This window comes from Melopsittacus undulatus, chromosome 9, assembly GCF_012275295.1.
Source record: "Melopsittacus undulatus isolate bMelUnd1 chromosome 9, bMelUnd1.mat.Z, whole genome shotgun sequence".
NCBI lineage: Eukaryota > Metazoa > Chordata > Aves > Psittaciformes > Psittaculidae > Melopsittacus > Melopsittacus undulatus.
The window spans coordinates 25,606,616-25,894,973 of record NC_047535.1 but is presented as its reverse complement, the minus strand read 5'-3'; the positions used below and the strand labels follow the sequence as shown (position 1 = coordinate 25,894,973).

General features: G+C 39.3%; 1 protein-coding gene across 2 annotated transcripts; it reads left to right on the top strand.

The window, feature by feature from the left end:
• Positions 1 to 69,394: 69,394 nt before the first annotated feature.
• ATP2B2 (ATPase plasma membrane Ca2+ transporting 2) lies at positions 69,395 to 252,237 on the top strand. 2 transcript variants are annotated; one of them, XM_031049244.2, is made up of 23 exons: positions 69,395 to 69,638; positions 126,261 to 126,458; positions 148,301 to 148,558; positions 149,524 to 149,649; positions 157,961 to 158,086; positions 159,872 to 159,904; positions 161,383 to 161,478; positions 167,351 to 167,392; positions 169,137 to 169,301; positions 171,459 to 171,673; positions 173,103 to 173,345; positions 195,800 to 196,041; positions 196,606 to 196,840; positions 202,167 to 202,346; positions 203,344 to 203,431; positions 211,223 to 211,329; positions 212,033 to 212,224; positions 219,272 to 219,485; positions 224,560 to 224,771; positions 227,853 to 227,960; positions 231,652 to 231,834; positions 238,156 to 238,242; positions 248,705 to 252,237. In XM_031049244.2, the coding sequence occupies exons 1-23, from the start codon at positions 69,440 to 69,442 to the stop codon at positions 249,014 to 249,016; spliced, it is 3,861 nt and encodes a 1,286-aa protein (XP_030905104.1). In that variant the 5' UTR covers positions 69,395 to 69,439; the 3' UTR covers positions 249,017 to 252,237. The 2 variants fall into 2 exon arrangements, with proteins under 2 accessions (XP_030905104.1, XP_030905105.1); XM_031049245.2 differs by lacking the exon at positions 238,156 to 238,242.
• Positions 252,238 to 288,358: the final 36,121 nt, after the last annotated feature.

Below are 288,358 nucleotides of genomic sequence, written 5' to 3'. Positions count from 1 at the left end.
GGATTTAATTTAACAAATAATATGCTGAGGGTACTCATCACTACTTTATCTAAATATAACGCTGTAAGCAGCTCGATTGCTGGTGAATAAGATGATGTTTGGAAGCTACAGCAGCTCTCTGGAAACCTAATTTTCCTCTCCACAAATCGAAGTTAGGAGTATTAAATATAATTATTATGGAATGTCTGTGTTTAACTGTTTTATGGTATGCAAACACAGAACATTGAGATGTCTTCAGTGAACTAAGTTGAGGACACGATGCAGGACTGCAAAATTTATTTTTATCCTCAAGGTCAACTAACATCTTTGAACACTGGCATCAGTGTTCAGGAAATATAGGTATTAATCCTAACCTTGAATGTAATTGTTTAGTTTCACTGTACACAATTTTATACATACACACAAGTACATGCATTGCTTATCTTCTTTTCCTTGAACACTTGAGTATATAAGCTGTATATTTTTAGAGACCGAAATGTCTGACTCAGACAGCAAAACAAGATATCTAACAAAGTTATGTAGTTCATCTTTGTAGGACAATGCTGTGTAAAAAAACCCAGACTATTTGTAGGCAGAAATTGTTAAGGAATCCTTCCAAGTAATTTCTAAAAATTAATACTATTTCAAGTAAAATTTGAGTAGCAGCTACTTATCTGATGGTGATAGACATTTTCAAAATTACTAAGCTGCAATAGCAGATGAGTGCCTAATGATCTTAAGTTATCAGACCAGAACTGCCCATACACAAACCATCTTGTAACAGGTTAAAGAGGAGAACACTGGTTTACAAGCGCTTCAGATTTTTTCCCTCTTGTTCCCTTTTTGGAGAGATTTAAATAAACTTTACCCATTCATTTTCTTAACCTTCCAGTGAGGCTTTTGTATTTATTTGCTAGTCATTTTTTAAAATATTATTTTTTAATCTTTGCCCATTCTTTATATGTTCGTGGAGATTTTATGTTAGGATGTTCACATTTGATCAGGGAAGGGCATATGCCGTGGAATGAGTAGTGTGGTAGTCTGTGCCAGACTCAGTTGAGCAGAGGCTGTTGGGATTTTATCACTATGAGCTGCCGTTTTATTGCTGGACATTAAGACATCCAACAGATTTAGTTGCTACAAAAACCTTGCTAAGAGATCATGACCATGAATTAGCTCTGGAAAAAAGTCATGGTGATGGTAGTCAACCAGATGGACAAGATCTTGTTAAAGACTTTGAGTTCTAGTGAATTTGCTACTGGTCCTGCAGCACTTCCCTGGGGTCCCTTTAACTCTGGGAAGGGGAGTTTGCCTGCATTTGTGATGTGAGCTGACAAATAACCCGACAAATAACCACCAGGAATCATTATAATTTATTCCCCCTGCAAAATGCTATGTCCTGTTCATTGAGGTTAAAACTAGGTGTCCCTTCTCTCCTTCATTAGAAACATAGTCTTAATTTGTGAACACTCTTGTTTTTTTTGGAGTGATGAAAAGACTGACAATTATTCCTCTAAGAAAAGGTAGCTAAAAATCTAGTAAAGAAATCATCCAGACTTCACAGTCTATGCTCACTGGTAGGTTAAACCTGGGTGTGATCCACCATGGCTTACCACAAGTAATAAAAGCGTGTTGGGTTCTTCCTTGATCTTTTGTTCTTATATTGCCTGGCTGCTTTACAGCATCCTTGTGGGGCAAAGGAGATGCTGCCATGCATCGTTTGATCCTAAATGCTTTTGTGACCAAGCAGAAGGATTTTTCTTTTTTAAACTCTTTCTGAAGGAATGGAACTTTCTTGCTGGTGAGGAGTGTAGTTGTCTGCAGCACAGGAATTTTGCTGGGGAAAGAGTAGTTTAATAATGCATGGTCTGTAGGATTTTTTCAGTTACGGAAATACTAGGGGCACACACAAAGGAATTGTGTTTGGATGTGTGTTTTTTCTAGACTAGGTATTGTGGATGTTTTTCTTCCTCCAATAACATTTTCCTTCACAGGTAGAATTTTCCTGCACCAGATTGTCTCTTTTATTCTAGAACAACATGGCTGGTTTGGCAAGCCCTTAAGCTCAGCTGCATTTAAAAATACTGGCAGAATTGTCACTGTTTCATAGTCTTGAATCTGGGGTTAAGAAAGGGCTCATGGACCATGATGACATAGTTCAGTCCAGAAACCCAGCATGATGCCTAGCTGATCTTAATTTAAGAGTGTATTTTTATTTCATATACTGTGTATACTTATTACAATAGGATTTGGGTCTGATATTTAGTTTAATACTAATGTGAATAAATATTTTTGTGCCAATTATAAATTACATTTTTAAGTAAATATTCATTATTCCAGTGTATTCTTTAAACTAATCCCAGTAATTCTTTAAACTTTGTAAATCTTAGAAAAGAAATCCCTCTGCTAAAGAATTGAACACTTATTTCAAATCTATATATAATTGTGAATACAAATTCAGAGTTCTCATAGTATTTTTATATATAAACGCCACAAACAGCCATCAGGATAACTTCAGATTAGATTTGACTCTACAGTTGTTTGAACTCTTGGAATGGCTTTTGTGAGGTATTCCCAAATGTTCCAGTGGAAATAAAAAGGCCAGTTTGTTGAGGTTAATAGTTTAGTTTGTTTTGGCTGATGTGCATCCATTCTGTCAAATCCCTTCATGAAAGGAAAGGGCAGGGCAGGTATAAAACATTTTGGAGCATACCAACACATTCCAGACAATGCCAGTGAATCCCTTCCAAGCAGGGGAGCTGGTCTGTGTGTCACTGCAGCAGGTAGGTGGTGGCTGCCAGCCCTGTTCAGCACTGCCTGTGCTGTTCAGGGAGCCCCAGTGATGTAAGCCAACCCAACAGCAGAAGCAGGTTGCAGGTTCTAGAATGGGGAGTGACTTCTGAAGTTCATAGTGCTTTATGTGATGGGCAGTCTCCAGTTCCTTCTTGCCCTGTGAGGAACATCAAGATCTGCATGTCTTTTAACTGGGCTTTGTGCCCCTGCAGCAAGGAGACACCGGATGGGTTGGGATGTGAGGACAGCGCCCCAAAGGGTGGCTCTGCAGTCCCTGGATGAGGCTCCTGCATGTGCACTTCACTGTGCAGAGTGATTACTAGCATTCGTGGAACAGGTCACATATACCTGCGGCTTAACAAAGCTTAACAGGTCAGATTGCTTTAAGCTATAAGCTTATACATAGACTTTTATCTTATTATGTTAGGAAAAAAAAAGCCCTCAACAAATAGAAGTAATTCCCTCAAGGTGATTATTTTCTAGGAAATATGTATCCTACTTGTACTACTTGCTGAGCTATCAGAAGTCCTTATTAAATAGTTTGTTAAAATTTCATTTTCCCTTTTTAAATGTTGAGAGTGATTGAACCTTGTCCCACTGTTATTTCCCTTTATGATGTTAATCATTTGCTTTTACTAGGGCAATATATTAAATAATACTAGTACAGGCTTCAATTCTTAGCCATTTGATACAATCTTAAAAAAGGCTACAGTGGTACCTACCATGTCGGTCTAATGAGATTTACAGTAGGAATATCAAGGTATGTATGAAAAATCCATATATTGAAAAATGAAAGCTTAAAGAATGCCTTAAAAGGGGGATACATTTTCTTATTAGTATTATTAACAGGCCATATTTGTATTTGAATTCTCTGCTATTGTTTATTACTGTCTAATCTGTCTGAAATATGACTGCAACAGTTGAGCAATTTAAATAGACTAATGTTTCTTTTCTAAGGTGCAGTCTAAAGTCATGGGGTGACCTAGCTATGTAAAGGTGGTACTTAATTGGAGAATCATATCCATATTGTAGTCATGTGCACTTTTATAGTAAAGGATGCTCCTTCTAATGCATCCTGGCTTTGCATATATTTTTCCAATTGGAGATAAGTGGTTTTCTGTACAGATAGTAAGAAGGAAAAACAACCTCTGTAAAACTGTAATATCAGGAGAAGGTACTGAATCAAAATTCTTCCTCTAAATCTCTCAGTTTTTTTTCTGGGAGAATGGTTTTGGTGAGGTAGTGAGATGGGTCCGTGTAAGCCATCTGTGTATACAAAATTTCAACCCTATTTCCAAGCATCTCTGAAAGTTAGGTTGTTTGAAATCTATAGTTTGATGCAATCTAATGTGATCCTTTTTCATTGTAGAACCCTATAATTTGAATTTAAATGTCAGATTCCTACCAGTGCTTCTCAAGGACCCATAATCTCCATTAGGACAAAAAAAAGTGGTGATAGGAGACCAAAGAGGAAGTGTAACTGTCCTTTCCAGGACACAGAGAAGGGAACTTATATGGTGGAAAGCCACAAATGGTTTGTGAGTCCACCTGCTAGTACCATTAGTTCATGTTAAGTAAACAGGTTAATGTTAGAAGACAGTTGGCACAAGTCCTGTTTCAAAGACTGGCACATTTATAGGGTTTAAATCTATACTAAATGAAAGAGTTGCTCCTAAACATATTGACTGTCTTGTTCTTCAGTTCCTAAAAGATGCAGCACTTGCTGATTATTCTTTAAAAAGTCCAGTTTACTGGTTAAGATTTGTTTTTAGTGTCAAAAATTTGTTTTTCTCATCTACATGTGTTACAGAAGATTGTCTTTAAAAAGAAGGTGGAATGCTCGTACAATACTTGTTTCTTGTTGTTGGGAACATCTTAGACTGTAGAGATCGTGAAGAAGCTGATTTCAGCTTTGGATTTAGGTTTAGCTGTGTCAGATGTTGCAGATGCTTACTCTGGCAAATACAGATCACTTTGGAGCAGACCGTTACAGTGCTTCTCTCTCATTGCTGTGATGAGGCAATGGCAGTGAGGCAGGTCTACTTAAACTTTATTGGGAAGCTCAGGCTTGTTAATGCATCTTCCCATTGGCTCTGCTTTCCTCAGGTTTTGTTCTTCTTGAAAGGGCCTGATGACCTTTCTTCCTGCTTGGGTGATCCTGAGAGTCTTGGTTTGTTTTCTGAGCACTCCTGCTGGGGCAGGGAGAGGGGCAGCAATGCCAGCCCAACCTTGCAGACATTTGCTTGTTTGGGGCATGGCTGGTAGGGAATGGGAGAAGAAAAAATTGTGTATTCATAGGTGATAATGACTGAAGGATGGGAGGTAACTGCAGTGTTGGCTGGCTGGTAGGTTTCCTTTCAGACATAGAGGAAACCGGGATTCTGATCTAGGACATGAGCTGACATGGACTGCGATAATTTGTCAGTCAGAATAAGAAGTGATTTGTACAGTGAAATAGATGTAGTAGATGTAATAGAACAGTTCAAGGCAACTCTGAGCTTATGAGTTTTAAATGCATGCTGCTTATCTCCTAACCTCAGTACTTCACTGAGTAGATTCAGGTTTGTCAAACCCTCCCCTCAAAGGCAGGAAAGAGTTAACCAGTCAGGCACCTTATAACTGCTGTAATTTAAACTAGTGAATATACTTATTTTATAGTTAGGGAAATTGAAGCACAGTGGGATCAAGTGACCTACTAACATCTCCTAGTCAAGAAACAGCAGGGCAAGTCCTTGAATTTGAGTGTTCTGAGGTCCCTCTCCTCTAGTTCTTTTATTAGGTCATGTTGCTTCCCAGGATAACAACATGTTTGCGCAGTTTGGAAATGCAAGCTGTTTCTTTGCAGAAATATTACTGCAGAATGTTACAAAACTGGAGAAACACCGAGTCTGAAAACAGCTTTAATTCTTGTTTTTAAAACGTAGCAAATGAGATTTAAAAATGCGAGAGGCTGCCAGTCTGCTGCTCTAGTTCAAGTATCTGGGTTGTCATTAGGAAAATATTAGAAATGAGCTGGTGATTTCCAGCACTGTTCCTCTGATAGGACAGCCTCACTGGAAAGGAGGTCTTGGTCCCCAAGATCCTGAGAGAGGAATTAAAATGATGTTTCTGCATTTCCTGTCATTAATTATCTCAAAAAGACCTTGAAATGTGCTTCTGAAGTCTGTCAGCCTGGCACATATGGAATGAAATTTTACTCCAAAGAGATGAGGTGGACTTGTTTGCCTTTGAGTATCCTGAGTTGTTGGTTGAAGTTTTACTGGTGAGCCTATTTTGCAAGTTGCGTTTCAAGTTCAACAGCCGAAGTCTCATTCCTTTTTCATCCCAGAAGCATTGCTGTGTTTTTTAAACCTAGTCCCAAGAACTATCTTTCTATTTGCCTTCCCATTTTTCTGCTCCATTTCCACTCCTTGTCCCCAAGTTAAGGTGTTAAATTGTACTTCTCTCAGAGCTAAATAATATGCCACTGGATGCTTTAATAGGCATGAAGACGTGCTGACAGATCTTCATTTCAGGAGAGGCACTGTTCAGATGTCCTGTTGTTTTGCAATGCTTTGCTATTACATTTGATGATGGAATATCTAGACAAAGCACCAGCTGACACTGCAGCCATTTTGAGTTACACATGCTGGAAATGAACCACATTGGAAAGTGTCACTTTTTTCACAGTTGTGTTTAAAAAGGTAAAAACTCATCCACAGCCCTTAATGTCAGAACATTAGTATTGGTGTTATGTGATGGATAGCCCATTTCTGGGGGTGGAATTACTGTTTTAGCTTTGATTGTAGGATACCAGTGTATCTGTCTGCTATGTAGAGCAGGTATTTCTTGTGCTCAGTGGATTTGTAACTGAGAGGGTAGCAAGCAAGTTCCAAGCACTGCAAGGCTGGAACCTCCTCCTTGCTGCAGAAACCAGATGACTTCCTGCTTTAACTGGCAGGAGGGCTTGTGTGCAGCAGGAAAGTTTGTACTCAGTAGCTTTAAGTAAGGACAAATAGAATGGGAGTCTTCATTGACAGCTTCTTTATTCCAACCCAGTGCAAGCTCCCTGTGGCGTGGGTGCTGCCATGGCACAGTAGTTCAGTTCTTACTCCAGTAAGTGTATACCCTGGGTTCAGCACTGGTGGTAGGCCTTCCATTGCCCAGATGACAGCAGGACAACAGCCTTGTGCTTGAAGTACAACCAACATTAGTGGTCAAATACATGCAACAGAGTGGACAGGCTCCAAACTGTAAGCCTAGTAGGAAGGTTAATAGTTTGTTCATCACCTTACGTGGCATGGTACATTTGAGGCCCTACCTTAAATGAGCACAGGGAATATTCATGTGAGAAATTGTTCAGTTGGACTGGGTGGATAATAATGATATGTTCAGACTATTTTTCCTTTTGAACATTTTTTTAATTATTATTTTTCTCCTCTTACTCCCTTGCCTATTCTGCTAATCAAATATAAAAATTAGAGTATCTCCTGATTAAGTATAATGTAGGCATTATGGTTCCCTACCCAGGCTGAAGTTTCTGTGGTATGCCACATAATCTTTTGAGAGCAGCAGTCCTCAAACTGGCACTAGTCAAATGTATGGAACAAGTTTTTATACAGCATTTAATTTCTTTAAACTATTCCTCTCTTAATCCAGGAAAGACAGGTTAAAAAAGTCTTTTATAATGTATTTTGGTACTGTGTCAATCAACGTTTTATTGGGCTTTTAAAATTACATTTAAAATTAGTAGCCAAAAAATTGCAGATTATCTTAGTATTGTCCTTCTTTTCTGGCAGAGCAGTAAAGGTCACTAACACTTACAGGTATTGGACCTAAGCACAACACATCCTGGTTGTAGAAGTTTTTTGTTCCATTCCTGTTTTTGTTCAATGCTGGAGTTGAGTTTGGAGCCTGCACTCCACACTCCTTACAGCTCCACTTGTACTAAAGACTTGCTGAGAAAAGAGGACATGTCTCTCTGCTGAATATAACAGTCACTGTATATAGTGTCCTGGCACGTGTATAACTGTCTGTAGCTTTCTAATGATAAAGGCAGTTTCATGTGAGAAAAATCTGTAATCAGTCTTGGTCCCGATTTGCATTTTATTTCATTAAAGAAATGGATGATCACAGATGAAACTCCAGATCAATGGTCCTGGCACTCTCTCTCTCTCTCTTTTTTTTTTTTTTAAATCGCTTCCATTTTGGTGCAGTGCAGTGCTTTTGGTTTAGCTGGCTGAATTGATATTCTGAGCAGCAAGTAAGGCAGGATGACAGAGCACCAGCACCGCTACTCCCATCAGTGCTCCAGGAGGGACGCTCTATGCAACTGCCCATGCTGCCCGAGACAGCGCGCAGTCACGAAACACTGCTGTCCTGGGCTGCCACAGGAAAGATTCCAACTTTGATGTGCACTGCTTTATACCTGCTTCAGGAAAAAAACTGATGTTTTTCTGTGTTTAGTCACTGTTGGGATTGGACGGTTAGAGGTACAGAATCTGAAGTTGCAGTTTGAGCAGGGTATATGTACTGATCCCGATTAACTGTGAAAAAACCCCAACTCTCACACAGAAAATGTGATGCTTTTTAAAGGACTGATGTCTCTGTCTTATTTTTAGTACTTGGATTTTTTTTTCCCATGGCATTTCATCAAAAAAGTCTTTTACATTTCAGAATCTTGCACTGACTAATAAAACAAAAAAAAAACACCAGGTAGATTTCTTTTAAGATGTATTACAGACTAGATGGTGAGAAGCTCTAAATAAAACACACTGATTCCTCAGAGCATAAGGCTGTCATTATCATGAGGCAGAGTGCTGTATTTTGTATGTTTAAAAAGGAAAGGACAGAGAGCTTCTCTGGCAGCACATATGGGATTACAGCGTATGCTAATAGGGCCAGATCAGAATAAATAGGAGGATATTTTGTGTGCTTCTCCTGCCTGGGTTTTTGATTGTGGAAGGCATGACAGAGACAGGTACCACAAGCTCATCACAGCCCTGCAAGCAGGTTTTGGTATTTTCATAGAATCAGCATTGTTCTTGTATAAACAGGGAGATCAGGCTGTGTTTTTGCAAAGGAGGCTGTGAAGGGATTGCAGGAGAGCCGTGTGGGGTGGTTGCTGTCCGGGGTCTCAGTAGGAGACAAAGCTGGGGGAGTGCTGGCTGCGCGCAGTGGGTTTGCTGCTTCCCTCCTTCCCCTTGCCCCTTCCGTACACAGCGTTTCCTCCCCCTCCCCTGACCCCCCCTTCTCAAATGATGGCGATAAGACTTGACAGCCCTTGTCCTTGAAGGTTTCTCCCGTTTTTGAGTAAGTGGCATATTCCTGGTAGCTTGCCATCTTCCGTTTTTGTCATTATCCCAAGGGAAGTATTAAAATCACAAACAACAACATGGTGGTTCAGTCCATTTTCCTTGCACAGAAACATTTCCTTTCCCTGCCTATGTCTGCCGTTCGGTTCCGCGCTCTGGCAGCCGCGCAGTGCGGGCAGTAGGCACCCTCCCGCGCGATGGGATGAGACGCGATGGGATGCGGGGCGCGCCGTGGCCCGGCGGAGCCCTGTGGCTCCCTCCCCACCTGCCCGCCGGGTGGTACAGTCTGCAGAGGGACTCCTGTAATGTACCGCAGCTCGCCCAGCCCGCGCAGATGCCGAACCGCGATTACTCCGCTGTGTAATTGAAATCCGTTCGGATTTGTGATGATATCGTAGCCAAGTAAGTAGCGACATCCACAGCATGAGAATAATAATGATGATGATAATAATAATAAAAATAATCTTTCCCCTTTCCGTTCTGAGCTTGTTTATTTGGCAATTTGCTTCTCGTGGAGGCGCAGGCTGATGAGAAAATGGTGTGGAGACTGGGTCTGAGTGATGCCTTAGGTTTTGGTTCGTGCCCTGAGAATCTCTGGAAAGGTAATGCTGTGACTTCTGTGGATTATTCTTTAAGGTCAAACAAAAACTGCATTGCTAAAAGGCACTCTTGCATCAGAAGTCATTCACTGAGGTTTTGTAGGTTGAGAATTCTGTATGATCTTCTTGTTTAAGCATATGGGCTTGATTTTGATTAAATCTGTTATTTAGTGAGGAAGAAAACACGTGGATGCGATTTTGCTTTTATCATTTCTGGTAAGGGTCAGATGTGCCTTTTTCTTTCAGAAGTGAAGTGCAGATAAGACACTAAAATGGGAGCAGTACGGCTTGACTTTTTTCACCCCTAACTTTAATGGTCTCTTGTGATAGGAAAAGACATTTCTTGTTAGGAAATATGTAATCCTCAGCTGGGTTTATTTATGGAGCTGCTTACAGTTTTTCAATATGTATGTTCGAAAGTAGAGGGCACACAGATTAAAAAAAAACCCCAATGTTGCCTTTCTGTTGCAGTGGATTAGCAAATGCAGTTGAAGAAACTGGGGATTTTATGTAATTTCTTTTAAGCATGCATGATGTATCCTGCGGTAAGGTGAGGAAAGGCTCTTGGTGGGGTATGGTGCAATAATTAAAAATTCTGACAGCTTTATATGTCGTTATTATTTATTTATTAATTTTAAAAAGAAGAATCTGCTCCCAATCCCTGACTGCTGCATGAGAAAGCTTTTGGCTGTTGATGAAACATAGAATGCTGTAACAGAAAGCATAAGATGACAGAAGTCATTTCCTCTTATGTAAAGGGAGATGCTGTGCGCCTGATCCCTGCCTGCGGCGCTGGCAGCTCGCTGCCCAGTGCTCCCGGTACCGGGCGAGCTTTGCCCCATCCCGGATCCATCGGGGTCCTGCCCACCTGGGGCAGGTGCTCTGCGCGGCGCGTCCTTGCTGAGGGCTGGGGTCAGTCCCGGAGCACTTCCGCAGCGGAAGCAGATGCTTAGCCCCGTGCTACCCACACCTTCTGGAAGGTAAGGATGGAAGTTGCTGAAAGGGAATGTGGATTCGTTCATGATAACCTTGCTCATTCTCCCATTCCCATGCAGCCAAAGAGCTGCACGGTTTTTAGGACTTCTGAGCATTTGACCTCCTGATTCCATTCTGTTAGGGACTCTGTTAGAGGATTGCAGAGCTGTTACACAAATTAGGATGTTTGAAAGATGGCTGGCATGCTTCAGATGGAAAAATTGCACTTTTATTGCTGGGATTTGTGGTTAATGTGAGATATATATACAGTATGAAATTGATAATGGGGGTTTTTTGTTAGTCTTTCCTTAGTAAAAGGAGATTACAGATCTACATCATAGTCCATGTTGGGTATATTTTACATTGAGATGCATTCCTGATTAGCATTTAATTTGTGAGAGGTCGTCCATATGCATGACTGGCTCTTGTACCTTGCTCCGAAATCACTGTTTGGCTCAGGTATCCAGCAGGTCTTTCATCACTTACAGCTTTCACTTTGTTTACCTTTCTCTCATTTTGATCAAAATTGCTACCTGCGAAGGAGTGTTTTATGTTTTCCCTGTAGTGCTGGTAAAATGAACAAGTTTGTGAATAAGGCAGTAAAATAAGACTTGGAGATAACTTGTGTATAATAATGCAGCATGAATATTTTTATCCTTTCTGTGTGTGTATACCTCCTTTTTCAACCTTTCCCTACATCTTCATTTCTGTGGAGATTGGCCCACATCAGCGATATATGTATTTTCACAGCAAATATGGGTTTGGTTTTTTTTCTCTTGCAAATGTTCTTTCTCATTCTTTCTGCATATATAAAAAGGTTTCATGCATGTATGTTCAAAGAGCTTGCTAAAGTTGCATGCTTCTCAGTGGGATTGCAGGTTACAGAAGACATGGTGCTGATGACCCAGGTATCATGCTGTGCTTTTAAGAGCTTTCATAAAGTGACTTTTCTGAGTGCCGTTTTCTTTTAAATTTCATATCGTGTAGCAAGGAAACTGTTTTCAAGGATGATTTTTCCCCCTTTTGCCTTCCCCATCATTTAAAATACAGTGTCTCTTCTGCAGTGCTGTTGGATTTGGGATGCAATCGTTTTTTTCTTAATCCTACCGAAAAAAAAAGATTCTAGTCTGAATACTGACAATAGGCTCATACATTCTGCTGATGTAAGAACGTGACAAGTGTTTTCACTTTTTCATTCTGATCCTGCAGTTCACATTGTCGGATGTCAGTGGCGTATGTAGTAATCCCTTGTTACGTTTTAAAATACATATAGATGTCGTGACCTTGTGACTATATCTCACTCTCCCTGAAACCTTATTCTACTGCAGTAGGACTCCAGCAGCCCATAGTTCTGTAAGTTGCCCCTCTCTCCCCGTTTCCCTTTTAAGAGATGTAAATACTTTTACAGATCGGACTTAAAATAATGTTCTGAAGGGAAGAAAGCGATTTTGTGTTTGATTCACCTGACTGTGGAACCCTGCAGAGAACAAGCTTGCCTTTTGCCAGGTTCTTTATCATATTTTCAAGGAGAGACAAAGAAGGGTATTACAATTCACTGGAATTTAGCAAGTATTTATTGTGCCTTTCTGGCTGATGGCTGAAAGCAAACAAAAATTAATTACATCCATATTATACCTTATCAAATCAACTGTAACCCCCCCCCCCCCCCCCCCCCCCCAAGATTTAAAATGACACATTTCTGAATAATTTTGTCAGTTGTAAAAGAGGTTTTTTTTTAAAAGAAAAGCGAAGGATGATTATGATTGAACCATCTGCTCCTAGAGAGGTGTTTTTGTTTCATTTGTCTCCAAAAATGTGTTGCTGAAGGTAGGCTCTCTTTGTGCTTTCATGAAGATTCCTTTCCTGTGAGGCAGGAAGGGAGCAGTGAATGCCCTGTGGATGGAGGCTCCCTCTCTGCATGGCTCAGTTGCAAATCCAGCACCATGAATCTCTGTGGCCGGGATAGTTCTGTGCCTCTGCAGCACCTGCAGTCCAGGCACTGGGCTTGCAATGAGAAAACCTGGGCTCAGAGTTAGCTTGCCAGAGCTTTATGGTGCACAGTAGGGAGGTTCAGCACCCTGAGACTATGAATTTATCCTTGGGTAACACCTGTGTGTCCATCATGCTCAGAGATAATATAGCCTTACTGGAACAGTTGCATAATATAACAGTATTTTTGCCTAGATAGGTTATGGTTTGTAAGTACACATGAATAAAGGATATATAAGATTATACAGGCTGTATAGATATATAGGCTTTAACTTCATACATAAAGCAAAGAAGATCACCAATAACATTTCATTTTAATCTTTATTTTAAAGTTTGTCCTTTTGTACAAAGCACAGACATATGGTACAGTATTAAGAGCTGTGGATTTTTTTTGTTTAAAGTTTTGCTGGGTTTATGCATGTCTATGGGAGAAAGCATATTTTTAATGTTGTTCTTGATATATTATCTTGTTTTACATATTACACCTGGAGATTTGCAGTTGAAGAAAAAGAGTCAATTTCTAAGAAGGGTTGGGAATGAAGCATATTTTAAAATAGCCCAGTAACAGGAAAGTGTTTCTAAGAGGCTGGCATTGCTGTAAAATGCAGGACATGTTATGAAGGGTCCCTTCATAACGCTGCAGATCAGTGAAATAATGAAGACTCAGAAGTGTGGGATGCCTGATTGAATATCAGACTTTGCAGAGTTGAGAAATGGTAACCACATTACAAATTACTTCTCTTCTACCACATCCTGCATGAACAAGTTCATCCTGCTCTTAATATGTTTTGCCTTGGTTCTGAAGTAACCGTTGTACAGTCAGAGCATACAAGGATTATGCATCGTTCTATCAGACATCTTAGAAGCAATTCATGTGGAAACCTAGAAGAGGACCAGCAGTAGTAACTGTGATTTATTTGAAAGATTTTGTGCATTTTTAACCTATTGTTGCATTTTTACATGTGGTGAAGGTGAAATAGGGGTAGAAGCTAGCTGATTTCAGTCATGGCATCACAGAACAGTTGAGATTGGGAGGTAGCTCTGGAAAACATCCAGTCCAAGCCCTCCTGCCCAGAGAGCAGGTTGCTCAGAGCTGTGTCCAGTTGGGTTTTTTGTATCCAGAAGGGTGGAGACTCCACAACCTCTCTGGGCACCCTGTGCCAGTGTTTGACCACCCTCACAGTTTCCTCATCTTTAAATGGAATTTCTCATGTTTTAATTTGCTCTCACTGCCTTTTTGCCTTTCACTGGGCCTGGCTCCATCTTATTTAGTCCTTCACATTAGGTGTTTATTTATATTGATACCCCCTGGGATTCTCCAGGCTGAACAGTCCCAGCCTTCACCATCTCCCTTTTGTATGTCAGGTACTTCAGTCCTTTTATCATCTTTGGCCACTTCATTGGTCTGGTTCTAGGAAGTCCATGTCTCTTTTGTACTGGGAGCCCAGCACGAGACCCAGCACTCCAGAGGTCTCAGCAGTGTTGAGTGGAGAGAGAGGAAGGTTCACCTCCCTCAGCATGCTGGCAGGGCTCCGTCTCATGCAGCCTTTGCAGTGAGGATGTGCTGCTGGCTCACCTTGGGTCCACCAGGAACACCAGGGCCTTTTCTGCAGAGTTGATCTCCAGCCAGCTGGCCCCAGTTTATCCTGCCTGGGGCTGTTCCTCCCCAGGGGCACTTCCTTTTGCTGGACATCCCGAGGTTTCCGTTGGCCTGGATATCTTTACAGAATAGAGTGTGCAAGTTGCAGCACTGAAATCCAATATATTGGATCACCATCCTAGGTGCAGTTTGGTATGCATATAAACTTAATGAGGATGAAAAAGGAAAATCAGTGATTTAGGTTTACTTAAAGCTTATTTTACATATAAGAATGAAGACTCACAGCTGATGAAGTAATTTCAACTGATAGTTTTGTTCTACATTTCAAATAAAGTGAGTTAAAAATAAAGCTGTATGAAATGAATTAAAAAATAAAAGGGAGATTTAGTCCACTGTGATTTGAATCTTGCTGAATTTATCACACAAAATGAGGAAACAGCACATAGAAGATGCTTATCTGTTAGATGTTGGGCAGAGGGATTTTGGTACAGTCATCTGTCCAGTTCACTGGCCTCCCCAGCTCCTGACCTCTGGGGATTTGTTTGGCATTTGAAGTAAATGACACTCCTCACATATACATTTCATCTGAGAAGATTCTTACTTAGACAAGAGCTGTCTTCAGGATGATAAGTTATCTTCTGTGCTCTTACTTGAATTGTGCTCCATAATACAATTCAGTGCAAACTTTGTACCTCAGTTTAGGACAAGAAACAGCATTTTAAATGACTTCAAGGATTCTTCCTTCAGTATACCTCATCCAACATCTGATAAGACAATTCCTACCTTGCTGAGACGACAGTCAGTCTACCACAACTTTTAAGTAAAACTTATGTAAACTGCCCATTGGGTTGATTTAACAGTTCTTTTAGGTGAAACTGAGTCTCTCTGCATGCTACCATAGCACTGTCAAAATGGGAATTTGGTACTGGCCTTTAAATATAAGGCCAGATAGACTCAGTATCAAACATTCTGAGAAAAGTGTAAGTAGAAATACCTCTAACTTTTTCCACTAGCCAGGAGGCTAATTGAAGCTGATCCAGCATATGAAATGTAGACTCATGCTGACCAGGAGTAAGAGCTTGTTGTCAGGGCCAGCATGCTGTGTCCAGGGGAGCCCAGCCGAGCCAGCCAGTTGTTGCAGGTGATGCAGGAGATGTCAGCCCATGCTGGGTTGGGATTCTGTGTGTTTTTCAAGATCCAACAGGTTTATTTAAGATCCATAACCTACTTGATCTCACATGTAGGCTGCCCCAGGCATCCCCTGGCATTTGTTTCCGTGCATCTCAGAATGCCAGCATCTCCCCTTACTCCCATGGTCTTTTGTTCAGTCTTCACTGCTTTTATCCCGGACACCCTTCTTTTCACTAAGACTTCTTTGAGGAACACTTCTGTTCAGCCTCCTTTTCCTTCTGAACCTTGAGGGGCCCCAGTTTTCCAAATCTCAGTAGTCTGCACAGAATCACAATACACAATCACCAGCCTCTTTGGTGGCACTGTCTTGCATCTCTTCATTAATCGGATATCCCACTGCTACTTTGTCCAGGTATTATAAAAACTTGCAGTCAGTCCATTCAGGTTGCAAGCTGCAAGAAGCAGGCTTAGGTATGAGAATGGAACAGTCTTGGCCATATTTACACCCTCCCATCCATTCATTTATCTGCTGTGTCCAACATTTAAGCTGTTTTTCACCTCCATCTGTAGCATGCTTCCCCACTGGTAGGGATGGTGAGGACCTCCATTCCTGTTGCCTTGCTTACCTCAGGCCATTGCCTTTTGAGAGCAGACATTGCCATCCAGTCATGGCTGCAGTAGGTTTCTGTGTGCTAGTGGACCCTGAGAAAAGAGTTATGCTTTACAGAAGCATGGTGGGTGTGTATTTTGGCATGTGCAGTATATACAGTTTGTTTTACAGGATGGATATATTGTAATGGTCATACTCAGCATCTGACTAACCTTGACACAAACACCGGTGCTGATGAAGCATGATAAGAATCCGCTGCTACCCTTACGACTTGTCTTTCAGAGTGGTACACGTTGTGTCACATAGGTAATTAGAAGAGAACAGTGTTCCCAGTAAACTGTTCCAGCCTCTTTGGTTGTGATTGCAAATGTCAGGAGGCAGCATTGATCTATTTGTTAAGTCTGTTTAGGAAGAAACTGTTGTCCTGGCTGAGGACAAATAGTGAGTTCTACACTGTGTGCTTTTGACATTTCTTTACTTTGCTTAAATTCTAATGAAGATTTTACATGATGTTCTAAAAATACATCAAATACTGTTTGATATTAAGGGACCAGTGAAATAAAATTGCAATTGAATAATGATTGTGTTGCTTTTCGCAATGAGATTGTCATCCTCCCTCCTATTTATGAATAGCTTAGCTAACCTGGGAAATTGGAAGAGGAATTGTGCACAGTTTCTTAGATGCAATGCAAACTGTTGTGCTACCCAAGGAGGGCATTTGCATTATAGTAGGACCAGTTGCTTCTGTAATGCAATGGTGGTAAATTGCTGTGCAGAGAGCTGCAGGATAAAATGGTAGTGCTGAATCAGCATTACTGAATAAGATGGCTGAAAATGCCATGAAAATAAACTGTTGGAGCAGGAGGATTACAGAAGTGATGATATGCCTAATTTCCATGCGTTATACTCTCCAGCATTCCTTATAGGCTTGGGAGCAAACTCATATTTTTGTGGGCTATTTCCTGTTGGTTCTCCCTAGGCATCCAGTGATGTTCTAATATTTCTATTGCAGCATCAAGGACTTTGCTTCAGGGCACAGGGGGGGTTGAGCTGATGTTTTATTACTAAGCATATGTGGGGAGCTGTTAGCTCCCAGGGCACTTGGTGTATACACCATTGTTTGCAGAAACTTATGTTAATTTGATTTTAAGTCTTGCTCTGGTTCATCCAAAGTAGAATTGCATATTTTCTATCTGTTCTGCGAAGTGCATAAGTGTTAGAGGTAGGTATAGAATGTGGAGGGTTGAAATTAATTTGTATGTTTTGGCTGTAATGTGAAGACAAAAGAGGTGACTGTATATTTTCTAGGAATAGGTGATATGAAAACCAGTGGCACGTAGATAGAGACCACTGGAGTCTGTCTCAAATGAAGTTCTTTTCCATACACAGTTAGGACCTGGAGGGCCAGCTGCTGCCTGTGACTGCTGCCACACTTGACCTTGGGGAAGGCACAGTGTGCTGATAGAGACAAAGTGTACTCAGGCTGTTAAAAAAGGTACTGTGCTGCAAAGATTCAATTGCTGTCTCTTTCTTTGGTTATCCTCTTTTGAATCTTAATATAACAGCTCATTTTAAGAAATTATCTGTGCCATTCCCCACCTTGTTATGGATCATTCCCCTCTCTAAAGCAGTGTTTACAGGATAATAATAAAAAGAAAGCAACCTGAGAAAGGGACACACAAAATCTGCAATGCAGAAATAGGATAATATATTTATCTGACTTCTCATGCAGAAAGATGATTAATATAGTACCAACTACAGGGTTTATAGCTGGATATATCATTAAGGTTCCCTGTAACTCTAATGTGAAAAGATGATAAATGAAGTGTCCTCTTCCCTGCCCTTGTCCTCCTTTTTCTAGTTTAGAAATACACTTGGAAGTTTTAATCTAAAAACATGATCCTGATACTTGAACTGTGGATGGAAAGAAATGAAAGAGAAAATGGAAGACATCTGAAGTGGTTCTTCTTGAACCTTTTGAAGCATTAAAATTGAGTGCCTGAGGTCTTACGATACAAGCTTCATTTACATATCTTCATTTGAATGAAGAGTGTATCTTTAAAAATATTGCTAGGAAAGTATTTTGGGGGATTATTATTTTTTTTTCCACTCTTGGAGAAAACTAGAATATAATTTCTAAATTGGGTTTGGTTTCCTTCTAAGGAGGTCTTGCTCCCCTCCCTTAACTGATGAAAGCAGCAGATACCGGACATGTTATTTTTAGTTTGTATTATCAATAAGGTAAGCAGCAATTTTAATTGCCAAACCCTGAGAGAAGAGTAATTGTAACATTTAAAATAAACCTGAATGAGAATGCTATGAAAGAACAGATGATAAAGTAACTAGAAATAGGCATCCATATTATTCATTTAAAACAAGGCACTTTACACTGGGAAGACAGTACCACTGATCTCTCTCCTGAGATCCTCTTGCCATGGGAATCAAAGGAGATTAGGGGCTGTGATTCTGTATAAAGCTTCTGTGCTGGATTTGTTACATGAGGTGAAATCCCCAAGGGACTCTCTTTAGGCAGAGGCATGAACTAGGGGTTGCAACAGTGGAGTAAAAATTAAAGGGGTAGGTTCAGTGCTGAAACTGCCAATGCAGACACTGAGCATTCTGCAGAAGATTCTCTGCTGATGAAGACAGTTTCCATTGTGAAGTTTGCTTGAGAAGAGATTTGACCACTGATGGATTAGGAAAGGGATGAACCCTTCAACACAGAAAATACATATGTGTGTGTGCGTAAAAGCACCCTAAACAGAGTTGTTATAAAACCCTTTTTATTGTTTAATGTACTGTGTAGTTTAATTCAATTCAAAGTTATTCTTTCAGTGGCTCACTTGAAAACAATACCAATGTTGTATTCCCTCCCACACATAAGATCCACTCCCTTCCTTGGTACTTCTTGTTTGACCTTACAACTAGTTCTCTAGAAAGCTTCATGCCAGCTATTTCTGTTGAGGAGTTGCCCTGGAGTGCCAGCAACACATTAACCATGTTGGTTTGCCTTTTGCATTTGTTTGGTGGTGAGCACAGAGCCTCAAAGTGGAGGTCGTAGTTAATTCAAAATTTGATACAGATTTGACTTTCCTCCCACGGCTGTGGCTTTTTATAGCAACCAAGTCTCAACGCGGCAATAAAAAGACAAATATGAGAACACTTGTGATTGCTTGAGATAAAACTTTCTTGGGAGCTATGGAATTCATTCCTGCAGAAGATTGAACAGACTGTGGAATGAACCACTTAACTGCATTAAGTCACACATCACAAGCATCTGTGGTGATACCCATAAGGTGTTGATGAAGCTGGTTTTAATTTGGTTTAGGAAGGAAGAGGGTGAGGTGAACACACCCAATAGAAGTCTTGAAATATGAATTCTCCCCCAAACCTTCTATTATATGATTCAAAGTGAGGATTGATCAGCTTCCATGGGAAAGGCAGAAGGTGTGCTGTTCTGTGCTTACCCACAGTAAACAGTCTGCAGACCAGTGACAGTGGTTTGGAGGGGGTTTGAGCCACTTAAGAGGATGGAAAAATTCTTGTTGTAAGTAAGGTATTTTTGAGGTGGCAAATTCTTCTGTCTTGCTTCAGACTGAAGTATTGATCCTAGAAAACCTCAACGATGCTTATGTTAGGAGTTTATGACTGCAGTGATGCGATGCTGGTGTTGGCAGAAGGATTTTATGGCACAGCTCTGGTCCTCGTGTACAGACACAACAGGAGTTGTGAGTATCTTACCCAAGGAGTACAGGAAATACATAAATAACTAGTGACAGGGAAATAAACCAGCTTAACAGTCTGTATGTCTGATTTAAAATCTCTTATATGCCTTCTCACAACATGGATAGCAAAGCTACTGTCAATCTGACCTTCATGTATCTATACAATCTGCATGTCCCAAAGCCTTCAGCAATGACTTGCCTCCCCTGAGCCTCCTCATCAAAGCCCAGTAAGGTTGATTTTTAGCTCTTTATTGCTCTTAAGTGTGTACCCATAGGAGAAATGTAATTTACTATATGTCTTTTTGAGATGAGTTATTGAGAATTAAGGTCATGCTAGTTCAGCCTGGCAGCTGAGTCCCTCTGCTTGTTTTTCTCCACAACCAGTGTGTCCCTAGAAATCCTTGTCTCAGATTTCTTGCTTGACTTTACTGTACAGTCTTCCTCCTTTTTTCAGACTGATGGTTGTATCGGTTGTTGTTGCTTGTTGATCTTCTTCAGCATCATCTGCTTTCATTAGCATTTTTTGAACAAAGGAATGAATCAGAATAAATTACAACTAATAGAAATATAGGAACAGATTATCGTTTTGCAAAGCTGAACTCTCTCAAAGGAGATTACATATTTAAATTGAACAAATACAACTTCGTAATTTAACTAAATTAAACATCATCTAATTCTACTTTTGAAGCCAAGTAATTTTAATCCATACTCAGCTTCTCGTATAAATATTTCCCGACTCAGTTTTATTCTTTGAAGTATTCTTATTCATATTTAAAAACCAAAAATGTGCCAAATTGAACCACAGTTGTGTACGCTGAATAAATGTAAGAGCTTGGGTATCTTACATTATAATCTGGAGCTGGCAAGAGGAAGAGATTGCTTTTGTGAGTGTCCAAGTAGTAGTGTAAAAATGCTTTTGAGAACCTAATACTTCTCTCTAAAGCTATCTGACTGATGGCATGCCTGAAAAATCCTTTCCATAAACCCCTTACATGTAGTTCAAAAGAAAGGAGTAGATGATTGGAAATCAATGTATTTCCCCAGGGAAAATTAATGCAGAAACTCTGGAGATGCAAGTATTACACAGATGGGCTGCATTTTGAACAAGTTCTTGTTCATTGATGGAAGAGATGTTTTGACTGCATAATTAATTCTTAGGATTGGGAGCATTTAAACCCCCAAATACAGCGCCTTGTGACTGGAAATGAACTTCAGCAATTATCTTCCTAGACAAGAAAGAACCTTTCAAAAAATATGTGGTAATAAGTTTCAAGATATCTGGTTAAATATTTCAAATAGTGTTCACAAAGCTGAAATACGGTTTTAGTCCAATTTATATTCAGTCTAAAAACTACGATAAAAGCAGTTCTACAGATACAGATTTCAGTGCAGCTCTTTGTGTTCATTATGTTGCTAGGTACATGTGGCGGAACTGACCTGTCCAATAGCTTTGGTGGCTGAAACCAGTTGACAGGGGTTGTGAAAAAGACATAATTTCCAAGTAAATCAGATTTATCAAGATACTTCTGTCTAATATCTCAATGATCAAACAAAACAAGACCAGTGAAACAAGTTCCTGCAGCTTTTTTCTGATTTTGATATTAACCCATTTATTTATGTTGTATCACAGCAATACCTCTCCAGCAGCAGGAAAAAAACTTATATGTAAGATTTCATGTTAAAATCCCTAATATTGATAATTTTAGTCAAATTATAATTGCCACACTTAGATTTTTTTTAAATGGTAATAGCTGAATATAACTTTTCCTAGTGTTTGAATTTGTGAGCATTTGCTGTGTGTAGTAACAATAGAGAAGAGCTTGCTAATTCTCTGCAGTGATTTGGAAGCAGTATAGATTAATGAGTACTGTGGGAAAAGCACAGTTCAGGAATGCTTGATGCACGCTGGTATTTTCAGTTTTGGTAGTGAAGAAGCATGTATTCTGTCTGAAAGCTTGTTTGGATTGACCTCTGCAGCAACCCTGACGACAGAGCCCCCCCCGTTACAGATGCAGCCATCGGAGCCTTCACACTTTTGCTGTAGCTCAGAGCTGCTGTGCCAAAGGATGGGAGCAAGAGCACGCCAAGGACGCTCTGAGTCATGCAGCGAGGGGCTGGCTGGTAGCAAAGCAGTTTACAGGCTGCTTTCTGCAGGACTGCTGAAGGGCGGCGCAGGCCCGGGTAGGAGAAGTGATGCTGTCGGCAGGTCAGTGGTGCAGGATGTGAGAGCTTCAGTTACTGCATTTCTTCTTCAGCTGAACTGCAAAGCAGCCGTCAACAGCCAGAGGAAGCGATGGCTGCTTTTGATTATTCAGTCTTCCTTCACGAAAGGGATTTCTGGAGAGGAATTATGTAGCATGGCAAGCAAAACATACTTGCCTGTTAGTTTCTAAATACAGTTTCATCTGAAATCAAAGAATGTGGCGAGTTCTCCAATTAAATGTTCAGCCAGGATCTTTTGTTGGTTTGGTATGAAGGAAGATCTGTGATGATGGTTCGAACATGGCTGCATTGGTACTGCTCTGTCGTTTCAGGATGTCCTTAAGTATGTTTGCAGTGGTGATAACAGGAGGGAGAATGTCATTAATGGAATGCAGCAAGATACTGGTTCAGGAGCTAGATGAAAACATTTTGCAAGTGAAATATTCTCATAGCCCTGTCTTAGAAATGAGTACTTGTCCCTGAATGATACAGTGTTGGTAGGCACATGTATTCAGGGTGGGAGCAACAGGAGAGGTCAGGTACAGTCACACACAGTTAAAAACATTGAATGAAAGGTATTAGTGTTTTCTGCAGATTTTGACAGTTCTTACTAAGCCAGATGTAAAACATCTGGCATAATAGCTCTGGTATTTTTGGTAGTACATCTGCCTGCAGAGAAAGAACCAGGGAAGCATAAGTTAATGCACTGTATCAAAACAGTATTGGGACTCTTTGCCTGTGCATTATAATAGAAGATCTCTTACCAGTGAACTTCTGGATGCATTCCCATCTTTGTGAATATACCTGTTATTTTGGATGTAGTTAGATTCTATCCTTCTTGTTGACTATCTGTTAATTGCAACAAATGATTTTTATATATTCAGATCTTCTACACATATTAAAAAGACTGATAAAAAATATCCCTATTTTTATTAGATAAAATTCAATCTGATCTTTAGTGATTTAACTGCTGTCACATATACCCATTATATTAACCTCTTAAAAATGGATGCTTCTCAAACAGTTTTTTTTTTTTTGATAGTTTGATAAGGATTTGAATAATCAAGGCATGGAAAGTATGGGGCTGCCCAGCATTCAGACTAAAATCTTTTGTGATCTAAAACATGAAATAGTCTCTTATGCACAAGATATTGAATTTTTTATTAAAATCTGCATGCATGAATCATTCACGGTAACACAAGTTAATGTACTTGGTTGCTACTCAAAGAAAATAACCTCATTCCAGCAAATGTTTCTAATCAAGGAGAAGGAGTCTGGTATGATGCTGCAGAACTGTTTGCTTGTGTTGTGCAAAGAATATTTTTAACTGTGTGTTGTTGGGAGTAAGTCGAGATACTGTAGTAAACCCAGCAAAGCACATCTTGACAAAACTCGAGCACAGCAGCTCCTGCTGGATGCTGTTCTGTGCAAGAAAATGGCAGGCGTAGTGTTGAGAGAGATAGCTTGGTGCCCTTTACTGGGATAAAACATGCATAAAACCAGCAGAACTGAATTTTGGGATTGTCAGATATTGGTTGTGCTAGCAGAAACCTGGTAACTTCTGATATTTTGACTAAGAACTTTCATCAGTAGATTTCCCTGGAGAGATATATTTAATAGCAGTCCTCAAGAGGCAATGTAATTTGCCATGCTTGCCAGCTAGCAGGAATGTTGATCTGTTTGAAGGCAGGAAGGCTCTGCAGAAGGATCTGGACAACGTGGATCAATGGGCCAAGGCCAGTTGTATGAAGTTCAGCAAGGCTCAGTGCTGGGTCCTGCACTTGGGTCACAACCCCATGCAATGCCACAGGCTTACGGAGGAGTAGCTGGAAAGCCACCTCAAATTCTGTGTTCAGTTTTGGGCCCCTCACTGCAATAAAGACATTGAGGTGCTGAAGTGTGTCCAGGAAAGGATAATGAAGCTGGTGAAGAGTCTGGAGCACAAGTCTTAACGAGGAACAGCTGAGGGAACTGAGGTTATTTAGCCTGGAGGAAAGAAGGCTCAGGGGAGACCTTCTATCTTTCTGCAGCTATGTGAAAGGAGGTTGTAGTGAGCTGGGGTCAGTCTCTTCTCCCAGATAACAAGTGATAGCACAAAAGGAAACACGAGAGAAAGTTTTCGTTGGATATAAGGAACAATTTCTTCTCTAAAGGGTTGTCAAGCACTAGAACAGGCAGCCCAGGGCAGTGGTGGAGTCACCATCCCTGGAGGTATTTAAAAGATGTGTAGACATGGCACATAAATGACATGATTTAGTGCTGGACTTGGCAGTGCTTGGTTAATGGTTGGACTTGATGATTTTAAAGGCCTTCTTCAACTGAAATGATTCTATTTTATTCTAGAGAGCATGTTTCCAAAGCTGTATAAAAATGGAAGTCCTAAATATAAGGCAACATATTTTTCTTAAAAGATCCCATTAACCCTGTGGCCTCCCCAAAACATCATCTGGTTCTGAGGTACATTATCTTAGAGTTTGAAAAGTAATTTAGCTTATATATACCCTTGACATCAGTCCTACAGAGTAGTGAGGACCATGACCAGTAAAATATTCATAGGTTAAAGAAAAATATAAAAAAAATAGTACCTGAAGTAATTAAAACTGATTATTTTAATATGAATTTTAATGAGGTTTAGTTAAAGCCTTTCAGCCTTTATTTTCATGTGTGTCCAGCCATGTCATTTACTGTTTGTTTTGCAATGTCTTTTAATTGCATCTGTTTTACAGGGTTTTACCCTAAATTACTTCTTTCTAGTGGAGCTACACTAGATGAGGCAGCCAGTGTGTGTATCTGTATCAGGTGCATCATGGCTAAACCAGCCAAATTTGCAGGTCATTCAGAGAAACAAAATCCGTATTAAAGAAACTGGATGGGGAGAGAGAGCAGTAACTCAGTCTCTGTTTTAGGCATATCTGTAGACTAAAGAGGTACAACAGCTGCATATCACTTCACGTGCTTCCTAGGAAATGCTATGGTCATGTCTGTGTCTTGGTTAATAGATGCAATAGAGTTTCATTGCAGCGTTCTCATTATCATTAAAGTTTGTCAAGGGACTGGTTTTTGGTTGGATGGTGCTTGCATATTTTAATATTGTTACAAACCCCACTATGCTGGTTTAGTGTAAATTGAACGCGTGACTGAATAAATATTGCATGTAAATATGTATCAGGAAATAGGAAGAAGCAGGCTCACGGGGGTCCAAGAACACAGCAAAGACTCTGATGTGTGAAGATAGAAACACAGAAACGCCAGAGTTGAGAGGGTTAAGAGGGGGAACAGTTGGTGAAGTGATTGATACCTGTTGAAGGGAATAGAGCTTACATCTTGAGATGCATTTCAGGTTATTAGAAGTTTATTGTTAGAAGTTTATTGGTTTATTTTAGACTTTGTTTCAGGTACTGAAGGACTTCTTAGTCTCCATTTTCATCATATCATAGAATCCCAGCATGGTTTGTGTTGGAAGGGCCCTTAAAACTCATCCAGCTCCATCCCCCTGCCATGGGCAGGGACACCTTCCACTAGAGCAGATTGTTCCAAGCCCCTGTGTCCAACCTGGCCTTGAACACTGCCAGGGATGGGGCAGCCACAGCTTCTCTGGTCACCCTGTGCCAGCGCCTCAGCACCCTCACAGGGAAGAGCTTCTGCCTAAGAGCTCATCTTAGTTTCCCCTCTGGCAGGTTAAAGCCATTCCCCCTTGTTTTGTCCCTATGTGTTCTTTTAAAGCAGTTGATTGAAACCTTTTTGTAGAATAGAACTGTGATTAATAATTTAGACATGCACCTACAGGTATCACCTCTTTGCATATGAAGCTATTCCAAAGCTCTACACACCATTTGAAACCAGTCCAGGCCTTTGCATGTATCTGGTCTTGGCTTTTTCTTTTTTTTTTTTAATATTTTGAGGTATGTAGAACAGAAGACCCTCTAATTATTTATAAAAAATACATAAATTGGCTATCAGATAACTCTTTTCCAGTTACTCTTTTTAATAATATTTTCTGGAGAAAATAGTGTAGCTACAGCATTCATTTCTACAATGGAAAAACAACCTCTGAGAAGCAAACCAAGCAAATCAGAATGGACTATTAGTCAGATCATTCACCAGATGAGACATTTTGTATCATGCAAATTTAGGACTATAGTCTATATAAATTACATGGTTATAATACAGCTATTGTTCATTTCTCAAATGTGCAAGCAATATGAATAAAATGTAAAAGCTTTATGTGCTTTTTTCTAATGCTTTGAAATGGTGTTACTTTTATTTCTTCTTTTCATCTGGATTTTGGGCAGCAATGCCTGTCTGGACAGGTATGTGCTTTCAGAGCAGTCTCATTTGTCTTCGTCACTCAGTCCATGAAACATGGGAGTTATTAGCAATTTATGATTATCTTTTGGATTCATGGTAAGAATATAGCCTGTTACAGAGGTAGCAAGTGAATCTTAATTTTATTTATGTTCTGTGGAAAAAAGTTGGGCTATTTAGGTTAAATCAGACAAATCTTACCATGAGTTGAACAATATGTTCTTCCATTTGAATTTCACCTCGTGTTTTCTTTTTCATTTATTTTCATTTTGGTGAAGATTTATCTAGAAATTTAATTTTAAATTACAAAATAATTGTTAAAGGTAGTTATTTTGTGGCCAGTAGATGTCAGAGAAAAGGGAACACCCTAGAATTGGGTATATCTAAAGCTAATTGTTTGAATTTTGTTTTTTTTTAGGAGTACATACTTATGTAAGCAGGCTACTTTTGAAAATGAGCTGAAAAAAGCATGTGCAAATATAGCCTCATGATGGCTTGAGCACAAGGCACCAGATCATTTAGATGGCAATATCATAAAAACATGCTTTGATGACCCCTTGCACATCTCTGTACATGCTGAAGCCACGCTTGTTCTTTAGAAGGTCACAGAATCGTGATTCCCCTGACTTTAATCACTTCAGTAGAATAGGCTTTGTCTCAGCTGTTTGCTTTCATGAGGATAGAGCCATACTATTTGAAAATAAACGTTTTAGGCCAGTGTTGAGTTTTCTGTGTGCCAGGGGATGTGCGGTTCTGAACCTGGTTAGCCCACGGTGAGTGTGTTGGGTTAGACCCCGTGAAAGGTGCAGTAGATTCCATTAGCAACTCCAGCGGCATTTTTTTCTCTCTTGAGCACCCAGGTTTGCAATCTTAACATTCCCAAGAACACTTTTTCCCTTCTATGTGTGTGTATATATGTATATATAGATATATATGTATTTTTGTAAAAGTTTTGTTGTTGTTTGTTTTTTTTTTTAAGAATGCTTATTGAATTATCTGACCAGGTTTAAATTGTGACAGTTTAGTGGAGGTTAATTTAAACATTAATTTATAATCGGTATAGATAAACTATAATGAATTATTAAGCAAAGAGTTTGATAGCAGCAATGGCATGTCTATCAAGTCTACCATTTTTGTGCCGTTTTCCTCGAGAGAAAGAAATTAGGTTAAAAAGAGGAGTATTTCTCCTATGCTGGCTTCAGTGCTGTCATCTGAACATACTTTTAGGGCTGCAAAGGAGAGCACTTAAGGCACATGTGTTGTGTTCCAGTATTGGAGCTGCTGTTAGATGTGTATTTGTACAAGGCTGTATTTGTGCAGGATGTTTTTCAAGGTAGCTCTGGGACTCCTCTGTCTACAAAGGCTGAGATTTTTTTTCATGTAAACCTTTTGACAGGTTTTCTAAGGAAGAACACATAAAAATAGAACAATAAACAGTTATGCAGTTATTTGTAGCAGTTTCAAAGACTAAAAAAACTGGCTTTGCGAGAAGAGATTAATTTTCTTAAGGGTATTTTAAAAGATTTTGGCAATTTCTTCTCCTATTTGAGTCCTTGTCCTCCCATTCTGTGACAGCTGCTGCTCAGAATTTTCTTCCTCTGCTTAGTCTTGATGACCAGTGATGGGGTTTTGGTATGTGGTTTTTGGGTTTTGTTTTTAATCACTATAAAATTCCTGTTCAGTTTAGGCTGATACCATTAAAGCTGGTGGAGGAGGAAGCAGGTAATGCAGTGTGTTCTGTTGGGAATTCTGATCTTACTGATCAACTATATCCTCAGTGAACAGGTGAAAGGCTAATTGGGCAAATATTAGGGATGAGTAAACCTGTCTGGAGCACAAGGAATGCAGAAATCTTATACCTTGAAACCAGATCTAAAGGACCTGTTCTGCTTAAATTAACTTTCTGAAGCTCCATCTGGATTTCACCTGTTGACAATCATATTGTCATCTTTCAGCTCATGTGAGAAGCATTAAGAAAATTTCAACAGTAGTTCTTTTTCTATTGTATCTTTTATCTGTGGTTTATTTCCAGCGTGTTAGATGGTAGCTGACATAACTGAACTGTTATTTCATATGATCACACAGATAGACAAGTTGTTCTACAAGCAGCGCAATTTCTGAAGTTGGACTACCTACAGATCTTGTGCTGTGCCCCTAAATTCTTATGCTATAACATCCACATTCCTTCCCCTGTGATTAACCTTCTGCATTTGATCTCCATCTCTGTCTCTGTACCACCCTCATGATACCCATATCTTACTGTGGTAGGTGCACAACTGCTTTTCCCTTCTCCGTTCCCTACCTCCCTTCCCATTCCTCAGCTAAGCTCCACACAGCCCCTTGCTCGCTCCTCCATGATGGGATTGGACAGAGAATCAGAAGGGTAAAAGTGAAAACTCCTGGGTTGCAATGGAGACAGTTTAATTGGTAAAGCGTAAATTGCATGCACAAGGACAGCAAAATAAGGAATTAATTCACCACTTTCCATGGGCAGGCATGTGTTCAGCCATCCCCTGGAAAGCAGGGCTCTGTTATACATAACAGGGACATATCTGGGAAGGCAAATATCATCACTCCCAATGTCCCCCACTTTCTTCATCTTCCCTCAACTTTATATGCTGAGCATGATGTCCTGTTGTGTTGAGTTACCTTTCTTCCATCCAGTTGGTTGTTAACTGGCAAATGAATTCCGAATTTATCAGGGGAGCTGGGAATGGGTAGCATTACAAAAGCCTTGTTTCCTGGGGAGAGCATGCTGAACCCGAAGGAAAAGTGTTTTGATAAAACTGTGGAGAAGGAAACTTGTTTTGTGAGCATACCCTGTAATTTTACCAATGTCTTAATAGTACAAACTGCAAGAAAGCCCAGCATCATCTACCATAAAATGTCAGTACTGTATTTCAGAAGATCTACCTGTATTATTGCAAACATACTTCATTGTGGTGTGTTAAATGCAGAAGACTATAATGCTTCCAGGTACCTATTCATACCATGTATGTTATAATTCACCTGTTAAAAATGGGAAATATCCCCAATTATGCTGGGTATACTAGGCCAAAAATATGTTATTTTAATTGTGCAATTACTCCTATTACAGTATCAGTGAATAAAATAATTATTTATGAAATATTTTTGCAGCAGATGACCAGAATGTTTTATTGTTCAATACCGATCATTGAATTAGGGAAATGGATTACAACTGTGTGTAATTCTTAAAGCCCCTGAATGACATTATTCCTGCAGTTGTCTGCCTGATATTAATCTTAAGCATTCTGAGAAATAACTGACTCCATAAGACTTGCCTTTACCTAATACTTTGTGCTGAATTTACTCTGTGTTTATTAACATACATGTGAGGTCTAACTGGGAGGCACTTAAATGAATATGCTTGCTTTCAAGCAAGTTGTAGGGACGATAGAATTGGTACACATCAGCAGATGACCACTGTGCTTAGACCTGTGTTTGTATGGTCCTATTCTTCAAGTGAAGGAAGAGTGAACTTAGGATAGTGTGAAAAATGAAGAGATTGTGTGCTTAAATGAGAGTATTACTGCATATTTAATGCAATCCTTATCTTAGGTTTTTGTGCCGATGGTACTACCTGTTAAGGTTTCGCCTGTTAAGGTTCAGCTCTGAAATCAGGGTGCAGCTGCTGTTATGAAGCCTTTGAATTAAGTCTCAGTGCCAGCCACTGGAGTGCTCTGTTCTTTTCCAGTGAACCTCTGGAACTAGGACAGGAAAATTTGCTTATTTGGATTTTATCTGTCTAAAGTAGCAAATATGTCAGCAATAAGCTAAGAGTGAGATGTGGTGCTGTTCCCCCCACCAGCCTAGAGGGTTGGGACTTTTTTTCTTGCGGTCTGAAACGATAAATTGTAACTTCATTATGGGTTGAAGTGGAAAACCAGTCATGTAGGCATAAGTTCTCTAGCTTGGTGTCTGTTTTAAAGCACATGGTAAAAAATATGCCATGTGGCAAGGGACAGAAAAGCCTTAAGATTGGTGTTGGTAATTGAGCTTGTGAACAGTGACAATTTGGGGGAGTTTTGTTAAGGGGTGGGTGATCTGTAGTACCATCAAACATGGTATATTCTTAGAATTCTCTTTATACACTTGTCTAGTTTGGTTTATTTTTCATTCAGAGTGGCACAGCACTGCTAGTGAGCCTTTAGGGGCTGATTTGTAGCTGCATGTTGGGCTGCAGTGGGTAACTGGACCGCTGTGCATGTCCTGCTTTGAGGCCCACTTGGTATCACTGCATTGGTTTGTGTGTGGGTTTGGTTCCAGTGTCTCTCAGAGTACAGTCAGACATGGGCAGCTTGGCTTGGAAAGAAGCCTCTTGTTTTCTGTGGGCTTAACACCTCCCTTGACTTTGTCAGAGGAAGGCTGCAACTTTGTGTAGCTGCCAGGTAGCAGAAAAAGGGACTGTCAGTGTGCTAGCATCGTCCTCTTCTCTGAAACTAGCTGCTCTACCAGCTACATCTCACCCACAGATACCACAATTAGGAAGGGAGAATAAGCAGTATGAATGACACTGAAGAGTACAAAACCCCATGTCATCAAGCCTACTGCAGCCTTTTCAGGAAATTCATTCTGGACTGCTGTGAAGCAGGTCATGGTGATTCAAGGCAAAAGGGGAATTTGACAGCAACCTAAGAAGTTCAGAAGATGATGAGTTTGAGGTCCTCAATTTTCCCACTCCCCAGACCTACGCCATAAATGGGTCCCTGTTGGGATCAGTGCTGCAGAGACAGATGCCTTCTATTTACCTTGTCTGATCCTTTGGTTCTAGCCACTTACAGCAGCTGTATAGAGAATAGCAACATTATCACTCTTTTGTTTTGTGGTTTTCCAAACATTTCTCTTGAGAGACCTTGTCCTAAGAAAAAAACCCAAACCACATCCCTATCTGTAGGCTTCTATTTCTGCCTCCTGAAGTTTGCTTTTGGCCTAAATTAATTTCTAGTCTCTGTTGTCCTACTAGTCAGATATTCTTCTTTGTGCAGCTATGTGGGAAGAATGTGAAAGAGCCTTTGAATAACTCCAGATTGGTGTGAAAACCTAAATGAAAGGCAGTATGCTCTTTCTGATCCTTTATTTTGTGCAAGAGCTGCACCAAAATCAGCATAGGGTGAGAAGTGGATGTCCTGCTTATGGTTATTGGTTTCTTCATTGTTCTATTTGTTCCCTTTTTGGCAGTGTGTTTGAAAGGTTTAAACCTCTGACAGGCTGATGTATTATTTTTCTCCCTAAATGGCTAGCTTCCCTTCCCAGCTTCTTTTTTGGGGGTTTACCCTCAAGTCAGATATTGCTGCTTCCAAATTTCAGCCTGGATTACCTGGTGGTAATGAAATTAATGACAACAGTATTTAAAAAAATATTAGATCTTTTGTGTGATGCTTTATTAAAGAGACTAAAATTATACAGTGAACTCCAGGTGGATTTTCTGATAGAAGGGGACTGAATTGGACAGATGAGATTTTATTGGGGTGCCATCAGGCTGGGGTTAAATTGTGTGCTTTTCTGGCTGACAATCCAAAGTCAACATAGCAGGAAGATAGCGAAAAGCAGTGGTGACCTGTCCTCTCCTCAAAAGCTGCTGGATTGCTGAGAGTAATTTTTAAAGTGTTCAGAAGTTTTTTGAAAGCATTCAGAAATGAAACTGCTGATCAGATTTGGAAGTACTGACTTCTCCCTCTGTTGTCTTTGTGAGCTTATTGGCAGAATAGTTTTGCAAAGACTGGCACCATTCATGAGGCTTTATGGAGATTTCAGTCTTTAGAATTGTTTTCTCCTGAGTGATTTCTGGTATCTTAAATGATTTCTAAAGATGCTTCAAGTGAGGGATTCCTGACAGAGGAGTGGCAGCTAGTATAACTTTTCACTGTAGTTGCTTTTCTGCACCTGTGTATCTATAATGGCATATTTGAGTTGGTGGTTTAACACTTGTGTTTTATTTCTTCTGGGTTCTAAATGTAATAGTCTTGTTTTAGCCATGACTTCACACTTTGATTTTTCCAAAATTCATTTATAACTTTGTTGGCTTTTTTTTTTTTTGTTTGTTTTTTTTTTTTGTTTTTTTTTTTTTTTGTTTTCTGAGCAGTATGAAAATCTCATCCCAGAATTGATGTAGGAAATGGAATCCCAGACTGGTTTGGGTTGCAAGGTACCTTAAAGCTCATCCATCTCCAATCCCCTTCCCCTAGAGCAGGTTGCTCCAAACCCCATCCAACCTGGCCTTGAACACTGTCAGGGATGGGGCAGCCACAGCTTCTCTCGGCACCCTGTGCTAGCGCCTTAGTACCCTCACAGGGAAGAACTTATGCCAAAGATCTCATCTCAGTCTCCTTGTTGGTTTAAAACTTCTCCTTCTCCTGTCACTACAGGACTCAGTAAAAAGTCTCTCTCTTTCCTATCAGCCCCCTTTATATATTGAAAGACCACACTAAGGTCTTCCTGGAGTGAGATTGTGCTACTTATTTGAATTGCAGAAGCATCATTCACAGGGGAAGACTTCACTTTTAATTTAAAAAGTGGATACAGCCCACGTTCAGGGGAGTTCAGGGGAGTACAGGCATCACGATGGTTTTTTGTACTGTACTGATCCATATGCCCCCTGTGGACATTATTGAGTGAAAGAGAAGCCTATTGAATCTACTTGATTATTCTTTCAGTATCTACCTCTCTGAGTATTGGCAACAATTCCATGAAGTTATTGTGTCTATGGTTGCGACTTCCTTGGAACAATAAAACAGTGACTGAACATCTTTTCCAGCCAGAAACAAGATATATTATTGTGCTTTCATTTTCCTCTTAGTAAGGCTGTTTCAAAGAAAGATACAAACTCAATACCATGTTAATGTTGCAAAAATAAATTAAAAGCTATGTTTTATGTTTCTTCCTATTAAAACAATGGCAAACACATGGAATGTATGTCACCTACATAGAGGAATTGAAGTATCTATTTCCTAATAGAAAATATAAATGAAGCTCAAATGGGATGTATGCTGTGACTTGTGGAAGGCCAGTTTTAGGCTTGTGTGCACTCAAGCATGGTAAGTCTTGATGTCCCAGTCCTGTTACATAAGGAATGTCTAAGCTGTTATGGATACTTAGGACGATCTAAACTGGATGAACAGGATGTAGTAAACAGATTACAGCAAGGTTTATTGGTAATTCATTCTGATGCGGGAAGTAAAGGAACCATTAAGTCATGTATAAATAGGGTAAAATGAAGAGGTGCTGTGCAGCATTGTTTGTGCAGCAGTTTTCAAGTTAATGGTGCAATAACTCCAGAGATTTCTTGAAGGAGAAGAAAATAAGTCAGCTTTGCGTCAGTAAGATTGAGATAAAGAGGCTTTCGGTTTGGAAGGTATGTTTTCAGCAGGAAGGATTAAGTGGACTTGGCAGTCCCTTGAGCTTGACATTGATATTGTAATGAGCTTTAAATAGCTGATTCCCAATGCCTCCTGCTCCCTGTGCCCATGAGGTCAGCCCTAGGTCAAGCTGAATACCAGGGGGTTGGCTTCCTCAGAACACGTCCCCAGGTGACACTGGGTCTCTTGGAAATCTGTCAGTTCATCCTGACTCACTTGAAGCCCTACTAACTGAAGAGGAAGCACAGATTACACTGTTACCATCTGTTAGAAGCCTGCTCTCTCATGGCTGAGGCTCTGGTGTGTGAAGATGTGGATCAGGTTAGCAGGCAAGCTGACAGAGCAGAAGAGGATGGTGAGATCTGCTTCTGCTTAGTGTGAAAAGCGGGTGACCAAACTGAGAAGTCCATGTGCCATTTCAATGACGACCCATTTCGCTGCTTTTATGTAACAGTATTTCTTAACAGCAAGTGCAACTTTCTCCTTGTGTATTTGCACCATTTTGTTCCAGAGCACACACAATAATTTTAACTTCTGCAGTAAGAATGTGGTGAGTTTTGTTCAGGAAAAGTCAACTGACCACTTGAAAACATAGAAGCAGGACTGGACTGCTACCTGCAGTGCTTAAAAGGAGATTAAAACAATCATCATGCTTGCCATACATCAAGGGCATACAAGTCCCTAACATTTCTGCAGTGAGATCATTGTGTCTGGCATGTTTGAAGATTCTCATCCAGAAGGGTGGGCAGAACCAACCCGAAAAGAGAAATACAATAGAAGTATTTAAAACCAAGCAATGTAAATGCAAAATCCTTTGAGCTAAGCACGAACCAAGCATTTGTATTGTGAAGCAAATCCAACTCTTTGCTATTATGCAGGAACAGTAATTCTGGAGTAGTAAATTCAGATCTTCTCCAATGTGATGATAAGAGAGGGCTTGGAAGTCACATGCTCCCAGGTTATGGATCAGCAGTAACAGGTAGATGTGACATCCAGGGAAACACAAGAGTACTACAAGAAAATAGCACTTCCTGGGATGCCTGTTTGTCAAAGAAAGAATTATGACCTTGTTTCTCATCAGCTGTCAGGGAACAGATTGTTTTTAAAATCTGAATTAATATGTTATTTTTAACATCTGAGTGACCATTGCTGTAAGCCATTCATTACAGATAGAGATGAGAGGTGGGATAATAAAGTCCATAGGAGAATTTTTACTATTGTGAGTAGCTTCAAAGTATCTGGCTCTCAAATTTGCAACATTTTAAATGACCCATAAGAAATACTTTCACAAAACTGTTCCATTGTTTGAGGAGAATCTTGTTCCAGTTCTGCAAAAAACCCAACCAAGCAAAAGTTTAGGCATCAAAGGGATCTCTGAAGTTACAGGGGAACATCCTGATATTTACTGTGATTTCTAACTTCCAATACTTGCAGACACCGGTATAAAAGAAGTCAGTTTTTAAACTGGAAAAAGGACCTCTAACTCAGTCCCCTTGGCACAACTCTCTTGCCAACATGTGCAGTGAGCATCTTTGCTGTTTGTAGATATATCATAGAAACAATCTGTGAATTTCAAGATTAAATGTAATTTATTTCATTATTGTAAATATTGTAAATATTATTGTTTAATATTGTAATATATAATATTATATATTGTGTATATATTATATGTACTATATGTATTCGATACGTATATATACAATATAGATATTGCATATACATTGTATATATAATATTTAATATTGTAAATATATTGTAAATATTATTTCATTAAATGTATTCATTCAGAGCAGAATGAAGTTTGTAATGCTAACTGCAAAGTTCCTAAGATAATATGGTAAAAAAATAACAAAAACTAACAAAAGGTAGTAAATAGAAACCTGCAACCAAAATTCCCATGCTTTCTGTGTGTATGATAGAGGAGGTGCGAATAGTTTGACTTTGATATTTAACCTGTCTGTTGATAGCTTGTCACATTAATGTTTTTCAAAGACAATGTGTATTTTTCTGAAGAACACAGGTACAATACAACACGATACCTTTTTCAGTGAGAACTTCCAGATGGTAAAAACCATGAGTTTTAATACTAAGGTGGGAAGTGACAGTTTCACCTTTGCTGTCTTATTTTCTTCCTGGTAGTATAGAATAAGGGCTGAATCTGACATATTTTGGGGTCTTTTTTTTCTAACCAGTGTAGTCACAAGTTCAGTGTTGGAAAAATCCACATTAAATTGGGGTGTCTGAGTGCTGAGTGATGTAGATGCAGCCCTGCGTATCTGTTACAACATGTAAGCTTAGTGTGTGAGTATGTTCTGAGTTTACTGAGGGTGCAATAGAGAACAGGTTTGATTTGGTTCGCTTTTCTTCCAAATTAAAGACAAATTACTGGCCCAGAACCTAAGAAAGAAATCCCGAATCCTATGGCCAGAACCAAGAATTTGTCCTGTGAGCAATGTAACTAATTTTATATTTTTTCTCTGTTCTAAAATGTTCTTTCGATGAAGATAACTCCACCCGGCCGTGTGTTAGGGTTGTGAAGAGGGTCCCTCCAGGCCATTGTAAGAGAATTTATGTCAGTTTGCCTCGGTGGGGGTGATACAGGCCTGTCTGAACAGTCTTGAACAGATTCTCTTATTGAGCTTGTGAGTCAAAGATGGGAATATCTTTAGAAATGGGTTTTCCTTTTCAATATTGTCTTTTCTAATTTTTGTCCTTTTTGTGCATAAGATTATATATAAAAACCACAAATACAGTTCATTGTTGCTTGCAAAAGCTTTCCATATCAAAGCCACCCACTCATAATTTATAAATATATTTAAAGATATTTATGAATGTTTGATGCTTAAGGGTTCTTGGTAATGGTAAAAAGGCTTCTCCTTTTCAATATCACTTTCCAATGTACGTGTTATAAACCAAATGTATCCCTTCAGTTTTATGATGTGTTAGGTCTTCTACAAATCATTTTCAGAAATGTAGAAAAATATGAGATACTGTACAAGAAGGGAAGTGAGGTTTTGAGGACTGCCAGCTTATATTTTCATGATGTTTGTAAATATTAAAGTTTTTCTACTGGAGACCATTTTTTTAAATTTAAAAATAACATTGGACAGCATTTTCTTTTCTATTTCTAAGTTATACTACAATGCTCATACAAAATACTAGTATAAATATGGTTTAAATTTAACCTGGTGGAATAAATAGGAGCAAAATGAATGATGATGGTGAATTTTTTAGTCACTCATAGGGAATGGTTGGATTTATACTAATCTTCAGTCTCAGCAAGAAATTATCATCTTGAGCATTTCTGAATTCCACGTGGTGAAGTGAAAATTAACTCAGTTGTTCAGAGTGCCCAGGCTGAAACCTTATTACATACAGGGCTTGTTCTGAAACTCAAACTGAGCAGCACTTGCTAGCAGAGGAGGTGGATGGGATTTTTACAGATGCAAAGTGGCTTCTTATTTTCATGTGTGTTTTTCTAGAGACAGTCTGAAATGTGAAGAATGACTTTTTGTTATACTGTTTTACACTTATAAGAGGTAATCGCTGAGGTCTGTGTTACCGTTTTGGTTCTATTGGATGAACAACATAAGTGGCTTCTACTGAAGCAAGTAAGTTGATGCAAGATAGGACACTGGTGAGTAATGAAGAATAAATCTTGCCTCCTCCTAATTTGCATTAATGTGTTGCTGAGGCAGAATATTTCCCCCTGGCCCATTACCTATTTGTCAGGTGACTTCCTGAAAACAAGAAAAGTTTTGCAAAGTTGCTCTGGAGAAAGTATTCTGGAGTTTTGTCATTGGTGGCATAGTGCTGCCATGATACAATAGTGCTTGAATTTGTACAGAACACTCCCAGATTTATGAAGTAATGAGTATATTGGTATATACTTTCTTAACCTGAGAGATTTGTCATTTGTATAAGGACAAATAAACTGTTTCTTTGTATTTTCCTGCTTCATCTTCTGAAACGTCTTTGGGTATGTGTATATTTTAGTAGTCTGAAAGGAGAATTGTGAAGGTTCCATTTAGCTTCAGAAAAGGCTTTGCAATGATGGTAGTTATGCAAGCTGCTCTTCTCCTTCCAGGTGGCTTTTGCATGGCTTCAGCTAAACAGGCAGGGAAAACATCATTGTCTTTGTGATCCCTCCAGCCCTTGGCTCACTGAGGAAAAAAGAGAGCAATTAGTGTGAGGTGTCCCTGCCCATGGCAGGGGGGTTGGAACTAGATGATCTTAAGGTCCTTTGCAACCCTAACTATTCTATGATTCTGTGACTTCTGTTTAAAGACCTTAATGATGTGCCTGAATTTCAGGGAAATACAGCAATTTATTAAACAGCAGTCACTCTGACTCTGTAAATATAAAGGACAATAGCAGGGGTACTACACATATTGATTATATCTGATCTGGCAGCTGAAGTGCAAAATGTCCCAGTACTTCCATGCAAAGGCTGGTGAAAGTGTCAGCAGGGTGTTCAGAGAAGCTTGTACTGCACTTGCTCAAGGGTAAGCAGCTGCTGGGTTCCAGATCAATTAAATACAAATAATTTAAATAGAATAGTTGCACCACTCAAATAACTGCAAAACATACTTTTCCAGAAATTACACCTGTTGAGATGTGTAGTGACCAGTACTACAACCAGTTGTAAATTCTCTTTTGCCAAATGATGTGTTAACATGTATACTGGACTTTCTTATTCTCTGTGGATGTTTTATTTGTTTGGGCAGGTTTGGTTTTTTTTTTCTCTTTTTCATTAAAAAGGTCAAGATATCTTTTTTTATAAAGCACCTGGCACTTCGTAGCAAAAGCAAATCAGATGTCAGATAATGCAGATTTACCTTCCTGTGTTCATTTTGCTGAAGAGGCTGCATAATTGTTCCATGAGTAGCTACTGTTTAAGTTTCTTGGGAGATATAGAATAGTTAGGGCTGGAAAGCACCTTAAGATCACCTACTTCCAACCACTTGCCATCAGCAGGGAGGTCACACACTAAAGGCTTCTTTGCAAGTTACTGTTATAGGGCTTTGTAACCTGCATGTCTTCTATGGCTGCTACCAGTTTTGAGAGCCAGCCAAGAGCTCCCAACCACCAGCTCATCCCCAGCTATTCCCATAGGCCTAGACTGGGTGTCACGGCTGCTTGACTGACTTGGGAGATGCTCACACAGAAGGGTTTCTATTGGGTGTCCTGTGGATTTGGGATTCTTCCATGCACATGTGGCACTGATTCTGTAGTTGGGATCAGAGTATAAGTTTTAACATGTAAATTCCAGGAACTTCCTACTTGAAGGTTTGTTATCTGGGATTAGTAGGCCTTCTTAAATGAGAGAAGGATATTTTTAAATCTGTGTTTGTGTTTTGGCCAAATATTTGGGACATTCTTATTATAGTTTGTATATTTTCATTGTTGTAATTGTGGAAAAAAAATGGTGGGGAATGAATTCAGACTGTGAGAACAGTTTGGGGAGAAGAGTATGTGAAATGTGATATTTAAATCCTGTTTTCTTGGTTGAGGAGATCTAACCTCGTATATAATTGAGTGATAATTTTACTGAGGTTGAAAGGGGTTTTACAGCTTAGGCTTCCACTGTTTTAGGTACTTAAAAAGCAGATGAATTACTTAAAAAGACTGTGTCATTCCTCTGAAAGAAATCTTTTGTAGAACTTTAAGAAGTATCAGACATTTACTTTCAAAACTTTCTCCTCAAGCAGAAAATCTGTTCTTGTATTACAGAAAAGTTTGTCAGGACAGATGCATTTGGATGAATTCAGACTAATAAAGTTGTGTGCAAGAATGTTTAATTCGTTCCTAACCAAACTGTGTTAGGGACTTTGGGAAATCTTACAGATAAAAGAAATGTGCATAGATGATAGAGGCTATAAAATAGATTCAGTTTTTTCCCTATTTTATTCCTTTATGTTATTCTGGCTTGAAAATTGCTAAGTAGTTAATTTTTTGGCCCTGCCAATTCTGATGCCAGAAATCAGTGGACCAAGACTGTTTTGTCTTGCTTAGGCATCTAAGTTTGTGGCATAAAGAAAGTCCGATTTTCCTATAAGATCTGTTGGCTTAGTTCCTGATTGGCACAGAGAGAAGGGGAGGTTGCTGCTCCCTGCCTTTCTGCATGTATTCAGACTACAGCCCAGAAGTTGGTGTTGGAAGGAGGCTGTTCAGTGTCTACCTCCCCATGCCCACTGGCTCAGGGCATCCTTCATCCTTGCATTCAACCTGCAGAAAGCTGTAGAGTTTCAGCATTTGTATTTGTACATTGGTGTGTATTATAATGTTAGTCAATATTGTATTACAGGGGTTTGTGATTGTCTTTAAAATCTGGAGACATAATGGCTGTCCTGCACTTCCCAGTTACCGTTAGGGACAGAAAGTTGACACCTTTATAACATTTTACTGCTCAGGCGCTGTCTATATGTCTAAAAATGTGCTGCAGTGGTACTTCTTGGATACTGCTGCTATAGCACAAAAAAAATCTGTGCAGTTGAGTTTGGTTTTCCCTATCTGTAGATGAGGTCGAATTTCCTTTAGACATACAGGTTTTGGGGCTGATTGTGCAGGAGTGATGTCTGTGAAATATGGAGGTGCCACAGCCCCTCGGCTGGTACCTGCAGAGCTGGGGGTGGTTCTGCAGAAGGTCACCAGCCAGAGTGATGCATCCCTGGTAGCCTTTGTCATCATTCATAATTCTTACACCTTTTCCAACTCACTTGCGGAGAGGTGGTGTAAGCAAAATTGTTCAGAAGATGAGAAATGGAATGTCTGATACAAAGGTCACCTCTGAAAGGGTAACAGATACAGTGCATTGATTTAATCAAGTGCACGTTTTTGTCTCAAGCTTTTGGAAGGCAGTTTTTGTTTAAACATCCTAGTTTCTTTTAAATGAGCGTTTTTATTCTTAATGTTGAAAACACACTCTAAATTCATGGAAATAGAAGTAAAGGTATTCTCTGTTTCCTATTGCCCTTTGCCAAATTCATTGCTTCAGAGTTCTGTGGTTCATTTAATTCCTAATTTCTCCTCCCCCCCCCCTTTTTTTTTTTAAAGATATTGTAGATTTTAAAATGTGGCTGAAAATGACATTCTGATTTCTTAGAGAGAAAAATGCAATTCCAAAGCTGATACGGCTTAAGGAACCAGCAGTGTGTTATGCCCTTCTGTCAAGCAACAGGACCCTCCCACGGGCTTTCTGTCACCTCCATTCTTTGGTAATTTCTTGACATTATACTCTCTCATTTAGCCCCATATATATGCCTTGATACAGTGATTTATCATGTTGTATGACTTACTGTATCTTACATAGATTACACAGTTTTTCTACTATCTACTTGGATAAGAAACAATATTCTATTTGTTAACAAATTTACCTAGGCTAGTAACTTAAGTTTATGTACAGGGAAATGTGTATGTATCTGGCTAACAAAGATGATTCTTTTAATATAATGGGAAGACAACATTCAGTTACTCTGGGATTTGTGCAAACTTAGAGAAGTGGCAAAAATTACTTCCTAAAGTAGTATCTGGGAATGGTCTTGCATGTCCATTTCCTGACCTCTAAACCAAACTTCTGTCACTTTGTTCTATAATTTTTAAGCATCCCCGCAAGAATTTTTCCTTGAGTTGGTCACAGTAGTAATAAAGAAATAAACATGTAACTCTATAAGTGTAGATAAAACAATTCCAAGTTATTCAGGATGGAAAGTATCATAACAGTAAGGTGAATAACTTAATTAACTTTAGACTTCTCTGCTGAGGTTCAGAGCACTGATAGTAAACACATAGGGTCCTGAAAATGGGAATTAGTATGAAGAAGTGTTTATGTGTATAAGCATTGCAGTGCCAGCAGTGTTTGCTTGGAGGTGACATTTCCCTTCTGCCTGCTCCTCTTCCCTCCCCGAGCTTCAGGTACTCATTGTTCGGGTGTACAGACCTGGCTGCATTTGGGGCCTCCTGTGCTTAGTGCACCGTGTACTTTGGCAGGTCGTGGTGCCATTTGGGCTTTGAATAATCATGAAGTATATTTATGGGTTACTTTCTGTCTGCTTTAAATAAACTCCATACTATTCTGTACAATGTGTGCAAACCCCTGATAAATCAAAGGGTTACTTTTCAGCAGAACTGGTTGGAAATGAACTGTAAGTTTGGCTGAGGACTGCCGGAGTGAATGGGGCTTCAGATGGGTGCATGGAGAGGTGGTGTTGAGCAAACTGCTCTGAGTGACACAGTGTGCTGTGATTTTAGAAATTGGCTAGCACTGTAAGTAGCTGTGAGGCGCAAAAGTATATTTGACGATGCACCTGTATTTTAATATCTGTATTTCCAAGGCTTTGTCAAATCAGTGTAGAATAATTGTAAACACCAGTAAAAGATGGGTTAAACATGTTTTAATTCTGACTTGACTTAACATTCTGGATTTGTAAGTGTACAAAGCCCAGCAATTTATTGCAGTTTCAGTGCTTACTTGCTCAAGTTCTTCTTTGGACATGACATATGAGTAAAATCCCATGTTTTTTTAATAGGCCAAGTAATATCAAATAGATCTTGATCATATTTATCTCTTTGACTCAAGAAATAAGTCAGTTTACCAACAGCACTTTCTTCTTGGTGCTTAAGAAACGTATTTTATGGATGTTGCACATACTGCTTTCTTGGTAAGGTGCGATTTTGTTTTCTTTTTGATCATTTGCATGCCTCAAGTGTACCTTTTTAACAGGTTGTATAGGGCCATGTTTAATTTCTGTAAGATTTTAAAGTGTTTTAATTACTTAGATTTAAACTGTTTTAATAGTTAGATGAGGCTCTCTCTAGTGGGTTTTACACTCAAAACAAACACAAGAATCTGAGACTGCCTGTTCTTCTCAACTGTGCTGTTACAGAAGGTCTGTACATGTGAAATACTTTAAATTCAGGTTGGTCAAGAACCCATCAACTGATGGACTTTGATCTTCTAAGGTATAATTCTTCTATCACAAATATCACAATATCACAAATATTTATTGGGTCTGTAGGAGAAAATGTTATACTTTACATATTGAAATGCAAATTTTATCACTTTGTCAAAGTGTGACGGTGATAAACAATTTGCACCATTAAAATATGTTAACTTTTACTGAGATAAGTTGAGGATGATTTTAAAAAGCACCATTAAAAGCTTCCTTTATTCTGGATATTTAATATATTGTTTTTTTTTCTAATCACAATTGTGTCTTTTATTAATGGGGTAGAATGTTTATCTGTGGGAAATGACTGAATTTTGAAAGTTTGGTGTTTAGTGTTAAAATAGCAGACAGGATTTTTCTGGGGAACTGAGCCTCCACCAGGCTCATGCAGGTGCATCTACTGGTTTGTTGTGAATGTGAGGAGAAACGAGGAAATGATGGATGTCAGACTAGACATATAACCAGTAGGAGCATTGTGTGTATGTGTGTCTATATATACATATATGTATATTTAATGTAGATTACTATTACATGGCTTGCTTATTTTTGTGTGGACATTTTTAAAAATGGACACTATTAAAACCTGTCTTTCCCTTTTCTCTTTTCCTTTATTTCCTCCAAGCTCTAAGTTGAATTTGTTATAGTTCCATTCAGACAGGTTTTACAAAGCAAGAGGGGTAGGCTTACACATGGTGTCACAACCTCTGCAGAGAAGCTGAGCAGTAGGAGCAATGACTTAGCTGCCTCCCCTCTTAGTTGGGGGGTTCAGAGGGAGGGAGCCTGGGATTCAGTTTCATCTTCTGCTTAGTCCCATTTAATCCACTACCTCATATTTTCAGAGATATTTTCATAACTGATAACTTGCATGGTATTTTTGGTTTAGTGTGAAGGCTTCCTTTGCCACTAGCCTTACGTTTCATATAAAACACTTGTGTAAATCTCGCAGGCAGTGGTTGGAACTCTTAATACCTTCCTGTCTTTTCAGTAGCATTTCCAAATAGTGGTTTCTAAAAGTCATTATTTCTGGTTTAAGTGCCTCTAACTTCAGTGGATCTTGTCTGGCTTAGTTTTGCACATGCTTAACATTTGTTTCATGAGTAAAGAACTATATTTGCCCTGCTCAATAGCCTGAGGTGTGCACAAAGCCCAGGCTTTATTTTCTTGCGTAGCCACGGTGCATTAAAAAAATGAGGCTGACAGGGCAAATGAAGGCACTTTCTTTGCTGCCTTCCCTTGCGAGCTAGTGAACAGACAATTTAAAAGAGCTAGAATGGAAAACTGTAGCAACGTCACTTTATTTTTCAGGGTTTGTTAATAAAGGAGCAACTACCTCCTCTTGTTCCCTCCTCCGCTGCCCTCGCTGCGTGCTGCGCGTTAGGAGCGCAGTGCTGCTCCTGCCTTTCTCCAGGCAGTGTGTGCTCCGTGGGGAGCGAGGCGAAGACAGACAGGAGAGAGGAGAGACCAGGCTGCAGGGGTGGAGAGAGAGTGCTCCCCTTCCAGGAGAGGTACCTCTCCTCTAGCTCATGGTCAGACCCCTCTGGAGCTGGTCCCGGGTGAGTACATCACACCGTGGTCACTCATGCCTTCCTGCTGTAACGGGTAGCTCCTCTCATCTGCATAATTCATCTCTTGGCTCAGTAACACAATCCCAGCGGCTGGAGAATTTCAGGTACAGGACACTAATGCTTCTAATGGTAACTTTCTTGCTATGCTTTGCATAGGATAATTTTATGCTGTGTGGACAGTATTTTGTGTTCGGAGGTAGGGTATGCAAGTGGTGTGTATGATGAGTAGCAACTTGAGTTACTTGTAAGTCATAAGGCAGATACGTGGGCTTGTAAGATAGAGAAATGTCCATTATTAGCTTGTACAGCCAGAAGGCAAATGATAATTGCTTTGAAAACATCCCCTACACTTTAATTTTAGAAGGTACAGTGATAGAAATGATTCATTGTAATAGAACCGTTTATTTAAAAGAAAAACTAAACTTACTGTTTTGGCAGGATTTATTACAAAAGGATGATGATGTACCTGAAATACTAATCAGTTGCTTATACTCTCATTAGCAATTGTCACATAGCATACCTCCAAGCTCCTCATAAATGCAATGTTTTGGGATGAATTTAACAGGTAATAGTAAATGTTCAATATTTCCAATACCTGGAAAGAAAAAAAGCAGCTTATTAGTTAATTTTATATAATAATGCTTGTACTTTGCAGAGATGTCTGTTTTGAAAGTTTCCATCCTTTCTATGTAAACATAATCTTTTAAAAATGTATCTTACCTTGTCAGAATTTCACATGCATGGTTGTTTAATTCATTTCTTTCCTAGCTGTGTATTTTTGTCTTGAACTTGAGCTGAGACACCAAGAAGCAAAATATTCAAATGTCTATTTTGGAAGTTAGAATTTATTTCTGAACTAACTAAACCTATTAAGTAAAATTAGACTATATATTTTATTAGAACAGGGAATACATCACTAATTCTGCTCCTCATTGGAAGTAGGGATAAAGGAAAATAGATGACAAAAATAGTTTTGATAAATACAGCAACAAATGTGCAAGTTGTCGTGCTTTATGTAGTCAAATTTTGCTTATCCTTAAATTTTAAACAGATTCACAGTGCAGTTTTAGCTGAAATTCAGATGGTACCAAATATCTGCATAGGGTGATATATTTGGATTTGCAAATGCTTATATGAAATTTATGACTCCTCTGAAAGGAATTAGCTGAAAAGGGATTTTCAAAAAGACTTCTTAAGGATTCAAGTTACATCTGAGATATTGGCAGGCATTCTGCCGTTCATCCATTTAGCTGAAAATGTATCTAGGACCAAAGCTTTTTTCCTGTCCTCTGAGAGAGGCAATCCATACTTTTAAATATGTTCATATGTGGGCAAGTCTGTGAAAGTGAGTTCTGCCTGAAAATAAAATACCCGGCACTGGTAAAGCGGGGTTATGTAACGAGCATTGCATAATAACTGCATTTAATGGTATTCTAATAGGACGTTACTTTTATCACTGTTTCTTTAGGAGAAACTGTTGTAGGTATGAGATTAATTACCCTCCTTCTTTAAGGTTATCAGATGTCCTAATTTTCAAGGAGTGTCCTTGCTAACAGGGACAACCCTGGCATCTTGGAGGCTTTACTGAAAATGGGGCAATGTTCTAATTTCAGAAAAATCCCATGTCAACCAGATTCATGAGCAAGTCCAGAGCCTCACGTGGACTTTGAGGACACCGCATCCGGCTGGGGTGGTACCAGTGCTGGATGCTGCTCATCTTGTGAGACAAAGGTGTGAGATACAGAGCTGCTACAGCAGCCAGCTATCCCACTGCTGGGGACAAGCACTAGTACAGATACAAAACCCTTCCTCGCCTTAGATGTAAAGGAAAGGAATGGTGTTTTCTGTTTAGATGTGTGCTCAGTTTTGCCTTTCTGTAACTTCCCTGTAGCTATGAAGCTAATAATTCGTCATGAGATTGGGCCAGCCAAATCAGGTCCATTGTCCCTTTCCACTTGAATGGAAAAACCAAGCAAGGAATACTGGGGTATTAGAAGGAGTTTCCACAGAGGTAGAAGCTAAATTTAAAGGAAGAACAGCTCGCTGCACTCTCTGTTCTCAGGCAGTTGTCAAAAGAAAAAAGTGGGTTTAAGAGGCATTCAGATTTGTTTGACTACTTTGTTATCACTGGACTCAACCTCAGAGTATTTTATATGTATTTTAAATAAGAAAGTTGATGGATTATGTAAGAGGTTACTCAAGTACAACACAGAGAAATCTGTGTTTTCTGGAGGACACACTGAAACTGAATTTACTTGGTATTGTAAAAGGGTGCTATGACTTCTCTGGTTGCATAAATATCCAAATCTTTCTTCTGCAGAAGAAGTGGCTGCGATTCCTCAGTTCTGCCCATCTAAACCAGGTACACATGTAGGATCCTCATTCTATTTCACTGAAGTTCTCTCTGATTGAGAAAATCCTGTGTAACTATGTATTTTATTTGAATCCAGATTTTCTAGTTTTCCTAGCACAGGGACCTTAATAAATTTGAGAACTTAACAGGAAACTGTTAAAGTGTTCAACTCCTTCACTCTCCTCAAAATGCTGGGGAGTGATTGCTCCATAGCATTTAGGACATTGGGTATCACAGTTGGCTAGTCAGGCAGCCCTCTTGTGTGTGTAAATGGCTTAGTAGAGTATTTAAATGCACGGTTGTGTTCAGCGTGGTAATGTCATAGGAAAGTTCTCCAGGAAACAACATGTGTTTCTCATGTGTGACCTGTGTCAGGACACATGGGAAAACTTGCCTGAATGGGGCTTGGAGTTATAAATGTATCACAAACACATATATGCTGTTTGTGTTGCACTGGCAACTGTTCTTTTAAATAAACAGTTGTAGTCACTGTGGCTTTATTCTGTAGCAGTATAAATAACTCGGTGTCAGTTCATCAACACCTGAATGGCTTTCAAAGAATGTAGTTTTTGATTTACAACAGCTGACTCTTACCTGGGTAAGTGGAAGTTCTAGTATTAAATTATTTCCCCTTCTGGTATTTTGCAGTGTGAAATGTCAGCATCTGCCATCTCGGTTTCTTTCCTTTGTTGGAAAGATTTTGTGTACTCCCACTTATTGTAATTAGAATAATGATGCAAAATTTTCTCAAGGTGAAGAAAACTACTGGAACCACAAAATAGAACATGAGCAAGCTGTAATTGTCTAGTTTCTTAAGTGAAGGTACAAAACTCCGAAAGAATGATGAGAAGTTTTTGTAGGGAAGGTGTGCTGTTAGTATCAGGAGACATGTCAGTTAACAGTGGCTGATAATTAAGGGGTGAGGTTTCAGCTGAGGTAAAGGAATGATTGGAGCCGATGTGCACTGGTAAGAGTGGCTGTGGAACCATTTGTAAGTTGTTTACTGTGGTAAAAAATTGACTTAGAAAGTGTTTGCATTTTCTTTATTAATTCCAAAAGGAGCATGTCAATGATAATGTATCATGTGGGTTAAGTTCTACAGTCCTTCTTGCTGCTAATGAGATTTGTATGTGTTGCAAAATCCATGTGCATCGTAACGCAAAGCTTGTTTCAGGGTGCCTTAGAAAGCTGTTCAGTCATTGTTTAGGAAACTTTAGGCACCTTTAAGTAGCTGAAATCCAATCCTAATTGGATTTGCCTTTAAAAGACCGCGGCTCTGAACTTCACTGCCCAATTATTTCATCTGAATATGGACACAGATTTGGTTAGCAGGTTGTAAATCTAAAAAGGCTTAGGGCCTGAATCACCATATCCACAGACAGCTGACTTCTCTCTAACAAATACCTTTGTCATGGTGGCTCTCCTTTTAAAAACTGTCTGGAAATGATGTTCATATTTAGACAACTCAGCCAAACTAGTCTGTGCCTGTCAAGTTCTGGCAGTGGTATAGGTACTTGAGAAGCAGAAGTGAGGATGTTGGTTTGTGACATGAGATGGAGTGGGAAAGCCATGCTACAGAGCAGCATCAGTAGGTTTTCTTTCAGCTGAGTTCCATGGTGAAGGTCTGTATCAATACTGGTCTTTCCCCATCATATCCATTGAGTCACAGTTCTTTGGAAGAGGCTTAAGGTCTTCCCATGCTCTCTTTAGACAGTTTGAATGACTCCTTCATCACCAGTTTTTCTGCTTGTCCATCTTCCTTGACACACAGTATGACAGCAGTGCTCTGCTGGTGCCATGGACAGACTTCACTTTTCACATCTCTACAGGTGCTGCAGAGTTGCACAACTCCTGCTGCCCAGCTGCTGAGTATGAGGTAAGACTATAAGACATTTAAGAGCTAAATTAACATCCTTTCCCATGCCAAGGGTGCTACCCCTTGTTACTGCCTCCCTGTTGCTTTTTCTAGGTGAGTGCTAATCTTACTTTGGTTAAACAAAAGAGAGAATGACTTCATGCACAAGTTCTCTCTTTATTGATATTGTGCCTTCACTGAAGTACTAATTGATTTGGTCCTTTGTTTTTCTGCCACTTCACACGATTCCTGCCCACCTTAGTGCATGTCCAGACCTTTCCCAATAGCGCCCTTTGGGATAAATTTCAGTCTTTGGAAAGTTGGTTGAGTTACTAATCTCTGAATGCTGCTTTGATTTGCTGTTGTTTGCATGTACCTTTACCAAAGCCTCCTTTTTCAAATTGCATTTGTAAAACGAAGGTTAGATGATTAATAATCTCATAGTGTCTTGGACCCTAATGTTGGTGTTCAGCTTTAGGTATTTCATTCTCGTGTATGCTCTAAAACTTCCAATATAGTAAGAATCAGTATTGTTTGGATTATTTTGGGAATTATGCAACCTTCTAAAGCCAGTAAACAGATATATATACTTATTTTTCCCTTAACAATCAAAGTTAATTTTTTTTAGCAAGGTTGGCTTGTTAGCAGCAGTGAATGGAGATTTGTAAATGTATCGAACTCCTTCACTGATGGGAGTTGAATCCCCTAATTCCAATATTTTATGGACTGAAGGAAAAGAGTTTTTAAAGGAATCTCTATGTGCCTAATCCTATATGTAACAAATATAGTTAATCTTTATTTGCAGAATTTGACCTTGAGGTTGAAATGTGGTTCTGATAATGCACTCTAGGTTTACCTTTTCCATCGAATGGATGTGCTTCATTATAGGTAAAATGTTTTCTTATTTAACTCAGTACCAATTATGAAAACTGATCATTTATTCTGAATTGAAGTCCTACTCCCAGTAATTTTGGCAAATTATATCCACTCTTCATTTACTGTCAGTGGTATTGTGTAAATGATGGCATTGTATAAGCAATGAAACCAGCTTGGTGTGGCAGGTAGACCTTTCCAACCAGAATTATCCTATGGTTTTGTTAAGAAACAAAATGGAGGAAAGGAGAAAAAAAGATGGGTTTAATTTGAAAGTAGAAGCTCACGCAAGTGTGAGCCTGCATTTTTGTGAGTCACGTAGAACTCTTGGTCTGATGGGACCTCTGGAATCATAGGGTCCTAGCAGTCTTAGAACACTGATTTGAAATGGCAGTTCATGCTTTAGAGTTGATGTAGGAGGTTATGCCTTCTGTGTGGCCAACTTGGCTTCCTTTTTGATGTCTTATGTTTTTACATGACAGATTTATGATTTTCTGTTGGTGCCTTTAGTTGATTCCAGCAAGTGGAATTCAGACAGGCAGAAGTGGAAGGTGCTGAAAGAGGAGTGAAAGCAGCACAGGCTTGTCCTGTGTAGGGAATTTGAAAAACATTACAGCTATAGTCTCAAAGTCTTTCCATTTTAAATATTATTATGGAGTTGCTTGCAACAGTGCTAAGTGACCTGCCCCACATTTCTAGATGAGTTTTCCATTTACTGTGTGGAATTATATAAAAGTTAGGGCAATGAGAAAAAAATGTTGACTTAATCTGGACTGCTTGAGTCCATGTACTTTGTGCTATGCAAGAAGTTTGTCACTTGTTTCTGCAGTATAATTGCAATGCTTCTTAATTAGTGTTTCTGTTAAAGCACCCTTCCTGGAAGTGTCACCTTCCATTGGTGAATTATGGTGCAGTGGGATTAGTGATAGATGCACCACAAAATAGTAAACAAAACGTCTGGTAATTGTCTTGATGGTGGCCTGTATCTGAGGGGGAACTGTAAAAAAAGAAGACAATGAGGTATGACAAAATTTACACTCTATTAACTTGAAGGTGGCACTTCTAAAATGCAGGGTGGGCTGATTACGGTTATAGGGATAAAAATGAGTGGGTAACTACTGCTCCTTCCCTTGTTAAAAGGAAAATTGCCAGGGGAAATCTCACTTCATCCTTCAGAGGCTGCAGTGGGTAGAATGGACAGGCAGAGCAGAGGTAGAGGTCAGAGCAGGGCCAAGGTGCAGGCAGTCCTGCAACCAGAGCTCTGCCAGTCAGGAGATGTCTGTCCTAATCTCGGGGTGTGAACAAAGAAAAGGGGGGAGAATTAAAGTAAATCCTTATTTTCAGAGGCAGTTTGCTGGCAGGATGAGATGCTCCTTCAGACAGAAGGATTCCCAAGACTTTTAGGATATAATTGTTAAAGGGAATTTTAGCTGGGTAATGCCTGATGTGTTTGACCTGCATGAAAACAATCACTGACTTCTCTCCCTGTCAAGTGTCTGTGCTGTGCTGTGTTGGGGTTACTCTCTCTCTGATAGTGTTTTTTTAAATGAGTCTTTCAGTAAATCTCCTTTCATTACCACTGTAGTGTTTGCAGACATACCTTAGGTAATGGTCCTTCCTTCTGTAGAAGCTGAAAAGCCTAAAATATTGCTGTTCCTGCTACATAGGTAATGTGGGGTTTGAAATGTTGACCCTTATTTGAAGGGCTACTTTTGTAGTGTTCCTTTCAATATTGTATTCTGATCATGGATGTGAAGGTACCTAAGTTTCACTGTAGTTCTTAGGCCTAGTGCATAAACTGAGATGTTCCAGACCAGTAGTGGTTAATGCACTGCTAAACAAATGATCTATTGGCTAAAAATGTCTCAGAAGGTTGCTTCTGGGAGGGAATTTTAAACAAATAGTCAGTTCCTTGTAAGATGGAGGCATATGTCTGAGCCCATAATCTGAAAAGAAAATTTGTTTAATTTAAGTAAGAATCTGGGAATAAGCCACAGAAGGTCATGAATACCTCTAATGCTGAATGGGAAATAAAAAGATTCTAGAGACAAGAAGTAGAACTAGAATTTGAAATGTGTCTTTATCAGCACGTCATTTGGTGTATTAGGAGCAGATCAATAGGATCAATAGCTTGAAGCAGTCAGTGTTGGGGCCTCTACATCTGTGCAGGTTTTGTTGGACTAGATTTTGCCTGAGCCTTTGGACTGCATGGGCTCACTGAATGTGACAGCTTTCCGAAGACCTGCAATTGTTTCAGATCTGTACGTGGTGGATGCTTTTGGTGTGAACCTGCAGTGGGGCTTCTGCTTTGCTTCCTCCAAAAGAAATTTAGTTCAGGAACCCCAAAGCTGTTCTGCAAACTGAACTAACATGGAATAAAAAGAGATGGTTGTAGGAGTTGCTTCGGAACTGCGGTGTTGCTCAAAACCAAAATGTGAATGTAGGACATAGCAATGTCATCTAGCTGTGAAGCCTGTTGTAAAAATATATCATCCTTATCCTCTGATGGAGAAGCAGAGGTCCTTCTCTCTGCAAGCAGAATTTATCAAAATGAACTCTATTGGGTTAAATCCATTTTTTTTGAAGTCGATGGCAAAGCTTCAACTGAAGTAAATGGGTGTAGAATTAGGCCAACACTGATCACTTAAGGGAGATATAAATCTAGGCTAGAGAAAAGGCAAAGATCAACTCTGCACAGATACAGAAATAGTTTCTGTCTGTTATTCCACTTGTGACTCCTGTGTGCTTCAGTAGGAGTTGGAGGGCTCATTTCTAGGGCAAATGTCACTTAAATCATCATACCAAGTTTTAACACTGAGTTGGTGGTTATCAGCTGGGGGAACGTGGCTGTCGTGCAGTTCTGGCTGCAGCACAGCATTTGTCTATGGACACTGCTTTTGGACGTTGTTAGACCTGTGAAATGCTGCAGGTAATGGTAAGTTTTGATAAGCCCTTTTCCACCACTATAACTTTACTCTTGGTGTTACTATTCTTCAGACTTCTTCACAACTTGTGAGCAAGGACAAGTAATTCAAAGTGAAATGCTTTCATATTTTTGTGCTGATGTACTAAATAGCTTACATGAGACTAGTCAGAAAGACTTCAGCAAGTGTCTACAGCAGCAATATTACTTTTTCCTCTACCACCTGTGATAACAGTGTTTTTGGATCTCTACAGGAGGAGGCCACCTATACTCTGCATATCTGGTTTTTCCTCTACTGGGAATAGCAATGACAGTACAAAGAAATCTGAGTTTTGCTGGTTAGTCCTGTGATGCTGAAGGCTTGAGTTCCTTTTCAGTCACTGATTTGCTCCTTATTTGCTTTTCTTCTGTTGTGTTTGGACAGAGTCTTTCTAATCTGTTCAGGAATAGCAGAGAGGCATATGTCATTGGAGTAAAAGAAAATAGGCCATTTAAAAGATTTTTTGTATCTGTGTGTTGGGATTTCATTCTGATGCCTGAAACATCTTCTGTAATAGAAATATAGCTCTGATTATAATGTGTCAAAAGGAATGACAAATCCACCAGTGGTTCTTATGCAATGAAAATGGCAACTTTGCATGATTCATGTTTCTTCCTTTCAAACCGTGGAGCTAGTCTGAAAAGGAAAAGCTCGTGCCTCTTGGTCCTCTGGCTTCTGTGCATCTCTGCTGCGGGTATGTCTTTATACGGATAGAACCCTGGGGATGTTTTAATCATAAGAGAATAAGCGCTTTGCAATTGCAACGTGGCTTCCTGTCTACTCTGAACTGCATCCTCAATTATATTAATCTGACTGTTGCCTATTTAAGCATCGTGCTACATCTTGAATGACAGTGGGGTAAACAGATTCAGCAAATAAGCTGTTCCTGTGTGCTTGCAAGTGGCAGATCAGGTCAACCAGAGAAGCAGATAAACAGGCACATACACAGATTTTCCTGTGTCATTGCCTTTTGGCTGTGATGTAAATGAAGAGCAGGAGTACAGAGAGTGCTACAGGAATGTTTTTCAGCCTGTTAAGGTGTACAGTGTATGTGGTTTTGGCAGTCATGGGAAGACATGGGTGAGCTGCAACTTTGGAAAATGCTAAAATAAATTTAGATGGTAGAAAAGCTTTTTTACTATTTGCATAATTTCTTGAAGGTCACTTGGGTTGCTGGTACAGAGATATGGAGATAGTCTGTTCTGCTCATTGTATTCCATGGGTCCAGACTCCCAAGTGCTGAAGTAATTTTTGACAATGGGACTGACGGTGCTTTCTTAAATGCTTGTGCTAAGCTCTGTTCTTGCAAGGAATTACAAAAAAGCAACATAAACATCAGGTTATTGAGGAACATATCTGAGGAAGTGGTTCATGTTCATTTTCAAAAGCAGGAAAACAATGGACACTCAAACATTTGAGAATAAAGCTGTGTGTTTAAAGTGCTCACCTCAAATCTTTGCACTGATTTGCAGAGGGTATATGTAAGCTGTACCAAGAGGTGGTATCTGGGTAATCCACAACCTGGCTGGGTTGCACCCTGACATCGGGAGCAGACTGCATATGCGTTTTGGGATGACATGTGGGTTCAGTGCATGCAAGTCACAGATGTGGTTTATGTTTTGATTAGTTTTGCTTAATTTTCTGAGATATAAGTTTATATTTTTATTTTTAGCGGTTGTATTCAAACATGTAGAGATTGTTGTTGGCAAATTGACAATTTCTTTATTCTCAAGGCTGGGGGGGAATGCTATCCCTGTATGATTGCTGATTAAAAAGCAGATTCAGAGATTGCCCAAAATCGTTAGAAGTAAGGTGGCTTTAATTCCCTGATGTGTGAAATATTGCAGATGGGTCCACAGAACATAACTATGAAAAACTTATCTGTTGTCAGGAGGTGTGAATTTGTTTCTCCTGGAAATATATAGGAGCTGATTAGTATGAAAACCTTGGGAACAGCTGCATTACATTTTTTGTTTACTTGCAGATTTCAGGTATTAAGTCAGTGCAGGGGGATGAGTCAAACAGTGCTCTAAGATTAATCGTGGAAATCCCAGTGTTTACAACATGGCTGTGTTAAACTGGTACACCTTGTACACAACCTGATAATATCACTGATTCTTGCTGTGTTTAGACATGGATCTCTGCAGAACTTGTGACAAAATGCAGGTAATTCCTTGTTACCCCTTCTGCCTGTAGAGGCAGGGATTTAATTTTGTTGACTCATTCGTAGATGTATCTACGTCTCTAATAACAGAATCCTTTGCTTGGGCCTGGTGACCATTGGAGCGACGTGGAGTTATAGTGAATCTGTGGCTATCATTCATGGCGAGGGAATTTGAAAAGTTTGGTTGTGACATGAAGAATCCAGAGATTTAGCAAAGCCGTTTTGGTATAGAAGGAAGTTAGGGTTTGATCCCCTGTTCATTTTATTACATTTGAGATTTGAGCAGAAGTCTCCCATCTACCTAGGGAGAATTCTAATATTATGTAGAACTATTCTCACGCTTTCTTCTGCTGACCATTAAATATGTGGTGGTTTGGGTTTTTTTTCCCCCCAAAATGGAACAGTTTCATCTTGAGGGACTTAAATCACAGCGTTCTCGTTTGTACAATCAGGTAGAAATCTTGGCTGGCAAATAAAAGTGGTGCAGTTAGATGTTTTCACCCCACTGCTGGTCCTAGGGCAGTGATGGCTGAAAGGGGCAGCAGGTAGCGTGGAAAGCCCTGCTTTGAGCAGCATCCTATGCTTATCCTAAGCTAAAATTGCTGTGTAATTGTGGACAAATGGTGCAGTTTGATTGAGTGACATAAACCTAAGATGCTTATCTAACAGCTAGGTAATACTGAAAAAGGCAGTGCTTTGTGGAGCTGTGGGAAGAGGCTTTTGCTGCTCCATTTGTTCCATGCTGTCAGTTTTATGACCATGCCATAAGGATACATGGGAAGTTAACCTACAAGGAGTTGTTTTCTTACTTTACCTGCCCAAGTAGACTTACTGTTTGTCTTGCAGAACATATATAGGGTCAACAAATTATATATTCTGATAGCAGTATAGTTATCCAGCACTCAGTGTTGATTTACAATTGAAAAATGTACATTCATTCATGAATAAATAGTGCTCATGTTCCAAAATGGATGATTTCACTGAGAATGCTCGCTGTCAGCCTCTTAAAAAAATACCTGTTCAGCCCAATTCCCTCTGCTCATCCCCATCCCCGTGGTTCAGAGCTGAGGAGGGCATTGTTCCACAAACAGACAAGTAATTTGCTGGAAATAGATTTTTAGATCAACACATTTGATTACAAGGAGATATCAAACTAGTGCACTTTGTGCAACACAGGTCTATGTTCTCTGTGAGAGACATGGTTAAAATCAGCAAACAGTTATGCTCCCTTAGCAGCTGAGCCATCCAGATGGTCTCAGTTTATCCCTCATTAAAACACATTTCAGTGTTCCAATCATTAGATAAAGATAGGCCTGGAGAGCTGTGGCAAGGCCCATATCCTGAAAGAGAGGTCACAAGCATTCAATGAGAGAAAATACCTCTCAAAGCAGCACAGGGCCTGGCCTGTGCACTGGTTTCACAGCAGGGCAAGGCAACTCCCAGCGTGGGAAGCTGGGTTGGAGGGATGCATGGAGCAGCACCCCTGTGGGTCCTTCCAGCACTGCCATGTACCACGGCCTCTGCCCTCTCTTGTGTTTGTGCAGGCTGAAGTTACTGATTTCTTGTTTTTCTGGAGATATTGGAACTCTCTGATTTCGATGACAGCCTAGGACTTGGTATTATTGATTCAATTTCTTGCAAGTAAAGGCAGCACTGCAGTGTGATGATGAAAGCGAGTGTTGCAGCATGTGGTGATATCCATCCTAGATCCTTTGACTGTGGATGGTCTTGTCTGTCCCTTCTTCTGCTGTTACTTGAAGGAGGCAATGGAAGAAAAGCAGCTGAAACAGTCTGATACACAGAGTGCTATGATGCTCATCTCTAACTTTCCATCTTCCCTCATTTGCAGGGGAATTAATGTGGACCCAATTGTGCTGAAATTTGGGTATCTGCTGAAGGGCTTTGCTGAGCAGGAGTCTTGTGTATCCTTCAGCTATGTCATTCATCAATCTGTTACCCAGTGATGACCAACAAGAGAATTACTGAGAATGGTTCAAAACCTAGGTGGAAATTCTTGAAGTATTTATTTCCTGTATTTTGATAACTCCCTATTACTGTTCTGGAGCCATGATAAATGTTTGTATGGAGTTACAGTTAAGATACTTTTAGAGAAAATTCCTTTTTCTTTCTTGTCCTCTTACTTTTTTCCCATACATGCAGATAGCTAATGTAGTTTAAGAGATGCAGAGTGGGAAGATTAATCTCTCTTCCCCATTGCAGCTTCTAAAGAAAGTTACAGCTTTACAGTTTCGAAAGAGAACATTTTATTTTTAAGTTGCTATTAATAGAAAAGAAAATTAAAAGCTCATCATGGTTAGAATGAGATCCCAATTGAACTTGGCGAGGAAGAAGATATTTAATAAAAGTACCAGGCATGATGATGGCTTTAAAATAAACCTGTGTGTTAATAGCTGAATTATGAGATGATAATCTGTTGATCTATTTAAAATCGTGCTTGTAGGAGGAGTTTTAGGATGGCCCCATAAATAATGTGGTGGTGTTAGTATGTCCCATCCTACTGTTTTTATTTTTTGGCTAATTGTATGATTTTAAGGTTGGGCAGCAACATATACTACATAACTTGTGATCACTTTTTATCCATCAGTTGATGTCTGCTGCTGTTTTATCAATGTATTTTTCTAAGCCACCAGCTAGGATAATGTGCTTGAGGGAAAATTATACCCTACATCAGTGGTTTTGTTACAGCATGTTGTACATTATTGGTAATTTGAATGCACCCAGCTAAAAATAGAAAGGTTGAATAGTTTTCCAGTTGTTGCTGTCGTGAAGCAGAAGAGTAGTGCCTATACTGTATACATTTTTGAGGGAAAAGTGATTCCCCCTACACCCTTTTAAAACAGCTTGCTAAGTCAAATAGCTTTCCTTAGAGCTGAATGTGAAGAACAGTTAGCTTTTGAAATGCCTCTCCCTAGATTCTTTTTATTCTTTCTAAGGAATATTTGGGACAGCTTTGACACACCCCTGCATGTCCAGGTGATGTGGTGCTGTACCACTCGGGAGGAGCTGAGATCAAACAGTGCCAGTCACCCACTGCAGCCCGCTCCCTGCTCTGTCAGCTCTAGCACAGGGCATGAGTTTCCTTCTTTATTTTATTCCCAGTGGTGTTAAACCTTTGTCATCTTGCTGAGGTGTTTTCAGGAGAAAGGAGCAATGCCATTTTTCTGGTGAGGTATTTATACGGTGTGTCCCTATGATATCTGTAAAGCTGCAGTTTGTAATTTATTTTCCAAAGCAACTTCTTGATTCTCTGTATATGAGAATAATCCATGCAGGGAGCGTTTAGCAGAAGTCTGGTATTTTGATTGATTTGACTGATACATATATACTTCTAATCCTTTGTGAGTGTCCTATTTAAAATCACTGCAGGCCATCACTGTATGTCTTTCAGCTAATGCCCACTGAGATTTAAAACCTCCTTTTTGGCTGCTCTCTTTCTTTAGAGTGACCTTGGATGACAACTTCTATTGTACAACTGAGTCCTGCAGGGAATTTTCTTTTTCTTTCTCTCTCATTTCTCTCCCATCCTACATGGATTTACGTGATGCTGACTTAGCTCTCTGGTAGCTCTGCTTCTATTTCAGTGTGGTTAAGATGTTCATAGCTAGAAATCACTGTGGAGAAGACATGTTTGATTTGGTTTTTTATAGATAAAAATTTCATGGTAGATGTTAGATTTTATCTTCCATGAATGCTGCCCACCCTTCTCCCCCAGATAACTAGAATAAGAATCACATGTGCTTTTTGTGGCAAGTGATAGCAATAAGCTACCTAATGACTAGCCCTAAAAGTTGGGAGAGGTGGAGGAGGCTTTGCCTTTGTGTGGGGGCTATATGGGGTGGCTGTTTGTTCTCTTTTAGCTCTGTGGGTTTTATTTGTGGAAACCTCTAAGGAAAATCTAACCAAACTATAGTTTCAATTGCAAGATATTACTGTAACTTAGTATTACCTGCAGAATCTGTGCATGCCTGTGGCTGAGGATGTCTGCATTTGAAGCTGGAATGAAAAGCTCTCAAGGTTTGGATCTATGGTTAGTAGCTAAGATAGGTAATTTCAAGTTTTTAAAGAGAAATTTTGTAAAGCTGGGTCTTTTGAGACGACTCTAAATTTGATGCAGCTTTTTTTTGGTTTTGGAGCACAATGCAAATACATGTTTATGAAGCAAGGTGCGTTTTGTCTTCTACCATATAACTTGTTTTCCCCAAGATGCAGCACAACTGAAGGATTTTTCTTCCCGTGTTTGCGTACTTATCACGGAGTTCAGTGGCATACAGGAGATTTAAACAGATGTGAAGTTTTATAGGAACTTAATTCTAATATGTGTGCTAGGGGTCTTGAAATACTGGTAACTTCATTTTTCAGTAACCCAAAATCTCTTAAAGTTTGATTTTTAGATTTGTTATATTTTCACGTTGTGCTGCTTTTGAATTGTGAGGCATATATATATGAGTATGCTTAGGCATGCTGTGTAACGTATGGTCACGCAGTAGGATAGGCTTTGGTTTTATATGTTTAGTTAACTGATCTCAGGAAGTAGGTAAGGCAGCGATGTGGTTTAATTTGACATAATTCCTTATGAGATTTAGAGGTCTGAGCAAAACAGAAGAAAGAATGCAACAGTATTGTCAGCACTGTAGTAGGAATTCCTTTGTACCTTCTTACCCATTACTGTACAAAATAGAGAAGTACTGTGTGTCTGTGGGGAATGATCAGGTAAGTCAAAGGGAAGGGAAAAGCTGTCAATAGAAAAGAAGATAAAGATGAGGCTGTGCCCAGTCTGGAGCAGCCAATTTCTCCACTGCAGAGGAGTGCTGATGCAGTTTGGGGTGCTTTGCCACTGAAAGATGAATGGCAACTGGGTGGCATGCAGGACAGGCTTCTGATGTTACAGAAATGGTCCAGAGATGGGTCTGACTCTGCAGGGCAGCCATACAGTGAGGAATACAGGATGTACTGTTTGCCAGTGTGTGTGAGGAGCAGACCCAGAGAAGCCATGGGTTGTTTCACTGCTGGTGGAAGATGCAACTAGATAGGAAGCAGGATAAGAACAATCTGAGCTTAAAAGAAAGCTTTTAGAATTTGTGTGGCTTTTACAGATGTACATTGTGCTGCTGGGAGGCACTGGTATCAGCTCTGAGTGATGTGTTATGGGAGTAGACCACTTTTGTCTGTGACTGGCATCTGCTGGACTCGCATCTCCTATTCCATGTGTTGTGTTGTCTCTTTGCTTAAAAATCCTGCCTGGCAAAACTAAAACATTCCATGTGGCTGATATCCTGGTACTGCATATAACCCTTTTGTGGTTCTAACCCCAAAAATGAAGATAGTTTCTTGCTTTGAAATATGTGGGCAACACCACCACCAAAATCTGTCATTGATGGTTCTTACAGCACCAAGTGCAATTGTTAATTACAATTTAGTCTCTCTGCTCTCATTTTAGTGGACTGCATATAATTTTTTTTTTTAACAAATAGCATTCAGTTTTCTTTTACAGCCATTATGGGAGTAGTGTGTATGAGAAATGTGCATGTTCCAGTGCCACTTGTATACATTTGTAGTCACTCATTCAGAAACAATATACTGTGCTTTTTTAACAATCAGATGATATTTCTTTCATATTTTGTGTTCTTCCTGTTTCATTATTCTGCTTAGTCCTCTTGCATGGAAGCTGGGTTTTCTTAATCTCTTTAACCACCAATGGTGCTGCACTGAAAGCTTCAATATTACTTTAGTGGCTTTAAATCGTAATAGCACAATAAGATGACTCTAATAGTGCAGCCAAGGTGGCAGAATGTAGGGCTGCAGACAGAGGCTGCAGTATAAGTCTGGGGTGGGTTTTCTGTATTTATGTTTTGGTTGTTTTTTTCTTTTTCCCCATTTCTTTTTCTTTCCCTGGGCCAGCTATTCCTCGTGAAGATCTGTATCATGCTCCAGCATTTCATTTGCTCAGCAGTCCTGTGCCAACTGCTGATGGACCCTATGATGCCTGGCTTCAACTGCCACAATGCCTCTCGCCCTGCTGCTGGCACGAGGTTTCTTTTTCTTGAGAACCCTCTGACAAATATAAGGAGGAGTAACTGCAAAAATCGATTTTTCTGCTCTCAGTTTTAAAGCCATTTGTGGGTAAAAGACATTATTGCATGTATAAGGCTGAAAGCAACCTGGTCTAGTGGGAGGTACCTCTGCCTCCATGGCAGGGGATTGGAACTTGGATGACCTGAATGTCCTTTCCAACCCAAACCACTCTGTGATTCTATGAAATAGAACATTTTTGGCTAAATATAGCTATCTGATTCCATTTTGGTATGGCTGTGCTGTGACTCTGTTGGTGGTCTGTTGATACACTCTGAGTGTTTTTCCTTCTTTTAAAGATGGACTTGTCTATGGGTAGGTAACCAGTCTTTTTCACTGCTGAATGGTTGGTTGATTTATATGGTAGCTACTGAGAGAAGAACAGAGAAAACAGCATAGCAAGTCCAGGGCTGTTTTTTGTTTGGTTTATTCTTTTCCCTGAATGGTCTCCCTTGAGTTGCTGTGTAGAATTTTGAATTTCTTTCTTGGAGATCTGAGTGTCAACACTTGATCATACTACAGTAGCTTGGAAACAGATGTTAAAATATGAAAGGTCTTTTCCATGAAAAATATGTGGATATAATCTTGCCTGTAAATTGCATGCATTGTGAAGTATTTGTGGTAGGTTCTAGAACAAACTGTGATACCTCCTAAATAATCATCGATCCCAGGTGGTTTTAGTAAAAGAGCCACTGGGACTTTTACATGCTGGATATAATTTCTATCTAGATTTCATGTTAAGAGGCACTGACTTCCCATCAGGTACAAATCCCACTGACCTGCTTGCCGTGTTTGCTGACAGAGGTTCAGTTTTTATTCTGGTTTCACCATTGCCATTAGAGGTGATATAAGGAGGTACAGCTTGACCAAGCAAGTGTTGGTTTTGGCTTTTAACCCTCAATGTTCAGAACAAGACACACCACAATGCATTTTGCTGCAGCTGATCAGTTATGGATTTCCTCAAGTCTTTATTATTTATGCTGTAAATTCATACTTATAAAGACCAGGATACTTGTCAACTTTTACTAGGAAGTAATCCATCAAATTTGTATTTCACATTAATGAGTGCTCTTCCATTGTGCTTTCTCAGAAGTATAGATGTGCTGCTCTTGCTTCCATCTAGATGGGAAGAGGCCTCCATTTATCTCCAGCTTATTTAAAAAATAATACAATTCTGGCCTCATTTAAGTATTTGAGACTACTTTTATGGCAAAATTTGAGTCAGTACTGGAAATGTTTCTGCTATCACTCAAGAACTCTCTAAACAATTAGCAAGTCACTTCCCATGTTGGTTTCCTGACATTTACAGGCCAAAGGAGAATTGTGAGTAGAAATTGTAACTTATTGATTAAAAGACTGATAGATGGTTCAAACACAGATAATATTTTTAAGATAAAAAGTCTCTGTAAAATACTGTTCAAACATCTGAGAAGGGAAGGTAAAATGAGGTTAAGATATACGTGTACTTACCAGGAGCAATGGCAACTTTTACCACAGTATTAAAACTGAATTAGTCTTCAGGTATGAAGATTAGAGAGGCCAGTTAATGTTGCTGTAATGAAATTATTAATAATGGACTTGGAAAAAAAAATAGGAACCAAATTCAGTGTCTCTTATGAACACAGATTGAGAAAAAGATCCGAGGTTTTTGGTAGTGTGGGGTAGAGTAGGGCTGTCGGATGTATTTAATCTGTGTCTGTCAATCTGAAGATGCTGTTTGTAAGGTGCTAGAGAACCTCTTTCTTTTAAGATGCTCTGGAGAATTTACTGATTAAAATCAGATATAATCAGATACCAGGCAGATCCAAGCACAGACTTCTCAAAATTCCTTGACATTGTGCTTGAATCTGATACCTTCTTGATGGTAAAGGTCACATTGTAATTCAGATTCTAGATTTAAGAAATCTGGTAAAGTGTAAGTGCATGAATGAAGGACAAATGTACAACAAGCTCATACACGATCAGTAGATCTCTCTACTACACCACAGATGGGTAATGCATCTTTTGTGTGTTTTATGCTAGAGAAAGGATGCCCCTGCCCCAAGCTTGATAGCTGGTTCCATGATCTGTGCTGGATTCCAGGTCTGTTCTGGGATATGTTCCTTAACTGATCAGCTGTTGCTCTTAGAGCATTTAACCTAGATTGTTTCCCACATCTACTTTAATGATAGTTGACTATCTGAATTCTGAATTTCCTTAGCTTTTTTTCCAACTATGTTTTCAGTTAAATTGATAATGAAGTTTGGAATTACACCTTTCTTGGAACAATTGTGCTGTGTTAGTCTCTGTATAAAATGAATGCAGATACACCTGAAAACACGAATTTTTCTAAAGCTTACAAAGGTGTAGAATGGGTCTCTGCCCACTGCCGGAAATGCAACCCTGAAGAGCAGGAATGTGTGTAGGGAGGTGGTGAATAAAAGAAATCCAGTAGCTGCTTTAGTGGGGAGTTAGAGTCCTGAGAAGATAAATAGCTAATGAAAAACAACCCTTCATTTTATCAAAGCAAAACAAATTCATTTTAGTATTATCAAGAAATGAGAGAGGGTTCTTAACACTTGTGGCTAGTACAGAGTTAACTAGAAAACTGCACAGGAGGTGACTTTGCCGTGAGCAGGGCTCTGTGCCCCTTGAGGCTGGTGAGCTGGGCACCTCTGCAGCAGCACCTGAAGTCACCAGGGGTTGGGGGTGTTGCACAGCAAAGCCAAGAATATTCTGTAACTCAGACAAGGGCTCAGTAATAAGCAATAATAAATGTGATTTGGTTTCTTGTTGCAGTCTATCTCCTAACAGCATTCATAAAGAGTGAAATTCTGGCGTCGGAGGAAGAAGGATTTTGCGTGCAGAACCTGATCCAATGCCCCAGAAGTCACTGACAGAGTCATTTCATTGACTTTAATGGGACTGAATTGATTCCTTTAATGGTTTTGTTCCTCTTGGTAGTTCATGTGGCTTTGCTGTAAACATTTACATGAGTAATGGTGGAAACCAGACTTGGTATCAAATTGTAGGCTGAATAACTACACTGTAGCAGGGTACTGGAGGGAGTTTTACTTAACAATTGCTATTTGAAGTTTCTCTCAGTGTACTGGTAATAAAAAAAAGGATAAAAATTGCAGCAAATTTGTGAGCTTGACTGTGTTTGGTAGAAGCCCCAGGTAGATGAACTTCTTGTGTAACTGCAATGAATGACATTTTGTGCCCCTTTAATAAGTATTTATTTTGCAACAGTGCCTTTTTTTTTTGGCTTCAAATAATCAACAGTATTTTACAGGAGGCATGGAATCATTATCTATTCTACCTGATAACAAAATTGCTACAAGAAGTCCAAGCTGATTGGAAACATGGATTTATGCTAAAAGGACTGAAACAATTATTTACTTGAGGGATTATGGTAGATAGTTGCCTATGATTTAGGAGAAAAAAACCAAACATCAACCAACCAAATATATATAATAATTAAAAAAAAACAAACAACCTCAACCAAAAAGCAAACTTTTATTTTTTTCTCTTTTTAAAATAATACCTTAATTTTGTATTTATGTCATCATATTAACAGGGGAAATATATTTCTAAGAACATTTGAATGAAGTTTTAGTTGAGATGTACAAATGTCTCATCCCCGTGTGTCCATCATAGAACCACAGCTTGGTTTGTGTTGGAAGGGCCCTTATAGCTCATCCAGCTCCAACCCCGGCAGGGACACCTTCCACTAGAGCAGCTTGCTCCAAGCCCCTGTGTCCAACCTGCACTTGAATAATGCCAGGGATGGGGCAGCCACAGCTTCCTTTGGCACTCAGTGCCAGCGCCTCAGTACCCTCACGATCATGACTGAATTATGTACAGGCTAACTAAAGGTGACTTGAAATTAATTAATAAATGTAATGATGAAGTCGGGTTATTTTCAGACAACACTAAGCTACAAAGTTCAGTTTCTCCTTTTTTATCTACTCTTGGCTTCCTGGTATTAAACACAAATTTCACACTTGTGAAGGTGCCAACCTGCTTTTATTCAAGTGGTGTTTTTCCTTAGTTCCTTCTGCATCTTGTGCATTCCTGATAATTAAACTTCAAAGTCAGTATTTGTTTTAAGAGAGTGTGAGTTTGAGCATTTTTAGGTGTGTTTGATTAGCTTCACTGGCTGCTTGGATAGACAATCTTTTTCCCATTCTGGTCTGCAAATATTATATTCACAAGAGGATGGGCATTTTTTGCTTGATTTGAGCAGAAATAGTAAAAGGTGGTACAACTGTGCCAAACTTAATTTATTTTGCACATCTGGAAGCGGGTTATGGTTTTCCTTCTCAGCAGTTTCCACCCTGAAAAGGCCTGCCATGAGTTCATTATTTCTCACTCGCATCGGAGTTTGAGAACTGTGGTCTCAAAAAAGCCTCTCTCAGATGATTTTTGCTCAGACTCAAGAGAAGATTTACTTAAATCTGCTTCCAGGACAGTTTTCTCAAGGAATGGTATCTCTAATGAAATGAATAGAGGTGAATCTGGTTAAATATCTGCTACTCCCTAAGATGTGACACATCTGTGCTTTTTTCCCCCTTTATTTTGGGTTTTTTCTATAGGTTCCAAGGCACCAGCTATCATTATATCTACAGTCAAACACTAATGCTACATACAGAAGGTGGGAACTACTAATTTCCTCCATTTTATTCATGAGGAACCCAATCTGTATGCCTTCTGCCCAGCTGCATGAGAAGTGAACAGTACCTAGGCTTTGCTAATTGCTCTGCCCTGGCCCTTGAACCTGGCTGTGCCTCTGCCAATTTGTAAAGAAGCGATTCCCTTTCCATCCTTCCTTGTGTAATGCAAGAGATTCGTTCATCTTTGGATTTGAGATCAGAGTTAGCATAATCTAAGAAGGCAGTTTAGAAAAAACAGTTGAATTATGAGTATATCCTGAATTTGGGGAGTCAGCATCAGTGTGTTATGGTGATGGTATCTACTCAGAAGTCATTCTAACACACTCTGAAAATATTTACAAGCTTCCAAGATGAGACTTTTCCTGATTAGGGAAATCAAAGACTGGTTTTCCCAGCAGGGCTGTAGTTAGCTCATCCAAATTGCTTCTGTTTTAATTGGCATGCATTTCCTTTAAGCAGCTAGAAGATTAAAAATATTTGACTTGGGCTCTGCAGGACTGGAAGCCTATTCCCCAAGACACAGACACTCTGGAAAAAAAGCAAGCCAACAAAATAACTTGAGTTTGTAATGCATTTGTACAACAAAAAACTGCAACATCTTTGCCAAACAGAATCTTAGACCAAGGTGAAGACTTGAATTCTGACTTTTAAATGACAAAAATGAGAATAGTATTTTACTCAGGCTTTCTAGTACATTAAACTTTTTGCTACCTGGAGTGGATCTAGATGGGCTGCTATTTTGTCTTTCTGCCCACAGCATGCTGTTGTTTTCAAGCTGCACTTTAGGAACCTTTTTACCTAAATTTCATGTTTCTAAATCTTGTTTCAGAAGCATTAGTAAGAGTGAAAAAGAAGAAATAAGCTTCATTAAAATCTACTGCTTTTGTCTGGAAGAACAGTGTGACATCTTACGTGAAATTAATTTTTCAGTTACTGGAGTTTCTATTTCTCTTTTGCTGAACCATGTGTATGGAGGGCTGTTTTCCCTATAAACTGTTGTCATAGGGAATGGTGAGACCACATATGCCTAATCAAAGAGGAAATGATCATGTGCTAGGATGGTGTCAGAAGTTGCACTCTCAGGATTTGGGGGTGGTGACCTTTCCCAAACCTAATGCAATACTTGGATTTCTTGTAGAGAAGACACTAAATATCACCCACTTGTATTAATCTGGTCTATTTGAGAGATGCAAAGCCTGAACCCGCCTGGTGGGGTAGTACAGCCATATGTCAGTCTCCAGTTTTCTTTTTCTCAGCCTTTGTTAAAGGAATATTAACCACTGGGGAAGGGAGAGGTGGTCATGTGTCAATGATGCTCACCTGATGTGCTCCCTGGCAAGGTTCCTGGGCTTCTCGTAAGAGAGATTCAAGGATCGAGTGACACCTCCATATCCCATTCCAGGGAATGAGAGATGCAGTATCAATGAATAACGTTAGTCATGCCTTGTGCTTTCTATATTTTGCAATCTGCCTTTCAAAAACAGGAGATGGTGTTTCCCGGGTGTTGGAATGTTAGGTGAATGCGAAAAGCACAAACTCTGAGTGAAGGAAGTGTGAACTTCATATTTGTTTATTGATTAATATTTAATTGAAGGTGAAATTAAAAATTAAGCAGGCAGATGACTCATGCTAAAAAGCAGCAAACCTGTCTTGCTGTGGCTGACAAATGACAGTGAATTTCTAAAAATAGAAGCAAATATATTAATGTATAGTGATGGCACAATGAGTCAAAAGAGACGATTTGATTGGGGTGGTAGATGCATTCCACAGAAAAATCATGTAGAAAACATCTTTGACATTGAGTTCCATTTGACACAATATTACAGATGTGTATTAGACTTTGACGTTGAGTGCCGTTTGCATCTGTAATGAGATCAGGATATGGCTCTTCTTGGAAAACGCTGTTTAGAACAGTTCTGTTTTTTTAGAGGAATGTTTAAAACCCCACAGGACTAGCAGAGCCCAGTAAATTCTCTATTAGGAGAGTGGCATGTTTGCATTTTTAACATGGTGGCTGTTTTACATGTCCTGTGTTCAAGATCTTGATGTGTACTTACCTAAGGAATAGACTCCTTTACTAGAAGTAAACACCAGTCTGTTACTTTAGCTATTAATGATAATTATTACTGATGCCCTTCTTCTGGGTATCCTTTTCCATGTTCAAATCTGAATCTGCTTTTTGATGTGGCTGTCAGCAGCATCTTATCATAGGTGAAACCACAGAGTCTGAAATGATCATTTTGGGAAAGGGAGGGCATATTATCAGTGGCGGTTGTGGTGATGCAGTGCTCTTGGGACGGAGTCTGTTTTACTGGGTATGTGTGGTATCTCTGTTCTTTCAAAACAATGCTCCAGGCCGATGTTATTCCTATTCAGAATACAGACCCATCTGGTTTAAAAACAGATAAAGCAATAGGCAGGTCTTTTATGTCTGCTTTATAGGGAATTGTCTAAAAATGAATTGAAACTGTGCATGCAGCATGCAAGCATAGAAAGCTGAGTGTTGATGGCAGAGCAGAATATCTCCTCCTTGGCTATAGCTAGGCAAATAAAGGCCCTTTTTTAATTACTACTTCCAGTTCTTTGTTGCTCACTGTAAGCCACATTTTGTGCAGAAATTGTTCTCTTGTTGTGAACTTGAAAAGCAAGATATCAAATCAATGTTGGCAGTTCTTGGCATTGGAATATATGTCAATAAATAGGACAGGTAGAAGAAGCGTATAGCAGTTGCCTGCTGTTTTAATTGCATCTGTAATACTGTGTTAAAACTGGTCCTTCATTCCTCCTCCCCACCCCCTTTCTTTTCCTTCCTCCAGAGAAATCAAAGGAATGTTAAGTTTTTCCTCTGTAAATGAGAGGGCTGGTAGAGGTTCAGTTTGTCTGATTGAGCAAGGTGTATTAGACAGCTCCACATCACATACCAGCACTAGCAGAGAGGAACTAATGCATAGAGCAGGCCTGACCTTCCTCACATGTGGACCAAGGACAGTGCAGTTAGAGCAATGGAGAAAGACCAAGCCTATGTGTTACATCAACTAATATGTGGGAAGGAGGTTAAAATTGTTACAAAATATAAAATTGGGACTTTAAACACTTTAGCATCCTCTATATGTCCTTTATGTGTGTACTCATTTCCACTGTGCATTGCTGTACCTAGAGTGTTCAAAATAATGTACATCAACTATGACAGGCTTGTCAGTCATTATCAGACAAACTGATAGTATGCTTTTGTAAAGATCTTTATTATGAAAGACTATTCTGAGACCTATAAATCAGACAGTGCACTCCCACTAACCCGCTTGAAGCAAAAAAGAAACATTTAATCTCTGTTAAAACTCTGTGCCAAATATAATAGCTGGTTTTAGCAGTGTTTAAACCAACTTCATTAGAACTTAGGCAGGGGGAACTGCTTTTAAAGGCTGGTTTTGGCAGATCATCAGCTGTCTCCTGGATGATCCAAATGTGGTTTGTTCAACACTGTGTGTGTGTTGGGGCATGTGTGTATTCCTGCTGTGGGGTGAAGCTGTGCTGGTGCTCAGGGGCTGGGCTGGTGGGAGGCAGCGCCATGACATGGAGCATAGTGCTGGATGTCCTGGCCTCTGCTTGCTTTCACAGGAGGCCGTGCTGCCAGGAGTAATGTATGTAAATGTGCTCTGAATTTGTAACAGTGGTTCTAGGTTTTCCACCAGTTCTACTGTCGTTGCACTGAAAAACAGTTGTGCTTTAACCTATTATGAAAACTAGTAGTGTTTAACTAATTTTAGTTCCCTTGTTAGCCTTTATGAGTGAGTCTTTGTGCTTCTCAAAGATTGATGTGGCTGTATGAACCAGAGCATATACTGGAGGTGCATCCAGCATGCTGGACTAATTGGTTACTTATTAATATTCATAAGCCATCTCATTTAGCTTCAGCTGCAGAGAGCTTCGTCTACAACAGAGCTAGTGTTATCCTTGCTCTGACTCCCTGCAGCACTTAACAGATCTCTACAGCAGTTCTGCATAGCTTTTCTTAAATGACAACTCAACCTGCAACAATAGAGAGAATACATTTGATATTATCTTTGTAAAGAGTTATTGCTCACTCATGTAATGAGTCCTTTCTGCTTGTTCCCAAAGGTCCAGAGGAAGAAATGACCATGTAGATTCTACAGCTTGGGTGCAGCATAATGGGCAATGGTGAATGGAGTGGAGCTGGTCTGCAGCCTTGAAAGCAGCTGTCCTGCAGACCACTAGCCAGTCAGGGACACCTTGCACGCCAGAGGCATCCTCCACGTCCTTGCTGGACACACACTGGATTCTTTTTAATTTCTTAGATTGGAATTCAAGATTCCTTCAGTTTTTAAACAGTTTTAAGATTCTATCAACTGTAACAAGTGGAGCAATATAATCAGCAACAATGGGTGACATGACAAATAGCGATTTTTATTCCAAGAACCAAAGAAATGAGGCCAACCATGCAGGAGAGTTTGGGTGCACGCTGCAAGAACTGCGCTCCCTCATGGAACTTCGAGGGACAGAAGCAGTAGTAAAAATTAAAGAGACGTATGGGGAAACAGAGGGGCTCTGCAGACATCTGAAGACATCACCGACAGAAGGTAAGTGTATTTCACTTCAGTTGGAACAGGAGACTTTGCGTAAGTGCTCTCTAGCGAGTGAAAGAAAGAGGTTTTGTTTCAAACCTGAACATAATTGTTATGGTGCTGCCATTTTTGCCAACAATAAAACAAAAGTGTCTTTGGAGAAAAAAGATAAAAGCAATCTAGCTATAGGTAAAGCTAACATGAGAATAAAAGAAGTGCAGTTTATTCATACAGCTAAATGCATTAATTTTTCCATAAAAGGCAGACAAAAAATCAGCACCGGCTTTATGGCATTATAGAGAGGCATTAACATATATGCTCTTGAGGGTAAGAAAGTGCAGACTAGTCGCCTCAGAAGAATCTTGAGGTATTTGAACACCTAGAGAATATGGAATGACCTTTTGAGATACACGTTATGCTGTGCTGTAGTTCAATATGTAATATATATATGTTGTGGTTTTTAATCTTGGCTTACAGTATTATCACATTTCACTTAATTTTGCTTAAGTCATCAATATATGATGGTATTGATCTTTGTGTTAGCTGGACTTCTGTATGCATAATTAAACTTCTGACTTTCTTACGTTTACTAATACCAATCATAACTTTTAAGTATTTTTCTAAGTGTGTTTTAGAGTTCTCTGCCTGATTATCAGTCATTAATCTACTTTTCAACATTCATGCCAAGTATCTCCCCATGAAACATTGACAATGGTGGGACATTTCCCTCTCCTCATGCAGTTTTCTTTTTCACCAACTCTTTCCTTTTTTAGTGAGAGTAAAATTCTGTTTAATTTTAAGAATACTATTTTAATCACTGTCTTTTCATCTCCAAGGAAAATGAACATTTTTAAAAATGATAAAGTTTTTGAGTCTGTAATACTTCTGAAGCAGCAGGATGTTAATTTGAAGTTACTTTTGTTTTTAAGAACATAGACACCTTGGTTTTATTCCATTCTCTCCTTTTTAAAATTAATCCTTTAGTTACCTCTACTGCTTAAATGCTTGAAAGAGCTTGAATTAGTGGTGCAATTCTAAATGTGTCAATTGTAGCATCACATAGTATGATGTTATAAATAACACTAGTCAAAAAGTCCCAGAGAAGCAGCTATCACTGCCTAGCCTTCAAGTAAATTCTTCATGGTCCTACAGCTGATCATATACAGTCTCAGTATTGTTTAAGCATTATAAACTATAAAGTTCTGAACAGCATTTTTTCAGCAGAGGATTGTTAAACTAATTCTGTATTCAAGTGAACAGCCAGCTTCAATAGTGCTTCAGCATTCACGTGCAGTCTTGTGTTCTAAATAACAAGTTTACTGGTTCTGAGTAACTAGTGTCAAACATTTTATAACAGATCTCTCCCCTTTTCTGGTCTTGCTCAAACCTCTGATCCTTCAGGCAGACCTCTTTTCCTGTCTGGAGATTGCTCCCAGTAGGAGTGCAGAGGCAGGAAGCCGAGACCCTGCCACTTGTCTGGGACTTCCAGATGTCTGGCAGTGCAGAGTAGCCTAAGAGCTGTTGCACATGAGAGATTCAACACTTGAGAGGATATGCAGCAACAGAGAATATACAGCGATTCTGACTTATCTCTGACGCATCTGGGGAATTCCAGACAGAAATACAGGGTCTCTGTATTTCCATAATAGAACACTGATTTATGGAATATCCCTCTCGTGGTTCAGCATCTTAAATGTCCTGCAGTGCTTTCTAGAATGTCAAAGCTGAAGTCTCCATCTGGGTGAGGCGAGATCACTTCAGTGACTTCAGTAAAGTTCTGCCAACTCGCTCTAGCAGTTACCTGGTCAATGTGAACTTCAAAGGAGATGGTGATTGTGTTATCTGTTCAATTTGTGACATCAGGGAAACTTAATTCCTCATATCGGAACAGAGTGTATGGATCCAACTAGTGTGGCATGCTGACTCCAGCAGTAATCTATATCTGATACTTCAGATAAGGTAACTTTCCTTCAAGCCTTACCTGTACTTCATCACTTGTGCATTGTGGAAAAACCATTCCCAGCTTCAAATGGCAATCAGCATAGCCTTTGAATCCTGGAGACTCTGCTGGGTTTTAATTCAGAATTGGAGCACATAATGGGAATTCCCAGTCATATTGGGTTTTCATCTTGTTTGTTTTGCTTGAAAAAATCATTTTAGGGGTGAATCTGTATAAAATATGTCATGTCAAACTGGGAAATTTTCATTTGAGAAAAAGCGTATCTATAAGAAGTCCATAGAAAAAACTAAAGGCTTATGTCAATATATACGTATGCTTAGACATAAGTCTCTAGCTCTTGTTTTTCTTGTATCCAAGCACAGCATAGAAAGTTAAAATACAGTGAAAAGGGTATCCTTGAAAATAGGACTGTTCTTAGAGGAAAGAAACATAACAATTTCTTCTATGAAAATGGAATTTTGGCATCAAGTGTACGTGACTTACAAATAAATTACTGATGTAGACTCCCACAGAGTTTTATCTTTCGGTATTTGCAACAAACTGTGGATTCCCAATGGAATATCTTTATGAAATCCCATATTTTGCTGCTATGCTTGAAAATCACTTTTCCAACCAGTGCAGTTTTGGTGAAGCACAGTTAACTCAGCTGCCACTTTTTTTATTGTCTGGAGTGCTGCACATTTTACACAATTTTATGAGGAATATCAGAGTAAGCATTACTGTGGGACACTATTTCTTTCAATAAACCAAATAAACTCTTGCTGGGCAAGGGTCCGGGGTCAAAATGAATGGAATGGCAAAAATTACTTGACTGTAGAATTTGGTTCTTCCCAGGCTTTTAAGCTCTTTCAGAGTGTATTTCCATGCAGTCTGTATTGTTTTGAGCGGTATGCTTAAGTAGTTACTGGAGCAAGAAAAAAATATATCCTGGAAGCAGGCACATTATAATTCGGTATAATCCAAATTTACTGGCTTACTTGACACTTAGAAAGTAAGAAGTAGCAATTAGCTCAGAGTTTACTCAGCAATTCAATTCCCGTGTTAATATTTGATGTACTACGTATGGACTGGTAGAATCGATCATTTGTATTAAAGGTGCCTTTTTGAAGCTCTTGCAAAGGCCTTGAACTTCTCCAGGTAAGATGTTCTATACATAACTCAAATGTGGTTTACCCTGTGGTGAAGGTGAACTTACTGGTGCTTTCTGTGTTAATTTAGGGTGGAGCTTTAGAAGTTTGCTGAATGTTGACTAGAATAATATTTGCATGCTGAATGAACTAATAATGTTGTTATGGGTTACAAGGCTTCAGTCTCTTCTTAAATTTTCTTTGATTGCTTTTCTAGCTGTAGATGCAGTGTGGATCCCAGCTCTCAGTTGTGCCTGAGGGATTTCCTTCATTAAAGTGATTATATTATAATGAATAGCTACCATTTAAGGGCTCATAAAAAAAAACAAGCAAACAACAAACTATGGAAATACTTTATATGCAAAAACACAAATGTGTCTCAACTTGAATTTGCTTGAAAACTATTTTTGTTCCAATTAGTTTCACTTTCATATTCTAGTAACACAGAAAACGGGCAGGATCTGTCATTGTGCACAGTGACAGTGCTGAATCCTGCCTTGGGCAGGGCTATAGTGGCAACTGTAATGTTCCATGCAGTCTGAGGCCCACTCAAGCCCTGTGAGACCACACCTGGAGATGTGGCCAGTGTTGGGCTCCTCAATAGAAGACACAAGGAGGTACTGGAGAGGGTCCAGCAGATGCCACAAAGGTGATCGGGGTCAGGAGCATCTATCCTATGAGGAGAGATGGCGGGAGCTGGGCCGAGATAGTTTAGAGGAGAGCAGACTTGAGAGGGGATCTCGATAATCCACATCCGTATCTCAAAGGTGAGTGCCAGGAGGATGATGCCAGACTTTTCAGTGGTGCCCAGTGACAGGATAAGGAGCAATGGCCATAAACTGAAACATGAGAAGTTTCACCTCAACATGAGGAAGAACTTCTTTATGTTGAGGATGGCAGAACACTGGAACAGGCTGCCCAGAGGCATTGTGGAGTCTCCCTCTCTGGGGACATTCCAGATTCTCCCAGACACGTTCCTGTGTAACTTTCTCTAGGTGGCCCTTCCTTGGCAGGGGATTGGACTGGATGAGACCCTTTCCAACCCTAATGATTCTGTGGTTCTGTGATTAGTGATACCTTATGAAGGACAGCTGGTAAAATGTAATGCGTTAGTTGGATGAGTGCCAGATGAGACTGGAATCCAGTCTTTCTGATACTTACCCATATTTCACCCACAATTTCATGTAGTATGCACCAATTTACAGTAAGCTTTTAATTTACATTGCCTTAATATTACAGAAATGCTTACTCCTCATAAAAATACTTTAGGGAATTAAATTCTGTGACTTCTCACTTCAAATACTTGGATGCAGGAATTTTCAGTGTGTGCAAGAAGTGAAGCTTTGTATAGAGCTGCTTGTCTCATTTTTCTATAGAGAACAAAGTCTTTCAGTGATGATATATATGCAGTCAAGCCTCAAATGGCAGCTCTGAAAGACTTTACATGTTAGTGATAATGGGATAATGTTACAGCTCTACCAGGGATGTTTTTCTGCAGGTGTTTAGTAGATGCCTGACAGGCTGAGTCTCCCCATTTCTGAGAATGGTCTGGTAGCATGAGAGGAGCTTTCAGATGTAATACTATTACATGAGCTGGAGAAATCCAGTTTTATGTGAAAAATGCTAATTTGATCTTTGTATTTCTTAGCTGTTCTTTTAGGATACTGTAAAAAGGTTTCGTAGCAACCAGGCGTTGCCAAATAGCAGTTAAATGATGATATTTCTAGTGTAGAAGTTGACTGAATCATAACAGCCCTTAGTTTAGAGACAAAGATTAAGTTACTATCTTTTGAAATGCATGTTTATTACATATACATATAGACTGAGTAGAAATTCAGCAAAGAGCATTTATTTTTCATTATTACAGTCTTGCCTTTTACAGATGCGACTGTGAGGTAGAAGAAGAAAAACTGAATACAATGAAATTAAGCACTTGCTTTTAGTACTCACTAGTTTTGATTCCTTAAGCTCGCTTCTATAAAAATATAGCTTTAATAACTTAATATTCTGTTTTGAAGCTGATCTTGCTAGTACAGGCTGAATTTCAGTTAAGTGCACCACGTATAATAATGTTGCTATATGTTAAATTAGCTACACATATGTAAAAAATTTAGAAACTAATTGAGAAAGGAATGAAAGAAACTTGATTTAGACAAATAAGTTTAAAAAAGAAATATAAAATACTGGATTGCCAGAGATTGAAATCTATAAAACCACACTGTCAGAAATAGTTTATGAAAGGAAAGACATTGGTAATGGCATAATTTTAGCTGTTTTTGAAAGAATACACTTAGTCACACATAAACCTCCAAATGTTGTGTAGCTGTCTTTTTGTGAGGCTGAACTGAAGTACTTTGGAAAGCTTCAAACTCCATCTTAAAAGTGCCATATAAGAAGACCTGGTTGTCCCCTTTCCAGATCACCATGCTGTCTGGTTCCTCAATTTCATGTGTTGTGTCAAAACGTAACTCCTAGCTCAGGCCAATTTGCCAACACACTCAGGCCGAAATCCAAGCTCCAAATGTATGTCTAGTCCTTATTTGTACATGCTCTATCCACATGGAAGGGTTGTTTTAAACAATGAAAACAGCTTTCCGCTTGAAAAAAGCCTTCAGTGTTGTCCTGGTAAAAACCTCTAAGAGTTGCTTTGTCCTACCTTGCGTGGGAAAAAAACAGCACCAAAGTTTAAACTCAGATTTCACCTTGTTATTCATGCAGTGTGAAATGTGGTTGAGCTGGCAAGAACTTGTGAGAACCTGACATGTTCCTGCAGTTACTTCTATGGACACTGGTTGCCTCCCCTGGCTTGCTCAGCCCCTGTGCCAGTGCCTGCTCCTGGGAGCTGTGACTAGCAGGTCACGCACGGCTGCGCTGTGAGGCTGGTTAGCCAGCAGGGAAGGCGGGTTCTGGATGCTCCTTCATTTTGACATTACTGTTGCAGTTGCTGAACCCCTGACAGGTCCCACTGATGGATTTGTGCTGCCTTTACCTTTGGGGATATGCCTGGGAAAGCCATAATGGTGCCTGCCTCCCTGGGACGAGTGGTGAGCATGGGAAGGGACACACTGAGTGAGCTGGGGCCTCCCCTCCTGCGTGGGGCTGCTCCTGCCCCAGCTCTCCCACTATGGAGAAAAGTGCTGAAGCAGTTATTACTTATCTAGCCCTTTGCAGCTCTGTTCTGTGGGGAAATGCTGGGTCTGACCCAAGTTCACATTAAACACCGTTACTGTAGTAGGTCTTTCAAGATTGTGAACAGATGGAAAAAATCTAGGTAAGGTGGTTGGGTGTTAATAACTCATGTTAGGCAAGGAGGTTTGCTTTGGCCTGCAGTACTGTCTCAAAGCCCTATATAACACGCCTGTTCAAGTTGTAATACTTGGCCATAGTGAGCTTGAAGTTGGCTCTTTCATTTCTGTATCTTGGTGTGTATAGCAGTGCAGGGCCATGTACATGTAGTGGGTCAGGCACTTCTGCACTGTGCTCCTGGGAGCCAGGCAGGCTCAGGGGTTAGGGGAAATGGCTCTGGACATTTGACATCCCTGCTGTAGGCAGTATGTTATATATCCATAAGGCAATACCTACATGTTTAATGGCTTGAGAGAAGCACATGGAGCATTCTTGGCAACTGCAGTTATTTTCCTTATCTAATATTTCCATTGTTTGTGTAATGGAACAGCAAACATTCTTCCAAAGGTTACCCAAACATAAGCATCTCAAATGAATGGCTTTGATTTTTCAAAGTGATAAGTACAATTTCATTGCTTGTTTTGTTTCTGGGGTTTGGCGTGTTTTGCCACTCGCTGATTTACTTTGGCTTTGTTCATTTACTTGTAGAAAACTGGAGAAATACTGCATGCTGCATTTTCCTCGCAAAGCTTTTAAAATAAATATAAGCTAGATCACCTGCTCCTTTGAGAATGCTAAATGGTTTGCAAAAGACTTCTCTGTAACTGGCGCTCCTTTAGAGGCAGGTTAAGAAAGGAAGAAAGCAAGTCGATGTCTTATGCCTGTTGTATTAGTTAGCATTAGAGATTTTCTGAGGCCAGTGCTGATTTATTGATGTGATTACCCAGGATGTCATCTTTCTTTCAACAATTATCTTACCTTAGCAAATGCAACACTTCTAGAAAGGAGGCTGTTGTCATGCAAACTGAATTCCCCTTTGCTTTAAGGCAGTACATTTAATCCTTGCAGGCAATATTCACGAACTACAGACACACATTCTGTTATTACACCCCAGATTTCAATGAACAGAATAATGAATGGGTGTGAGATTTTGCACCTGTTTTGCACAGGTCTAATGTTTGTTCATTGTAATCAGCTCAATTACAACTACAATGTGTTGTAAGTCAAAAGAAAGTCTGGCCCAGCAACTTAAAGTAATTCTTTCCCTCTTTCTAAAGAGGTTATCATAGGTTAATGTGTTGTGTTATGTATTGACATAATTGTATCGCCTCTTAATCTAAGTACAGTGATGCAATACAATGTGTCATTCCATTTTTGCAGAATAATAAGTGATGGAAAGTGTTGCCATTATGTGGTGTGGTTGATAAATGTGTAATCCTGTTAGAAATAGTGGTTTGAGTTTGTTGGCATAACTAGCTCATTTATAGTGTGCAAAAGGATGAGGCCAGATCTTTAACATAATAGCAACTGTGCACATGATGATGGGGGAAGTGATTTTTAGCTTTCATGAACTCTGGCAGTTACATCAGCTGCTGAAATTGATTACGTTAGTGGTGCTCCCTCAGAAGAAGGCAATTAGCCTTTTGCTTGGGGGATCAAAAATGTGTTCTGTCATGGGCACTTTCACGTGTGCCTCTTAAAGTGGCTTTGGTACTGGGAAAGGAAAAGCTGTGTGCTTTATCAGTAATGGTAAAGCAAGACCTGAAGGGAGGGGAGAGGCATGGAGCCGAGCTCCCTGGCAGCCTTTCCTCTGCCATCATGCCTATTCTCTGTGGAGCCTGTGTGAGAGTAACAGCACTGCAGAGAACAAACACTGTATAATGAATACCTTGCTTCTATTGTGTTGCGGGGCTTAGAAATCCATAAATATATATAGCGTGTCAGCCTGGAGAGAAAGCTGATTTATCTTCATTTTGTTCTTGTTTTGAGAAAGCTGCAGGAGGAAAGCAAAGTCCATTAAACCAAATGAATAATCCAATCGATGTAGCCAGTTTGCCCTTGATGAAATTAAGCTTTGTCTTTGCAGTCTATCAGAGAGACTGGAGGGTTTTTTGCTTGACGTTACTGTCCTTGGAAAGCAACCACTTGACATGCAGTGGTTTTATCCTTTTGTGATTGCCCCTGCTAGAGGAAATGGAAGAGCACAGCTCTTAACCGCTTGTTTCGGCTGACAATTATAGGGGTGCAAGAAATGTTCCCTTTCCAATGCCACCTGCAGATCAAAAAATAAAGCCATTACCTGCATCTCTGTTAGGTGTCCCCAGACCTCCTGCCAAGTGTCACTGCCAGCAGCAATGCTGCTTCCTGCTGAGCCATGGGAAGTCGGAAACCTTTGTGCTAAAAGTCTTTGGAAGGATCATCTGTGGGTTGGGCAGGTGCTGACAATGCCATTCATCGCAATAACAGTAACGTTTGTTTTTCATAGAAGAGGATTACATGTTACTTGTTCAAAAAAGTGTTTGGATGAAATGGGGCAGTGGTTTTCAATGTGTAAGTCTAAGTTCAGTAACCTTGCAAGTCTAAGTTCAGTAACCTTCCAAGAGGAATTACCATGACTGTGTGGTTATTTTTCTTTTGAACAGACTCAGGATAAGAAGCATGTGAGAAACAGTAATGGTCCTGTCCCCTTTTGCAATCACTGCTTATCCTTCAAATCTAGACTGGTCAAATTTACTGTTTCCATCTGTTTTCCAGGAAGTCAAAGGTTGATGGTGTTGACATGCCTGTTATTTATAAAGGTGAGGGAAGTGGAAAATAAAGCCAAAGATGTATTTTTGGCAGGCAGCTTAATGTTCTTCCAGGACAAACATAACTGTGTTTCCTTAATGCTGATCTCCTTTAATGTGATGCATTCATAGTTTCTGACTTGTCTTCTACCCTATCTCCAGTAATATTTTACCTGTACCTATATAGGTGTTCTAGAAAATACACTTGCAGTTGCACATCCCGAGAGGTGGAAGGAGAAAGGTGGCCTCCACACACATCCTGAAAAAAGGACTGTCTCTGACATGAAGAACCTATTATGCGCAGCTGATAGGCGACACAGTCTGCTATAGCTTGCAACATACTAAAGTATTTCTCTTTTTAACTTTTAAAGAAAAAAAAGTCTTTTCTGAATGCCCATTAGGATTCTCGTTCCTTATCCTTGCCTTGGAACTGGTTAAACAATGCACTTTTAATGTCCCATCCTTATTGCCAGTCCAGAACTTGGCAATGCAACCACAGATTATATTAAATGCAGAGTATTTCTGTTGTATAATAGAAATAGCTGGGTGTATGTAGCTGCTATTTCTGTAACAATAGCATTTGCTAAACCCTTGTTTCCTCCCTACTTTCCAATGAAATTCTTCAGGGACTGCAGATACTGTTTTCCTGTGTGGATTGTGAGCTGAGTCAGTTCTGTTAAGAGACTTGAAAACCTGAGCTTCCTTGGGCTGTGCTGCATCTTTGATTATTCCTTTTGCATTTTGTGTCAATGTCTCCTCCCCACCACTTCCCACAGTGGAACTGTCTTTTTCAGTATGAGGGCAGTTTAGGTATAGTTCTCCAAGGTACAAAAAGACTGGAAAAAAAAAGGAGTAGCAGGAAGGAAAATCCACCAGCTTTCTAGAGTACTTCAAAAGCTGTTATGATTCTCTTTTCTGATTAGCATTGGAGATGAGGAGAAATAGGGAATAGCCCACTTCTTGGCAGGTGTGCTTGAAAAGGAGAGCTTGCCCTTGAAGCAGTTACAAAAGAGAGAGGAAAACTTCCTTACTGCATTCAGTAAGGATCTATTAACTGCAGCAGAATTTCACTTTGACTTCCTAAATGAGGGCATAGTTGCTCTGATGCTACAGGCTGAGTGCTATTTGTTCAGGATCATGTCAGCATTAACGCAGGAAGACCATGAGTATGGCCATGTTTTAACAGTACAGTGCAAGTTTGTATTGATAATCTTGGCACTTAGCATAAGCATTGTTCTAGGCCCCTCAGTTAATTCTTTGCTGAAACAATATAACGAATCTAGTATTTCTTTCCCCATTTTTTCAAGCAGTTTCAAGTCATTACTGTAGTTGTGAAGTCTGGGTGAGATATTGGAGAGTCCCGAGTTTCCCTGTGCTTCCTGCACTTTAGTCATGTACAGGGACTGAATTATAAAGGAATGATAATTCTTTTCTGAGCCACTGGTGATTGGATAGGCTTTTTCCCCTCTCCCATTTATTTTTGCTGTCATTTAATAATACTAAAGGTAGTAAAGTACTGTTGCACAGCATCATCATTCTGCCCTGCAAGTAGGGCCATGGCTCTTGCGTGGTTTGGCACTGATAGCAGGGATCATCCAGTCAGTAGCCCTGCTGCAGCCAGACCCTGTACCTTTCCTTGAGATGTAGTCTTGCAGTTGACTTCCAGCCCCTGGGAACCTTATAGTACATAAAGAACACTCCTGTTAGTGAGTGATAATTGATGAAAAGGCTAAAACAGCAGTGAAGAGACTGGCCATGTCCCAACCTAGTATTCTCACTCAGAAAACTATCTAGTTTTTGCTTAAAGCAAAACCTCACAACACGGTGAAGCCACCCCTGTTCCCTTCAAAAGCATAGTGTGAATTTGAAAACCATTCAAGTGTTGAGGCATGCTTGCCTGCTGACTGTGTAACCCTCTTGTGATGATGATGAAGTACTCGGGCTTTTCCTTTGTTCTATTGTTTTCTCAAGCCAGTGGGTTTGTGCAGGCGCACAGGGAGGGTGTAAGGGCAGCCTGACAAAGCTGACTTCTCTCTTGGTTCAGTGCAGTGAGAAGCTGTGAAATGAGCCACAGAGCAGGGTGCTTAGCTTGGAGTTCAGACACTTGTTTTTCTGACTTAAGACATAATATGCTGAAGGGAACCGTAAAAGGGAATTACTGGTGATAACCAGTGTTATGGGCACATCAGACAGGAACAATACTGTGCTGTGTGAAGCTGTGACAGGAGGGCTGTAGCTGGCCTTAGGATGCTAAATTTGCTTATTTGTGGTGCTGGCCTTGTCTGTCAGTGATGCTTTAAAGCTACAGATGCTGAAGGCCTGTACAGATTTACAAGATAGCTAAGGAAAAAGGTATTAATATGTTGTTGGTTTTGTTCTCAAGGAAGCCTCTGATTGTGTTACACCTTCACCTGCTTATAGACATGAAAGCTAAACTGCTTCAATCCACAGAGTAAAAGCTATACCCTGAAACTCCAGAAGTGAACTGTCATCCAAACCTGTTGTGCACACTGGATCAGAAGATGGATATGAGCAGTATCTTGTATTGCCAGAGAAATTAAAACAGGTTTAGCTGAGCAAGAGTCTTGGTTCTTTTTTCCTCAATGAATTGTTCCTGATTGTTTTTGTTTAATGCTATAGTGTAGCTGAAGTAATTTGCTTAAATATGAAATAACAGATGCCAGAAGTCATCAATCTCAGGTTGTCTTATTGACTGTTTTATAGTGACCATTTATTAGTAGAAGACAAAGAATACATCCAGTTTATCAACACACATGTGCATAGCTGCTCCAAAATATTTTATACAAGCTGAGAATAAGTCTGTATTAACGTGTGTTGAATGTTAAATGAGCATCTTGGGAAAAACAGAGATTTCTTTTTTTGCCTTCAGCCCTGAAGTGTGTGCATGGTAAAAGGCCTGGAGATTGTGAAATGATTTAAAATAACTTACGCCGAGAAATGTTTCAGCATTACCAACATACAAAGACTCTTAAGGTGAAATCAGTGCTGTAGGTTTTCTTTTCCCCCAACCTAGATGTTATTTTTAATTCCTGATGTTAATCCTGTTGAACAGGGATATCAGTGTGGCATGTTTTGCCATGAGATCCTTGCAGTGCTTTCTGCTGCCCCACTTTTCCAAAGATATTGATGCTGACATGAGCTTCGCTGCAGCTGGCAGCCCAAAATCACGGAGAAAGATAGATTGGCTCTTGCTGTGCAGTGACAATCAATACCATTTCCCGGATGTAAAAATCTTTGTCTCTCCTGTCCTTCTCTCCTATAAATGTTTGGTGGGATGGCTCCTATGACTGGAGCGTTGGAATGGAAGGCTACAGGCTCTTTAGAAAAGACAGGCTCAGCAGGTGGGGAGGGTGAGCTGCTATTTATGTTAGGGATAGGCTGGAGAGTCTGAAACTGTCTGGGGACAGGTGAGCAGTCAACAGAGAGTTTGTGGGTCAGGGTTAGAGGGAAAACACCTATGGGAGACATCACTGTGGGAATCTGTTACAGACTGCCTGATCAAGAGGAACCCATGGATGAAGTGCTCTATAGACAGATGTAATGCCGTTGTCCTCATGGGAGACTTCAACCATCCTGATATCTGTTGGAGGGATGGTAGGGCCTGGCACAACCAATCCAGGAGGTTTCTCAGTTGTGTGGAAGACAACTTCCTTCTGCAAGCAATAGAGGAGCCAACAAGGAGAGGTGCCCTGCTTGACATCGTGCTCACCAACAGGGAAGGGCTCATTGGAAATGTGATGCTCCAGGGCAGCCCTGGTTGTAGTGATCATGAGATGGTCAAGTTAGAGATCCTCAGGACAGTGAGAAGAGCGTGCAGTAAGCTCACTGTTCTGGACTTCAAGAGAGCAGCCTTTGGCCTCTTCAGGAACCTGCTTAGCAAGGTTCCATGGGATATAGCACTAGAGGGCAGGGGGCCCAAGACTGTTGGTTAATATTCAAGGATCACCTGCTACAAGCTCAGGAGTGTTGCATCCCGACTAGAAGGAAGTGTAGCAGGAGGGCCAGGAGACCTCCTTGGATGGATAAGGAGCTGCTGAGAAATCTTAGAGGGGGGGAAAAAAGGGGCTTATAAAAGGTAGAAACAAGGGCAGGCAGCCTGGGAAGAATATAGGGATGTTGTCCAGGAAGCTAGGAACCAGGTTAGGAAAGCTAAGGCCCAGTTAGAATTGAGCCTGCAAGGGATGTGAAAGTTAACAGGAAGGGATTTCATAGGTATATTGCAAATAATAGACAGACTAGGGATAACGTAGGCCCCCTCTGGAAGCTATCAGGAGAACTGGCTACACAGGACTTGGAGAAGGCTGAGGTTCTGAATGGCTTCTTTGCCTTGGTCTTCACTGGCAAAGGCTCTGACTGCAGCACCCAAGTCTTGGAAGGCGGACGCACGGACTGTGAAAACCTAGACCTTGGGCCCACTGTACATGAGGATCTGGTTCGAGACCATCTTAAGAATCTGAATATGCACAAGTCCATGGGCCCTGATGAAATCCATCTGCAGGGCCTGAAGGAGCTGGTGAATGAAGTTTCTAAGCCACTGTCCATCATATTTGCAAAATCATGGCAGTCAGGTGAAGTTCCTGACACCTGGAAAAAGGCAAATAGAACCCCCATTTTCAAGAAGGGGAAAATGGATGACCCGGGGAATTACAGACCAGTCAGTCTCACCTCTGTGCCTGACAAAAGCTTGGAGCACATTCTCCTGGAAGGCATGCTAGGGCACATGAAAAACAACAAAGTGCTTGGTGACAGCCAGCATGGCTTTACTAGGGGGAAATCCTGCCTGACCAATTGGGTGGCTTCCTATGAGGGAGCTACGGAACTGATGGACAGGGGTAGAGCAGTTGATGTTATCTACCTGGACTTGTGCAAAGCGTTCGACACTGTCCCACATGACATCCTTGTCTCTAAGGAGAGATGGAGTGATGACTCTATTGGAGTGTCATCAATTTGATAGGTGGACCACTCAGTGGATAAAGAACTGGCTGGATGGTCACACTCAAAGAGTTGTGATCAATGATTCAATGTCCGGCTGGAGACCAGTAACGAGTAGTGTCCCTCAGGAATCGGTGTTGGGATCGGTCTTGTTTAATATCTTTGTCAGTGACATGGACAATGGAATTGAGTGTGCCCTCAGCAAGTTTGCCAATGACACCAAGCTGTGTGGTTCTGTTGATACGCTGGAGGGAAGGAATGCCATCCAGAGAGACCTTGACACACTTGTGAGGTGGGCTGATGCCAAGCTTACGAAGTTTAACCATGCCAAGTGCAAGGTCCTACACCTGAGTCAGAGCAATCCCAGACACAGCTACAGGTTGGGCAGAGAAGAGATTCAGAGCAGCCCTGGGGAGAAGGACTTGAGGGTGTTAGTCAATGAGAAAATGAACATGAGCCAGCAGTGTGCACTCGCAGCCCAGAAAGCCAACCGTATCCTGGGCTGCATCAAGAGGAGCGTGACCAGCAGGTCGAAGGAGGTGATCCTGCCCCTCTACTCTGCTCTCGTGAGACCTCACTTGGAGCATTGCATGCAGTTTTGGTGTCCTCAACATAAAAAGGACATGGAACTGTTGGAACAAGTCCAGAGGAGGCCACGAGGATGATTAGGGGACTGGAGCACCTCCCATATGAAGACAGGCTGAGAAAGTTGGGGCTGCTCAGCCTGGAGAATGGAGACCTCATAGCAGCCTTCCAGTATCTGAAGGGGGTTATAGGAATGCTGGGGAGGGACTGTTCATTAGGGACTGTAGTGATAGGACAAGGGGTAACAAGTTAAAACTTAAACAGGGACTGGGACGGGTTGCCCAGGGAGGTTGTGGGTTCTCCATCCCTGGCAGTGTTCAAGGCCAGGTTGGACAGAGCCTTGGGTGATATGGTTTAGTGTGAGGTGTCCCTGCCCAGTGCAGAGGGGTTGGAACTAGATGATCTTAAGGTCCTTTCCAACCCTAACTGTTCTATGAGTCTATGATTCTAAATGTTCCCATGCTCAGCAGCTGCTACAGGGAACCTCACCTTTGTCTGTGGACATGAGATGTCCCTTCAGGGCCGGTGCCAGCTGTGTTCCTGTGAGTCACTCGAAGCTGCAGTTCCGTGGGTGCAGTGACTGCTGGCACCTTCCTCAGAATCAGGCAGTGATTTTGCAAGCCTGCAATCTTTTCTGTCCAGCCATGTTCATGTAAGGACAGAAGCCTGGATTTTAAATGAGGCGTTTAAAATTAATGCCTGAATCTGGTACGCAGTTTGAAAACACTGAGATTTCTTGTTTGATCAGGTCATGATCTCACCACGTTCTAGTGAGACCTTCTTCTTCTCTTACTTTTATTTTGAGCCATTTAATTTGCAGTGTTGCTTTAAAGTCCTGAATTTTATTTGGGGGACTTTTTCAGTCTTCTGAGGTTCTTAAAAATTCAGTTTCATGAGGTTGCCATGATATTTTTTAAGAAGAAATTTTTGTCAGCTGCTTTTGGATTTGGGAGGCAGGAAGAGGGGAATAGACTTAAACCTGTTTTCATCTTCAAGTGTTCCAAAAAAGTCCATTTTGTCATTAAAAACTGATAGTCTTACATGCCTGGGTCTGTCTGTGAAAGTCACGGTAACCTTGTTGGATTACCAAGGGGCTGGTGGTGGCTGACTGTTTCTTGCTGGTGTTGCAATGTGAGTAAAATTACTAGCATATGTGCAGTTAAACAGGCATCGTGACTGCTGACTGGTTCCTCTTGTCTGCTGGGGGAGTATGTTTAAACTGTTTGCTGAGGTTCCTGTCTCTTATGCCATAAAAATCCCTCTCCAGAAACGTGGTTCCCAGTAGGGCAGTATAGCATTATTTAATCATTAGTTAGGACTTTTTCCCCTGGTTTGTTAGGTATTTTTAAATAAGTCCTTCTACTACTTTTACTATAGTAAAAAAATGCAGAAATCTCCAAAATGGATTCCTGTATGTACAGGATATTTCTGAAAAGTGGCTTAAGTTTTACTCCAGAAAGAGGGTCAGGACTTCCTGAGAAGGTGCCCTCGAGCCTTCTGGTTGCAGGAGTGGGCCCAGAGAGCAGAGCCAGAGGAAAGCACACACAGATCCCAGCTTCTGAGCTTCCTGCTGTTAGGAAAACATGTGTCTGACCTGTGTGAACCTGGGCCTTTGGACAGAACTGTATCTCTTTTCTCTGCTTGGTACTGTTTTTCCTACTTGAACTTGGGTCTCCTGGTGGAACTGGATCTTCTTTATCTTCTTAGGTTGCTCTACAGATTGGTGGTGATGGTACAACTGATCGATTTTGTCTACATTCAGTATTTAATCTTGGCAGCAGATTTGATGTTGACTGTTAAACACTTCAGCATGACTGTGAATAAGTATATTTGAGATATTAAATAGAATTGATGCAATTGAGTGAGGGGTATCAAGTGAGTAACTGGTCTTCTGTAAATGTATGTACCAGTCTGCAGCTCATACTGTTTTAAGACCAGCGTTTGTCAGACTTGGCTTCTGGCTTTAAAAAAAAAAAAAAAACAAACAAATTACACAGTAATTTTCATACCATTTAAAATTATATCAGTTTTAATTTCTGAATCTTTAAAGAAACAAATGGAAGTAGTTGTTTGCTGGAAAGGCTTTCAAGAAAAATATTTTTGCAAGAAATGAGTTATGAAAACTTCTGCCACTTTTCCCCATGATAGAATTCTGTGTAAAAGTTACAGGGTGAAGTTCCAATGATAGGAAAATTTGGCTACTTGTGTTCATGTTTTTAGACACACAATGATTTTTTTATTAAGTTCTGTCTCCTGATTTAACCCGTTATTCAAGTCAGGGAAATTTCTATTTTCTTCTTAAGTAAAACAGTATAAATTCTGAGTTTTGGGCATATCACAATAATTTGAAATACTTTTTTAATTTACATGCAGCGTTTATGAAACAGTCTTTTTAACTGATAAAGTTTTACAGTATTGTTAAAAATAATGGCTTTTGATGCTTTGAGTCATTTAAAAAATCGAGATGTAATTATTAAAAAAAATTAGCTGTCAAAAGACTTTACTATCTTAGTCATTTTTTATAGGAAAATGTTGAAAATTAAGTATAGTATGAGCACATACTCTTCTATTTAAGATATCTTTACCAAGCAGTTTAAAGTCAACTGTTTCTTCCTTAAGGCTTCATTGTGCTTATTGAAAAGCACTCAAGATAATTTTGCTTTTGAGCACTAAGAGGACTCTGGAATAGCAATTTATAGAACCTTAATTAGTTGTACTGAGTTCAGTGTGTAAAGCCAAATAAGCCAGGTAGTTTTTCTAGTAGTCAACAGACACACCTGAGAGTTCTTTCCAAATCAAAGTTCGTAGTGGGAGCTTTGTTTCTGCCTGAACATCAGTGCTCTTTACTCTCCCATTCAGTTTCCAGCATCATAAAAGACTAATTAAAGAAAAAAATAATAGCTTTAAAATCTGTAGTGCATTTGGAAGTGCTATAAGACTGGGAAACTAGAGAAGAAAGTGTTTGGAAGTGAAAGGGCAGCAGGAGGCTCTGGTAGGTTGGTAATCTAAGAATTCAAATACATTTCAGCATGAACTGAGTGAGCATTAATAGCATGTGTTGGCAAGAGGAAAGACTAGATAATAGTCAAGCAATAAAGTGTTAGGCTCAGTACAAAGTAACCTTACTGAAAAGCCAAACACTGGTTTATTCAGTAATCCACCAACTCATTATAGTGAATTGGCAGGCAAAGCTAATTAATAAGCATGTCCCTGTCTTTTCAGAGGGGAACACCTGACACTATTTAATATCAAGTCAGTATGTGCAAGTAAGGTGAGCTGGCAGCAAAAATTAATACATTCAGTTTATCAAAAGCTGCAGTCTTATTGTATAGCTCATGCCGAGCTGGGAGATGTGTAACAGGGAATGTAATGGCAAATTCTTCACTGCAACAGTTTTTGTTTCTGTTTGGCTGTTATATTGCAGTGGGTGAAAGGAACTTTGTATAAAACAAGCCCACCATTGACATGATCTCTGCAGTGCAGTCAGTGTAATCAATGTAGGAAAAATTGTTTGGGTTTTGGGGGCTTTTTTGTTTGGGGAGACAAAATTGTATTCCCAGATACTAAATACATGGTGCTAACTGTGGATTTGTAACCACTATCAACATTGTGATAGCAGGGTACTGAACAGTCTCTAGGCTTTCTGAAACAAACCAGAATTCAGTAATAAATTGTTCTTCTTAACAGGCAGTGATGTTGTCCAATATTGGTTCAGATTAACTCTTGTACCACAGGGTGTCCAAGGTGCCAGTGGGTCATGGGGGAGTTTGCTTTTCCAGAAGGGTTTATCTGTCAAGAGGACGAAATAGGCCTAAACCTTCACAGACAACTATGTTTATAATCAGAAAACATGATATTGCTGGAAGTTATTATGTGAGAGTTTGTTGGCTTGGGCCTACTTTTCAGCTGGGAGTCTGTTGCAATTTACTGCTTGGGTCTGCTGTTCACACTCGTTCTTCTGGGCAGTGTACTTACGGCTTTGCTCTAATCCTTCTAGGAGGAGGGAAAATATAGAAGCTTCAGCCTACAGAAACCCTTGTTCAACAATTTGACCTTTCTATAAATCTGAATCAGCAACTGATAAGTGCCACCTTGACATCCCCTGAAGAGCTGACAACTTTATTTCACTTATTCTAATAAAAGAATCTTAAATGACCGAGTCACCTAAATAAAGCACTCAGAGTGCTATGCTAGCAGATGTAGAGGAAAATTTGTAGCTGTGGGTTAATTGTATCAAAAAGTATGTCTAACAAGGGTAAGATGTATCTTCTTCAGTGTCACATTCACTTAGGTTTTTGTGCTCTACTCAGTGCAATTTAATGTGGTGTCAACCGTCCTTGGAAGTTGTTTTTTTTTGCTTGTAGTCTGATTTCCAGTGCCCCAGTATAAATATGTATTTTGCTTTTTCCTTCAATCCAGGTGTGTTTGTTTAAAGGTCTGTGTTTAGATTGAATGAAAATATACTCTTTCATTCTGAATATCTTATGTTAACACTGATAATGCTAATAATATTGTGTATATGATGTTGTTCTAGATCGCAGTTACTCTTCTCTTTCCCTCGTCTTTTGTCAAAGCCCTCTGGAATCTTCATAGGCAGCAGTAATACTCCTGGAAAATAAAATGATTGAACTGCTTAAGAATCTTAGGAGCTTCTGGGAATCAGAAGTGAAAGGACATTTTATTAAAGGATATGGTAAACAAAACAAAACAAAAAAAAAAAAAACAAAAAAAACCCAACAGACCATGTTACATTTCTAACTAGATAAAACCTTGGAAGATGTTTTATTTCAAAGCTTGCACAGGAAGGAGGAAGAACTGAACCTATGGAGGAAAACTGGATTCCCAAACTGTTTTCTTCTATACAGAAAGTCAAATGCGGCTCTTTCATAGGATACAGAATATTTAGAGGACTGGGTTAACAAAATCAACCACATTTGGGGAATGTAATGTTTGAAAGAATTGTCTACAAAATTGCAGGTATGAAAAGGAAGACAGAGGAGGATTTAATTTTCAATCTAACTGTGTTCAATACTGGTGATGGATCTGGTTTTGAACACTGCAGTAGTACATCTGCCTTAATGGTGACAGCTATGCCTGTTTCCAATAGCGGAAATATTTGCCTTGCTTTGTAAGGTTAGCACTTGCTCCTAATTTAAGTACTTGTTCTTCTTAAGCTCTAGCTTCTTTACACAGAAAACAAAGTATTTTACTGTGGCTGTTCTGCTTTTCACTCTGACATGACGCAAGTTCCTTGAACAAGTTTCTGAATGAGTTTTTCTCTCATGGAAATATTGGAGATGTCCCTACAATTCAAAAAAGGCTGAAGGGAATTAGAACAAGAGCTGGAGAGTTTGTAATAGACAACAAAATAAAACCTGAAACAGCTGTAAACTGAAAGAGAGTTAAACTAACATCTGGAAACCTCCTAGCAAGAGCTGCAAGATGACTTGCAGGCAAAGATAATGTTCAGTTAACTATCAAGTATGTGGACAAAACAGTGGAACTGTAGTGAACTGAGTCAGTGAAGTTACCACAGTACCATAGACCTAGGTGTGGATACTTGTTCTTGTCTGGGACAGAAAGGGACTGCCTGCCATGTAGAGGTCAGACGTTTATCATGTGGGATCAGTAGGGATGGGCAGTTGTATTTGTAAGCTCTGCAAAAATCTGTTTCAAGTATAGGTCTTTGGAAAGACTTTTTCAAAGTCGCACCAGCTGTCTAGTAGGAGTCTAATACATTGTGTCTGAAATGACTTCAAAGGAAAAATGATCAAGTTGTGTATCTGCATGACTGCATGGCATTACTTTCCAAGATGATGTCATTTTTACTTTGTGGTTTTGTAGGGAATAAGAGAAGTACTGGAAAACTTTAAGGTTTTCCAGCTTTCATAGATGCTAATTGTTAAAATGGACAAACTCAGCAATGTGGTGATTAGGAATTGCTCTCAAGAGGCTTTCCTGGAAAAAGAATCTTGTATTTTGACTCTTGTTCAGACCATTTTGGAAATTATGTTTTTCATCTGTTGTTTCGAAACTAAAAGCAGTTTTACTTCCTTTATTCCCTGTAACTGATTAGTTGCTGTGTGTTCTAAATTGTAGATTTACAAAGGGGACTCCCCTGAGTTTCAGGTGCCATATATTTAAATATACTAGTTTTGTAGCCATCAGCTGCCTCTGTTTGGCCAACAGTGCATGTGATCTGGAGCTCTGCACTTCTCTCCCTTGTCTTTCTTGCACAAAGGTAGTGGCAGCTTGTGATTTTTACTGTGAATGTTCAGCCAGATGAAATTCTGCATAGGGAATTACAGATGAATGCACCTGAGAGGGCTGAGGTAACTGCTCCCACAATTTTGAGATTAAAAAGATGAAAATCTTGCCTGCAATAGTTTAGAAGTTAGAGTTTGGCATGAGGTATCCTTGACATGCATACCATCAATATTAGTGCTTCATGTTGGAATATGTGTATAACAAATTTCAACTTGAGTACACCTGGAGAAGATGCAGAAGTCTTCTGGAAGACAAAACTGGGTTTTGTATAGTCTTTTCAGAAGATCCACCTGCTGCATCTTATTGCTGCTTGAAGCTGGAGAGAGATTACCTACAGTGTGCGACAGAGCAGGGATTGCTCTTGAGTCAGGTATGTCAGTGTTGGACAGGAAAATACTTTTACTGTCATTCAGTATTGTTCAGAGCTATTTTGTTTGAGCATTTTGCTGTTTTGTTAGTGAAGTAATGACCACTTATATTCCTCCAATAATATTTTATTTGGGGAGACTAGCATTTATACACAAATGTATGTATTACGTTTAAGACTTAAACTCAGATGTTGGGTTGTACTGAAGGGGAATGTCATAGTTTCCATTAAACCAATAAAACCATTTATCTGTTAGGTATATGACAGAAATGTTGCTTTCTTTCACAGGAGCATTCAAGTTGCTCAGTCCTATGAAAGGAATCATAGATTTACATTTACTACAAAGAATGGAAGTATTTTAAAGAAATGCTCTTAGCAGCATTGGAAACAAGTAGAAATATAACCAGTGTATTTTATTATTTATTTATTTATTTATTTGCTATGGTACCTGCAGGCAAGGTGAAGCCTTTGGCATCATCATCATCATTGCCAGCTACTTAACAAAGGCTGCTACCTCTGGAATCAGCTGGAAGTAACGTTCCTGCTCTTGCTGTGGATTTTGCTCCAGAAGTTTTAATTCTGCACAAGTTTGTAAGACACAATTCTTAATCTGATGAATTCCCTAATAATAGTCTGTTTTGTTTTGCGATATAGTCCCCAGAGGTGTCCCTGCCCATGGCAGGGGGTTGGAACTAGATGATCTTAAGGTCCTTTCCAACCCTAACTATTCTATGATTCTATGATTCTATGATCCTAGTTGTTGAGAGATAGGAGGCAAACCAATATGCCAGTGATGTGGTATAAAGGTAAGTACTGTGGAAATAGTAGTGTGCTACATGGGTGCTTGTGTTTTTTGTGCTTCATAAAAAAAATAAAATTTCTTTAAATAATTTGGAAGAGCAACTCACACTTAGTATTATTCTAGTAAAAATGCCTCTATCCTCAGTTTCCAATTGCATGCAAACTTCCTGCTGAAAGCTTTTCATTATGTGGAAAAATAATTGAGCTTTGTGTATTAGAATTCTTATTACATTTTATGATAATAATGTTCTCTTTATTAGTTTCCTTGTTGTACCTTTTGATTTATAGCCTTTCACAAATCCTCATTTTAACCTGCCACCTGCTTCTGATCTTGTACTTGAAGTGGTCCAATGGCTTAAATATGGGCTAAAATAATAGAAAAACTTCAGTTGTAATCCTGAATCACAAGAAATGGAAACTTTGAGAGATCAGTACTGAATGTGCAGCACATTTACTGAGGGATTTCTTTTTGCAGAATTTTAATATTCTAGGACAGTGTAATTTTTGTTGCCTTTCAGCACCCTTGTTCAAGTGTGGAAAATCTTTAGAACAAGTAGGGAGAGTTTTAGGCCCAGATCTGTATAGTTTAGATGCCACACTTTGGGAGCGAGGGGCAAGTATTTAGGGCAGTATGAGACATTTGTACTTCATCTAGCACAGGGCCTATGGCTCTGTCTCAGGCTACAAAACTCATGGAAGAAGCAGGAGTACTTGGACAGTTAACCTGCGGGTGTCTTGCCATGCCATGCTGCTGTAAATAACTTGAACTAGGGAAGGAATCACAGCTCAGGTGTTCCGTCCTCCGACTGCACTAAATATTGATGCGCTCAGGCATTTGACAAGTGGAAGAAAGACACTAGCCAAGTATCTTCATGAAGGAGTCAGGAAATTATCTATTGCTACTGAAATCTTAATCCAAAATAGCTTTTTATTGTTGCTGACATCTAATAGAAGAATTTAGGCTTGCACGCCAAGTGAACAAAAGAAATACAAAGTCTCCAAAAGGAAACAGGTCCGTGGGAGCATGGAAGAGTCCTGGCCAAGACTCTGAGAGCAGCCATGGGGAGAGGCTCTGGCATGTGCTGAGGACACAGGCTGAGTATCCAGTGGGGAAGTGCTCCATCATAGAGCTGTTTCTTGGGTACCCATGAGGGGAAAAATGTGCTAGAGGTGCGTCTTAAAGACAAGCTCTTGGCTAGGGGGAAATAACTGTGGCAAAATGGGAATGCCGTATTGTTTGGGTTTCTTTATTTTTTTTTCCTTAGGATTCTCTTTATAGTTACATTGGCAAGAACAGCTACCTATGAAGCTGGCCAGTGTGTTAATACTTGAGTGCTTCAGCTGACAGTTCACAGCATTCAAGGCATTTTCTTCAACAGCTACAAGGGAAAAGAACAAATTTACTTCACTATCTCTAAACCTTACCAACAGAGGAGATAAAAACCAGAACTTGCTCAAAGCAGAGACTGAGATTCTTATAAATCTAATAAAGGGAGACGGAGTGTTGTTTTTATTTATCTCCTTTTAGCAACAGCTGTTATTATATGGTAGCACTATGGTGTGTTGTAAATCCTGCATCAATGCATTTGGTTCAACATACGCTTCTGGACATCTCTGTATACTAGGGAGGATGCTTCAACTCCTCACTCCTCTCTGCTCCCCCATTAGGATGTTCAGGGCAGAGTACAAAATCTGTTTTGCAGATCTTTTGTGCTACCATTTTGCTTCACAGAGGCAGCATCCCAAATGTGATGTTAATTGTAATTAAAATACCTCAACACCGTATTACATATATATAGTCTAGACTTAACGAAACAAAAGCCCAGATAATTGAGGAGTAAGATCTGACTGCAGAATTCAAACTGTTAACTGCATCACTTGTCTTGAGTGCGTTTTACCTTTCCCTTAAAGTAACTTAACCAGCTACCTGTAGAAATAAGTGGCATGTCATCTTGGCTATTTACCAATTTTCTTCTCACCTAGAATAAGAGGACAACAAAGGAAAGAAGTGTGCCTCAGGGAAAATACTTGCCTGTTGTCATGAGTTAACAGTTAACTGGTGAAAGAACATTGGAATATTTAGAAATCCTGCTATATTTAGAATTTACTCTGTGCAGTGCAAGGTCATTGCTTCATTCCCTGTTCTGTGTGCAGAATGCAGATGTACTAAGGGCGTTCGACTGCAGGTCACAGCTGAATATGTTCAGGAGCCCTGATAGCACAGTTCCCTGCTGCCGGGAAAGGAGGATGGGCTGGTAAATTGAGCTGCTTTTCTAAATAGGAAAGAGATGCTGACTGGAGAAGTTAGTAGCTATTTCCAAGGTCTCTAGGGAAAACATATGCATAGTTATTCTAACAGAGGCTTCAGTGATCCAGCTCAAAAAAAACCAATGAAACAACCACTCCCCTCAAAAAGAAAATAAAGAAAGAAAGAAACAACCCAAAAGATGCTGCTGGTAAACAGTTTAAGAAGGATGCTGGTGCCTGGAAGAGCTGGGGCTGATCACAGGCACACTATGCTCCTGTTTTGGACACCTCATGTTGCATGTGTATTTTACCTTGGAATTTGGTTATTTCAGAGCACAAAGCAAGACAGTGTGTTAAGGGATTAACAGAATAACTGGCGATTGTTGAAAAAACATTGTAGTTTTGTAGATATGCACGTCTATTAGGGATAGACTCTTGTGAAAAGCAGCTCAGTGTATCATGTAACCGTATGGAAATTGCTCTTCGGGGTATAGGCTGTTGCCTACAACTTTGTCATAAGCACGGTACTTCTGCTTTTTTAAATACCAGCTTCACAGTTTGAAGTGCAGGTAAAAAATCAGGATAGACTGAAATGTGTTCACTCAAATTTGTATTTGGGCATTCTTATAGCATTTATCTTTATATTAATGAATATCAGTGTGGGACAGAATGCTCTTACTCTTAACTGATTTTGAAATTTTCCTTCTCTCATGGAAGAAAATGCTGATCACCTCTACCACAAAGCATCTATGGAGCAGGTTTTATGGTATAACTTACAGGTATTTGAAAGGATTGCTGTACAAGTAAACTTTTAAGAATCTTTTTCATAGTTCCTAAGATTTGTATGGAACATCTATGTATTCCATAATGACAGAAAGAAGTGGATAGCCATTTTACACTGGGTTTTGACACTTAATTGTATTTCTTTAATATTTGCATCCTAATATGTACTGTAACTTACATTCATTCAAGTGAATATGAGCATTCACTTCTTCATTTGGCAATGTCAAGTGAAGCCATTTTGAAATCAGTTTATCTTAATACTATTCCTAAGAATTACAATGGTAAAAGTGAAGTAGGGGATAAATGAATTTCTTAAACAAAATTCCATCTTCACGACAGGTTAATGAATGCAGACATAGTGCTATGAGTTAGGAATTCCCATTGACTGGTATATCCTAAAATGTAATGCTGTTAACATGAATATTCTTATAGTTATCCAACATAATATTTGTGTGTTTGTAGTAAATAACTTGCTAGTTGGTTAGGGGAGAGAGCAACCTACTTATTAGGGATCATCACAACAGTTGCTTTAATGACCTAATGATTCTCATAGTTGTGGGGAGCCATGCCAGGCCTGGGGAATGGCACTGCTCTGCCAAAGGCAAGAAACTTGAAGTAAAAAGGTAGATCTGTTTTCCCTAGACTAATCTTTTAATTGAAGGAAAGAAAAGTCAGCTGCTGAGGGCAGAGACAGACTGAAAAGGGCTTTTCCAGGGGCCCATACACATAAATGTTGTTGCAATATTGAAGAGCATCTGATTACTTAATCAAGTTTAATGACAAAGAATTTTCACATAATTCTTAGCATACTTTGACTTATGATCTGTAAAATATACTGATGTTCTTGCAGCAGTCTTGAGTCAGTAGCCCAAGTACATGCAACAGTTTATGTCAGTATTGTCTAGTAGTTACCTGTAATGCTGGATTTATGTAGTTGGGCTTCATCTCACATTGTCCTAATAGGACAAGCTTCACAATGGATGTCTTTTCCACAAAGTTTTCTTACATTTTATACTCAGAAGGTTACACAGTTACTGGTGAAAAGGAAATTAAATCCTCATTTATGGGCAGATGACTTAGAAATAAAAAATAGTCAGAGAGTACAGTTCTGGCATGTACATTCCTAAAAGGCAGAATGACACTTTTTGGTGAGGACTTGTTGCAGAATAATAGTTATTATAAATACCTGATAGGAAAAGCAAAATTTGGTTGAAGTTAGAGTCATAGAACAGTTAGGGTTGGAAAGGACCTTAAGATCATACAGTTCCAACCCCCCTGCATTGGGCAGGGACACCTCACACTAAACCATGTCACCCAAGGCTCTGTGCAGCATATATATAATGCCAAGACAGCAAGCTCTCTTCTCTGAGACGATACCAAAACAAATATTTCACATACTGCTCCACTGCTGCAAGAGATTTCTTTTCTAAGGGAACAAGAGAGAAATAACCCAAAAGATCATCCTGAAAATTTCACAAGTTTTTTGCATATAGTTCCATGACCATAAGCTCTGCCCCATCTCACTACTCCTGACTCTAATACACTGTTGAAAACAGTTTGTTACTCATATCTGATAGAGCATCATTCACTCACATTCATTTTTTTTCCCAAAGCATAGTATATTTTGACAAGGGATAAGATGGTTATCTAAATAATCCCTATTAGAATCACAGAATAGTTAGGGTTGGAAAGGACCTTAAGATGATCTAGTTCCAACCCCCCTGCCATGGGCACGGACATCTCATACTAAACCATGGCACCCAAGACTTTGTCCAACCTGGCCTTGAACACTGCCAGAGATGGAGCATTCACAGCTTCCCTGGGCAACCCATTCCAGTGCCTCACCAACCTTACAGTAAAGAACTTCATTCTTATACCCAACCTAAACTTCTCCTGTTTAAGTTTTAACCCGTTACTCCTTGTCCTATCACTACAGTCCCTAATGAAGAGTCCCTCACCAGCATCCCTATAGGCCCCTTTCAGATACTGGAAGGCTGTTATGAGGTCTCCACGCAGCCTTCTCTTCTCCAGGCTGAACAGCCCCAACTTTCTCAGCCTGTCTTCATATGGGAGGTGCTCCAGTCCCTGATCATCCTCGTGGCCTCCTCTGGACTTGTTCCAACAGTTCCATGTCCTTTTTATGTTGAGAACACCAGAACTGCACACGATGCTCCAGGTGAGGTCTAATGAGAGCAGAATAGAGGGGCAGGATCACCTCCTTTGACCTGCTGGTCACTCTCCTTTTGATGCAGCCCAGGATACGGTTGGCTTTCTGGGCTGTAAGCACACACTGAGGCCGACTCATGTTCATTTTCTCATTGACCAACACCCCCAAGTCTGCCCACAGGGCTGCTCTGAATTTCTTCTCTGCCCAACCTGTAGCTGTGCCTGGGATTGCTCTGACTCAGGTGCAGGACCTTGCACTTGTCATGGTTAAACTTCATAGGGTTGGCATCAGCCCACCTCACAAGTGTGTCAAAGTCCCTCTGGATGGCATTCCTTCCCTCCAGCGTATCAATGGAACGACACAGCTTGGTGTCATTGGCAAACTTGCTGAGGGCACACTCAATCCCACTGTCCATGTCAGCGACAAAGATATTAAACAAGACCGGTCCCAACACCGATCCCTGAGGGACACCACTCATTACTGGTCTCCAGCTGGACATTGAACCGTTGACCACAATTCTTTGCGTGCAGCCATCCAGCCAGTTCTTTATCCACCAAGTGCTCCACCTATCAAAATGATGTCTCTCCAATTTAGAGACAAGGATCTCATGTGGGACAGTGTTGAACGCTTTGCACAAGTCCAGGTAGATGACGTCAACTGCTCCACCCCTGTCCATCACTTTTGTAGCCCCATCATAGAAGGCCACCAAATTGGTCAGGCAGGATTTCCCCTTAGTGAAGCCATGCTGGCTGTCACCAAGCACCTTGTTGTTTTTCATGTGCCCCAGCATGCCTTCCAGGAGAATGTGCTCCAAGCTTTTGCCAGGCAGAGAGGTGAGACTGACTGGTCTGTAATTCCCCGGGTCATCCATTTTCCCCTTCTTGAAAATGGGGGTTATATTTCCCTTTTTTCCAGTCATCAGGAACTTCACCTGACTGCCATGATTTTTCAAATATGATGGCCAGTGGCTTAGAAACTTCATTCGCCAGCTCCTTCAGGCCCTGCAGATGGATTTCATCAGGTACTATGGACTTGTGCCCATTCAGGTTCTTAAAGTTCGAGTTGTTTTACTTAATGGTTTAATGGACAGTGGTCTTAGAGATTATTGTGCATGGCTCTCAGAACAGCAAAGGATATAAATACGATTTCATCTTCTTCAGCACAGTTTATGTTTCCAGCTTTAGATGATGGGGTTGTACAGATACAAATGAGCTGTTAGAGCTCTCAGCAAAGTCCCAAGGGTTCTGGTGTTCTCTTCACTCCCCCGCACCCATCTCAGTGCTTGTCTTCTGCTCCCAAGCCTCTCTGCTTGGTTCCAGTATTAAGAAGTGTCTTTTTGGCATTCACAGTGATGCTTGAATGACAGAACCATGGAATTTGCTGAAACTAGGAGGATGTTAGGAATATTCTCAGATCTCTAAAACTGTATTAGGCACAACACTTTGCAGTGCTGTGGAAGTTCGGTGTGTGCAAGATCCCAGCCGGTTTGTTGCTTGCATTAGATGTGTCTTGTGAGACCTAGAGAGAGTTTCTGAGCATTTACTTTGTTTAAAGCACATGCACTAAGTATGCTTAAATCTCAGCATATGCTCAGATAGTTTGATTTGGTATTGGATTATCCATAGATGATGCTAAACTGGGTGTTAAGTGAAAAGGTGTGTCATGTTAACTGCCTCTGTTCTGGAAAAGAATGAATTAGAGCTGGAGAAATGTTTCCAAGATTCTGTTTATCCTCCTCTGTTACATGGTGATGCTGCTTAGTGTACAGGGAGTTTTGCTATTATGCTGTGACTACAACAAATCAAGACTCCAATGCCTTCCTGTCAAGCTGTTTGAAGTGTATATAGCTTTAAAGCTAGGAATGGGAGCACTTTGGGAAAAAAAATACATCTTCATTTATTGTTTGAGATCTGAAAGAATGAAAATTAATGGGCATGTGCAAATCTTTAAAAGGTGGCAAAAGAATTTTGTGATGTCCCAGTAATCTTTTGTGACTGTTCTGGTTTGGATAGGAGCCATTAGGATTATTCTCCTTTCCATGATAGAAAAATGTGATGACCCAAAACATCATTAAGAGAAATTAAATTTGTAATCATTTAATAAGTAGTTTATTCTTTGGCAGTATGCAGTTTGTCAGAAATTTGACATTGCATTGAAAGTTACTGATTTAACTTGGTCACCTTGACTTTACTGTTCTATGTGTACAGTTGGTGTTCAAAGCTGCGCGTTAGAGGACACTGGATTCATGAAATCACATTAGTGATGAGTTATTTAACAGCACTATTTAAAGGTGTTTGAAAATAATGTTGTGCCACTGCAGTTGTAAGGGAGCTGGTATGTGGTGCTAGAGACACTCTGCAATACAACAGGTATTTGAAAAAGCTGTAAGTCTAATAAGGGTAGTGGGATGCAAAAAAACCTAGATGGTGGAAATCAAAGAATGTCACTAGGTGGTTGCTGCCTTTTCCTGAGGCAGCTACATCTATTAATGATCTTAATTGCGGCTGAATAAGGCAGTGTTTCTGTGTCACAGACCTTCTCATCTCCAGCCTCACGTTCTGTACCCAGCCAGGTTCCGACTCTCTAGTTAGCTGCTGCTTTGCTTACTGCTGGCCATGCCTGCCTGGACTGTACTTTGACATTCCAGACATACAGTTTTGTGCATGTGGAGCAGAGGAATAGATAGGAAATTCTGCTGCTATTTGTAAAACTGCCTGGGCAGTTGATACTCAACAAGAGGTGTTTGTGAAGAGCCCTTCATGGCTTGTTTGCAAGGTTAAGTACAGAGACAGCCTTCTAATCTACATTCTTAGAGGTATGTTCACAACTTTCAGAAGCAATCAAAACCCTTGCCTAGTCGCTTTAAAGAGCATTTGATAACTTATTATGTATTCAACTTCCATGTGGTGCTTCATATATTTGTTGTTTGTGTGTTTCATGACCTTATTTGTGGGATAAAGGTGGCAGTGAACATGGAAATTATCGTAAATACTATGTATATTTGAATGGGAAGAGCAAATGAATGGCACTAGATAGCAATGTTTATTGTGTCAAGTCTTTGGGATGTCATTTATATGTAACTACTTCTAATTAGTGCCATTCAAACCAACTAAAATGACTCCAAAGCAGATGCCAGTTGTTGCAAGGGATGTGCCTGGGTACTTGTCATTTTATACAGTCAACTGGCACTTACAGCACTGACAACACTTTAATATTAGAGATGGAAGAAAGGTTTCAATACTGGTGCTCACTGTAATTTTTAATAAGGAACATTTCTCTTAATAAACTGTAATTAGGAAATTTCCGCTTCTCAGATGATTGTTACTCTTGAGTCTTGGTTACTCCTAAGGAACAGTAGGAGCCCACAGTTCCTCCTTCCAGGTGATAGAAAACTAACACCATGCTTCATCCTCAGTGTGAGCCCTGTTGGAGAATGAGATAACATCAGATGGCTGTCTGAGAAGGAAGGACTCTTATACCTGAAATATGGGGATTTGCTTTTTCTTTGAAATACGTACTAAAAAGTATAAATTAATGAGTCCATCAGCCTAAATTCTGCTGATACCCAATTTCAGCAGAATCATTCAGCAAGTGTTGCTTTTGACTTGAATGCCATTTATAAATATAATCAAAAGGCAATATAGCTTTATGCAGATTGACACCCAGATAACAAGGTTTCACTTTGTCATCATACTCTCCCCCCCTCTAAAATTGCTTTTTATTTAATTAAAACTCTCCAGGAGGCTGACACTTTGCTGTGGGCGAAACAGCAGCTGTACTGCGGTGATGAACCTCAGAAAAAGCTAAACATCTTTGTGATTGCTGTGAATCTTAGCAGAACAATAAAAAAGATCCTCTTGGTATTGCAAAGAAAACAGCCTTCTGGCTTTTATAGCAATTTTCTCAGTGATCAGCATAATACTCTGCAGTGGGGGTTTTGATTTTAAAACTAGTAATTTTGGATTATTTCCTAATGCAATTTCACTTGGTGTTGGTTTTTTTTTCCCCTCACAGACGTGTTTAAAGCCACACTCAGGCTACATTTGCCAAGATAGTGATGAGAATAAGTCTAAGTAAGATTTAAACATTATGTACATGTTGCTAAGTGATGGTATGGGGACAGATGTTAGATCCCAGGCCAAGGGAGTAACCTCCCTGCCTCATCTCTCCTTCCTTGTGCTTGTTCTGTAGGTGCTTGCAGTGGTGGAAATTTCCATGTATCCTGATGTCCCTGAGTCAGGCTGATTTCTGATTAAATTTTCTATGCTGCTGTCTTCTTACACTCACATTGAAGGAAGGACTTGTGAGAAACAAGTTGATGGGGTAACATGAATAGCACTGGGAAGTGCAGATTTATTCAGAACGACTTTCATAAGAAGGGGTGGGTTAACTAAGACATTAACACTTCAGGAAATGTTAAGGATAGTATGAGGCCTTTGCTTTGTGTCAAGGAACTTCCCTTGGTTTTAAGGAGCTATGCCAGTTCTCACAAATTCTGTTTCTGAATAATTGCAGCCTCCTTCAAAGCCTGTTTCAGTTTGCCCTCAGGTACTTTTCTGGTCTCTTATGGTCATGCTGAAAATAGGTTCCTGTTTAAGATGCTGATGTAAACCAGAGGGTGGTGGAAAGTAGAAGACAGTAAATTAAAAAAGAACCAAGTTTTGCCCTTAGTGTTTAGTAGTTATGTGACATCACTGACAGAAGGTAGGTTTACATTAGATACTAGGGAGAAGTTCTTCTCTGTGAGGGTGCTGGCACAGGATGCCCAGAGAAGCTGTGGCTGCCCCATCCCTGGCAGTGTTCAAGGCCAGGATGGACACAGGGGCTTGGAGCAACCTGCTCTAGTGGAAGGTGTCCATGCCTGTGGCAGGGGGCTGGAACTGGACGAGCTTTAAGGTCCCTTCCAACCTAAACCATATGATGATTCCATGACAATCCAGTTCCTGAATTCTAACTAGATGGCTTAGGAAAGCTCAAAAAAAAAAAATTGAGTAGCAAAGTGGTCTGGAAGAGTGGCTGGTGCTGATGAGCACCAGGTCTACTGTCATTAGTGCCCCATGGTGCTGCAAATGCTGTCCTGATATGCATGGCTGCAGTGCTATCCTGTTAGCACAACCAAGGACACCGTGGTTGCTTCAGGTGAATGTTTAGAGCTGAAAGAGTTTGGAGACATTGTCTCCTAAGCTGATGGGACTTCTAATGCTCACATAGAGACACTTAGCTTTGTGCTAGTTTGGCTGCTTAGTTTATCTGTTTCTTAAAAAGTGATAGCAATTACTGCTTTGAGTTCTGTTCCTCTATACAAAGTAATTTAAAAATTATTATATGATATTCTGTAATCACTGTATATAGCAGTTGTTACAGAATTTGGATGCAGAATTATTTTTAAATAGGAAAAATTGTGGAATCCATGCAATAGATGGAAATTTCCCTGAGATGCATTTTGAGACATAGCTCTGTTGGGTTAAATGTGGACCGAGAAGATATTTTGTGCTAAATTTAGACATCTGAATTGTCTTCTGCTTTGAGCACCACAGGGAAGGTTCAGATAGCTTTGGGAATAATTTATATACATAGCTTAGCAGTACTGCTTGCATCCTCTGGGGTGAAGTCAGTGCTCACCTCAAAGGGGTCACCTGTAACAATCTATTAGGTGGTAAAACAAAGACTTCTGTTCATTTTGAAGCAGACAAGTGTGCAAGAGTAGTCACTTATAGAACAAGAGTGCAGTCTGATTTTCCCAAAAGGCAGTAAATCCTCACACTTGAAATGATAGACCTATTCCTACTTAATGAGGAAAAATTCACTCCTGGCTACTGAAGTTAATTTCTCTGACAATAAATTTGGCCCAATATGTCAATACAAACTTAACTCACTTGTGTTCATAGAGATTAACTCCACAGCATCTTATGTATGCCCAGAGTAATTAGTTTACTGTCTCTTGAGGTTTCTTTAATTAATTTAGAATGCTTTAGAAGATACTTACTGCAGAAACAGGTCTGTTGCAGATAAGAGATATTGTAGCTACTCCCTCAGTCTTGTGCTTGACTTCTTGGAAAGCAAGTACTTGGAGCAGGGGAAGTCACATTGTTTTCCTAAAGCTGCTTTGTTAAAGAATGCCAGCAACCTGGAATGGTTTGGTGCCTTAAAATAATACTCAAATACATGTTTTTTTTTACATTTTGATAGCATTGTGTTTCCTCTGATCAGCTAAGAGCCATTGCAGTACTTTCTGAAATCTGTTACAGCTTCAGAGAAGATAACTTATTTATAGGGAAGTCTTTTAGATCTGCAGTCGGATGCTGAATTTTTAAAGGGAGGGTATGTGTCAGAAGCTAAATAATTAAGGTCCATGCCTTCTCAGCATTTTCTTTTAAATATTAAATATTACATAAGATATTTCTCCCTGTGGAAGCCAAGCCTTTAAAATGGTACAGGCTCATCCAGAAAATCACTGTGTTGTACAGGTAAATTGATTCTTGAATTTTACATATAGTTCAAATAAGTGCTTAAAATATTTCAGCATCCTGCATGCTGGTCGAACTTGTCCCTGTTTAGAAATGTTGTGATTTTGACATCTGAACTCGCCCCTCAGTGAGCGTTCCAAAGCTCCAGGTCCTTTTTAAGCAAGCACTGGTGTTTGGATTTTCCAAGATAAAGCTCAGGCTGGGGCTTGCCATTGTTAGCTCACAGAAAACCTAGGGAACCTGTGTCTGCATGGCCAACAAAGGGAAACGGACAGGGAAATGGAGAACTTGCCAGATGAAATGCAGCCATTCAGTTCCTTCTGTTGTAGACCACTGTCCCCCTCTGGAAGGAATTAAAACTGCACAAATTCTTCTTGAGAGCTTGCTGCAAACCCCTGCACGTCCTCTGCTTGGAGAGCTTGCTGGCAGAGCAACATGCTCTATCCTTGCACCTTGCATAAACTTCTTAATGTGGTCCTTGTGTTTAAAAACCACCTGAAGCTTTGAGTATCACAAGTAGTTTCCTAAAATGTTCTTGGAATTTAAAGAGCTGCATTAAACCTACATGACTTGGGGCTTCAGGAAACTGCTCTGCCAAAGCTTGCTTCTCTAGCAAAAGCTAGAGAACAGCTAAAGGAAGCAGGACAAGTGTCCCCAGATCTCAGGTTCCAGTCTTGTCTTTGTTTACCTGATCACAACCCAGCTGTAACAGGATACGGCAGAGGAGGCATCGCAAACTTATGAATATCCTGGAAGCCAACACTGCTGTTATCTTCTGTCTCCCTCATCAGAACTGCGGAGTTTGTTACCTGATTGCCACTTTCTCTTCAGTAAAAGACTTACTATTCTCTGGTTTCCATGTGAAACCATAAGAGAAGGCTTCAGTAGACTGGTGTAGAGGCTGGAGCTGGTGATGTTCTCCTTTGGTGGTGACCTGCTGGAACTTCCATAGGCAGTGTGTAGGTTCAGGCTGCTATCTCAGTAGGGTGGAAAACCAAGGCATCAGGTTCAGTTGATGAATTACTTTCACTTTGAATTGTCCCTATCCTTTTGCACCATTCCCAATGGAATGTGTGGGTGTTTAAAGGGAGTTGGTATTTGGGAATACCTGCTTCCGCCTCCCAGCTCAGGCTGTGATTCTTTCCCTCTTGTGCAGGAATTAAACTCCCCAGTCATCCTCTTAGACTTCCACACATTTTGGCAGTCTTCCCACTTCATATCACCTAGGCCTCTAACGTGGGAATTCAGCACCACATTCAGCATGTAAGGGCTATAAACGAAGGTGCAGAGAATCAATCAGAATGGTTTGGGTTGGAAAGGACCATAAGATCATCCACTTCCAACCCCTGCCATGGTCATGGACACATTCCACTAGACCAGGTTGATCAAGGCCTTGTTCAACCTGTCCTTGAACACTGCCGGGGATGAGCAATCCGTGCCTCACCAATCTGACAGTAAAGGATTTCTTCCACATATCCAACCTAAACTTCTCCTGTTTAAGTTTAAACCCATTACCCCTTGTCCAATTGCTGCAGTCCCTAATGAAGAGTCCCTCTCCGGCATCCTTGTAGGCCACCTACAGATACTGGAAGGCTGTCCTGAGGTCTCCACGTAGCTTCTCTTCTCCAGGCTGAAGAGCTCCCATTTTCTCAGCCTGTCAGTCATGTTCCCGTGAACATGGCTTTCATGATTTCCTAGTCTGAAGATCATGTTCACATCATTTGAAGATCTGGCACTGGGAGGGTTTTGGTTGTGGGAGTCTGTATATATGTGTGTGTGTATGTGCTGTGTGATTATTTGCCAGGATTTACTTCGCATAGCAGTTTTAAGAGCAATGAAGTGTTGTTGACAAGCTATTTCTCACTATTTGCAAGTTATTTATCACTAATTATAACCAGTGCAGATGAAAAGATTGGGTGACAGTGTATCAGGTTTAATGCTGAGAAAATCCCAGAGAGCTTATTGCAATTATTTAAAGTATGGTCATGCTGTTATTCCTGACTCTGGCCAATCCTATGCTATCACCATCCTTTTAAACTGCCCATCTTTCCCGTCTCCTGGGGATCAGTTTTATATCCAGAGGAACTGCCTGATGTATGAAACAGATCTCTGGTAGGAGGAATCTGTTTTTCACTGAATTTTCAGCACACGTAGGATTATAAAAAGTCAAAGGAACCTGCATGAACCAAGACAGTATTTTTAATAACAGCCTCTGCCTGTTTTGCAGGGGCTGGAGCAGCTTCAGAGAGTGTTTCTGTCCCTCCAGGAAACAGGTGTATTTGGATGGTGTAACTTACCTGCTTGTATATTCAAGGATTGTTTTCCATCCTTCCATCACCTGTTTGGGGTTGAATGAAAGGGATGAATATACAGGGATATTCTTAATACTGATAAAAGCCTTTAAAGTGCAAGTACTACAGGGTGTTCTGGAAACAAGGAATCAGCCTAGGCACCTTGAGGGTGCGAGTTCCACACCATCTCCCCAGGACTCCTGCATTCTTGTCGTTGTCCTCCTGGCTACTCCCTTCCCTGGAAAGCCTATGAATTTCCCTATAAATGCTGTATTTTTATTTCTTCTTTTTTGTTTCCTTTAGTTTTCCTTGTGTGCTCCAAGGAACCCACCTGACTGTAATACGGGAGTACTGGAGTTTTGCTGGCTTGCCACATTTTGTATTTCCAGGAGATTTTGTGGCAGTACCACAGGGTGTAACCTATTCTTAGAGATCTGACCCCCAGTTTCAAGACTTGTCTGAGGTTCCCCAGTGTTCAGGTGCTGCAGAATTTGGCCTTTTTTTCCTTTTACGGTTTGATATTCACAGTTAGTGGCATCAAGCCGAAGGAAAGCCAATATTCATCTGTGTTTTGACAAAAATATTTAAGATCCTTTTCAATGGCTGGAATGGTAAATGAGCCAAGAAGTATTAGATGGTTCTCACTGTCATTTTCAATTTGTTGTGTACTTGAGGCAGCTTGTCCACTGATTTAATTGAAAGGAGTAAGATGAGCTAGGTTAGAATTTTCTCAAAGATGGAAGTGGTCACGTGTTGGTTTTATGCCATAGAGTTACAGCTGCATTCTCAGTTTTAGGATCTGCAAGATTTTCCTGCTATGTTCAGCTTATAAAATCTCAGGAAATAAGTTTTTGTTTGTTTCCTGAGCTTGCAACTATTAAAGCCCTTTGCAAGAGAAGTTGCAATGTCTTTACAGAAGTCTTCCCAGACATTGGGACTGAAACTGAATGATAAGAAGTATCCGAAGTGAACTTCACACTATGGATCTTTAAAGTTAAAAGTGTTTCTTAGGAATTTTGCTATAAACCATTTGATTAATTTGACTGTTGAGGCAATTTTTGAAAGCAGCACAACTAGAATAGATGGATAATTTCCTTGGCAGTGGCAGCTTTTTGCCTTGCATGTATATATCTTTTTATACAACACTGTGTAATTACCTTTACTTAAAAAGGAAATAATGTTAATGGTTTAGAAATTAGTTTAGTCATGCAGGACAGTTTGCTAACTTGTAAGTGCATCTTGTGTTTTCCAGTGTTGCTTTTATTGGGATCTGTAAGGGCATAATTGAAATAACATTGAGAAACCCTTGAGGCATTTTACGTCTGTACCTACAGGCAGATCTGTTGCTCTGGGATTTGTTCCTACTGCTTGTGATACCTGGACTTTCAAAATAGTTCTAGTTGTAACTGTGTAGATAGTTTAACTTACTTATTTTTGTGAGAACTCAAAATGTGATCTAACAGCGTTGTTCACTGCTTTTAACTATTATTTGTAATGGTTCAGATGCATGTAAAGCCCACAGACTTGTATGAATTTGCTGCATGGTTTGACATCCCTATGAAGCCTTTGGATAAGATAACCTGGGCTGATGTGCTTGGTTGTTTTGTACTCAGCTCAGCCCTTCTTTCACATCACACAGATGTCTGAAGACCATGAATGGGGGCAACACTTCTCCAGTGCTATCATCACTTAAGTATCTGTGGTTCACACTTGGGTCCCTGTGTCCTCTGGAGGGAGAGCAAGGAGACAGTGTGTCTTGGTATGAGCTGTAGTTTGGGCAAAATTTGTGTTCATTTACCTCTGGAAATCAGTCTGGGAAGAGAGAACTACAGCCCAGATCATACTTATGGCTCTAGTTAGATGGATTTGCTTAAAATGGAGCAGAAACCCATCAGCACGTTAGTTAACTAAAAGGAAAGATAAATACCAAGAGACACAACCATTGAAGATACCTCAGGGAAAGGGGGTAGGACAATGGGGGGAACACATTCATAGGAAAAGCCTGTTTGCTTTCTTACGGTTTATATCAGACTGATGCTTTTTGTGCTAAAGTATTTAATTAAATCTAAATATAATCATCCCTGTGGTATCTTCTGGCTTTTTTAATGTCACAAACTGCCAAGAACACTTGGGATTCATACATTGTGTTAGTTTGCTGACAACAAAAATACATGGGAGGCCAGGTCACTTGGAGGATTTCAGGAAAAGGTAGTGCTTTCCCTGGCTTTTGAAATATTTTGCTTCCTGATATGGAGTTCTTATGTGGTGCAAAAGTGAGTGTGAGCTGCAAGCAGTCAGTCTGCTAAAACAGCAGAATCAATGGAAATCTGCATTGTAACTGAAGTAAGAATTACTCTGAGATGTAGAGTTTTTGCATGAATTTACAACATTCAGAATGCTTTCACAACTACTTAAATCCCTATCTGCATGTATGTACTGTCTCAGCTTCAGATCCAAGTCAGTGGTTATTTATTTTCTAAGTGTTTAAAGATAATGCTGTTGTACTGATCATTCCTAGAGGTCTCATCTGTTTTTCCAGATCGGATTTGTGGCATGAAGAGATCCAAAGTAAAAGACCTTTAATGTGATCTTTCAGCTGTGTGTAATTTTAGAAATAACTAGAATATAGAGTACGTCATTTTCTGAAACTTTCAAAAGCAGTTACAGCCTTTCTACTTTCAATCCACCAACAGAAGTGCCAAGCTGAATCCAGCCTGTGTGTGAAAACAGCATGTTTACTATCCTGAATTTTGTGTTGCACATTAAAAAAGAGAGTTTTAAATGTCCTTCTCAAAGTTGTCCATTAGCTCTAAACAGACTCCATTAGGTTTCTGCATTAAATCAGTTTGCTGACAATGAGCCATGGGCTTGGAAAAAATGGATTTCTACCAGCATAAGCCATGTAGGGCAGGTCCAGTCTCTGAGGTGTGTTTCTACCATAGTCCGTTCCTTTGTTATAAAGATGTCGTATCTTTTTTGTGCAAGTATGATTGAAGAAAAAGAAAATTGATATGTACTTAGGTGGGTTTTACCACATATGCACCCAGCTTGTGAGCCTAAACCAGAGCTCCTCATGCTTCCAATCATAGTTTGCACCTCCCCTTGCATCATCATTGTGGTATCCCTAAATGTTTCCTACATTTGTGCATATTCTCTCTGTCTCTGTGTAGATAAAAGTGAAAGATGTGAGTTAAGCAAGAATAAATACTTTTGATCTATGTTATGACATTTATTACACAAACTTTATGTAATCCATGTAGATTAATTCTTTTTTTTTCTTTTTTAACAGGAAAAAAGCTTCCTGAGATTTGTGAAAATCCAAACATTTGAAATATAGAGGCATGTAAGGGTCAAGAGATGCTCTGCTGTTAATAGCCCGAGCATTATGTTACGCAAAGATTAGAACTGTAAAAGCAGAAGGCATGTGGCTGGTTTGCTATGAGGGTAAACAATCCTTGCTATGAGGATAAAGAGGCCACTGCTGGCTCGTGTACGGACGACATGTAAACCTGTGCTTGCCACTGAAGTGCTGCAAATGAATGCTTTTAATTTCAGTACTTCTGGTAGCACTGATACTTTGTGTGATAGGTGCTTGTAAACCAATGCTGTCTGAAGACTTGGATACTGTTTAGCAGTTCAGACACTTTAAGCTGTGCTGTTGCCACCCTCTCCTGTTCCCAGCTATTTGTTGCCCCTGGTTTTCCATGTCAGCAGAGCTGTTCGTGTCACTGTGCTTAGAAATAGGTCTGGAAATATGCCTGGCTGGCTCAGGAGCTGACCTGAACGGGGACATGGGAAGAGGGGTATCTTGTGCTTGGCTTTGGTACCATAGTTCCATGTGAATTTCAGGAGAATTAATGAACTCAGATATTCATAATGAAAAGGGATATGACAAATTTGAGATGTAAATTGCTTTATTTTTCAATATGTTTGTGTTTTGCTGGTCTTCAATCATAATTACAATCCCCACTGTGCCAGATAGTAGACTAATATCTAATCATAATTTGTAAGCACTGAGCAAACAGAGGAGAGGGAGAAAAGATGAGGAACTTAGATGATATCACATAGATCACAGATTATTAATGTTTATTGGGAAACAAACAGCCTCATATATGGTTTCAGGTAAATAATTATGTTCCAGAAAGCATCCTGTGTTATCACTGCTGGAATTGCAGTTTTCAGGCATTTTGCTTCATCTGTCTGAAGGCAAATTCCAGATAGAATTTTGATATTGAAAGAAATCTCCACAGTCTACAGTAGTACAAGAACATTTGGTCATTGGTTTTGTACCACTTGGAAAATGATACCCCAAGGTTTCCAGAAAAACAGTACAACTTTAAGAGTTTCTTTCTGGAGAGCAAATACCCTGCCAGTTACAGACTACTGATGTGGTATGTGAAGAGCAAAGTAGCCTGCAAGCAGCTTAATTACCTGCCTATTTGTGATTTTCTCCTAATACTTGTATGATTCAAATACTTGCTGCTGTGTACTTCTCCCCCTTCAAGTGGTTGCTTGTAGGGAAAAGCTTACCTCTACTGTGTTTTTCCCTACACAGAAATGAAATTGTGAATTGAGAAAGGGCTTTTGAAGCCAGGAAAATTGAATTGTAGATTGTAGAATTGTAGATTGTAGAATTGCAGTTCTCTTTGGTTTTGAACAGCAAGAACACTGATCTGAGTGCTTGGTGTTCCTTCCATGTGCCCCAGGTATCTCCCTGTTTTCCCTGTCACATGGAGATGTCCCTCCATGATTAACTCTCTGTCAGTCAGCTCTTTTTTCTAACAGCCAAATGAGTGCTGTAGCAGAGTGAGTCATGAATGCAGAAAGCCCTTTCAAGGACAAGCCAAGGGTGTGAAGGCAGGAGCTTGATAAATCCAGGATTCAGGAACAGACTGATTGTTTTCAGCCTCAAGGAATTTGACTTTAAGAAGCTGAGGCCTTAGTAGTGACACTGCTTAAAATCAACAAAATATCAACAAAATGTCTTAAAATCAATGAAAGCAAAATATTTAGGTGCAGTTTCCCACTGAAATTCTGTATTTAGGTCCAATGATGCTGCACAAAGCAGCATTACATAAAGCACAGCAGATGCAGTCTGGATTCAGCAGCAGGGAGAAAGTATCTAACAAAAACAAATGTGGAGTGCCATAGCAGAGGAAAACCACCTTAAAGATATAAGGGAAAAAGAATTTCAAAGTGGGGAGCTGACACGGGGCCTTCCTAACTGCCTCAGCCTATTTTAGGAGATTTTCAGTAACATATTCCACTTGGCAATTGCATCTGGTTTCTGTCATGTATCAGTCCTAGGAAGGGCAGAGTAGTGCTCTGTGGGGGAGGAAGGTGTCTTTGCTTTTGTATGTGCAGGGAAGAGGCACCTTAGCAGCAGGAGGCAGCCCTGGCAGCATGCTTGAACCCCGAACCCTCTGCTAATCCCAGCTGCAAAACTGCTGCTTGCTGCAGAAGTGGGATCAAGCTCTAAATTGTTTATTAAAGCAAAGCAGTCCTGGAGAGCTTCGCTTCTTTGCTGCAGTTGGAAATGATGTGATGACAGCACGTGTCCAGCTTGGTTTCTGTGGGGGCTCATGACTAAGCCGGGACTCCCCACACTGCTGGGGCTGGGCTCATATGGTTGTTGCTCAAGACTGAGATCCTGGGGTTTTGTCACCACTTGTTACATGATTAGGGTTGGAACAGTTTGGTGCTCTTGATGTGAGCTATGTGTTTGGTGAAGTTGGAGGCATCAGTGCCTGATGCTGCAGGTAGGCAGAGCAAAGGCCTTCCTAGTGAGAGAACTAGTGAATCCAACCATGAATACACTTTTGGCGCATCATTTTTTGAGAAAGCAGGTCTGTGTTGGTTGCATTAGTTGCTGTGTTTCGTTCTAGAACATTGTTATTAAATAATTCTATATTGATCAGATAAAAGCATATTAGGTGGACTGGATTGATGGTTTTGCATCAGTTCATGATATCACTCATCTTCAACCCTTTGACAAGGAAACATTTCTCGTTTTGCAGATGACTGTTTTGATACAGGTGAGCACAAGAGGACACATAAGCTCTCTGAAGCATTCTTATACACATTTTCAGCAATGCAGATGACTGTCTTCACCCCAACTGCATGTACACAAGAGTGCAGTAGATGCCTATCTATAGATGACAAGCCAGTGTTTTTATAGCATTAGAACTATAATAAGTGAACAAACTGGATGAATTAAAGATTGTTTTCAAGATCCAGAACCTTTCATCTCAGGTCACTGATGAAATTCAGCATGAATTGGAATTACCATTTCATGGCAAATCAGTCCAGTCCAGAAGCAGGGGGAAAGGTGAGGGGATCAAACATAATTGGTACCCTGGTTGAATGAATTGCTCAGATATCAAGATCTGAAGGAAACTGTAATACCTTCCCACTTCTACGGGACAGGTCTGATAGGTCAGAGTTTGGTAGGTCAGTGTAAAGGGATCTTGAATTACTCATCCGGGGCTGTATTCTCAGGCTGCCCGGCTTCATATGCACTAAGCTTAATTGGAAATAAAGGTTGTCACACAAAACAAAGCTCAAGAAGTTTAAAGATGAATGCTGTCTTTTTATGTTGTGCAAGCCTGTTTTCATAACAGGAATGTTTTGGGTTTCCAATAAGGTCTAAAATCTTGAGGACACATAAATGCAAAGTAGTATCAGTACTTGGTATTTATAGTCTCAGGTAATTCCTTTTGAAGTTTTTTGTTGACTAGTCTTTTTCATAATCATTAAATAAATGGATTATTTCTGTGTAAGATTTTTAGTCTGTTTTCTTTAAAAGGCTTTTCTTCAATGTCATTCATTGTCTGTGAAGTACATAATGTTCTTTGGCCATCTTTGAAGGCAGTAATTCAACAGTATATGGATATTGCTACATGCTGATCTCCCCAGATTTTACTTACTTTGTGCTCATGCTTCTCTCTTTAAAAAACAAACAGGTAACACCCACCCAAACAGGGGGGCAATGTTAAATAACAGCTATGGCCTCAGAGGACAGACAGTTTCCCTGAAGTGGTAAAGAAGTTTCAAGGAGAAAATAAGGACTATGCTGAGCAGCAGAAGCTCAGAGGAAAGAAGGAAGAGCTATCTGATCTTTATCAGTGGCATTGGTTCCTTTGAGATGAAATGAAGGGGAAAATAAAGAATGTGGAAAAGGATACAGAGGGAAGATCTGTTAAGATAATCTTCAGGAAGAGCAGTAGACATAGGCACATAAGGAGACAGGGAAAAAGAAACGTGATATAAATATATAACTATAACTGTGTATAAAACAGAAGGAATGGCAGAACTAGGGCAACACACACACACATAGAGTCTGCCTTTTAGCATCCTGAATATTTCAGGATGACCATTCATCTCTGCTTATCTTTTACATAATCTGTAGAAAGCAGATGCATACTCAAGATGTCTGCCTGAAAGGAATGACTTCATCCTTATTTCAAGGTGTTTGCACTTTCTATATTCATCAAATTTGTTTCATAATATAATGAATGTCATCAGTACTATTTAAACTGGTGACATCCTCTAAATATTGCCAACGCATCCAGTGACAGTGTGTCTGATTTTAATGTTTTCGTCTTTTGTTTAGTGTTAATGTGTGTCATGCTTAAGGGGTATATTAATGAACCTTTTTTATTTTTTATCCTGCAATGACAATCCTCAAGGCCCAGTCTTTTCATTAATGAATCATGATGGAACAGAGTAGGCAGTTGGGTCATTTTATCCTTTAAGTGCAGTGCACAGTCCTGAAGAGAATGCTGCATTGCAGCTGTAAGCAGAATGGTTGTACAAATGACAAAATACTTTGGAATCATAGCCTGCATTTCTGGAACACTCTGGGCTTTAGTAAAGCTGCCAGTTTTCCAAACCTCTTTTTTTTTTTTTTTCTTAGGAAAGGAATATTAAAGGAAGACTTATTCCTGTGCCTTCTATTCTATAAACTTGAAAACCTGAACTTCAATAATAATATAAAGTCACTTATGATGCTGTGTTCAACAGCCATTGAAAAGGACTTGGGAATAATCTCTTTCATAATCTTTGTATAACAGTTGGCCAGTAGTAATTTGCATTTTGGATTCCAACCTTACCATGAATTTGGACTGGTTTTCCCCAAAACATTTTGTGTGAGGAAAGAACTATACAAGGAAAATAAGGTGACCAGTTCAGGAACTATGCAAAGGGAAGCCTACTCTGCTGCAGGCAGAGAAGTATATAGAAATCAAAATAAGATTTCAGATTGAAGTTCCTAGTAGGACAAACATCTCTAGGCTAAGTCAGATGAATGTTTTAAATACTATTTTTTTGGGGGTGAGCATAATCCAGATTATTTAATTTTTCCATCTTTTTCAGTGTAAAGAATGTAATTAAGCCCTGAATCTGAGCCTCTAAATCTGTGCTTCTGTGTTAACAGGATAGAAGTGTAGAATTCTGCTTCATTTTCAGATAATAAGAATGCTGTGTTTAGTTGCTTTTCTTTAATCTTTTCTTGCTTCTTGCTTCTTGGCTCTTTTTGTTTCTCTTGCAAGATTTTGTTTCTAATTTTTCAAAGTAAACTGTTGGGCTCTCTTGTTGTATGATGCATGGTTTTGATTCCTAATGGCTGTATTGCCACAGCTGTGGGAGGAGGAGGAACTTGTCTCTACCAGCAGCTTTGAGAAGCTGAGCTGAAAGTGGTCTAAATCAAACCCAAACTAAGGGATTTACCTATGGATTCATTCTGGAACATGTATTCCTGCTTGACCATTGTGAATTATCTCTTAGTATGGACATTCTTATTTTGCATTAAGAGTGCCTCTTCCCAGTTGGGCTGGATTAAGCACATCAATGAATTAATAAGCTGGAAGTAAAGTGAAATGGCTATCACAATGTAAACACAGGTAACTGCTGTGCAAGAAAAAGGGTTACAGCCATAAACTGCTTAAATGACATCTGATTTGGGGTCTAATTTTAAATGAAAACTTAAGCTTTTTGGGGGGCATTCAGAAAATATGATTTTTGTTTACTCACTGAAGTTGCCCAGGAATGGTTGTTAATACGAACTGGCTGCTTCTGTTATGACACAAGATTCTGCCACTGTGTCTAGCACAAATTCTTAAGTGTTTGTAATGCGAGTGCTCTTCTGTCAGAGCTTTGATGCAGAGCTGCCTTATTGCATTCTCTTGAATGTGCACTTGCTAAAGGACACAAGGTGTTTTCAACTTCTGAAACCACAGAACACAAAATTGAAAAGGTGGAACAAGCAATTGTTAACATAAAGAACATATAGATACTAGATAGATCTAGTAAGTAAAGAGTTGAATACAAATCCTTTCCCACTTCTGTCACCTTGAATAGAGCTTCTTTATAGTTGAGCAATTTTCAGTGACATTTTGGATTGCTGGAACTCCATCTTTTGTACCCCAAAAAATGTTTTCTGCTTTTGTCACCTGTGGGAACTGGGGTTTGGATATGAAGTTGTCTCCTTCCAGAAGTCTCCCAGGATGTGCGCTGGTTATATGGTGCTGTTTCTGGCTCAGGTTTGCCTGTGCTACCCGACATTCCCATAGGTTTGAGCTGACCAAGATCCGTAGCTCTGGTCATTTAGGTGCCCCATACCAGCTAAAAGGGTTTCCATGTCATCCCAGTGATAAAATGCAAGGTGGGATGCAGGTTAGAGTCTCTGTTTCCTATAGAATATATGATGGAAGTTAGTATTCAATAAAGAGTGAAGACCAGGCTTGTCAGATACACTATTCATGTGTAGAGAAAACTTATAAGCAAACCTTGCTTAAGTATTACATGGTCTCAAATAGTTCTATTAAGATTGGATTTTTTAAGTGTTGCCAGTTTGTGCATAAAAATATATGGTGTCCTTGTCTGTTTCTGACTTATGCTCTTACTGCAGCTGGTGACTATGAACATCTTCCTTGAGGAACTTACATTATAATTTAATTTAGTCTTTTAATTTGAAAAATAATTTGGAGAACTTCAGTAATAATTATTGCATTCAGATTGGGTTAGTTACATTGAGGGCTAATCAAGGTGATTTGCAATGTGTGCTTCATATAAAAGGGAAGCTATACTTTTGGGCTTTTTAGTGTGCTAAATTAGGAGGTGTCTGTGGGTGTTGTGTTCCTAATAGTACTGCTGCCTATGGGTATAAAAGAATGCTGTATCCCACAGTACATCTTGGGATTGCTTTGGTTGCTGTTTATATTTTCTAATAATTCAGAAATAAAACAGGAGTCAAGAAAACATTGTGATTTTTCACAGTGTTAAAAAGACATCTCTTGGTATTATCCTCTTTTTATTGTCTTTATATAAGGCTGAGTGCTCTTTGGAGGAGTAACATCACTGTTCCATAGTGCCCTCATCCCTACTAAAACATTGCTACTGAGGGTGAGTCCCCTGCTCTCCTCTGCTGTTCCTTTACACCTAAGACAGCTTTTCTGGGCTGATTTAGTTAATTGCCAGCAGACTGGCAAGTCTTGAGACTTTCCTTGGCACCTTTTCTCACTGATCTAGGAAATGGGGCAACAGGGAGCCTGTTTTACTTGCACTGGTGCCCAGTGACTCTGAACTTTGGCTATGTTTCTGTGTTCAGGTATGAGAAATTCACTATAATGGTAATAATGTTGGCACCTTGGGGTGCAGTTCTACAGCTTCTTTCACTTTTCTTGTTCCTCCAAGTCTGTGTGCTACTTAAGTCTACAGAAAAGGCAGAAGGTGATCTAAACAACAGGTCTCACTTGTTTGTGAAGTGGATGGATCACATGGGCAGTGATAAGTGCAGTGGTGTTATATGGGTAATGGGGAGCACAACGGTGTGTGTGCTGTGTGAGGGCTTTCAAAGGAATAGTTATTTTGATGTTACTGACCACTGGGATGTAATCCACTGGATGCTTAAAAAGCATCTTACTATGTTACTGTCTCCTCACAAGTTAGACGTTGTGGTTTTGAGTGACATCATTGTCACTTGCAGGAGTGATAGTGGCATTTGGTGTTGTTTGCAGGTGGCACAAGGACCATTCTGCTCTGTTTTCTCTAGTGTTCTCACTCTTTTTTTAGATACCTTGAATACACTCAGCAGCAAAAGATACACTACAGCATTTGCTCTTCCTCTTGCAAAGGCATAGCTGGAAGTGAGTGCAGTTGCTGTGTAGCTGATGAGCTGACATTACTCACAGGAAGAGCAGATGACACTGACAAAGATAGCAGCGAATTTAAGAAGAGTTGCCAAGTAGCAGCGCTTGGAGGTAACACTTTAGAAAAAGGCAGCTCATTGCTATCAGGCTTATTTATTGTTTTTTCTCAAGTAGGGGTGAGAAAGAATCATGCTGGGTTTGATATTTTCCATTTGACTCCCTAACAGACATGACAAAAACATGTCTCTCTTCAGAATGTAAGATTCCTTCCTCTGTTTTTTATTGTAATGTGATTAAAATATTTGCATGAGGAATTAGCTACTTAACCGAGAATTCTTAGCCTCTCCTAGAAAAAATGCTCTTTCCATGCTGCTGTTAGGAGAGTGTATGTTGTTACACTATGTTACTTTTAACCTTTCCAGTAGGCTCCATCAAATAAATGTGAGCTATCAACTCTTGGAACTTATGCTAAAGACTCCGGTGATTGCAGTGACATATAAAAATAGTAAATGTCCTTTGTATAAAGAGAGGTGTGCTAGGCTTCCAGGATACTGTGTAAGAGCCCCATGCTGAGCTGACAGAAGTCTATCTAATGCGTCTTCACCTGCATAATGTCTTCCTCTCTCAGGCCATGCTTTCCCATCTGTACATGCTTTATTTCTTGGGCATTTGTTTCTCAGATTACTGTGGCTGTCAACCTGAGTGGGCATGCTCTATGGTACTGAACAGAAAATCATGAGAAGTCTTTAGCAAGCGTAGGCCATATCAGCTGGAAGAATATTGTTACCTGGAGAAGACTCAGGCGGTTCTTCTTAGTACATATTCAGCTATATTTCAGGCAGGTGGCCTCAGTTTCTGGGACATTTCATTGACATTTGTTTCTGTTGAACATAATACTCAGGTGACAAGTTGCACCATAATAAGAAATGGGAAAAATTTAAAGTTAAAGGCTTTGTATCACCTATGAAGAATAGACAGTCTAGCAACTAGTTCTGTAAGTGTCAGTGAGTATAGGCTTGTTCACAGGTGGACATGTGGCTCTGTCCTTTTGTCTTCTCTTCAGCTAGGAGGGTATCCTGTGCATGGACCCTGTGTTATTCCCCGCTTTGCTGCTTGCCCATGGCAACTCTGGTCCTGCCAATGGACCTACTCCAGGCCTTCAAGAGGTCCTGCATGCGTGCAGCTCTCAGCAGGCACAAAGATATTTTCATGCAGGCACTGACTTGTGCCATACGATCAGGGCTTCCCTATGGACCATGACTGCTGGTAGTGTTTCTGCTGGGGGCCATGCATTTCCCCAGGCTGTTCTGGATCCATGCAGGCAGTCAGAAGCTGCTGCTGCAGCAACCACAGTGGTTTCCTTGTCAGCAGTGCTACGCAAATTTTGGTTTGAGATGATTACAAGTTGATTTCAGGGTCTTTTCTTTCCCCATCCTCTGTGGTGTGCCATTAGTGATGCATACAAAATGGTGAACTGTTTTGTAGGGTCCAGTAAGAGGGATGGCAAACGATTATGAAGGTGTGCTAGCTAAGGAATGCTTTCCACTTTGACTTTATTATGTTCTTATTTTTTTCTTGTTCTTCTTCTTGGCCAAGACCTCATATCTCCTCTGTTAAACTTACATGGTTGCTTTCTTCTGCCGTTACCTGATTCATATGTTAGTGCTTTTCAAGCCTGATCATATAGAACAGCCAGCAAGTGTGTCTTAAGCTGCAGTCAGAGATGCTTGATTTGATTTAAATATTAAGGGAAAGAAAAAGCTTTAACTTTATCTGAAACAAGCATGTTATAACTCAGCATTGTAATAGCATGTTTTTTGATACTATTTCCCTTATATTCTCCAGCAACTTAATTGAAATGGTACCATCTTACATGTCTATTTCAGTAGGAAACCAGGGCTTTGTGGGTCATATGTAAGCCTGTGCAGAGGGCATTTGTGCAGCCTGCTCTAATCCATGGTGTTACCTACTATGGGAGTGAAATCCTACCTTTGTTTAAATAATGAAAAAAAGATGTTTAGATAAACTGTCTCAAGGCTTTGACTACCTGGAAAGGGGGGATGGAGAAAAGACACCATTACATTCCCCCACTCCCTCTCCATCTCTTCCATAAATTCCCCAAACCAGTGAATTGCTGAGGGTATGTGATGCTGGATGAACTTGAAGCACCAAGCAACTGTGGAGTGCCCACTGGCTTGGGTCTGGTCAGCTTAACTGCAGTAGAGAACTTCCATAACTTACGGGTTAGCTGTCTCTTACTGCTAGCTGAATATCTGCACTGTGCTGTTACTTATATATAATGTAACAAGGATTTTTTTAGTGTCTTCTTTATATTATCTGGTTGGTAAGGGGTGGGAGTTAGATGGTGGATGTACATGCTAGGTTATCAGTATTTATTAGTATTGCTGCCGAGTCCATTATGACTATTGTACCTGATACTACATCAAGATAGAGCAAACGAAAGCATCTCTAGGAGGCTGTGGTACACAGGATGAGATTTGTGTAAGCGGAATAATGATTATTGAGTGGAATAGGAGCTGAAGAAATGATTTCTGGTGGGATGATTATCTTCCCCCTCAACAGCCACTGACAGCAGTACATTTCTGAAAAAGAAATCCTAATTTCTCTTTCTTCATACTGGCCCTTGAGCTCCCAGTGCATGCTTTATTACCAGCCTTCGCAGAAAGGTTTGTGTTATCTGTTAATGCAGGAAAAGTATAAGTCATCACTTAGGACGCATCTCTTGTCTTCAGTGTTTGATGTCTTTCCTGTTGCCTTGATATGGCTCATGGTTATGTGTTGCACTGTCCAGCCATGACATTATTATGAAATTGTAGCACATTTCAGATGAGTGGCTTTCTGAGGGGCTATGCTACAGTCACTATTGGGAGACATTTTTGCTTCTGCTGTTAGTAGTCATCTTGGTTAACAGCTTATTTTCAGAGTAATTTTACTTTGAAAAGCAAATAGGAGAAGAGAGAAGAAATCAAACAAAAATGGCTAGATGGAGAAATTAATGAAACATGTTATGGGGCATTAATAAATCCTGCATAGTGTCTCGCAGTGGAATGTGCATCAGGAATTCCAAGAGATGCAAATTTACTCCACTGAACTGCCACCAAACTGTCTGGGGCAAGAATTTCAGCCTTTCGCTGAGTTGAGATAAAGTTGCTGATACATTTCTATAGCTGGAAAGAGGTTGAGAGATAGAAACTCACTGTAGAAGAGCAAGCTTTTAAGTATCTGTTCCTTATATTAACATCAGAAAGAGTGTTAAGCTCTTCAGTTATTTTTTTTTCTTAAAATGTCATGGATTTAGAGATGTATTTATGTGCTTTGTGTGACTTAAGAGTGCTTGATTTGATTGCAGCCTGTAACAGGGAAGGTTTACATAGAGGGTTTTGTAGTCAGCTTGTGGCTTTCTAGTTGCTGAAGGGTGGTCTGGGTGCTGCAGTGTAGCAGAACTCAGGAGGGCAGGATACGGGGACCAGCTGCTGCTGTGGGATGTGAAGAGGGAGGATGATTAATGAGGAAAGGGAGAGGAAATTGATTCATTTCCTGCTTCTGCTGTGTCTGGGCCCCTCTTTTCTGTGTTAGCTGTTCAGATGGAGCTGTAGAGTGGTTGGCTTGAGGAGGCTCTAAGTCCTGCCCCCAGTCTGGGGGCTGAACTGCTGAATAGACTAGCAGGAATAGTGGCCCTGGCAGCATAAAGTTTACAGGACATGAACTAAGTGATTTGTGGTTCCCCAGGCTTGTCATTTTGGGACAAGTTTCTTAAAATTTATGTAAACAAATGTAAGCAACTGGTATTAATGACAACAGGTAATGAGATTCATTGCACTTTACAGGCAGCTTTGTTGTGCTGATTAGAAGGAAATTATTATACATTGAGATTCATTCACTAGTGGAATTCAAAATGAGCTTGCTGAAACTAGTAAATGCTCTCATTAAAAACTCTCCTGCTGATGGACTGAATTCTCTCAACTGATTTGAATTTAGTGTAACCTAAACAGAATTCCAATGTGCTGCATCCAAAAATTTCTCAAGCAACATACATGATAAACCTGGGAGATCACAAGGGTATCTGTTCTAGGTGGGAGTAATTTCGCTTTGCATTTCACATCTCTGTATGTTTTACTCTGAAAAGAATAATCTTGTGCCAGTAAAACAGGTAGTTTAAGGCAACATATATTTCTGTGGTATATCTGGACCCAAAGCAAGAGTTCATTTTACTTAGATACCCTTCAGGCAAATGGCATGCAATCTCCATAACCTAATGAAGACTGGTGTTGGATTGCATCATAATGTGCTTGATGATGTCATTAAACGTAAGGACTTAGCATCTTGTCAGAACCGTTGCAGTAATCACTGTTTACTGTGTGTCTCCTTGCCTTGCCCAGTTTCTTAGGTAGGTGCAGTTTCCTAAGGCAGATCTCAGAAACTGAATCTGTTAGTTACTAGCTATTCATTTGAATTGAGAAGTTGACTTGTTCTACTCTTTTAGTTACTGGATACTTCTTAGATTGAAGTGGAAGAAGAAAGAGAAAAATGAAAACAGTCCACAGAAATTTGCTTCCAAAGCCAGAGAGTAAAATCCCACTGTAACTGTTGAATGAGATTGTGAGTTTGAATATTCTATGTTGCAACAGCAGTAATGGGCCTAATATTTGTAATTTAAGGAGTTCTGAGAAGCTGTGTAAGAGCTATAGAAGCTGGTGGGCCTGGGCAAGTTCTGCTAAAGCATAGCTGCAGTAGTGGCAAGGGATTGTTTCAGAGTTAAATGGGAAATAAATGGCACTGATGAAACACAGCAAAGAAAATTGTCTAGGTGATAGCTTGTGGTGTTTTATTTTTTAGGTCCTGTGAAGACCTATTGTGATGCTAGGAATGCTCATCATTTGAGAAGAGAGTTTGAGACAACAGTGACAGAAGCTCATGAGATAAAATATAGGGTTGTGTTCTCATAGGCAGAATTCCTGCATGTCATATCTAATAATCACTGGAGTTTGCCAGGCAAAACAGTAGGTTTGCCTCTGTAGGTTAATTCCAATAGCAGCTCAGCATCACTGGGAAACCTTTTTTTTCCTGTTGGAACAAGTTTGTTGCATTTGAAGGTATCTGTGCTGTGGTTTATAAATTACACTGTTCACAGGTTTTGCCATTTGAGATTTTCGTCTACTTTTCTGGATGCATCAGAAAGCGTACAGAAGGTTAGTAAGTAATGAATGGCTTATTTGCAAAGTTGGTGCAAATGTGAGCTCTCCGTTCTTCATCTCATAATTTAAGCAGATGTAAAACATTCTCTTTAAAGTCCTGTGGTTTTTAAATTGTTGCTTTAGTAGTTCTGTGCCTCTGCTATTTTTGTAGCATCAAAATCATTCTCTGTCATGCTCCATTTGGTTGCAGTGGAGATGACTGTGGGAGAAATACAATTTTCTGGGAAGCATTAATTGAAATGATGGCTCTATATTCAGCATGCAGTAACTGACAGATGCAGATAAGGAACAGAGAACATTCATTAAGTGGTGCTTCTCCAGGTTTTTAGTCTTTTTCTCCCTCCAAAAAAGCAAGTATTCTAGATGAAAGCTGAAATGCATTTCATGTACTGCACAATGTTGTCAAAAAGGCCTTTTATGCAGTTGTTTTGATTCTCCCACACAATTCAAACAAACGGGGGGGTGCGGGGGGGCATCTTTTTTGAACCAAACCTTAAGTGCTGTAAGCATCAGTAATAAATGGTCAGTGTTTCCGAAACCTGTGGATGCTATTAATACATAAACTTAACCCAAATCTTTCTAATCATTCCAAAACACTTGGGTCAAAATGTGCTGCACAGCTTCAACACAGAAAAGCACTTAAACAATAAAATTCATGCTGTGTGGACAAATGAAGATAAAAGCATCTAGTCTGTGGTTTGCTGTCATGCAGAATGCAAGGTGGGAGGCTGCTGCTTTAGCCAGTAACATGGAGTCATGTTGAAGTGCTATTTCCATTTATTTACTTTTAGTCCACACTGTGGGTTTTTTCACTTCTTTAAATGTTTTATGCCTTCACATAGAACTGATATTTCAGATTACTTTGGTTTGCAGTGTGCTTTCATTATTGTCTCAGGACTCAACGCTGAAGGGGCAAGCAAGAAATATGAATAAAGCATCCTTCAGGAGCAGTGGTGAAGTCAGCATGTGTAAAATGGAAAAACCCCATTAAGAGGCTGGCAGCAGGGAAGCTGTCTCTGGGTGGAAGCCCTGGTGAGGACAGATGTCCACTTCCCATCTCACTGTGTAATTGACGTCTTTGCCATCTGCCCAGCCTGTCATCGCACGCGAGCTGGGCAGAGCAGCCCGCAGGTCTGTGGCGTGGGGCAGGGGCACCTGAGCCTCTTCACAACTTTAGCACTATTTAAAATAAGGTTTCTGAATGAAGCAGATGATTTGAAGAAGATAAGGTGTCGTCATCTGCCCCCCCCCCTTCCACCATACCTTCTGCTGGCAGTGGTGTGGCAAGTTTATGGTATGGCGAGTTTATGGAAGCTTTTGCAGAATAAACCTCTCTCATTGTCTCAGATTCTCAATCACGTTTCCCTTTGCTGTATTTCTTTGTATAACTTTGGCTTCTCTGTATTTTTTATTGTCCCTTTCTGACCTTATCTCTGCAGTAATGCTTAAGACTGTTGAGATGGGGTTTCATCAATTGGTCTGCAGATTTCTGCATTCTCTCCTGTCCTTTCTCTCTAAATGCAGTATTTCAGTTTCTGGTATTCAGTGGGAGGTAAGAAAACAACAAAACGATACAATTCTGCTGAAGGAGTTTTGTTGAGCAATGGCCAGATCTCAGGAAAAGGGAAACCTTTTGGCTTGAACTGAACATTGAATTTGATTTTCCACTGTTTCTGAATGACTTATAAGAAAATAGATTTCGTAATTGAAGATGAACATGTTGTTTATTTTAGGTGACACTGACTTGGTGAATAATTTCACCAAGACACAGACTTACAGAAAAGAATTGAATCACATGATTTACCCTTGTCTCTTCAGGGGTTTTAAGGAAAATATTTATTATAAAAAATTGAAAGAGTAAAATTAAATGAAATTTATGTCTGAATTCCAACATGGGTTATTTAGACTGTAGTCTAGAAGATAATTGTGACCACAGATGCTTTAAATCCAGTCTGGTCCTCAACCTTGTGGGGACTAAATGAACAGTTTTTATCTTAGAGAGAAAGCAGCTCTCTGAGTTCCAGTGTTGGTCTTTCGCTTTGGAGATTTCTTAGGCTGACTATGTATTTGTATGTGCATTATGAGCAGTACATAGGATATGTGTACTTTTTATGGCCTCTTGACAATCTGTAGCACTGTTTCCAAGTGGTGAGTTCATCATGACTAGGTAGAGACTATTAGGATTGCTGAAGAAGACTGCAGCTATTCCCTGTGCCATTTCAGCCATCCCTCTCAGGGTGCTGAGTCCCCCATCACCTCCTTACCCGCTGGAGCTGGCCCACCACCCTGCACATATGTTCTATGCTAGAACAGAGGCATTTGTCAGTCATCTCTTCCTTCCACTTTCCAAAGTGCTCTTGAGTTTCCTGTTTCAGAGTTCTGCATTGCTACTTATAGGTGCATTATATGAACGTTTCTGCCCTGAACCCTTACCACTGCCAGTGCTGTCCATGTACTTTACTCTTTATGCATGAAGTCCCTGCTGTATTTGGACAAGGTTATGTTTTGGGGGCCTATTTCACACTGTGCACGCTGTTTGGAGTGAAAATCCTTGTGCTGGCAGGCTTTGCAGCCCTCTGAAAGCTGATCAGTGGTAATGTGGGTGGCTCTGAAGGTTTGGCCCAGTGTGGGATCCCAGCTGTGGTGAGTGACTCCCCTGATCTCTTCATGTGTTGTCCCAACTCCTGTGATCTGCATAGGTTCACAAAAGGGCAACTACCCAAACTGCTCATAGCTTGCAATTCGTGTTTCATAGTGGAAGGTGTTTACCTTGGAAGCTGACTCATGGAGGAGTGGAGCGGTTGGACATGTTATTGTTTGAATCATGGAGAATAATGTAGACATACTGTAACAGCTGGAACCTGGCTGTTACTGTGGCACTAGGTACTGAAAATTAAATGAAGTGAGGTAACAATAACTACAGTCTGCCTTTATCTGGGAGAGTGGGATAGCGTTTCTTAAAAGCTGGAGGTGAAATGAAAGTTTGATGAGTTAACCAAGAGCCAGAAGCTACCCAGCAGCTGTAATCATATACCTCCAGTGAAAGGCGAGTTGACGTCTTTGCCTGCACTGCAGCAGGACTGATCTGTTCAGGAAAGCATCACTTTCACTTGAGGAAATGACGCTTGGGCCTGGTGCTTCCATCCAAGAGGATGCTTCCTGGCACATGCACGCTGTTGGGAGCAGTTGTACCAGTCCTGAAGGAATGAGACATACAGCTGAGCACCATGATGAGTACCCCCGGGGTGCAAGGGCTTACCCTAAACTGTGCGAGGATTGAATCCTTACAGTGTGGGTTCCATTTTTTCCTCCTGCTCTCCTTCAGGCACCTTCGTATTGCTCCGAGGCTAACTCTCAACTCGAGTATTATCATCATGTCATGTTAGGGTGAATAAGCATGAATAACTTGATGTTGCTGAGCACGTTCAAAACCTTCAGTTTTGTAAATGTTCCGAATGATGTCAAATATTTTTTTGGCAGATATATGTAACCACAGATTTTATTGCAGTTCCTCATGCTGCTGAGCACGGAGGATGCGCACAATTATTCTTTCCTAACACTTGCAGGTCGTTTTTGTTTTCTGCACAGGTGCTAGACTGCATAGATTAATATCATTAAAATAGGGAAAAAAACCACAAGGTTGTTCAGTTCAACCACACATTCTTATGCTGTATCCTTCAATTGAAATGTTCTTAAATTGAAGTGTTGTGCAAAATATGGATTTTTTTTATATTGATTTAAGGAGCCATATAATTTCCTTTTTACTTTCTTTGCATATGTAACCTGTTACTTTTGCTGCCTTTGTTCACTTAGCCAACAGTTCATTCCAGCAGTGTGTGGCTGTACGTATGCAGCAGGAGAGGCTGCTCTGCAGTAGAGTGAGACTTGCTTTATTGCTTTATATTTCAAGGTTGTGGACCTGAGGTTAGAACAGAGATCTGTAATGCTGCTTCTGTGGCTGTTACCAAAAGCTGCCAACAGCTATTCCAGCTACATCCCCAGTATACTGTGTTTGTGCTTTATGGGCTATTTTCAAAAGTCATTGCTTACACGTATGTATGTATCTATATACATAGGTCTTATTAAAGTAAACCTACTGACTTTTTTATGCTTTAAACTGTTAGGAATTATTACCAAACATAGCCGATAAGGATTCTGTTCAGAACATAAGGATGGATCATCTTGCAAAGGCAAAATTTAAGTGGAATATCCGTCTATTTGTTAATATGCCATAGGTGGTACAGCTTGTAGTTGCTCTTGGAGAAATAACTTATAGGAATGCAGATCTAAGCAGGCATTTTCTATTTCACTGCAATTTTAATGTGTGCTGTTTTATTTTCTTTACAGGATTAGCTGGCACTGCTGCAGACCTAGAAAAAAGAAAGCTTATTTTTGGAAAAAATTTTATACCTCCAAAGAAGCCAAAAACATTCTTACAGCTAGTCTGGGAAGCATTGCAGGATGTGACTCTTATAATCTTGGAAATTGCAGCCATCATATCTTTGGGACTTTCGTTTTATCAGCCACCTGGAGAAGGGAATGAAGGTAAAACCTTTTTCTAGAAGTCATTTGTGTAAGTTGAAGTAAAACCAGCCCTATCTCTCAAATGAATTCCATCCCCACCCTCCAGAAGGTCACTAACAGGAAATTTCCATGTGGTTTGTGCTTGTTACCATTACATCTGGTACTGACATATTTTTTGTGTGCTTGACATTTCTTTATGCAAATAGTGAAACCTTGTGACATGTGCTAAACACATTAAAGAAAAAGAACCATATTCTTGTGAATCTGAAATAGTTTTGTTTCTGTTTTCACCTTTGTGCTTGTCTTTGTTTATCTAAGATGGTCATTTACTGCGTTATAGAGGAGAACTAATTCATTGCTTCTGTAACTGATGGATCCTGTCTGCATGAACATGGGCAAGTCGTCAGATAGTTTATAACATACCAGCTGAAGACCTGAATTTAGTAAAATTCACTCATTTCAGTATTTTTAGTGGTACAGCTAAGGCTAGTGAGCCTGGGCTCAAAAGGGAGTATTAGGGGCTAAATCATGCAGAATCCTTCTGTGATATCTAGAAAATTTAACACCATGCTCGCCCCCCTCCTCACCTTCCCTATTCCCATCCTTCCCCTTTCCGCTCCCTTCAGAAAGTTCCCTTGGATTCACATGCTTGAAGTATTTGTTCCTCTACATAAATGCAAGATTTCCATTTCTGGCAACTGATACAGATTCCTCCCCCTGCTCTCTCATAGACTTATAAAGCTGGCTAAAACATGCTGTGTGAAATGACGTACACAGCTTGGCAAATGCAGGAAGAATGTCTTCCTCTAAATATAGCCTTGAAATACTTTTTACATTTGCTTCAGTTTCCTTTGGCTACTTTCCTTGAAGACCCTTCCTTCTTCCTTTTCCATTTACAAGCACAATAAGCACGTAGCTATGCAGAGCTCTTGCATCTGATGTATGATTCTTTAATCTTTTCTATACAGTCAGGAATCTTTTATTGCTTTCTAACTGCATTTTGAATATGTGACTATTTATTCAGCAGGTATCTCATTTAGGCATGGAAAGATAAAGGAGTCATTTGTTTTTTAACTGAAGAAAATGTTATTTATTGCTACTACCTCATATAACTGGAAATAGAATACCTTGGGGATGCTGAAAACCATGAATGATGCTTTACAACATTAGGGCTTGGTTCTGCAAACTTTTTTCTTAGGCGTAAACGTGCAGACTGTCCTCTTATTTTTGATTTATTGGGTGGGAATGGGATTTGGGAAATAGGATTGTTACAGGTTTTATTAAGAGGGGAGATGTATCGTCAGACAATCTTGTTTGGGTTTGAAAATTACTATTCTTCATACTTTAATGCTGCATTTAAAACATTTATTTTCCCATGGGAAGGTATGACACATCTGAGATTCTGAGATAGTCTGGAAAGCTCAGCAACACAGCCTGGGGAAAAGCATTTGTGTTTTCTCACAGCACAGGGTTTTATTCACTGGTCACTGTTTTCCCTATGTTTCTAGAATCGTTTTCCTGTTGCTGTGTTTTACACAGGGAGAATAAATCAAATTACTGAATACCTTTTAATCCAACTTTTGGAACACGTTGTAAAAGACTGTGTACTTTTTTTAAGTAAAGGATTGTTTAACCCCCAGTTCCATGCTGCAATTGCCATTCTGTCACTTCTCACCAGTGATGTGCCTCAAGAGCATTTTCAGTTCAAAGAGCACAAGCCCAGCCACCCCCAGAGCAGGCTGGGCTGGGTCTCTTTGGAAAGCAGGGTACTGCAGGGAAGGGGAGGGAGTACACATGGCTTCAGAGGCTGGATGTATCTGTAATTTCTGCTATCCTGCAAATGTTAAGAGTCACTGGAATATTGCACGTGTGCACTGATGAGGATGTGCCCAGTGCCCCACCTTGAAAGGTGGAGGCAGAGTCTGTGAATCCAGCTGCCATCCGGGTGAGCTGGAAGCTGCCCATCTCTAACAGGCAGCATGCGGACGATGGAGCCCTGGTATTTTTATGGCCTCTGTCACAGTGGTGTCTCAGTGTCTCCCAGGCATGTATGGATTTATTCTGAGGACGTTCCTATGAGGAGTAAGTCTGCCACCAAGGACACAAGTATCACTTTGGTGAATTTGAAGCCCGATACCACTTACGACACCAAAGTGAGGGCCTGCACCAATAAATGAACTGGGCCACTCAGCCCTAGCATTCAGTCCCAGACCATGCCTGTTGAGCAAGTATTTGCTAAGAACTTCCGCATCAATGCTGTCATGAAAACATCTGTGTTGCTGAGCTGGAAGTGCCTTACTGCTATAAATCTGCAGTGCCTTTTGAGATTCTGTACATAGCCAGAGTTCAGCAGTTGTACAAATGTGGGAGATTCTCTTCCCTTTTAAAATAAGTATATTACAAACTGCTGCCAAGGACACCAATAAGTTTATTGGTAGATGTCCTAAACATAGCAAACCTGATACATATTAAGCTTGATTTTGCTATTGGTGAAGTGGGGTATAGTCATACTTCAAACTGAGTTGATGGTTTTGCATAACCTTCTGTAATCAATTATAAAATAAAGTTGTAGATAGTCTAATATTGACTAAAATGCAAAGTTTTTCTGAAGGAACAAAATATGTTCTTTTGCCTCTACTTCAGCCAGTACATTGCACAATTTAAACTATTTCTTGAATTGCACATGAACTTGGATTCTGACCAACCATGGGCCCGTCTGGGGAGATGTAGTTCTTTGAGAGGGCAGCAGCTCTTGGGAAGTGGCTGCTCACCTATCTAAACCTCATAGCCATTCCACACTGCTCTTGGTTGGTCCATCTCTGCACTGCTGTAGTATCAGAGTGTGGAAATAAATGCCATATAATATCTAACATCCTTGCCACAGTCTGCATCACTGATCTCGCTTCCCTGAATCGATAGGGTAATATTGCCTATGGGAGGTAATAGGGAGACCCTGCCCATTGACTAGGTCAAGTTGGGAAGTGTGAAAAGCTGTATTTTCCTTTTCTGACTCTTCCCAGAATGAAAATGATTTACTGAAATGTACATTTAGTTGCAAGTTTTATTTCTTTCATTAGAAGAGTATATTTTCTTCTGCAGATACAGCCCACTGTTGGGAAGGGGAGCTGGCACTTCCTGCTCACTGTTTACTCTTGAATGTGCTCCATTCTTCCACAGCCCACTTTAAAACATTCTCTGGTGGTTTCTGGCTGAACTCGATGGCTGTGCTGCCCAGCCTTGCACGGAGCCTTGTAATGAGCAGGGCACAGGGGAGCTGGTCCTGGGGCTTGGGTCTCCCCTGCGGCCCTTCACAGGAGCGGTGGGGGACTGCAGCTGGTGCCTGCTCACAGCCGCTGAAGCTCCATAGGCTGAGGAGCCCATGGGCAGCTTTGCTGGGCAGAATTCCTCTTCCTACGTGATGCATTCTTAACTTTGTTCTTTCCTTCTCCTCTCTTCATCCCCTTCCTCCTGCCAGTCCCTAAAAGTTGTGGGTATTTGATTTTGCTGGCAGATGACAATGTAAAATATAAACCTTGTGACAATCAAGTTTGTTTGTAGCTCAACTAGGAGTCTCCTCTGTGTAACCAGGACACTACTTCCTGGTGCATGGTTGTTTTACAACATGGAAAGGCATTTGCAACATAGAGGCAGCCTCCTCTTTTAAATTCTATTTTATTTCTTTTGTTTTTCCAAATGAAATGCATTTTAATTTGGAAAATAAGTCAGATTCTTCTCTTGTCCACACTGATTTGCTCTCTCATCACTGTTAACTATCTGAACTCATCACCTTGCTGTCATCCACGTGGACCTTTCAGAGTCTACAGCCAGTTGTACATATAAATTCAGAACTGTTGTGATGGAAAAGACTTACAGGAAATTAAAATCTAAATACAAGTGGTGAAACCTTTATGAGCAGAGAGGTGTGAGACACTGCTGGAAACAGACAGTTTCCTTGCACATCCATGGTACGTACTGACACGGTGCTTTTCATATCACAGGGAAGTTTGCGCTGCAGATGGACCTCACATTGCATGAGATAATTGTGTAAATTCTTTTGTCATGGCTACATGATCATCTTATGTTTTTTTGATGTCCTTGGCATCTGTGACTAGGGAAGGATGATGAACAGAGCATGGGCCTTTCTGTTGGAGTCCAAATGATGTGAAAGTTGATGTTTCCACAAAAACATCTTTGTCAATGGCAGAATCATTAGCATTAGCCAGATACTTTTTTCCTCCTTCTGTTAAGAAAGTTCGTGGTTTATCTCCAGGAGCAACTTGAATGAGAAGTCTGGTCAGCAAGATGTAGCTGAAGCCATTAAAGATGGTAAGTCCTGGGCAGGTAGCAGAGAAAGGATTTGGACAGGCTGGAGTCCGCAAAGAGAAGGTCATCTTCTGTTTTCTATTACTGTGAAGTACACAAAGAGACCACACATCTAGAAAATACCAGTGTCCATGAATTGCTTCAAGAACCTTGTTTAAGGGTGTAACCTAATGTATGTATGTTAATGCCTTTTTGCTGTATAAGGCAGTTACAAGCTCAAAGTCAATTTTCTGTGTGTATTTCTAGATCGGCTTCATTTCCCATTTTAAGCTATGAATGTTGATACATTGCCAAATTTAAGTCCATTGACTGTAGGATAATCGTATTTCGAAATGTCCACAACACAGTTTGGTATTATCTTGGGAAAAATAAGTAGATATAGGACAAGCGGGGATGGCTTTAAGCTGACAGAGGGGAGATTGGCATAGCCATTAGGCAGGTCTTCCTTGTGAGGGTGCTGAGGCATTGGCACAGGGTGCCCAGAGAAGCTGTGGCTGCCCCATCCCTGGCAGTGTTCAAGGCCAGGTTGGACACAAGGGGCTTGGAGCAAGCTGCTCTAGGGTTGGAACTGGATGAGCTTTAAGGTCCCTTCCAACACAAACCAGTCTGGCATTATTACCTACTGAGTTGCATTCAGTTTAGACTGTTGGAAACAGTCAGTATTTCTGGGGTTTTGAAATATCAGTAGCAACGTTTCTTAACCAGTCTTAACTGGAAAGAGTGATAATCTGTCGTTGACAGTATAGGAAGGTTTTGTTCTACTCCAATTCTCCATTTAAAATCTTGGTGAATCTTGGAAGTCATGATTTAATTTTCCACTGCAGTCACAAAATCTCATCTCCAGGAATTACTGGATGATAGTGGAGCTTTGTTTCACTGCTTCTCCAGAAGCCACTTTAGTTTCTGTGTTTTCGTGTTTCTTAGCAGGATTGAGTTTCAAGAATGTTGTTCTCAGCAGCTATGCTGGAGTTGGTTCTGTGATCTGCTTTGCATTCCCTTTATCATCTGACAGGCCATTAAGAACAATGGAGAACTTCTGCATAAATGATTGTCAGCCCTGTGGCAATGACTGATCCTCGCAGGCTCCTTCTTCCGCCCTTTCAGCAAAGTGCAAACCTGCTGCTGCTTCCAGCAAATGTGTTTTGAGAGGCGATGCCTGGTGCAGATGTAGCTGTACTGCAGTGCTGATCACACAGCGGTGCCACTTCAGTTCAATAAGACCATTCCTCTGAACAAAATCCTTCTGTCCAGGGTTAATGGGTTCCCTGAGCAAACTGAGCAGTAAGCCTTTGATACGTAAAGAGGATTTAATGAATATCTGGGATGTAGTTAGTCTAGGACTAAATTTGAAAGCTGTCTTTGTGTATCAGTGAATGGTGAAATCATTATTGTGTGCAGTTTGTAATGAAATATCAAGTGTCCTGTTTTAGAAATAGAACTGCTTCATGAGATGAAGTACCTGGACTTTTGGGGTCTCAAACCTTTGCATCACTTGATGAAATGAAGCATCCTTTGGGAAAGAAAGCTTACACTCAGAAACCCACCAGGGGAGTGGGAAATGGGAGTTCTTCTCTCCGTCACTCCCAGATCTTGGTCTTATTTTAGCTGTAGATGTGCAGAAATCTCCCACCTGATTTTTGGGATGTTTTTTTGTTCATTTTATTTTTGCTTTGGGATATTTTTTGGGGTTTTTTCAGTCTCTTTCCCCTTAAGTCTCTGCTGAAGCAGTCTGTTCTTGTGGGAATGACTTAACTGTGACTTGAGCTGCTGCTGTCCCTCTGAAGTCGATTTCAGTCTGCCCTGCAGTTCAGAGCACATCAGCCCCATTGGCCAGGTTTGGTGCATCCACCATCCATACGCTTGGTCAGCTGTTAAAAAATCCTCAGTCTTCTGCTAACACCCTCACTAGCGATTTCTGAGCCTTTTGGGTCCTCTCCCTTGTTACTATCTTCAGGCTTCACATCACATGTGGCTCTTATCACCCACTTGTAAAACCCACTCCTGTCAACATGTGACAGTCAGTTACTATTTACATGGATGTAACAAACCTGTCAACCTTTCTTCTTGAATTCCTTTTCCTTCTGTGGATTATGAAGGGGGGAAAAAGTAGCCTGAGGTAGAATGTTACAACATCCCAGTGTTCAGTGTGAAACTGCATGATGTCTGTTTTCAAGTGTACAGTTCTTCAAAGCTTATGGGGGAAACCAGGATAAAGTCTTTGTGGTTGAGGTAGCTTCTGTTGAAATTCTCAGTGCAAAACTCCACCTTGAAATTGAAGTTAAATGATGGGTTACACTGCTTAAGACATTGTTCAGCAGAGGCTTGGCTGGGTCAGCCGTCCCCGTACTCATGCAACAAGTTAATGAAGAGAAGACATGGAAACAGGTCATGGTCCCGTGAAATTTGGTCCTCAAAGCCACTTTCATTAAGCTTTTGGTGGTGTTGATAGGCGGCTGCTGCCTGCGGCTGGGCCTGGGGTGCTGCTGACCTCTCATCCCTTAGTTCCCTTACAAGAGACAGTATTTCTGGGGTTTACAACTCAGTTGTTTCCTTATCATTCCCATAATGTGTCATGTCACTTGGTCAGTAGGGATTTAAGTCAGAGATTTAAATCAGAAAGGGTATCTGTGTAACTGGAGAGAAGATACAGCTGATCCACAGCTCCTGTGAGGATAGCTGCTCATATTGTCTCTGTGCGAAGCCTTCCTAAGGAGGTAGCACTCACTTGTACTCACAGTGTAAGTGTTCAGTGCATATTCTAGCAAACCTTACAATCCTTATGCATGAACCTGAACATGTGTAAGGATTGAGTGGACAGCAGGTCACAGTCAGACACAGAAATGCCAGAGCCAACATGCTTGTCAGTGCCACATTCGTCAGGTAGCTGTAAAGGTCCTCGCCATGGGAGCAAAGTCAGCCACGTGCTGGGTAGGTAAAAAGAATCAGTCTGAGGGGAAAAAACCTACAAACAACTTATCCCCTACCTTGTGCAGATCCACTGCTTGGGATCTGAAATGCTGGGCTGTCTCTCTGTGAAGATACCCTCAAAATACATGTCTTGACATTTCATCACATTGGGCAAGTCTGTAGTGGGAAAGGTTTGCCCAGTCACTAGGTATCTATGGAAGGAAGGGTTGTACTGTGTACCTTTGTTAAAGAATTCTCTCTGTCAGTGTAGGTCAGTGCAGTTCTCCTCCTCCCAGGTTCCTGACCCTCAGTGCAGATTGTGCTGGAGCAGAAGAGCTGCAGTAGGCTGTCTGCTGGGTTTCGGCTAGACTCAAGTACAGAGTCATGTTCTAAAGATACACTGTCCCAGTTCCCCAGCACTTAGTAAAATACTATGGAATCTCTTGGATTAAAAAAAACAGAGTAGTATAATGTAATTAAGACATTACTCCTTCAACACATTTCAAACGTTTGTGGTCACAAGGAGTATCTTTTTGTGGTTCCAGTTCTCAGCTTTCCCCAGATCAGATTGGGGTTTTACTGCTTCTCACATGATGTCTAGGCTACTAAAGGGAATCTTAGTATAACGGCGTACAGCAGCCATTAAAACATTCCACTGCATCCAGGGAGAAATAAGCAATACCACCTTTCTAACATAGCTTTAAGGTTGTGTTAAGAATTTTGTTTATTGCTTGGTATTTGCATTTGTGAACAGCTGAAGTTTCTAATCCAGATTTCAGCCTTTTCCATAAATTCACTCTGTTTGGGCTTTATTTTATATTTTTCTCCTAGGGTAATTCCTACCCCTCCCTTTCCTATATTTGCAACTCAACCAAAATTCTATAGCAGTGTATTATTATATCGGATTCACGTGCAGGTTTTTTCTTCTGCTCTTGTATGTGTTTCTCTGCATATAGAGAAATCTTCCCTCTGTTCGAGCATGCAGCTAGAAATCTGAGCTGGCCATGCTGAGTCAGCAGCCACCAGCCACCATCACAGCCTGGCAAAATGCATGTTGAGAATAAGGGATGCAATTCAGCAGTGCATTAGTGTTCAGGAAGGGCTGCCTCCTTCCTCTCTGGGAAGAAAGCAGCACAGCACTTCCTGGTTTCCACAGGAGGGTGAATGCTGGAGCAGTCTCTGTAGTTCAGGCAGGGTGGTACAGGAGGGAAAAAGACCCTTTCTGCATTGCCATGCATGATGGGCACCTTGACCTTAGATTAGATAAAGTTCTTTTGTTCCCAGTGTTTAATCTGTGATTTTCATCCCTTCTCTTTCTTTGTTGATGTGACACAGATATGTTCATTGTAGTGTTTTCAGGTGGAGTATCTCAGTCCTGCAGTACCGAATCATCCTTCCTGCTCTCACAGAAATGCGTTTTCTTTTTTAGACTTCTTGCCCAGATCTTAAAATTCTTATATTTGTTTTCCAAGACATGTGGGAGATTGATCTGCTTTTCTCTGGGGATTCTGGAGATCTTACATTCTTCTGATGAAATCAGCTTATTGTGAACTTGTAAAAACATACAAGATTCCCTGCTGAGGAAACCTGAAAATAGACCCTTGTGTACGCAAACACATATTGGCACAGGAGAAACACACAGGTGTCGGTTGGGCAGGAGGCAAATGCTGGGTATAAAACAAATAGCAGGATTAGCTCTGCAGGAGCACGACCCACTCATCTGGTGTTGGAAGTGGTATGCAGTAAATTAGAGAGTACAGTCAGTTCCTGCCAAATGGAAACAGACTGGGGTTATTGTTTTTATCTTTATTAGTACTGATCATTTGTGTGACCTCAGCACTGGAAACAAGCACTCACAAATCTGTACATGGATCAGGATTTCATCTGAGCAAGAAACACTCATGTGCTCCCTTTGCTCAAATGACCCTGGGGGATTGAGCTGTTGCTTCAAAACAGTTACAGAAAGTGAAAGCCTGAATTACTGAGGAGCTTTAACCAAATTTCATTAAACTTAGTTTAAAGTAACCCTAGATAAATAACCACATGAAAATCTTGAGCTGTTCTCTTGAAGGAATTCAGTTCATTTGCTTCCTGATGAGGTGCAGTAGGTATAACTGAAATAAACCAAATACTGTAATGCAGCATTTATCTGTTTTTACCTTGTCTTTTACATCCGGGATTTCATCCTACATTCCCCTTAGCATTTTAATTCAGTAGGGCTACTCCCAGGCTTGATGAAGCACATGAATTTTTAAGTTCTTTGCCACACTTTTACATCCCCAGTGTCTTGCCAGGCCAGTTCAAGATCCCAGGACACAAGGATTTCCACAGAGAAATGTTGCATATGTCTCCCTGTCTCTAAAAACCTGCCTTCCTGGGTTTCATTAGTATGCACTGATATATCTGAATAAAGAGAGAAAGAATAAGAAATGTCAGAAGTGAGTCAGCTGAACAAAGTTAAGTCTCTGTTCTTTGTGGCAGCTTTAGATTTTAATATATTTTTATAAGCATTTTACATGTGATAACATAGATAGCATTAAAAAATACACAGATGGAGGCAGCATAAAACCTGGTTTGTAAGGCTGGCACTAATATTACTTTAGAGTTCTCCTAAAATCATAGCAGTACATAGAAATAAACAACTGTAAGTCTTTTGCCAGCCCTTCCAGCTACAAAGCCAACATTATGATGAAAAACTGATTCCACAACCTGAGTGTGTGCAATTGGTATTGTAAAAATGTCATCATGTAACGGTTGCGGTATGTTGAAAATCCATTATCTCTTTATGCCATTTGCATAACACAAAAGGTATGTCAGAAAACGCAAAGCCCTTTTTAAAATAAAAGGCGATACATTTCATTCATTTCAGTACTTTGCAGTGATTTGAATCTTAACTCCCACCCTCTTCACAAGCCGTGTCAGTGAGATGGCAACCAGCCCTGCATCCCTGGGTCATCGTGTCAGAAAGTTCCAGAATTCTGTTGCAGATGCTGAAAACGATCATTAGTGAGCATCTTCACAAGAGGTCCAGGGAGCAGCTTGTCTGGTACTCCTCACTGTCAGGGTAAACTCGGAACCCCTTGGCATGGCCGGGGAATCTGCGGGTCCTGAGCCCCTTACTGGCACAATCTGAAGGCTGTAAGCACTGGTTGGAGTTTGGCAGGACTGCCAGCCGTGTGTCCAGTCCAACATCATCTGATACCACACCATGTATGTCCTCAGAGGTTTTAGTTCTGACTTGATTTTATTTTAGCCCTTAATTAGAACAGATATGGTATCATCATTCCCCCCCCGCCCCCCATTTGTTTCAGACTTTGCTTTGTACTGTGCAAACCTGAAGTGTGTATGTTATTCTGTAAGTCTCTAGAGTGTGTTACATAGCATTCTCCAGGCATCAGTGGAAAACCAGGTTGTAAGTAAGAGGGTATAAGGGCCGTGCAGCCTTAACAACCGATATGTCCTATAGGCATCCTGTACCATCTTTGCTGCTAAACAGGCAGCACTGTTTGTTTGGCTGTTGCTGCACAGGAGGTTTTATTGTTCTGTCCAAGGAGCAAAACTCACAAAAAGGGGTTGAGACAATGGAAATGCAGCTGTTAGAAAATAGCATTTTCCATAAAATATATTAATCTCAAAGCATTCATTGATTTCAGAGCTTTCAGAGCAGAACTTCTGAAGAGTCTTGTTGCACAACTGAAATACTTCTGTCATCCTTCATGAAAATTGAACCATGAGATTTGTAAAAGATATTTTAAACTCTCTGGCAGTACAAGGCATGAAGCAGTTGACATCCTGGAAAACAGGACTAAAAGCAGGAGAAACTGAAGTATTTGCCCTCTTAAAAACAGCTTGTTCCACCAGAACCCTACCATTTACTCTCCTTCCTTCCAAAGCTGGGATGAGGTGAAGCAGCATATGGCTTCTAGTGGTATTAGTCCAATCTGTTTGGTTAAGTAAATTTAGTTCCTTTAAGAATTTGCTTAAGAAAGTATCTTACTTTTTAATTCCTGCCGTAAATTGAACTTCAATGTGCTTCTAAATATCCAGGATCATGTTGGAGTTTCCAGCTAGTATAGTACGCATGTCCTAACCTGCATGCGAATTACCTCACTGTCTACCAATACTGTATAAGGCTGCTTTTCTAAAGATGTATTTGTGCACATGTGAGTTGTCATTACCTCGATGCTCCATTCAAGTTCTGAAACATTTTTGCTTTCCATGTTGCTTTCAAGATGCAGAGGATGGGACAGGTTTAGGTTTGGGACTGCAGTACCAGATGACCTGCGGGTGCCCTGGGTGGTATGGGGCCATGGAGAGAGAGCCTGGTGCAAGGATGATTTGGTGGCTCCAGGTGGAACCTGGCTGTAGGTGTTTGATTGTCACTGACAACTCCATCAGGACACAACCTGAGCCTGCAGAGCCTCCCTGGGGGTTTGTACCCCAGTGCTCCAGATGCTGTTGCTGAGGATAGTGCAGCAGCTTGGGCAGAGGCACAGCCGCCTCCATCTGTGCATGCTGCTGGGCTGTGAAGGTGGTTGACAGACCTGGCTTTACTGGCATGCTTCTGCTGACGGGGTCTGTGGTCTGAGGAGGCTGCAGCGTTCGGGTTGGCTCACGGGGTTGGAGGTGCTGTGCAGGCTGCGGGCAGGATGTTGGGGAGGTGCTGTGGGGGTCATCTGAGCATCATCCCCAACACCCAGTGGGCATCAGGAGGACTGGGACTGGAACAGAGAGAACAAGTCCTGCTGGTCCTGTTTTCATCTTGCGCAGACAGCAAAGCTCTATTTTACTTTAAGCTCCCAGCCCTTCCTGTATTAGGGGTGTAGCATTGAAGCAAGGACTGGGTATATAAATCCGAGTGCTCCAGTTTCTGCTCCTCCCTGGTCTGGCTAATCCCCAGCCTGTTGACAGCGTCCCAAGGCAAGCAAGAAGAGGCAGGATATGAGAAAACCTACCTGAAGTATTCTCGTAGGCCAGTTAGTCTGTCCCCATACCCAAAAGCATTATCAACAATACTTAAGCCACCCTTGACAGAAATTTATGATACTTATTTTTAAAAGGTTCCAGTGATGGAAATTCAGTGCCTCTCCTAGGTAATCTGTCCAAGTGTCCACACAGGAGTTGCTCCTGGTGTATAACCCAGCTGTCTCCTGTAGGAATTGAAACACATCACCACCTAGATCTGTTTTTCATGGCTGTGAAGACCAGTTTGCCATAGTATTTCCAGCTGCATTTTGTCTACTTGAAGACAACTTATTGTAAATACCAGTGTATGGCTATTCATGAGAGCTTACCCTGCTTTTTCAGTAGGAACTTGAAATTTGAGTACTACAGAGGGATACAAGTACTGTGCTCGGTTTGGCAAAGGGAACCAAAAGATTATCTTAAAATTATTCACCTGCTGTTTAAAAACAAAACCCATCAAAATTCCCCCAAACCAATGAAAACCCCAAATCTCTGAGAACATCTTTCTTGTCAATAGTTAGCATTAGCGTCTTGTGAAATAAACCAGTGTGAAACACAGGAATGCTGGCTTCTTAATTGAAATTAAAACAAAAAAAAAATCAGTTCTAATTTAGTGGTTTTCAAATCTCAACTATTTTTCACTTTTGCACAATCTGTTCATGATGTGACATGTTTGAGTTCCTGGTACATTTGGATGAGGTGATAGGAGTGCTTTGCAGTTTGAAAGGAGGGTGCTGTTCACCAGCTGCTCTGCATGAGGTCAAACCAGCTATGGAAGAGCCCAAGGTCTGCATGTGGTTATGGTTCACATCTGTTGGTGGGTTTGAATTAGAATGGAAACTTTCTATCTGGATAAAACTGTTTCAGTACAGCTGACTGGAACAAAGCAGGTATTACCTGTGTGAACACAGAGCTGGTGACAAGGCAGGTGTAGAGCACATGGCTGCTGGTCTTCCTTTTTTTCTGAGAAAGCAGTAACAATAAAACAGACCTTTGGGACAAAATGTCTAAAGCTCAGCATGCAGTGTGTGCACACGTATGGGGAACCAAGTATTGAACTGCGACCTGGGGGAAAGAATTTTAACATCTGTCACCTTCAGATCTGCCCAGATGTGCAGAGGGTTTGTGTTAAAGCTCAGTTAGAGGGAGACTAGAATGAGCATCCACCCCATAGACTCCACTGCTGGGAATAAAGCACAGACAAATAAGTAGTTTAACAGCTCACATCTACTGCAGGAGAGTTAGTACTGGGTGTAATGGCACTGAATTATACTACTTGTTAAGTATGTGCATCTGTGTGTGCATGTATATGTGTGTGTTAATATAGATAGCCATGTTTTCGTGTGTCATACATACATGCATATCTTCTATCAGAAAAGCAGCAGTTTAAACAGCTGATTCCAGTTTATTTCAGTTACTGTGTAAGCAGTGTTGCCTTTTCTCTTTAGGAGATGCTCATCTTGTGTCAGTTAAGTATGCATAAACTTTCAGAATCTTAAAACTGGATGACTTGAAACCAAAAGCAGTATGCAGAATACAGAGTGTATGTTCTAAATGGAGGTTATCCTAATTACATACTGCTTTAGCCTGCTTTGGACATGTCTACATTAACATGTGAGTTTGGATCCTTTCAGAAGTACATCTCCTGTTTGTCCCCACTTGAGGTGCTTTGACTGCTTTTGTGAGAGTGCACAAACAGGATGTGCCGTCAGATGGGACCTCATCCTTTGGGATGAAACTGAACTGGAAAGTAGGGTCCAGAAACACATTTCCTTAGAGCATAGATCTGCCCTGTGCAACTACTTTTATAGGTTCCCACTTTGCTAATGTTAATAGAAGTTTTTACTGCTTTCTGCTGCAAGACATTATGCTAGAACATCTAATCTTTTACTGGCGTGATTTTTTACTGCTTAAAGCTTTATAGAACAAAGTAATGAAGATAAGAAATTTAATGAAAGTAATAAACACTGCAATTTATGAGCTGGTTTTGTGGCTGAGGTCTACAAATCTTCCATATCTTCTTCAACCTGGATTTCTTGTTCTCATGAATATGACTGATGAATGAGGGCGTAACAGCAGCAGAGGACATGACAGGGTTTCCAGAACTGGCTCTACAGCACCTTGCTATGGCCTAAGCTCTAAGGAGACTGGTTTAATTTCCTCCTTTTACAGTATCCTGGCTGTGTGAGGCTCCTCAGCTGCAAATGTTGTTGATCAGTGGCTTTCAAGCTGTGGCCTGTGGACCTCTGAGAATCCCTAAATCAGTTTGAAGGGGCCTATTAAGGTCAGCAGCCTATTCTTAGTAACCTCTCTCTGCAGGTCTTGTAGGTTGCAAAAACCTGACAATTACTCTTTAAATGGTCTCTGTATCAAGTGTATCAGTCAACAGTCACAATTTCATCCTGTGCTCAGTTTGATTCTTTCAGAAGCTCCAATGAAACATCTGTCAAGATTTCCAGGCAAAGTCTGGACCTTTTTAAAACTGTCTTAAAATTTTGGGTGGGATTTCTGTTAAATACAGTCTTTTCCTAAAATTATCTTGGTTAGAACATAAAGCACACAAAGAAAAAATGGAATATTTTTGGAAGCAAATACTTTTTTTTTTTATATTAGAACAAAGAGTGATAGGACAGTACAAGCATCCATTACTCGAGGGTCCACCCTAAAGACCTTCAGTGATCATTCTGTTTCAGGCAGGAAGAGAATAGGCTTTGTTTATTAGGATTTCGCAGAGGAAACATAAGTAAGAAAGGGAGCTCTCAATCTGATTAGGCATTTAGGAAATATCTGTTGTTCTATGTTAATGTTGAATGTTTTTCTTAGGTCTATTTCAAGTCAGGAGCCTGGTGACAGCCAGTTTGCTGTGAGGAATTTATTTCTTTTTATGGGCTTCTGTTTTTGCTGGTGCTATCAGTGATCTGCATTGGAGCAGTAGCTGAGGAAGTGTTCAAATCCTGCTCTCCATCCAGCTGTATTTTGGAAGTGCTGGATAAGGTCAGGGATTGCTGCATGAGAAATGGGAGCATTCCTCTTGGTTTATAAATTAGCTGTAGCTTTAGCTTTCTGTCGTGATTGTAAGGAGTGCCTGGATAATTGCAGCTCCGAGTGTACCATTTTTTCTTGATATTATGGATTTTTCTCTCTTCAGCTGTGTGTTCAGGACCTAAATGGGCTGTTCCTTTTTACTAAGGCTCCTCTAAGACAACTTTTCTATATGAAATAGTTACAGGCTATACTAACAGATATACACGCTTTATAAGCTGTCTCTTTCCTAGAAAGGGTCTTTATTACAATTATTGCAGCAAGGCCTTCCCACCTCAGACAGAGCTCTTCATCTGTGGAATATTTTATCTTGTATTGGGAACCTTGGATTTTAACCAACGGTCTTTACTTCTCTCAACCCCGAAATAATGAAGACTCTTTCATGATTTAGTCTCTTCTGAAGAAGTTTTTACTATCTGTACATGCAGTAATGACTGTGAAGCTCTTTAAGTTTGTTTCTTATTATAGAGAAACTGGTTTTGATGATGTGTGAAAACACTTGTTTTGCTAATTCATACTGGGTTGCACAGCAAACTGAAAATATATTTAAGTGAATGTAATTGCCCTTTTATATGTGTTTGGATGAAAATGTATTGCATTGGTTGTTTATAATATGCTATAATGGGTTTTACTGTATTTTAAAATTCTCACAAATAGCCTATTTCTAGGTTATTCAAGGTGGCATTTAAGTCTTCTTCAGTAGACAGTCTTTTCTGAAGCTTCCCTATGACAAACTTCTTGATTCTTACCCTCACACTTTGCTGGCTTGGTATACTTATAGTCTGTCTGTCTGTCTGACTGACTCTCCCCTATTTCATTTGAACCTATCGCCTTTTGAGTGAGATACAACAAGTGAGGCTCTGCTCTGATTTGTTGGTTTTGTGTCAATTGATATTTTGATTGCAGTGTGGCAATCTGGACAGATAGACCTGGAAATACCATCCATACCTTTGGTGTCTCTGTAGAAGCAACAAGAAAGAAAACAGAGATTTAAACACTACTTCTTGGACTCAGCAAGTAAAGCCCAATATAGGTACCATGTTCTGCTCAAGAACAGAACTTCTGAAGGAAATATGGAAATAATCCTATGTGTGTCATGGACTCAGAAAAAAAAGCAGTTATATCACTTCTAAAATACAGATGGGTTGAAGTGGAACATTACATTTTGGGAGCCAAGCAGTTGTCCAAAGCAGTGGTTTCACTCTGGTCTTGCTTAACAATATCAAAACTATCAATCCTATACTGTTCACCAGCACAAAATGTGCTTACAGAGCAAATTCATTACTGGATGTCAGTGATACAGATAAATGACATCAGTTTAAGACTTGAACTGGCTTCAGTAACACTGCATTAAGACCTTGTAAAGTGCCAAGTGTGCATATTGTATCATAGGGGACCTGCAAACTAAATAATAGTTTCACAATGTAAAGTGATCTGCATCTGCTTTCTGCAAATCTGTGTTGGACTGCAAAAAATTAAGTCCCACAGATGCCTTCTCTTCATTAGAGCTGTGTAAGTCATCAACAAACTGGGTCGCTTTTAGATATTGCTCATTAGGTAGGTTTCCAGGCTGCCAAGCACGACTCAATTCTCAAATGGGGCCATGAGGTAATGATAAAACTTTGGGATGAAATATAAAATTTTCTCACATATTTTCCAGGAAGAAATTCTCCAGAAGTATTAATCCTGCGAGTAAAACTCAGCTAGGACATGACCTTGTAAGCGTTGTTGAGTAACTGCACTTGAACTCTTGGTAATAAACACGAAGAGCAACTTCCAAAGGTCTGATTCTTACATGTGAAAACTGTGTTACCTTTTGAATATGTGGCTGTATTTACCAGGCATTGTTAGATCTGAGCAAGATACAGTAAAATTATAGTGAATCAGATGTTAAACTTTTCCCTCGCAATCCCTAAGAACAGGACTTGTGGTTAACATTCCTATAGTTGCCTTTCCCTACTTTCTCTTTGGCAACAAAAGGAAACTAAACTGAATATGAAATAGAAACTATAGAAATAATTTCATGGTCCTGTACCTGTCCATTGCCCCTGGGGGAGGTAGGGCTCTATCCTTCCAACTGATCTTTACAAAATGCCTTCCCTTGGAGGTTCCGGGAAGAATCTTGATCAGCATTTTGCATCTCTTGGAGCTGATTGAGTATTTTAATGACCATTTCTCTGCTCACAAATGTTTGTGATGAAGCTGAAGGACTATGTGAATATATACGTGCTTTCAGGGCTTACAGGTTTGTTTCCTTGCATGAACATGCAACAAAATGTGTAAATATTTAATACTGAACTCCAGAGTTGGCAGTTACATAATAACCTACAGGGACATGATGAGTTTTTCTGCTCCCCCCTACGCCATGGTCCTTATGTAAGTCACTGATGTATCACAAATAAGGAATTCTAAAATGCTTTTCAAGTAAGTATCCAAAAATCACTTGCAGAGAACGTACAGCCCCTAAACCTGAATCATGGGTGTAGTATAAACATCTCGCCCTAGTAAAACCCTTCTGTGTTTCTGGAGGATGCGATCTGTCTCACTGTAAGTAACTGACAAATGTTTGTCACGGGGGCATGAGTCCCTGGGGACTGTGAGAGGAAGGCAGAACTCTGCTGTTTTGGGTTCCAGTCATTTCTGCACCTCTGCAGTCAGCCGTGGCTCTGCGGTGACACTTTGAGCTTTGCCAGCAACCGCTGACCTAGTGCCCCAGCCTCTGATGGTGCAGCATCTCACAGAGGGGTTTGGGAAGCAGTTTGTACTGCAGTATCTTTTGGACTAATTTTGTAGCAAATGATAAGACACAACAAGGAATATGTAAAAATAAATATTGCAGTATCTGTTACAGCTTAAAAAAAACTTGTTAAGAAAGTGATTCTATGATATTTATTGTATAATTCATGGTTATTGTTCCTTTTGCCCTCCAACTGGATATGTTTGATAAAGTAACATCACTTAGAGTGGTAGTAGCAAGAGCCTAACTCTTCTAATGAAAAAGCTGTAACTTTGAGCTGCTCAGTTTGCTTTAATAGCATCAGTGCTGGAGTTGCAGCTAAGAAAAAATGTCTTTGCAGAAAGTGATTAAATCAAAAGTTTTTACCATGGGAACTGTTGTCTTTCTGATGACAAAACCAGTTTGAGTGACTGAAAAAAATTACCTCTGGGAGTGCTGGGAGATTTTCCTTGGGAATTTAAATGCCACAAGCTATTCTCAGCTTAAAAATAGTACTGTGTAGGTTGAGATGAGGAGCTGAGAGGTGTGTGCTGTAGGTTGGGACTTTGTTAAGCATACAGATGTTCACGGGTTTGAAAAACATTCTTTTTCTGATTTAAAAATTAGCACGCTGCAGCTGAAGACCATGTGGTTTGTCATTGCAATCACTGTGCTATTCAAAGCAGCTTTCAGAATCTCCTCAGAACTCTTTGAAATCTTAAGCAGATATTCTTTTTATCTGCACAGGGCTTGTCTGCTGCTTTCTGTATTTGCCCAGATTTCGTGGATCTTACAAGAAATATGTACTGAAATGGTGGCTGTGACCTTGGAAGCAACCTGCTCTTGCATATCTTCCTTTGCTTTCTCACCTTTCCTTTTTGGTGCAAGTGTGTTCAAGTCTTTTCTGTCATATAGTTCCCTCCCAATATCTTGTTTTTTCTTTCTAAAACCTAAAAAATAATTAAAACACTGCTAATTCAGTGTTCTCAGGCTGATTTTGAAATGACTGGCAATTAATTAGGTACATAAATGGGTCTAGCACAGGTCAAGTGCTGGGTGCTCCCCAGGTTCTTGAGCAGGTTTTGTAGCCCATAGCTCTTATGCCTGTGTTTCTCATGACATCTGCTGAGATAGCAGCCCATGCTGGTGTGACTTCAGGTGGACTGGTTATGTGTGCTGGTTTGAATTACTTTCCTTTTGTTTTTTTTTCCTGGATCCTCTTCACCTTTGGATTTGATCTTCCTTTCATCTCCCTTCTGTAGAGAACTTTTTCAACAGTCTTTGCTGATCTGTTTGTAGTCAAATTGAAGCTTATAAAATGCTGTTTTCCTTCCACAGGTTTTTTGGTAACATATTTTGTGATGTCTTATGGAAGACACAATCCTAGTAGTCCCCTTTTGTATTTCTGAATGTTCTTTGCTTTGGCACTGTCAGCTCCCCCCTCTCCTCGGGGCCTTGGCTCACCTGCCTGTTCCTGTGCACTTTTGGAATAAGCTAATCCATCTCATGGCTTCCTCCGCTTTTTTGGTGCCAGTGGAGTTTCAGCTTCTTACATTCTTGACTTGCAGTCAAATCTATAATCTCAGTTTCAGATGCAGTATGCATTTTGTGTCTCACGAGGCTGAGGCTTTGGGGAATGACACACATAGCATATGCTCATAGTTACAGTAGGAAAGAGTTTCATATGAAAAACTTGTTTACTTCTCTGAAATGGAATTTTCTGACACATAGGACCTATGTTAAATTTAATTGTAAATTAGCACTTCACAGTCGACTGTCTTGGAATAAATCCCACCACAAATCACACATGTACATTACACATTCTTTTGTGCTCCTTTTGGGCTGTGCCTTTCAATAACATCTCAGTCATATTTGTTAGTAATATTGGGAAACAAGTCCTATCTTGTGAAAGCATAACAGCAATCTTGGACCTTAACACAATTTTTAAAAGCTCATATGAGCTTTCTTAGTAAACATTAGATGTTTTAAACTACGTTTTGCTACTTAGGCATAATATTATTACGTCTTTGGGGTGTTTTATTCCTATTCCTTATTTTCCTCTTATCTGTAAAGTCGATGCTGTGTCACTCTGTGTACTACAGTAAGGAGGACAGATAGTATAAGTGTATAGTTAAGCAGTATGTGGGGTTTTTCCCGTGAACACATTCAGTTTTTTTCCTATAAATTCTTCTAAGTCTTTCTAGAATTTTTAGAAAATCCTGTGGGACAGAATGGCAGAAGAAAAAGAATTCTACAAACTTACACCAATAGAGGTGCAAGTCCCATCCCCTCCACCATCAAAAGGGAATAATTATAAACCAGCTTTGAAGCAAGAACACAGCATATTTCAATACATTTCCTGACAGATGGGTCACTTCTTGAAGGACAGGTGGCATTTTAAATCCTGCCTGTCTGAAAACCTCTTTTAAAACAATAATGAAATTGTTCTAAAATCTTATTGTTGTTTAAATTTAGACCTAACCCAACTGAAAGGCAAAGCACACTCCCAAGAAAAGGGCCTTTCCAGAAAAGATGTCCTTAGACCACTGACCTATGTGAACCTTTATCCGCAGTACAAGGCCCTTACTAACAAAACCATTTTTACTGCACACGAGAAAAAACAAAGTCACCTTGTTTAAACTTCTTTAAATGGACGTTCAGTATCATCTTTCCTCCTTTGGCTTTAGGTAATTTTGTTACTGTTCTTATGCAAGAATAATTACTCAGCTGGTTAACAAATTATGATGCTTATGCTACAGGGAAATCTCTGTGACTTAAAAATAGAAATCAAATTGCTTCTTAATACCCTCTGGTGACAGGTGACGACTATACCAAAATTAAACTTCAGTCATAGGTGGAAGCAGCGCAGTTGCTAAGGTGCTGAACTCCCTGGTACCTGGCAAAGATGAAGAAGTGATGCTGGATGCCTCCCTGCGTCAGTTCTGTGTGAAAAATGAAGAGATTTCCTTCTGCCCTCCGATCTGGAGAGGAGGCTGTGCTGTTCAGGCTCAGCCTTTGGTTCTTCTCTCCTGTCCACTGGGATTTCTGAACTGTGGGATTCCAGTGTCTGTACTTTGCTGCCCACTGTTATAAACTACCTTTTTTTCCGGCGTTACTTCATCAAGAAGGAGAGCTAGATAGGTTTTATTTCGTGAACACTATCTAGGAAATAATTTACATTTTAGTTGCGTATTACTTTGAAATAAATAATTAGCAACGTGTCTAAAGCAGTTCAGAATTAACATTTCAGAATTAATACATAAAAAGTATTTTTTCATATTGTTTTACTTGTGGCATGCCCTACTGTATTTCTCTGTAAGGAAGAATGATGAATTAATATTATGCTATTATTTTTACTCACTGTTCCCTAATACATTTCAGTATCACATTTAAATACTAATACACTTAGATCAACTCTGTGGTTTTTAAACAAGTGTTTTTTATAAGTGCATTTAGTTGAAATATTTAGAAATTGTATGTAGTGAAAAATATTTCTTACATCTGTTTTAATTTAATCCCTTAATAATAATTTAATGCCATTGCTTTGCATTGATTGATGTTACTCCTTATTTCTGGAAGTGCTTGATGGACCAGGTAAAAGTGTTAATCTTTCTCACTGGATAACAGAATCAGTGCCTTCTTCTGTTTGGTTAGTTTGGGTTTACCAGGGATACCTTGTTCAGTAGGAAAAATAAAAGATCTAAAGTTTCTATTGATTTCTTTCTCTGTTCCTCAAACATTATTATTTCTACTTTTTCCTCTATCCTGCCATGTTTCATTTAGCAGACAGGACTTCACAAAACAATTCTGCTTCTTACCCTTGTTATCCTATCCAAGTTTTTCTTCTTGTGGTAAACATGATGAACCTAATTTTCATGTGATTAAACAATTCTTCATGTTGTCTTTGCAGGATGTGGTACTGCAACAGGAGGAGCTGAAGATGAAGGTGAGGCTGAAGCTGGCTGGATTGAAGGTGCTGCCATCCTACTCTCTGTTATCTGTGTTGTACTTGTCACTGCCTTCAATGACTGGAGCAAGGAGAAGCAGTTTCGTGGGCTTCAAAGTCGTATTGAGCAAGAACAGAAATTTACCGTTGTCCGAGGTGGGCAGGTTATCCAGATCCCAGTGGCAGAGATAGTAGTTGGTGACATTGCACAGGTGAAATATGGTAAGTTCTGGCAACTTTCCTGAACTTTATTCTGTTTTCCCTTTCTAGCAAAACAGACTCATTTAACTGGAAGGGATGTAAAAGAGAATTATGTTGTGTTATCGTTGTCTATGATAACAATTTGGCTGTTAAGGTAGAAGGAAAACCTGAGATACTTGCTGTCAGTTTACGCTAGGTAATTCATGTTATTGTTGCAATCTTCACTGCCTCTCACTGACAAGGACAATAACTGTTCATACAAAGGCAATTCTCTTTCATGGAGGAGGACACTATTTGGAATGTTTCATTTCTCTCCTCTTAGTAATAAGAGCAAGTATTTTGAAATGCCCTGTGAAAAGGAGTTGTGCCTCTGTGGGTACCCCATTTGATAGGCTGCTCCAGAGCCAGGGATCCTGTAAGTTCCCCCAGATCAGATGCATCTAGTGGATGGATGTTTTATAATTAATTATATGCTCCAGGGAAAGCCCTGGACTTTTGCAGGAGCTCTGGGTTTGGCTGAGATGGTGAATTCCACCATAATGCCTATTCTGTCAACCTTCAAGTTTCTCCTGGACTCGTCTAAGGGCTTCCAAAGTGGGGAAGGGAAAAGGGCAACTTGACCATCATCAGCCACTGTTCATTCCTGTGCAGGGTGATAGAGGAACCTGCATGGCATGTTCAAGAGCAGCACTTCCCCTGCCAAATCTCAGTGATTATTATGTTCACCATATGTTATATGTGAGGCATTTTGATTCTGGGACAAGATTAGGCAAAAACTATGTGCAATACAAAGGCCCTTTCCAACAGGATTAGAGTACTGTGGCTAACATGGACAGATATGACAATAGTTCTTTCACTTCTGCTTTCATTTTACATTTTAATGCAATTGTTGTTAATTGTGATTTTATAATGAAAACTATGATGTAATTATAAGAACAATCTTACTAAACCACTCTTGGTTTCCATTACCATTTTCTTACTGAAAGGTGATCTTCTACCTGCCGATGGGATATTTATTCAAGGAAATGATCTTAAAATCGATGAAAGCTCTTTAACTGGAGAGTCAGACCAAGTTCGCAAGTCTGTTGACAAAGACCCAATGCTCCTGTCAGGTAAATCTGCTGGTATTCTTGCTGAGTTATCCCTTATGCACTGCTTTGTTTCATTTTTCCACACCATCAGGTTTTAGTAAGTGATCTTTTGAACACAGACACTGGCCTTGTCTTTGTAATTCGAAGTACAAGCTATGGAGGTTTGATTGTGTGTGTTTATTTCTGATTGCCATGCTTACTTTATAAAATGAGAAAGAAATGAAGTCTTTTCAGAGGAAACAAGCCCTTTAAAGTCCCTTTGAACACTTTGTGTATGTATTAGGTACAATAGAGAAAACCCAATGTGCTTAGAAGGAAATGCTAGAATACTAGAATACTGTAAGCTTAGCTTCTGTGGTAAATTCAAGCTCTTTGTAGTACTTGTATTTTGTAATATAATTCTATACAGTAAATTGGTTAAATAGAATGTGTTTTTTTAATCTTCATAAAGATAGTTTCTAAATAGGTTGATTGTCAATAGATTCCAGCTGGAATGTCATCACAATGTATGATAGCCTGCTGATCTCACAATCATCATAACTGTGTTATAACCTGAAACAGTAATTTTCAAATATACTTGAGGTTTTTATGCATGGAAAGGATTCTCTTTGCTGTCTGGATATACAAGGGTCAGCCAAGTGGTACCCCAAATAGAACACTGATGTGGTGGTGTAGCAGGTCAGCATGCAGCCCTGCAGCATTCCTGCCCCAACCTGCCTCTCTGAGTGAGAGATTCTCCAGCAACAACTGCCATCACATAATCAGAGCACAGACTATGAGGTTACGAATGTTTATCATGTAACATGGAATTGTGGGCTGCTAAAACCCCACCAGCTTTCAGTCAAACGTAGCTGAAGTAACTTAAGATGAAGAGATTGCTAATGTTACTAGTGGACTGGCCACTGCCATTAACTTCATGTTGCAGAAGACCATACTAATTAATTTTAACTTTGGCAAACTGCAAGCATCTTGCTCCCTGACATTGGGTACTGGATTATTTTTTCCAAATGACACAAAAAGTTTCTATCACTTCTGAGACTAAACCAGCAAAACAAATGACTTTTGCTCTTTTTGGGAGAAAAAAAAATCTTTGGTTTCTTTAAAAACATTCTGGATTTTATTTATTAAATATTTTTGCTGTAATGTGCTACCAAGTGTAGGCCTTTTGCTGTTCATGTTGTAAAACCCTAAATTCTTCCAAGTTATGGATGCTTGAAAATGTGTTTACACATGTTAAATAGAGGCTAATAAAGCTTAGTGGTGTAGCTGCAAACTCCAAAGTGTGCATTTGTTCGAGGAAGGTACAAGGAGGAGCTGAGCTGATGCATGGATAGACTCCACAACTCGTTAAAGTTGTAAAGTAGGTATGCTTTTATTCAGCACTGAGGTGCATGGGGATAGCTCCTCCAAAGCATGCACCCCTCAGGGTTGTTCTCCCTTTACATTTATTCTCTTAAGGTATACATAGACATGAGGTTGCTCAATCCGCCTATACATATTTATTATCTATCCCCGCTTTGTATTATAATGAGCTGGAAGGTTCTTTGCACTTGCACAGTGCCGCTTCTGATCATGGGCAGGGGTCTTAGGATGAAATAAATGAGTCTTCCTCTTATGGGTAGGGGTCTTCAAGATGAAGTAAATGAGTCTTCCTCTTCTTAAACTTTACACCTTTTAACATTCAGATATGGCCTTAGGGTTTGGCCTGTGCCCAGTCTGCCTCTCCCTGGCTTATCAGTAGGACCAAACACCTGCACTTTTGTCATGGTCTTAGGGTTTGGTCGACGCCCAGTCTGCTTCTCCGGGCTTATCAGTAGTCAATGCCCGGTATGTCAGGTACTTCACAAAAGACAACACCCCTATCTAAGCAAAGGAGTCCTTTTATCCCCCTTGTACATTTTTCTCTGCATTACCCCCCCTGTACATTGGTTACCCCTGTATCAGAGCATTTGCAGAACATGCAGAAATGCTCAGTTGGAGGGGACAGTGATAGTTGGGGTTTCTGAGGTTTTGGTGTCCTTCTGGCTCCCTGATGTCCTGTAAGGGAATTTAAGGAAGTGTTCTGACTTCCACAAGTAGTGTATGAAAGTACTGACTGTTATTTTTGCTAGTTTTACAGTAATTCAGTTTATCTTCTGGATTAATTTAGGATTCTCTTGGAGGTGCTTTCTGATGTATAAACAGGGAGGCCTGCAGGGATATTTGGAGGAAGGGCAGCTCACTGTTGCTGTTCCTAACAAAATCAGTAGTCCAATATTGTCCTTGAAATATTTGTGCATTTTTTTTTCATTTCTTTTTTCTTAGCTGGCAGTTGTGCTCTTCTGTAAATGTCATAACTGGAACAGATGCTTTCATTTTAAAGAGGTAGTTTTAATAATATTTTCTTATAGAAACTGCTGTCATGAAATATCATCGGCTTCTATCAAAACAAACTGTTGCTGAGCTCTAGACGTTTTCTGATCATGAGGTTTCCATTGATTCACGTACTCTCACATATTCCTAAAGTGAATCAGATCTTTTTCAATACCTATAGATTTCCATGGTGGCTCTGAAAGAACACGAAGGTGTTGCCCTGAAAGGAAGAGAAAGGGAAAGCAGTCAAGTTACGAGAAAAGATGTTTTTGTATTGCTTACCAAACTCAAATTTCTTTGCTATAAGGAGAGAAATTTGTCTTTATGTTTTTATTGCAGAATTAAATCAAGTGTGTACTCTGTTTTTCTCTCTTCCTATGTAATCTCTATTGTGATTACAAAGAAGGTGAAGAATTAATGTGATATTTTAACAAGCACTACACTCACCTGTGTTCCATATTTATACTGATGAGTTTTTACTCACACTGTGCTAGACAATCTCTAAACTCTATTTGTTCAGGAGTTGATATTCTATCAAAAAAAAAAAAAGACCTTTTTCCATAGGTACAATGCGAAGTTTAATCCCAGTGATGTGAGTGCTGATGTGCCCAGTGGAAATCATTAGCCCAAAATCTGAGAACTTGTAAAGCACCATTTCTTTTGGGGGTGGGTGTTAGAACTCAGTTTGTCTTGGATGTTAGCCCAGATCTGTATTTTTATATGACTTGTCTAAAAAAAAAAAAAGACCCACCTAAATCAATCCTCTCCAAAACCATCAGACAGACCGTAAATTTTCCTCTTATCTTTGTACTTGAAGACATCATTGAGTTATCGCCAGGTAGGTTTTTGAAATATAGACAAATGGTGGCAGGATGTTGCTTGCCACTGTTCTCCCTTAATCCTCTATTGGAAATAAAACCAGTTCAGGATTGACAGGAGTAACTTAAAAAAGGTAACACCTGAGTTGCAGCCACAGTTTGTTTGGTGAGTTTAAATTTGGAGCAAAATAAACACCCCAAATCAGGGAGTATTATTTTCACCATCGGCGCCTGGAACAACATTTTTAATATGCAGTCAGTTTGGATGACATAATTAAACTAAATGAGTTTCTGTGCTTGATGTCCTGTTTGATCATCCAGATAGTCATTTACCATACTTGAGAAGCAATTCTAAGAGTACAAGTGCTGGCTAAAGCAGATGGTTCATTTCCATCTGTATATAGCACATTCGGTACCACCTAGGAAGGCAGAGATGGAAATAGGCTGATATACCTGAAACCAAAGGAAGCAGCTTCTCTTATTTAGTTCCACTGTATTTCTGTCTAAAACATTTTCCTTCTTTTAGTTCAGTAACAGACTGAACTAAAGAGACTGTGCAGACATAGTATTCTTTTGCAATGGGAATGAGCATGTATCAACCAACGATGAAGACAACTTGGGTAAGCAAACCAACTGCTACTCAACTGTCTTGATTGAAGCTGATGGGCCCCTTTAAGTTTTGTGTAGTTCAAAGTTCACAGAAATCCACGACTGCTAAATAGAGACGTTTTGAATATGATTCTGGCCTCAGTATTGCACACAGTGAGGTATTTAGGAGTATCATGTATTATAATAGTAATAAAATGCCTTATGAGGCTTGCTGTTTAGACCTTTTTCTTCCCCAGGTATTTAGATTAATTTGATTAAGGTATGAAAGAGTTACATAGAGGAACTCACCCAGGGTAGTTCTTGCTGAACGAAAATTGACAGAACACTACTTTATTCTAAGGTGACTCTTACAGATGGTTATTTCTATCAGTGCACAACAAGGATCTGAAATGAAGAAAGAGAGCTTATTTAAGAACAAATATACAAAAGAAATCTCTTATTGTGGTGCTTTGTGAGGTTTGGAAATAAAAAGGAAGCTGGAGTGAGGAACTGAGTCAGTTGTTTTCTGGAGAAAAGTAGTTCTGATTCTGTCTTCATTCCCTGCCAGGAAATACTCAGACCTAGGCTTCCAGTGCAGCAGAAATGTTCAGAACTGAGCAGCTCACTCCAGAAGTTCCAGTTGTTGAAATTGCTTACAGATGAGGGGGTTTCTTCTGGAAAACTCCTTTTTTCATAGAGAATATTCCGGTGGTTCATTCACCTTATTATTAATTTCAGTTACCTCTTAATAACTGCAGTGACTGAAACAGCTGCTTGGACATGCTGGGAACTTTTGTCCACCACAAGTTTGCTGGAAGTAGCAAATCAGTGTGTAAACCCCCCAGACTGCCAGGCTCTTGCTTTCTTTTTTGTTTTTCAGCTCTATTTCCAATCTCTTTCACCAGTACTGTTATTAAACTCAGGGGATCTGAGTTTAATAGTCTCATGCTTAGTGGCATTTATGTCTGAGAAGTACATGCTGTAATAGGTTTCTTATCCATTTAACCTGTTTCTATCTTTTTTCACTAAACTAGACTTCTTCCTTTTGTATCTTGGAATATTCACCATTTAGTAGCTATTTAATTAACTTGAAATTAAATACTCAGCATGTGAAAGAATGATTTTACTAATATTGAAAAACCAGTCTTGAGAGGGAAAGGGGCCAGTAGAATTGTTCAAGATGAAGTTGAAATGTGCTTCATGTGCAGATCAGTGAAAAACACACATTCATTCCAAAACTCCATTTATATAACAGTAGCTGATTGAAGTCACTGTGCCCATGTCTTTCTTCAAGGTAATATAATTATAATACCATTTAAATGGTGAAATTGCCAGTTAGGTGAAAGGAAGTCAGTTATGTGCCTTAGCTTAGATGTCACCAAATTTCCCACAGCACTAGTGGAACATAATGTGATGATAAATTAGTACAATCTCTAAAACATGCTTTTGTGTGCACTTGAACAGGTTTGAATTATATTTTACAAACTTAATGTTAAGAAAAGGTTCAGAAAGACATTTCAGGTTAAGGCAGTTTTGTCTTTTCCTGGTGTAGGGAGGTGAAATCTGGTGGGTACAGGTTTTCTTAATAGAGTGGTTTTGAAACATAAATGTGTGTGCCAGGTTTTAGAGGATATTTCTACCCACCCATGTAGTCCAATACAAAGAGTCCTTCAGAAAAAGACATGGGAATATTAGAAGCAAGTTCTTAATTGAAATGTATTTTAAATGGTGTTAACATTAAAAAAATAAGGTTCCTCTAAGTTTTGAAGTTAACTTTCAGACATTTTCTGTTTTGTCTGAGCCAGTACAATGAAGCCTGTTTTGGCTTTTAAATATCTGTTCTGTTCCTTTAGGCTTGAATGTAACTTGTGTTTTGCTGTTTGGGTGGCAGTCCTAATTTGTATGCCTGGGATGTTTTTCTCTATCAATCATATGAAAGAAAGCAAATGACATTTTAAGGACTCAAATTTTGTCTCACAAAGCCACAGGAACAGTTGTCAATGAACTGAGAAAGGCTGTTGCTTTTCTTTGCTATGTCTGACCATTACTGCATTTTTGTTTTTATTTGGCTTCTTTCTGCTGAAATTTTCTCAGTGTTCTGATGAGATATTTATGCTCTCAAATTAGGTTTAGTGTTGACAGATGTTCTCTCTGTTCTGTGTTTCTATTTTCCTTTTAAGAACATGAGAGATTTTGATTATTTAGAGAAAGATGTTTTGATTATAAATAGATAGTTGCATTGCTTACCATGTTCTAGGACAGCAACTGGATGAACAGCAAGTGTTTGTGTGTGTATAATACAAATCTGTATAATGACACAGGTCCATATATCTTCACTTTTATCAGCTTTTGAGAGAACTCACTGAAATGAGTATATTTTCTATACACTAAAATGCAGTGGTTTTTTGAAAGGGAGGGGAGAAAAGATCCTTCTGTGGCTATTCAGGCTTAGGAGACCTGAATGCCCAATAAGATTCTCATTGAGAAATCAATTCTATTCCCCATGTGCTCAGTGCAGTCAGTCAAGAGTCCATGTTGCAGGAGCTAGCAGAAAACTTGTTTGAAGATGTCTTTTTTGTTGTGGTTTCAGGTGTGCCTTGCTGCAGTACATTCCAGAGCTACAGGCACTAGTGAACAACTTCACTTCGGTTTTAAAATGCTGAGTGGTAGTTAGTGATGGTAGTGGGTGAGTGATTAGGGGGAAGATAGCTGGGAATAAGCTTACCAGAATTTTTACCTCATTAGCCACAGCATTGTCTAGGACAAGTCAGTTAATAACTCTACCAAATTCATCCTGCTGCAGAATGAATGAAACTGTGGTGTTGTCTTAAGGAAGATCAATGGATCTTACCATTTACATAGTAAACTTGTTCTCATTACATCTGGTCTCATTCTTCTGCTGTTCCACAGCTGCAAATGGGGAATAATGACTGGTCTTAAATAAAATTTGTTTAGAAGTGTAGCACCTAGGATTAAAACCAATGGTTAAATAATAGAATACTTCCTGAGCAGGTTCTAGTTAACCGTGATCTTCCCATAGTTCACCTGGAGGTGTAAATGTACACTTGTCTTTTTTGTGTCAGGGCTGACAGCTGGTGTGTTACAGTCTGTTTTCATAGTTTCCAAACTGCTTCCTCCTTCATCTGCAGGAAAGAATATTTAAAAGAATACAAGTCCAGTAAACTTCCAATCCTTGCTCTGTCAATTTGTGTTGAGAAATTACTGCTTTTGCTCTGTGTTGTTACAGTGACATAACGTAATTTTCTGCTACTCAAGGATAAAAGATAAAGTCTGTTTCAATTAATAGCCTTATCAGTAGGTTTTGGTCATTATGTATTTGTTTTTCGTATATTTCACAAGAGCACTACTGAGCTACTTTATATCTTTTAAAATTTACTAGTTGCTAAGGATATCTCTCTTTGAACATTTAAAATATTGCTTCCATAATGAACTTTTAGATTAAGACTTTGTCACTACATGAAATGACAAATGGTTCATTTGATGCTGTCCTTGTTCCTGAGCTTCAGGTACAGGGTTTTTAAGAAGCTTCCAGTAACTGGCCTTAAATACCTGTCGTCATAACAATAGGTTGCTCCTCCATTTCAAACATCTCAGAAATAGCCAGTGTACAAATGCATATACTGATCTCTTGCAAATCCTCGGTTATAAAATTTTTCCAAGATGTAATTCAGAATTTTTTTTATCACTTCTGGGAATTCCTATTGGTTTTTGTTTCCACAACTCGTAGCAAAAGGTTTCTTAGAGGCTATGTATGGTCTGGATGCACCTATTGTTTGGTTCAGTATAGGAACAAGAGCTGTAAATAAACAATTTCTGTACACTAAAGCATGAAATATTTCTGGAAAGGAATTTACTTTAAATAATGGTAAAATTATCCAATTAAAGAAATGATCCTTCTGAGAAGAACTTAATGTACATTTTGATTTGTATTACAAGCAGTACAAATCTCTCATAAGGAATTTGTTTTCAAGTACCTGTCAGATTTTCCTGCTGTTTGGGATTCTGCTGGTTTACTGAAACATCTCCTTGAAAACTTTTCTGTGTTGCTTTTTTCATTTTAAAGACGTGAAATTGTCTTCAAAAATATTTTTTTTCTATGCATGTAAATCAACTGAGCAAGATGAGAAGAAGCCGCACATGTATTTTCACTTAATTTATGTGACAATATTGCGTATGCAGTCAGTGCAGTCTTGGCCAGAGTCACAGAGGAATGTTTGCAGTACTCTGAAAAACTGTTCAAAGTTACAAGAATTAGCTAGATGAAGTTAAACTTTTCCACAATTATGTAAACTTGGTTATTGATAACATTCCTTTTAAAAAAGGGATCTGATGTGTGTGGTTCATGCAGGTGCAGCCTAGGATTTGCAGTTAAGCATCCATTCTTGGTATATACAATAGGGATTATTTTTGGTATGTAATTATATTACCTCAATATAGATTTTTAACATGTAACAAATTTATTTCAGTACTATAGTAAAAGTCTTGCATAAAATATTTAATGGTGGTTCTTTCTATTTTTTCAGCTACGTATAACTCTCACTATATATTTTCAGGTACTCACGTCATGGAAGGCTCTGGACGGATGCTGGTAACTGCTGTGGGTGTGAATTCTCAGACAGGCATCATCTTCACCCTGCTAGGGGCTGGAGGAGAAGAAGAAGAAAAGAAAGATAAAAAAGGTAAATTTCACAACACATAAAGATGTTCTGAAGAAAGCTCTTGGGCTTTGTGTAGCCAGAGCTCTCCCCCATTTCTGACAAATAAATATAATTTTAACAACTTCCTTTTTTGTATACATTTTTGTCATTACATGTCACACAGAAAAACAGCCAAAGCTGTTAACCAATAAAGACATTGGATAACAAGATGTTTTTCCAGTGTGAAATTGTGGATCCTTAGTACATAATGCGATCAAGGGAATGCATGGGCACACTCCCATTGCCATGTCTTCTTTACATAAACCCATACTCACCAAAACTTTGCTAAGGTTTTGCTCTTGTGCATTTAAGTCTGTGTAATATTTTTTTCAGAAAAAAAAACAATTTGGCCATGGAAATAGCCTCTTTCTTAGAGCTTCAAAAGTAAAATAAAGATACATGGGTGGCTTTTTGCTTGCCTAGGTGTTTAATGACTGTAGAGGCATTTTAATTTCTTAAGGTGTAAAGTTCTAAGACTAATAAGAGACAAGAAAGTAGCAAAAAATGTTGACAGAATTTAGCTTTGATGTCTGATGCCAGTTAATGGAATCAGGAAGTCTCTGTAGACTTTTTGCCTTCATACAGTGATGCCATAAGCAGTTGCTAATTTCTGGCTTGCACCCATAAGCAGAAACATGATTTAATGTGTGTGCTTTCCAGGTCTGGTTCATAGTCTTGTAAACTGTTCAAGTCTCCTGTCAGAATCTCGTTCCAAGTTTGTTCTAAGAATATTTATCTTTCAGAGGTAATTTTAGGGCTAATTAAGATGGGGTTTTAGTAATTTCAACACTTTTCAGTGAGTTTTGTCATCAATGAAAAAGAATAGCTATAGCTTTACTGAACATCTGACTTAGTCTCTGTCAGGCAGTGTGATTCCACCTTTTTTTCATTTCCATCCTATTAATTTCCCAAGCTGCACCTGGGAAGGCCAAATTCAAATGGTTTTCATGATCTACAGTTTCCATTTCCAAATATGTTCAAAAAGTGGCTGCACTTGTTTCCCTGAGGAAATACGTTTTGAGTTGATGGAAGGCTTTATGCAATATTTACCCTTTCATTTCTACCCAGAAATTCGCAATACCTGCTAGGCATGGTAAGTTCCCAGACCATTCAGGCCAAAACTTCCCAAAGTAAAATTCTCACATGTCAGACTAGTTTTGAACAGTATCTTAGAGTTTGATCTTGCTGTGATCAAGAGAAAGACTCCTGGCCATGGACCTTTTGAGGTCTGGCAGCATCTGTTTTGGCAGTGACAAAGGATATTATAGGTGAGGAAGAGGAAGCTCGGTACCTGTTTGGAAGTGACAGCCGTCTGCCCTTCTGTCCCTGTTTAATTGGGTTGGCCTTCTCTGTGTGTTGTTTTGCTGAGGACACTGATGATTCTCTCACGTCTCTTTGTAGATAGCCTTGAAAGACAGGGAAAGAGAACTCAGAGGTAGCAGAGTAATGCACTGTACTGTGCTTGTAACTTAGTACGCAGAGACAGAGATTCTGACACATGTATCAAAGAACTTTATATGCAGGCACTGAAGCTACAATACCAAGAAAATTTCTTCATATTTTCTCCTGTTGGTAGCAGCTTTGTGCTGGTGCAGAGGAGAGGCTGGGCAGAGCTGGCTCTAGATTGAGGCCCAGCCTCGTATAATGTACTCTTGTGTATGAACCTGCAACTCTCTAAAATCCTGCAAATCATAAATGTTTGTTTCAGTCCCCTGTGGGTGTATGCTTTTATTGTTCATTAACATTTTGTTAAAAACCATCATGCAGGTGTGAAACAGGAGGATGGACATCAGCTTCCAGGTAGAGTAAGAATTGTACCACACCAGATGAAAGGATGAGGCTTTTAGCCAGCAGCTTTGGGGAAAATCATGGTTGAACTAATGATTAAAATAATTGTCTTTGAATCAGTCCAGTTAAATTAAAGAATAATTTCAAATCAGCAGGATTGTTCATGGCAAACATTTAAGTGTGCTTGCATTGTTGGTGTTGCAAATCTTAATGTTAAGCTTGAATAATCAGTTACTCTGAAGCAAATTACAGCATATTAAATGTTGGAATGCATGATTTGCTGCTAGCAGTTCATGCTGCGTTGGTTAGTGTGAGTATCCAAATGGCATAAAAAATAAGCATGAGTAACCAAAACAGTTTAAGTTATTACCATCACAGCAGTCAAATTTGCAATTAAAATTTGTGTGAATGTAGTCACACAGGGCATGTTTTTAACTCCTGTCTGCTATTTATTTTCCTCTCCCAATTTACCATTTGTAAATAAAAGGAGACTATTTTTCTTGAATACCAAACCAGTACAGTGGCAAACAGCCACTATGGGTTAGGTGCTGCAGGAATCTCTGAGAGTCTCAATCAGGATTCGTTACAAGACTTCTGTGTTCCGTTGAGAACAACTGACCAACACTAACCAAACAAGGCTTATTTAATCTATTATGTGTAGAGTCTAAACTTGTGAACTCTAGTATAAAACACATAATAAAGTAATGAAACCTTCTTTGGGTTTCCCACCGTTCTGCTAGGACAGATTTCTTGACCAATTTTGCTACTATGCAGATAATGCATAAAACCAGAAAAAAATTATTTTCTGGTACGTTTTTGATTTCACAACAAACCAGTTCCATTTGTTATTTGGATTTAAAATACCTCCGTGTTCTCCTCAAAACTTCATTTGCCATTTCCACGTATGATATTGAAAAGCTTAATGTTTCTGTTCAGGTCACTGTGCATATTAACTAGGTTATGGAAGGATGTAGGTTGAGCCCATGTTAGAATGGGTTGTATCAGGATTAACACATCATAATACGCAACATGACATAAAATACAAGATCTGTAATGTTTTAAATTTGTAAATTTAATTTAATAATGTAAAAATAAGTGTAATGTGTAAATTCATAAACTCAAGGGAAATATTTCAAACATTTTAATATTTGCATAACATTATGTTAAACAAATCACACATGAAAGGACCAATGCAATGCACATAATATTGTGTACTGTCAGTTCTCACCAACTCTATTAAATGCCTTTCATTTTATTTATTTACTTATTATTGTTATTCCATGTATGAGTTTTTGCTTTTGTAACATCTTTGTAATGATATTTTGCTTTTGAAAATTATGTTAATTAATTTCAACGAGATTGATTTTGAAGAAAACAAAGCCATAGTATTCCATAAATGGTTTTGTTTTGTCATGTGCATTTGTTCATGTTGTTGTTGTTATTATTATTATTATTATTTATATATTTTTTTTTTATCCATTATTGCTCAGTAGATTCTTCCCATCCCTCCTCCCACCCTCCTTCAGCTACAGATGGTGCAGCAGGTGCAAATGCCACTGGTAATGCAAATGCCAGCTTAGTCAATGGTACGTCATGAACACCCAGTTTGCTGTATTTGATAGATTCCTCTCCTGACTCTGTAAGATCCCCTTCTCCTTTGATGAACTGCACAGATGTTATATGTGCATGTGATTGCCCTCTGAGAGATCCTACTCCGTAAACTCTATGGTAGCTTATAAGAGATGCCACAAAGATGCTACAACTGACTTCATTCGCACAGAATTAAGCAGAGAGAGGAAGAAGTAGGAATTCTCATCTATTTGTCATCAATTAAAACTGCGATTAAAAGGAACAGTTAAGTAAGGCTGGTTTCAAAACTTTTGAGTTGCCTTTACATGAAGTTTCATTGTAAAGTTCTTCACATATTTGCCAGCACAGATCTGAAGAACACCATGATAAAAAGATTCTCTCTTTTTCTGATGTGGCACTCTCATAAGTATTCATTAGTCTTCATGCAGCTCTGAGAAATAGTGCTGGGATCAGGAATCTGGCTCGGTTTCAGCTAACAGTGTGTTAGGAATTACTTTTGCTGCATTGAGCATCTTTTTTGGAAGATTAGACAGGGATCATCTAATGAGCCTGCCTGTATTTATGAAAAAGGAACAAAAAAATCTTGCAGTAGTCAGTTTTGGCTGTCTCTTAGTACAGATTCTTGACCCCACTTCTTAGCATGCAGATATCTCTTTGAATAGTCTAATAGCAGTATTAATTAGCAGTATTAAATGGAATGGGTCAATATTAGTCTAGGCAGCAGCTGTATTTTTGGTGATAATCAGATGCATTAGTCTTTATTTGCCATAAAACCCTTTCCCTCTTGTGCTGCACCAGGAATACTGACAACAGTATTTCTGCTTTTCATCATGTTGGTGATAGAATGTTTTTTCCATGCAGGTCAGTCGTTCTTGCATTATGCATGTGAAACCAGAGCTTCTGACATAGCAATACCAAGTACTAGACAAGTATGAAGATTTACTGGTGCAATATCTTATTTAAAGCAATGGCAAAGGAAATCTTTGAGGCTATTTGTAAAGGTTTTTATTAAGATTGAAAAGAAATGTGTAACTAGATTTTAACTTTACTCCTTCTCATGCTAAGTTTGTTGGAACACTAGGATTTATCATTTCTATTTCTCATGCATGACAGGAACCTGTATCATCCTGGTTCCTACACTGTGATTTCAGATTCCTTAGAGACCAAGAACCAGGAAATTAACGATTAATATATCATTCCCCATTCTTTATGCTCTATAATTCTACTTTGTTGTGTGTAAACCAGATGTACACATACGAAGTCTTACCAGTTATCACCCCCCAGTCCCTCTGCAAACTGCAGTGTCACAGTTATGATCAGTCATGCAAGTTGCACAAAGTTAAGCATCTGCTTAAGTGCTTTTCTGGGTGAGAACTGCCACTCAGCAGGATGCAGAGATGAGTCCTAAATAGTTCTAACCTCATTTCCATGTTATCAAGCTTTAGTTGCCTGGTAAATACCTCTTATGTTCTGTCTTACTGCCTGAAATTTATATATAAATTGAGTTCCAAGGGATATTAAGTCAGTGTCTTAAGTATGTGATTTTCTGTCATATTCTTTCCCATCAGAAACAATATTGTCCCTGTTTAGCTTGGAACTGAGAGATAGATACACACTTGGTTTCAGTGCACAAAGTGCAGAAGTCAGTTTTTTATGCAGCTGAGCATGTTTTTGCTTTTAACTCCTTTGAGGTGAGGTGGTAGAACTAATTCTGCAGATCTTTGATCAACAGGAACAGGAGATACTTTCCACAGTTCAACTTACCTGACATTGTGTTCAGAGGAGAACAGATTCTTGGCAAGTAGGGTTAGTCCTTTTTTGAAATTGTCTGGGAAATTACCAAATCCTGGTATATTTATATGATGCATTTTCCTAGTTAGCAATGAGGATGAGTTAGAGAATAAAGTAGATGTATAGAACAGGGTTTGGATGGGAGAAAGGAAGGAAAAAAGTAAATTGTAAAACAAGGAGACCAAGTTCATGCAGATATTTTTTCAATATGGATGAAATAAGGTTTTTTCAATAATGTCAGAGGATTCTCCCTGAGATGTGACTGGAAAGAAGCATTTTTTACCTCTGTGTAGAAAGTACCTTCAATTAAGAAGATATTCTATGCTTGAATAAGTACTTAGCTCAGGAAATACTATTGCTTGTTAATTGAAAACATGTTACCATTTCAGAGAGAATATTGTCTTAGTTGTCAATATAGAGTTGACACACAAAAAATCAGTTGTTTTCGGTCAGTGAGCTTATAGTGCTAACTTAGTGCAGGTTTGTGGCATAGTCTGTGTGTACTGAAGGAACTGCTATAACATCTGTTGAGTTGTAGTAGTTGAAATTAAAATACATAACTGTGTTGATGGTCTCTGTTAAAACTGGGCAATATGTTCAGGTTTTAGAATAAGTAGATGAGGAAACGTTACACAAGTGTAATTAATGAAAATTCATCTACTTTTAAGGTGGATTTAGAAAAGGTAAATTTTTTTAGAAGAAAATATGGGAAACAGCAATCACTATTTCAGCTTGTTTACCCCAAATTTGATTTCATTAGAGAAAGGAGGGCTCATTGCTGTCATTAGAGCACTGCCCCATTCCTACTCCATATCGGGTTGTTGGGGGTGTTTTTCCATTTGGTACCAGAATTTGTTCCTGAAAATTGTATTCTGATCTAGAAATACCCCAGTAGACTCGGAGAAAAGTCTCAGCTGAAATACTTGATAGGTACCATTCATTCTGTCAGTTCTGGTGCATGTATGTACACCACTGTTCAATTCCTGCAGAACAATCTGCGGTTTTAATGTATTTTAAAGTGTTTTCTGAACTGTAAGTTAAGTTATTTAGTGAGTGCATAGAAGAATTGGCTAAAACTTCCTGTTAGGTAAAGTGGAGTCAGATTTGTACTTTTGCAATCAACCGGTGTTTTACTAACGCATTGGTTCTGATACCAGCCTGCATGAGAGAATTCCAAGTATTCACTGCAGATCCATTTGACGTCACTTTTCCCCCTATATATAGATTTGCAATGTGCGTCTGTTCCTGCTAGCTGCAGACTAAAACTTGGCATGAAGAGGGCTATAACTCATTTCCATTGCAAGAGGAGCCTGTGTGGAAAATCCACAGGGTATTTTGTGCTTTTCTGCTCCATCGCAGCACATGTTAACATAGCTCCATTAGCTGCTTTGGATGATACCTCTCATGTACAAACAATTTCTGATGCCGGCGATAGCTCTTTGTCGTTCTGTGCCACTGACTCCTCATAAAGGGCTGGGAGAGGGAGGTGGGAGCCTTGTCTTGGAAACTTTATTTGCAGAAGTACCTGTCTTTCGGAGTAGGAGCTCAAGACTGCTGCCATGGGTGGTTTCCAAAGGACAAATTTTAGTGAGGCAAGGACAGCATGCAGAATGTGTTATATTCAAATTCAGAACCTTCAAAGCAACTGCAGAATGCAAGTCAAAGTAGGAGGCTCTGTGTTCTTATAATAAAGCAGATTTTTCATCCTTGCTTGGAAAAGTGATAAAAATAAACTCAGAATTAGACTCCAGGGCCCAAATACTGTTCCTTTTACTTATTTCAAAAAAGAAGAAAAAATTTGCAACATTATGGGAAAAAAAGATTACATTTTTGTAAAGAATTATGTGTAAAACATTATGAAAATATCAATAAATACTCATCCCTTTAATGTTTCTAAACAATGCACAAAAACCAGAAAGATGAGATAGTATTTCTGGTCCTAGCACTAACCGAAAGGAGAAAGGATCTCTCAGCAGTAGTGATTCTGTCAGCTCATTTTCTTTGTTAATTTCTTTCTTTATTCATAACTTATAGCCAAGTGCAAGCTTAAAATTATTTTGAACAGGAGGAAATAAATCCTTTACATTCTTTTCTTTATATTTTCTCTGTCATAATTACCTAAATTACCTGTTCTTTGTTATTCTGTCTACATAATCAGAAAATAACTAGTTGTGATGACTCTTCCCTTGCCCCAACAACCTAAATGCAGTAGCTGCTGAGGTTAAAAATATATTTCTTACATATTGGTGTTCTTGCTGTTGTTAGTGATTATCCATTTGGTGTCCTGCTGGTTTGAGCTAGCCAGGGTAGATGAATTGATAGTGTAATTCATTACAACAATTATAATAATACTATGAAACAGCAAATATATAGCATCAAATTAAATACTTGGATTTACATAGAAAAAAAGAATATATGTTGTGTTTTCCAGTTATGCAAGCCTTGGGCTTGGGTTTGTTTTGGTTTTTAAATGGCAGAATCATCAATTATACTGCTTTAAGGTTTTGAATTGTGTTCTGAGAAGAGAGCTATAGAGCAGACTGCTCTAAATTAAGGTTTCCAGTTCTTAAGGAAGGCTTTGTCCTCTAGCCAGAAATCAGAATCTCTAGAGATGCTTTATGTCTTCCACTAACTTTATTAAAAACCATTCTAAAAAAATAGCCATTAGAGAGATAGCCAGTTCAACTGTGCACTCTGTACAATTTCTTAAGGAAATTCCACAGCAAAAACAAACTTGGTTTTATTCAGGTTCATCCATGCATGTCTCATAGCAAAGGGGGAAGGTACTATATATTATTACAGCCAAGGTGGGAACAGAGTGAGGAATCCAGACAAGCAGTTGATGCTGAAGGGTTTACATCAGTAATCCATTGGAGCACCAAGATGATTATACCTACTGGGACCCCCTTGCCGTGATTGGCCTCCTGTGCTGCTTGCTAGCACGGGATGAAGTGATGAATTAATGGCTCTTTTTGGAGAGGGAAGGTTTTAGTGATCTCCCAATTACTGAAAATATAAAGATGCAGGAAAGGCATCTTAGCCTTTATAGTTTTATAAACTCTAGTGATACATTTCTCATTGGAATGTGTCAGAAATCCTGTAAATGTGGTTTAACTATTAAATTTCTTTAGCATTATTTATTGTGCGTTATACGTAACTATACAAAGAGAACGTCATCCCTTCTGACTGTCACATTTGCAAAACTCAAGCAGTCTTTTCAATAAGTTGAATTCCTGTGTCACTGTGAAAGTTTCCTAAGGGTCCCACCAAGAAATTTTGAATACATTTGAAATTGTTTGCTGGTGATTCAAATACCAAAATTTTGTATGCTCCAGTTTGTGTTCTGCCATTGGTATTTCATAGGCACTTTCAAATGGTGTATTTTCAGTTTTAAAAAGAAAGAAATCCCATAAGGACTTTGGAATGCTGAGGCTCTCTATAGCTAAAATAGGAAATTGGATGTACTTGGCAAATATTTCTTCAGGATAAATCTGCCTATAGAACGATCTCATGGCACTTGTATTTACTGGATTAACTTGCTAAGTAATACAACTAGGTGAGGAAAATGCAAGTTAAAAACCATTTATGATTTACATTTTTATTCATATTCATTAAGACAATTATTTATATTTTGTCTTAATTTACTAAAATAGTGAATTGAATTCTGGACTACATTAAGATAGCCATGTGGTATACTGGGGTGTGCCAAAATTATACCTGTGGTTAAGTCCCAGTTTTCTGAAATTTCATTTCAGGAATATTATTCAAATGCTAATTTCCACTGGATACTTTTTTTTTTAGTTTCACCCTCTCAACTTCTGCAGTTTGCTCAAAATCATGTGCTGATACTTAATATTTTACATGTTACAACATTGAATTTGACTGCAGTCCATGAATGTGTCCAGCTAAGTCGTCCTAAGTAGATGTATAATAACAATGGTCTCTGACCATAAAAAAGTATCTGTAACATGCTCATTGCTTTTGTCTGCCCTTTTTATGTAAATTCCCATTTTCATGTTCTGTCTTGGGCAAAGGTTGTTTACTGTCTGTTGTCTGTTGAAATTTTTCATCATATAGGCAAAATGCAGGATGGGAATATGGAGAACAGCCAGAACAAAGGTAATCTTCTTTCATATTAAGGAGGTTGTGGATTTTATTTCTAGCATGTAGTTAAATTCTGTTAAAGGTAATATGAAAATCTGTGATTTGTGCCTGTGTGTAAAAGTGGCCCTGTTATTCAAACAGAATGTTAAACCCCTGCCCCAACCAACCAAACCTGACAAAGAAACCTTCCAAGGTGTTTATCACTTACAGATATTTAGGATAGGAGAAGAGCAGTATTTCTAATGAGCCATTTATAGATTATGCTTTCATGTCACAAAGCTCATTTGAAATTCATTTTCTTGTGCAAGTTATGTATGGTATGTATTGTTAGTGGATTTCCAACCCTATTTTTGATATGTCTCATCACCCTTGGTGTCTAATGGCATTGTATGGACACATTTTCTTTTGCAGGGAGAAGGTAAAGCAGTAACAAAGGGAAACCTAAAAGCCAAGAGGTTATTCAGGAATGTAAGAGTATAGTATAAGGATAAATAATAGGAAGATTAAGAATCTTGGGGATTCCTTATTTAATGCTCAGTCTCAGGAAGGAATTGAAATAAGTATTTTGCTTTCTCTGAAGCAAAGTTATGGTTCCCTTTCTAGTGTATGAGACACAGTTACCACAATTTCTTTGGGTGATGCCAGAGAAGTTAACCAAACTATAGCTTTCTCTTTGCAGATAGTACTGAAGATTGCAGAGGTGATAGATCAGAAACTGAACAGATAAGCTCAGTGGTTAATGGTACAAAACTATTAAATAAAATGGTACTAAACAAGTAAGATTTAAGGCTAGGTATTTGAATTAGATTTCCAGATCAAATAAGCACAGTTTTGTACAAGCTCTTCACGAATGTCAAAGCAAAGCTGTTTCATTTCATTCTGTTTAATTTACTTATGTCTGTGTTCAATACAAACCAGATACATACACATATATAAACTGGAATGTCATTGCTTTAAAAAAACATGTCTCTCTCTTTGATACTAAAATAGTTTCCTTATATGAGCATTAGCATTCTTTCAAGAACGGATGGTTTGGCCTTTAAATTGTGTGGTTTTTTATGTGAGACTGATGATGGTGCCACCATCAAGTGGTTAAGTTACTTGAATGCTGAATGCTAAGGAAACTTTTAAAGTCTGGTTTTACCTAGAATAGCAGTTCACAAAATGTGAACCACTGGTCTCTGCAGTGCCCATGCAGTCAAGAGATGAGGCCCATAGATCATCTGTTGAACTATGTTACCTTTAAAATGTTTTCATTAAAGGTGTGACTGTAAGGGTGCATTGTAATCTATGAGGCATAACAGCATTTAGAGAAACACAGACTGTCTATTTGCCAAAGCATTGGAGATCTATTCTAGGAAAACCTGCAGCACTGATGTACTGTTACTTGCCAAGTAATCTGCAAGACATTAAGTGATATATATGTGTATAACACAGAATGTCATCGGTGGTTTAAAAAGATCAACCTACAAATAAAACCGAGTGACTTACATGGTATGCTTGACAAAGAGTACAGCACTGATCCCCATGTTTATGGGGTGCACATGAGTGTGCTTGCACATTTGTGCCATGCAGAACCCCTCTGTGTCTTACAGGGGTGTCTGACTGTCATGGGAGTGGAGTGTAATCCTGTGCTTAGAAACAGTCATTTGTGTTGCAGTCAGCCCCTTCAATGACTGTTGCTGGTTGAATTCAGTATCAACACTACAATAAAATAAATGAATAGTTTTGGAGTAACTGTTCTGTTCTGCATTATTAGCCAAGCAGCAGGATGGGGCTGCTGCCATGGAGATGCAGCCACTGAAGAGTGCAGAAGGGGGAGAGGGAGATGACAAAGACAAGAAGAAATCCAACATGCACAAGAAGGAAAAATCTGTTCTTCAGGGAAAGCTGACCAAGCTGGCAGTCCAGATAGGCAAAGCAGGTATGACCGGATAACTGACTGAGGAAGCAGTATGTTATACTGGCAACAAAGGGGTTTAGAGCCAGTTATTCTTAAAACAGGACGTGCCTCTTACTGCAGTATTTAGAAATGGGTCATCTTAATGCTTTTCTAAAGATAGTTATGTGGTATTGAAGATCTTTTATTCTCCTGAAACTTAGCTTTGACTGTCAAGAAACTGGAAGCTCTAGGCAACTTGGATTGTAATGAATATTTGAATTAAAATGAAATGTAGATTCCCAAATGCAGTAATTACAAATTTAATTTCCTCTCCACTTAGAACTTCTGAGTACACGGTTTCAGAATCTCTAATATCATCTCAAAATACCACTCACACAGCATTTCCTCTTACTGATTCAGAAAGCATTCTGTTTTCTCTTAATATCCATGTTCCTGCCTTTTACCCAAACATGACACATCCAATACCACCTGGTCTCTACTGTTAGAAGTAGCACTTCTCCATCATGTAGGTAGAAAGTGAAACTCTTTCATAATGACATAATGTTCATTAGGTTCATTTTTCTAGTGGTGTTAAAGAGAACTTTATCCAGATCCTTGGCGGATGCCCTACACCAAATTCCTAACTTTACCTCTGTTCAGTCTCCTTTATCCTTCTTTACCAGTCTGATTTTACCCCTGCTATTCCTTCTCATTCCTTTCTAAGTTCATTAAACCTAGTTGATCATGTAACACCATGATGCCACTTCTGTCTCCACCTGAACAGTGCATGGCTCAGAATCTATGGGTATCATCTCTTTCATATCCAGTTTCATGCTGTGGCCAGTTTCATATTCCTCAATCTTCTCTGCTTTGTTGCTAGTTGTACAACAGTTGCATTTATATAAAGACACTTCATTTCTCATGATCATTAATATCTTAAATACCTTAAATACCTTTCTACATTGCCTTCTGTTTATTACTCTCTTTGGTATTTTGGCAGAGATGTGACTATCACTTTTAAAGCAATACAGGGATTTCTAAACAAAATATGGCAAGTAATAGGAATTAAATTAATTAATTATTGCCTCATTTGATTTTTCTTTGTCATTGGGCAATCTGTGGGGATGTCCTGCATTGTCATGAGTATTTGCCTTTACAATATTTTAATTGTTTTCCTTTATCCTCTGGCACATACCAGTCTCCATGGCTCATCTGTTTCCTGTCAACCTTAGCATCCTTCAGCTTACCCAGTCAAGACATGAAATTCACAGCATTCTACTTCTACCGTATGATCTCATTAGAGAGAATTTACTCTGAAATGCAGGCTTAATGGCTGCATAGAAACCTGCCAAAGAGCAGCAATCATAGAAGGCAAAATAGATTTTCCAATGGAGTTTGTATGCTCAAATCCAGGCACAAAACTGCAGAGGGGGAGTGCTTGCTTAGCAGTCTGTCATTGGGAGAGCAGTCCCTGAGATCTTCCATGAATTGGTGTCTCTTGTGCTCTGTTTTCAGTGTCAGACCTCTTGAGCCTCTCTTCATAAAAATATGTGCAGTTTACAGATGGCCCTTTGAAAAGGGAAACCTTGAACACATTGGTATTTATCACATTTTCAAGAAAAGCAGAGAAAACCTGCTCTGTGGATGATCCTGCAGCATTGCCTCATTGTATTCAGCCAGGCACATCAATAGGGCTTTCCTAAAATATCTTATACAGCAACATAAACTACAGGAGACTCCTTTTCTCAAGCCTCTTAAGATAAGCTTATTTAAAAGAAAGATGAGTGTTTGAATATGGATAGACTAGTAATTTGTGAAAGGTGGCAGTTAAAAGGACAGCTAAATGTTGTACCAGTCAAAGTACTGCACTAAAGGGAAAAAGCTTCAGTAACAGCGAGCTCCTGTGGAACCAGACTGACTGTGAAGCTTTAGAGGCAGCAGTAAGATGGTGCTTAAAAATTAACATGGCATAATTCAGCTGTTCTGTACAGTTCAGCATTTCCTTACTCACTGAAACATAGGACTGTTGTAAATGCATTATAGTAATGTTTTTTCTGCATTGTAGAGTACATCATTATCATCATTATTGGTACTGGTGAAAAGCGTCATGTAGAATAAGGAAATTCTAATGTAGATTTCTAATTGCACCTGGTTTTAATTGTGTTTTGGTTTATAGTAATCGATTATTTCTCTTTTCAGGTTTGGTGATGTCTGCCATCACTGTAATAATTTTGGTACTATATTTTGCCATTGACACATTTGTGGTCAACAAGAAGCAGTGGTTGCCTGAGTGCACTCCTGTCTATGTTCAGTATTTTGTTAAATTCTTCATTATTGGGGTTACTGTACTTGTGGTTGCTGTTCCTGAGGGACTTCCACTTGCTGTCACTATTTCTCTGGCTTACTCTGTAAAGGTAAGAGGCATTAATAATAATTATGGGAAAAAATGGTGTTCAGTTGAGTTTACTAGAGAGTCTTCAGGTTTTATTAGGTGTGATGAAAAGTGGCCTGTAAATAAATGTGCTCAAAATATTGAGTGAAATTCCTCTGAAGTGACACTTTGCTTTTTATTAAAAGTATCTGTCAAAACTGCAAATACATATGTATTCTAAGACGTGTCTTTAAAACTACCCAGTGCAGCAGAAACACCTACTTAGTTTGCAAGAGCACCAGGAATTTGTTGAGCAGAATTTACTAAGAGATTTTTACACAGAATAACTTTGTCTTCACATTTTACTTGTGCAATAGTACAAAATTTTTACAAGGATTTGAAGCCTTCAGGAACACTTTTCAAGGAAATGAGAGTTTCCCTAGAGCTTTCACGTCCTTTTCTGAAGTGCAGTTGCAGTTCTTTGTAGCCAGTGTAAATGATTCTATCAGGAAATGAAAGAGGACTAAAATCCGGGATTTGTGGATCACTCTTATCTCAGGAGTCTTCTCAGATTGTTTTAGTAGCTTGGCCAGATTTTGGGAATCTCAGATGAAGATTTTGTGAATTTTATTTAGTATGTAACTAAATTAATATCTGAACATGAGGAAGGAATAGCTCTATTTATATGTAGCCAAATGTCATCGTCATCAGGAAAAAAAGAGCTCCTCTCAGGGATGGCATTTTGCTAATAAAGACTTTAGCTGCTTTTAAAATACTTTCCCAGTCTCCTTATATCCTTCCTACAATACATGCAGCGCACAGGTGGATATCTATATGTGCAGTGTCCAGCTGCCATACAGCTGTGTGTACAAGGGGTGGCACTGCACCCTCTGAGGAGATGATGCTGTCTGACAGTAATGTCAGGTGATGTGGCACAGGATGGTTTTAATGTTGAGAAGGTAGAAGCAATGACTGTGCATTTCCAGGTGCATTGTGGAATGGAGTACTCTACCACGGTGGTTTTTTGTAGTGTGGGTTTTTTTGTGGTTGTTGGTATTTCTTGCTAGTTTGTTTCTTTCCCCAAATGTGTGGTCCCTCGGTGTGCTGCAAGATCTCATCCAGGCACTAGGAATAGAAAACGTCTAATAATTGCTATAATGATACTGTTTAAAAAAATCTTGCTATCTTCAGTTTCTTTAGCTATTCTCTGCTGTTCTGGCTATTCCTTAAAATGTATCTATATTGCAAAAAAGGATGGGACTGTGTTGGTTTATGAAGGCAAAATTATTGCAGACTAGTCACTGCTTGTGTGTCTGTGACTGAGCTTTGGGTTATCATTCCCAGTCAAAGTTCTAGTTCAGTGAGTGTTGCATACTCATGGACAAGACTAAACACATGCATTTTGCTTTTCATGACTTGTTAAAAATCTGTCAAAGCAGATCTTGACAGCTCTTTATTTTGCTTTTCCTCAGAAAATGATGAGGGATAACAATCTGGTCCGCCACTTAGACGCTTGTGAAACTATGGGTAATGCTACAGCCATCTGCTCCGACAAAACAGGGACACTGACGACCAACCGGATGACAGTGGTCCAAGCCTATGTTGGGGATGTCCACTACAAAGAGATCCCTGACCCAGACTCCATACCTGCCAAAACCCTCGAACTGCTGGTTAACGCAATTGCTATCAACAGTGCTTACACTACAAAGATCCTGGTACGTGGGCTTTCCTTGCCAACAGAATGAAACCTAGAAGAAGGAGTTATAATGTTTTAAGCAATGTTAATTCCTTAACGTCCTGTTGTCAATTATAGAGCGTTAAATATCACTGAGGTCCTCAAAATGAAAACAGGTGCTGTAAAAACTATATATTTGTATCTTTTAAGGATAGGGATGTACTTACAAGTCCATGCTACATTTAAAACTCTCCTGCTAGATTGGTATGGCCCCGTTTTGGTGCACTTAAATTTAAAAGCAGAACAAGTCACTGTTATGTGAAGTGTGCATATGTGCAAAGTTACTTCTGTGTGTCTAAGAACTTTCAATTCTCAAATAGGATAAATTGGATTGGTTAAATCAATGAGGTTTACGATCTTTATTCATTCTAGTTTGAAGCGAATTACATCCAGAAGTATTTTATTCAATCTGAGAGAAAGGCAAAATGGAAATATCTTGCTTGCTTACAGCATTAGATTCTTCTGTAATGAGCTAATTAAGAGGCTGTAAACTTTTGCAATTCCAATAGATTTGTTCCTTTGAGGGTCAAGCTTAATCTTAGTATTGCAGAACAAATTAATTTTTTAGTTTATGTGTTGTCCTTTTCATAGCTCTGTGCTGAGCTGTTTAATGTAGTCTTGCCTGCACTTCATGTTTGATTAAGAGTATTCTTTTAAAATACAACCACAGAAAACAGGATACAAATGCAGAAATGCTGCTGAGGACTGGAGCATGTATTTCCTTGAGTTCTTGCAGTGTAAACATCTGGATATTAGTAGCAATCAATACTTGGAAGAAGGATGTTTAGAGGAACCTGACGCAGATACACCAAGTGTGTTTGTAGCAAACGTGGTTTTGAAATGAAGGCTCCTGAGGGCTGTGTAGCCAGGGTTAGTGTCTGACGTCAAGGCACGGCTGAGGCACCCTTCAGACAGTCATCTGTGCTGTACTGCGCTCACACTTCTGTTTCCACTGAAATCTCTCTGGAAAGGGAAATGTGGGGAGAACCAGCCCCTGAGGCAGCTGGAGCTGCTTCCGACAGCATGAAAGGACAGGGAATCACACAAACCCTCCGTCTGCTCACAAAGATACCACTGATAGCCACCTTCTAGCTGAAACCAGACAGCAATGTGAGTGCACCTCTCTATGGTTGCACTGTAGAGAGAAATAGCTCTGGTCAGCTGAGGCTGGATCTTATTCTATCCTTTTCCTATGCGCTGTCAAAATTGATCATGATAGCTAAAATGCAAGATGGGCCTTTCACTCTCAGGTGTTTCAGTATAAATGCTGTGTAATAGTGGATGTTTTATGGCAGTGGCTTTTTGGAATCTAACTTGCACATTTGTAAATTAGCAAGAGTATTTTACTATTGCTGGGTAAATGAGGATTTCAGAAATCAGTATTACATTTGATTGTTAGGGAGAGGAACATCTTATTTTAATACATCTTATTTAGTATTGTTACAGCCTAAGTAAGGTTAGATACCTCCTTCTGTAGAAAAACAGACTCACACTCATCCTCCACACACAGCTGTGGTTAAGACAAGGTAATAGGGATAAAATGGGATGAAGGCTAGGAGAAAGCTATATAATTGTGTTTGTGTAACTGCTACAGAGGTGATGCTCATCACCACCATCAGTCCTTGCTGCCACTGTGGCATTTGACTCTGGGAGGGCCTTGAGAGAATATTACTAATGTTGGCAGAATTTTCCTCATTCCAAAGAAACAACAAGGCAGAAGGCAGCAGGTTGGATGGCAGTGAAGTCAGGTGTGACTGGCAGAGCAAGACTCCATGTCAGCTCTGCTTCATTTGTTTTACATGTAACTGTTCATTCTGAATGCCTGAGATCAAGCACAGTAACCAGTGTTTCTGTTCAACATCCATTCCACTGCCCTCTCTGAATCCCAGACTAGATTTAAGTTTCTGAGTGGTATCAGACTTCCCAGAGTGATGCGCCTGTAGTATTAAATGTAATGTTCTGTCTTTCTCTTGTGGTAATAGTTCCATTTGACTGAAAAAATTTTGGTCAATAATAGTTCTAAAATTTCACTTTGGTCTCAGTATAATTTTGAACTTATTTTAACTCTGGTTTACTTCATTGCTTCTTGTTGAAATGGATTATGTGTGTCTGTTAGAAGGAGTCAATATTTCACCATTTCAGTTCTTTTTTAACTTCACACAGAGACTGATTCTCTGTCAAACTGATAAATGGGTGAAATCCCCTGGAAATCACCTTTGTGCTGGATGCGTAGCAGATGACTACTTGAACTTCCCTATGTAAAATTAATGGTGACTTTTAGCTATAATTCTGTCATAAAGTCGAGCCTTGCAGTACAGACACCACAAGAATAACAACTCCAAATATCAGAGGAGTTCATTTATTCATTGTTTATAACAAGCTTAAGCTAAAGTTTAAGATACAAGGTATTGTTCTATAGCCCCTTTTAAATCATAAATAAATACAATTGAAAATGCCTAATGGAGTTGTTTCTAGGATGAAGCATAAAGAATGATTTTTCTAGCTGCTAATACCGAATGCATACTTGTGCACTCAGAGTATATTTAATCATATTGTGAACATCAGCTCAAACCCAAAGGGTGCATGTGTTATAAGATTGAATTTTACACATGCTATTTTTAGTTATCTAGTTCTGTGTATGCTGTAAATTGCGCTTTGTATGAACTTCTGTTCAGAGTGTTCACATATGGGACCATAAAATTAGTCAAGATGCTCTGCTGAATGATAAATACTCCCTCTTGCATTGTTTTTTGATTAAGGGGCAATTGAACCACTGATAAAAATATAAAAAGAAAATAATATCCCTGCTTGGGATAAAAGATTTGAATTTCCTCGAGAAATTAAACACAAATTAGTCCAACTGAACAATAGCATCATTAAATATAGTTCTTTTTAATGCTTTCCAAGGATCAAGTTACTGAGTGAGCTGCTTTTGCATTCCATTAGCTGCAGAGCCACTTTAATACTGGTTTTATGCTGTTTTTGTGAAGCTGTTCTCCAGAAAGCCTTTCTTTTCCAATAGTCATGTTTTTGATAGCTTTCCCACACAGAAATAGAGATTAGACTTCATACATTTTTGCATGTGAGCTGTGATGAGGACTGTAAAGCATCTCTTATCGTGAAAACAAAATTTGCATTTTGGGAGTATTTTCCTTGTACTTGGAGCAGAAGCACATTGGTCTTGAATATCATGGAGCAGTAATGCAATAGAGGCTCTAAATACCACTGCTAGCAATTTGAACTTCTCTATTGAGCTCTTGCTTGCAAAAATTCAGTTTTAATAAGAAGAGTATTTCTTCTTATTTCCTGAAAGCTGTCAGAGGGCACAGATGACATAGTTCTGGATGTGTATAATGAGTTCTTATTAAGATGAGATTGCAGTTAGTATTTAATAGAGGGATTTTCAGCTCCAGTGCAAAACACCCAGCTGAACCCATTATTATTAGGATCTAACACAGGCATTCAGCTGGTACTCGATAAGTGCCTGGGGAGCAAGAAAGCTACTTATGCCTGTATTAGGTGCATGTCTGGATCTGCAGGACTGTTTTCAGTTCTAGTGACCATTTACTGCATTTGCATAGCGTGTGGTACAATGCAGCAGCAGCCTTCAGCTGAGGATCTCAAAGGAAAAAAAGGCAGAGGTGTCACAGGCAAGTCTACATGTTTGTAAATGTTAATCAAGTAACGAATGTGACCTTGTAAAACTTTGGAACAAAGAGGCCTTTACTAGATAAAACCAAAAGGGATGAAGGAAGCTAGAACAGAGAAAGCAATGTTTCCTGTTTATCATCTGGCTGAAGAACACCTGCTTGTGACACCATAACGCCTATCTAAGAAACAGTGAAGTTGTCAAAAGTTGCTACCAGCACCCAAATTCCAAACATGTTCTTACCATAGCCCTAGATGAGGATCTCCACATTCTGCTCAGACACACCACTCCTCACAAGGCAACAGGGAGGGTCCTGAGGGTCCAAGATAACTCCAGCAGGGAAGAGCAGGGGTTCTCCACAGGCTTCCCTTAGAGGAGTCCTCCATGGGGGAGAGCAGTGGTCATCTTTCATGGGAGATGGTGCTGAGAAAACGGGCTGGCTCAGGGCATCAGCGTGGAGCAGGAGGATGGAGCTAACAGGCACAGCCTTTGGGATTTACGAGGAAAGGAAGGAAGGTGTGAATTCACCTTCTTGCTTTGTAGAATTCCTTTTCCTTGAATAGATAATGAATGATCTTATCAAAATAAGTGGAACAAAATTTCTAACTTTATTCTGAAAGCGGTTCAGGAGATTTTGGCACAGAATTTTATTGCTAAGAGTAAACAGTCCTTTTGACTGTCTGATGCTGGAGACTGGAGTGAATGCACTTCATGCTTTCCTGGGGAAAAGGGATGGAGGGAGGCTGGCAGGGCGGGGAGGTAACCCAGGATACAGGAAAACCAGAAGAAATTATTGAAGTGAAATGGTAAAAGTAATGGAAAATAAGATACTAATATAGCAGCTCCTGTGCAGGAATAGGTGGAAATCTGTTGTGGGTATTGAGAACGTGGATATAGTAGCCAGGTGAAGGGTTCTTTTTATTTGTGAGGAATATATTTGCATCCAAATGTAGCACAGCTGTCTGGATTGTGGGAATACATAAATCTTCCTGTCAGAACAGCCCTCAAAAAGTCATGCAAAGCACTAATACTTCTCTTACTGATTTTTATTTCTTTGAGTCAAATGTAGACTGGATTTCATTTACCAAATACTTGAATACATCTTGTCTACTGTTTTTAATTGGATTAAAAATTGGAAATAATATATATGTGTGTATATATATGCACACATATACTATTTAGCCCACAAATTCCCTTTACCTTTCATAATTCCATTACTTCTAATGTCGTAAGACCTTCTTGAAAAAAACACCTTAAAGTTGTTTTGAGGAATAAGGATATTTGGAACCTTCCTACTGGGTCATTTAAAAACTTGAGTAGTGGAAGGTTGGTTTACGGATTTTTGTATACATTTCCCCACATTACTGTATAAAGTTATCAGTGATGAAAAAGAGCATTGAAATGTCATATCTTTTTAGCAGTAGTTGCTTGCAGCTCTCTAATTCTTGTCTGACAGAGCACTGACCTTTGCTTTTATTTGTCTGTATACATATAAGTCTGTTTATTTATATGAAGTCTTGTTTTCAAAATGGAATGGAAGAAGGAGACCCTAACTGCTTAGGAAAGATTGTTTGTTTCATTTCTACACAAAGCTCCAAGCCCAATAGATCAGATTATGCTGTATCTATCAACAGAAAATCATGAGGATTTATATTTCCTGAGGCAACAGCAAAAGAGCCTGTGCTTTATTGTAGCTGTCTGCCAAGAGCAGTCATGCTGAACGAAGCTGCTATTGGATGTCGCTTGAATCCTCTTTTTATTCGGAGGAGAACCATGAGAAGGTAGCTTTTATCATCCAAATGACATTTTTAGTTATTTTGGTATTTGAAATTGGAAAGATATTTTTACTCTTGGGTCCGGTTTTCTTGAAACCTCTTCTGAAGGTCTTTGTTTCTTGTGTTAAAAGACAGACAGAATTACCATTTGTTTTTACTGCACAGGAAGGTTCAGGTCATCTCTTATTTTGTCCAGATGAGTTCACCCATTGCTGCTAACAATGTTCTAAGTTAAAATAGATACTTTAAAAAACGCCAGCAAACCCCAACAAAAACACATACACGAAAAATGAGACCAGAAATGGGGACAGAGTGGTAAAAAATAAAATAAAATACTAAGGATAGACTGAGGAAAGCTTTCATTTATACTAACATTAAATGACAACCCAAGTAAATGGCCTGGCCTAAATTCTGGTTTATTCCCTGCATAGTTCCCTACCATTAACATTAAAGTGCAAATATATCTGGCAGCTGCAGTTGTTGGCTTGATGTCTGTGAAGCAGATCAGTCATTTGTGACTTAGTCAGGTTGTCAGTCAGGGCTGGCCTGCCTATGAGAAAGCAGGTCAGCTTGGGGGAAGAACAGTGGGAGAAGGCACAGAGCTCCAGAAAGCAGAACGCTGCAATGAGGGCACGGTGAGGGAAAAACTGGAGCATGAGGAGGAAAGGCGATTGGAAGTTGGCAGCAGCAGTTTGCCCATGTTCTCTGCAGTGTTCTCCCCCTTTGCAGCCATGAGGCTTTTCTTATTTCCCTGCATTGCCTTTCCCCCATGAACAGTAACAAGCTTTGTTCCCAGGGAGGTTTGCACCAGTAGTTTTGGCATGGAAGGGTTTGAGTGATTTTTGGCAGCAACCTGAGCAGAGCCCATCCTTTCTAATGGGTTTTCTGCCTCTGCTTTCTTTCTTCAGGCAATGCTCCAGAATAAATTCAGCCTTTTGATGATGTGTTGAGTTTTCAGTAATTTGTGTTCTAAGGTTGAGAAGGATGGAGGGAGGAGGAGGAGTTCTGTTTGACAGACATTTTATGTAAGGGTAGATCTGTGCAAGGTTTTACCCTTACATAATAATACCGGAAACCAGTAAACAGTGAGAAACAGATCTGGGATGAATTTTTGCAACTTAGCCCATGTAATAAATGGCACTGGCGTAGCTTGTTGTAAAGTGTCATCTAGCTCTGGATGAGGGAGGGAGGAGGAAGGAGTAACTGGCTCGAATCATATTCCTGCACTGGTGTTGTGGAATGCATATGGAATGGCAAAATCCTCTCCTTCTAGTGTCACTAAAGCCGTCCAGAAAATGTCACACAAATGTACTGAGAACAGAATCCTCAGCTGACAGATTGATGAACTAGTGCAGGAATTCAAAGATACTCACTTTCTCACTGTCTGAAAAAGAATAAGTGGATTTATACAAGCTCATGATGCTCTGCTCCAGGTTCTCTAGTTTGTGTTCTGCAGTCTTAATAGGTGATACAAGGAGAAACATAGAGGTAAACCTACTTTGCTGAAAGTCATGTAGAAAATCAATGCAGGATTTCAGGGTGGCATCTTCCATCTCACTAGGGTTGGATTTAGGGCTAGTAGAAACATGAAAATTGTACATGCTCTTGGTTTTCCAGTGCGCAAGGGATGGCATTAATAACTGTGTGGAGCATTTCTAAATCTCCAGCTAAATGGTGCATTTGGACCATTTAAAATTAAAATGTTATTTTATTTGATTGAACTTTGAACTGTTTTCTAAAAAAACTGTTTAGTTTTGTTTACAAAATATGCTAAAAAAGCATATTGATATTTTTGTAAATTGATATTTTTCTCTCACTTCCCAGTGTTAGGCAGCTGTATAATGTAGATAGACATTAGAGATGGGGACAGACAATGTAGGCCAAAGTCTCTTTCTGTATATAAGCAAGAAAATCATCACCACAAAATACCCAACAGGATTTTCCTTACAAGTTTTTTTTGGTAAGCAGTTCCTCAGATTAAACAAAGCAAAAAAACCAACCCCAAACTTACAGGGTGCATAGTATTTACTGTGTAAATAATAATTATTAGAGATAGTAGATCATATATTTAGTTGTCTCTGCTTCTAGGAGTGATAATTACAGAGAAGAATGATCTTCACACATCACTTGCCATTGAAGTCTTATATAATAAGAGGTATCGAGATAGCTTTTCTCCCTAAATTAGCTGCTGAGTTAATTGAAATAACTATTTAAAAAAGACTGCTTGAACGTGTGACACACTGGGACTTGATGTTATCCCAGTCGTGTGCTCTCTGCTGTCAGGGTGCAGGGGCTTTGTCTCACTACCAGAAAGCTTTTTGAGAGTTTAAAGTGAGGGGTAGAACGGAATCAGCTGCCTAGAATGCTTTTGGCAGCTGTCTGTGGGCTGGATTTCCCTAAGCAGAGAGGGATAAGGGAGCAGAGATCAGAACAGGGCCATCCCATACATTGCTGTTGACATAGCTGAACTCTCTGGAAGGCTGTGTATTTTCAGGAGTGGCCAGGTTGTCAGAAGCAAGGCAGGTTTCCTTTCTGCAATGGCAGAAAAGTTATAGCTTGAGGAGGTGAAAGAGAGGTGCGCAGACAGAGCTAGTTCTTTTGAGGGGTTTCTCATTATACAGTAAACTATAATTGTAAATTAACTTGGCAATGGGAATGCAGCTCCTGACGACTCTTATCCTGTGTTCCTAGTCTCTTGTACTGTCAAAGGAAGAGGTCACCATCCTGCCCCAGCCATAAATGAACATGGCAAGAGAAGATGGATAGATAAGATAATCCTGCACTGTACAATCACAGACTAGGCTAGGCTGGAAGGGACCTTAAAGATCATCCAATGGTGTAGCATGACAAATTATTCCTATATTAGCTAAAAAGTTCTGATCAAGTTAAATTATATTTCTGTGTTTTCTTTCTTCATGTGACAGAAAACAAGGCATTAAAAACCTCCTTAGTGCTGATCATCTTTACCTTTACAGCCTGGTAATTGCAGATTCCATCTACTCCATTTGGAATAAATAATCACTGCAAGATAATAAACAGGAATGACAGTCGCTTGGAAGCTTTTTGTTATTATAATATCATTTAACACATTAGCTGGTTTTTTTGTTTGCTTGTATGAAAATGAGTAAATGAGCTTTTTAACTTGCTGTGGTTTTCCTCTTACCATGCGTAGAATTTTCTTTTATGTTATTTGTCTTACTTTCACGTTCTTACTTTCTACTCATCTCGTACTGGCGCAAGATGATTCACTTTCAGGAGCAAGTGCCAGCGACTGCCAAATATGCCTGTGGATAAACACGGGCTTTAAAAATCAGCGCTTCCTGCAAGCTATCTCGGAGTGTTTTCATGTAGATATGTGAATATTACGTATTATTGTTGGAGCATTTTTAGGACCATTGTGGTTTGCTCTATTGTGGTGGGGATCTTTAGTTCATTTTGGAGTTTTTTGGTGTGTTGTTTTTTTAATTACATGCTGTCATGGCTTCAGCAGTAGCAGTCATTTTTTCTCCTTCTTGGTAGCTGGTGCAGTGCTGTGTTTTGACTTTCGGGCTGGAAACGGTGCTGATAGTACCTGTTTGTAGTTACTGCTCAAATGTTTACTCTGACCAAGGACTTTCTGAGCCTCATGCTCTGTCAGGGAGGAGGGGAGGCCGGGAGGAAGCAGAGACAGGACACCTGACCCAGGCTAGCCAAAGAGGTATTCCATACCATAACACGTCATGCCCAGGATGTAGCCAAGAGTTACCGGGAAGGGCTGGGGCTCTGGGGGTTGGAAGAGGTATTGGTCGGTGCTCGGTCAGGCAGGGTGGGGTGAGTTATGGGTCGGTGGCTGGTGAGGTGTTGTATTCTCTTCACTTGTTATTGGTTTTATCATTATTGTTTGTAGTAGTAGTAGCAGTAGTGATTTATGTTGTGCCTTAGCTATTAAACTGTGCTTATCTCAACCCATGGGGGCTACATTCTTTGGATTCTCCTTCCCAGCTCTCTGGGAGTTGGGGGAGCAAGGGGGGGAGTGAGTGCACAAGCTCTGTGCGGCTTGGTTTAAACCACGACACATGTGTTGGCACAGTGATTTCAATACTTACTTCTTTCATGCCTCTGAAACCTTACTTACACTGGGTCATCACACTTTGGACCTGATTGATATGCTTGTTAGAGTTTAGTGCTAACACTTTGGAGGGGGTATTACCAGGGAGCATGTTTTCCTGATGGAACCTTTTGTTTTTATCCGAGTGGGTGTAAACCACTTACTTCAGGCACATCTGTTTTAATGTAGGTTTTCTTTGTGCTGTCATCAGGCATAGCAAGATAATAATTCAAATGTGATAATTTAATACAAATTTTATAGGAAATGGTAATGGTTTTAAAATCAAAGAAACACAAACAGGCATATTAGAAAACAATAGAGTGGGTGAATCACCTCATAGTGAAATATGACATTAATTTTCTTTCAAATATGTTATAGAAATATATAGTCTCTGTTACATCCTATGTAGGGTTTTAGTAAGTTTTCTTTTTACTCAGAATTCCAGTATGGTTTGTTCTTTGTGAAGGGGGTGAACAACCACCCAAAACCTGATGCAATACCTGAAGTACAATGGATAAGCAATAAAGTACATGTCAGAGAACATCTTGTTCATCTCAGAGCAGCAAATGTATGGGAGTTACTTAACAGACTTGAAAAAGACTTTAAATCAACTTGGCATTGCTCCTTTTTATAGATGAGATTGCACCTAATAAGACTTACTTTATTTGCTAAATAGCTAGTCCTAGAAAGTTGGTATTAAATGTACAGTCAGTAAGAACTTTTGCTTCAAATTCTAGTTCTCCTTTCTTCTGCAGGTTGACCTCACTAAGTTTTTCTTTCAAGCTTCCAGTTTTCTCATATTTGAGGCTCTTGGCCCCTCTGGATTCCAGTCAATCCTATTTCTGTGTTATTTATTCTGAGGAAACTGCAAGGGGCATGGACTTCCTGATGGATCTGATTTCTCAGGGACATACGATTTTGATGGACAGTAGGTATCCATTACAGAAAATCCTTTTCCTACCTGGAATCTAGCAGAGGAAGTGGAAAGTTTTCAAAGGGAAGGTTGCTAGAGTATTTTAACATAGAACTGTACTGTTCTGTAGTGGTGCTAAAGGAATGACAGAACTGCTTTGGCAGACACCTTGCATGGAAAAATTAACTTCTGGAAGGAAGTTTTAACAATTTAGGACAACTTTAAGAACTACAAACCTGTCTTGTGTGTAAGAACAAACACCCAGCAAAAGGGTATGGTTGGCTACTGGCAAGTCCTCATAGAGACACAGGGATGTCTCCTCCATCCGACATTATGAATGAGTGTTGGGCAGTAGACGGAGCTCATTGTTTGTAACACTGGATGAAAATATTGTGTTTTAAAAGTTCCACCATGTATTTCTTATGCCTTTTTTTTTTGTCATTTCCACTTAATTCAGGTGGCCAGAGAGTTAAGTAAGCTACCTTGCTCCAAAGCAGAAGGGTTGGCAGGTCAGTGCTGGTTTAGGAGGGGTGGTGTATTTGGAAGAGGTGAGAGACAAGTCTTTTGGGGAGAATTTTCCTATGAAGGACAGGTTGTTCAACCTCTCCATCATTCCTGTCCCATCTCCTTGTGGTGAATAATCAGATCAAACTTGGCTGCAGTCTCACAGGCTGCAGTTCTGCCCAGCAAAGACATCATTCTTAGTATTCTGACAAGGAGAGGACAGCCAGAGGATTGAATTCATAATGGATCTCAAACATTACCCCACCAATCATGCAAAAAAAATGCCTCTGAGAAAATATTAGGCAAGCATCACTCTAAGATATTATATGCACGTGAGTTCATGCATTTGTCTCCCCCCAAAACAACCCAAACGAAAACCAATTTAAAAAGAAGTTCAGCTGATATGTGCTCATATATGTTTAGAGGAGTACATTTTGTATGAAAAGTGAAATAGCTGCCGTTCATGTTTTTAGACTCATTTAGAAATAGATGCTTGAAGAACCCTTTTCCTCACCCTGGAAATGAGTAGTATTAACAGAAATCTGTAATTATGATGGGCTATAATCAGTAGCATCAGTCAAGTGAAAAAAAACTTCATTTTATGTTTCATGTGGCTAGATTTGCTTTGCCCTTGCTAAATTTAGCTCTTTCAACTGTACAAGTGGTTTGTAATTGTGCTGCAACCAAAAAAGCCGTGAGTATTAAGGCTATTTTTTGCTTTGGTTTGGTCTTTCTAGAAAGTCAGTTTTCCTATCTGACATATATTTAGTAGAAAAGTAGAAAATCCAAAGTATTGATAAGTTCTCTGCAAATGCAAACTATATACAAAGATCAGCCGTCTGGAGATACTCTTTCTTTTGTTCAAATTCAGGCTTTTGGTGTGCACATGCAAGGCTATGAATTTTTTGTTATTTAATGTGATGACTGAATTCTTGTACTATACAATCATTATCACAGGGCAAATTTTGGTTTTTCCCCAATTCATTATCCTCAAATGAAGGTTTAAGGTCTACGTTCCACTGCAAGATTTCCAGTTGTAATTAGTAAACAGCCCAGAGAAGATAATACAAATTGAAATGAGAGTTGGTATCCTTAGGTAACAGGGACTAGATGGTGTGTGTCACAACTTTGTGGCAGAAATTCGTACCAGTGGCTAGTAGGGAGCATGCATGAGATGAACTTTAGGCTACTAGTGGGGGTGTTTTTGGGAAAACATGATTCATTTTGAGCGAGACAGTTACCTGGTTAAAAGTGAGGAAGATCACGTAACTGGAATTGTGATAATGACAAGTTCAGAACCATTGACTAAAGTTTTCAGAGGCAGCCTTGGTGGAAGAGTCTTGAGATGTGAGGGTGAAAATTGTTGATAGAGTGCTAACATGTGTATTAGAGTGGCTCAGAGGACATTTTCCAAATGTACAATCACTAGTTAGATCAATGCTGTAACTAAAGAAAATGTATCTCTCTTTTCTCCAATCTAAAAGATGAGGTTTCAGCCCTAGAACAAATGCATTAATGCTTTTAATGTTGACAAAAAAAAGTGTAAATCCCTACTACTGTTTTTAATTTTGAAATACACTTTTTAAACTGCAGTTGTTACTTTGAAATGTAATTTTCACTACCCAATCAGCTTAGCATTATGCAGTTTGTCTCCTGTATTTTCTCTGCCTGCAACACTTGTGAAGCCAGTGAAGCCAGCATGCAGTGAAACCTCAGTTGAATACATCTCAAACAAGGTAGCAGATGTTTGGGTTTTCATTATGAAGGTACCAATTACAATTTTGAGTTAGGTGCAGTTTCTCTTTCGCACTTAAAGAAAAATGTTCAGCTCATTTATTATTCATGGAAATACAGCAAGCATTTTGCCAAATATATGGAACATAGTATCAAAAAATCTATGCAATCTGTTAATCTGTTCTTAATTTTAATCAGTTGGGTTTAGAAATGGCATATTTGTCCCTGGTGTGTGTTCAGATGATATCTGCAGTAGGGGAGCATGACGCTCTTGCTTCTTTCTTTATAGCTATCTTGAACTGAAACATTGTACTTAGACTATATTTAAAGTAAATCGGATGTTAATTAAAGTAAGTTAATAATAATTGCTATGTCTAATTATTTTAGGTTACTTGTCAACAGCTCTTGTTGCAGTTAAACAAAGCTGGAATGGCACTAGGATAAATCTACCAATTGCCAGTTGCCTGTGAATAGGACTGCACAAAAGGACAAGAGTGGAGATTTTTAGTGTCCAGATTTGGAAATGGAATACATAATGTTCAGTGTGAGAGCCAGATTGTCCCATAATGATACATTTTAAGGGAACATACGAACGGTTTTGATCAGTAACAATGGGAAAGTCCCTTCATACAGAGAAATACCATCTTAAACTGTGATAAATATATCAAGGCTCTTCTGGGAAGATATAGAGGAAAATCTGTGTCTGTAAAAATCAGTTTAATCTCATCTGGGAACACTAAAGATGGAATAGCCTAATCATAACTGAGATTAATCAGTAGTATCACAACAAGGCAGAGTTTGTTCTTTTCACTGTAACATGGTGTATTATTGTACCTCTGTTTAAATACAGCCGTGAACCATTGTCATTTGAATTGAGAGATTTAAAAATATTATTTCTTAAATTTGAAATGCATCAAGTCTTCACTTTCCATTCTTTTAATCTTGAAATGTAGGCTATTTGGTATAAAAGAAAAAAGTTCAAATTAGAGAACCAGAATAACCCATGTGGCACATCTTGATTATGGAGTCGCTAATGAACTGCAATGTCTAAATATAAGTTTTAAAAGATATCAGGTAATGTTTTAATAATTTGAAATCAGGAATCCTTGCTCTGGGCTCAATTAAATTAATTACATAGATAAATGTAGTTAAATTTAGCTTTGTTAACTACCTCAGATATTGCTTCTCCTCTTGTTATCCCTTCTTCTCTGCTTGAGAAACTGAAGGAAATAGCAGTTTTTGTTCTACCTAGTTCTAACACGAAGTAGAACAAAACTAGGAGGACTGTACTCATATGAATAGTGCAAATTGCTCATGTGTCAAAATTTTGCATGTCTGAAAATTTGTGCACAGACAATAGAAATGTTTTGTTTGCTTCTGAGAGTGAACTGAAAAACTGATGACGTAGGGAGTAGAAAATGGACAAGAAACAGGTTGAAACCTGGTCACAGGGGGTTGGGATAAGTCCAGCTGGAAGCTGATCACTAACAGTGTATCCCCAGTAAGGGGGCAAAGCTGTTTCATGTCATTAATGATCTGAGTGATGGAGCTGAGGGCCTGACATGCAAGTGGGAGACTGAGAAGGCTAGGAGTGTTCAGCCTGGAGAAAAGAAGGCTCAGGGGGATGTTATCAATGTGTATAAACACCTGGTGGCAGGGACTAAAGAAGATGGAGCCAGACTCTTTTCAGTGGTGCCTGGTGAAAGGCAAAAAGGCAGTGAGAGCAAACATGGGAAATTGCATTTAAATGTAAGAAAACAAGTTTTAATGTGAGGATGGTCAAGCACTGGCACAGGGTGCCCAGAGAGGTTGTGGAGTCTTCATCCTTGTGGATACTCAAAACTCAACTGGACAGGGCCCTGAGCAACCTGCTCTACATTATCCTGGGCTTAGATGGTTTCCCAGAAGAGGGAGGCTGGTGCTTGTCAGCCTCAACTACACTGTAAGTCTGTGACAGATGTGTGCAGGACTGGCATATCCATCTTTTACTTTTAACTAGTGATAAGAAGAAACAATTTTCATGGTTTTCCTAATATTCTTTTGCCCTATACCTTTTTAATTCAAATGGAACAAAGGTAAATTTGTCCTTCAGACTGAAAGTGTAGTCTAATTACTTGCTAATAAAACTAAGTGCAAAGTATTAGCTCTCTTTGAATATAAAAGTAGGTAACAGTCAATGAAAGCGGGAGTAGAGACTGTCACACCAGGCTTTCAGTCTGTTCTTCATGCATGATTTAATCTTCTTTCATAATCACTCTGGAGGGAATTTATGGATGGTATCATTTTGGTCTTACCGCCGTTATGTGAGCCGAAATAAGTACGAGTCCATCTTCACTGAACCACACCACTGCTGCTCCCTGAACTTTGCCATGGTGATGGGAAATGTCACACTGATACATTACATAATTACAGCTGGCCTTGACATTATTTGAGGCAACAAGAGATGTTGAAATACACTGGCTTCATGCCTTATCTGACTAAACTTGTATCCGTCTGGAGCACTAGTGATGAGGATTAGACGGTAACACAGCATTGCATTAATTAAATAGATTGTTGCATCATTTCCAGGTTATTCTTCAGATCATATAAAAAAAAATTATTGTCCTCCTAAAAATCTCTTGTGGTTTAAGCCCAGCCTTTATCTCAGACTGAAGCCGAAAACACAGTACTGCACCAGCGACTAAGAATGAGAAAAGTAACTGTTACAGCCGAACCCAGAGCAAAATCAAGTAACTATCTTACATGAGTACGCATCTGATACAGGAAGCCTGAATTTCAGTATCCTCCAGCTGTTGGGGTAGATCAAATTATGCCAGTTTTACCTACCTGATTCCATTGTTCTGGCTACTGTACAAATACATTGTTTCTTACACCCTATACAGTAATAAGTCAAACATTTCCAATTTCCTAGAAAGTTTGAGCAGATCTGATAAGTAAATGGCTGTCAGATAACAAGGTGGGGGCCTGTGACACTGCTGTCCCTCGTCTGAGGAGCCTGCTTCATGTTGGCTGGGGGTGTAGCACATGTTCGGTCAGTAGAAGGAAGGCTTTTAAACTGCTTCACTATTACTACTCATTTCTTGCTGAGACAGCAGAACTGAAGAGTCCAGAGGAGGCCATAGCGATGATGGGAGGGCTGGAGCAGCTCTGCTCTGGAGCCAGGCTGAGAGAGCTGGGCTGGGTCAGCCTGGAGAAGAAAAGGCTGCTGAAGGGGAGACCTTAGAGCAGCTCCAGTGCCTAAAGGGGCTACAGGAAACCAGGAGAGGGAAAGGGTGGCTGGAAAGCTGCTTGATGGAAAAGGACCTGGCGATATTGATTGACAGAGCTGAACATAAGCAGCTAGTGCCCAGGCAGCCAAGAAGGCCAGCAGCATCCTGGCCTGTATCAGCACCAGTGTGGCAGCAGGACCAGGGCAGCGATTGTTCCCGTGCAATGGGCACTGGTGAGGCTGCACTTCGAATCCTGTGTCAATTCTGGGCCCGTCACTACAAGGGAGACATTGTGGTGCTCGAGTGGGGCCAGAGAAGCGCAACCGAGCTAGTGAAGGGTCTGGAGCACAAGTGTGATGAGGAGTGGCTTGAGGGAACCAGGGTTGTTCAGCCTAGAGAAAAGGATGCTCAGGGGAGACCTTATTTTGCTCTCTACAACTACCTGAAAGGAGGTTGTAGTGGGGTGGGGTCGATCTCTTCTCCCAGGTAACAAGTGATAGGACAAGTTGCACCAGGAGAGATTTAGGGTGGATATTGGGAACAATTTCTTCCCTGAGAAAGGGTTGTCAAGCATTGGAACAAGCTGCCCAGGGAAGTGGTTGATTCTGTATTACACAACCAGTTCCAAGTTCTTTGTTGCTCTTTTTCAATCCCTTATGCTGACCTCAGTTCACACTTTTGATTTTAATGTAACTGAATTTCAACAGCGTTGTACCTTGCAGTGATGATTCTGAGTTGTAAAATAGCAATATTGTTAGAAAGCATGTTGCTTTTTGTGCTCTATATAAAACAGAAACAACTTTTTAATTCTTAAGATGAACAAAATTACTTAAAATTCAAAAAAGTCTGAGGACAATTTGGGATCTTCCTCATCAGTCAAGTCAATAATATTATTCTAGATGTGTCCTCAAGGGCAGCAAAGATCCGAATCTGCACAAGATATGAGGACTGATTTTATTCCTAACATATACAGGCCTTATGAAAGTAAATTCCTACCCTTTTAACATTATAGAGGTGATGCTGGGCATTATTGTTAGGATGCTGTTTTGGTTTTACTTGTTTTCATCTACAAAAAGATTTAAGAATTCTAATTTGGTTAATTAGTATTATCCTAGTTGTGTATAATTAATACACCAGTTGGGATCTGCCCAGAAAGACAGCAATGTGCTATGTGCTGAAAGTACAATGTGGACAGAAATTCAGTAGAACCAAATGCAAGTTCCACAGTATTGTTTAAGAAAAGCCAGACAGGATTATTAAGCAACATTTCTAAACTGTAAGTGGAAATGTAAAACAAATTTCTGTAAGAGAATCTGTGCATATCAAACCCAGCCTATTTCCAGACAAGCTTTAACAAATTTTCTGTTGCGTTCTTATACAGGGATGTGCACTCCCATGTAGTTCTGAAGATGTAATACAGTGAGAAAACATTAAATACTCTTAAAACAAATAATAAGGAGAAGATAAAGCAAATTTGTTCATGGTGTTTAGTACCCAGAATCCAGATAATAGCTGGGGTGAAGGATCTGTGGAGATGGTCTTCCTATGAAAGACAGAAAACCAGTGCTGCTGTTGAACTTCTGTACTTAACAGGATCTCCCTATGAGAATTCATAAGTGAAAACTCGAAGAGCTGATGTGTAGTATTACTGCTTTCTTATTTCACACATCTTCTGAAATTGTTTCCTGTTTTGTAATTGAAAATTTTACTTACTCAAGCAGTTTTAGTTTCTTAATCCTTAGCTAGAAAAAGGACAGTCCTTCCATCTTGAAGTTTTTCTCTAAGATAAACAGTCATTTCTAAATCTGTCTTGGCTTAGCTTGAGGTCGGTTGAATAAATCTGTATCTACAAAAAGCTGATACTTAAGATTATCACTTTTGTCTGATTTAATCTTGCTTTAGGTTTCTTCCATTAAACCATTGATTCAAAATATGTAATGAGGGAGCATCTCTGAATTTGATAGTGCTCTAGTTTTTTAGTAGTTCTCCTTTTTACAGTATTAGGAATTAAATAATAAAAGTAGTCCATGGTTCAAGCAGCACTGATCCTGCTTGGTTTTACACATATAATGTTTAAACATACAGAGAAAATCCCTGCACAATCTGGTCTGTTTTGTCTTTGCTGAATAAATAAATTCCAGAGTGGATTTTTTTGAAGTTTAAAAATATTTTTTTCCTTTCTTTGCCTGTTGCAAATGGAGTTGAAATGAAACATTTGATACGGATATCATATTCTAGCAAAGTTTGGGGTTTTATTGTGATAAAACTGCTGTATTTACAGTCTTTATAATTCTGAAGGAGTGGTTCAATCTGTAGAACACAGGAGAATAGCATAAAACAAATTACTTCAGAAAATGCATGCAAACCTAATATTTTAATGCAGGAAAAGTGCTTGGATCTTCTTGCTAGGTCCTCCTGTTTCACATCAAAAGGGGCAATGAGAAAAATGAGGTTTAATAAGTGTTATGGCAAAAATCGGCATTATGATTTGGTAATCTAATTTTAAAAGTAAAAGCAAAAGCACCTCTAGAAGTTACATCCATAGTTTTCTCTTTCTTCATTCTTAGCCCATCTTATTTTCCTGTGAAAATATTCTGAAAACACCTTTTATAATCCAGATTCACTGTTAGGTCAATACTAGCTGTTGGGTCGTTATTTTTAGGTCTTAATAATACAGCTGTACTTTGACCTAGAAACCTATTTTGATTTGGTAGTTGTACCTGTGCCTGCAGTTTGTTTTACATGCAAATATTCACTTACACTTCAAATACTATTATTACCTAAATAATATAAAGACTTGGAAAAAACATTTGAAAACATGTTACAAGGACCAGTGGAAGGTTGTTACTGGGGGAAGATATTGATCAGTTTCTTCCTAGTAGAAGCTTGTACAGTATGCGGCTGCCTTGTGCCTAGCAAAAGGTCTACCATTGAGCTCTTGAGAAACAGCACGTTCAGAAAGGTGAAGTTCCCATTTGCAAATCACAGTTCTCTCACATGTTATCAAAGGATTTCCATTCTCTGAGTCAATGAAGTTGTTCCTAGTTAATTATTTAAAAGTAACCCCTTTGGGCTGTCCTTTCAATTGTTTTTCAGGTGCCAAAACCTGCAGATTTCAGCAAGAAATAAATTTAGATACAGCACGGTAGGAAGGTTTAAAAGCCAGCAGCTTCTGCAAAGGATTGTCAGGAACAGTCTGCAAGGAGACTGCTTTTGGCATATAGATTTTGAACTGAAGCAATACAGGAAAGGAAGTGCTGCTTGCCAGCTCTCACCACCATATGCTTTATTATAATGTAATGCACAAAGAATATGGAGACAGCAGCTGCTCTAGAGGGAGGTGGCCACTTGTCAGAGTTTGAAACCTTTCTGAAATGTCTGTTCATTTTCTTGTCACTGGTATTTTTTCCCCTTGCTTACGTATTTGCATTCTAAAGATGTTCTCTAAAAGAAATCTGTTTTTAGAGCACGGTAAGAAGAGAAGAATACGATCTAGTTTTCTTTGAAATGAAAATAATTCTAGAAGGACTCTAGTTTTTAAATTGTGAAATGTGGGTAGGTTTTTTTCTCGATGTCCATTCATATCAGGGCATGATGAAATCTTATGTATAAATTAACTATTGTCTAGGATTGTATGTCCTTTTCATGGAAAGAAATTTATGTCTTTTATTGGCTGCCAGTGTATGTTTGCTAGTTGCTTGGTCACATTCACATTTAAGTCAATGTCAAGGTTCGTTGACTTTGGTGGCAGAGAGAACCAAAGCTTAGATGAGGATTTAGATCTGAAATGGAGTTTGATAGGATACACACAGAGAAACTGGCCTTTCCTGGCATCCCTACCCAGGCAGAGAGGTTGACTACCCTATTGCATTAAGAAAGCTGAAGTTCTTAACATGTTTCAGGAGATGTGCACCTGCAATGTCATGAAAATGTACCTTATGTGTTTAAACAAAACTGTATTTTAAAGGGTATCTTTTTGACTCCTGAGATTTTCATATCTGAATGTAACAATCCTTCCAAATACACGTAACTAGGAGCACTTGCATCTTACATTAGGGATTCTCGAGTGAATTTGAGAATCCAGGGAGAAGTTACATCACAGTATAATTGGATTATAGCAGGGCAAGATGTTATAGCATATAATAAAATTAATATGCTAGCATCCTCGCCAAGTATCAGAATTTTACACTGACCCTGGAATAAGGCTAAAATGTCACAGCAACACAAATGCAACCCATATAACTCAGTAAAAATAATGGCTTACATAGAGGTAAGAAGTTCCAACTCTTTTTGGAAGGATAAATCCCTTTGAGACAGAGATTTTTAGATAAAATCATAGAATAGTTAGGGTTGGAAATGACCTTAAGATCATCCAGTTCCAACCCCCCTGCCATGGGCAATGACACCTCACACTAAACCATGTCACCCAAGGCTTCGTCTAACGTGGCCTTGAACACTGCCAGGGATGGAGCATTCACAACTTCCGTGGGCAACCCATTCCAGTACCTCACCACCCTAACAGTAAAGAACTTTCTCCTTCAATCTAAACTTCCCCTAAACTTAAACAAGTTTTAACCCATTACCCCTTGCCTGTCACTACAATCCCTAATGAAGAGTCCCTCTCCAGCATCCTTATAGGCCCCCTTCAGATACTGGAAGGCTGCTATGAGGTCTCCATGCAGCCTTCTCTTCTCCAGGCTGAACAGCCCCAACTTCCTCAGCCTATCAAATTGCCTATTATTACTACCAAATTATTACCTATTCTTCACTGTAGATGTCTCTCTCTGAAAAAGAAACTACATGGCTCTGTCATCAGGTATTTATTTTCCTGGTGATGGAAAGTTGATTCTTATAGAAAAATCTGTATTTATTTGCTTGCCACAGTTCTACACCAGTCTATTATTATCTATCTGACTTTCATTTTCTAACCCAGCTGCAATTGGTGGGTATCTGCAATATATACATACTTATTAATACTTATTTAAAGGTCCCCTTTTCCCTTTTTGTGGCTGTATTTTTTCAAGAATTCAAATCTAAGTAGGATTACTGGTATGCAACTTTAATCAATCCCTATGTGACCACTCATCCCACTGAGGGACAGTGTAGGGAATTCCATTGCTTTAAGAACTGTATTTCTGAAGTAGACTGGATTTTGAAGTCTTTAGTGAAATTAAACATGGATTATCAATATTGTCCTGCAGTCCTAATTCTGCAAAATTTGAGGCAGTAGTTGAAGTCTCATTAAAAATGATGACTACAGTCTTGTCCTGAGTCAAATCTATTTTCCATGCAAATGAAAGTTTTGAAAACACTTCTCCTTTTGGTTCCTGTAAGTATAGTTTAGCCCTGGCTTAAGCAACACTCCTTTAATTCTAGACTAGTCTGCTCCATTTTTTTCTAACATATAAAGCATTTATTGTCTGAAGCAGCAGACCAAAATTCGGTTAATTACAGAAACAGTTACTTTTAGTTGTAGAACTATTATTTTATGGATTGTTGGAAATACCTTTTTCACTGAAATTTGCTGTTATGATTAGACAAAGATTTATTTTTACAAAAAAAAAAAAAGCCTGATAGGAAGAAAAGGACAGATCTTTCTTAATCATTGTCCTGGGTTCAGCAGTAGCAGTCATTTTTCTCCTTCTTAGTATCTGGTGCAGTGCTGTTTTTTTGACTTTCAGCCTGGGAACAGTGCTGACAGCACCAATGGTTTTAGTTGCTGCTCAGTAATGTTTACTCTGATAAGGACTTTGTGAGTCTCATGCTCTGCCAGGGAGGAGGGGAAGCCAGGAGGAAGCAGAGACAGGACACCTGACCCAAACTAGCCAAAGAGGTATTCTGTACCACAGCACATCGTGCCCACTATTTAAACTGGGGGCAGTTACCTGAAAGGGCTAGATCAATGCTCAGGTTGGGCTGGGTATTGGTCAGAGGGTGGTGAGCAGTTGCATTCTTTTCCCTTGTTTTATTTCCCTTATCATTATTATTATTGTTGGTAGCAGCAGTGGTTTTGTGTTATACCTTAGTTACTGGACTGTTCTTATAGCAACCCATGGCAGTTACATTCTTTTGGTTCTCCTCTCCATCCCTCCGGGAGTGGGGGGAGGAAGTGAGGGGGAGTTGAGTGAGCGGCTGTGTGGTTCTATTACCAGCTGGACTTAAACCATGACAGCCATGGAAGTTAACAAAATGGTGTAATTCTAAGCAGGTGAGAAAATGAAATCCCCCGGTTTTGACAAATGAGAATTAATTCTTTTTGAGCTTAAACTTCATTTTTAACTATCACAAGATATTCAACTGCCAATGGCTAATTTGAAAGCAAAGAAATGCAAGACACCAAATGTAGCTATTTGGCTAGGGAAATATTCCTCATTGTGAGAATAGCTGTTTCAAGTTGGTTATAGCTCTGTGAGATTTTTTGCTGGTTTTTAAAACTTGGAAAACTAGTGCCGGCGAGTTTCAGATCTTAAACTGTCGATTTCAACTCTGCATTCATTGTTCAGAAGCTGTGGTTTACTGCTTATCAGTAGAGAAATTAATATCTGATTTTTCCTTCTCTTCAGCCACCAGAGAAAGAGGGCGGGCTGCCTCGCCAGGTCGGCAATAAGACGGAATGTGGTCTCTTGGGATTTGTCCTGGATTTAAAGCAGGATTATGAGCCTGTTCGAAACCTCATCCCCGAGGAGAAGCTCTATAAAGTTTACACCTTCAACTCTGTGAGAAAGTCAATGAGTACTGTCATTAAAATGCCAGATGGCAGTTTCCGAATGTACAGCAAAGGAGCTTCTGAGATTGTGCTGAAGAAGTAAGTTCCAGTGGATTAGTTGCTGTGTTTTTCCAAAAGGCAAAGTGTTCTGACACTAATAAGACAGTGGGAGAATTTGGGTCCTGGAAACTTGCTACTTACAGCAGAAATATGACACACTATAGGAGTATAACCTGTTATTGTTATTTTCTAAACATATATATTTTTAAATGCTCACTCCTGCAAGACTCTTTGGCTTATTTTTCTTACCACTGGCTAGCCAAAGATTTGGGTCTGCATTCAGCAGTACACAGATGGATGGTTTATGTTCAACACCTTTGGAAAACAAGGATTTTTCAATTTCATTGTAAGTTGTCAGCTCATTAATTACATCGTTATTAAGGAAATAATGGCTGAAGGGCTCTTGGTGCCTTTGTAATAAGTTGCAAACAAAATCTCTCTGACAGTTCAGTAGTGAATCTTCTTGTTTAATGTAGATATTTAGGCTGGAAATTCAAACGTTGCCATCAAAGAAGGAAACTGTTGAATGAAATATGCTCACACAAGGAAATACCTGTCAGCAGTCATGCAAATACATAGTCAACTTATGTATTTTCCAAACAGATGTTCCAGGATCCTTAATGCAGCTGGTGAACCTCGGATCTTCAGACCCCGCGACCGAGATGAAATGGTGAAGAAAGTGATAGAACCCATGGCCTGCGATGGGCTGAGAACCATCTGTGTTGCCTTCCGAGACTTCAGCAGCAGCCCAGAGCCTGACTGGGACAACGAAAATGACATATTGTCTGACCTGACTTGCATTTGTGTTGTTGGCATTGAAGACCCAGTAAGGCCAGAGGTACATTGATTCTTATTTTATAAAGCATTTCTCAGAGAGCTGAATATTAACCAAGCAACTACTGGTTTCTTGCAGGTTTTATCTTTTTTTCAATTTTAATTAGCGCTGTCAAAGAAGGTAGAAGTGAACTTTAGAAATAGACTTTTCTTGATAATAAGTCACATAATTAACCTGATAAAAATCAACTATTAACCAGCATTTAAATAAAGCAAAATAGGGCATTCTGAATGACAGCACTGAGATGACTTAACCTTCTCTCCGAGTGTAGTATTCAGCAGAAGTTTTATTATGCTCCCAGGTATTAAAGAATTTTTCTTTAAGTAATGCAGCGATGTGCAGCTCTGACAGTAAAGATGTGCAGTAATTAGAATTGCCATGTTTCTGCGATTCTGTGATTTTAACTGCAGTGGGCTTGCTTGCACAGAAGTTGCAGGCAGGCTTGGAGTCTATGTAACAGTTGCCAGTTCACTAATTGTCTTAAGATTGTAACTGGTGGCTACTCAGGAAAACTGTTTTTAGTGTATTTGGGCTATGGAATTTGCTATGGAAAGGCTGCAGATTTCATGGCTACTATACTTCAGTGGCTTGTACAAATACGACTAAAATTTCCACTTAACTGAGGCAATCAGCATTGGCTGTGCATATTGGAAGCATGTGCCTGCTACTGCACTTACAAGATTTTGGGGCTGACAAGGTATCTGGAGAGTGGCTTTTGACATGGGCCTGTAGTGACAGGACAAGTGGGAATGGCTTTAAACTCACAGAGGGGAGATTTAGTTTAGACATTAAGAAGCAATTCTTCAACTGTGAGGGTAGTGAGACACTAGCACAGGTTGCCTGGAGAAGCCCAGATTTATTTCCGCGAGTCCTTTATGAAGTACACTCTTCTGACTGTTGTAACTTTGGAAACTAGCATTACAACTACAGGTACCAACTGCATAACTACTTTCTGTTATAATGTAGAGTAAATCTTGCTTAGGTGCAGACTCTACAATAAACTCCTTATCTCTACAACCATCATATACACCGTGTTCACTTCATCTGTTGTCAGATGGCCTCTTGCTGCTAACCCATCTGTCCCTACACCTGACACTGAACACCTAAAACTGTTTAAAAACCTTAAAATGCTCTGCCTGCAGCAATCTCTTAATGCTCTAGCTCACCTATATTTCACTCAGAAAGTTTCTAAGTGCCAGTGACCACTGGAGCTGTGACTCAATCCTCTTTCCCTCCAAACTGGTTCCATGGTCCGTGTGAGAAAATAGCTGTAGGTCAGGTTGTGTGTGTGTGACAGACTGAGGGGATGGGTAGCATATTATCCAAATAATGAGGGATTTGCCCTCATTATTGAAAATAGCTGCAAACTACCCAGTCATGAGATTATGATGAGGATGTTTTAGAAGAGAACCGCTCTCCTCTCGTAGGGAATAATTGCTTAGGAGCTTGAGGTAAAAATGAGTAACGTTGCTAAAGAGGTCAATTCTGACTTCTGTGTAAAGGATCAAAGAAGGTGAATGCAGGAAAGCACTTTATTTCTAGATAATTATGTGAATAATGTATTGAATTTCTTGTAGTTTAGCACCAGAATATGCAGCAACACTTCTTACTTTGTTGCAAGACACATGGTAAAATGCTTATTATTTCAAAATCTTATCAAATTTTGGACAACTGGTTTTTGGGCTTTGCCTGTTCTTCTTTTTCAAACTCTCTTCCCTCTTTGCTGTTTTTAAGTGGTAATAATGTCATGAGAACTTTTAAAACAAAGTTCAATTTATTATTATACCATACATGGATAGAAAGTAGTAGCAGTGCCTTAGGAGAAAGGAAGGAACAAGCCAGCAAAAACCCAGTAAATTTCAGATAAACTGGCTAGGTCTGAAATATCTGAGTTAGTGGGAATATCACGCTATACATGTATTATGGTGGTGAAATCCTCATTGTAGAGGCAAATAGTAAGACGTTGAGCTGTTTGTTATAAGGGATCTTAGTATTTTGCTAGAATTAAGCCCACTTATTAAATAGGGTCACCACTAGACACCACATTCCAAATGCCTTCTGTAAGGAAGAAGAATATAAAAAAAATAGAACTCTTACTGCAGCTGCTGCTTTGTTATTATTCCCATGGATATCAGAATTTGTTCTGACACAAATGTTAGATTAGGTATATCCAATGAAACAAACCAGTGTCACCATCCTGCTCACCTTTAGTTTCCCTTAAATTACATTCACATTTGTCTTGGGAAAGGCTCATTTTTCTCCTTTTCCCTAAGATGACTGCTGGAGTTAATACATGCAAAATGGAAGCCTACTTGTTTCCACTCAGCTGCTGTGGCACCGTGCTGGTGTGCATCCTTGGAATCCCTGCAGTGTCAGTGGTGCCATGCTTGCATGAGTTCAGAGTTCTGCCATCTGTTCTGAGGATAATGCTGGGAGCTTTCTTGCACTTGCATTTCCTTCTGTACAAGAAAAGGAACTATCTGGATTAATTATGCAACAGTGTTACCCAGCAACTGAACAGCTTTATCCACTAGACACCATGACTTCTGCATAATTCCTTGGTTAATTCAGACACTAGCTTAATTTGATGTCAGCAGCACTGAACTACCTGCTTAGTATTTATCTTTGTGTGTCTATGTGTTTTTTTTCTTTGATAAATATATGAGAACAAATGGAATGATGTCTTATTCTTGTAGAGATTCTCTGTTGATTTTGACAGTCTTTCTGGATTGATTTTAATGAGCCTGAACTGACTTATACTGGTTTGCCAATGTACGCCTACAATCTGTTATTTCTGGGAGATGAACATAAACCTCTTCCAAATGCCACCTATTTATTTGCCACCTGATTCTGATAGATATTCCTGCATTGGATAATTTATGCATGTGTGCATGCACCAGGAGGTTTTCTTTGCAGACCAGAGAATTTTAAAATGTGTACTGAAGCTCTGCAGAACTAATGGAAAATATGTGCTTCCCCTGCCCACTCAGTCTGCCAACACTCTTTCTTCCTTACAGCAATAAAAAAATAGGAACAATATTTTCACTGTAATTACTGTACACAGTATTAAATCAGTTACCACCCACCAGCTGCCCAAAAAATGAGAGAAGAGGAAAATAGAATTATATCTCTAGTTCTATTTGATTTTGAGATGATTCGGAAACTAGGTTGTCCTCCCGTGACCTTGTGTAATAGGACTGGCACTTTTTCTTGACTAAACCTTTTTCTGTTTGCACTGTAATTTATTTTCTCCTTCATGGTTCATCCACTGTGCTGGTTTTACAGAAAGTCATCTAAATCTGTCTTATCCTATGCATGAGAGTCACCACAGTTAAAGTGGCTACTAAGGGCATTCCATATTGGCAAATGGGATATAGACAGGGTTATTAATGTAGCAACTGGCTAGATTGGGAGTCATTTGCTTAAGCAATAGATTTAATGCCCTCATAGAATGTATACCCCCCGCAGAAGTCTAGTTCATAATGCTAAAAGGCTTTAGGTCCAAATAATGTTTCTAGGATCCAACTTGTGGGAATAATATTCTGTTAGTAGAGATAGGAGAATGGGAAGATAAATCTCTGCCCCTTATTTTTTCTGTTGGTTCTGTCATCAGTATTGACAGAGTCATTCTGCAAACAGCACATTGTATGGATGCAGCCTCAGGGTGGAGGGATTTTCTTTGTGGCTATGAGACAAGTACTAGTCTGATCCTCAGGTCTTAGCTCAGTGAGGCATCTGGGGAAATGGAAGCTTCTCTACTGCCTTTATTAAAGATGCAGAAACATGGTGTGAAATTGTATTCACTGATTAGAGTAATCATTATCTACAATATGGTTTAAGGGTGTGTAATTTCAGTCTGACGTGCAGCCCGAGATACATAGCCTCTCTGGCCCCATGGAATCATTAGAAGGCCAGCATTTGCCACACTGGATCAAAGCAGTGGTTGTCATGCAAAAGACAATGCCCTGCCCTTGGCAGTGTCACATATTGCAGCTATAGAGGAAATTAAAATAGAGATGCACAGAAGTAACAGAGTAATCTTGTAGATGGTGGCCCTTTTTCTTAATGTTTTCTGTACTAATGGGTGAGATTAATCCATTGTAATTGGCACTGAGTTCTACAATACACTTATATCTATGATAGAGGTTATGATTGGCAAACTGCACTGAACTGGTAGCAGAATATAGCGAGGCTTTGCTATTGTAGCCAGTAGTATAATTTTGATGACCCTTTATGTAATTCTTTGTTATTTGGGGGCTTTTTGTTGTGTTTTTTGTGGGGTTTTTTTGTTTGTTTTTTTTTGGGGGGGGTTGTTGGGGGTTTTTTGTGGGGGAGGGGTTCTGGTTTTATTTCTTAGTTTTCAGTAAGCACGATAAAATTATTTTCATAATCATATCCTTTGCTTATTAGTTTATGTAGGAAATCAACAGATCTCTATATACATGATTGCTGACATAACTCATCACAGTCAGACAATCCTGTTACTTTACATAACTGTCTACTGAAGGAGCTCAGCTGTCATACAGCAGCAATTTGCAGTCAGTGGTCAGCTATGTATTTGGGGAATATATGCAAGTATGATTTATGTATGAATTACATAGATTGAGAGTGTTAGGCAGCATTGCAGAGCAAGCATCTAGGGCCAGGTCATTGGAGCTGTATTGATTTAAGGGATAGCCTTCAAATTTCCTGGAGGTTTACTTAGGATCACTGCCTAATGTTCAAATGCTTATCTAAGTCGTGCTCATCTTTAGGGAATCTTTTTCCTCTCTTGAGTGTCATTTGTCTACTTCTCATACCTCTCTGCTGCCCCACATGTAAGAACCAGTGCAACCTAGAAATGCTTTATGTCTGTTCCTTGCTATCTGCTGTAGTAAGGAAGTTCAGTTTCACTAGTTCTGGGAAGGGTTTCTGCCTTCATTATGAGTCCTGTGATGCCCTTAGGCTCTGCTAGATACAAATGAAATGTAGAGAATTGGTGGTATGCTGAAGGTATCTGTCTAGGCTGTTCTTGAGGTGTACAGCATGCTCTACCTGATGCTAAAGGTCAGAAAAGCTGCGGAGCACTCCTTTTTTAGTAAAGCCAGGAGAAGCTTTAGGCAGCTTCTCTTAAAAAGGGTTTGCGTGCTCCTTAGTACAAGACTTGTCTTGCCTGTGGCATAACTTCAATTCTGTAATAGTCAGATAGCTATAATATGTCATAAAACATATGAGTTCACTTTTTCCTTCATGAATTTCCTAGCCTTAAAATATTCTGATTTAGAAACAGAATGACTTAAACTTTATGTCTTACCTAGGAATTTTCTTTCCTGTTATATTGCTTTTGTAGGTACCAGAAGCCATAAGAAAGTGCCAGCGAGCTGGTATTACAGTCCGCATGGTCACTGGAGACAACATCAACACAGCACGTGCCATTGCCATAAAATGTGGAATCATTCATCCAGGAGAAGACTTTCTCTGCCTTGAAGGAAAAGAGTTCAACAGAAGGATCCGAAATGAGAAAGGAGAGGTAGTTCATATACTAAATACCTTGTATACAGTATACCTCATATCAGTAAAGACTACTTGGAGAGGCTGCTACTTCTTTCTACTGCTAGCCTTCTGCAATTCAGAATACCACTGAAAATGTGGCCACCTTCTCCTCATGCAGAGCCACTCTCAGCTTAGTGCCTGCCTAATTCAGTGGTTTAGAACCATAGCACCAGTCTACAAGAAATCAAACTAAGCACCTTAAAGCAGGTTTGTTAGCAAAGAGAAGGAACTCAACAGCAGTTTGCAGATGTCTCTCACAGAATTGCAATCTGTACTGAGAACCAGCTGCTCCCATTATTTTATAGCAGTGTATCTAATGTACTGCTATATCCACTCCCTCTAACCATTTCCATAACTTTATCTATTCTTCAGAAGATTTTTAACTCCTCATAAAAGATGAAGCTAAGACACAGTTTATTGAAGTCAGCTTTAAAAAAGCAAATGCTGTGTGCTGTCCCTTTGAGTCTATCACTAATAAATGGATATAGTCATTTATTCTTTGCATTGGTTGATGGAATCCTGGAAATGTTAGTATATGCAGCAGGTTTGTACTTGTTATATTGGTATACAGAGAAAATTCTGCCATAATTGGTGTCAAAATGGAGTGAAGGATTTGGATTCAAAGTTAGAACAGAAAAACACTCTTCTACTTGTCAGCATCCTCTATGTAGAGTCATGATACAGAGTGGAATTAATCCATAAAGATGATAAGAAAAGCTGATTAGGTCCTGTGGCAAATATACCGACATTAGCCAACATCTAAGCTTTGACAGTAGTAAACTGCCTGTTTTCATGTTGTCTTCATTTGCAGTTTTAATGGCTCTTGTAATTTTTCTGTGCTTTTGGAGTAAACTTGCAGACCAGGGCAGTGAAGCAAATCAGCTGCCACACAGACATAAATATACTTTTCATTTTGCTAATCACAGGCTAACAGTTCTACTATTTTGGGGTTTTCTTTGTGTCCTCCCCTGCAGATTGAGCAAGAACGGATTGACAAAATCTGGCCAAAGCTTCGGGTGCTTGCTCGCTCATCTCCCACTGACAAACACACTTTGGTCAAAGGTGCGTACCAGCTGCTTTACGTGTGTGTGCAAACAAATGCCAAAGTTACTGAAGTAAGCTCAGCACCACCATCTGTGTTGTGAAAATTCTGCTTTTACAAATATAGCTGAGCTCTTAGCTTTAATTGCACATTTATACACAGTGCAAGGAAGTGTAACCCAGTCTCCTGTGTTTGTGTTCTACCCGAGTCTTCAAATGGAAAAGAACAGGAAACTGATTGGCATGAATAACAGAAATACCAATCTCATATTTGCCTTGTGACTTTTAAGTGGACTAGAATGAGGCTGTAGCTGGGGAGTGAAAATGTGTGTCTGCTGGTCAGCAAAGAATATATTACTTAGTTATTCATATGAAACAAGAGGGGGCATAGATTTTGTATTCTTTGCCTGTACCTCTCTGTGAAGAAAACAAGAACAATCTCAAGTCACTCAAGCGCATCTGTTCTCTGACAATTATTTTTAATGAGTATTCTAAGATAAAACACTTTTCATATTACAGTAGCAGTTACTGGAGATGGTGAAACTTGGAGCTGCCCTTTATATCATTGCATGAATGGAGATGGGCTTTTTAACCCTAGTCCATTTTCCTATAGGCTCACTCATACTATGAGATGCATTGGCTTCCTTTAGATTTCTGGCTGTATTTTTAGTCTGCTTTTGCTTAGACTGCACCACACAAATGATGTTCTCTTACAACACTGCAGATGGAATGCTCCTATGAAAGAGGGATTTGTTAATGATTTTCTTTATAAAGCCTTTTTCCTATCTGTTACTCACTTCTTGATGACTTGAAATCTTACTCTGTTGACCTTGAAGTTCACACTTAAAAGACAGCTGATGAAATTCAGCTAATTTTTGATTAGGAAGAATGTCATTTCTGGCAATTCTAAGCTGGGGGGGCTGGTGCAGACAGAAGCCCTGTCAGCAGATGATATTTGCTGGCTTCCTGATGAAGAAGGAACCAGATTATTTTGCTAAGGCCCAAAAAAGTCTGGGGAGACCCATCTTAGCAATTCTTGCAGGAGCAAGCATTCAGGGTAAGATCCAGCTTACCAGTTAGATGCTATCAGCTGGTTGGTTCCTTAAATAGTTCACATTTAGGTAGGAAATCCTTTTGATATGACAAGGTTTTGTTGATATGATCCCATACATAATTGATAAAAGCTTTTGAGGAGTATGTAATTTTTTTAATGTTTACATGATTTTGGAGCTAAAGTTCCATTGTGAATTTGAAGACTGGCTCGGTAGGGTCCTTTGGCTTTGAGACCAGTGTATGTAAGGAACTCATGGATCATTGCAGAGAAATCTGGTAAGCCTTGGTACCGTGCACAAGATGGGGCAGCTGGAGACATCCTGCTGTTACTCACCCCCTCCAGCTACTGTTTACACTAGTGGTCTTGAAGTGGGCTGCACACACATCAGGGACAACCCACTGAGATGCGGGAAGAACATATTTTTTGCCATTATTAAATAGAAGATTATGTTTTAGACACTGTTTATTTCATCTCTGTCTCATCCTTTTCTAGTGTATGTTTTATAATATACGTAAATATATTAGTACAGTATTACATATGCAGAATTTATAAATAAAATACATATTTTCGGGTATATGCTTAGAAAGATTTTACCATAGGTGGTCATGATTGGAAACGTTTGGAGACCACTGGGTTGGACCACAGAAATATGAAATCCATAGGTCAATATTAAAACTGCACCAAGTTAGCTGAAGTCTACTCATTTCCCTAGAGCATTGAAAAGATGATTGTATAGTGTTGAAGGTCATGACTTGTACAGCCTAATAGTTTATTTGTTTCCGAAACACACAACAATTTGTCCTTCATCAAGTGGATTAAATAAGTCCCTTGGGAGTCCTCATTTGAATCAGTCAGTATTTCCCTTAAGAGGAAAATAAAACCTTTGCCAGGAAAAATGAAATAAATGAAATAGAGCTGAACAAAACCAAGCAACAATCCAAGAGATACTTACTACTACTGAATGCCATATGCAACTAATATACATACACATAATGTTTTGAAGATGTCACAAGATAAAATGATAGAGATAGATAGAATAGCTAGGGTTGGAAAGGACCTTAAGATCATCTAGTACCAACGCCCCTACTGTGGGCAGGGACACCTCACACTAAACCATGTCACCCAAGGCTCTGTCCAACGTGGCCTTGAACACTGCCAGGGATGGAGCATTCACAGCTTCCCTGGGCAACCCATTCCAGTACCTCACCATCTTTACAGTAAAAACCTTCCTCCTTATATCTAATCTAAACTTCCCCTGTTTAAGTTTTAACCCATTACCCCTTGTCCTGTCCCTACAGCCCCTAATGAAGAGTCCCTCTCCAGCATCCCTATAACCCCCTTCAGATACTGGAAGGCTGCTATGAGGTCTCCACACAGCCTTCTCCAGGCTGAACAGCCTCAACTTTCTCAGCCTGTCTTCATACAGGAGGTGTGCCAGTCCCTGATCATCCTCGTGGCCTCCTCTGGACTTGTTCCAACAGTTCCATGTCCTTTTTATGTTGAGGACACCAGAAGTGAACACAATACTCCAAGTGAGGTCTCACGAGAGCAGAGTAGAGGGGCAGGATCACCTCCTTCAACCTGCTGGTCACGCTCCTCTTGATGCAGCCCAGGATACGGTTGGCTTTCTGGGCTGTGAGCACACACTGAAGCCAGCTCATGTTCATTTTCTCATTGACTAACACCCCCAAGTCCTTCTCCCCAGGGCTGCTCTGAATCTCTTCTCTGCCCAACCTGTAGCTGTGCCTGGGATTGCTCTGACCCAGGTGCAGGACCTTACACTTGGCATGGTTAAACTTCATAGGGTTGGCATCAGCCCACCTCACAAGTGTGTCAAGGTCCCTCTGGATAGCATTCTTTTCCTCCAGCGTATACACCGAACCACACAGCCTGGTGTCATTGGCAAACTTTCTGAGGGCACACTCAATCCCATTGTCCAGGTCACCAACAAAAATGTTGAACAAGACCGGTCCCAACACCGATTCCTGAGGGACACCATTCATTACTGGTCTCCAGTCGGACATAGAGCCATTGACCACAACTCTTTGCATCCAGCCATCCAGCCAGTTCTTTGTCCACCAAATGGTCCACCTATCAAATTGATGTCTCTCCAATTTAGAGACAAGGATGTCATGTGGGACAGTGTCGAACGCTTTGCACAAGTCCACATAGATGACGTCAACTGCTCTAACCCTGTCCATCACTTTTGTAGCCCCATCATAGAAGGCCACCAAATTGGTCAGACAGGAATTCCCCTTAGTGAAGCCATGCTGGCTGTCACCAAGCACTTTGTTGTTTTTCATGTGCCCTAGCATGCCTTCCAGGAGAATGTGCTCCAAGCTTTTGTCAGGCACAGAGGTGAGACTGACTGGTCTGTAATTCCCTGGGTCATCCATTTTCCCCTTATTGAAAATGGGGGTTATATTTGCCTTTTTCCAGGTGTCAGGAACTTCACCTGACTGCCATGATTTTGCAAATATGATGGACAGTGGCTTGTAAACTTCGTTTGCCAGCTCCTTCAGGCCCTGCAGATGGATTTCATCAGGTCCCGTGGACTTGTGCACATTCAGGTGTTTGAAGATGATCTCGAACCAGATCCTCTCCTATAGTGGTCCTGAGGTCTTCATTCTCTCAGTGCCTGCGTCTGCCTTCCAAGACTTGGGTGCTGTGGTCAGAGCCTTTGCCAGTGAAGACTGAGGCAAAGAAGTCATTAAGAACCTCAGCCTTCTCCAAATCTGGGGTAGCCAGTTCTCCTGATAGCTTCCTCAGCAGCTCCTTATCCATCCAAAGAGGTCTCCTCGCCCTCCTGCTGCTCTCCCTTGTAGTCAGGACGCAACACTCCTGAGCTTGCAGTAGGTGATCCTTGAGTATCTGCCAACAGTCTTGGGCCCCCCTGCCCTCTAGCGCTATATCCCATGGAACCTTGCTAAGCAGGTTCCTGAAGAGGCCAAAGTCTGCTCTCTTGAAGTCCAGAGCAGTGAGCTTGCTGCACACTCTTCTCACTGTCCTGAGGATCTCGAACTTGACCATCTCATGATTGCTACAACCAGGGCTGCCCTGGAGCATCACATTTCCAACGAGCTCTTCCCTGTTGGTGAGCAAAGGTCAAGCATGGCACCTCTCCTTGTTGGCTCCTCTGTTACTTGCAGAAGGAAGTTGTCTTTCAAAGTTCAAGAACAAGTCTGTGGAAAATCATGCTGCAATTTTGGCTGGTAATACTCCAAGGGCCAGTAAAAGTTACAAGAAACTATTGAAATATTCACTAGTTTGGGGCCTCTTGTTAAAATGTTGTGTTTTTCTCAGACACTTGTGGGATCAAGAGGGTTTTCTTTTCTTTGATGTATTCTATCTGCTCTAGGGTAAAAACACACATCACAAAGTAAACTTTTTATATTTAATATTTAATGACATACAGCTGCTGGAGGGAATATTTTTTTCTTCTTAACATAGTACAATCCCACCCTGCTAAAGGATCATTTTCATTTTCCATTTCTGTTTTTACTACTGCTGAGGGACTAGACAAAGGCATGGTTCAGCACTGCAGACTGGGCAGACAGCTGGTCTCAAGTATTTATGGCTTTGAAGTAGAGCTACACTGAAAACAAAAAGTTTAGCATCACCAACTGTTTCAGTGCAGTGAAAAGGTTTGGTATCTCAATCCAACTGAAATACAGTTTTTTACAAGGTTTATGACACCCATTGGTATAATTCCATTTTTTACCCTATTTCAAAACATAATGAGTTCATAGAGTTTATACTGATGTGTCCTTATAATACTATTGCTGAAATACTTCAATATTTTCATGCTGTTACTTAAAATACTATGGGAAGCAACTGTTGAGAACTGATGGGAAAGAGCATCTTCTTATGAGAAGGTACAGTAAATATTCACTTTATCAATTAAAGAAGTTGTGCCTTCCAATATGTTTAAATTAGGCTGGAATTATTTTTCTGTGATACTGAAAACAACTATTCCTTTCTCATATAAAGCTGATGGATTAATAAGCAGAAAGAGAACTTTAAAGAAGAAAAGATTTTTAATAATTACCCTTAATTACTAAAATATTTCACATATTATTGCACAGGATGGTATTATATATGGCCCAATTAATGTGAACATGCCATGAGACTAAGTGGAATAATAAATATAGATAAAAGTGTATTAATTGAAATTCTGAAATTAAATATCAGCATGTTATAAATTGCAAGTGGTTTTTAATTTTCATTTGTAAGAAAAAACTTATTTTTCTTCAAATGCATATAAGGAAGAATTCAGGAAGTTGACCTGTTCCACAGTGTCAAAAGTCAGCTTCAGCTAACTCTTCCCTTAAGCAAAGAATATAAGACCAGTTTAAAGGAAGCAGGAAGTATACTGCACTTGAATCCGGAGTTTTCTACTCTCCAAATATCATTTAGGTCTCTGTAGTTCATATTAAATGCAGCTTTGTGGGAGGCCTTGATGCCTTCGTGGTTCCCCTGTAACCTAAAGCACATTGTGATGCATGCTTGGTGCAGAAACGTGTGGTTTAGCCATGTTCTTCTATTCTAATTTCCTGAAGCTGTGGAGCACTGTTCACAATTACCAATGCTGTCTGTAATATTACATGTAACACTGACATTAGCCTTGAAATGATTTGATTAATGTTAGATGGGAGGAAGGTGGGAGGTACTGGATATATTTCACATTCACCTGTGTATTCAGTGCCAGAACCTTTTCTAGCCAGCTTGTGCATACAGTGCCCCCCTTGATAGCTATGCAGAGTTGTTTTAAATAGCAGCTTTTCCCTCATCAGAAACAAGCTGCTTGCTCTGAAAAGCCTATGCCTGATGCAAGGCACATGACTCCCAGATTCCTGCCACATCAGCAGAGTCTGTGTGTGGAACACACTGAAATGTTATGTTCTAGGTGTATTCCTGTGGCCATTGAATAAAATTCTTTTTGACAGATAAAAAGTCATGGCCAAACAGCTTAAGGTGAGGGAACAGACCAATGAAACGGCAAAAGCTTTTTGGGGTGAAAGCTTTGCCAAGTTTTAGGAATTCTCCTGCTATGCTGGTCTTATCCCAGCTGCATAGTTTGATTTTAGAGATAAAAATGACTACTAAACCTTGTGAACAACTACTAAACCCTGTAAATTATTTTGCAATTAGCTGAGGACAGCTGGTAGTGCTGTCATTGACATTAGAGTGCTATTTATAGGAGGGCATTTGTTACAGCCTCTTCAGCTTGATTTGGGTTGTGTTCCCATTTGGAATCCAGTTGTGAGAGGATGTTATCTACCTGTTTGGAGCAGTTAATACTATAGCATGTCAGAGATTTTAACTATTTTTTTTTAAAAGCTTGAACTATTAATTTAACATCAAAAGATGTGTTAATAACAAGAAGAGAAGACCAAAATAAATGCTTTTAACAGTAATGGCGTCTGATGTTCCTGTTTATTTAGTAATGCCAAAGGCAAATCACCCCAACAAATTGAAAGCTCTAATTATAAGATGTTATCAGAATAATCTGCCATTTATCTGAGTTTGTCCTGCCAGTAGAAGGCAAACAGGGTTTTTTCTGCTTTTTGTAAAACTGAAAAACACAGGGCACTAACTGCTTCCATGCTGCATTGCAATCTTCTGAGTGCCTGATAAGCCTGAACCTTGCCAAGAGGCAGCTATTGCTTTATAATCTGCAATTTCCTATTTCTGCTTGGGTATCTGATATGTGAGTTATTTTATTCCAGAGTAGAATGAAAGCTTTTTGCACTGGGAAGGTTTTGATAATTGCTTTTAGAGGTTATGACTTTGTGCAAAATGTGTTAGCAAAAGGCATTTTGTCATTTCCCCACCTAATTAATTTGGAGAGGTGCTCCTGTATCCTACACAACAATCCTGTATTCTAGACTCATGTTTGAATGGACTCTGACATGGAAATACAAATATGAGTGGTGAAAGATCCCCATCCTATCAAAAACCAGAGCTGCTTCTGTTGCCTTAGAAAAATTCTTTATTCTTTTCCTTATTTTCTCCATCTGTGTAAGTGGAAAACACTCCCTTCAGGCTAGTTGTATGAAACTTGATTCACCAAGTGGAAAGTGCTTTCTTTTCTCAGACGAGCACAAAATTAATGTCAGAATTATTTTATTATGTCTATTTATTAAAACATTTGGCTCCAGAATTTAAAGAATTATTTTACATCTTCTTAATCAGTATTTGGCAGAATTGAACATGGCTGTTAAAATGCTAAACTGGCTCCAGCTAAATATAATTCGTCAATGGCATGTTAGCTTTAGGTCAAACTGATTGCCAGAAGGCGTCCCAGTAAAGCAGATACTGCAGTTCAGTCCCAGTTGAGGAGAGCTTTAAGTACAAACTTAAGCCTTTGGCAAATCCTTTCCACTGATGTTTAATCAGAGAGCTGGGCTGAAATGTGTTTACTGTGACACATGATTTTAAGTAGTAGAAATCTTCTAAAAGAACATAATGATCTGATTTCATTCCCTTTTAATTCTATGCATGGTTTGTTGATGTTTTGATGATGCAGGATCAGAACTTCGCATGTAAATTCTAGTGGTGATGTCTGGTAGTGTGTAGTAGTGATGACACAGCTTTCATGGTTCTTTTCCTTAAAAAAATCAACTCTTGATCTGTATAAGACTTGTGTGGTACTATGTGGTCTATGTTACAGAGGCCCTCCTATTTTTTAGAGGGGAGTTCTATCTTACTAATTATTTATATATATTTGTATGTATACACACACACATGTTTTGCAGGTATTATTGACAGCACCCAGGTGGAGCAGAGGCAGGTCGTAGCTGTGACTGGTGATGGAACCAACGATGGACCAGCACTTAAAAAAGCTGATGTTGGCTTTGCAATGGTATAATCTTGAGCATATTTTTTGATGTTTGTGTCATTATAGATTTGCTGTAAGAGGTTCTTCATTACGTGCTGAGAAAGTTGCTTGGTTATTATTTAGTTATTGGAGGGGGTGAATTATGTTGTTTCTGAATCATTTCATTTACTGTGTTTTGTTACTTTTCCAGTATTTTGTCTAAGGTAGTTATTGGCCATGTGCAGAATCCTGTGCCAACACAGAAAGATTGAACTATTTTCTCCACAACAGTGGAGCACTATTTCGTTTTGATAAAATCCATCACTAAGTGTAAAGATGTCTTCCGAGTGTACTCTGATTCAGAAGACATTAATATTCTAGACTATATATTTATATACATAGCTAATTTTTGTTAGCAATTCTGTTCATGTATATTAATAAGATATAATCAATGATAAAAATAACTCAGAAGATCAGTAGTCATCAAGCTGGTAATTTAAACCACTCAGAACGATCATCACATGAACTCCATTGCTATCAATCCCCTCTTCTGTGTCCTTACTTTAAAAAATAGGCCATATTAGCAAACTTCCTAGTGAACAGAAAATGCAGAATATATTCAGCATTTCCTGTTACTATGCTGAGAAGTCTCTGCATAACTGTGGACTTCGAATGAGTATGAAAATCTGTATTCTAACTGTCTCTGTGCTTTCTAGTAGGTAATTTTAGTCACAATTAATTTTTGCAGGGTATTGCTGGAACAGATGTGGCAAAGGAAGCCTCTGACATCATCCTGACAGATGACAATTTCAGTAGCATTGTGAAGGCTGTAATGTGGGGACGCAATGTTTATGACAGTATCTCCAAGTTCCTGCAGTTCCAGCTCACTGTTAACATTGTGGCTGTCATTGTGGCTTTCACTGGAGCATGCATTACCCAGGTGAGCTGTTGCTAAAAGTATGGGGTCAAATCCTATCGAGATAACTTTTCATTCTTAAGTTAACAGTGGCTTACATTTGATTCTCACTTTGCAAAACAGAAAGCACACTGTCTGAAATTCTTCCGAGCATTAAGAGTGTATTTAGGATCAAGCTGCTAAATGTTAAATAGCAGTTCACATAAGGAAGTGAACTAATTCATCTTCTCTTGGAAGCAGATTACTTTTAAGAGTGGCTAATTTTTGTGCTGTTTCCATATAGCTCCCTGGGTTTGATTACATATTATTGTCATGACTGAGCCTTGTGATGATGGACAGAAAATGTCAGGGATTGGAAGGACAAAGTTATGTGACTTGGCCTTTTCCTCTCAGAATACTTCACTATAAAATGTATATTTTTGATGGATTATGGAATGGGATTATTATTTTCAGGAGAGCAGTTCTGACACACAGAGGTAATCCCAGCAGGGGGGCTTTTTGACTGATAAAAACATTGTTGCTTTCAGGCAGTCCCTTTTAATTTCAGGTGCAAATGACAAACCAGTTAAATGCCACATGCAGTTGGACTTTGATTTCTGTTTCTCCCTTTACATTAATCCCCCAGTACAATCCTGGTGTACTTGCAGTGTGTCTATGTCTTTTGCAAAAAAGACATATGTGAAAGTAAACCACGTTTTTTCCCCCCTTCGAATTACTACTTTTTGACTAATAAAATGCAGTTTTATTTTCCCTAGAAAGAAAAGAATATGTATTTAGTACAGTAGGTTTTTCTAATGGAGGATAAAACACAACATGCAGGTTTTAGTGCTGTCCCTCCCTAAATTAGAGTGTAGCTGTGACGCTGCAGACAGGTGCTGTTACAAACTGCCTCCTCTGATGGAGACACACAATGGGGAAGCTGCCTCTTACTTCTCTTGTGCATCATGCAGGTGCACAGGCCTGTTTTCGTGGGTATATTTCACCTCATGCACACCTGAGCAAAACAATGAATAAGTCATTAGCTCTGTTCCAGGGTAAACTTACATTGTAATCATGGAATTGATGCTTGAAACCAGAAGCCCAGGTACCTTTACAAAACCATGAGGTCAAACTTCTCCTAAGCCTTGACTGACACATACAGGCTTTTTTTTTGTGCGGCATATGACCAAGATTCAGCTTCTGCTAGCGCCATGTAGTGGCTGGGTGGATGGGGCTCTCAGCCATCAGCTCCCCTGCTGAGTGAGCATAAGGATAGTGCTGGGAGTTTGAGACATGCAAAAAGGCTGGTTTTGAAGGAAGTGGAAGTGATCTTAACAAATGAAATAACTATTTTATCCTGTTCAGAGAGAGCACTGACACCTGAATGCGCTTGTTTTCCAAAAAAGTCAAGATTGTAAACTGCCAAGTGCTAGCTCCCCCCACTGCCCTCAGGCCCTGCTGATGCCTGGGTGTCACAGCTGAGCTTCTCTTCGCCACAGAATTACTCACCTGGTGGTAGAAGTTGGATAACTTTTCCCTTGGAACTATTTTGAAGCATATTGAGAAAATGCTTAGCTGTAAAGTGATTATTCTGTTGGTAACAGAAGGTATTGCAATAAGGACTGAAACTCTGGAAGGTCAATCCTCCTGGATTTTTATCAGTTGTACAGAACAATATAGAAGAGTGCTAACAGCAGCGTGGTGAGAATGCCATGATGGCCTGCTGTGAGTGATTCCTTTTAAGGCCCTATTTTATAGACATTCAGTTACTGCCTACTAACATTTATTTAAGGTGATTTTTTTGTTGTTGTTGATGTCCAGCACTTTTTCAATTGCTTAATGAAAACATGAAGGGTAATACATTCCATTTGTTAATTGAGGGATAATCTGGTTTATTCTTTAAGAGGTTAAACATTACAGTGTAAAGACTGTTTTCTATCTAGTCTAAGTGCATAAACAGTGCAAACTTTTCATTCCAGATCTTTCTTTATCCTTTGAATAATTTCACTAGCTTCTAGTAGGACTTGGACTTTATATTGCCCTAATAGTCTATAAGACCATTGTTGAGCCTGTCAAGTCTGTAGTCTCTGTTTAAAGGTTTTTAATGTCCACCTCCTAGAATTCCTGTATTTCTGTCCAAATAGATTCTCATGCAGTTCCTTAATTTGGCAGTAAAAATGCAAATCCGACAGAGAGGTCCAAAGAAGCTAAACTTTTAATTGCAGCAAAAGGGGCAGCAGTTACTTCCATTGTAGTTCTGTTTATGCTCAAAGACCTCACCGCCGATCATCTCAAGCAGCTCTTGCTTCTGTTTCTGCTTCCTTACCAACAAAAAGGTAAGGAACAACATCATTATGTAGGCTTTGACTCAAAGGCTCTAGTCAGTGAAAGGGCATTATGTTTGTTTGGCTCATAAGCTTTACTAAAAATTACCCATGAGAACATGCACATCAGTGTACCCTGTGGTTGCTCTGAAAATAGCTCCATCTCAAAATACATTAATATAGTAAAAAATGCCTTGCAAACAGGCTAGGTGCACATACACAGATCTAAGTCTGCAAAACTGTACACAGGTCTTAAATTACTCTCTTGACTAAAACGTTAAAGTTATTAGCAAACAAATGAAGCTAAAATCTGTAGTTTCCAAAAGGCAGCACAGCTTTCTGTGACCTTCAAAATGAATATTTTAAGGTCCACATCAGACAGGATTTTACTTTGCTTTTAGGTAGTCAGTTTGGCTTTATTTGACAAGCAGAATATAATTTTAGTTAACAATTAATATTCAGGTTAATTAAAATTCCCCAGGTTATGTTTTTGGTGGTATTTAATCAAATCTAGAATGAGAAAAATTCTATGGAGGTTGTAACATTTCTTCCACGCTTCTTACATCACCTCTCAAAAAGTATGTTCTGTAGTTTGGAGACAGTGTACTGGGACACTGGAGTATGAAGCTTCTATGCTTGCCTACTCTGATTAAAAGCTGACTAGGGATCACTCCCTCTGTGGCTGCATAGGTCTTTTAATTTTGTTTCCAGCGTGTATATAACACCCACCAATGAGATCACAACTATTGTTGCTACTAGTCCCGTGCCAGTGCAGTTTGTGGCACAATACAGCCAAGATGTATTAATTCACCTTGTCTTTCAAATAACCTAATTCCTTTACCTCTTGTGTTCTTCTCTCTGGGTTGCTCAGTGCATGCTTTTAAACTGATCAGGGTGTGGTTATCTTGACCAGTTTGCATATAATTGTCCATTCTGTTTAGCAACTGTTACCTCAGGTTAAGCCAGTGATTTATTTTTCCAGTGGATTTATGAGATATAAACTCTTATATTCTGACTTCATCCTTGGAATAACAATTTTGTACAGCCTTTGCCTGACTCAGTAAGCGTTCTTCTTTGCAGTTCTGCCTACATTTACTGTGAATTTTGTACTTCAAATGAGTCACTGCTCCACATCTCTAGGTATCATATAGAGGTTTATATGCACCTTACAAAGCCAGAAGATTCATCCTGTTTCCTGTCCCCTACACAGTACCAAGAGAATATTAGGTCATTATGTTTGGAGCTATAAAAATAATCTGGATATGTACAAAATAAAGATTTATAATGCAGTTCAGTCAAATGGAAACAGCTTTTCACTGGAAGTCTAAAGCTAGCAAGTTATCTCTGTGCCAGATTTTGTCTGTATCCAACCGCTGAGGCAAGTAATTATTCAGAAAGGTTGCATCAAAGAGAAGAAAAAGACTTTGTTTTAACATTTTGCATTCAAATTATTATTCTTGTAATATGAGAAAGACTTAATGCTTTAGCAGACATTAGGAATTGAAAACAGTGACTCTATAGTACATTATGTTTGGAAAATTAAATGTAAATTAAAAAGCAGTCTAGCAGTGAACTACTGCATATGAATCACTTGTTTTTACAGTTCTTGTTCAAGAAAGGAGGATGATCTATACTTACGTGTATAAGGCAGTAATTTACTTGGTTATAATGTTTGAATGCAGAACTGTATTTGGCAAATCCTAAAATCATAGCATTGGCAAATTTGAAAAAGCTATAATATAAAATCAAAGTATGCACCGTTTAGCTTTGTTTTTGGGGGGCTTAGAGCCATGGAGATAGAATTGAGGATGCCACTTCCATACAGTTAGTGGATGAACTAGCAGCAGAAGTGAGGGCTGACATTTCTCTGCATTAGTGGATATAAGATTAACGCACCAGAAATGCTCATTTTTACAAACCCATGCATGTGTTCTCTTGACAAGTGGGAGTGAAGAGGTAAGGGTGAAAATACCTTTTTTCTCTCCTACAGCTTGTCATCTAAATCAAAAGCAACAAGCTCTAAAATTTGTGAGGCTCTGCATGTCACAAAAGATTTGTAGTTTATTTCCAGCCTTTGGCAGTTTGTACTTTTAAGTGTTTCAAAGATGAAGTGTAACATCACTTGATTTAAGGGACATTTTCCTTTTACCTCTAGGCCAAAGCTAACCTATTCCAAGGTCAAGTGGAAAGCAATTTGACAAATAACTTGTGATTTTGGGTGCAATTTGAGCAGCTTTCATCCCCAAAGTTTTCAGAAAGTGAGTTAGGAACTAACTAGTGCTAGTCAGTGACCAAAATGAGAAGAACACTGAATTTGCATCCCACTTGCATAAGTGACTAAAATCTGTAATGGAAGACTAAGCTCCTTAGCTGATACGTATTTTCCTCAGCTTCCACCAACTAATCAGAAATCAGATAGAGTTGCAGTGGAAATTTCATTCCACTGCCTGCCCAGACTAATGTGTATTTAATGTTTTGGCTTCAGCTTAGAATGAGCTTTCACACTTGACTGAGCAGTGTAGCATTGCCAATAATAGATAATTATTAGGGGCACCATAGCCACACAAGGTGATTGGCAGTGTGAAATGGTGAGAACAAGTTGTTGCCAAAACTGATGACTGCCAGCTACAGTTGCGTGATTTAGAGACTGAAATAATCTGCCTCTTCGTTATGCTAGGAGTTCGTCAGGCTCTGATAGACACCTGAATATTTAACTGGGTTTGTTAAGCATAACAGACAAATTCAGTTTTACTGACACAGAAGTCAGCACAGGGAGGGGAAATTCAGCTATTGTAACATTTCAAAGTAGAGAATGTTTCTCTAGAAAAGTTATTAACCAGACAGGTAGAAGAATTACAAGGAAAATTGTTCAGTAGAAACCATATTTTCTTTTTTCTCTATGTACTGTGCCCTAGCAACAAACTGCTTTTAGTGCAAGTACTGTCCTTGTTTGAGGCATTAGTATTAATAAAAAACAAATAAGGCCTCAATTTGGAACCAAGTTTGTCTTGATTGCTTTCAGGTTTTTAGCCACCTCTAACAACAAAGATGTTTCCTGTTTCTGCAGCTGCATACCAAATGAGTGACTGAACTCTCCACATAAGCCCAGTTAATGCAGCACATAACCAAGAGATCAAAAATCTATTTATGCTAATCTTCCCTAATGTAGCCAATCTGTAAAATTTAGAAATAGGAGGTTGCTTTTCTCCAACCTTCAAATAAGACAAAAATTAGTTGTTGGGGTCTTTTTTAATGAACAAGATGTATCAAAATTTATCTAACTGTAGGGATGTTAAATATATGTTTTCAAGAGGAAATAATGGTTTATCACAAGGGAGAGTTGGAATATAAACCAGATCCACAAGAGACCAAACCACCTACCATTGTTCTCCGTATGTTCTTGAGATACCAAATTGGCCCTCATTATTTGACAATATTTCATTAAAAATGACCATTTAACTCTTTGGAAAAAAAAAGGACAGAGTTCATAAGATGAGTTTATTGGCTTTGATTTGGCTTGTATGCTGGTCCATAGATTTCTTTACTTCATTATTACAGCAGCATGGTAATGTAATGCATAAAAATAGTGCTCAGATCTTCCAGCTTCCACACTGCAGATTAACTCCTTTTCATTCTAAGATCTGTCATGCTGATACCTTGTTACTTTTGGGATTCTATTTTTCTAATGAAAACCATCTATCTGAAACAAAGCAGACCTTACTAATGCTGCCCATGCTGGGTTCAGTCTACAAGCATAGAAAGGAGGTTGTTAGGTACAGAAAAACCTCCTTCATTCTTCCTGATATGGCTCCTTGAAGAGGTTGCATCTATCATTACAGCTGCCCTAGTGAATTACAAATCAAAACTCTCTAATAATCATCTCGAGTTCTCCGGAGCTCTGTGTTAGTTTGCTTTATTTATTTCCTTTTGGGTTGTTTTAAAAGGAGATCTCAAGTCCTAATATAACCATAGACTCTTGATTTGAGTGAGGAAAGAGCTCCTTCTAGTGGTTGGAGATTTGCGTCAGAAAATTAATACATCCTGACCGGTAGTAATGTTTGAGTTTTTTATTTCCAGTTCCGGAGTTTCAAATATACTATCCTGTTACCCAGTGAAATAATAAGGAATTAATTATTTTTTTCATTTTTGATATATTTTAATGAGTTTCAGGGTGTTGATTTTTTTTTTTTAATCCAGGTATCAGGCAATTTTTATTCACTACTGTTTTTAAAAGGTCTTATCCAAGTAAGATGTGATCACATATGTCAGGAATTGTTTCGTAAATTGTTAATGATTCCAAGCTGTTTCTGACAAAACAGATAGGTCATTTATAGTAAATGGAAACATTACTTTTAAAACTGTTCCAGTACAATTTTTCTTCCAGGAAAGGAACTCCCACTTGTGTTATCTAGTTACCTAAATGCAGCTGGAAACTTCAGCATGATGCATGAAGTAACAGAGGATATTGTAAAATCTGTCATAAAGCGTCATGTTGTGCTTTGTAAGCATTGTGTGATTGTAAATATTCCTGATTTAAGGGACTGGAGAGGAGTAACTTATCTTTGCTCAGATCACTATGCTTCCTGTCATACTGGTCTTGCATAAGACGACAAGAAAAGACATACTAGGACAGACTAAAGGGCTGTGGATTTCAGTGTCCTATCTTCAGCATTGCTGGCGTCACACAGAAAGAAATGAAATCCCAGTAAAAGACCTGACAACCATTATTTTTCTAGGAAATATGTAACTTTCTAATTTGTCTCCACAGGACTCTCCTCTGAAAGCTGTACAGATGTTGTGGGTCAATCTCATTATGGACACCTTCGCCTCCCTTGCTTTGGCCACTGAACCTCCCACCGAGGCTCTGTTGCTGAGAAAGCCATATGGCAGGAACAAACCTCTTATATCCCGTACCATGATGAAGAACATTCTGGGCCATGCTGTGTATCAGCTTACTCTCATATTTACACTTCTTTTTGTTGGTAAGGAAGTTTGTTATGCTTGTTGCTTGGTTTAGAACATGTCAGAAAGCTGTAAATGTAACCACTTAATGCACATCTATTAAGTCTGTCTTAGTGAAAGAGCTAGCAGAAGTGAAGTGTTTAATGGGATCAGAAATAGTATGGGTAATAGAACACATGCAATAGAGAGATTGAGTCACCTTTCAGTTGTTTCCACTGGGAAAGGCCTCAGTGAGCTTTTCTGCCTCTTAACAAAATCCAGGCTTTGCCAAATTCATGTTAAAATGTATCATGGGTTTGCATTTTAAGCAGAATATCTAGCCTGGTTCTTCTGTTCTGAAATTTCCTTTTGAGATTTGTCATCTTTAATAGACATGTAACAAAAAAAATTAACAGCAACAATATAAACAGCAAAAATCAAGATCCATTTTACCAATAGCTGGAGAAGCTCTTATCAGGAGCAAAATGTTTGCCGTAGTCAAGGAATAATGCTGATCTTATGCAGTATTGGTAAGCAAGTAATTAGTATTAAGTGATACAAATAACACTTTGTATTGACATTTAATATCTAGAATGGATATTAAACGGCTAAAACAAAATCTAATTTATGAAATTGCTAGACTCTCCTCACGCTTTGCTAGCAACAGATGCTTTTCATAAGCTGTATTTTGGAGAGGAGAGGGAAGGAGGAGGAATGTTTCTCGGTGCAGGGACTAGCAGGGTCTAATAATATATTCTGTTCCTTCACAGTAGTAAGTGAACTTTGCTCAAAGGACAAATAATGTTATCAATTGAGTATTGTGTTCTTGTCCCTATGTCATAATCCTTAAATTACATTTGTTCTCTTTCGGATATTTTTCTTTATGTACTGACTTCCATATAAGCTCTAACTGTAAATTTATGATTCTTAGTTTTTTGAGTTTTGTTCTTGGTAATTCATGTGATATGAATCTTGGAACAAGAACTTCTGTGGACTTTATGGGGAGCTTTAATGGCTTTTTGATAAGTTTTATGGTTTAAAATAACTTTTTCCTGACCTCTGATGAAAAGAAAACCAGGCTTCTTCACCCTATTCTAATTATTTCTGTGTGTCTGTGGAAAACCCATGCATACTTTGAAGGATGCAGCACAACCGATTTTCTGATAAGCCTAGGAAATAGTCTTCTCCTAACTCCACGAGTCTCAGCTCTGCAGTGAGATGATGTTCTAAATGCAGTATTTTGATAATTAAATTCCACATTAATGAGAATTATTTTTATTTGGACCAACTAATAGTTTTTTTTTTCTTTTTACTTGGTTTCTGTAGAGACTAGTACATCACATTTTTGGTTGGTTTTTTTTTTTCTTTCCATGATGTGGCAATAAATCCATTGTGTTTGAACATAGAATAGTGCATTTGAGACATCAGGCACATTGGAAATCCAGAAGTCATTGTCTAGTTCTGTCAAACTGTAGTATTAAAAATAAATCATAACCTCAGCAACTAGGCATAATAACGTTGATGTACTATAGCGCCTTTTGGAATGTTTGGAAATAAAACCAGTTATGGATCTAACCAATGCCATTCCACAATAGCAGCATGTTCTGCTTTTAAGCTTTTTAAGGGATACAATGCAATAATAGAGATTTAAGGACAGATATCTTGACTGAGGGAAGAATTATTCATATATTTGTGTTTGTGTGTGTGCTGGGTGAAAGCAAATAGATGTAATGTGTGTGCATGTATGTATGTATGTATATATCTATCTATACTGGATATAATTATTGTATCTATTTTCTTCCATTGATTTTTCCTTTACTGTTTATATGTAATAAGTGGAATGTTTCCCAATACTTAGTTACTTCTCTGGAAGTCTGGATTTCCTAAGAATCCAGATTAGCAACTGGATGTTGCTAATCCAGTATGGCATAAACCTCTTCTTTATCTGCTCTCTTGCAATCTAAGTTTTGTGGCCTCATTTTGTGTTATTGCTATATTTGTGATATCCTAATCTGATTTATGGCAAACTGCTAAAAGCCAAATTCTTTCTTTGGAATCATGCTCATTATTCCAAGTGACTTGAACATGAAGAGCTCAAATACCGCAAGGCAAGAAAGTGGTCACTGTCAGCTGATGGAATTAATGATTAATTTCTCTGGAGAAAATCTGTGGAAACTTTTCTTCTTTCTTCAGAAATTCTTAATATTATGCTAGTAGGATAGCAGAGAAGCTTTAATTTGCTGTCATTAACAAAACACTGGTTATAAAATGGGGTAATACTGTAGTAATTCATTCATGTGTGTGACCATCCTTACTTTAAGACAATGTGCCATGGTTTAAGCCCAGCTGGTAACTCCAAACCACACAGCCACTCGCTCACACCTCCCTTTCTTCTTTCCCCTAATCCCAGAGGGATGGGGAGGAGAATCAAAAGAATGTAACTGCCATGGGTTAAGAACAGTCCAGGAACTAAGGTATAACACAAATCACTACTGCTGCCACCAATAATAATAATGATAAGGGAAATAACAAGGGAAGAGAATACAACCACTCACCACTCGACAACTGATACCCAGCCCGAGCAGAGATCTAGCCCTTCCGGGTAACTGCCCCCAGTTTATACAGAGGGCATGACGTGCTGTGGTATGGAATACCCCTTTGGGTAGTTTGGGTCAGGTGTCCTGTCTCTGCTTCCTTCTGGCTTCTCCTCCTCCCTGTACAGCGTGAGACTCAGGAAGTCCTTGGTCAGAGTAAACATTACTGAGCAACTAATAAAAAAAAACAGTGTTATCAGCACTGTTCCCAGGCTGGAAGTCAAAAACACAGCACTGCACCAGCTACTGAGAAGGAGAAAATTGATTGCTACTGCTGAACCCAGGACACAATGCCTCTTTCAATAACTGTTATCTGTAAACTGTGTGTATAAAAAAGTAGATGAAAAATTGGTTATGAGCCATCAGTGTGCTTGATCACAGAACCCCTCTGTGTGCTGGGCTGAACCCCCAGAGCAGGAGCAGGAGGTCATGGAGGGAAGTCTCCTCCTCTGCTGTGCTCTGGAGAGACACCCTCCCCGCAATCCTGATCCAGCTCTAGGGCAAGAGCAAAAGAGGGACGTGGAGCTGTTGGAGCAAGTCCAGAGGAGGCCATGGAGATGCTGTGAGGGCTGGAGCAGCTCTGCTCTGGAGCCAGGCTGAGAGAGCTGGGCTGGTTCAACCTGGAGAAGTCTCCTGAAGGGGAGACCTTGTTGTAGCCTTTTGATATACAAAGGGGGCTTCTATGAAAGACAGAGAGATACCTTTAACCTAGACCTATAGTGACAGGACAAGGGGCAGTGTTTTTAAACTGAAAGAGCGTTAAGAATTTTTTTTACAATGTAGTGGTGAGACACAGGAACAAGTTGCCCAGAGAAGCTGCATGCTCCATCATTGGAAATGTTCAAAGTCATACTGGATTTTGCCAAAACAAGTTTGCTGATGACACCAAGCTGTGTGGTTCAGTGGATACACTGGAGGAAAGGAATGCCATCCAGAGGAACTTTGATACACTTGTGAAGTGGGCTGACGCCAACCTTATGAAGTTTAACCATGACAAGTGCAAGGTCCTGCACCTGGGTTGGAGCAATCCCAGGCACAGCTACAGGTTGGGCAGAGAAGAAATTCAGAGCAGCCCTGTGGGCAGACTTGGGGGTGTTGGTCAATGAGAAAATGAACATGAGCTGGCTTCAGTGTGTGCTCACAGCCCAGAAAGCCAACCGTATCCTGGGCTGCATCAAAAGGAGAGTGACCAGCAGGTCAAAGGAGGTGATCCTGCCCCTCTACTCTGCTCTCGTGAGACCTCACTTGGAGCATTGTGTGCAGTTCTGGTGTCCTCAACATAAAAAGGACATGGAACTGTTGGAACAAGTCCAGAGGAGGCCATGAGGATGATCAGGGACTGGAGCACCTCCCATATGAAGACAGGCTGAGAAAGTTGGGGCTGTTCAGCCTGGAGAAGAGAAGGCTGCGTGGAGACCTCATAGCAGCCTTCCAGTATCTGAAGGGGGTTATAGGGATGCTGGGGAGGGACTCTTCATTAGGGGCTGTAGGGACAGGACAAGGGGTAATGGGTTAAAACTTAAACATGGAAAGTTTAGATTGGATATAAGGAAGAAAATCTTTACTGTTAGGGTGGTGAGGCACTGGAATGTGTTGCCCAGGGAAGTTGTAAATGCTCCATCCCTGGCAGTGTTCAAGGCCATGTTGGACAGAGCCTTGGGTATATGCTTTAGTGTGAGGTGTCTCTGCCTATGGCAGGGGGGTTGGAACTGGATGATTTTAAGGTCCTTTCTAACCCTAACTGTTCTATGATTCTATGATTCCATGATTGGGCTTTGATCGACATATTCTACTGAAAGATGTCCTTGCCCATGGCAGGGAGATTGAACTATAGGTGATCTTTAAAGGTTCCTTCCAAACTAAACTATTCTATGATTCTACAAAGAAAGAGGTCACTCAGGTGCAACATCTTTTCAAAACAGACCTCATTTTTACGGTTACTCATCATGGGTTGTATCTTGCTTTTTTTATTGACCAGATCTAAAAGCGAGTAAAATCATCCAAGTAAAGAACAGTGCCTCGTTGTGTGCTTCCAAAGTAGACTAGCAGCATGATCAAACCCAAATCCATTTAAAACCAGGAATGTTTGTGGGTTTTATCATTAAAATGCTTGAATGCTTGTCAAGAGCTTATTCCATACTGGATTAGCAAATGGGTAAAACCTGCTGAAGAGTGGTTGCTTCTACCTGTTGTAGAAAATCACAAACATGGTCCCAGGTGCTTGGTAAATCAGAAAGAATTGACTTAGAATAATTACTGCTTCGTTAGAGGAAAAGCACTACTGAAAACTTTGCATAGGTATATGGAGTTAATAGGTAAAAAGTCATCATTTGAGAAGCTTCTTGCTCAAGAAGTTTAGATATCTTTTGCTTACTGGTGTTATAAACTCTGCCCATGGTATGTATTAAGAGCAAAAAGCGAGGTGGTAAAGGAGTCAACTAGCTAAAGCAAACAAGGGAAATACACATTTATTTTGATTAACTTATTCTAGTGGAAACCTTCATTTTTGTCTTATGCCTAGGTGAGAAAATGTTTAAAATTGACAGTGGGAGGAATGCACCCCTTCACTCTCCTCCTTCAGAGCATTACACCATTATCTTCAATACCTTCGTCATGATGCAGCTTTTCAATGAAATCAACGCACGGAAAATCCATGGTGAAAGGAATGTCTTTGATGGCATCTTCAGAAATCCTATTTTTTGCACTATTGTACTGGGTACATTTGCTATTCAGGTAATGATTTGGGCAAGAATTAGTAACTATTCATCAGAAGTATAACTTGTGCATTTTCTTTCTTTTTAAATCTAAATGTTGTAAGGGGTACACTTAATAGTAAAGCACGTAGTTTCACATATTTTTTGAATCAATACAAGTGTTAGTAATGGAGTATGTTACGTAGCCATACTAATAAAGCATAAATTTTGATTAAGTAGGTCAATCCTTAAATTAATCTGAAGATGTGCAATAATAGCATCCATTATGATTTTTTTGGTCTTGGAACTTGTTTTTTTTTTTAGAATAAATTATTAAATAGTATACCAATCAATAGCAAAAAAAGCATTTTACTTTAATATACTACTCTGTGAATAGATAAATTAGCCTTCAAATAGCTAATGCTGATCTGTTCTTCTGAGATTAAATGCTACCGTCTAATGTTACTCAATGTTCTCAGTAATACTGTGCCTTGGCAGTAATTCTTTATGCCCACCTCAAGAGTTTGCTGTCTCAGTCATGTGTGAACATCATGATAGAAATACACACATTTCCCAAATAGTTGTAATTTTTCTTCTGTAAGAACTCAGCTTCATCCTTCCACTCCTGTATTGATCCATTTGCTGACTTCTATCCTGTACTTGATACCACTTGACATTACCTCTTAGAAGCCTGTTGCAGCCCTCACAGTTGCTTAGATTTGAGCTATTTTGTCTCAACATTATTGCTCAGTTCTGCACTGGCATCCTGGAAGCTGTCAGTATTAGGACATCCCTCATGGAAGTAGTAATGAGGAGGGTGCAGCTATTAGAAACTGGGCTATAGTAGTTTGAAACAGCAAAGGGAAAACCACTCAATAAACAAAGTATGGGGAAAAGGATACCAGTGATTGGTAGTAGAACTTGACAGTGATGCTCTTTAACAGCTGTTTTGAAAACATGGGTTTACTAACAGGAACTAAAATGCCTTTAGGAGAGGCCTGACAAATTCACACTCATCTCTAATTCTTTATTTATTTATTTATTTTTAATCATGGATAGTGTTTGAGGATGTTTTCTTAGTTCTAGGCATTACTCTTCAGTTGTCTGGCTGAAGGAAAAGTGTCATGTAGCTACTAACCACATTTCTGAACTGGCTGCTGATTTTGCTCACTCTCTCCTGCTTCCTAGTAGCTGAAATACATTTAAGTGCACACTTCAAAACACTAGGTTTACACTCCAACAGTGAATCCAGAAAGGCATTGTAACATAAGAGAGGCTGTGACTCTTACTTGCTTTTAAGTCTCTTTTTAAAACCAGGTCATGTTTCTTGGAACAGCAGAAGGTTAATCTTTCTATTTTCCACTTTGTATATTATGTTGTAGAAATACAGCTTGCATAATGTTGCTTGCTGAAGCAATATCAGGAAAGCATTTGGAATTTTGGCTGTGTGTTTTAATAGCTGGATGTGTGAGCCAAGCATCTTATTCTAAACCAAAATGATTGAGGTTAGATTATGTAGATGGACGTGGGAGATTACAGAAGTGGCTTTATTTCATATTGCAAACTTTCTTAGTTCCATACGTATTTACTATGCCTTCTGTGGAGTACAGACTAATGGCTTTGCTATTTTTATCTTTGAGTGCAGTAGCTCCATTAACTAATAGTTTAGTTTAGTCCTCCTAAATCCCTCCACAAAGAAAAAGTAGAAGCAGTGGCCAAATTTTCAAGGTAACAAATATGGAGACTACTAGAATGCCTCCTCAGTAAGGATAAGAAAGTGCTTCTGAGAGAGCTACAACAGCTTGAGAAATGACAGGGTGGTTACCACTCCTGTCCACACACAAGCAATAGATTTCTTTTACTTTAAATCCTTTCTCTGCTTTCAGAACCAATAAAAGTTTTTCACAGTGAGGGCAGATGGATTAAAACATGCCATACCTGCCATATAGCATTTAGCAATCTCTCAATGTGGACTTGTCATTTCTTGCTTAGAATTTTAGCATCATATTCACAGATTTTGTTTTATCTTCTCCGTTTTCCTTACTCTCTCCAGTCATTTTACTACTTCCCATCTACTGCGTCCATTTCCTGTCCTTTCCCTCTTCCTGTATATTTGCACTTCACATGGGTGAATTTGCATTCGTAGTTTGTGTTTATTCACTCACAAAGGGAATCAACCACTTTGTGTATTAGTGTTCCTTTGTGTCTTAGACTGGACTACCACTTTGTGAACTTGTGTTTTGCAACTTTCGACAGTCAGTTTAAATCTCTGGCTTGTAATTTCAGCTCCCTGATTATGCAACAGCACTACTAACAAAAATATCAATAATATCTGACTTTGTCAGCAAAACCTTGACTATCTAACCAGGCCTAGAAACTTTTTCAGGTTCTATGTGCTGGTTATCCCGCTTCATGGTGTGGGGTTTTCCCCCCTCTTTCTCCAACAGGAATAGAGTTGGTATCCTATCAGTCTGTCCATGATAACACATTTATAACATTACAATAAAATGTTAATTTGAGGAAAAATCTCTCATGCAGTGGACATTTCAAAATAAACTACTCCAGAATCAACGGATCTCCAGCTATGAATATTCGGAATCTAGGAGATCACATGGGGACAGTCATTATTTCTTTCTTCTTGGGCATTCCTATATCACTGTTGTTAGGTGTGAGGCTACAGAAGCCTTAGTCTGATCTGTTATGGCTTTTTCTGACCCCTAATTTGAGGTGAATAAGTTTGTTTAGTTGGATTTTTAGTGATTGAGATTCTGAGGTTTTGCTGGATGGGTTCCCAAACTGTACCTCGGGTAGTGCCACCTACGAGTGCCAAACAGCCTATGTGGAATATAAGAGAGCCTTTTGCTTTTGGGTGCCTTTTAGATTGAGTCTATTAAACTAGAGGTTGTTTGTAATATATTTGACTATTCTCTTGGTAAAATATGTTCTAGTGAAAACAGCAGAGCTATAATATGCACAAGACAAATTAAAATCTCAAGTAAAATATGACTGAAAGTTGTTGGGGCTCTTTGGGGGGAGGGAAGTGGAGGGGGTAATTTTTTAGTTTGTTTTGTTTTGTCCCCAGAAAATACTGACCCCCTTTCTTCACTGCTTTTCTTTGTAGATAGTAATTGTCCAGTTTGGAGGAAAACCATTTAGCTGTTCCCCCCTGCAGCTTGACCAGTGGATGTGGTGTGTATTTATTGGACTAGGAGAACTTGTATGGGGTCAGGTATGCAGAATTCTGTCTTTTGTTTTTATAAACCATCAAAGATGTGATATTGCTCATAGTCCTACTATCCTGTTTCCTTGCTCTCACAATGCCACTTGTAGAACACAGCGAAATACAGATGCTCTCTAAGTACTTCAAGAGCAGACAGAGCAATAAGGATAATTTATCCCACTGTTCCTTTTGATTTTTGTTAATTTTTGTATCTTTTCTTTCCCTAAGCAGGGTGTGCTGTCAACCAAGGTCATCTTCAGTTAGGCTTTTTCAGGGAAGACATTTGATTCATAACCTAGTGCTCTAGTCACAGAAAGAGCACAGCAAGGGCCAGTGCATGATGACCTTCACTGTAGTAGAGTACCCAAGGCAGCACATGTATGTTTAGTTCCAGTTCTCTATCAACCCACTCATTTCCTTGCTGAAACACCCACTCAGCCAGTCCGTGATAGTTTTGTTACTGGCGCAGGACTAAGTCCAGTGTATTTAACACATACCCTCAGTGATCCTCATCCACCTACTTCCCTGCAGGATGGAATAGCAGATGAAAGAAAAAGGATTTTTTTCCTATAATAGCTGCAATAAAGCGCAGTTTAATTCATGTATCACTTTAAAATTCTGCTGCAACCTGTGTCATCATTAGCTAATATAAACTTATATAAGAGGTGTAAAAGCACGTGTCAGTGAGACAAGTTATGTGATTATCTGACTAGAAGTTATAACACACCTACAGTAGGTATTGTTAAAATACTTACATGATGCTTTTAAGTACAAACACATATAGCAAAGTTAATAACATTAGTTTTCTTCATCTTTGAATACATTATTAATGTATTTAAGCTGATGCCACCTGACACAGTAAAAATGAGAAGTTATGTGTTGCTTCTCAGCTGTGAAGCTACATAGGGACCAACTAGTTTGCCACTATGAAGAAAGAGCCAAGAAAGTGTCAGCTGCAGTTGAATACTCATTTGGTTCTGATGGCATTGTAATGATCAGATGCTAGCTTTCATATCTAGTTGGTTGTCCTCTTATGGAAAACATCAATATTTTGGACAATTGGGCCTCAGAGACATGACAGCTTTTAATGCATACATGGCTGAAAACCACCACTATTAGATTGTTCTACTGAAGATGGGATTTGCTTTGTGGCTTTGCAAGAGGAAGATCTAGAGTCAGTGTGATAATTCTTGGAAAGAAAAGATTTGTTTTTAACTGATGGGAAAATGCCCAACTTTGGGAAGAGGGGAAGAAAAGCAGGGAAAAGGAGAAAAATCCTGGCAGGTCTATTAGACCAGCTGTAATAAACTTCCCACAGCCTTCGATCAATGTACTATTTGGCTTCTAAATTTCCTTATATGTGGTTATTACTTGACCACTGAAAACTAATAATAATATCAGCATCTTTTTCCTGTTTAAGGATGCACATAGTTGCCTGAGCCTTGTTATGAGAGCCTAGCCATCAAATTTAAAATTGCTGTTGGAATACCTCAACAATTTTAGCACCGAAAAGACTGCATTTTTTCATAAAGCAAATACAGAGGGTAAAACTCTTTCCCTTGTGGTCCAGCAGTGTTTAGTGACCAGAGAAGAAAAACACAAGTTAAACAAACGCATGTACATCTTTACATGATTTACAGTCTGTGGCAAGTCCTCTCTTCGTGGAGCTCGACAGTAAGAGAGACTTCTCCTTTAGAAGTGCCTCCCCTCCTTCTCAGCCTTTTCTCTCCTGCTATGACTAACTCTAGTTCAACATGAAACAAACTTGTTATCCCTTTGTTTTGTTAGTCTCCTGAATGTGCTCTGTTCCTTTGAACCACTAGAACCAATCAAGATTTTCAGGCATAGATGTTAAAACTGGCACTTTAAAACATGATTTAAGGTTTTATTTCTAGGAAGCCACTCTTGAGATGCATTGAGGGACCATTTTCTAAAAGGTGGCCCTCATCACTTTTGAAAACTAAGTCTTTCTAAAATATTTCATGTTACAGTCCTAGAATTATTGATCACCTTTTAAAACTGAGAATTTTGGGGGAATATATTTAGTTTCTTAATCTAAATCTGATCAGTTGAGTCTGCCATTACCTGAACTGGGCAAGTGTCTGCAGATATGGAAAACAAATGAGCAAACAAAAAGGCATGTAAACACCCTAAGAAAAGAATTGGAGCAGAATGTGTCAGCCCAGCTGAGAGAGGTCGTGAAGAAGAAGTACGTTCTATCGCACAGAATCACCACCAAATACAGTTGTTTCTATTTGTACTGTCTTGCAAGTACTTCACCACCATTACTTCCATCAGATACCAAACCCTCCCAGGTAGCTCCTTTCTGTAGAGTGCTGGCTTTGTAGTGTTTTGAAAGCTGGAAAGCTGGAGTTTCTGTAAGTATTTAAGTGACTAGCACTTACCTTTTCTTTTTAACCCCTGTTCTGTCTTTGCTGGTGTCAGCCAGTTCATTAATTTTCAAAGTCTGCATCTTGTTTTTCCAACCCAAAATGCATTTTAAGAAGGTTCTGTAGTAGTGTTGAAGCTGGTGGGGATTTTGACATTTCTTTCTTTTTAAAAAGATTATAAGTGGAGTTGTGGCTCATGAGACCCTCACAAACTTAGCAGTTTCTTTTTATCCTGCAACTATTTGGTGCCTCTTCATGTGTTTTCACTACATTCAGTCCAGTTTTCCAGAACTGTAAGATAAATCCTCACTAGCTTTCCTGCAACTGTTTTTATCTCCTGTCTTTCACACATTTGGACTTCCGGGATGTGATTGTTCCATGCTGAAACAAAGACAAAAAAAAAAAAAGAAAATTGCAGCACTTTTTTTTTCTTTTTGCTAAATAGATTTAATGGATTTAACTTTGTAGGAAATTTGGGAGTTTTTAAGTGGTCAATATGCTCCAGGTTGTATCTTGTTTAAATGGCCATCTGCACGTATTTTTATTTAAGCTGGCAGAAGAAATCAGAATGAAGAGAAATAACTCAAGAGAGTCACACTGAATGTGCACATCTTTAAGATTATTGGCTATCTCCTATATTAATTGTATCCAAGGACCACTTTGATGGACAGACAGAATGAGAATTGAGGCTGAATTAATCAGGATCTATTAGTTACAAGGACACAGAGGAAGAGCTAGGTCTGTAAGAAGTCAAACAGGAAGGCAGTCAAACCCACCCCTTTCAGAAACCTCATTTTTGAGAAATGCCGAGAAAAGCATTTCAACTTGCCAAATGAAAGGGAAGCTGAATACAGGAACCAGTGTAGTGTGAGAAGATTTTTAAGCATGAGGTGCAACTAATTTTCAGCTCACATTAACATACATTATTGTAAGTCATTAGAAATACCCAAACTCTAGCTGCAGAAATATTAATCTTGCCAAGATAAAATAACTACCTTCAAATAAAAACGTCTGCTTTAAGTCTTTTGAGAAAGGACATTTTTCTTAGCCTTAAACTTACTCCACAGCTGTGGATTGCCAGTGTGGTTTAGCTATGCAACGAATGCTAATTGTTTACACAGCAAACTTAGTATTTCTGGACTAAAATAGAGTTGTGTAAGTGTAAAGTACTATTGTGAATACGCTTATCTTAGCTTTCCTGGAAGACTATAGATTTCATTAGAATGTCAATGTTCTTTTTCAATGAGCAGATTATTGCACTATGGTTATTGAATGAGGCTTATGTTTTCAGTACTTTTTTGTAATTTTAGGTCATTGCAACCATCCCAACAAGTAGGCTAAAATTTTTAAAGGAGGCAGGGAGGCTCACTGAGAAGGAGGAAGCCCCTGAGGAAGAACTCAATGAAGATGTTGAAGAAATTGATCATGCAGAGAGGGAACTTCGACGTGGACAAATTCTGTGGTTCAGAGGGCTCAACAGAATCCAAACCCAGGTATGCTAAAAGTAAATGGCCACAAGGTCAAGAAAAGAAACACCCTAAATCTTTGATCAAGGCTAGATAATGTTGTAAAGAAAGCCACAGTGTTTGAGTGTGTGACTGATGGTACTCGTTAACTTCTGAACTGTTTTCAAAGCAGGTGCACATGAAAAAGTAAAACAGGTGAACTGAACAAAGGGGAGTGTGGTGGTGTGTGTACAACAATAGAAATTAAATGAAAGGATAACAAAATGATAATATGCACAAATAGGAATACTTTTCTGAGACTACTGTGAATGGACATTATTTTTTGACTTCATAGATGACAGCCCATAAAATAGCACCACTTGGAATATGCTAGCTGGGACTAGCAAAATGTTCTGAGGCCTTTCTCACACAAACTGCTTGATTTTCTCAAAAACTGCTTGTTGCTGCCACTTTTGCAATCACAGAGTAAACTAAATTGTTGAGTCTAAAGTACCATTTCATTAAAAAAATAATATTTTCTGTTCTGGCACTACCATATATATCTCATGATTAAAAGGAAATTATTTTATTTCCTGTTAGACAATGAAAAATGTGGTTCTGGATTTATTTTTAGTAGTAAGGGCCTAAGCATCCATTAAATATTGAAATGTATGTGTTGGGTTACTGTGGATGATTTCTTAACAAAATATTTATCTTTTTATTTGAACATCCTCTCCCCCCCCCCTCCCCCCCACTTTTGCTAAATGCAAAAATCTGTCATTTTTTAATGTACTATATATTTGCACTGAATTATGGTGCTAAATGTAGTACAGACAAGGATATCTGGTCAAATATGTTCTGTAGTGTTAAAAAACCTGTGACCTGTTTTGCATTTTTCATTGCAGTGCAGTAGCATGTTTTATAACACTCCAGTGCTCTCTCCTTGATCTTTCTGAGATCAAGTAGTTGTGCCAGCTTGTAGAAGAGAGCAGCTCTGACAGAGATATGTACCCACCAGATGTGAATGTCTTACATGATGATTACAGTAGGTGAATAATTGAGAAAAATAAAGTTTGAAAGAATATCTTTATCTCAGTAGATTTTCATTTTTGTCTTCTTTTGGAATTATCCAAATAATTCCAAATTATAATAATTTGGAATTATTCTTGGATAATTTCAAATTATCCAAGAATAATAGTACTTTCTGCCTTTCCTCATCTCCAAATTGATACTTACTTGTTTTTGGAGAAAGAGGTGCAGCCATGCCTTTAGAAAAAGTGAGGTAGTTAAGTTAAAACTAGGCCAGTTGGGTCTCTTCAGTGCATCCACAGAGCCAAAAATCAAGAGGGTAAAAATTGCCATCAGAGAGATTAAGTGTTTGGGTCAATTCCCAAGATTCTATGGTAAGTAATTAAATATGGATCTTCAGCTTTGAGGTTGTGTGTCTTGGCTCTGTTGAGTCAGGAGCACTCATTATCAGAGAAAATTCAAATTGTCCCTGTAGAAAGGTATCTCTATGAAAAGATGACCTCTAAATATGCATTCTTTTCTTCCTGGTGGCTATAGGAAGAGTGTTGTCTGTGGGCATTTCTGTCAGGATATCTTTCTGGTTGTGGTGAGTGTAAACTACAAGCACAAAGAAGCAAATTACATCCTTTCAGTTCCTTTTCTAGTCTGAGAGGTAGCTTTTAGTTCTGCTTATCTTTGTCCACTTAATTCACAGATAAATTACTATTCTTTGATGCTATTTAAAACAAAATGAACATGAATAATATTTCTTTGCTAACATCCATCTTCCTAGCTTCCTTTCTGCTCTTAGTTGTAGAAATACCTTCAGTAGGATGTATTATTTCTCTCCTGCCAAGAGGCCTCTGTGATTTTTTTCTTTCATTTTGTTTATTTAGTGACTTTGATTTTTACATCCATTTCACATCTGTGGAATGATAATGAAAAAAGGAAATGAGGCAACAGATTCAAAAAGAGTTTCAAGGTGTCCACTGGAGAGTGATGAACTTATATGCAGGTCAAATTAAATCTGCTGTTGGATGGACCTTGAGTTGAGCACATTTTGTTGTGCTGTGTGTTGTGGCCCATCCAAATTCATACACTTGTACTACATTTCTCAGGAAGCCAGCTAAAGAAGAGTTGGTGGAAGAAGATGGGGATGTCTGTAGCATCCTTGGGGAGCTGGAGGATTTGCAAGAATCCTCTGATGTCTAATGCACTTCTGGAGTTGCGGAAGAAGGTAGAGCATCCCCTCAATTTATATACATAAGGATGACAGTAAGATCAGGAATGAACTGTAGACTCTCTCACAATTAGATTGATCATTCAAATCCTAATGAGACCAGTTTCCACCATCATATGCTTGTGATGCATATTAGATTATTTTTGCTTGTTTTCTATTCAGTTATTTTTGGGCAGATAGCCACAGCACTCAACAAGTCTTCACTCCTAAAACAGGTATAAAGACTCTATGATAGGGTTTGTTTTCCCAGATTTCTGATAGATCTCCCTTGTAATGCTCCAATAAAACCTCATCCAAACTGACAAAAACTGAGCAGTATAAAGATATTTATTTTCTTTTTATGCACTCTCTTAAACCTCAGGGTTCAAACCTGGACACCAGTGAAAGGATTTCCACTGGTCATTCTTCATACTGAAATGTCAGACGTATTTCTATGAAGACATGCGTGAACATACTTTAAAGAAAGATGTATGAAAATGCACATAACTAAGGCAAAGAGACTGAATTTCTACTTCTAATTTTCATTTTTTGTCTACTTCATTTAGATATTTTGTTGTCTTATAAATATACTTCAGGGCTTTTCTGGATGGATACATGTTTTATTTACTGGATAGCTCTCTTGGAAGGCCACTGACATGAAATTCCGCAATGAGTCATCCTAGTTATGCAAGTTTCAGAAAGCTAGAAAGGTGGTCTCAAGTTGCATACAAGGCAGGACTTTCCAACCTCTGCTGCTTTTCAACATTGTTTTCCAACTCATTATTGCAGTTCTTACAAATTCTTCATTCTGAAGGAAGAGACAAGACTCATGGTACCATCTTGGCAGGTCTAAGAGCCTTTGGGAAGTTTAGCAGGCAAAACTGTGTAATCTGAGGAACAACCAGAAATCACTGAATCTTTTTTAATTGTATATGTTAAAGTTTCTTGAGTTACCTCACATTTGTGTATGGAAAAATGGTAGTGTGTAGATTTGATAACTTTTCAAGCTCCATGTCAGCTTTTTGCAGCATCAGGACTGAAGCTTTTCTCTGCTTCATTCATCCTGTAATTCAGTTTGCTTTATCTGCTTAACACGGGAAATAGCTGGCTAGAAATGTTTTGAGAATAAAATCAAAACTTAAAAAATATACAGCTGCCATGTTAACTGCTCCTGAAGAATAGATTATTCCTCTTTAGATACCAAAAAATATGTGGAGGTGTTGTACTGCATTTTCTTTCCCTTCCCTTCTGCATTAAAACTCTTCTCTTGAACCAATGCAAACCCAATAACAATGAAAGTCACTCCTGGCAAGTGGTTTTGAAGTTAGCTATAAACCTAGCACCTCATTTTATGGCTTTCCATACAGCTTTTAATATAGAAAACATGGCAGTAGCCAATGGATACTGTTTTATTTCATGAGAAAAGTTGTTGGTTGGAGATGAGATGAATGAGCCCTGGGTGCTGTTACCGCTAATGGCAACAGAAATGCTTGCTGACAGTCTGTTCTGGGTTAAACCACAGAAGAATGTTTTGCAAGGGCTATTCTGCTACTATAAGATTTCTATTTCTTTTTTTAGCTGCTGATCACCAGTATTTTTATTAGCCATGCTACCTCCAAGACTTTCTCCAAAGTCACTCCAGAAGTGACTTACTCCAAAGACATCTTTCTGAATATAGTACAGAAAAATGAGAGAGGTGAAAATTCCAACCTGACAAATAAGCTTCAAATGTAGGATAGCAGGGTTTTTTCTCTCTCTGAAGGCCTATAATCAAAACATGATTCAAACTTCTCATGATGTATGACTTATCATTTACTTTCTCCTTTTTAGCAGCTTGAATTGTTCTAAATTAATGCATTCTTTATTAATTAAAAAGTTACATCTTAATTTAAAATGCATTATTTATATATATATATTTCTGCGAACCCTTTCTTCTTTGTCATTTTCTATTTTTGGAAGATAAACTTTTAGGCCCAATTCCTCTCTTCTTTCTTGGCTTCAGGTCCAACACAGCTCTGAACTTTGGGCATTTGAGATTCTGAGAAGGTTGTTGTACTCCCACAATGAATTCTATCCCTGAAGAGCTGTAGTTACTTTCTTCATGAGAATGAGTAAATAACACACATATAATTCTTGTTCTCTGGAGAAAGAGCTAAATACTGATCTTCACTTATCTTTTCACTCTTGCACCAAGGTCTTTTAGTTTATTAGGAAGACATTTGTACTTCTAGAACTGCCCCTTGGCTTAGGACTTACCATCTGTCTTCCTCAGTGATACATACTTCATGTTCTCAGTCAGAGTCCTTAAAATCTTTTTTGAATGGTCTCTTTTGAAGAGTGATCTGACACCAGTGTTAGATCATGAAAACCCAAGATCTGTATTTAATTCCACTTTTGCACAGTGACCATTTTAGGTGAGTATTTAATATGCCTTTATACATAACCAGTGGTTTGTGCCATGTGTTTTTTTCTATATGTAAATGTGAACCTTAGCTAATGATTCACTTGTACTGCTATTCCACATGCAAAATCACCTTGTATCATAATGTTTTACTGTGATATTTGTATGAGACATGCAATGTAAAGTAAGTCTGCTGCAGAAAAAACTTGAGAGCAAAGCTGTGAGATGTGATGACTACTTAATACTGTACATCTATGAGTGTGTACATTTCAATGGATGTGGTAAACAGGACTCTCAGATAGTCATCAGGGAACAAATCAGCTATTTTATGTTTGCACAGTAAAAGTTCAGTGTGGCAATTTTACAGCAGTGACCATTCATTCTTTTTACAGCTGGTTGTGATGTGGTTATTCCCCAAAACCAGGCGGGAAAATAAACACCTCTGCCCAAAGATCAGATTGTGGGAGGGGATACATCTGTAGTGTTAAAATGAAGCCATACGAATTTGTTTATTCCTAAGACTGACCACAGCATAAAATGTTAGCCAGTTTATTATAGTGCTTTCAACTTGACTATTCAGGAGGGCTTGCACCAAGATTTGTGCTGGTTTAATTGATCAATACATCACTTCTCCCAACTAGTTTCTAGGCTGTGTACCTTGCAACCTGGCTTGCAAGATACAAATCTGGTAACAGTGGGTTACTTCAAACAAGTAGTTGGTTGAATTCTTGTAATTGATACTACTACTACTACATGTTGTGATGTACTAATGTAATGAAGAGGACGTTTTGGTGTGGAGGTATTTGTCGCATATATACTACTTGATTATATCTACTGCCAATCCCTCGGTTCACATCTGTATGCAGAGCCTGCTTTTTATTGGGTCATACTTGTGACAAAGAATGCCTTGAAATACTCAGCTCTTTTTTTAACTCATCTTCTTTGGTGATGAATAAAACAGATATTCAGGAAGGATATATAAAAAAGTGCATACAATAGACATAACAAAATAGCAAGTAGAAAATGGTAGTATTATTTACTGCAGTAGTCAGTCCAGTTCCACATAATTTTCTGTGTGATTTTAAGTGCTCTGTATAAAGATAAAATATTAATATTTTAAAATCTGTAGTTATAAAATACCAATATTCATTATCACTGTGCTTATACGAACTTTCATTGTAGAAAAAGTCAGATGAGATAGTGGAATGCTTCCTATTTGATCAAGCTGGTATAGTGACAGCCCTGGTTTTGTAAGCAAAATCAAGTCATAATCTGGATACATCAAAGATTTTTTGTTTGTTGGGTATTGTCCCTGTTCCTCCCCAGTTCCAATGAAGTGACTGAATTTTCCTCCCTCTGAGAGAACACTTAGAGATCAGTAAGAAAGTAAATATACTGTTAGCAGGAAAACAATTTAGTTATAGCAAGTATGCTGGTTGTATTTATTTTATTTACATACAAGTAAAATTGTTTACATTTTAAAGATTGTTATTTCAAATCTAGTTGTTTAAACTGATGCAGCTCCACTGTCTCCTATAGAGCTGTTTCATTTTAGCCTGGCAGAAAATTTGGATCATTTCATATCTAAAAAATATTGAAAGGAACACTTTAGAAGTATTTATTTCAATTGAAGTAAAACTGTGTGCACGGTTGATTTATTGTTTTTTCATTATTATTCCTGTTAGTTATGCAACTGTATCCATACTTTAAGCAACTTGTCTCATTCTTTCCTCCATTACAGATCGAAGTAGTCAATACTTTCAAGAGTGGCACTTCCTTTCAGGGGGCTCTAAGGAGACAGTCCTCCGTCACAAGCCAGACCCAGGATGTAACCAATATTTCTAGCCCTAGTCACGTATCGTTATCCAATGCTCTTTCCTCTCCTACCAGCACATCTGCTGCTGCGGCTGGGCGTGAGTGTGTATTCTTAATGCATCAGACCTACAGAGATGCCAACTTATGTAGCAGTCACTTAAGACTAAGCTACTTTGCCCTTTCCCTTTTTGTCCCGTTATGTTTATTAGTTTGCACGTAGCTAGAAACACATAACATGATTACTCTGTGTACAGTAGATACTCTCCACAATCCATTGCAAGTTTTGTTAACTTGCTGTTAAGACAGGACCTTCCAGTAATTTTTATCCAGTGTTTGGAGATTCTGCTTTTATTTGAAGCTTCTGTGTCATGTTTTCTCAGTGTCGTTGGATGTATTTTCTACTGCTCTTAAAATGTGTACATTAAATGATTCTACAAATATCTTCTACTGAGCAATAGAGCTTGTCAGAGAAAAGATCATGCCATGTGGAAGACTGTGTGTAATATCCCGGAAAGATGTACTCTAATTAGCCACAGGTGCAGGAAGAAACAAGGAAATAGAGAATCTAGTAGATGATGCAAGGCTGAGGGATTAAGATTTATATGACTGGTGAAAGAATAGATCAGTTATCACTAAATTCACTAGGAGGTAAGCATCAAAGAAGAAGGGAGCTAGACAAGTTAAAGGCCAGTGTTGAAACAACAAAATAAATGTGGTAATGTTTTTTTTTGTTGTTAGAAGAAACAGGTTTATAAACTGTGAAATCCTGACACAGCTTTCTTTTAGAAGCAAACAAAGCATCTAGTGAAGATATAGTGAAGTGAATAAAAACTTTGAGACAGCTGACAAGAAAAGATGCTTCAACATCAGTTAAATTCCAGTTGCTCAGGAAGGCTTTTACAGAGAGAACTTTGGTTGTATAGTTATACTTACTCTGGGCTGTAAGTTGCTATTGTGTTTTACAGCATAGCCAGCATGAAAAAAACATTTAAATTTATAGAATCAGTTCACAAGTTTGTCACTTACTTTACAAAATAATGTAGTATATTTTTATGCAAGTTTTAGTGACGAGTTGGCCAAACAGCCAAGAAACCAGCCTTATCTGTCTGTCCAACAGAGAGAGGGAAGGCAGAGACAAGGCAGACAGGGACAGACAAGAGAAGGAAATAAAATGCCAGAACTCCTGCAGAAGGAAAAGCAGCTTGACCTTTTCATTCCGTTTGAGTGTAAACCCCTCAGTATTTGAACATCAAGCATTTAGACATGCATTAGAAGTTTTGTGGGAATTAAAATCTAAAGGAGAAACTTTGCTTTTGCTAGGAACCCAAAGAGACATAGGGGTACCAACTTTGGCAGCTGCTCTTTGGAGAAAAGTTGTATCTCTTGCTGCTTGGCCTTTTACTCCAACAGCACCAGACATTGCAGGGTACAGTCAAGAGCAGCCAAATCACTGAGGTGTGTGCCACTGCCAGGCCACAGGCAGCGTAATCTGCTTCTGAGACCTCGGAGCCCACATTCCCTCCTTTCCATACTGAGCAGGTCACAAAACACACAAACCAGCCTTTCACCAGGGAACCATTTCCCATAATATCATTTCTCCATTGGAGCAGAAGACAGAGAGCAGCTCATTCTGCTGTGGTAAATGTTACAATAACATCCTGCAGTCAGCAGTCTGAAGGGATAAATCTAATAAGATCAAAATGCACAACTTATCTTCTGTCTCTTGTCTCCATTGCAGCAAAGCAACTAAGAATCTAATAGTCTCGTGAAACACCTTACTAGGGTACAGGCTGAAGTTAAGTAGTAGGAGAAAGCATAATCTGCTACAGTCTTTGATATCTCTTTTTATTTAGAAAAATGAAAGTAGCCTAAGGAGCTCATCAATTATAGCTACAATTATTCAGTAACACAAACCCCACATGATTCATTTGTTAAGCTACCCAAAGATATGTAGCTCCATTACAGAAGACAATTAGAGATTGGGACTTTTAAAGTGGTTATTTTGGACAGTTAGTATTTTATGACAAGATATATTTATAATGCCTGTTTAGTATCAAACCAGTGTCTGCTTCAAATTATAACCCTTAGGGAAAGTTTTGATTTCTTAACACAATTACAAAAAACTAATGAATGACAGTGAAAAACCAAAGAAAAAAATAAATTGCTTTTTCATTGGTTTCCAATTTACAGTTGGTTCATCTTCTAGAACCTGGAAAACTGTTCTAATCCAGATGCCATAGAAACAGGGTCTGGTTTTGTCGATTGGCAGTTTCAGAGACACTTAGGTCTACCTTTCAGCTAAAATGTGCGTGGTTGGACAGAACTGCCTTCGTTCCTCTGAGCTGCTCAGAATGAATTAAACCATAAATCATTACCTTCTTCTGATGGGGAGGAATGGAATAATGGGATAATTATACCTCTGATTTTGAAGCCATTCCTGCTCTTTGGGAATCTTAAAAATATTGCATAGGTAGATGTATTATGGGGAGTATCAATGGAAAAACTTCAGGCTGTAGCCAAGACAAAAGGGTCTAATATGAGCTAGTATCAGGAGGGTTTATTTTCAGAGAAGTGGTGCTACGCATGTTCAGCAATCAGGATATTTTAGGTGTCATTTTGGGTGCCCAGAATGCAGAGGTTCTGATATCAATACTTAAAAATACAAAAATCACATCCTACTCTATTAATAAGAATATGAAAGTCTAATTTCACAGATCATTTAATGCAGTCCTACACTAATGATATAGCTTTTAAATCTGTAGTTCATTGGGACACATCACCGATTTCTGAAGATTTATAATAACATATATAATATATGTTCTTAGAAATATATCATATGATAATATATTAAATAATATAAAAGTATTTTTAGTATGTTGGACAGATGAATGTTTAATTCCAAGGTTAGTTCATGCTTAAAAAGAAACCTGCCTGTCATATGCAGCCACATCTACAGTGGTTTATGAAAGAGATTAGCAAATTATTATCTGAAAGTTTCAGCTATTCATAAATATGAATTTATTCCAGTCTTTCATAGCATTGGGGAATACCTTAATTCAAAGCAATTTAGACAGAGAAATATTTATTGCAGTACCAAAATTTCCATACTTCTAGTGACACTTTTTAGCTGTCATGGTATTTTGCCAATAACAAGTGAAAAATGTGTGGCTGTCAGCATTACCTGGTAACAGTGAGGTCTGTATCAGGAGTCTCTTATCTTTCTTTTAAGTGAAAAACACTGCAGCTTTATAGTGCAAATTTCTGCAAAGTGAAACCTGGCATTTTATATACTCGGATAAAAGTAGAACATTTATTTCAATGCATATTAAATCTGCATGCATATGCAGTATGCACACATTTAAGCTACAGAAAATGAAAACGTGGGGAAACTAAGGGTCTGTCTGTACTATGGTCTCAGCCAAGTTCTCAGGTTTTGTCATGTCCTCTGCAGGGATGCACTCAATCTCCTATCATTGTAAAGCTGTTACACTACAGAGTTAGAAGTGGGTTTAGATAGCAGGTTATCCCATCCCAGCTTTGGTTGATATTTTACATGGATTTATTTTGATGTTTTATTTTGGGAAAACAAAATCAGATCTAGTGGAACATCTTTTTTACTTTTGAAGCTTAGAATTAGTAACACAAAATGTTAATTTGTGCTTAAAGTTAAGTATATGCTGGAAGGCTTTGCTACTACGTTGTTAAATTAGGAAGAGGATGAGTACGTCTCACTGTACACAAAGTAAACAAGTTATTATTTATCCTAATCTGTTTCTGTCTGGTTCTCACATGTTTATATTATCAGTAGGGACCCCTTCCAAAGAACATGGTTTCGAACTTCCCAAGACAGACTCACATTTAATCTTCCTTTGTCCTTGCTCTTTCTCCTTCCTGTCAGCCTTATATATAGTCTCTACTGTTTCTTAAGTGGAAGCAGCCAGAAACTTCAGGTCCCTTAAAAAAGAATTAGTTTCTTTCATAAAAGATTATATGAAAAAGTACTGTTAAGTGTTGGAAACATTGAGGGAAAACCCACCAACCAACCAGCCAAACCCCACCAAAAGGCAGCCTCCTGGGTCATGAATCAGCTCTAGTTGCTGTATTTGCAAGTTCCTTTTTCTTTGTCCTGCTGAGGTCTGTCACTATTCTGAGACTTTTAGAAATATTTCATATTAACTCTAGCAAGATTGGCCTCAAACAAGCCATTTGTTAAGAATGACATAGGAAAATGTGAGGACTCCAAATTCTGTAGCAGCCGATTAAAATCTTACCAAAGAATCACAAAATACTCTCAAGTATTTTTCTATCATCTGTATTTCTGAAGGTTTTTTTTTAGGGTTTGGTTGGTTGGTTTTTAAAAAAAAATGAAAAATTAAGGAAATAGTTGAAATTTATCAGACTTCTGAGGAAACTGTCATTTATAAGCAGAAGCTCTGTACACGCAATATTTGCCTCAGAGTGGCATAAGGGCATCAGCACTTGCAAGTTGTCAAACTAGCCTAGGACACTCAGCAAACTTCATTCTAGTGCATAGTACAGACCATTGACTAAAAGATAATTTTAAAGAGAGAGCTTAATATAGTTATTTATAATAATTGTGTTAGAAAATCAGATTCTTTTGTATCAAGAAAAATTATTTGTTATTCCAGCAGCTTTTGCTTTTCTATATTTCTTACATATTTAGTTTCCTACAAATGTAATCATCATTCAGCTGGACAGACTTTACAACTAAAATTTGAGATGAAGTCTTGAGTTCGGATCAGATTAGGGAACAAACTTCTTAAAAAAACCCACTATTCTCTATTTTAATAAATGGCAAGGCCAAGATTACTGCCCAGTATTGATGGACATGCAAATCCCAGGGCAAGTCAAGTGGGTGTACCAGCCTCAGGGAAGATGTTGGGTTTGTTCTGTGGTAGCATGGATTAACTCTCACTTGAGGAAGTGCAACAAGCAGAACTTTACAAAGTCCACATCTGAAGTTACATTTGTAGAAGCTGCACCATTTGGGAACATCATCGAACTAGAGACAGAGATACTACACTAAAGCTTAGATGTTCCTGCTGATTATAACCAAGTTTTCACAATCCTGCTGGGATATGCAAGATCAAAATCAATTTCTGTAGCTCTTCTCTGTAGGGAAGCTAAGTAGGTTTAAAGTCTAAATATAAACCCAAGTCCTCAAAAGGGGATATAGTATGACAAGAAGGTTTAGACTCCTAATGCAGAAATTCATTCTTTACAACAGGGTTGCATAATATATTTCAACTATGCCAAATCTGACACCAAAATGTCAGACTCCAATAATTTTGCAGCAGTCCTGTAACAAAGAAGGTATGGTATGGAAAGTGGAAGCCCTGCATGTGATTCTGATCTCATGCCCTAAAATTCAGTGCAATAATAGCCAGGTGAGCCTTTTGCAAAATGAGACTCAGGCCTGAGGATTTCACAGAACATGCAGGTATTCCATTGCTGCATGTGGTTTGACTTTTCAGCAGCTCTCACTGGATTTACTGCATATTTATGTAGAGAGTACCACAGATAATCTTGTGCATCTGTTCCACTCATCAGAGCAGAAAACTTTCAAAAAAATTTAGTGAGTATTTTATCTTTGAATTTGTTGAACTTCTGCATCATACAATCTAGAGCATACTAGCCACAGCACTTAGAGATGACTCCAACACATTTAATATCTACTCTTGTGGATACCTAATCTCATTCTACTCATATAAAGGTGGGAGGATTCAAAACTAAACAAAACCAAATATACTGAAGATAGGCCTTCTGTTTCAAAGCTTTACATATGCAGTAGTACTTGACCAAACTTATTTGCCTTTGTATAGTTATAGTCTTAATATAGAATAGTATCAGTTACACCTAAGAGTTGGCATCTCTTTGCAAAATTGACCTCTTGTTTACGATTTTATACTAATCACCTTACTGATCTTTCAGTATTGAATTTATTTGCTTCTGCAGTGCCCTACTCTCTACTGTCTGAATATTAAATGTGTTTGTTTTCCCAGAGGGCTAGAGAACATTGGACAAAAGGGTTCAGCAGGAGAGAGTGAAATAAAAAGAGGTTGTGAGTCTTTAACCTTGAGCCTGAAATGAATGTGAACCAAACTCAAGATACTTGGCTTATATGAAGCCAGGTAAACATTCGAGTATAAGCCCACACACTACCAACCATAATACATCTGTTGATGCTTAACAGGCCTTGTGTGTTTTGCCTAGATTATTGTACTTAGGAATGAGATTCTGAATATCATCTTTTTTCTTCTGGTGGGAAAAAATTGTAGTATTTAAAATCTATTTCTTTTATTTTTCTTGCCTGATGCAGTATAATAAATCTAACTTTCAAGGTGGGATGAAACTGAAGAGTTTTTTCTATTACAGCTACAGAGAAGAAAGAAGTGGAAACTTATAGCAGTGTCAAAAATGTCCTGAAGTGTTGTCCCCACAGTCTTTTGTTTAAAAGCAGTTAATTTTTTTTCTGTTGTCTCCATTACTGTGAGAAAAGGGAGCTGTATCACATTGTTTGTCTTTCCTTGGCATTGTCAGTATCATAAAGTAACATCATGCCATGAACTTACATAGTTCATAATAAACCAGCACCCTTTGGGTTCTATCCATCATGGGTATGTCCCTGCTTTTACATGCTATAAACCATAACATTATATGAAAGTTCATCCGCTTTATCTTCAGAAAAGTAACATGAACTTTGTTTCAGCAAAGCCCCTGAACATTTTTACACCAGATATTAGTTCAAAACTTGAACTTAAGCATGTATTAAAAGAATTTGTTGCTGTTGGGCCAAGTAACTCTGGGTAAACAGTGGGATTTTTTTTTTTTTTGTTCTCAGCTTAAATACAGTGAATATTCCACAGAAATTAGAACACCACTTTTATATCCAAGAAACCTTAGCTTTCACTAACAAACATAATGAAAAGAGCAAGTTTGTTCTTATAAGCAATAATTTTATACATTGGGGGACAGACTGTGAACAACATTTTGAATTACATTATAATGCAGAAATTCTGTCACTGAGCAAGGTGTGACATAAAAACATGAATGTTTTCTTCAGGATGCCAAGCTAAATATGCAGAATTTAAAGCTGGGGAGGGAGCTTCTCCTTAAGCAAAAAAATATTAGAAAATACATATGCATGTCTTAAGGGTTGTTTTAAGAAAAGAAGGTAGTTTTCTACAGCTCCCTAGTGAAGTGAAGAAAGCTTGTTAGAAAGCTAACTTTATGTATTCTCAGCTTTAGGATTCGCCCAAGTTTGGCTTTTGCATTACCATTGTGTTCATAAGATTAACTGCTTTAGGTATCAGCAGATCTGAACGAGTTCTAATATTTTCACTAAAAATCACTAAGAACAATTAGAAGCTATTTTATTAACATCTGAATGTGCCTGTAAGACTGCACAGTCCATGCCAAAACTGCCACAGGTCTTCACACTAAGGGATACAACTGCTGGCTGACTGTTCTGCAGTTACAGACTCTGTGTAAGCATGTCCAAGCAGAATGTTAGTGCACTGTTTTCTCTCAGTGGATCCTTTGTTCAAACACTCACTGCTGAGTACCAAATTCAGGTCATTGCAGGCAGGTTTTTGTAACTGGCTTTCAGATACAACCTAAAGCTACAGTTTTCCCTCAGCTGTGTTGTTAGTCAGCTAGTTAGACTGTCTATATCAGTTGCAACTCAGATGCCAAGTTTTGGTATTAAATGCAATATAGTTCCTACTAGGGAACTTGGAGCCTCATAAATTGAAATCAGTTCCTTCCTTGCTATAACCCACAGAGGCTTAAATGCAGTTTGTGTGACTTGAAGAAAAGCTCTATTCCATTGGATTATTTTGGATCTGTTCAAGAATTATATCAAATTGTAAACATTTTATTTAAATAAAAATTTACCATTATTATAAAGAATCCAGCTAGCAAATAGAACCTAAATATATGCAGTAAGAAATGGATGTATTCAAGAAAATGAAATTATTTTGTTAGTTGATACGATATAGCAAGTAGCTGCAACTGAATGAGATGACTGTTATTTTTAGTTAGATAACAGAAATAATAGGTAGCTTTGCAGAAAATGTCACTCTATCAGCCCATACTGTAAAGCGTGTTGCACAGTTTCCTGATTTAAAATAGGGCAATGTAGTAACATGTCTTAAAGATTGCCTTGACAAAACATACTATTGTTTTTCTTGTTTAGACTATATTACTTTGCACTTCAAAATACAATATAGAAAGGTATAGATAATGAGGGAATTAGTATGTCACCTCTTCCCTATGAGCTCCAACCCTATCTTTAGTAATGCAAATGAATCTCTTATCTCAGTGTGTTCACTATACAGAACCATCACATACTGCAGCACAGCTCAAAGAGATTCAGCTCTCCTAAACCCCTAGTTTGTAACTCCAGGGGCTCTGCCAAAGAGGTGTTAGGTACACTCTATGATTGTAGCCTGTACATTTATTCTCATCTTCCTTTTGTCTTGCACCTCTGCAGCCTCCTAAAATTTTCTAGTACTGCAGCATCTAGACTAGCTGTTCTGTACCACTCCAATCCTTTTGTTTGGAACATAAGCAGTCCCATGAACTACTTTTTGTGCCCCGCTGTTACCAAATATATGTGGACAAAAGAAAGGAAAAATGTTTGGACTGACTGAAGGCCATGTATCTTAAGATGGCATGACTGACTTCTGCTATTAGAATTTTTGAAAGATGATAAATATTGAAATTAAGAGAACATAAATGAGGATAAAGTTCAAAGAGATCAAAGTACAAGTCAGCTACTTCTCAGCTATGCTGAAATTCTGTACAGATTGGACAACTCCAACCACAGGATCAGCTAGACTCCACAGCTGTAACACTGTGACCCCATGCCATGACTGTAATGCAGTCTGCCAATTGAAAGAGGAATTAAAGCTTTACAAATGAGAGGTGTATTAGGCTAACTGATAATGTACAGCATATTTATGTGTAAAAAGATACATATGCCAACCACAAAACCATTTCAAATGTATGTGGAGAAGCTTTCACAATGCCTGCTTGCACCTTTTCTGCCTCTGCTTGTGCTTTGGTCTCCTCTCTAAGAAATGCTAAAAATTCACTCATAGACTACATGGAAGTAGAAGGATAGAACTCCATACTATAGTCATAAAACATTTGCCAACAGATCACATTTTGCCATTCTGTTTTTTCCTCTCTGCCCCCACCTCCCTCTTTCAAAAATTTACGTTTTTTTCAGCAGTAAACCAGCACAAACCTTCCCTTCTTTTCAGAGCTGGTAGGTCACTGGGGTACAGGCAGCATCACTCCCTTTGCCCTCCCGCAGAGGATTTAGTGCCTGCACTCTGCAATGCTCCTTGCTCTGTTCCTCTCATTTTCTTCTGGGAAAGCATTCTGCACTGTCCCTGACAGTCTACAGGGCTAAGCCTTGCAGTTCATTTTTATGTGTTCTTACTGTCAGGGGGTTAATGACATGAGCCTGACCCTGGCATCACTCAGCTGACCTAGTTTATAGTTTAAAGACTGCATATATGGCATAAATTTTATCGCTTCCAGAATTAACTTGACAGTTTTACAACTGAGACATAGAAAGCAAAAAAAACTTGTTGTTTAACAATGCAATCCAATTCAACCCAACAATCAATACAGTATTTTATCACATTTTGTATATATTAAAAAGGTAAATGGCTAGAACAGTGGGTCTATACTCGAGTGTTTACCTCACATATGCATGAAGGAAAAAAAAAAGTTGGTTCAACAATACTATGTTCACATTATCCAGGCTTCCAAGTGTAGTTGTTGTGTGCAAGTTATCTCTGTTCATGTGGTAACTGTGAATTTTTTTTTTTCCCCGTGGTAGCATGATTACGCTTAGTGCTTTGTCTGCTTGGCTTTTTTGTGCTCTTGGCTGCCCTCATTTAGATTTTGCTTTAAAACATTGATATTAGTTCTAGTTTTTACACTTGGCTCCTGTGTGTGTCTCATACGTACCCATCCAACCATGTCTGTGTTCTGTGCTTTTCTGTTTGTGAAGTGTGATATGTTATGTGTAATGGTTTTTTAACAATACAAAAGAGACTTTTTTAATTAAAAAAGCCTTCCTACTACTCACTGCAAAACTATCAACATGCATGGTTTTACATTTGCATTACAATTAACATGGCTTGTCTTTTACTAGGGATGTACCACACGAGTGGACGTTCGCTTTCTTTAACCACTACTTCCCATCAGTTCTTTGATGGCTTTAAACTTGATTTATTTTAATATTGCAGTTGATACAGATATTCAAAATGCACATAACTGAGCCACTTGTTTATGCACATAACATCCAGAGACTGTGGACTTCAGCTGCCTGCACTGCCCTAACCATACGCTACATTTTCCACAAAGTATTCTCTAGCACAGTGTCGTCCTTCAAAGGCGCTGCCTCTGACCCCTCTTTCCTTCTCTCCCCCCAGATCCGCGTCGTGAAGGCATTCCGTAGCTCTCTCTATGAAGGTTTAGAAAAACCAGAATCTAGAACCTCTATTCACAACTTTATGACTCATCCTGAATTTAGGATAGAAGATTCCCAGCCCCACATCCCACTCATTGATGACACAGACCTAGAAGAAGACTCTGCTCTCAAGAAAAACTCGAGTCCACCGTCTTCGTTGAACAAGAACAACAGTGCTATCGACAGTGGAATAAATCTTACAACTGATACAAGTAAATCAGCTACCTCTTCTAGTCCAGGAAGCCCAATACATAGCCTGGAGACATCACTTTAGCTGAAAAGGTCACTGCAAAAAAAAAAAAAAAAAAGAAAAAAAAAGAAGTAAGATAAAATAACAACCCCCACAGCAACCGAAATATATAAATATATATATTAAAAAACATTGCTGGCTGAAAAGCTGTTTGAACTCTAGTTCACTCTGAGGCAAGTGAATGAATTGTTGATCACAATGGTTTTGGGGAAAGAATGAATGGCTGATTTACATAGCCCCCCCCCCCCCTTGTTCCCTGTCAGACAAACAAAACCACCCCTCCTGCATGAACGTACTGTACACTTCTGGCCCTTCTTTCTCTCCTTTGGTTTCTTTTTCTTCCCTTTTGTTTTTTCCTCCTTAAGCAGGAACTGCAGAGGACTTCTTTCTGAGGCTATTTATCCAATTCACTGGTCTGTGAGTTTTTTGAAATGCTTGTGTGGCATGGACTCAATTGTATAGATTAATTTAAATAACTTTTTTGAAGTTGCAAAGCTTAACTTGCACAGTAGATTTGCACCAGTTGGACAGAGGAACGTAAACATTTATGAGACTATATATAGAGATATATACATATAAGTATATACATAATTAATTATATATATGTATATATCTATCTATATATAAATAGTTATATATATAAAGTTTCTTTGTTGGCATGTTGCCTTGTTTCTGCTCAAATTGCTCTGACTATTTTAACTTATTTATGTCCTAAAAAAAGAATGTAATTTGTTTACAAACCTGTAGATAATATCCTTAACTATTTGTAGGATTAAGAAAGCACTTCCTGCCGAAGTAGTATAAAACTGGCTCAGCTCAGCTCATTGAAAATGTCTGTAATATCGCACCCTGGATATTTTATTACAACCGTGCTCTGATTTCTGCCTGATTTTTTTTTCTTGGGTGTTAAATACTGTAGATACTGCTAATAGGTAACAAAAGAAGCCAAAATATAACACATTGGATGTAGCATTGTGATCCTGTATACAGGGAGGTAAACCAGGCTTCCTTTGTTTCAAATAAAAATCAAAATTATCAGGTTGTCTCTTCCCCCAGTAATATGCTTGACTTTGTTTTGGTGCAACATACACTAAAGGAGGCTGTTTCATTCTTTTAACATATGGTAATGGCTTCCAAAACTATTTTTAGAGAGATATTATATGAGTTTATAAATATAATAAGTTATATTTGGGTTGTCTATATGGAGATAAAAACTAATGTTAAAATATTGTGATATATTGTGTTAATACCTTTCAGTTAGTACTTTAGGCATTCATTTCCTTACTACTCGCAAAGTATGGGCTGTTGGCATTTTGGATGTGAATCACTGTAGGTTGTTGCTTTGATTTTTTTAAAGGAACAATATAATTTCTGCACTATTAGGTCTGAATGAAACTTTATTAATTGTATCTTGAGTTGTGCTTTGTGTGATTTTTTTGGTTTTTAACTGAGCTTGTCTTCCTGTAGTCTCAAGGTATCATTGTAACACAGTCCTGTGTTATTGTACCTTGAGCTTTCTACGAAGAAAGCTGTTTAGAAAATCTGCAGGATGAAGGGTGAAGGATTTTTCAAGATGGTAACAGCCCTGATAACATAAAACTTACGAGCTTCTATAATTGCTTTGTCAACCACTTGAATGCTAAGCACTTTGTGGATCACAGATTTTTCATAAGTAATTTTTGTATTTAATATAAAGTTTGCTTGGAGACTTTTCAGCATATGATCTTTTTCCGTAACTGTACAGTGCAAAAGATATTTTGAATTACACAATTGATTATGCCAGATGTGTTGAAAAGCACTCTCAAACTAGCTTGATAAATTGATTTGTTAAGGTCTTACTGGTTGTCATAGAGTTGGCTCATAAAGTGGTGCATCTCTGCAGTCACAAGCACTAAACCAAGCCAGAACTCTCCAAAACAAGATTAGACTCATGGCCAAACTGCAGACTGAAGTGACTAAAACGTTTTCAGGGTGCATCAAGACTATTCAGCCAGGTAACGCTCTAATCAGCTTGACTTGCCAGCTTCCGGACTCTTGTGTAGAAGCTTGAATGTTTTTTGGCTCAAAGTCTTAGTTTGCTATCTGATCCAAACCTTTCACTCAACAGCAGAACAGGTCTTTGAAGGCATATACAACTCTCTCTTCAACACTTAGTGTGACCCGTTTCTTAACAGTAAAAAGCTAGCATGGAAACATTTAGCTAACTCCTAGCAACAAAGTGATTGAAACTCAGTCAGGATTGTTCGCTTTGTAAATATGGTGATTAACCTTTGTATAACATGTATTGGGTTTCTATGGCCTATTTGGGATATCATATTCAGAAGAAAAAAAAAAGTGTTATCTATTTACAGGGAAGCCTCTAGCTTTGGACTTGAACATCTACAGAAGCTACTAATACTGGAACAATTTACTTTCAGCATCTTCACACTGACTGTTTGCCTTTTTATTTCCAAACACTCTTTATGTTTTCTCTTGGTTTCATTTGTCTTTCAATTCTCCTGTAGGAGTACCCCTCCCTAAGGTACCATTTGCAGACTTGAAAACTGTTAAGACAATGAACACTGCATTCTGTGTATATATAGTAAAACATATATAAACTGAGATGCATAGAAAACTTGGGCTTTTGTGAGCAGAGACTGTGCTTTATGTATATGATAAATGATAGATTTTTTTTTTAAAGCAGAATAGCTATGACCTTTCAACTACAAGTCGTGCATCACAATCCTTTCTTTTATTGCTTGACCTCTCTGTGATGGGAACAATGGATCAAAAACCAAAATGATCAGTTTGTTTAAATTCCCTGCAATATATAAATGCTCGCTCTCTACGTACTGTATTTAGCAGCATGAGATTTGTGGACAACAATACAGTGGTACATTGGCAATCCATCCCACTAGGGGTTATTAATATATGTTCATTCATCTGTTTTTATGAATTTTTTTATCTAGACAATAATTGTAAATAAAGAACTTAACTCTGTCTGTTCATTTAATACTATGCAAAAGGTTATGCTTTCTATTGTTATTCTTATTCCTACAGTGTGATGCTGGAATGTTTGTGGTTTCAAAAAACAAAAAACCAAAAAAAAAAGACAAAAGTAAGTAAAATATGTGATGTAAATTATTTTATAGTTTGAAACAAAATGATGAAGTTTTACTCTTGCTGCTTTCTGTCTAATAGATCTCTCTTGGCAGGAGCACAAGTGGAAAATTTAAAGAAATAAATTCACAAAGCAGCATGAACAATAATGGTCTGAATGTAACAGCTTTCTTTATTTTCACCTGAAGTCATTAGGATTAGCTGTGGATTCTCACTGAGGTACTTTTAATGGAGATGTGTATATAAAGCTTGTGGACTGGCAGCAATAAGCCTACTCAGCAGTCAGTGGTTACATTTTCAGTACACCCCAACCATGACCCACACCAGGGTGCTACCAGTCCCTGCCCAACTATGGGCCAGAGTGATGCCTAGAAAGATGACTTGGCCCATGCTGAGGTGGTGGTGCACAATGGTGGGAGTGGCTGATGTGAATGATGCTGCAGTGAATTCACCTGAAATTACCAAGTACAGTAAATTCATGTCTGAAACAGTTAATTTAATTTTGGCCCTAAAACCAACAGACATGGAACTCTCTTTTCCTATCACTTTGGCCCATGACATATCCTTTCATTTAGATATATTTTTTCATCTCTTTCCCCCTCTGTTGCAATCAGAAAAATACTCTCTGGAACCAGGGAGTTCAGTGCAGGACTTGTGTCCTGCCATTAAGAACTTAAACACTGCATATGCAGTGCTAGGGCAAAATAAGGGATTTTCCATTCTGGTGCTTAGATCCTCAGCCCAAAGTTCCTTCTTATTTTTATAGCTTAGACTAATGCTGTTGTTCCATAAGCTGCAGTACAGCCTGTGGTCATACACACAACTGTACTAGTAACATCAAGGTTATGAAGTTACCTAAACAGATATAGTTGGCTTGACTTCTCTCACAAGGTGTAAGGTGAGTGGCTATCATAAAATCTTATTGTTAAAGGTAAAATGCTTCAACTTTCAGATTTTCCTGTCTTCTTACCTTGATTTCTAGCTTTTACCAACAAATTCTGTATGATGAGAAGTATTTGATAGCGGCCAAAACTACAGTGCAGTAGTACTACAGTGGGAGATAACTTACCAGGAAATAAAATTTATTCAATATGGGAAATTCTACAAAAACCCTACAGAAAATAGTTGTTAGTTAACAGATTTCTTACATTAATTGAGCTTTATAACTGGTTTGGAATTAAACAGTTTTCTGTTTTGATTTTGTGAGCTCAGCCTAGGTAACAATCTGGAAATATTTATCTTCTAATTCTCTGTCACTCATTTAGCTCCTCCTTACACACATAGCTTTATTTACAGCCTCAGTCCAAGTGCTTTCACAGCACTCTGTCTCTGCTAACAAGTATCTGTGTATTGAGGGGTTAGTAACAAGAAGGACTGTGGCTGCAGGGTGCGTTTTAAGCAGCATGTATCTGTTAAGCTTCTGTCAGCTTCAGAGATGTATTTTATGAGTTGTACTTTCTCAAAAATGCTTGTGAAATACTTTCTTAGCACTGCATGATGTGAGTTGTACATGTGAATTTAGAAGAATAACAGGGATGAAATTCACCACTACCCTGACTTCTAATTCTGCATCAGATTGAAGATTCAGAAAGGCACAAAGTATTTCAAGTTAAAAGTTACTAGTACATCACAGTGCACTAAGACTGATGTCCTGATACAAAATAAGAATAACATGGTTTATTCTGCTCTTCTTCTCACACCCATATGAAATATACTCCTATGAAGACGAAGAGGGTAGTCATGCATGCCTTGATAGAAATATCAGGTGCTGATCACGTAGACTGATGCTCCACTAAATGCCACTATATGTATTTGTTTGATATTGATATTACTGAGATGGAATGGGAGAAATGGTTCACAAATAGTGCATGAAGGAGAGGCAAAGAGAAAAGTAGGGAGGGAAAGGAAGAAAATGCAAGTGCATGTAGAGTTTGCTATATAATGGAATGAAATAAAATCCTAACTGTTTGTTATTGGCTTGATCTAGGAACTGAGTTTGAATACAAGAGATACTAAAGTAGTATTCTCTGCCTACTAGCCTTTTCCAGCTTCAGTCCAAATTTGTGAGTAGGCTGAGGTTCCCAAAGTGAGGTCTAGACCTCTAGCTAGAAAACAGATATAACAAACTCTTTCTCAGCTAATAGCCCGAACCTGACATCTCTTTCACCAGAAGTAGATGATCTCCAGCATCCTCTTCTGTGATACAAAAATAAATTACACATATAGTGGTACTGGATTACACTGAAGTAAGTAGCTCACTTAGCAACACATTTACTTACACAGGCTGTGAGAGGACCAGGATTCAATACTTCCAGCTGCCTGTCAGTAATATTGTATTATTAGAGTTGCTTCTGAGGAACTACAAAAAGGTAAGCAATAGACATTTCCTATTTATGTTTCTATTCCAGCAGCTCCATGTCTCTGCTCCAGTGTGCAACACTGACATAATAAAACATGATTCTAAGAATTACATAATAAAATGTATTCATGGCCCAGATCAGGACTAGGGTCCACATGTAAACTGTCCTGGATTATAAACTACAAATCCATATTTCTAATTCTGTTGGTACATGAAATCTATTTAGGGAATGCTAAGTTTTGTTCACCAACACATTGGTATAAGAGGTACTAAATAAGATAAAGAAGTGTCTGATTTTGTTTTTCTTTCTACAAACAGGTATTAACAGGCATATTATAATCTAACCTGATGGGAACTGAAGAGAAATAAGATTAAACAACTTGGTAAACAAGGCAGACTTGAAAAACACAAACCAGGGGAAATGCAACAACATTTTCTCCCATATGTTCAAATAAATTTTGATTATCAGTGTATCTGGGACATTACATTTGCCTGGTACCACCTGAAGTGTTCAATTCCAAGTAAGGGAATGTACTTCACTCATTCTGTCTGTGATGGATTTGTTCTCTTTTCAAGCAAATGATCAAGCACCTCCCTCTATCTCTTGTCTATATGCATTTAAGAACCATTAGAAGATTATCTGGTATAAGCAGTATTGGTACAATAATGAACATTAGCAAGCAAGTTATGTAGCTTTCTTGAAAGAACTTTCTAAAACATTTACAGTATCTGTTGAAGAGGACTCTGTATTTGTAAAACCTCCTGGTCCTTTCATCAGGTTGTTTCAAGTTACTCAAAATTTGTGAGATGCATTTTAAACAGTTTTCTAGAAAGATTGAAGAGAGTAAGACAACCATGCTTACTTTGCATAGGTATAATGAATTGTTAATTTGATCCATGTCTGGAATTCTTTTCTAAAAGACAAAGATGACAGGAGTTACAGAAGACAGCTACCTGTCATTGTGTATGTAAAAAGTGGTTTATGTTTGGGGTGTAACTGAATCAAATGGAATGCTTTCTGTGACAGAGGAGCATGCTGAATGCCTAACACTATTACATAGCTACCTATGATAAACTTGCTATTCCACCAAGAAGAATCATGCACTCCCTTACGGGCCAGCACTAGTGTTTATGTAGTTACGTGGGTGGAAGAGACTGTTTATCTGCTGGGTTTTTACTGTTCCTGGATAATTTCCACTGCTTTCTAGCCAGTTCCATGACTGGTCTCACCATATGGTTTGGTGGGGGCTCATACTGGGCCAGAGAAGCAGCAGCAATAACTGATCATAGAATCAAACTGCAATTATTTCAGGTTAAAATGACTGTTCTACCCAGCCTGCAACAGAGGGAATTGAACAGATGCCTATGGAGCTCCCCATACCCCAAAGAGAGAGCATTCAGTGCCTGTGACTGTCTGTCTTGCCACTAAAGTACCAAGCCTATCAGAGAATTAAGGTTTCAGAAGCAAAAATGCAGTCACAATCATCTGTTTGGTGGCTGCTCTAAAGCAAAATTTTTTCTGCCAGACAGATGCTTGCATCTGACAAAATACCATCACACTTTACATTAACAGCCATTCTTGCTGGAGTACCAGCAAGGCTGGGGAGAATGAGCTCTGTTACTGGAGGATGTACTGCACTGGTGCAGCTAGGGAAGCCATTTCTGCCTGCATATGCACCCTTCTGGTGGAGTTTACCATCAAGAATTAAAATCACTTTTAGTTGGGTTTATTATCCTATTTTCTCTGCTTGTGAAGTATTTGGATATTTTCAGCATTTTTCTATTACATTTTTCTGTATTATTACTTAGAACCCTGAGGTGATAAAAATGGTCTTGGTGATAAAAAAGGTCTTAGTGAAAAATGCCTTTTTACCTATTTCCTTTTATTAATAGCCTATTGTCCTGGGTTAAACCACAACACCTATATCCCAGTCTCCCTGTAGGACATAATTCCTGGAAATGAATTGTATTTTCATTGAATGAGAAAACACAAAGAAAAATCCCATTGGTTGAGTTTGCTGTAGGGATGACTGAATTGCTATTCTGTTCTTTTTCAGTTTAAGGAGAGAAGCACTACCTAATAATGTCAAAGCATTTTGTCTCCTCAGTGTTCCTGCCCATCCAATCCTGCCAGTACATTTTGTTCCTAAAAAAGTGCAGGCTGCTCTATAATATGCCACTGGCAGAGCATCCTTATGCTAATAGTGAGCTCCTACAGCAGAATGGAAATCTGCCATCCCTCCAAACATCAGACACTGAAAATGATAGCTGATAGAACTTGGAATTTCCTCACATGGGGGAATATTTTGCTACCTAGCTATAGTCAATAAAATGTTTGATTAAGATATACATTCTTTGTCAGTGCACTCTCACCATACTTAAGTGTTCAGTTGTAGTCTTGAATCCTGAAATGGGATAAAACTGTAGTTGCAATTTAAGCTTCCTTCATTTGATAGCTCATGTAAGGCCCTTGCTATGTGGTTCAAAACATATCTTTATACAAAACCAAATTAATACCCCCCCCATTATCTAAGTTCCCCAACAATCTGATGTAGGGAACTCAGACTAACTCAGGTAGGTAAACCTTGTATCAAATGATGTCTCCTTATAAATTATTTCCACATAGCATCATTCAAAAAGCATTATCAGATTAGAAAAAAGTGAGTCTGGTTTTAGAAATGATCAGCTGGGCTCAGAAAACACCAGTTCTTGAAGGTAAGACTTTGCAGGCATTATCACAAAGGAGAGGAAGCTTTTACCATGGTAGCAGCTTTAACAAAATACCATGTTTGTTCCGAGACTGCAACTAAATGGTGTCAGGAGTACAGAGGAGTCAGCATAGCCCTCTCTGTTTGTTCTCCTTACTATGGCCCTGTGAAAATCAGCTTTGAAAGTGTCACATGAACACCATTTTGAGAAAATTTCTAGTAAGAAGATTTAAGTAAATAGTTGTAAAATTCCTAACATAATAAGAAAGTTTGGTAAAAGAAAAAGATTAAAACTCTGCAGCATTTACTTAAAAGTTGATTTCCTTTGAAAGTGTGCCACATTGCAATACACTGTTCTCTAGTTTTCAATATCTCACAGTTTTTATTACTCTTTAGTTCGCTTTCCAAATAATAGACCATAGATATTATGTAACCATCTCTTCCCTGCTGTGACTTCACCCAAGCATAAGCTTCCTCAGTAGTGCTCTCAGTGCTTTATTGTATGTTGCTTCAGAGACAGGAGGCCAATTAGGGTGCAGGAGAACTATGGACTTTTAATTTCATAGATTTTTGCTTTTTACTGTACCTTCGCTGCTGTGGAAGCCCAGAGTATCTCAGTGTGAGAAGACATGTCCTGTGATTAAAAACAATCCTTGATTTTAATCAAGGCATGCATTAATGTTACTATGTATTGCTGTCTAGAGAGGCAGAATTAAGATAGGAATTGCCTACACTGGAAATCTCTTGGATTTTAAAGACCCTTCTGATATATCTTTATATTAATTTAAAAACTCAACCCCATCAGACTCTCTTATTGCTCAGTCTTGTGCTTAATCTGCCTATCTCAAGAAATAATGTGTGTTTAGTATTGATGTTAAGATTTTAAAGCATGTTCATGCAGAGGAAGGACACTAATGTACTGGTTTACTTTTAAGGGAGATAATTTTGAGTTTGGTGCTTTTTTGTGGGTTGTTCTGGTTTTATTTAAATCTCCTCTTATATAGTGGGTCTCTATTTCTCTTTGCAATGATAATTTTCAATTTCATTATATCAATTCATATTCTGTTCCTTGGAGTAACTTCGCTGTTAGGATTTTCAACCTATTCTTCAGATTCCAATTCTGCAATTAAGAAAGCATGCAACTAATTTTCTGTGCTTCTTGTGGCATCAAAGGCTGAGATAGATAACACCATAGCCGTGTTGCCAACAGGATTATTATGGTTTGGTTTCAGACACAGGGCAATGCCAGGCACAGGTTTTTGAATAAAAAATAGCTAATTTCCAATCAGAATACAGAGATGTGCTTTTTGATATGGAAAGGTGGAAAAAAAAAAACAAAACACAAACCCAAAGCAGTGTATGTTTCCAGAAACTAAGGTGATCTGTTCTTGTCCCTGCAATCTCTGACAAACCCTCAGAGGTTTGCGACTGAAAAATCTGGTATTGTACACACACAGTATCACACAAAGGCTTCTAAACCTGTCAGATTCGTGCAATATCCGTTAACCTCTGTAACCCATCTATAGGGAGCAAGAGAAACAGCTGCTGAAGAGGGATGACAGAAGGGACACTGGACAGAATATGAATTAGAACAGGATCTTTTAGAAACTTGTTCTCTCAAGATTCAGACTGCATTAGTCTCTACTGAAAGAGAAGGAAGAAAAGCTGTTTTTTGTATGTGAGAGCCACAGGAGAAAATAACTCTGCTGCATTCAAAGAACAATTCCTGAGTGATGCAAGTACAAGAATCATAACGTGATTTTGTTTTAAGTATTGTACATTATAACAGAGCCTGAATGCTCCAGGATCTGGGGCATATGGTAATGCATGTGCTAATAACTGCCATGATTCCCCATACTTAATTTTCATAATGCAGATACAATCCTCTGACAGTGACACCACTGTGGGAAGAGGGCATTTGCCACAACGTAATGTCAATGATACAAGAAATACTCTCTTTCAAACAGAGTTAAAAATACAGCTGGTACAACCCAGGATTTAAGAGCTTGTTATGCATAACAATAGAGAAAATGAGTATGAAATCAGTAGGGGTCTGATCATCCACAGGGCCTAGAGCCCCCATGGCACAGTGTCACCAAAGTGCAAATATTTCCTCTGTGGGTTTATTGAATCTCATACACATAATGGTTGATTTACCATATCAGCACTTTTGTATGGAGAATGAGTAATTTACAAATGATTTAAAGTTCATCTTCAAAATGATTTTTTATTTCTCTAGAATATACACTATGTTCATTCACCCATCTTAGATGCCCCCAGCATAGATTAAAATACAGCTTGAGAGCCATTTGCCATTAGAACTGAATCTTATGAACTGCATCTAATTGTGTAAGCTGCCACCACCATGGAAATAGTAGATTATCACTTGAAACATGCTCTTCAAGCTTCACTAATTCTCAGGAAATGCTGATATAGTCAATAAAATGTTTGATTAAGATATACATTCTTTGTCAGTGCACTCTCACCATACTTAAGTGTTCAGTTGTAGTCTTGAATCCTGAAATGGGATAAAACTGTAGTTGCAATTTAAGCTTCCTTCATTTGATAGCTCATGTAAGGCCCTTGCTATGTGGTTCAAAACGTATCTTTATACAAAACCAAATTAATACCCCCCCCATTAACAGGTAAACAAATATAAGACTTTGAAGCAGTCCCTGATATGTTAAGTTATTCTTACTGTTTCCAAGGATTGCTTTTGCATTCTGATAAAGGTTCCTTTTTTAGTCCCCTCCTTCCAATTTTCTGTTGGTTGCCTTAGTTTTGTATTTAAACAGTTGTGGGTGCTATTTTTGTTTTGGCAGCATTACATTATACACCAGTTCAGGAGGGTTTTGTGTACTTATTTAAAAGAACCCCAAACAAACCAGGCTGAGTAGCAATGTAGATGGTGATATGAATTCCTTGGACTCTTTTTCTTTGTTGGGTTTCTTTTCCATTTGGTTTAAGTATGGCTGGAAAAAAAAGGTTGATAATAATCTAGTGACTGAGTAATAAATTTTTAAATCTTTAGGAATGATATGTAAAACGTTTCTACACAAAAACAAACAACATCACCCATCTTGATGATAAGAAAGATGAGTAAACAAGTAACATCAAACCATTCTTAGCTTTACGTTAAGCTGAAAGACTAGTCTTTTTCACAGGCAGCTATTCCTGTATGTGATTCACAACCCTTTGCAGGAGCACTTGATCTGCTGTAGCACAGATAAGCATAATGCACATCACAAATGCTAATCCAGATGAGGGAATTCTGTTACTCACTGGTGAATGAATAGGAAAAGTGACAGAAGAACACTGAGGCATGACAAGGAGGATGAACTAAGAAGTTTGGGAAGCTGCAGGTTGTTGAGATAAAAGATCTTTGCCAAGGTGAAGAATTTTTGATTGGCTTGCAGAGTGTACTGGACTTGAGGCTGTAAATTGGGTTCCTACAGCCAGAACTTTGTGCCCTGGGTATAAGAACACAATGTTTCCACACATCATACAAATGTAGCTACAAGCTCCAAATAAGAACTCTCCTGATTCCTTTCAAAGCAGGGGAATAGCATACTCTCCAGCAGGCTAAATTAATTTCTAATTGTTTAAACAGACCAGCTCTCTTCTTACCATTGTTTAATTGTAGTTTCTTACCATATTTTTAAATACAGACCTTGAAATCTACATGAGTTATGTAGATCATCAAAGCTTCATTCAACAGCTGCTTTAAAAAAGGTCATTGAGTTGCTCTTTAGAATAGTTTGCTGAAACCACTGTGATGAGGAAACAGAGGGACAACACAGCTTCCTTCTGCTGGAAAGCTCAGTACTGTACTTACTTGTCTCAACAGCAATATGGTCCATGTGAAAGCTTAAGAAAATCAGTTGGGATTGTAGCATACAGCTTGAAGTTGAAGCTCTAATTATGCTGTGGAATGTGCATCCAGAAATGGGCCTGAATTAGCTACATTTAATTCTATGACTTGAAATGTTATTAAGAAACTTGCCATCAGCGTAGGTGGTGAGTACATGCATTGGCTGTAGGTGGTTGAGAAGAAAACTTCCAGTACAGGCTGCCAACCAGATAATAGTAAGGACTTGAAAGACAAGTTGACAACTGGTCAATTGACTTAGCCTGTGACTTACAAATCATGATCAGCAGAGAGCACCAAGGTCAATAATGTTCAAGAGTTTGTCAAAATTGTGTGAGAACTTGAATTTCTCCCATACAATAGCAAAAGTCAGTGGGGAAGATGGAAACTGAAGAGTGTAAGCTATGTAAAGTACATTTCCTTAACCACAGAAATGAATAAAATTATAATTGTGCCTAATATAAGGAGAATCACCTCGACTTCCAGAAAAATAACGGGGAATTAAGTGCTACTACTGAAGGGAACTGTAGAAAAAGAAACCTTCCTATTGTAAGATAGCACTTTTATTGTGCTAATGTAAGCTTTGATGCTAGAGATTTAGGATGTTAAAGTTTAGGGGATAAACTTTGAAGGTCTACCTTTTCCTTGTACCTTGGATCAATGAATACACAGAAATGTTTTGGCTAAGAAAATATGAGACCTGCAAAAAAATTAGGCATGACTTCTGCCTGCCTCCTTCCCCAGCTCCTATTAACAATAGCTAAGTAGTCTTAAATGTAATTGTAATATGCTGAGGGATTACAACTTTTAAGATCTAATTTTTGCAGGTCAGTGTTAAAATTCAAGTGAATTGTAGACAATAAAAATAGCCAAGGCTGTGTTTTTTTTATGTTATAAATGCTAACTGTGGAAATTCCCTTTGGATAAACAAATTATTTGGAAAAGAGCTGTTCTGCTGTAAAAATATCATCTAGGGATAGAAATTCTAACAGCAGCACTGATAGCAAAGGAGACTACTGACATCTGGTTTGTGATGCAACATCTCAGGTGATCCTTAACCAGGAAAACTTTCGTGGCTCTGAAGAAGTGACAGACTTGAGAGTTGCTGAGTGTCACTGACAAGCTGAAACTAATGAGACAGGGAACTGTGGTCACAAACTGCATCAGTGGATCTGGTTAATGTTGGTGTACAAAAAAGCTATGAAGGGACAATAAAGAAGGTCCATTTCCAGATGTAGTATTAGTTTCATCCCCACTGTGTGTTTAAATATAGGCCAAGTGCAGCAGCTGAGGAGACAATCTGTCTTAGGGCAGTCTCTGAATTCCAAACAGACTGATGCTGGTTCTGGGGGAAACACTACAGCAAACTGGGAAGAGGCCTGGACAAACCTTTGGAGAAATTGCATCAAAGAAGTATAAATACTACTAAGATTGCCTCCACTCTTAGTTCAAGCCAAGAAACGGGGGTGCAGGAAGGAAGAGCAGGATCTGATTTTAAGATTATGCAAAACTGCTTGAACTAATATTATAAGTCCTCACTTATTGCCACTGCAATAGATTATAACAGGACAATGTAGCAGGCTCAAACTATTTCCTACCCTAAATTTTACAAGTGGATACCTGAAAATGGAGTTGCATCTGCAGAACTGTGAAAGAGACTTGGTTTCTTTGCAAGATAAGGCCTGAGGCAGTTTAAAGTGATGGTTATTTTTCAGGTTGAGACACTTGGAGGGTGCCATGCAGTATGTCACACTTAGACTATTTTTCCCAAATTATATGCTGATGCATGTTGAGAAGCTTTAAACAGGAACTGACATACTAAAAGTATTAAAAGCTTATGTTGACCCATGTAAAAAGGGAGTTTTCCTTGAACATGGGATAAGTTCACAAGCTGATGACTTTGAATTGTCATGAGGTGGAGCTAGTGAAGCCTTCTTGCAATCTGTGGAATTATGAGTGACATTCACTCAAGATATGAGCTGAAACAGACTGCCAACCAAATACATGTATGGCCAGCCATGAACTGTAGGGATAAAGCAGCTTGACATGTACCCATGCAAACACAGAGGTGTGGTATTATATGCAGAATTAGATCATGACTGTCCACATCCATACAGATGGATAAGACCCAAGCAGTCCTTCCAGGGAAGGAATGAAATGGGAGAAGGCGTGGGGAGACAGGGCCAAATAAAAGAAAATTAATGTCAAGGTGACAGGAAAGAGCTGAAGATATTGGACTAGGAATATCGCCTGCTCTTTGTTTCCCAACAGACTTGGCAACACACAGCTGATGACAGAGAGGACAATATCTACAGGTATTTTTTTCCTTTCTAAAAAGGTTTAAACCACAGCCTAATTCTTCTATCCCTTCCAAGGCAGAGTCTATTCTCAGCATAATAATTTCTTTCATCATTGCATATATTTAAGCCAAGTGAAACTTTGAATGTTATTTAGGAACAAAAAGTTCAGACACGCTCACCACCTCATATGACATTAATAAAACCTGATGGGCTCTAACCTTGTCTGTTTAGCATCAGAATTAAGAAGTTAGATTTTCCTCATGAGCTATTCCAAGAGATAACTTGTAATTGATATTTCACTGCTCGGATTAGCCACATAGTGTCACCCTAGACCAACAAAAAGTCTAATAAAAGGCATTCTGCCTAACCAGTAGCATTGAGAAGTTGTGCTGGAAATAGTCTGGAGAAATGTTACTATGATGTCTACAGAAATGAACAAGGTTCACAGGAGGTTCTATTTCATCCTGCATGATACATTAGTAGCCAGAATGTAGCTGTCTTCAGGTGCTTCTGAAATTCTGAACAAGAGCCATCTGTGATACCTTATGCTAACTGTAAAAGGCAAAGTGCATTTTGGTAGGTCCTATCAGCTTGAATTATTGGCCTCTGTACTCTTCATATTTAAAGAGAAATTACTACCTCTGGTGTTTCCAGTTTCTAGGGGTTACACATCAAGAGCATATTTATACAAACTTTTGAAATATGTTTTAGATTCTGAAGGCATACGTATGTTTCCGAAAAAGCCAGTAAGTTATTCCAGTGATGCTTCAAAAGCAGTCCTAAAGAAAAACTTCATATTTTATTTCTTTATCTTTGGTTTCTGAAAGTATTTGGAATAGAAATTGATTTCTATTTTATTACTTTTGCCTCATATGGCTTTCAGTTCAGATAAAGTTTGTCATGCCCAGATTTAGACCTTGATGATACAAAAGTCTTGAAAGAGCAATCATTTTGCAAATAAAACTTTTTAAAGAACACAAAGCAAAGTTCCAAAGTGTGTCTGAGGTCACAGATCATGGAATGGGTTGGGTTGGAAGGGACTTTTAAGATCATTTAATTCAAATCCCCAAGAAGAGATCTAAATCCAAAAATACCAGAAAAACTTCATCCAAAACCATAGTGGCATTAAAATCCAGCTGCACAGAGTGTTATGGACGTCTGGGTATGGACTGAAGCGAGATCCAAAGCCTATTCTCATTTTCCAGAGCAAATCAGTTATTAAAAATACTAACAAGTGATACTCTTATAGAAAGTAATAGACGCTCAAGGTAACTGGTATGTAACAGATAACACCTAAGGCAGTCTTGATAGCAATAGCTGATAACATTACACTGATTATATGGTTAATTACCAGATATATTTAAGATTGTGGTTTTGACCATATTTCATCTGTGACTTGTTTCATCTGCTATATTAATGAGAAGATTAAAATCATTGCCACAGCCTGGTAGGGAGACAATTTCATGCCTTAAGAACTCCAGCCAACCTCAGCAATACAATCAGAATGTCGTTAGTAATGTGGGAATTTTAGAGCTAGGATTTATCTAGATCCTGTTTCCCCGCTATGTATGACCACACAGACCAATGTATTTCAAATATAATACAGTGATTGTACTGGATAACAGAAGCTCCAATTGATAACTTCTTCCAGAGTGACAAGAAACTCCTGAAGAACAATTCTTGATGTTAAACTCTTGGTATTTTTTACTGCATGGTCCCATTTGAAGCTGTTGCTATTAAGGCACAAAGTGAAGTGATAACTTCAAAGTGAACAATTTTTATAGAAAGAGTTCACCAAGGTTGTATTTTTGGCAAGTTCAAGCTTTCAGTAAGAAGTGCTGTATTAGAATACATTAGCTAAGATGAAATCTGACTAAGGGGTTCCAAACTGTGCAATGATGGGTCTGCAGCTTACTTACTTAAAATATTTTTTAGGAGTCTTAAAAATTCTGTATTTTCCTGAATGTTAATGCAGGAATTATTGGCTACATACTGAAGGAAAGAAAACAGTGCAATTTGTTCAATCAATTTGAGTGAAGATAGAGTAATCTATGTTAACCTCTTCATTCATTTTTGTAAGTGTTAGTGAAATAACGATACTATGGAGACATGAAGTCACATTGATCTTAATATTTTGAGCTGCTTTCCCTTTGAAAAATACTGATAATGCTCATAGCTAGAATTTAAATAGAACATTTTTCCTTATTTCAGCAATAAACCCACTCTCTTCATTAATAAATGATCATGTTACCATGTTTGCATTTCCAGTTCTATTATAATTGCTCCCAGCAAAGTGCAAGAGATGACAAAGCCAAGAGGCAGCAAAACAGTCAACTACCAGACTGCTGAACTGTGCTCCAAACAAAAAAGAAACAATTTTTAGCACATCCCAGAGGCTCCAAAATTAACTGATCAAAAGCCTGCTGCAACATTTAGATGTACTTTGTGTTGTATCTCTTTTCCTTGGAGACTAGCCTGCGGAAGCAGATAAAAGCAGAATGTAAGGATTTTGCAAGCAGGGGGGAAGGTGTTTGGGTTTGTTCAGTGGGTTTGGGGTTTGTTTTGGTTTGATTTTCTGGGAATACTGGATTTTTTTTTGTGCCCTCAGATGAGAGGTTTTTGGTGAAAATTGTGTGTATATTGAGTTTATAAGGGCAATAGCAAAAGACCAGTGAATGGTCCCTGCCCATGGCAGGGGGGTTGGAACTAGATGATCTTGAGGTCCTTTCCAACCCTAACTATTCCATGATTCTATGATTCTATGGTTAACTGCACTACTGGCAGTGTTCAAGGCCAGGTTGGACAGATCCTTGGGTGACATTGTCTAGTGTGAGACGTCCCTGCCCATGGCAAGGGGTTGGAACTGAATGATCTTAAGGTCCTTTCCAACCCTAACCTATGATTCTATGATTCTGTGATCTCGGGATGTGCTGGGTCTTCTAGGCTTTTGTCACTATTCATGGTGACAAATTATTTATATGCAATAAATGTCAATTTACTTTTCCCATATCCTGTCTTTTGTTTCTTAAAAAAAGACACACAAAATGAATTAGCATCTTTCTACAAGATCAATGTCCAAAAGTTATAGACTTTTACAGGAGGATTGCTTTGGAATAGTGTTTTCCTGCCAGTTTGCCCATAAAATCTCTAGGCTTTCAAATCAATCCAAGTTCAGTATGTTCTTCCAAACTGGATAGTCTAGAGATTGAGGCCCCATTCAAGGCCTAACACTCAACAGGTTCATCCTTTTGACAGAGGGTTTTTGTAGAATTAAAATGAAAATAGTTTGATGTTGGTAGTACTGTAAACCTGGACCAATTCTATTGTCTTTGGTACTGAAAAAAGAACTATTCAGTAGTAGAAAAATTGATCAAAGTTCTTAAGTACAGATATTATGTTTTAGAATGTTTATTCTTTCATTTCCTTGCAAGAATAAGCAGTTCTTTTCCTGTTGCTTAATAATGTTTATTTTAGATTTCAGATACTTGAGCTAGTGGTTTGTTCTTGCTGCCTTTAATTACAGTTGTACATTAGAAGAAAGAGGAAAAAGAAAACAAAATATATGCTCTAGTAGAGAGTTTTAGATATAAGTTCAACCTTTATTGTGTTACATCCATGCATAAGGTTTTCCAAAGGAAATAGGGTATTTCTTTAATATTACACTGTACACAAGTAATGTGATGTTTAAATTTTCCCCACAAAAACAATTTTGAGCAGAAACACTTTGTCCCAGAAAGTCTGAGGTTTTCTGTGGATTTAGCAGTCTGCAAGTATCTTATTTTTGAGTTTGTAAGCAGAATAAAAGCTATAAAAGGGCTTCAAACTTCAAAGAGTTTTCTGATTTGGAAGCCCCTGCATAAACCATTTTCCTCTTTCAATTGAGTTTTAAAATGTGTAATATATATGTAAGTATCAATGTTGATCCCTTTTTACTCTATTTTAAATTGCAAGAAATGGGAAGGAATTTACAGCAAAAGCCCATCAAACTATCCCTTTCTAACAGATTAATCAATGAAGAGAGCATGCAACTCAACACAAAGGGATGGACGCTTGACTTGGGTTTGGTCTTAAGATGCCCTTAATTCCTGGAGAAACAACAAATTCCCCCTGTTGACTTTCTAATATGGATTCAGATGAAATAATCTGTTGACAGTTTCAACTTGAGAAATTGCTGTTAAGTTCAGTTTTCCTTTCATGTGAAGTTTTCCAAGCCTTTTAACACTCAATTGAATTTTGGGGTGCTTCTTCTGCTAGGGCTCATTCTCACTTCCAACCTCCAGTAAAATCATATGAACAAGGCTAATAGTTTTGCCTGTAAACCTCCATAGAGATATTCTCATTTTGTATGTGTTTTTCTCTGCTTCTGAATAACAAATAATAAAACAAAACTTTCTTTATAAAAAAATTTGTAGCCTTCATCATCATCTATCTTAAAACATGTGTGAACTTGTTGAGAGATTCTCTTCTCAGAGTAGAAACACATAGCCTACTTGGATCCTAATTCAGGCAAACATCTTCACACAGAATGACAAATGAAGTGTGTGTTTAAAGGAAATTACATGCTTAAGTCCTGTGACTTATATGTCCCTTCCTAAAGCACAGGCACTTCTTCACTGACTGCTAGTTAGCAGGGGCCCGTTCATATTGACTACAATATCAGCTTTCAAACTGGAGATAAGCCAGGAAGCATTTGCAGTCAAATGATAGACAATACAATACCACTTATAAAAATGGAAATTCACTCTAAGGCTTGACAGATACCCACTTATTTAATAGCTTCTTGTGCATTATTCATCTTCCTTAGACTAATAAAAAAGAGAGATAATTTAAGGCTAAAGGCTACAAGTGTTGAAAACTACAAACTAAATATGTCTACAAGGCATGCAATATCTTGCTTTATTTTCAACATGCCAGAAGAATTGATGTTCCTTTTCATTAAGTATGCAAACATAACCAGCTTAGCCTATTAAAATCCCTGCTGCTGTAAAACCCACATTACCAGAAATGACCAGGAAATATTCTCCTAAAGATAAAACGAAAGAGGGACAAGAAAAGCAAACTTAGAGGCAGTAAAAAAAAACTTCTGCTGAAACTATCCTGGGAATCTAAACAGGTATTTTTTGTTATAGATGTTAAAACAGACCTAAATCATCTCCAGGTAGATATGGTACTCCCTTCATAGCAGTAAATGTGTTGTTATCAGCCTGGCCCATGTGTCCCAATCAATTCTTGTTGATATTTAGTAATGGGTTATTAGGAATGTTCTAATTATGATAATTTTATTATTGTGAAGTTCCTTTCAGAGATAATTCCTGATTTTACAGCCAAAATAGAAATCAGCTGAGTCGGCTTTACACTGTTACATAAAAAGGCTCAACCCATCAAACCCACTATTTCACTGTGGTCACCTCCTATATCCTGTCCAAATGTTGCAGAACTTGGTGAAACTCAGAAGGTTTCAGTAAAGCTCAGGCTGAGCAGAAATGAAATGGCATTATCTGTCCTTTCACACAGAGATGTCAGACTGGTTTTGCAAATGAGTTGGTGGTGTACTTTACTGCTCATTCTGTTGCCAGTTACAGATACCCCAAGATTTCCAATCTGTACCAAAAATTTTTCTCTGCATTTAATTCCGAGGACTGGCCATCCAATTGGAAGGGTCTCTCTACTCACTCAATTAAAAATACATCACACTTTTTCCCTTCAGGGTTAACCTTACAGGACTGGCAATGCTACCTCTAGATCTGAATATGTTTAACTCCGTTTCTCTTGTAAGTTATGGTAGCTATTACACCTAAAAGTGGTATTTGGCTGACCATGTGTGGTAACATCAAAGTACTGCTTCTTTAGTGCTCTGACCATATTTCTGTCAGATGATGCTAACTATTCGGAGTGTCTTTACCTCTAGGGCCATAAAAAGAGCTGTCAGAACTGCAAGCTGCACGTGATGAACAAAAACACTCTTCAGGCAGAAACTTCTTTAAGCCAAACCAATTACATTGAGAAGGGAGGAATGGTGAAAGGCATCCCAGTTTCTGAGTACCTCTATACAGAAGAATACCTGATTGTTTGGTTACTATCTACTTCTGTCTTGGTGTTTGGCTAATCTCCTGACTCTTTGTTTCCAGTGTGTAAATACATCCTCTGTTAAAAAGAGGATGTACCTGGATATCTCAGAGCCCTCCTAAAAATGGTTCTAACAATAGAAATTATAAATTATCTATATTTGTCTCTTTTTCAGATTTATACACTTATTAAGTTTTATTTGTACTTTCTGTTTATTTCTGTTTCAGTGGATTTCTTCACCTTAGTTACAATTTAATTTGATACTCTATGGAGGATTTAATCCTATCCTAATTGTAATGGTGATACTCACACAAACAAAACAAGTGAGCTGGAAACAAATAAATGAAATCTCACCATCCATAGCTTAGTCTAACTCAATAGGCAACTTACCCACCTTCATTAGAATAATATTTAAACAAGTTTTAACACCATAAAAACTAGCCTTTCACATAGTCTTCAGGCCTGAAGACTCTATAGCTGCTTAGTGGTTATCTTAATAACAAATGGGGACAGAGAATCCTTCAAGAGTACCCTTTTTATTGTACTGAATATCTTCTGTAGCTACTGTAAATCTGCAAATCCTTTCTTTAGTTTAGCAATCTGACACTAACTGATAGATAAAAACACCATTTCCTTAAGGTGTGTGCCAGCCTTTCTACTAGGTTTGTTATCTTTTCATCATTACCACATTGGTACCTTAGGCACAATTTCAAGGTCACTGAGGCATGTTTGCTGGAAGCAGCTGCTGCTGAAAGCAGAAGAATTTGAATAGTCACACTATGATTTTATTTTATTTTTTTTATTATAAATCAGCCATAATGCAGATGATCCTTTCAAAGAATGCAAAGAATCAAAGTAAAAGCACCATCTAGGGACACAATTGTATAACATCTTTTCCCTTGTAAACTGGGGCAATCCCATCCCAAATATCATAAAATTAATTTGACTCTCCTAGATATTTACTGTAGTTAATTCCAGCATAGATTTATAATCCCTTCTACTGAACTGATCATATGTTAAGAATTATGTTTTCATAAATAGCAATTAATGCCAATCAAGTGCAGCACATCATTTCACATTTATGTCTTAAAAAATTCTCTGAGGATGAAAAAAATCCTGTAGTTCATGATAAGAGAGTATGTGCTCAGCATCAGAGTTGTTTCCTTAGAAACAAGGGCTCACATGATGCGCAGAGCTAGTGGAGCATGCTCAATGCATAAATAAATCTGGCTAATTTTCCTTCTTTTGTTCTGAAATTGACCCCAGATTTCCTGCTGTCAGCTGCAGAACTGAGAGCTGCTTGGTTTGCCTCCTATGTAAAAGTGCAGTACAGGTGATGGGCGGTGCTGTGTGTGAAAATCTTGCTTAATGTGGAACAAAACAATATGCACTTTTCCTGTGGGAAAGTCCAGCCTCCCTCCATGGAGACTTTCAAAGGAAATAGCAAAATTAATTTCACCCAGTTAGAAAGCAAACCTTGGGTAAATGCTGGACCACAGTAGCAAAGCTATTATCTGTCAAAACAGATAGGTTAGAATTTTTCTCCATAATTTCAATCTGTTTGTGAACTGTTTCTTTTTCCTTATTCATAGCCTTGGTATTCTGACAGCACTTCAACTGAAAGAAGAAAAAATTCCAACTATTAGATGAGGAAAAATTCACAAAGCAAAGTACTCGGTCTTTGCAGCTTTTTTTTAAAGTATATTTTTAGAAAGGAAATCACTGGTTTAAGATGGAAGAAGAATCTGATCTCTGTATTGCAGCTCTGCTGGTTGGCATTTGTACTTAACTGTGTGTCTTGAATACATGATGAGCCATTCACAGACTCCCACAGGCTGATGGAGTTTAAATCTGAATTTATTCAAGTCCATACCCAATCTGGTTTCCCTAAAGAATAAGACCTCTGTTGGAGTTCACTTGAATCACACTTTTTTGTCATTGCTAAACTGACTTAGATGCTTCTGACTGTCCTTTAGAAATAGCCCCAACTGGGACCTATATACATAATAAAATATTATGTATGTATCTCTTTATACACGCATAAAAAGAAAAATACACAAAACCAACCGTAAAATTGAGTCTAGAAAATTGAGTCTAGAATTCTTTTGTCCCTGGGTCATGACTGGTGTAGTTGCAGTACTACAGTCTTTCATAGCTTAACACTACCATACTATATGTCTGGATCATAATAAGGAAACTAAGAAGAAACTCCTATAAGGGTTTTGTTCTTTTTGTTAGAAAAGAATTACCCTTTTTCTTGTTGTTTAACTCTTCCTTAGAGCTTTAAAGTATATGGTCTCCAACTGAATGAAAGTGCACAGATTTATAGATAAAATAGACATCAGAAGTAAAGTAATTGGGAACATGTCTTTATGCCTTTCTTCCTATCCCCAGTAACCTAACCACGAGGGCTTTCATATTCAAAGGCTACTGCACATGCTGAGAGAGAAAAACTGGCAAGTTTAGTATTGCCTACTACCCACAAAGTTGGGAGTAGCAAGAAGGTTATGATGCTCAGCAAAGTGACAATTCATCAGATGTCTATGTACTGGCTTCATGAGGGTCCTCAGTTTGTACTACAAGCTGCAACCATTGTTATTCTTTACAGCACAGTGAGTTAATGGTGTAAACTGGGCAGCATCATGAGCTGCTGACAGAATTAACGGTTCCTATTTTTGTCTGACACAGTAGTCCTAGTTCCATGAGTCAAATTGCTCCAACAATCTTGCTCATTGCTACACCAAGGAGACATTCAAATAATTGGAATGGAAGAGAAGTGGTTTAGGTTTGTCACACATACTGACTCAACAAAGTTTACCACGAACATTGTATTTTACCATCCCATGTAGTTCTTTCTGTTCTATACACACACGTGACAGATACAGGAGATAGAAAAAGCTGTGTCTCAGTAAGCTATGTCTCAATCAAAATCAATGTTGACATTTTTATAATGAAAGTACAGGAAACCAAAGAGAACTGCTATCCTGCAGAGCCTGGCAACAGTTACAGTTGTACCAAAAAGGACAAGAACCTTAATAACTCTTTGAATATCCTATACTGATCAACATAACCCAAAACATGGCCAAAACTAACTCAAAATTAAAAATGGAGCTAGGAGAAGCATTTTTGGGCAATGGTAACGTTTGCAAGAAAAAAAATGCCAAGAAACAAAAAAAAACCCATACATTTATTTAATCCTCTATCCAGATTTAAATTTCCAAATAAATTTCAGCTCAGAAAGCAGATTGCACTCCCCCCACCACAAAAGCAAAGGTGGACAAGAGAAATGAAATAATATCCTGGAATTACTGAGTAAGGGAGGAATAAGTATATTCACAAATGTGAACACTGAAATTCTACTCCAGCCTCCTGTTTTCTTGTTATGAAGCAGCTTTGGATGTTGAGAGGAGAAATTCTTTCTTTTGAAACAGTCTTGCATTGTGGAAAATCCTTAAGACTATCTTGGCCACAAGTAAAAGCAGAAATCCCTTCCAGCCTTTCTGGCATAGGAGGTGAAATCTGCCTGTTTTCTACAAGGATGCTGGAGAGGGACTCTTCAGCAGGGACTGTAGCAATAGGACAAGGGGTAATGGGCTCAGGCTTACACAGGGGAAGTTCAGGTTGGATATAAAGAAGCTCTTTACTGTGAGGGTGCTGAGGCACTGGAACAGGTTGCCCAAAGAAGTGGTAAATGCTCCATCCCTGGCAGTTTTCAAGGCTAGGCTGGATGGAGTCTTGGGTGACATGATCTAGTGTGAGGCGTCCCTGCTTGTGGCAGGGATCTTTTCCAACCCCAACTATCCTATTATTCTGGCCCCCAAATGCAGGGAATGTTTGCTTGTACAAAGTACAGTCATGCCAATGAATGGCTGCTAGCATATATTCTTTTCTCCCTAGCCCTTCAGAATCATAGAACAGTTAGGGTTGCACCCTAGTGTGCAGATTATCATAAAGGGAGACCACAACTGCTTTAATTTCCTTATTTCCCGCTTTTCATCTCAATAAAGTACCTTATAACTCCATAGAGTCATATAACCCTCCATATAACTCCATAGAGTCAGAATAAGATATTTTAAAACTTTTCATTTTCAATGAGGTGCCAAATTTCAACAATTTTTTTACCCATGAATACTTGAGACACTTCCCTGCCTTATTTATGGATTTGCTGCACGCAATTTGCTGCCTTCTGTGAATTTATGCAGTGGTCCTATAAAACTGGTTGCCCAAGGAGCACAACTGAATAGGAACAGAACCCTGTATCAATTGATCAAAAAGAAAAGGTACAGTCTCACTGTGCCTCCAAGCTCCTCAATCTCACAAAGCTCCATTGCTATATTCAAGGGTCACAAAATGCATAAGGACTGATAACAGTGCTGCTACTGAATTTGTCCTGCTAGCAGCTCAGCTCTAAAGATGAAGCCATCCATGAGTCTGCAAAGCTCAGAAGACATATCTGCTTTTGCAGCTGATTTTCAGTTTCATTTCTTATCTGGCTTTAAGGATTTGCTCTGTCAATAATTACACTGTTCTGTTCTATCTGTAGTGACACCTGTAATTTTACAAACCTATTTTCAATTCCAACTTGTCATCAGCAACGAAAACTTCAATTGCACATATTGGAGGGCTGTGATCTTCAATACATCAAAATGAAAGCCAAGGAAAATTAAACAGATTGTCTAAAATAAACACCACAGCAGTCTGGTTAATGGAACGGTCATAGCCTTCTGTCAGTGAGTTTGTGCAATCTGCACTTAAGTTGAGACTTGCCTCAGCATAAGATAATTTATCCAATAGAAGAATCAAACGTTCACCATTTTGAAATAACAGCTTAGTCTTTTAGGCTTTTTTTAATGAACTTTTCAAGAAGAAAGAAGAACTTTCAGCTGTTAAAGTGATATTTGCTTTTACTTGATCTAATCCAAAGTACCTAGTTTTGCATTAAATAAGAGCAGAATTAGTACCTGAATTAATAAAGGGAATAGAAGATTTTAAAATAAAGTATGCTTTATGCAAGCCAACTGCAATTTTTTTTTTCTTTATAGTTGTTTCAATGTCCTGATGTAACAAAAGCAACCTTTCTGTATTCCTGATGTGATTTTCTACCTTGGACCATACTTTTAATAAAAATAGACAGTAGCTGCTGCTCATGAAGTTTTTAGGTAGGTTTTATGGGTGAGGGCTTTACTAGCATGTCTTCTTGAAGAAGTTACCCGTATATGATCACAATACATATATAAGCTTTACTGCCTTTTCAAGGTGAATGAGAGCAGTATTTTTCCTTGTAAATCATCTTGAAATGTACTGAGAAAAAGCATTCTGTAGAGGCAACATAGTGGTATGAGTAGACGGTAGCAAACTGAACTGCTTTTACTTGGCTATAGGTTCCACTGTACTCAGATTTGCCAGTGCCAGCCAGATCTGCCACTGGTTAATACTAGACTGTAGTCAGAATAACTTTGCACAACTATAACTTATCTTTAGGCTCATTCACTATTGTAGTAACGATTCTGGCAAACATCTAAAATGTTTATTTCTGTTACTAATTAATGACAAACCATTAAAATCCCAAAAAGGTGGGAATCATAAATAACTTACATGTGGCTTGACTGATTTCGTGAAGCATGGACATGATTCAAAAATTTCTAGGTTTGAATGGTTCAGAAAGAAATATTATGGGAGCAGGAACATTTTTGTCAGTGGCAAATATCAAGCCTTTCTAGTCAAAAGAGTGAAAAAACAAGACACAAGACACAATGAATGACACTGTGATGAAGATCAAATTTGTGGCTGGCAAATAGAGAGATATATCCCCTTAGTATTATCAAGCTCAAAAGCTAGTGTGCATGATGAAATTATCTTTTCTGGAAGTATCATACCAAAACAGAAATACCAAAGGCTCTATGATGTAGTAACTCTTGGAACCCTCTCTTTTACACCTCTGCTTCTGTACTTCATAGGAAACAGACTGAACAATTGCTTTTCAATCACTGTGCTGCTAATTCATCCAAAAATCCTGCAGAGCAGCCCTGCATGAAATGCAGGAATTAAACTTATTACGTCTGGAAATGGGATAGATCTGCTTCTTCTATATGCCTCAGTTTAAGAATATCTTCTTTGCTCTACCCAAAATACACTTCCCTCTTGCTCATCTTCAAACTTTTGCTTCTGCGTATCTTAGAGAAAATGGAAGGAGATCTGTGTGTACATTCAGAACACGATTATCCGCCCCACCAAAAAAAAAAAAAGCCAAAAAACCAAACAAACATGTGTTTTTAATACTTTATTTCATCTATTTGATCCATTTGGTGCTTTTGAGTTTAGTGGTAGACTTGGCAGTCCTGGGGTAAAGGTTGGACTTGATGATCTTAAAGGTCTTTTCCACCTGCTTGATTCTATGACATCCCATAAACTTTGCATTGAGACTTCATCTTTCCCTTCTCCTTGTCTATGTAGTGTATGCAGTCTTTCTCTACATTAAGAAATATTACACTGGAACCTACTTCTCCATTAAAATATGTATAAATGAAAAACAAAAACTGGCTGCAAAAAAATCACACTTAAGTAAATGAACAATGTGAGGATGCAAGGGTGATCTGGCTGCAACATCTGTCACCCCATTGATCGCCAGGGTTGATTCAGTTGATCTGGCTGGCTGATCTGGGTGTCCCCTTCCTCCCTCACTGTTCCAAGTGCGTCCCTCCTGAAGCTGCGTACTCTGTCAAAGAGGACGAGCTTCCCCTATACAGACGGTACCGTTCATCAGTCACGGGTATATGGTAGCTGCGCTCCCCTGCTAGAATATCCAAACAAGCTCAAGGTCCAGTTGTAAGAGAACGTAGGGTAGTCAAGTTTCCAAGACTGCGGACACATTCCAAGTGAGGCCCTGCACATGGCAGTCTGCCATTCTTTATTATTTTTTTTTTCTTTTAAAGATAACAGGAAGGAATTCTATGGGTACATTGCAAATAAAAGACAGACTAGGGACAATGTAGGCCCTCTCTGGAAACTATCAGGAGAACTGGCTACCCTGGATTTGGAGAAAGCTGAGGTTCTTAATAACTTCTTTGCCTCAGTCTTCACTGGCAAATGCTCTGACCACACCACCCAAGTCTTGGAAGGCAGATGCAGGCACTGAGAGAATGATGACCTTAGGCCCACTCACTGTAGGAGAGGATCTGGTTCAAGATCATCTTAAAAACCTGAACAAGCACAAGTCCACAGGACCTGATGAAATCCATCTGCAGGTCCTGAAGGAGCTGGCGAATGAAGCTGCAAAGCCACTGGCCATCATATTTGAGAAATCATGGCAGTCAGGTGAAGTTCCTGATGACTGGAAAAAAGGGAAATATAACCCCCATTTTCAAGAAAGGGAAAATGGATGACCCAGGGAAGTACAGACCAGTCAGTCTCACCTCTGTGCCTGGCAAAAGCTTGGAGCAGATTCTCCTGGAAGGCATGCTAAGGCACATGAAAAACAAGGTGTTTGGTGACAGCCAGCATGGCTTCACTAGGAGGAAATCCTGCTTGACTGTTAGGTGGCCTTCTATGATGGGGCTACGGAACTGAGGGACAGTGGTAGAGAAGTTGATGTCGTCTGGACTTCTGCCTAGTGTTCAACACTGTCCCACAGGACATCCTTGTCTCTAAATTGGAGACACATCTGTTTGGTAGGTGGAGCACTCAGTGAATAAAGAACTGGCTGGATGGTCGCAAGCAAAGAGTTGTGGTCAACGGCTCAATGTCTGGCTGGAGACCAATAACAAGTGGTGTCTCTCAGGGATCAGTGTTGGGACCAGTCTTGTTTAACATCTTTGTCGCTGACATGGACAATGGGATTGAGTGTGCCCTCAGCAAGTTTGCCGATGACACCAAGCTGTGTGGTTCTGTTGATACGCTAGAGGGAAGGAATGCCATTCAGAGGGACCTTGACACGCTTGTGATGTGGGCTGATGCCAACCCTATGAAGTTTAACCATGCCAAGTGTAAGGTCCTACACCTGGGTTGGAGCAATCCCAGACACAGCTACAGGTTGGGCAAAAAGGAAATTCATGGTAGTCCTGCGGAGAAGGACTTGAGGGTGTCAGTCAATAGGAAAATGAACATGAGCCAGCAGTGTGCACTCACAGCCCAGAAATCCAACCATATCATGGGCTGCATCAAAAGAAGCATGACCAGCAGGTCAAAGGAGGTGATCCTGCCCCTCTACTCTGCTCTCGTGAGACCTCACTTGGAGTATTGTGTTCAGTTCTGGTGTCCTCAACATAAAAAGGACATGGAACTGTTAGACCAAGTCCAGAGGAGGGCCATGAGGATGATCAGGGACTGGAGCACCTCCCATATGAAGATAGGCTGAAAAAGTTGGGGCTGTTCAGCCTGGAGAAGAGAAGGCTGCGTGGAGACCTCATAGCAGCCTTCCAGTATCTGAAGGGGGTTATAGGGATGCTGGTGAGAGACTATTCATTAGGGACTGTAGTGATAGGACAAGGGGTAATGGGTTGAAACTTAAACAGCAGAGGTTTAGACTGGATATAAGGAAGAAATTCTTTACTGTTTGGGTGGTGAGGTACTGGAATGGGTTGCCCAGGGAGGTTGTGAATGCTCCATCCCTGGCAGTGTTCAAGACCAGGCTGGATGAAGTCTTGGGTGATATGGTTTAGTGTGAGGTGTCCCTGCCCATGGCAGGGGGGTTGGAACTGGATGATCTTAAGGTCCTTTCCAACCCTAACTATTCTATGATTCTATAACAAGTGATGGATCCCCTTCCCTCCTACCATCAGACAGAAGGAGCGAACTTAAGGGACAAGGGGGTATGGAGAGAGGTCCCTCCTCTGAGAGGTAAGTGAAAACCCTCACAATCCCTTCCTCCCTCCCAGTTGCCCTTGAAAACAGGTATGAGGTCTTGGAACTAGAGGGCCAGGTAGATGGAGATGGAGGGGTAAATCTATCTAGTGAGTCACCTAGGGCTTGTCACTGACCCCCATGCCTTAGAACTTCCCCAACCAAGAAGAAAAGAAGAGTAATTGTGGTGGGTGACTCCCTGGGAACAGAAGGGCCTATTTGTCGACCAGATCCATCCCACAGGGAAGTCTGCTGCCTACCTGGGGCTCAGATTAGAGATGTTAAAAAGAAACTCTCTGATCTGGTGCAGCCCTCTGACTACTATCTGCTGCTGGTTTTTCAGGTTGGCAGTGATGAAATTATTACAAGGAGGGCAAGGGCAATGAAGAGAGACTTCAGGGCCCTGGGACAGCTGGTTAGAGGGTCTGGAGCGCAAGTGGTGTTTGCCTCCATACCTGTTACAAGCAAGGGTGAAGAGATAAATAGGAAGAGTCTGCAGATTAATGTATGGCTACATGACTGGTGCCAAAGGCAGGGTTTTGGGTTTTTCAATCATGGGCTGCTATATGAGACACCTGGTTTGCTGGTGGCAGCTGGGATACACTAGTCCCAGAGGGGGATAAGGTTTTTGGGGCAGGAGTTAGCAGGACTTATTGACAGGGCTTTAAGCTAGATATGAAGGGGGAAGGGGATCCAACTGGGCCTGTTAGGGACAAGCCTAGAGAAACATGCTAGGGCTTGAAAGATGGCAGACTAGGGAGGACTATCAATCTATTGTTCCATTTGTGGGAAAGGATAGTTGTTTAGACCCTGTTCCGCAGGGGAAAAGGGCACCAGGGCAAGAGTTAGCAGAGCTCACTCAAAGAGCTTCAGGTTAGATTCAAAGTGCAAGGGGATTGTAGCTGGGTTTGAACTAGTGGGGTATTGTTCTAGTATTAATGAAGACCAGAAGGCCTCCTACCTCCCAAGGGTGCCATCAGCGTGCTCTGCTCGCTCCCTGAAATGCCTGCACACCAATGCATGCAGCATGGGGAATAAACAGGAGGAGTTAGAAGTCTGTGTGCGGCCCAAAGGTTATGATCTGGTGGCAATTACAGAGACATGGTGGGACAGCTCACATGACTGGAATGTGGTCATGGATGGCTATGTCCCTTTTAGGAAAGATAGGTCAGCAAAGCAAAGTGGTGGAGTTGCTCTTTATGTGAGAGAGCGACTAGAATGTATTGAGTTCTGTCTGGGGGCAGATGAGGAGCAAGTGGAAAGTCTATGGGGGGAATTAAGGAACAGACTGGTATGGGTGATAAAGTTGTGGGGGTCTATTATAGACCTCCTGATCTGGACGAAGGTGTTGATGTGGCTTTCTACAGGCAACTGAAAGCAGCCTTGTGACTACATGCCTTGGTCCTCATGGGGGATTTTAACTACCCCAATATTTGCTGGAAGACTCACACAGCCAATCGTTCACAGGTTCCTCCAGTGTATCGATGATAACTTCTTAATGCAAATGGTGGAAAAACCAACTAGGAGAGGAGCGCTGCTAGATTTCGTGCTCACCAACAAGGAGGGTCTGGTTGAAGTGGTGATGGTCAATGGCAGCCTTGGCTGCAGTGACCATGAGATGGTGGAGTTTAGGATCCTGTGTGAGAGGAATAGAATATCTAGCGAGGCCACCGTTCTGGATTTCCGAAGGGACAACTTTGGCCTTTTCAATCAGCTGCTAAGGGAATTCTCAGGGGAAAGGGTACTAGGTGGTAAAGGGGCTCAAGATAGTTGGTCAGCATTCAAGGACCACTTCTTCCAAGCTCAGGATCAGAGTGTCCCAATGGGTAGGAAATCAAGTAAGGGAACTAGGAGACCAGCGTGGTTAAACAAGGAACTGCTGGGCAAACTCATGTGGAAAAAGAGAATCTATGGATTATGGAAGGAGGGGCTGGCCACTTGGGAGGAATATAGGACAGTTGTTAGAGGATGTAAGGTTGCAATTAGGACAGCTAAGGTCTCCTTGGAACTTAATCTTGCTAGTCGGGTTAAGGACAGTAGAAAGAGCTTCTCCAAATACATAGCAAATAAAACTAACATAAGAGGCAATATAGGCCCACTGCTGAATGAGGTGGGTGCCCTGGAGACAGAGGATATAAGGAAGGCAGAGGTGCTGAATGCCTTCTTTCCCTCTGTCTTTACTACTGCAGACTCTCCCCAGGGGTCCCAGATTCCTATAGCCCCAGAAGGAGTCAGGACAAAGGAGGAGTTTGCTTTGGTAGATGAGGATTGGGTCAGGGATCAGTTAAGCAATCTGGACATCTATAAATCAATGGGTCTGGATGGAATACATGCATGGGTGGTGAGGGAGCTGGAGGAGGTCATTGCTAGGCCACTCTCCATCATCTTTGGTAAGTCGTGGGAAATGGGAGAGGTGCCTGAGGATTGGAGGATGGCAAATGTCACGCCAGTCTATAGGAAGGGCAAGAAGGAGGACCTGGGTAATAATAGACTGATCAAGCTTACCTCCATCCCTGGAAAGGTGATGGAACAACTTATTCTTGACACCATCTCTAGAAATATCAAGGATGAGGGGGTCATTAAGAGCAGCCAACATGGTTTTACCAAGAGGAAGTCATGTTTGACCAACCTTACAGCCTTCTATGAGGAAGTAACTAGGTGGAGGGATGATGGTAGAGCGGTAGATGTGGTTTTTCTTGATTTTAGTAAGGCATTTGATACTGTCTCCCACAGCATCCTCATAGATAAGCTAAGGAAGTGTGGGCTTGATGATCAGGTAGTGAGGTGGGTCAAGAACTGGTTGAAAGGAAGAAGGCAGAGAGTTGTGGTCAATGGCACAGAATCTAGCTGGAGGTCTGTGACTAGTGGAGTCCCTCAGGGGTTGGTGCTGGGACCAGTGCTGTTTAATACTTTCATCAACGACCTGGATGAGGGAACTGAGTGTACCCTCAGCAAGTTCACTGATGACACTAAACTGGGAGGAGTGGCTGACACACCAAGAAGGCTGTGTTGCCATTCAGCAAGACCTGGACAGGCTGGAGAGTTGGGCAGGGAGAAACTTGATGAAATTCAACAAGGGCAAGTGTAGAGTCTTGCATCTGGGGAAGAACAACCCCATGTACCAGTACAGGTTGGGGGTTGACCTGCTGGAAAGGAGTGAAGGGGAAAGGGACCTGGGGGTCCTGGTGGATAGGAGGATGACCCTGAGCCAGCAATGTGCCCTTGTGGCCAAGAAGGCAAATGGCATCTTAGGGTGCATTAGAAAGGTGTGGTTAGTAGGGCAAGAGAGGTTCTCCTCCCCCTCTACTCTGCCTTGGTGAGGCCACATCTGGAGTATTGCATCCAGTTCTGGGCCCCTCAGCTCAAGAAGGACAGGGAATTGCTTGAAAGAGTCCAGCGCAGAGCCACAAAGATGATTAAGGGAGTGGAACAGCTCCCTTATGAGGAGAGGCTGAGGGAGCTGGGTCTCTTTAGCTTGGAGGAGACAGAGGGGTGACCTCATCAAGGTTTACAAATATGTAAAGGGTGGGTGTCAGAATGATGGAGCTAGGCTTTTTTCAGTGATATCCAGTGACAGGACAAGAGGCAATGGGTGTAAACTGGAGCATAGGAGGTTGCATGTGAACATCAGGAAGAACGTATTTACTGTAAGAGTGACAGAGCACTGGAACAGGTTTCCCAGGGGGGTTGTGGAGTCTCCTCCATGGGAGATATTCAAGGCCCACCTGGACAAGTTCCTGTGTGATGTACTCTAAGTTACCTTGCTCTTGCAGGGGGGTTGGACTAGATGATCTTTTGAGGTCCCTTCCAACCCTTGGGATTCTGTGGGATTCTGTGATATAAGGAGGAAGCTCTTTACTGTTAGGGTGGTGAGGCACTGGAATTGGTTGCCCGGGGCAGTTGTGAATGCTCCATCCCTGGCAGTTTTCAAGGCCAGGTTGGACAAAGCCTTAGAATCATAGAATAGTTAGGGTTGGAAAGGACCTTAAGGTCATCCAGTTCCAACCCCCCTGCCATGGGCAGGGACACCACACACTAAACCATGCCATCCAAGGCTTCGTCCAATCTGGTCTTGAACACTGCCAGGGATGGAGCATTCACAACCTCCCTGGGCAACCCATTCCAGTACCTCACCACCCTAACAGTAAAGAATTTCTTCCTTATATCCAATCTAAACTTTCCCTGTTTAAGTTTTAACCCATTACCCCTTGTCCTGTCACTACAGTCCCTAATGAATAGTCCCTCCCCAGCATCCCTGCAGACCCCCTTCAGATACTGGAAGGCGGCTATGAGGTCTCCACGCAGCATTCTCTTCTCCAGGCTGAACAGTCTTTCTTCTCTACCTTGTTCCTTTCCAACTCTAACTATTCTATGATTTTACGATTCCAAGAACTTGCCAGTGATGTATCACCCAACTTGTGACAAATTCACAAAGTTCTACCTGTCTCATACTTGCAGGCTTTAACTGGAGTAGAATCCTTTTTCCTAAAGCTAGTCTATAACTCAACCACCAGTTATTCACTTTGGTTCAATAATTACCAGGAAAAGCATATAGCTGTGCTACCCACTTAGCTTGTCAGAATAGGTTATCATACTCTGGCCAAAAAATCTATTATTTTAGCACTTTGCAATATAAATACAGAATTCAAATAACAAACTTGAGGGAGGAATGTTTTCATTCTTGGAAAACTCCCAGACATATTTTTGGAAAGCATTATAATTTTATCTTGGTGCATGCCTGGGCTTGCTCCTAATATGATTGACTGAGGTACCGTGCAGATGGTGAAGGCTACAGTCATTCATCAGAGTAATGTATTCTGTTGCCATGACCTTATTGTGCTCCAAGTTAATATGCAGTTACATTTTTTAATTATTATAAAATAATTTGGAAATCTGGCTTAGTACCAGCACCCTCTAAATCCATAACAATTGCATTTCCAGTGGTATTCTCATTACTGGTTACTGTTCTCATTCCAACACAAAGTGACATAATTAAGATTCAAACACATGACACAGATTGTTGCTGGCATTTGGCAGGTTTGTGCTCCTGAGCAGGTGCTGCTGCATAATCAACTCCTTGAAAAGCCAACCCCTGATAACCCTGTTTTCACTAGTACAGCACACCAATGGAAGCTGCTGTATTAATTATACCTGTAAAGTACTGAACATTTTTATATTAGTGTTCATTTATAAAAATAACAGAACATCTAATCAGATTATCACTTCTTGAAGTGCAAGTGGGAACTATGTTCTTTTATTCCTCAATTTAAAAATTCATTTTAACAGAATAGGAACTCTGAAGACAACCCCAAATAGAACAACCACTACTGCCACCACTAGTTATCTTGCAGTATTTTTGATAGTGCTATTCCCCCATTTATTGGCTAGAAAACATGAATTTGCTTTACTTTGTTTGCATTAGTGTCCAGTTTAGGGGAATTAGACACCAAGTAATGGCATAGCTGTAAATTTCGAGATTACTACAGCAAAAACCCTGAGCACAACTTGCAGCTCTGAGATCATTTGACAGCTGTCAAAACTTTTACTGAATGGGACTAGTGATGCCATAATCATCCTGTTCTGATACACCATAATTTCTCTTCTTACTGCTACCACTTCTTCCACTTGCTTCTGTTTCAGCTGAATGATCTGTAGAGTAAGTGCATGCTAGATCAGGAAAAATCTGCCTTGTTGATATTACCATAATTTTCAGTGCCTGAGTTTCATAATGGAGGTACTTCTCCACTCTGCTTCTAATTATCATCTATTACTTTTTTTATACAGATGGGGTGAAGTGCTGGCAAAATATGAAGTTTCAGCTGCACGGTCTCCTTTATGGTTCTAAATAATGAAGCATAAAAAGTTGAATCACTGTAGTCCTGGGAGTTCTCAAAGCAAAGTGCAGCCCTTTATGCCTGATGTACTTTCAATTTTGATTTGGCAGGCTACCTGCCTTCTGGGTGGTCTTAACATCTCTAAGTCCTCTGGCAATGAATGGACTTTATTTCCAAAGCAACTGGCTAGATCCTCTTTTTTTTTAAAAAAAAGTATTATTCAGCCACTTAGCCCTTTCAGCTTTGCTCAGAAACTCTATTCTAGACTTTTGGTGGTTCTTAATTCAGATGGAGAGAAAGTTTCTAGTAACACTGCATTATGCAAAGTCTTTCTTCAACAAGTACAGAGGTACAGAGGGGAGGAATAAGTTAAATGCTGCTAAAGGGAAAAAAGTGTTTTTAAATGTCTCTGGAACAAGGCAATGGAAAACTCAGTTCTTACATACTGCCTCTTAACCGTACCTTAGAAAGATTTATTTTATATTTTGCTAGGGTAGTTCCATCTCTTAAATGAGAGATGTTAAGGGATTAATCTTTCTATTCTGGTGCCATTCTGTGCTTACAGTGTCTTACAGATAAAATACCATCATGTAAGGATGGTATTTTAGCAAGGAGTACTTCAGCATGGACACATGACCTACGATGAACCTTTCAAGGGCATTCAGGAGAGGGGGAAAGAGATTGGAAGTACAAGGGAAGCAAGTCCTGGTTGGTGCTGGCAGTTACCATCATGCCAACAAAATGGTTGAACAGAGCTTCCAGTGTGCAGATTTCATCTGCCTTTCAAGCAGAGAGGAATGTTCTGGGGAATGGGAATGTTCCATCTTAGTATGAATACCATAGTCGACTCTTTCAGATAATTTGTATGAGAGATTTTTAAAGATTCTAATATAAATTCTAAAATCACAGCACGTGTTCCCCCTTTTCACTGTGACTCTACACTCTGTCAGCACATTACTGGAGCTAGAAAAAATGTTTTATTAGCATCTCTTAAAAAACCTCTGCCGATAATCACTGAAAGCTTAAACAGTATCACCAAAACAGTTCTTTTGCATCACATTCCAAGTACTGCAGAAAAGTACTTGATCATGTACAGTGATGGTATCATTGCACCGTATTTTTAAATAGTTAATGCATAGTTTCTGCTTTTCTGGCTACAAAAGTATCTGCTCCTCAGAGAAACCCAGGTATTACTCTATTATACTTAAGTGTGAACCACCAGAATTTCAACAACCTGAAAACTGTTATGACTTTCATGTGGGAGGATATACTCATATTCCTAGTATGTCAAAGCTTTCTCATGAGGCTGTATTTAAAATTCTTAGACTGTGGTTTGCAATTTAAGTAGACAATGTCTGCATTACACACCATTTTTAGATAATAGAAAGCAATGACCTTCTAGCAAACTATTTAGACATAAATTTATTTCATTCTATTCGTTTCTATTAAACCTAAGACAATGGTTAAACATGGAAATCAAGAATGCCACAGCAAATAATCAATGGGAATGATTATACCACTGAATATACCTATTCAGCATGACTATAATGTCATGGTTCAATGCACTCACTAGTAACACTGCTTGGAGAAGATTTATAGCGTGATTTAAAACTGGAGAAGTTTCAACAGAAAGAAACCCCAACCCTACAGCTTTGCAAGTTATGCTTCCCAATAGATTTATCTTTTTCTCATGTATACTGAAATCTGTTACCTGGTTGCAAACGGCTGAATTCTCCCAAATCTTACTTAACATTTGTATACAAAAAAACCAACACAGCTATGTTGGGTTTTAATGTAACAATAGTGTAGCATAAAATTGTAGCATCAGGAGTTCAGTTCTGGAGAAGAGGTTCATGCTATAAATGCATTTCCTCTCTGAGACATGTCTTGTTTTGAAATTATTTTACTAAGGCCAAATTAGCACTAGAAGTGTATCTATGGCTATGCCTACCATATTTTAAAGTTTTCTCTTTCCCCAGGAGAAGACCCACATGTTTGGGTAAGGCTGAATTAATTCAGGCTCATCTGCTGTCTTTCAGTATTTTTGACTGAACAAGAGATATGCCACTCATTTGGATCTTATGATTCTAACACCAAAATAGATACTGTGGAGAACTATTCCGGCTACCTAACAAAGATTTTGAAATTCACAGAGGCTTAAGCAAGTCTTGATGACTTGAATTATTAATATTACACCAAAAAGTAAATGGCTATCATATTGTCTTAGAAGTAAGCTAATTGTAAAATTCAAGTTTAGATGTTGGCACAATCTGAATATCTGATTCAGTTCTGATGAAAACGTCATTCATCTGGGAATGTGTAAACCCATACAGATTTATTCTAACCTCTGTTATCTGCAGTTCCACATTGTTAAAATAGGGCCATGTCCACAACATCTGCTATTCTGAAACTGTATTGTCATCCAGGTTTTAGTCCGAGTATTTCACTAGCATGTGGATAATCAAGGCAAGAGCATCCCCAGCTTCCAAGTATATTTATTTTCTTCACCATTCGTGCTTACTTTCTTACATATTGAATGACTTCAGTTCAAGTTCTCAATTATGCCTTAACTCCAATCAACCTCACCAGAGGCCTCTGTTCATGGCCCCGTCTGTGAGCCCCATTTAAGCTCAGGCCTGGCTCTTAGCCTCACCCCGAGCTATGTTGTAGGAGCATGCATTTCCAGCTTTGTTGTAGTTGTGCCTAGACATAGATGCTGCAGATCTGAACTTTTACCTGAAGATTCACTTTTCAGCTTGACCTAGGGCTTGCCTTATTTGCTATGGATGTTCCTGTGAATCAATGCTTCTGTCTGACCCTGCTTACCATCATTAGATCTGATTCTGCCCCTGACTTTGGAAACCTGTGTTCCGAGCCTGATCCTGAGCACACTTCATCCCCATGGACTTGAGTGAAGATACAGCTTCTGGCTGACCCTGATGACCACCTCTGTTCCTGTCTGCTTGCCTATCTTAGGTACTGTGGGACAGGACCCCGGCTGATGAGGCTCTTTCTATGTGGGGCATATTTGTTCCCATCGCTTCAGGAGCAGTGAGCACTTGTAGTCCCCTAATGCTGTTTTTCCGGATTGTTACAAAATTACCTACCTGTTAGACTACAGTACTTCCCAATTTATACAACCTACTTTCCTTTGTAACTCCTGAGGTTTGTCTCTTATTACAGACTCTGCATTTTTAATTCAGCAGGCACTGCAGAAAGGCAACAGTATTAGTTTTTTTTAAAACACAGATTTGCATTTCCTGATTTGGCATGTTTGTAATTATCCAAATGTGTTTCCATTTCAATTTGCTGTTTGCTGTCTTTGTGCAGCTGCATTTGGATTCTTACCAATTTGCCATCTCAGATTGTGAATAGCCCAGTTCCCTTTATGCAGGCAATGATTATGCTTTTTTTTTTAACTAAAAACACTAAAAACCCAAACCTGCAAACTTACTCTTGCAACTCACAGAAGGGTAAACAGAAGAGGGAGAAAAATACATGGTTGAAAAAGAGTCGGAGAGCTAAATAAGGAAATAGTTATATCAGGGAAGGCTTCTGGTATACAACTCTCTTATGTAAAATACTGTTTATTGACTCAGCTGGAGAAAGGAAATAGTCAAGCCAGAGCAGTATAATAATCTCCAATTCCTTCTGTAAGTAAGGAATTCATACTCTTTCATCTGTGACTTATGTGGCATCCAAAGGGGTGCAGAACAAATTCTTACTGGCATCAGACATCAGAACAAAAGAGTCATGGGAATTGATTATGAAACCAGCAGCATTCATCTTCCCTTCAAGTTTTTAAAGTTATCCTTAGCTATTCAGGGAAAGTGAATTCTGTCAATTTCTGACAACATAACAAAACAGAGGTGCATTTTACTATATAGCATCTCCAGAGCAGAGAGCTGGCATGCGTGCATCTCTCTTTAATCATGCACTGAGGCCAGTAATTTCTCCCATCTGTGACTTAACAGCAAGGAGCTCTTCCTGCTAAATTTTCACAAAGAATATTGACTTGCTGAAGCTTAACACTACTCTGCCTTCTTTCTCCTGTAACACCTTTGGAATACTGTAGAGTCATCTCTCTGGACCCAAACACAGAAAACACCCAAGCTGTCATGTTCTCCAGCATCTCCCACATACATAGTAAAGGCAAGAGCTATTCTTTAGGCATTATTCAGGGTAAAAAGTAGAGGGTCATTAATGCAGATGTACCTGTTAGTCTACAAAGCATGATGGCATGAAAAGTTTTGGGGGTCCATATGGTGGAAGATCACTACTCGGTAATGATGGC

Excerpts from the sequence above, each read along its gene's own strand:
- ATP2B2 (XM_031049244.2), top strand. The coding sequence starts at position 69,440 with ATGGGTGACATGACAAATAGCGATTTTTATTCCAAGAACCAAAGAAAT. Across the intron at positions 158,087-159,871 it reads AGAAAAGAAAGATAAAAAAG|GTGTGAAACAGGAGGATGGA; the intron begins GTAAATTTCACA and ends ACCATCATGCAG. Across the intron at positions 203,432-211,222 it reads CAAACACACTTTGGTCAAAG|GTATTATTGACAGCACCCAG; the intron begins GTGCGTACCAGC and ends CATGTTTTGCAG.